Source organism: Somniosus microcephalus, chromosome 26 (assembly GCF_052327205.1).
Source record: "Somniosus microcephalus isolate GS21.2 chromosome 26, FLI_Smic_1.0, whole genome shotgun sequence".
NCBI lineage: Eukaryota > Metazoa > Chordata > Chondrichthyes > Squaliformes > Somniosidae > Somniosus > Somniosus microcephalus.
This window is the reverse complement of record NC_141012.1, coordinates 2515146-2757604: the sequence shown is the minus strand read 5'-3', so window position 1 is coordinate 2757604 and position 242459 is coordinate 2515146. Positions and strand designations below refer to the sequence as shown.

Genomic DNA, 242459 nt, shown 5'->3' with positions numbered 1-242459 from the left:
AAAGATAGGGCGTATAAAATAGCCAAAAAAAGCGCCAGAGCGGAAGATTGGGAACAGTTTAAGATAGAGCAAAGGAGGGCAAAGGGCATGATCAAGAGGGGCAAAATAGCTTACGAAAACAAGCTGGCGGAAAATATAAAAACTAACTCCAAAAGCTTTTATAAATATATCAAAAGGAAAAGACTGGTGAAAACCAAAGTTGGTCCATTGCAGTCAGATACGGGGGAATATATAATGGGAAATAAGGAAATGGCAGATCAACTAAATGCATACTTTGGGTCAGTCTTTACGAAGGAAGACACAAAAAACCTCCCTGGGATATCGGGAAAAATAGGGACATTGGCAAAGGAGGAACTGACGCAAATCAATATCTCTAAGGATATGGTGTTAAGGAAGCTAAAGGGATTGAAGGTGGACAAATCCCCAGGGCCTGATAACATGCATCCTAGGGTACTGAAGGAGGTGGCCCTAGAGATAGCGGATGCACTAAGGATGATTTTTCAGAATTCATTAGACTCGGGAACAGTGCCGATGGATTGGAGGGTAGCTAACGTTACCCCACTATTCAAAAAGGGGGGTAGGGAAAAAGCAGGTAATTACAGACCTGTAAGCCTTACATCAGTTGTGGGCAAAATGCTGGAGTCCATCATTAAGGATGAAATAGCGGAGCACTTAGCAAATGGGGACAGGATAGGACAGAGTCAACATGGATTTACAAAGGGTAAATCGTGCTTGACTAATCTATTGGAATTTTTTGAGGGAGTAACTGGTAGAATAGATGGGGGAGAGCCAGTAGATGTGGTGTACCTGGACTTCCAAAAGGCCTTCGATAAGGTCCCACATAAAAGATTAGCATGGAAAATTGAGGCTCATGGGATAAAGGGGAAAGTTTTGGCGTGGATAGGGAACTGGCTGTCAGATAGAAAACAGAGAGTTGGAATAAACGGCTCATTTTCTGAATGGCAGGCAGTAACAAGTGGGGTACCACAGGGATCTGTCCTGGGCCCCCAGCTGTTCACAATTTACATTAATGACCTGGATCAGGGAGTCGGATGCAGCATTTCCAAATTTGCAGACGACACTAAACTAGGAGGGGGGGTGGGCTCAGAGGAAGAGACCAGGAAGCTCCAGAGCGATTTGGACAGACTGGGCGATTGGGCGGATAAATGGCAGATGCACTATAATGTGGACAAGTGCGAAGTTATCCACCTTGGGTGCAGGAACGGGAGGGCAAATTATTATTTAAATGGCAATAGATTGGGAGAGGGGGAAGTACAGAGAGACCTGGGTGTTCTTGTACACCAGTCACTGAAGGCGAGCATGCAGGTGCAACAGGCGGTCAAGAAGGCAAACGGTATGCTGGCCTTCATAGCAAAAGGGTTAGAATACAGGAACAGGGATACCTTGCTGCAGCTGTACAGGGCACTGGTGAGACCACACCTCGAGTACTGTGTACAGTTTTGGTCGCCTCATCTGAGGAAGGATGTTCTTGCCATGGAGGGGGTGCAGCGGCGATTCACCAGGCTGATACCAGGAATGGCGGGAATGACCTATGAGGAGAGACTATGTAGTTTAGGGATGTACACACTGGAGTTTAGAAGATTGAGAGGGGACCTCATAGAAGTGTATAAAATTCTGACAGGTCTAGACAGACTGGATGCAGAAGGAATGTTTCCCTTGGCGGGTGAGAACAGAACTAGAGGACATAATTTAAGGATAAGGGCTAAACCATTTAGGACAGAGATGAGGGGGAATTTCTTCACTCAGAGAGTGGTGAACCTGTGGAACTCATTGCCACAGAGGGCAGTGTACGCCAGCTCATTAAATATATTTAAGAGGGAATTAGATATATTTCTACGGGCAAAAGGGGTTAAGGGTTACGGAGAGAAGGCGGGGACGGGATACTGAATTAAAGGATCAGCCATGATCTCATCGAATGGCGGAGCAGGCACGAAGGGCCGAATGGCCTACTCCTGCTCCTATCTTCTATGTATCTATGTATTTACTGTGAAGCTCATGAAAGTGTGTGATGGTGGTCATTCTGCAAAGAAAATATTAATACCTAATATAAATATTATAGAATCATAGAATGATACAGCACAGAAGGAGGCCATTTGGCCCATCGTGCCTGTGCCAGCTCTTTGAAAGAGCTCTCCAATTAGTCCAACTCCCCATCTCTTTCCCCAGAGCCCTGTAACTTTTTTTCCTTCGAGTATTTATCCAATTCCCTTTTGAAAGTTACTATTGAATCTGCTCCCACCGCCCTTTCAGGCAGCGCGTTCCAGATCACAACAACTCGCTGCGTAAAAAAAAATTCCTCAAGTCCCCTCTGGTTCTTTTGCCAATCACCTTCACTCTGTGTCCTCTGGTTACCGACCCTCCTGCCACTGGAAACCGTTTCTCCTTATTTACTCTATCAAAACCCTTCATGATTTTAAACACCTCTATCAAATCTCTTCTTAACCTTCTCTGCTCTAAGGAGAACAATCCCAGCTTCTCCAGTCTCTCCATATAACTGAAGTCCCTCATCCCTGGAACCATTCTAGTGAATCTCTTCTGCACCCTCTCCAAGGCCTTGATATCTTTCCTAAAGTGCGTTGCCCAGAATTGAACACAATACTCCAGCTGAGACCTAACCAATGATTTATAAAGGTTTAACATAACTTCCTTGCTTTTGTATTCTCTTCCTCTATCAATAAAGCCAAGGATTCCATATGCTTTTTTTTTTTAACAACCTTCAAAGATTTGTGTACATACACCCCAGGTCTAAAGGGAATTACGAGGGTATGAGACGGGAATTGGGTAAGATTGATTGGGTGGTGTTTCTGGGGGGATTGACAGTGGATAGACAATGGCAAGCATTCAAAGATAGAATGGAAGAATTCCAGAACATGTTTATACCGGTTTGGCATAAAAATAAACCTAAAAAGGTGACTCAACCGTGGATAACGAGGGAAATTAGGGACAGCATAAAATCAAAAAAAAGGGCATATCAACTGGCAAAAAAAAGCACCAGACCGGAAGATTGGGGGCAGTACAGGATACAGCAAAAGAGGACAAAGGGATTAATCAGGAAGGGGAAAATAGAATACGAAAGTAAACTTGCAGCAAACATAAAGACAGACTGCAAAAGCTTTTATCGGTATATCAGGAGGAAAAGACTGGTAAAATCCCAAGTCGGTCCCTTGCAGTCCGATTCGGGAGAATATATAATGGAGAATAAGGAAATGGCAGACCAATTAAACTCATACTTTGGTTCTGTATTCACAAAGGAGGACACAAATAACCTCCCAGGAATATCGGCAAACATAGGGACTAATGAGAGGGAGGAGCTGACAGAAATTAGTATCTCTAGGGATATGGTGTTGGGTAAGTTGAGGGGACTGAAGGCCGACAAATCCCCGGGGCCTGATAAACTACATCCTAGGGTACTTAAGGAGGTGGCCCTGGAGATAGCAGATGCTCTAAGGATCATCTTCCGGAACTCCATTGACTCGGGAACAGTACCCGTGGATTGGAGGGTAGCTAATGTTACCCCAATATTTAAAAAGGGGGGTAGAGAGAAAGCAGGGAATTATAGACCAGTAAGCCTTACATCGGTTGTGGGCAAAATGCTAGAGTCCATTATTAAGGATAAAATAGCGGAGCACTTGACAAATGGGGAAAGGATCGGACAGAGTCAACATGGATTTACAAAGGGTAAATCGTGTTTGACTAATCTGCTGGAATTTTTTGAGGAAGTAACTGGTAAAATAGATGGGGGAGAGCCAGTGGATGTGGTGTACCTTGACTTCCAGAAAGCCTTCGATAAGGTTCCACACAAAAGATTATCATGCAAAATTAAGGCTCATGGGATTGGGGGCAGAGTATTGACGTGGATAGAGAACTGGCTGGCGGATAGAAAACAGAGAGTTGGAATAAACGGCTCGTTTTCGGAGTGGCAGGCAGTGACCAGCGGGGTGCCGCAAGGATCTGTCCTGGGACCCCAGCTGTTCACAATATATATAAATGATCTGGATCAGGGAATTGGATGCAATATTTCCAAATTCGCTGACGACACTAAACTAGGAGGAGGGGTGGGCTCTGATGAGGATGTCAGGAGGCTACAGTGCGATTTGGACAGGTTGGGGGAATGGGCGGATACGTGGCAGATGCACTATAATGTGGATAAATGCGAGGTTATCCACTTTGGGGGTAAAAACAGGAGGGTGGATTATTATCTAAATGGCAATAGATTGGGAGATGGGGAAGTGCAGAGGGACCTGGGTGTTCTTGTGCACCAGTCACTGAGGGAGAGCATGCAGGTGCAGCGGGCGATTAAGAAGGCAAATGGTATGTTGGCCTTCATATCAAGGGGGTTCGAGTATAGGAATAGGGATACCTTACTACAGCTGTACAAGGTGCTGGTGAGACCGCATCTGGAGTATTGTGTACAGTTTTGGTCGCCCCATCTGCGGAAGGATGTTCTTGCCATGGAAAGAGTGCAGCGGCGATTCACCAGGCTGATACCTGGAATGGCGGGAATGACCTACGAGGAGAGATTGAATAGTTTGGGCTTGTACTCACTGGAGTTTAGAAGATTGAGAGGGGATCTCATCGAAACATATAAAATTATGGCAGGCCTGGACAGGCTGAATTCAGAGAGAATGTTTCCAATGGCAGGGGAGCACAGAACCAGGGGCCACAGTCTAAAAATAGCGGGCAAATCATTTAAAACAGAGATGAGGAAGAATTTCTTCACTCAGAGTGGTGAGCCTGTGGAATTCCCTGCCACAGAGGGCTGTGAAGGCTAATTCAATAAATATTTTCAAGAGAGAATTGGATATATTTCTGAAGGCTAAGGGGATTAAGGGTTACGGAGAAAAGGCGGGGACGGGGTACTGAACTGGTAAGATCAGCTATGATCTCAGACGAAGATCAGCCATGATCTCATTGAATGGCGGAGCAGGCTCGAAGGGCCGAATGGCCTACTCCTGTTCCTATCTCTATGTTTCTATGTTTCTATGTCTCTCTCTTCCTGCACTCCCTTTAAAATTGTACCATTTAGTCAGATTGCCTCTACTCATTCTTCCTACCAAAATGTATCACTTTGCACTTCTCTGCGTTAGATTGCATCTGCCCACTTTACCAGTCTATGTCCTTGTGAAGTCTGTTACTATCCTCCGCATTGTTTACTACATTTCGGAGTTTCATACCATCTGCAAATTTTGAAATGATGCCCTGTATAAAAAGAAAGACTTGCATTTCACGACCACCGGATGTCTCAAAGCGCTTTACAGTCAATGAGTACTTTTGAAGTGGAGTCACTGTTGTAATGTGGTAATCTATACCCAAGTCCAGGTCATTAATATATATCAAAAAGAGCAGTGGTCCAAATACAGACTCCTGGGGGACACCACCGTAAACTTCCCTCCAGTCTGAAAAACAACCCTTCACTATTGCTCTCTGTTACTTCATCAAAGAACTTGACCAAGTTAGTCGAACATGCGTTGCCTTTAACAAATCTGTGCTGACCTTCCTTTATTAGCCCATGCTTTTCTAAATGCCAATTAATTTTGTCCGGGATTATTGTCTCTCAAAGTTTCCCCACCACCGATGTAAGGCTGAGACTGGCCTGTAGTTGCCGGCTTTTATCCCTCTTCCCTTTTTATAAATAGAGGTGTAACATTTACAATCCTCCAGTCCTCTGGCCACCACCCCCATATCCAGGGAAGATTGTGGCCAGAGCCTCCACGATTTCCACCCTTAATTCCCTCGGGAGCCTAGGATGCATCCCATCTGTACCGGATGACTTTTCTACTTTGAGGAATGCCAACCTTTTAAGTACCTCCTCTTTATCTATTTTTATCCTATCCAATATCGTTACTGCCTCCTCTACTGCCACATTGGCAGCATCCTCTTTAGTGAAGACAGATGCAAAGTCCGCATTTAGTGCCTCAGACAAGCCCTCTGCCTCCACAAGAAGATCTCCTTTGTGGTCCCGAATCAGCCCCACCCTTCCTTTGACTACCCTTTTACTATTTGTGTTTATAAAAGATTTTGGGGTTCTCTTATATTGGCTGTTAATCTATTCTCATGTTCTCTCTTTGCCCCTCTTATTCCCTTTTTTAGATCTCTGTACTTTCTATATTCAGCTTGGTTCTTGACTGTATTATGAACCTTACAATCTCATCTTTTTTTAAACTCTACTGTGTTTATCAAGTTACAATTTTGAGTGACCCCGCTGATGGTCATTTGCTGCAGTATATAAAACCATCTGTTTATCATAACCGTGATGTGCCCATCAGTAACTGACATGGAGTTCACCCTTTTAAGGCTTCCTAGTTCAGGCAGAGTATAATTTAAAACAAATATTTGTTTCTAAATACATTGTGGCATCATAGTGGAAATGAACAATCCAGGTTCAGTCCCAGTGCCTGCTTACACTCCAGTCTACCAGTCTTAGCTGTAATGGGGTTTGTTGAATCTGCTTTGCTGAGAGGCTCCTGATAGCAGATGTTTCCTCTTTACAGGATGTGGTGCATTGCAGACCGCCAGAGGCTAATGCTGTTTATTGACTGTATCACAGTGTTGTCTGCAGTGTGGGTCGAGAAGTTCACAACGACCATCATTCACTTTCTTAGCATAGATTGGGAGGTAGAAAAGGCTTAATTTAGATTTTGGGCAGAATGGCTGGAGCTGTATCATAGAAAAGGGGCAGTGAAGGGCCGCACAGTACACTGTAGAGCATCATTTTCAGGTCGTATAGTGATGCAATTTAATGCTGTGTAGCATTACTTCATATCCTGATGGAGTTATTGGGGCTGGGGTTAAGAGAGTATGGAGTAAATGACCAGAATTGTGGGTTACTGATACTGGAAGGGGATAAGGTGTTAACGGGAGTCAGCCACTAACCAACATCTGTGAGTATCCCAACAGCTGCAATAGCACGGCTCAGGAACTGTGTCTTTTCAAGTACCTATATCCTGGTTCTCGGGGTCAGAGTTGGCATTTTATTTTCTCTTGCTTGTGGCACCAGAACTGTTGCCATATTGGTAGTTTGCTTGCCTGTTGTGTTTATTCATGGTAAACACCATAAAACCTGAATTTGAATGCCAGGCAAATCCCGACATTCGCTTTCCTGAGGGATGCTTTTTCGATAATTGTGTGTGTGTTTTTAAAATATTTTTTGTGGGCAGTGCCAGTGGAACAGGGAGGGAGCTGCTCTTTGTTACTGCCCTAGCACTGTGAGCAGTGGGTTGCCAAATCAGGAAGCCTTAACTTGGACTGGCAATCTGCTTTTTAAAACAATTTTTTTTTGTACTGTACAGTGGAAAGGTCAGTTTAAAGCAACGTCAGGCATTGCCATGTGGCAGTGTTTTACCCTGGCCTGCTTTAATGAGCTTTGGGAATACATTCTTGCACCCAAATAGAACAAATTAAAACAGGAAACAGAAAGAAATGTAGTTGCATTAATGTTTCCCGTTGTTACGGTGGAGTTCAGTGTAGAAAGAGCAGGAAAGAATCAAACCAATTTAAAAGGCTGGGTTATTGTTAAATATTTGGAGTTCAGTTGTAGTGATTTATTAGCTAGCTGCCCCGACCTAATATCTTCTGTAGCATTGCAAACTTGCCTCCTTTCTGACCTGATTTGCATGTTGCTGAGTGTTCTAACTGGGATTTCGGTCCCACCACAGTCCAGTGAGCAGAAGTATTGCTGCAATTCACATAGCAAGCCGAGACTCTCCTGTTTGGTATATTAAAAAAAACTTGACATTATACACTGCTCAAAAAAATCACTTTACAAATGTCCTTCACTCAAAAGCATATGGAACTTTAAATCAGCTGCATTTAGCCCAGTGAAAAGTTGCTATTGAAATATGCAAGAGGTGGTTTGTCCAGAGTTGATATGTGTCCGAGTCGCAGGGATCGTTGTTCATACATTGTCAAAAGCGCAATAGTTCTATTTTTGTTTACGTTTCTGGCCTATCCGTATGTTTACGGATTTCAGCAGGGATAGAACAGGGATCAAATGTTGAAATTAAAAAATTATGGGATAGTACAGGAAGTTCTTCGATTTTTACATTTGCAAAGATAAAACCAGTTCTTGGATAAAAATTCTGGTTCAGGTGTTGGAAAGGTTGTACCTTGCAGATCGCCATCTCCAATTCTAACTGCATAATCCCAGGTTCGTATTGATTCTTTGCCCATCCTTCCACTCTATTCACTAGTTTGAGGATTTCCTTGTGAGACTGGCTGTTCCTTCACCTTGAACTGCAGAATGTCTGATCTGAGGCACAGTGGTGCTGTTTTTAAGCCCAAACTCTGGGCATTTTCTTCATTAAAGAAGTAATTTCCATCAGTCTGATTGAATGCAAGCATTTGTGTATTGTAGTGGAGAATGGAAGGTTGGCTCTGGCTGGGCTATCCTTTTTCCAGTACTGTACACATTGTCTCAATATTCTGGTTGATGTCGGGCAGAGTTGAACACTGGATGAGTATGTCTGTAGGGCCGAATTAATTGCTGGAATAGGAGGTATAGCAAAAATGTGCTTTATCACAACTTTCTAATGGCCCAATTTAATCATATTCTTGCAATTTCAGCACTGTTCAGTTTTCTAAAATACTTGGTTAAGAAGTATTTTCCTATTATTTAAAGATTGCGATACTTTGATGGTTATAACATGCTTGTAGCCAGTTTCACAGGCAGTCGGTGAATCCCAAGATTGCCTGGTGTATTTTTACTGAGAATCGCTGATGTATTGTGCCATATTTTGGGGGGGGGGGGGGGGGGGGGGGTGGAAATGGTAGGGATCATTTAGTTACTGAGTCTAAATACCCAGTGACAGGTTGTGCTTTAATGTTCATTGTTACCTTAGATGCACCATTTTGTGTAGGTTGGATCTGTTTGCTGTTGTGATCATTTGTAATTATTGGTCAATGGTTGGCATTAATAACTGGATTTTTCATTTACCTGAAAAACTGACAGATAGAAAATTGTCAGTGCAGCACTTCAGTGTGGCTGTAATTAAACAATGTGCAAAATTAAACATTAATATAAATACATTTTTATTCACAAAAGTTATGCAGTATTTTGGTTTTCCGGGAGGTGTGTAACTCATGAAATGAATAAATAGCCTTTCGGGTCATGATGGCAACTTTTACTCTCTTCAGGAAGATTTGTTGGACAGTGGCCGTGTGAATCCTGGATTCACGATTCCCAGGAAGGAAGGATTGCCGGTTTGCAGCCCGCTTACCTGTGAAAAATGTTCCGCTTGTCCTCCAGAGACATGGATGCATTATGGAGTCGATCTCAATTCGGAAAGTCTCCAGCAGTAGACATGTACTTGGTGTTTGTCATGTTTCTATTTAATGACTCGTAGCTTTAAAATATATTAATATTCTCCCTCACAGCTGCTGCTTCTAGCATGGGGAGCCTGGCCTGCAGATTTCTTTAAAGAATACTGCAAAGTGAGTTGAGTTCACCAATTTTATTTTTATTTTCTCTTTCCCTCCCCCAATCCAATGTCTCCAGGTAACACACCACCCAGTGGCTGTACAAATTGACCAAACTTGCACAGGTAAAGCAAATGAAAGTAGTCTGAGCTCTGGGCGTGACATGCTGGTTTGGTGTTCAGGCACAAACCTGATCGCAACACTGCACCGAGCAGCGGAGGATGGAACACGTCACATTGCCCCACTGTAAAATTACTTAATGGATCCATCTCTGCGCAGTTTCTTCGAGGTTTTAATGATGTGTTTCAGGGGTCTGGGTGGTTGTTTCTATTTTACGTTGCGCCCCCCCCCCCCCAGTTCAGGAGCTCAGTCACTGGGAATTGAATGGGAAATCCAGCTAGGAGGGAGACCGGTAACCTGAGTCAGATAACATTAAACCTACTAATTCATTAGCGCTTTCACCAGCAGCAGAAAAGGGTTTCAAAAACATTCATCATTTCATAGCTTGGTATGCGCTATTTACTGCTGCTTATTGTGTGTGAGGAAGGCACATTCTTTCAATGAACGTTTGGTTTAAAAAGTATATATTTTTTTAAATTAAGTTAACTGAGATTAAATATGAAAAAGTAATGTTTTGAAAAGCCTGGGTTTAATTGTATAATCGATGGGCTTGGCCAGATGAGGGGGTTGGTAGCATTCATTTTCAGGAGAAAACAAAATGCTGGTGGCTATCAAACCACCTGCCTAGCAGCAGGATCAGTTAATGCTGTACCATAAAACTCTGGCTATCAGCCTCGAGATTTGAGATCTGCTGTTCTAACTTCTCCCTCACTCAGTTAATGCACTGTGGCTTCACACAGGCGATATTAACACAGCACCATCTCATACGCCTTCAGTTGAATGAGCAGTGGGTCACATCCCATAGTTCCTTTCACTGAATCTAAGCTGTGAACCATCGCTTCCGGGACTCTTGAAACTTTTGTAGAATCTTTCTTACTCATTTTGACTTCAGGTGGTAAATTGTGAATCAGTGCAGATTTGATGTTCTCGCCCTGCATTTAAAACCTGTGTGAAGTATCTTCCGAGCTGTGCTGATAATCCAAGGCGTCTTGTATAGGGAAGGAATTTTGCATTTGAGGCTGAGACTTCAGGGCTGAACTCTACAAGGTGATGGAGTGTGATGTCGATTGCTGCTTGCAGATGAAAGGCAGAGCTGAGTTCCCAGCTAGCCACACTGCTGACCACTGACTGTGATGCAGGATGTGACCTGTAGTTTAGTTTGTATCTTTTAATGCAGCTCAAACTTGAGCCTTAATGAACGTGTCACAGTTTACAAACTAGACATCTGTTTTTACATGTTAAACATGAGCCTGGTTGAACATGAGGTTAGAAATTTCCTTTGGTACAGAATTCTGGCCCTAGATTGATTGGAGTCCAGCTCCAGTAATACAAGACGCTTTCAGGTAATCAGGGTCACTTTTATATTTTAGGAAAGCAATTTTTTAAAAATGTTAAAGTCTTTGACTTCTGAATGACTTGAATTTTCAGTGGCAATCTGCAGCCTGTTTTTATCAGAGCTCTGGTTTGGGATTTTTCAATTTTCTTGTTGAAGTTTCAGCAATGGGCGGCAGAATGTACGCCCCCCCCCCCCCCCCCCACCCCTTAAAAAAAAGTTTAAATTTTGGCAAAGAGAACGCAGGTTTATCCGTACTGAGTTTCTCGCTGTGTAGCGTGCTGCAGTCACTATTCACTGCCCAACACTAGTTGGTTTCCTCAGGATTTCGGGAAGGGTTCTGTTTAGTCAATGCAATGTCGAGTTTTGTGTGTTTGGATCTGCAGAGTTTTTCTCTTCTCCAAACTTTGAGAGACTTCCTGCTGAAGAGGGAATGAGGGTCAGTCAGTGTCCATGGTGGGTGTGACACGAAATTGATTCAGAATACCAGAGCATATGGATCAGATTATTTGCTTTAATCTGATTTAAATCCTATTGCTTTATAGCCCGTTTAAAACTGTTCATGTGAAAGGGGCCATTCTCCCCACAGGAGCAGGACTGATTGATCTGCAGAGTTTGCTGGGCTTTGATTCTGATCAGCACCAGATTCCTAGCTTGGTGGGTCTTGTGCTCTCCAGTGGTGTCGGTGGGTGTCCAGAGAATAAGCAGGTTGTGGAGAAACACCTTGTGAAGTAAGAAAAGCTTGAATTGTGTAGTGCCTTATCACATCTCTCAAATGTCTGGGTTCCACGCAGTGAGTTACTTTGAAGTGCATAGACTGGTAAGTAGGCCAATGCAACAAATAGCAATGAGATAAATGAGCAGTTTGTGTTTGGTTGAGGGACGGATGCAAGCCAGGACACAAGTCCCTGCTTCTCTCATAGTGCCGAGAGATCTTTTAACACCCACCAGAGTGAGCAGATAGTGTCTTGCTTTCATCTGAAGGATGACTCCTCCTATAGTGCAGCACTTCCTCAGTACTGCACTGGGGAATCCGCTTAGAGTATGAGCTCAAGCCCCTCGTATGGGGCTAGAACCCACAACTGTCTAGCCCTGAGGTGAGCGTGCTATCAACTGAGCCAACCTGATCAAGTAGCTGAATTTCACAGCAAGATGGGCTGCAAGTTTGAGCCACGGTAGCAGTGAATTTCATCCAATCTTCCACTTGGGCAGCTCCCGTCAATCCGTTAACAAGTCTAGGAACTGAATGATTCCATTGTCCCAACGGAGAGAACTGCATTGAGCAGAGAAAGGTGGAGGGATTAAGAAAGCAAGATCTACAGATATGAGGGGAGAGGTGGTGAGCCCAGGGTTGAAATGATTTGTAGCAGCGACTATTTCCTGTAAATTGAATACAGGACTGTGGTTTGTATGTGATGTGACCTGAATACTTAAGGGGTAGACTTTGCAAAGTGAGCATCCACTTTCTCATATGTTCCAGTCTGAGTTTGGCATTGTGCTGGATCTGGCTTGCAGTTTGGGTAGTTTGCGAGCTTGGTATTGATGAGGATGGGTGGGGAAGGGGTGTATGTCGGCAGTACAGCCCCATACACACAGCAAGGAACTACCAGAAGCTAACGAGAGCCTGCTTTTAAAGGATCTCTACATTAACCCTTTGAGTACTCAACAGCTTTCCAAATATGCACTTGCTTTGCCTCATAACCTCTGAGAAAAGGATTTTCTGTAAATTTCGTATGTTCAGTGTTATAAATGTAGAAATGTACAGAACTGCAGGACGTTTAAGTCACGGTATTTTTATTAAATACTGTAATCTTAAGATTTTAATTTTAATTTTGGTGAAAATGCTACTGTAAGAGGTGATCTCCACCGCTTTCAATGATGTCATGGAAGTTGAGACCTGGCATGCGACTGGTCAGTCTCGGTGTCCATTTCAAGCAATGTGTCCGTTTCCTGAGATTTTAATTTGTTTTATTCTGCACTGATGTAGGACGATCTTTCACTTTGTTCAGGGTTTTTTTGTGCTTGCAATATGTAATTTTTTTTAAACTCCTAACCTCATCGCAGATTCTGAAAGTTCTGTGCAATTAATTTATATTCATTTAAGTGCTCTCTGACTGTGTTGGTAAGTGTTTTAAGAAATGGTAAATGGAAAGTGCTATTGTGAAATAATGTATTAAATATGTACTGAAATCACACAAGCTTGTGTACAGCTTTTTATTGAGGGGTTATAGGGGTCACAAACATTAACAACTTTGGCAAAATACAGTTCTGTTAAGGAAATAAAGCCTGTTGTCTGATTGCCAATCCTTTTACCTGTCTCTCCCAACTGTGTGTGTCCGTGTTTGTCTCCCATCACTCATTTCTAATAAGCAATTCCTCTCTCTTTTATAGCTTGAAACTTCTCTTCCCTCCTCTCACCCCCTCCTTCTCTCATGCTTTCACCTTCAACCTCTCTTTTAACCTTTATGTCTGTGTGTCTCTTTACTTTCTCTCTTTCTCTTTCTTTAATCAATGCTGTCAGTGGTCCTCTAAACTTCCCTTGTTCCTCCTAAGTTGTCCTATACCCTCCCCCTGTGCTACATCCTCACTATTGAAATCGAGTCTCCTACTTTAACATTCTTTCCCCGCACCTCATCCGCCCCTTGGTGATTGCAGTAGCTGCTGTCTCCTCCTCGTCTCGCTCGCCTTACCAAAGAGTTTGCATATCTTTCATTTCTGAAGAAAGTTCTACACCTGAAATGTTACCTTGCCTTTTCTCTTACAGATGCTGACTGACCGGCTGTGCATTTCCAGCATTTAATGTTTTTATTTCAGATTCACACCTGCTGTTTTTCCCCTTGTGGTTTGGATGGACGGGTGACTGAAGCTGTTGTCTACAGGTGGTTTGATTCTGAGATAACTAGGGTCTGACTTAGAAGTTGAGTGAGTTTATTCTAAAATGTGATCTGTCCTTGGTGAGACCACATCTGCAGTCGTGCACGCAGTTTACAGTTTCGCATCAAATGGACCCTGGCTTCTACTCGCTCCAGGTATGTTGGCTCGACAATTTGGATTGCATTTTGCAACCACGATGAGTGTTCACAGAATCTGGGACAAGAATGAAGCATTTGTGTCTTTGATGGCTTATTTATTGGATTCTTTCTGGCAGGTCACAGCACACGCAGGGTTAATGTTAATTACTATGAACTGGTTCATCGATCTGCACGGAATGTACAGTGTGGTCTGGTGTGCTGAAACATTAATGTGGCCTGTTTAATGTACTAATGCCCATTCAGGGCATTCTGTTGAGCCGGTCCCTGATAGCTGGATAAGTGATCATTTCAGGCAATCACAGATCAATGGGTTTCCCAGAAAAAGTATCCTGTGCAATTGACATCATAGGGATCTTTTTAAAGTAACGGATTTGCTTGACAGCTATATCCGAATTGAAGATTTAGGTTAGGCAGGTTAGTGTTGGGACCACATTTTGTTGTCTTGTTGATGGACAGCTCTTGACCAGGATCTCCAGGTCTAGGCTTGTACTTGGCTGCCTGCACTCTCCTCACCAATCGGTCTGCAGCCGTAAGAATTGAGTCTAGTCAGAACTGTGTGGCAGCAAGCAGCCAAGTAAGTGGTAAGCAGCCATGTTTTGAGGGTTGGGCAATGAGTATTCGTGCAGGAGAAGTGTCTTTACTATTTTTGACAGTTTGAGATTAGTAAAAAGTTTGTAATTACTATAAGTATGTTTGTACGAAGCACTATTCTTGAACTTGTTTTATGCTATATTCAAGAAGATTATGTGGTGGCAGATGATCTATTCCATTAAGCCAGCATTCTTGCATTGACAAGTTCTCTGTTGAACCCCTGGGGCTCGCTACATTTACCTAGGAAAAGGCACACTCCGGATCGTAAGGAACCTGAGGTCCACTTGTGCAAGTATCAGTGTGATCAACCCAGGGAGAATCCCTAGGAGTAAAACCCCAAAACGGAGAAGAATCATAGAATCTTACAGCACTTAAACAGGCCATTCGGCCCATCCAGTCTATGCCGGTGTTTTTCTCCATATGAGCCACCTAGTCTAATCCCACCCTCCTGCTAGCTCCCTGTACCCTTTAATATTCCTTTCAAGCAACTAATTCCCTTTTCAAATAATTTATGGGCTTTGCTTCAGAGCGGGTTTGTGGCTGAGAATTCCGCATTCTAACCACCCTCTGCGTGAAATTTTCTTTCTCACCACCCCCCCCCCTTAATTCTTTTTGTGATCACGTATTTGTGCCATCTTGCAGAGAAAAAAATTTCTATTTACGTGACTAACAACAACAACGTCCCAAGGCACTTCATGGGAGTGTTATAAAACAGAATTTGGTACTGAGTCATTTAAGGAGATATTAGGGCAGATGAAAGAGGTAGGTTTTAAGGAGCGTGTTAAAAGAGGACAGAGAGGTAGAGAGGCGGAGAGGTTTAGGGAGGGAATTCCAGAGCTTAGGGCCCAGGCAGCTGAAGATACGGCCGCCAATGGTGGAGCGAAGAAAATCAGGGATGCTCAAGAGGCCAGAATTGGAGGAGCGCAGATATCTCGGGTTGTGGGACTAGAGGAGATTACAGAAATAGGGAGGGGCGAGGCCATGGCGGGATTTGAAAACAAGGATGAGAATTTTAAAATCGAGGCGTTGCTTAACCGGGAGCCAGTGTAGGTCAGCGAGCACAGGGGTGATGGACGAATGGGACTTGGTGCGAGATAGGACACGGGCAGCAGAGTTTTGTTGACCTCCAGTTTATGGAGGGTAGAGCAAGGGAGGCCAGCCAGGAGTGCGTTTGAATAGTCAAGTCAAGAGGTAACAAAGCAATGGATGATGACTTTAAATAACCAGCAAAGCCACAGGGTTTGCATGGCCCCACAAACATCAGTAAAAATCCCAGAGCCCCATAAAATATGGCTTACTCAGTCACCGAAACCAACGCCCCTGATACGCAGTCTACAGATAGTGTAAGGCTGTTGTTCACATTAACACAGGAACTAACTGGCCTGCTTCCATAACCAGCTCCGCTCTCTGTTATACTCTTAGCAAATGTGAGAAGTCACACAACACCAGGTTATAGTCCAACAGCTTTATTTGAAATCACAAGCTTTCGGAGCGCTGCTCCTTCGTCACCTGGTGTTGTGTGACTTCTCACATTTGTCCACCCTAGTCCAACACCGGCATCTCCACACCATACTCTTAGCAGCCAGCAGAGGGAGCTGATGCACTGCAAAGTGCGTTAGAATCCCATTGAATTCAGATATTGTACTGTCTTTAAAGAAGTCTAAAGGCTAATCTTTTATGGCCTCCTCTGTGATTTGATTTTCTGAGCCCTGTGCAGTGGACTAGGTTCCCACCTGACTGATGCAGTAATGGTGTAAGGAACAAACTTGTATTTGTATAGTGCCTGTCAGGATGTCCCAAAGCACTTCACAGCCAATCAAGAAAGCAATCTCCTTTTGCCTCGCACCATCATCCCTTTTGTCATTTAATCTCTTCTGCCTTCCACCCTATCACAGACCTTCCCTTTTGTTCTTTCCTCCCCTCCGCCCTTTCGCTGCCCCTGCACTTGCTTAAAACCTGGTACATCTCTAACTTTTTCCAGTTCTGACGAAGGGTCATCGACCTGAAACATTAATTCTGTTTCTCTCCACAGATGCTGCCTGACCTGCTGAGTATCTCCAGCATTTTCTGTTTTTATTTCAGATTTCCCACATCCGCAGTATTTTGATTTTGTAAGAACGTGTAGTCACTGTTGTAGGGAAACGTGGCAGCCAATTTGCACACAGCAAGATCCCACAAACAGCAGTGAGATAAATGACTCGATAATCTGTTTTACTGATGTTGGTTGAAGGATGAATGTTGGCCAGGACACTGGGGAGAACTCCCAGCTCTTTGAATAGTTACCATGGGATCTTTACATCGCTCTGAGAGGGCAGAGGGTGTCTTGCTTTAACGTCTCATCTGAAAGACAGCCCCTCCGACAGTGCAGCACTCCCTCGGTACTGTCCCTCCGACAGTGCAGCACTCCCTCAGTACTGCCCCCCCCCCCCCCCGACAGTGCGGCGCTCCCTCGGTACTGCCCCCCCCCCCCCCCCCCCCCGACAGTGCGGTGCTCCCTCAGTACTGCCCCCCCCCCCCCGGGACAGTGCAGTGCTCCCTCAGTACTGTCCCTCCGACAGTGCAGCGCTCCCTCAGTACTGCCCCCCCCCCCCCCTCCGACAGTGCAGCGCTCCCTCAGTACTGCCCCCCCCCCCCCCCCCGACAGTGCGGTGCTCCCTCGGTACCGCCCCCCCCCCCCGACAGTGCGGTGCTCCCTCGGTACCGCCCCCCCCCCCCCCCCCCCCCCCCCCCCCCCGGACAGTGCAGTGCTCCCTCAGTACCGCCCCTCCGACAGTGCGGCGCTCCCTCGGTACCGCCCTCCCTCCCCCCAGACAGTGCAGCGCTCCCTCGGTACTGCCCCTCCGACAGTGCGGCGCTCCCTCGGTACTGCCCCTCCGACAGTGCGGCGCTCCCTCGGTACTGCCCCCCCCAACAGTGCGGCGCTCCCTAGTACTCCACTGGTGCAATATTACAAATTTTAAAAACCTCTTGTTCCACATGCGGCTTGTACACCCAAACTGTCGCATGAAGGGAATGCACTTTACAAATCTGCCAAATTAATGGTTTGGGTGTACATGTCACTGACCCTGATAACTGAGAGTGCAGGGGTACTGTGCACAGAGTGACCACTAGCTGCCCTCTACCTTTTGCTGCGCCGTGCCAGGTCTTTTTTTTAATTAATGAGCAACTTTCTATCCACAGTCTTCTACATACTTTCTAAAGGAGCCCAAATTGCCCAAAATGTTGCCCAGTTTCACAAAAAGACAGATTTCAATATTTCTTTCTTTATTTAGTTTCCGGGTTTCTTCCCTCTCCTGAAGGGTGCTGCCTTGCACTGGGCTGTGGGTTCTGCAGGTGTCACTCACCCCCCCCAGAACCTCAGCCAAGCAGCCGTTCCTCATGTGTTGAACCTGAGCGTTAGTGGGTTGGTGATCACAGTGAAAGCCAACCCGCTCCTCACCCGATGCCCGCACATATGCAGCTGTGGAATCAAGTTTATGCCCCTGGTATTCCAGTCTTGGCTGTGGCACCAGTGTCGGACGATTCCATACAGGGAGGATTGAATGGAGGGGGAGTGTCCGGAGCATCTAATGGTGGCTTTGAGTGACACTGTCTGAGCTCTGGAAGCAGATCATTTATATACAGCGCATTTCGCAGCTTCAAAGCCTTCCACAGCCAACGATGTACTTCACTTTAGTAATTTAACTAACTTCGTAAAAGAGGGTGTGTGAGGTGAGGGAAAACTTGAAGGGAATGGGAGAGGGGCTTGGGTACAGTGCCAGGGTATCTCGGACAGGACCCTGAGAAGGGGTGGGTTTATATGACTGGAGGAGGTTGCAGAGATTATTGTAAATTGTTGACTGGGGGACAGGGAGGCAGCATGTATCAGCGGGGATGATGGGACAGGATGCGGAGTTTGGGACAAGTTGTGGAGGGTGGGAGAGCAGCAAGGAGACTGTTGGAGTCATTGGATCTGGAGGGGAGTAAGGCATGAATGAGGGTGTCTGTGATGGAGGGACATAAGAAATAGGAGCAGGAGTTGGCCCTTCGAGCCGGCTCCGCCATTCAATAAGATCATGGCTGATCATCTACCTCATCTCCACTTTCCTGCACTATTCCCATATCCCTTGATTCCCTTAATATCCAAAAATCTATCGATCTCTGTCCTGAATATACTCAATGACTGAGCCTCCACAGCCCTCGGGTAGAGAATTCCAAAGATTCACCCCCTCTGAGTGAAGAAATTGCTCCTCATCTCAGTCCTAATTGGCCACCCCTTATTCTGAGACTGTGACCCCTGGTTCTAGACTCCCCAGCCAGGGGAGGTGACTGAGGTGAGGTAAATGGTCTCGGTGATGGAGATGGATCTTGGAAATGGGTGAGCTCCTCTCCTGGGTCCCCTCCCTGGAACCATCCAGTAACAGACCTACAAATGGTGAAAGCCATTCACAAACCTGCCAGTGTTCTGGAAACTGCGTCTGTGTTCTGTTCTCCGCCTCAGTCAGCACGAGATCCCACTTCCTCACTTCACCCTCACCCCACGTGAAAATGAAATGCAGGATTTTTTTTTTTAATGGCAGCATGAGAAGAAGAAAGTGGCCACATTCACTGGAGGAGGAGGAGGAGAGAGGCACCAGATAAAACCTTGTCTGTCAGCCTTTCAATGGCCTGATGCAAATCATCCTATTCAACAAACTCCCGAGTGACACAAGGCTGTAATGAGCTTCATCTGTGTGGGTCCCAGTTGTCGTGCAGTCTGTTTTCTCTCTAATTCCACCTGTCAGCAGTCCTGACTGCCACTTCCTCCCGCATGGAGCCCATGTGTCACCATCCTGCTATCTGGGATGTAACCGGGACACCGTTAATGGATCGCAGCTCCCAACAGCAGCAGCTGTTTCACAGAATTAAACTTCATTTGTTATTTTAACCCAGTTAGAAGAGGCCTCGGGTTAAACACCAGGCTTTTATTTTGCGTTCCCCGCGGTGACTGCAGTTTCCAAACCAATTCTGTATTTAATCCATAAATTGTTAAAAACCAATACAGACAGAGTGTCTTAATACACTGGGGGAGGGATGGGGCAGTTCACTGCTTTCAAGTCTCGCTTCTCCCCCCCCCCCCCCCTGGCTGGTTGGAGTCCTGTTTCGATGTTCTTCCACTGGCCAAGGGCCATTCCTCCTGTGCGAGCCTGGGGCTGAATGTGGAGGACCTCACAGCCCAGCCTGGTTCTCGGTTCATCCGATGTCCTCTCGCCTGCACATTCCAGCACTGGACAGTGACCCGGAGGAGCTAGTTTGGCCGTTTCCTTTTCCCTTCCTAGTTCAATGGCACTGAGGCCAACGATCGCACACTGTTGCCCCATTCCTAGTGGTTGAGTTGCTCATTGGTCAGCCGGTAGCTGAGTCAATGCGTCGCGGTTCGGTCCGGGTCTGTCCTGAGTTAGCTAACCTCAGCAGGGACTGGAATTGGTCTGGGCTCTTGCCCCTGACCACTGAGCCTGGCTGGACAAACTCTGCTGTAATGCTCCCCGCAGTCAAATAGCGAGTCAACACTCGCTGCCTCACGCAAAGATATTGGAGGCACCTATGGATCTGTAACTGAGCAAGAGTCAGCACTTTCTGGAGAGGAGGGGGAGAAGCAAAGGACAAATCAAACCTGGCGGCTGTGCGGTGAGCTGCTGGAATGCTGAACAGCTTCAGAATAATCTTTCGCCTCGCACCATCATCCCTTTTGTCTCTTAATCTCTCCTGCCTTCCATCCTATCACAGACCTTCCCTTTTGTTCTTTCCCTCCCTCCCTCCCCCTCCCCCTTCCCCCCTCCCCTTCCCTCTTCCCCCCTTTCCTCTTTCCCCCCCCTCCCTCTTTCCCCCCCCTCTTTCCCCCCCCTCTCTTTCCCCCCTCTCTCCCGCCCCCCCCCCCTCCTCTCTCTCTCTCCCCACCCCTCTCTTTCCCCCACCCCCCTCTTTCCCCCACCCCCGGCCCCTGCACTTCCTTAAAAATCTGTTACATCTCCAACTTTTTCCAGTTCTGATGAAGGGTCATCGACCTGAAACGTTAACTCTGTTTCTCTCGCCACAGATGCTGCCTGGCCCGCTGAGTATTTCCAACATTTTCTGTTTTTATTTCAGATTTCCAGCATTCGCAATATTTTGCTTTTGTAATTCTAAAACTCCTGGGAATATTGATGCGGACAATCCAGTCACTATCCGCAGAAGAGTAGACGTGTTGATAAAAACCCTTCCCAAAAACTATGAAGTATTCGGGCACTAGCGGTACCTGGAGGTGATGTTCTTTGGGCAGCTGTGGGGTTTGGTTTCCAGTGATGTTTGAATTGGTCTCGGATGAGCTCGCGATTATGTTAGCAGCTGGTTAGAGAGAGAGAGACTGCCGTGAAATGTTTGAATGAGGTGGAGTCTCCCTGATCCTCACTGCCTCGGAAGGTTGTGTGGAATCTGACAGAATGTTGAGTGAAATGAAACCACATGCCTGAGATTTGTTTTGGGAACAGTTTTTACTGGTGTGGTGACGAGTGTTCTTACTCCAGTCTGATGATTAAGCAGATTAAGTGTTGAATTACAGGATTGGCGTGGGGTGCAGTGAATTAACTTGGGACCTTTCACCTCCAGGCCCTGGGTTCCAATCCAGCACAAACGGGCTTTGATGAATTACATAGAAATTACAAGACCGTTCCGCCCAATAAATCCGTGCTGGTGTTTACCCGCCACATGACCACCCGTCCCTGCCCTCTTCCAAAATCCCTTTATTCCCCTTTTTCAGCCACCTATTCTTAATTGCTGACATGGCTTCTGTTTCAGTCACTAACTTTGATGCATTCTACACTCTCACAACCCTCTGTGTAAAATAAAGTTTCTCCTGACGGCTCCACCTAATGAGGGGGGCGATCTGTTATTAGTAAATCGACCCTGAATACACAGGAACCTCCCTTTGCCAGAATGTGTTGTAGAAACGCACGTTCAGAGCCGTTTCCACAGTAGTGACTGCGTTTATGACTCCGAAACAGCTACTCGGTATGATTCTTTCCAAGGAGCTTGTAACTCCTCACCTCCTTGCCAGATTCCCTCCTTCCTGTGGTCAAGTCCTGTACTGTTGGCCTTGGTTAGAGCTGCGACTCTCTCCCAGTCCAGACTGGCTGGGGTTCTGCAGCAAGGGGGGAAATTCTACTGCGGCAGATTATTTCAACTGTTCTTTCTCTCCTCTTCTTTCTGTCTCTTTCTATCAGATTCTCTCTCCCTCTCTCTGTCTGTGACTGTCTCTATGTCTGTGTTTCTCTTGGTTTTGCTCCTGGGCGCTCTCCGTGCTGCAGGATTTCCTCGTTCCTGTCTGCTTGCCAGCTCTTTGTTTAAATGCTCCAGAGCTCAATTCAGTGCCTCCCAGGACCAATTTCTCCCCTCCGCCAGGCAACATCCGTGGAGAGAAATTAGAGTCGACGTTTCGGGTCGAAACCCTTTTTCAAAACTGGAAAGGAAATGAAACAGATCGAAGGCAGGGCTGCGATAGAACAAAAGAAGTAAAGAGACATTAAGAGTTATTCAAAACCAGACGAGATGCTAATAGGACAGTGGAGACAAAAGACGGCTGAGATTAGGTGTGACGTGTACTGGCAGGATGAGACAGAGCTACCATGTGGGAGAGAGGGAAAAAAAGGAAAAGTGGGGGGGGGGGGGAAGGGAAGACCCAAAACAAAGGGGTGGAAAAAAATATAAGTAAAAATGTAATAGGGGCTGAGGTTATGATCTGAAATTGTTGAACTCGATATTGAGTCCGGAAGGCTGCAAAGTGCCGAATTGGAAGGTGTTCCCTGCAACTCATTGGATTGTATTCCTGGCAGAAACTGCTCCTTTTGGCCTGGAGAGAAATCATCTCTGAGCCCTGGACGAAAGCCCTGAGATTCACCCCACAACTGATCTGAATGACAGCCCACAGTGCAGCTCTGTGTCAGAGTCAAACTCTCTTGCTCCAGGGATGGACTTTGCAAGGAATGTAAGAATGTTTCTGCTGCCCAGTCAGCATCTCTGATCATTCTCAGCGCACTGCAGGGGGAGCGTGTGATGTCTTCCAGCAATTGCAGCTGCAATAACATTAAGATGTAGCTTTCTACAATTCCCTGTCTTATTCTTATCTCCACAATGTGGGAGGTTGGTTACTTTCCTGCTAATTAATGGAACACGTCCCGTTACATCTAAAGCTCACTCTTCTGATGGATGAATAACGAGGACTTCAGGTAATTGGAGTAATGCGGTGACAGTCAAGCTGTAGGAATCGGACACTATCACGGATCCAAGACTTGCTCCTAGGCAGATGTATTAAAATAAACATCTTCACAATGCTGGATGTTCTAGAGATTAATCCCACCCCATTGTTCTCCTCTCCTGGAAACACTGACTGAGGCTGGGGTACAGTTCCCCAGATTGGGGGGGGGGGGGGGGAAAGGGGTACAGTTCCCCAGATAGGGGGAGGGGTACAGTTCCCCAGATAGGGGGAGGGGTACAGTTCCCCAGATAGGGGGAGGGGTACAGTTCCCCAGATAGGGGGAGGGGTACAGTTCCCCAGATAGGGGGAGGGGTACAGTTCCCCAGATAGGGGGAGGGGTACAGTTCCCCAGATAGGGGGAGGGGTACAGTTCCCCAGATAGGGGGAGGGGTACAGTTCCCCAGATAGGGGGAGGGGTACAGTTCCCCAGAGATTGGGGGAGGGGTACAGTTCCCCAGATTGGGGGAGGGGTACAGTTCCCCAGATAGGGGGAGGGGTACAGTTCCCCAGATAGGGGTACAGTTCCCCAGATAGGGGGAGGGGTACAGTTCCCCAGATAGGGGGGGGGGGGGGGAAAGGGGTACAGTTCCCCAGATAGGGGGAGGGGTACAGTTCCCCAGATAGGGGGAGGGGTACAGTTCCCCAGATAGGGGGAGGGGTACAGTTCCCCAGATAGGGGGGAGGGGTACAGTTCCCCAGATAGGGGGAGGGGTACAGTTCCCCAGATAGGGGGAGGGGTACAGTTCCCCAGAGATTGGGGGAGGGGTACAGTTCCCCAGATAGGGGGAGGGGTACAGTTCCCCAGATAGGGGGAGGGGTACAGTTCCCCAGATAGGGGGAGGGGTACAGTTCCCCAGATAGGGGGAGGGGTACAGTTCCCCAGAGATTGGGGGAGGGGTACAGTTCCCCAGATTGGGGGAGGGGTACAGTTCCCCAGATAGGGGGAGGGGTACAGTTCCCCAGATAGGGGTACAGTTCCCCAGATAGGGGGAGGGGTACAGTTCCCCAGATAGGGGGGGGGGGGGGGAAAGGGGTACAGTTCCCCAGATAGGGGGAGGGGTACAGTTCCCCAGATAGGGGGAGGGGTACAGTTCCCCAGATAGGGGGAGGGGTACAGTTCCCCAGATAGGGGGAGGGGTACAGTTCCCCAGATAGGGGGAGGGGTACAGTTCCCCAGATAGGGGGAGGGGTACAGTTCCCCAGAGATTGGGGGAGGGGTACAGTTCCCCAGATTGGGGGAGGGGTACAGTTCCCCAGATAGGGGGAGGGGTACAGTTCCCCAGATAGGGGGAGGGGTACAGTTCCCCAGATTGGGGGGGGGGGTACAGTTCCCCAGATTGGGGGGGGGGGGAGGGGTACAGTTCCCCAGATTGGGGGGGGGGGAGGGGTACAGTTCCCCAGATGGGGGGGGGGGGAGGGGTACAGTTCCCCAGATTTTGGGGGGGGGGGGGAAAGGGGTACAGTTCCCCAGATTGGGGGGGGGGAGGGGTACAGTTCCCCAGATTGGGGGGGGGGGGGGGAGGGGTACAGTTCCCCAGATTTTGGGGGGGGGGTTACAGTTCCCCAGATTGGGGGGAGGGGGGTACAGTTCCTCAAATTTGGGGGGGGGGGTACAGTTCCCCAGATTTGGGGGGGGAAAGAGGGGTACAGTTCCCCAGATTTGGGGGGGGAAAGAGGGGTACAGTTCCCCAGATTTGGGGGGGGAAAGAGGGGTACAGTTCCCCAGATTGGGGGGGGAGGGGTACAGTTCCCCAGATTTGGGGGGGGGGGGAGGGGTACAGTTCCCCAGATGGGGGGAGAGGGGTACAGTTCCCCAGATTGGGGGGGGAGGGGTACAGTTCCCCAGATGGGGGGAGAGGGGTACAGTTCCCCAGATTTTGCGGGGGGGGGGTGTACAGTTCCCCAGATTGGGGTGGGGGGGGGGTACAGCTCCCCAGGCAGCGTTTTCCTAACATCACCCATTCTACACAGCGAGACAATGTGCATTGACAAGACTATTTGATTCAAACAGCACGAGTGAGCCTGGCCCCATCTCCGCCTGGCCTCTACAGGTGAACGTCCCAAACAGGGTCCATCGGATAACGACCAGCAGCGGGGATCCCAGCAGATTTGTTCTTCCTATCCCTGAGGTTCTGAGGATGATTGTAACTCTGCTGAGATTGGCTAACAGCACAGATAAGGGATTGAAGCTGCGATCTCAGTACCATTAGAGGGGTGGGAGAAGGGGGTGAGTTCAGTACTGAGTGAAAAGAATGCCTTTCTTTCCAATGTTGAACTGCTCAGAGAGGATAGTGCAGCTGGGTGAATAATTTGTTTTATTCTATTTCTCATTCCAGAGGTCAGATCATCCATTAAACACTTTGAGGGACAGACTAAACCAGATGCTATTGCCAAAGAAAAACAATTTTAATAATTGAAATGTTCACTTCTCTCTGCTTGGCCTGCAGTAGAAGTTGTTGCGATTGGCCTCAGTGAGGCTCCTGCTGCACGTGTGGATGTCAAGTTAGGACAGGATATGGAGTGTGCCAAGTGGCCTGCTGGTTCTTGCTGTCTAGGCTCCCATGAAGATTGGCGACTCTAGTCAGGTAGCAGAGGGTGCTTGGCACTTGTGGAACTTGTACCCCACGAGAGTTGGCGCCTTCAGGATAGATGGGGAGAAAATTGGGAAACAAAATCTTTATGCAACATCCGAGTTGTAAACAGAGGGTTAACGGCCAGGGTGAGTTGGAGTTTGTGACGGGATTGCCTTTTGCCTTTTCCTGTGCAGATAGATTTACATAAACAATGGGAATGCTTAAAATAAGTGGTGAAAACAAATGATTATTATAAAAATATAGACATGGGAAGGAAGTCTGTTCAAAAAGGCTTGAAGTTAGTCCAAGTTTGGTCAGTGATGATGGCTTTATGTTGAGAATGAGGAAGGCCCAGAATCAAATTTGAGAAGGGAAGCCTGGGGACCCCTGAGACTTTGGGGAATTCCATGAGGGCGTGTGTTGTGGCATTTAGTATGAATTTTGGATCCTTTGCACCCACAGCACAGGTTAGATACAAAACTCCCTCTACACTGTCCCATCAAACACTCCCAGGGCAGGTACAGCACGGGTTAGTAAAATCTGGCAATAAATATAAATGTCGAGATTCAAACCGTTGCAACATTTTTTTAACCACAATAATTTTAATTAAGAAATCAGCTTTTACATTTGTAATGCTGATTCTTGGTAATGGTGGGGGGGGGAAGGAAAGAGGGGATGGGAGTTATGTTTAGCTAGTTTATCATGCTGAAATAATTGCATTTTGTTAACTTTTTTACTCTGTTAATGGCTGCCCAACAGTAGCAACATCTGGTCTCTCCTGGTTTGGGATCAAAAACGACTTGAATTTCTGCCAGTTTTATTCTCTCCTCCCATCCCTCGAGTCCAAGTGCTATTTCCAGCGACCCTCGATCTTTGGGAAAAAACATTCTGCTGCCAAAGGGCTGGGGTCTCCGAGACCTGAGCGGCCACTGAACATTTCAGGAAGAAAGAGTCCTATTCATCTCGGGTGCAGCGAGTTCAGGCTGAATTCCTTTGGACAACTCCGATGACGCTTTACAGATGAACGGCTGTTTTGTAGGAATTTTTAGACCAAGTTCCTCTCCTGTTGCTGGAATGTGGAAACCCAGATGCAAGAAATTCAAACAAGATAATGTCTCAAATACTGAGTTTAAAAAAAATTCCCTGTCTTTCCTTAAAGGCGTTGGCTCGTACTGGTTTTCAGTTCAAAGGTATCTCTCTCTCTCTGTCCGCCTCCGATATCTTTGCATAAGTGGCTATTCTTCAAATTACTATCGACCATGGGGGAGAGGGTGCAGATACTAATCACAGCCAAGCCCGGTCCTGGATTTACCTGCCATCACGTATGTATTTTACAGCAAGGATCGGTGGAGAGTGGGGGGGAGGAAGGAGAGTGGGTGGGGAGGTGAGGGTAGACAGTAATGGAGGGAGAAAGGAGAGGGAATGAGGGGCGAGGGAGGGTGACGGAGGGAGACGAGGAGGAGGAGAAAGGTAGTGGAAGAAGGAGGGGAGAGGTAGGGGAGTGAGGACAAAGGAGGGAGAGGAGAGAGGGAGGCGGAGGAAGCGAGGGAGAAGGTGGAGGAGTTGGAGAGGGAGTAGTAGAGTTGATACTGGATGATTGGCCCTGGCACACCGCCCTGCGAAGGAGAAATTTTAGTTCCTGTATCGTTGTCCCGGAACAGACTAATGATCAAACCTGGGATCTTTTGATTGTACTTCAGTAATATTAACCCCCTAAGCTGCCCCACACATCTCTAATAACCAGTTCTGGCATCAGGCATTGAGGCTCAGATCAGTTAAATGCTGAAGAGTGGAGAACTTGGGCCCCAACTGAAACTGGTTCATTCTAAATCAATGGAACAACGGACTGTTTCTGCCTCTAGCCCAACATTAAGTGGGCCATACCCACAAAGGCCGAGCTCTCCTCTTAACCCAGGCCTCTCACCAGTGTTTGCTCCCAGATTGATGATAATGTCAATAACTTGTCCTAGAACAACTCTTACTCCTTTCCAAACTGTAGGTGGTAAGAGGCAAGAACTCCCGCTGACGATAAACCACAATTGAAAGGGGCAGGAGTGAGGCTACTGCCTGACAAAATTCAACCCGACCCCCGCCTTGGTCTACTTACAATAGACAATATATGATAAGGACTAGACATCTTCAAAGCAAATTAACTCTTGGTTTATTTTATCTTAGTTCTAAAGATTTCACAATGCTACAAATCATGTCAGGAATTTGCAACAATATTTTATTTGGCATTTTTTTCACAAATTATAAACAACAGAAACTGTCACCACTTGTTTTTTAAAATTTACATAAGACAAAGTACTTCAGTGGGATGAGGCTTTGCAGGTAGCTCTAGGGCACGCGAGTGATCCCAAACCCACGTCCCATACTTGCAGAGGTGCCTCACAAAACGTACAGTTTAGAGCAACTTGCCCACCCTCGAGTGATGGTGGCTGCGTGACTCCTATCTGTGCGGAGCTGACTGATCTCGTACAGACACATCTGGTTGCGCTCACTACCTTAGCCAGCTCATGTGGCAGGTTAAAACCAGAAGTGAAGCCGTTCTGTGCACATAGCCGTGCATTTCAGGTTCAGTAATGAATCAGGAGGAGACCTGACAATGGGGGGGATGGTCTTCCCACTCAGCTCTAAATGATCAGGTGGTCCTCGCGGAACGAGTACAAGTGCTCTGTACTGCTCGGCTGTGGTTTTAGCTGTTTAAACTCCCGTCGTACTCGTGTTTAATTTGGAGTTCCTGAGCTTTAGTTCCACCACTCTGCACCAACGTTCTCTGGGGTGTGGCCCAATGGGGAGGGAGGGGCAAACCGATCCTAACTATTTGGTTTGCAGAATCTTAAACCTGGCGCTGAGGATACCTGCCTGACAAGACACCCAGCTGCCCAAGAAAAAAAACGAGGCTACTCCTGCTTCATTGACTCCAAGATCCAGCAAACACCCAGCTGCCCACAGGATCACCCAGTGCAGCCCCATCATTAATCATTCAAACTTAAAGGTGGTTTCTAATTAATGGGTGTCATCCTATTGTCAAAAAGGGCCTTCTGTGGAATCACGAGAACTCTCTGCAGCAGTTCAAATCTGTGTACAATATAAATTTAACTATGTCATGTATATATGTAATCCAGCGGCTGTAGCAACATTCTAGAAATTTCAACACGAGTAACAAACGAGCAAGTTAGCTTGTAGCACGGCAATAGAATATGTTAACATGTTTATGGCCTCCCTTCAGAATGAGTCAGAGATGGCAGAGAGCAGTGGCAGTGTGAGACTGAGACAGTGCTCATTATAAGGGGGACTCTACAGAAAGGGTCCAATGACTCCTCAAACCCAATATTGAACTCTTGGCAATCTGACCGATGCCTAGAGAAAGCTCTTAGCGCGATCTTCATAATTTAAGGGCTTTGGAAAAGTTTCCCATCTACTGCCCACTGGCTGATCACGAAAAACCTTTGTGCAGTGAAGCCAATGAAAAACCCGCAAACGCTCGCAGACATGAAGCAAATGGAACGCAACAGTCTGATTGGTGGGGGAGGCTGGAACTATGGTCAGTGTCAAAACCTAGACAACAGCAACTGCTCCTCATCGAGTTGGACTGAGATCTTCTGACATGTAGTGTTCCGATTACTAGAGACTAATAGTGCTGGATTATCAGAGGACAAACCAACAACCTGAGAGTTCTTGGGAAATACCCAGCCCTCAAAAGCCTCTCAAGGAAACTATTTCCACCTCTTCTCTCCCCTCACACACCATCTGACAATCTATCTTTACCAAATAAAAATGTTCCCGCGCTTAACTTTTTATGGTTGAGTTCTGAGCTGTGTTTTATTTTACCTGACTACAGGCCATCATCTTGGCCACTCGGAGTGAGACTTTTGCTAGCTGCTTGTTTCTAACATTGCCTCTCTCGTCAAAGAGAGCGTCAGTGTTTGCAGAATATAACACACGCCCTTTCTTTACACACATTCTTTAAGTGGTGAAGTTGAAGGCCATGAGATTATTTTCAGTGTTGCTGACTGGCACAGACACAGCCTGCGAAAAGGTTTACTCTATCATTAAACTATATACAAACTCTTCACAAGCTAAGCCGGGAACACAAAGCACATGAAACACGGGGCCTCCATGCTGGACAGACACACAGTCATGTGGTCCTTGGTACTTTGGGGCGGGGGTGACTGAGCTACAAGGTCTGCAGGAACGTATCTTGGCGATTAATAAGAACCCCACCCCCCTCTCCTTGTGTTCCGCCCCTTACAACAAAGACAAACACAAGCTGGCTCTCCGGCAATTCCTTCACTGCCGGACGAGAAAACTGCATTCCTCCCCATTCAACTTATTGTGATGTTTACTCTTGGATAGGACTTTAACAAGCAAATTTTTACAAAAAAGAATCAAAGACTAACTGAAGGCGCTGTAATTTACCAACCAGATCACTGGTTTTAAAATGAATGATGATGGAAGAAAAGTGTCAATAGAACACAGGCCCTGCACTAGTGGAAACATTAAATGATTATCTGTGCTTGTGACTGAATGAAGTTCCTATTTCAATTCTGTGCCTCAATCAAATCCCAAATCCTTATTTCTGGAATCTGGGTTTGGAGAGCTCCTATTGGTGGCAAATTACCCACAATACAGTGCATTTCATTTGGAGTCACCAGAGAGTAAACACCACAATCCATCAATGAGCCAATGACATTCACAATGGGAAGTCCCGCCCACTGGATCCTGTAACTGTGCTGAACGATTCCTCACCTAATGCTAATGTTTCTATCGCAAACACTATGGGAACAATTGGTCAACTATAACCCCCACCCACCCACCACAAATCTCTGTCCCGCTCGCGTTGTGTCACCGACTGCAGTCACCGCGGTTAGCCTCGCCCGCCAGGTAGATTACAGGCCTCAGCTAAAACCTACAAAAGTACTTTTATCGTTGCATCTAATTCTCCTGGTGGGAGGTGGGGATTTTGATTTTAAAAAGTTTAAAACATACAATGGAATTACACAGACCCATGTGACATCATCTCTAGTAACATCGATCACCCGACTGATGAAATGTTGTGATATTCCAGCCCAAGTCACGGCGAAATAACAACAGAACATGCTGGAAAAACTCAACATATGTGGAGAGAGAAATAGAGTCAACATTTCAGGTCGAAACCCTTCGTCAGGAGGGTCACGGCGAGTCATGTGGAAAATGTCACAATAATTCTAGGATGGTGCCCAGAATTCCCCTTTGAACAACGCGTTCCAATCTGATGTTTCTTTATATCCATGTTCTTCATCCAAGAGGCCAATTTTCAATCGGCGCAACCAGGAGGGATTCATAGGAATTGTGTGGAAAGGTTACTTGAATTTTCTTTTCAAATATCGCAAGGTGACGTAGCTCGGACAGGCGATTCGCACTGAGTAACTGCTGACGTGACAAAGCAATAACGGAGTAGAAATCTACAGCTGAGGGGTGACTTGCATTTACAGAGATTAAACAAAAAAACATCAGGACCCAGTTTGACCGTGGACATTTCAGCGGGAGCGATAGGCCATGTGTTCATTTCAGTAAAGTGTTCAGCGGTTTCCAGTGAAGGAAAGGCCCCAGCACTGGTCGGAACTGCTTCAGTGTAGGAGCGTGTGCAGCAATTGTAAAGGCAAAAACATTTCACGTCACTGTCATATCCATGCGGTCAGGCCCAGGCTGGGAGCACTGTGGTTACTTGTCTTCACTCCGCAGGTCTGCATATTCCTTCCTCTCCTTTCACTCCAGAAAGAGAAGGAAAAACAATATGAACATGTTAACACAATCTCTTACTGCTGGACTGCCAATGAGCACACCACTGATTGGTGAGACGTGCACTACCCTGTGTGACATAGGAACAGGAGGAGGCCATTCAGCCCCTCGAGTCTGTTCCGCCATTCAAATAGATCATGGCTGATCCGCACCTCAACTCCATTTGCCTGCCTTTGCTCCATATCCCGTAATACCCTTACATAACAAAAATCTATTTGTGATGTAGAATTGGGTGATTCCTTGGAGGGTTTTGGGTGGCGGGGGAGCTCAGAGAGAAAATAATCTCAATTGCCCCGATTTGCAGCAAACAGAAGAGCATCAATGGCCACTGCTTTGTGGGATGCTGCCCATCCTCTTCACAACATGGTGCACAACACAGAGACCAAACAGAGAATACTGTAAATAAGGAGACCTACAAAAAGAGTAAAAGTATTCTTAGAGGTAATCAGAGGAACAGATCTTCAAACCATCCTACTTTGGGAGGTTCAGACCCCAGGCTGATGCTGTGCCTGCTCCCCGAGCTTTGGAGCCACCAGGAGAACAGCAAGATGTCAATGTAAACCTATCGCACATGATCCCCTTACTAACCATTATATCATACAGGCACTTTTATCATCTTTATTGAGTAGTGTTCCGGTATTTCATCCTCCACAATTAATAACAACACCTACACAGGTACTGATCCGGAGCGGGTACACACACCTACACAGGTACTGATCCGGAGCGGGTACACACACCTACACAGGTACTGATCCGGAGCGGGTACACACACCTACACAGGTACTGATCCGGAGCGAGTACACATACCTACACAGGTACTGATCCGGAGCGGGTACACACGCCTACACAGGTACTGATCCGGAGCGGGTACACACACCTATACAGGTACTGATCCGAAGCGGGTACACACACCTACACAGGTACTGATCCGGAGTGGGTACACACACCTACACAGGTACTGATCCGGAGTGGGTACACACTCCTGCCCACTGGTACTGATCCAGAGCGGGTACACACACCTACACAGATACTGATCCGGAGTGGGTACACACTCCTGCCCACAGGTACTGATCCGGAGAGGGTACACACACCTACACAGGTACTGATCCGGAGTGGTACACACTCCTGCCCACAGGTACTGATCCGGAGTGGGTACACACACCTACACAGGTACTAATCCGGAGTGGGTACACACTCCTGCCCACAGGTACTGATCCAGAGCGGGTACACACACCTACACAGGTACTGATCCAGAGTGGGTACACACACCTACACAGGTACTGATCCGGAGCGGGTACACACACCTACACAGGTACTGATCCGGAGTGGGTACACACACCTACACAGGTACTGATCCGGAGTGGGTACACACAGCTGCCCACAGGTACTGATCCGGAGCGGGTACACACACCTACACAGGTACTGATCCGGAGTGGGTACACACAGCTGCCCACAGGTACTGCGGTGCAGTTCTGGTCGCCATATTATAAAAAGGATATAGAGACACTGGAGAGGGTGCAGAGAAGATTTACAAGGATGATACCAGAAATGCGAGGGTGTACATATCAGGAAAGGATGAACAGGCTGGGTCTCTTTTCTCTTGAAAAAAGGCTGAGGGGTGACCTAATAGAGGTTTTTAAAATTATAAAAGGTTTTGACAGAGTGGATACAGAATGTTTCCAATTGTGGGGAAGAGCAAAACTAGAGGCCATCAATAGTCACCAAGAAATCTAATTCAGGGAATTCAGAACAAACTTCTTTATCCAAAGAGTGGTGAGAATGTGGAACTCGCTACCACAAGGAGTGGTTGAAGTGAATAGTATAGATGCATTTAAGGGGAGGCTAGACAAGCATATGAGGGAAAAGGGAACAGAGGGTTATGTGGATAGATTTAGATGAGGAAAGATGGGAGGAGGCTCGAGTGGAGCATAAACGCCGGCATGGACTGGTTGGGCCGAATGGCCTGTTTCTGTGCCGTATATCCTATGTAATATGTAATGTACTGATCCGGAGTGGGTACACACAGCTGGTGATGTCTGGATCTTGGATCACGTACCCACACAGGCCCAAGTCTGAAATGATTACATGTACATGTACCTGTACATGTCCAGTTCACTACAATATCCCTCAGGAACACACACAGGTATTTTAGTTAACTAACCTGGTCACTGGGCGGTTTCTTCTCTCCGTTGACTCCTTGCAGAAGCACTGTCTCTTCCGGAACCTTCTGGTCATTCTTAACTTCCACCACAATGTCGTCGTGAGCATCTGTCCGTGTGCTAAACAAAACAAACAAAACCTCTCGTTACTTCACCTCATCGCCCGGGACAGCCTGACATCAGGACAGGGGCTAGAGTTAAAAGCATAAAATATTCTACACAGTGAGGAGTATATGGAATATATACAACTAGATCATCAACCATCTGGCCACACAGGCGTGTGTATATGATAAACACACACACATAAATATACATACACACTGAGGTTTATACACATGTAAATTAACTTATGTGCACGCACAGCCTCTCACACACACACAATCACACGTAAATTCCCACAAACACATTCTCACACCCACACACAGATTGCAGTGAGCGCTCACACACGCACGTTCACAATAACTGCGAGACTCACATGTCTTGTTTTCCTGAGCGGCCGCAGGGGATCTTGCCTTTTTTGTAGAGAAAGTAGAGGACAGCACCCAGGATGGCAAGAAGAAGAATACACACAATGATGACGACTATCACCACCCCACCACTGCTCCTGCCGTGAGACACATCTAGATAAACACAAGACTGGATGAGGCACTGGATGATGACACTGAGACACTCCCTGAACTAACAGCTCAAATACCCATGTCAATTCTGCAGCTCTTTAACTTTCTCCTCCATTCATCCCATTTTCTGACTGCTTATCTCTGTACTGCCCTTCAGCCAAGACCAGGGTCACTTGGATCCCTGACTCTTTGTCGGCTGTTATCAGTGCTGCTCAATACCAGAGGTGGGACTTGTGGTGTCAGACGTATCGTCTCCTCTCCCTGGGGGAGGAAGTGTCCTTCGGCACTATGCTGCCCCATTGCACCCACAGCGGCAAATCAAACCCGAAGGCACCTGGGGCTGAACCTGGGGCTTCTGGGCCTTTGAATGGGAGTCAGACAGTCTGGCTCAGGATGTCCTCAGCCTCCTATCAAAATCTCTCTCAGAAATTTGTCAAATTTTATAGAACGTAAGCAGAAAATCCCAATGACCATTAACAAAGGTGAAGCTTCACCTCACATTTCTAATATTATTTGGTGTAAGCCTTTAAGACAATGGTTAGCTAATGAGAGTAACTGGTTTGTATCATAGAGTCATAGAGTCATACAGCACAGATAGAGGCCCTTCGGCCCATCGTGTCCGCGCCGCCCATCAAGCCCCGTCTAATCTAATCCCATATTCCAGCATTTGGTCCGTAGCCTTGTATGCTATGGCATTTCAAGTGCTCATCCAAATGCTTCTTAAATGTTGTGAGGGTTTCTGCCTCCACAATTCAGGCAGTGAGTTCCAGACTCCAACCACCCTCTGGGTGAAAAAGTTCTTTCTCAAATCCCCTCTAAACCTCCCGCCCTTTACCTTGAATCTATGCCCCCTAGTTATTGACCCCTCTACTAAGGGAAAAAGCTCTTTAGCATCCATTCTATCTATGCCCCTCATAATTTTGTACACCTCAATCATGTCCCCCCTCAGCCTCCTCTGCTCCAAGGAAAACAAACCCAATCTGCCCAGTCTCTCTTCATAGCTGAAGCGCTCCAGCCCTGGTAACATCCTGGTGAATCTCCTCTGCACCCTCTCTAACGCGATCACATCCTTCCTGTAGTGTGGCGACCAGAACTGCACACAGTATTCCAGCTGTGGCCTAACCAGTGTTTTATACAGCTCCATCATAACCTCCTTGCTCTTATATTCAATGCCTCGGCTAATGAAGGCAAGTATCCCAAATGCCTTTTTTACCACCTTATCCACCTGTTCCGCCGCCTTCAGGGATCTGTGTACTTGCACACCCAGATCCCTCTGACCCTCCGTCTTGCCTAGGGTCTTTCCATTCATTGTGTATTCTCTTGCCTTGTTAGTCCCCCCAAAGTGCATCACCTCGCACTTTTCCGGGTTAAATTCCATTTGCCACTGTTCCGCCCATCTGACCAACCCATCTATATCGTCCTGCAGACTGAGGCTACCCTCCTCGCTATTTACCACCCTACCAATTTTTGTATCATCCGCGAACTTACTGATCATACCCTTTACATCATATCCTTAGCTGAAATTATACCACAGCCCTCCATTTATTCCAGTGGTATGATTTCTGGCCCTGACATTGACACAAAGTGGCAGAAATCCTGGAAAAATCAGGGGCTTTTCTGTTCATATCAGATTGTTCTGTTATCCCTGTGCTTTCTCCAGCTCCTCTCCTGAAGCTGTTGACCCAGGTTTACGTACAGCTCTGCAATCTCTGACTCTGATTCCTCACCCAGGTGGCCATTCTTTATCTGTGATCCTAGATATGAATGATGACCGGCAAGTCAACTGTAGGGGCATCACAGCCCAGCCTGTTGTCAACCGACATCCACTCATGCACTTTCCAGCAGAACAGACTAGACAGCAATCAAGAACGGGACCCTGGCTGAATCTGCCCCAGCCAGAGCCTTGAGATCAATTGTAGCGCACTTGCTGAGATCCGCACAGGTCACAACACAAGACCAGGACCTGGGCTGTGTCCCACAGTATGACACTGGATGGTGCATCAACTCATTAGACCAGAGGACACAGGGAATGGGCTCTTCTCACTGGGGTTTGACTATTGTGACTTTGGGGGAGGGACGATTCTGTGTCTAAATCATTAGTGATTGGGGAGCAGCAACTGTCAGTTGTGACTAATACAGAATTCCCTTCTGCAAATCTGTCAAAACGGGAATGATTTCAGAAAAATCTTTGAAGAATTTAGAAGGGACACGCAGGAGAATATTTTTTGGGATTCATTGGCAGGGCTGGGTCAGGAATTTCCCACTTTAAAGGTGAGCAAAGGGCATTGTGCCAGTAATGGCATTCAACATTCCACAGTTATAGTCTCCCAGCTGAGAAAAGTGAGGCACTGTCTCCTGTCGCTGACGGAGACATCAGTGGCTGCACTGATTCTGGCCGAAAGAGGCTCGGTCCTGGAACAGCTTGCGTTGGGTAAGAGCAGGGAGTAGAGTGATCTGGAGGAAGGAGGTGCAAAGATGCTCGATCAATAATCTGATTAAATGGAGCAGCGTGAGCAGCACAAACAGGGCGAGCTGCAGAAAACACTGACCTATGGTTGTGATCGTGTCGGACGATAAGCATTGAATAGCGAAATGAGAAATGCTTTAAAGTGTTATATGATGCTGTATTTTTACTGGCGCCAACAATATTTTACAGGCAGTATGCGTGGTGAGACGGGCCACACTACCTGCTCATATCGCTTTAGACAGAGCTCGGAGCTCAAACACAAGCGCAGGATACAGTTTGCCCACCTCCCACTGTGTTCTGTTCTCCAGCTCTTTTCAGTGTCATCAGAATTAGATTGTTAAAAAGTTTGAAAAAAGTTCAAGAGTGGAGAGTGAATGGCATCCACTACAGTGCGAAGCAAAATTAAATAACCTTCCCTTGGAGTGAGCTCCTTTGTGTCAGTGCCAATCCACAAGGTTCAGTCAGAACCACCATAGTGACACTGGCATTCCCCCCGCTCTGGTTTGTGACATCTAACATTAGTTATCATGTACAGATCACAGGCCCCACCCCCCGTGACCACCATGCTCATCCTAACTATAATGCTGACATATTAACTCAGAATCTTAATGCATAACACATGTCAAATGAGGTGGAGGGATTAATTTTAGTGAGATTCTCTAGACCTAAAATAAGATTTGGGACAGTCTGCAAAGAGACTGGCAAAGAATGTGGGGGGGGGGGGGGTGTCAGTTACATTTCTCAGCACCAGATGTGTCCACACTGTAAATAAGCACATTAGTAACATCTAGTACACAGCACATGGGCTCCGATTTTCTGAATGGTCAAGTTTCAAGACATTCGAGTTTGCAAAGGAAACATTCTGCCCTCAGAACAGAGAATCACAGAATGAGGCCATTCAGACCATCATGCCTGCGCTGGCTCTTTGGCAGTACTATTCAATTAATCCCACTCACCTGGCTCTTTCCCCACAGCCCTGTAAATGTTTTCCCTTCATTATCCAATTCCCTTTTGAAAGTTACTATTGAATCTGCTTCCACCACCCTTTCAGGCAGCGCGTTCCAGATCACAACAACTTGCTGCAGAAAAAAAAATGTTTCTCATGTCCCCTCTGGTCTGGTTCTTTTGTCAATCACCTAAAGTCCGTGTCCTCTGGTTACTGGCCCTCCTGCCTCTGGAAACAGTTTCTCCTTATTTACTCTATCAAAACCATTTATGATTTTGAACACCTCTATCAAATCTCTTAACCTCCTCTGCTCTAAGAACTTCTACAAATAACTTGCACCTGTGTGAATTGGGATTACATGAAGTTGTGAAGCTCGTCTGAAGAAACCTATTCTTACCAGCAGTAGGAGATCCTGTTGTAGGAACTACCATTGACCCTGTAAAGCAGGAAGTAAAGAGAAAGCACATTATGCACAGAAAGAGCAGAAAGAGTGCTTGTCAAAATTAAGGGTGTCATTGTTGGAGAGAGGAACACTTTTTGAGTTTTGCACACAATGTTAACATTAAGAACATAAGACGTAGGAGCAGGAGTCGGTCATTTGGCCCCTCGAGCCTGCTCCGCCATTCCTCAACTCCACTTCCCTGCCCACTCCCCATAACCCTTGACTCCCTTACCATTCAAAAACCTGTCTATCTCCACCTTAAATATATTCAATGACCCAGCCTCCACAGCTCTCTGGGGAAGAGAATTCCAAAGATTCATGACCCTCAGAGAAGAAATTCCTCCTCATTTCCAATTTAAATGGGTGCCCCCTTATTCTGAAACTATGCCCCCTAGTTCTGGATTCCCCCACGAGGGGAAACATCCTCTCTGCATCTACCCTGTCAAGCCCCTTCAGAATCTTATATGTTTCAATAAGATCCCCTCTCATTCTTCTAAACTCCAATGAGTATAGGCCCAACCTGCTCAACCCCAGATCCCTCGGTATCTCAGCATTTTGTAATTGCTCCCCATTTAAATAATAATTTGCTTTTTTATTTTTCCTACCAAAGTAGATAATCTCGCATTTTCCCACATTATACTCCATCTGCCAGATTTTTGCCCACTCACTTAACCTATCTATAACCTTTGGAGATTAAGAGCTACCAGGTCAGGTACAATATGGGTTAGGTAGAGTAAAGCTCCCTCTACACTGTCCCATCAAACACTCCCAGGGCAGGTACAGCACGGGTTAGATACAGAGTAAAGCTCCCTCTACACTGTCCCATCAAACACTCCCAGGGCAGGTACAGCACGGGTTAGATACAGAGTAAAGCTCCCTCTACACTGCCCCATCAAACACTCCCAGGGCAGGTACAGCACGGGTTAGATACAGAGTAAAGCTCCCTCTACACTGTCCCATCAAACACTCCCAGGGCAGGTACAGCACGGGGTTAGATACAGAGTAAAGCTCCCTCTACACTGTCCCATCAAACACTCCCAGAGCAGGTACAGCACGGGTTAGATACAGAGTAAAGCTCCCTCTACACTGTCCCATCAAACACTCCCAGGGCAGGTACAGCATGGGTTAGATACAGAGTAAAGCTCCCTCTACACTGTCCCATCAAACACTCCCAGGGCAGGTACAGCACGGGTTAGATACAGAGTAAAGCTCCCTCTACACTGTCCCATCAAACACTCCCAGGGCAGGTACAGCACGGGTTAGATACAGAGTAAAGCTCCCTCTACACTGTCCCATCAAACACTCCCAGGGCAGGTACAGCACGGGTTAGATACAGAGTAAAGCTCCCATCAATAGGGTAGATTTTCCTCTTCATTGTGCTTAGAAAAATCGGCGATCCTCAGGCACAATGAAGACCTAAAAGGGGTGGGTAACTTTTATGCCAGGGTCTTTGCCCGCATTCTCCCACCAGGATGGGTGAGTTCCTGCTGTCTGTCAGGTGTTTGGAAACAGCTCTCCTGCTCCTGATTGCCGCTCAGTGATACCTACTAGAAAGTGCCTGAGTGTGGCCATTGGGTGAAACAGGATTGACTCTGGTGTGATTCTCGCTGTGATTGAGCAGCCTGCCGACACTCATTGCCTCAGTTTACACACAAAGAACAGCCACTTAGGTGAGGCAGCAGTGAGTGAGCTGCGCCCATGGCACCATACCCAGACATGAGTTAGCGCCTGAAGGAGAGGAGAGGAGAGGAGGGGAGAAAATCCATGGGGTCATTTCGGGAGGAATGCTTCACTTTGTTGGTGCCAACACTTCAGTCTCTACTCCTGGACGGCCTGTGATCAGATTCTCACCTCCATGCACAGTGAAATTGTGAGCCTTGCTGCCATGCACGTTGGTACCATTACACATCAGTTTCAGCACCTCCAGAGTGAGCGGTAGAATCAATTCACTGACAACAACAACGTAATTATTCTGACGATGATGCCTTATGGTCTGTGCAAAGAGAGAGAAAAACACAAACATACCATAAAAAACAATCATCTGAGTAACCAAGGCAGCAAAGAAAACCATTCAGTGGAAAGTTTCCCCTTCAAGGCTCCTATTAAGGGAGTTACATTATCAGAATCCACTTTTAAAAGTGAGAGTCTCACCATGAGGACATCTGGTTCAGAAGAGATAGAGGTAAACAGATATCTGCACAATACAGATAACAGAATTATACATGAATTGGAAGATAGCAAATATAACCCACTATTCAAGAAAGGAGGGAGAGAGAAAACAGGGAACTACAGGGCACTTAGAAAATCATAATATGATTAGGCAGAGTCAACACGGTTTTATGAAAGGGAAATCGTGTTTGAAAAATCTATTAGAGTTTTTTGAGGGTGTAACTAGCAGGGTAAATAAGGGGGAACCAGTGGATGTAGTGTATTTGAATTTTCAAAAGGCATTTGATAAGGTGCCACACAAGAGGTTGTTACACAAGATTAGGGCTCATGGGATTGGGGGTAATATATTAGCTTGGATTGAAGATTGGTTAATGAAAACAGAGAGTAGGAATAAATGGGTCATTTTCTGGTTGACAGGCTGTAACTAGTGGGGTACCACAAGGATCAGTGCTTGGACCTCAGCTATTTACAATCTACATCAATGACTTAGAGTGCAATGTATCCAAGTTTGCTGACTTGGTGGAAAAGTAAACTGAGGACACAAAGAGGCTGCAAAGGGATATAGACAGGTTAAGTGAGTGGGCAATAAGCTGGCGGATGGAGTATAATGTGGGGAAATGTGAAATTATCCACATTGGTAGGAAGAATAGAAAAGCAGACTATTTTTTAAAAGTTGAGAGATTAGTAAATGTTGGTATACAGAGGGATTTGGGTGTCCTTGTACATGAATCACAGAAAGGTAACATGCAGGTACAGCAAGCAATTAGGAAGCCAAATGTTATGTTAGCCTTTATTACAAAGGGGTTGGTGTATAAGGTGCAGTACTAGGACCACTGCTGTTTTTGATATACATTAATGACTTGGACTTGGGGTACAGGGCACAATTTTGAAATTTGCAGATGACACAAAACTTGGAAGTGCAGTAAACAGTGAGGAAGATAGTAATAGACTTCAAGACATAGACAGGCTGGTGAAATGGGCGGACACATGGCAGATGAAATTCAACACAGAGAATTGTATGGTGATATCTTTTGGTAGGAAGAATGAGGAGAGACCATATGTACTAAATGGTGCAATTTTAAAGGGGGTGCAAGAACAGAGAGACCTGGGGGTGTTTGTGCACAAATCTTTGACGGTGCCAGGACAGGTTAACAGAGCACATGGGATCCTGGGCTTTATAAACAGAGGCACAGAGTACAAACACCAGGAAGTGATGCTAAACCTTTATAAAACACTAGTTCAGCCCCAGCTGGAGTATTGTGTCCAATTCTGGGCACCACACTTTAGGAAGGACGTGAGGCTTTGGAGAGGGTGCAGAAAAGATTTACTAGAATGGTTCCAGGGATGAGGAATTACAATTACGTGGATAGACTGGAGAAGCTGGGATTGTTCTCTTTAGAGCAGAGAAGGCTAAGAGGAGATTTGGTAGATTTTTTAAAATCATGAAAGGTTTAGATCGAGTAAATAAAGAGAAATTGTTTCCAGTGGCTGAAGGGTCGATAACGAGATTAAGGTGATTGGCAAAAGAACCAGAGGCAACATGAGGAAAAACCTTTTTATGCAGCGAGTGGTCAGGATTTGGAATGCACTGCCTGATAGGGTGGTGGAGACAGAGTCAATAGTAGCCTTTAAAAGGGAATTGGATAAATACTTAAAGGAGAAAACATTGCAGGGATCTGGGGAAAGAGCAGCGGATTGGGGCTAACTGGATTGCTCTTCGAAAAAGCCGGCGCAGACTCGATGGGCCGAATGGCCTCCTTCTGTGCTGTATTATTCTATGGTTCTATGCTAAGAGTAAGGAAGTCTTGTTGCAAATATATAGGGCTTTGGTGAGACCACACTTGGAGTACTGTGTATAGTTTTTGTCACCTTCCTTAACAAAGGATATACTTGCCTTGGAGAGGGTGCAACAAAGGTTCACTAGGTTGATCCCTGGGCTGAGGGGGCTGTCCCATGAGGAGAGATTGAGTAGAATGGGCCTGTACTCTGGAGTTTAGAGAATGAGAGGTGATCTCATTGAAATGTATAACATTCTTAGAGGGCTCGACAGGAGAGAGGCTGAGAGGCTGTTTCCCTGGCTGGAGAGTCCAGAACTAGGGGTCCTAGTCTCAGGATAAGGGGTTGGCCATTTAGGACTGAGATCAGGAGGAATTTCTTCACTCAGAGGGTTGTGAATATTGGGAATGCTCCACTCCAGAGAGCTGTGGAGGCCGAGTCTTTCTGAGTATATTCAAGACTGAGATCGATAGAGTTTTGGACAACAAGAGAACCAAGGGTTATGGGGATCGGGCGGGAAAGTGGAGATGAGGTAGAAGATCAGCCATGATCTTATTGAATAGCGGAGCAGGCTCGAGGGGCTGAATGGCCGACTCCTGTTCCTATTTCTTATGTTCTTATACATGAAAGAGAGAAATAAATAAAGAGAAACAAAAGCCAAGCTGAGGTAGATAGACAGAGATTGAGGGAGAGAACAGAAAGATAAATAGACTGTTGCAATTTGGCATCTTAACACAAAAGCTAATTCCCATAGGCAAGTTCGTACCTCCTATGAATAGAAGCAAGACCTGTGGGACAGTCTGGTCTGAGCAAACAATCCAGTGAGAGAGGAAACAAACTGCAGCAGCAAAAAAAGGGGGAAGAAAGGATAAAGAGGTCAAAGACAGAAAACTAAGAAAGTCAGCAAAAGAATAAATAAGTTGAGGAGACTTCCAATGACATCATGACTTGGATAGAATGCCTTGGTCCCCAAAGTCCATTCCTACCAGACCTTGCCAGTGGCACTTAGCGCTGCCCGAGCCCAGGAATGACATTTTTTAGGCCCCTCGGCCCCCTTTACAAGGGGACATTTAATAGTGATAGAGGCAAATTTTCTGAGGGCCCAGGCATAGAGCCCCAGGTGGATCCCACATCTATCGCTGTAACACCGTTCCTCCGGCCTATAGGGAAATGAGGAAGGGGCTGAGGAAATTCCTGGTATGGCAATTCCTTGCCATGACCCAATGCCCCTGAATAAATCTTAGTGATCTGGGTTAAATCCTTTTACCACATGCATCGTGGTTCGTTTGTTTAATGTGAGTACAATGTGTGTCTGAAATGTGGCAATATTCACACTGGGAGGCTCGTTCGACCTCTGTCCCTCTTATTTTGACATTTATTATATTTATTCACAATCTCTTCTGACCTCCAGGCTGTTCTCATCAAATGGTGCCACACAAGACCATGTAATGCAGGCTGACTCACTCACTATTTACGTACCGGTGCCTTCTTAACACTACATGTAACCTTTGGTGCTGGATAGCCTTTGAACACGCAAGTCAGGTTCACGTGAAGTCCATTTTTGTGGAATGTCTTCTCGGTGCAGTTTATTTGAGGTGGTCCTGCAGGAGGAAATACACAAGAGAATTCACTCTTTCAGCTGCTACACCAACACACACTTTATTCAACCAGGTATTTATTCCCCAAGCCTTTCCTAAAGGCACTGGCTTTTCCAGGGGTACATTTCCTTAGTGCCAAGTGCCCTCCAGTACCTTCGCCAGTCAACATGTGTGAGCCCAGACAGAGGGTGTTGGCAGGCTATTGGACCAGAGTCATCACAGCCAAATCTGGTCTGGTCCTTGCTTGTGTACACTCACATACCGTTTCCAGCATAAACTGGACTGCAATCAGGAGGGGTGTGGGTTATATCAGTGTTACAGTGAGGGGTGTGGGTTATATAGGGGTGTGGGGTATATCAGGGTGTTACAGTGAGGGGTGTGGGTTATATAGGGGTGTGGGTATATCAGGGTGTTACAGTGAGGGGTGTGGGTTATATAGGGGTGTTACAGTGAGGGGTGTGGGGTGTATCAGGGTGTTACAGTGAGGGGTGTGGAGTATATCAGTGTTACAGTGAGGGGTGTGGGGTATATCAAGGTGTTACAGTGAGGGGTGTGGGGTATATCAGAGTGTTGCAGTGAGGGGTGTGGGGTATATCAGAGTGTTACAGTGAGGGGTGTGGGGTATTTCAGAGTGTTACAGTGAGGGGTGTGGGGTATATCAGTGTTACAGTGACAGGTGTGGGGTATATCAGAGTGTTACAGTGAGGGGTGTGGGGTATATCAGTGTTACAGTGACAGGTGTGGGGTATATCAGAGTGTTACAGTGAGGGGTGTGGGGTGTATCAGGGTGTTACAGTGAGGGGTGTGGGGTATATCAGTGTTACAGTGAGGGGTGTGGGGTATATCAGGGTGTTACAGTGAGGGGTGTGGGTTATATCAGGGTGTTACAGTGAGGGGTGTGGGGAGATCAGGGTGTTACAGTGAGGGGTGTGGGGTATATAGGGGTGTGGGGTATATCAGGGTGTTACAGTGAGGGGTGTGGGGTATATCAGGGTGTTACAGTGAGGGGTGTGGGGTATATCAGTGTGTTACAGTGAGGGGTGTGGGTTATATCAGTGTTACAGTGAGGGGTGTGGGTATATCAGGGTGTTACAGTGAGGGGTGTGGGGTATATCAGTGTGTTACAGTGAGGGGTGTGGGTTATATCAGGGTGTTACAGTGAGGGGTGTGGGGTATATCAGGGTGTTACAGTGAGGGGTGTGGGTTATATCAGGGTGTTACAGTGAGGGGTGTGGGGTATATCAGGGTGTTACAGTGAGGGGTGTGGGGTATATCAGGGTGTTACAGTGAGGGGTGTGGGTATATCAGGGTGTTACAGTGAGGGGTGTGGGGTATATCAGGGTGTTACAGTGAGGGGTGTGGGTTATATCAGTGTGTTACAGTGAGGGGTGTGGGTATATCAGTGTGTTACAGTGAGGGGTGTGGGTTATATCAGGGTGTTACAGTGAGGGGTGTGGGTATATCAGAGTGTTACAGTGAGGGGTGTGGGGTATATCAGGGTGTTACAGTGAGGGGTGTGGGGTATATCAGTGTGTTACAGTGAGGGGTGTGGGTTATATCAGGGTGTTACAGTGAGGGGTGTGGGTATATCAGGGTGTTACAGTGAGGGGTGTGGGGTATATAGGGGTGTGGGGTATATCAGGGTGTTACAGTGAGGGGTGTGGGGTATATCAGTGTGTTACAGTGAGGGGTGTGGGTTATATCAGGGTGTTACAGTGAGGGGTGTGGGGTATATCAGGGTGTTACAGTGAGGGGTGTGGGGAAAATCAGTGTGTTACAGTGAGGGGTGTGGGTTATATCAGGGTGTTACAGTGAGGGGTGTGGGTATATCAGGGTGTTACAGTGAGGGGTGTGGGTATATCAGGGTGTTACAGTAAGGGGTGTGGGGTATATCAGGGTGTTACAGTGAGGGGGGTGGGTTATATCAGGGTGTTACAGTGAGGGGTGTGGGTATATCAGGGTGTTACAGTGAGGGGTGTGGGGTATATCAGGGTGTTACAGTGAGGGGTGTGGGGTATATCAGGGTGTTACAGCGAGGGGTGTGGGTTATATCAGTGTGTTACAGCGAGGGGTGTGGGTATATCAGGGTGTTACAGTGAGGGGTGTGGGGTATATCAGGGTGTTACAGTGAGGGGTGTGGGTATATCAGGGTGTTACAGTGAGGGGTGTGGGTTATATCAGGGTGTTACAGTGAGGGGTGTGGGGTATATCAGGGTGTTACAGTGAGGGGTGTGGGTTATATCAGGGTGTTACGGTGAGGGGTGTGGGTATATCAGGGTGTTACAGTGAGGGGTGTGGGTATATCAGGGTGTTACAGTGAGGGGTGTGGGTTATATCAGGGTGTTACAGTGAAGGGTGTGGGGTATATCAGGGTGTTACAGTGAAGGGTGTGGGTTATATCAGGGTGTTACAGTGAGGGGTGTGGGTTATATCAGGGTGTTACAGTGAGGGGTGTGGGTTATATCAGGGTGTTACAGTGAGGGGTGTGGGTTATATCAGGGTGTTACAGTGAGGGGTGTGGGTTATATCAGGGTGTTACAGTGAGTGGTGTGGGTATATCAGGGTGTTACAGTGAGGGGTGTGGGTATATCAGGGTGTTACAGTGAAGGGTGTGGGGTATATCAGGGTGTTACAGTGAGGGGTGTGGGTTATATCAGGGTGTTACAGTGAGGGGTGTGGGTTATATCAGGGTGTTACAGTGAGGGGTGTGGGGTATATCAGGGTGTTACAGTGAGGGGTGTGGGGTATATCAGGGTGTTACAGTGAGGGGTGTGGGTTATATCAGGGTGTTACAGTGAGGGGTGTGGGTATATCAGGGTGTTACAGTGAAGGGTGTGGGTTATATCAGGGTGTTACAGTGAGGGGTGTGGGTTATATCAGGGTGTTACAGTGAGGGGTGTGGGGTATATCAGGGTGTTACAGTGAGGGGTGTGGGTATATCAGGGTGTTACAGTGAGGGGTGTGGGGTATATCAGTGTGTTACAGTGAGGGGTGTGGGGTATATCAGTGTGTTACAGTGAAGGTTGTGGGGCATATCAGAGTGTTACAGTGAGGGGTGTGGGGTATATCAGTGTGTTACAGTGAGGATGTGGAGTATATCAGGGTGTTACAGTGAGGGGTGTGGGGTATATCAGGGTGTTACAGTGAGGGGTGTGGGTTATATCAGGGTGTTACAGTGAGGGGTGTGGGGTATATCAGGGTGTTACAGTGAGGGGTGTGGGGTATATCAGGGTGTTACAGTGAGGGGTGTGGGTATATCAGGGTGTTACAGTGAGGGGTGTGGGGTATATCAGGGTGTTACAGTGAGGGGTGTGGGGTATATCAGGGTGTTACAGTGAGGGGTGTGGGGTATATCAGGGTGTTACAGTGAGGGGTGTGGGGTATATCAGGGTGTTACAGTGAGGGGTGTGGGGTATATCAGGGTGTTACAGTGAGGGGTGTGGGGTATATCAGGGTGTTACAGTGAGGGGTGTGGGGTATATCAGGGTGTTACAGTGAGGGGTGTGGGGTATATCAGGGTGTTACAGTGAGGGGTGTGGGGTATATCAGGGTGTTACAGTGAGGGGTGTGGGGTATATCAGGGTGTTACAGTGAGGGGTGTGGGGTATATCAGTGTGCTACAGTGAGGGGTGTGGGGTATATCAGGGTGTTACAGTGAGGGGTGTGGGGTATATCAGTGTGCTACAGTGAGGGGTATATTAGGGTGTTACAGTGAGGGGTGTGGGGTATATCAGGGTGTTACAGTGAGGGGTGTGGGGTATATCAGTGTGCTACAGTGAGGGGTGTGGGGTATATCAGGGTGTTACAGTGAGGGGTGTGGGGTGTACCAGAGTGACAGGGTAACACAAAGAATTCGACCCAACACAATCGTCGCTAAGCAAAAGGAAAAATATCTGTCATATTGGGCAGAAACAACAAAAACCCAAAGCAAACTCAATTGCTACTTGGCCCTAAACAGACAATACAACATAGCTGATTACCTGACCATGGTAAAGGATAACAAACTGAGAAGAACCTTGACAAGGTACAGACTTAGCGAACATAGCCTAGCGATCGAAAAAGGCAGACACAGGCAGACCAGGCTGCCAAGAGAAGACAGGATATGCTCTCACTGCAGTCAGGGAGTAGTGGAGACAGAGATGCACTTCCTCACAGCCTGTGGAAAATATCAGGGCATCAGAGAGAATTTCTATCAAAAATTCTCACAAATATGCCCTGAATTCAGAAATCTGACTGACAACCAAAAACTCCCATTCCTACTGGGGGAGGAGAGAAGCTGTGTAACACTGGCGGCACACTATGTTACAGCTTGCCATGAACAGAGGGACAACCAGTAAACTAAGACAAGAGTATATATAAACAAGGCGAAAATATATTTATAAACTCAGGGATATACCTGTTTATACACTGTATGAATGGAACCGCGTTTTTGTGTTCAACCATAAATGTATTTTGATGCTTTGGCAACATAAGATGTACCTTATCATGCCAATAAAGCGATTTGTATTGTATTGTATTGTTACAGTGAGGGGTGTGGGGTATATCAGTGTGTTACAGTGAAGGTTGTGGGGCATATCAGAGTGTTACAGTGAGGGGTGTGGGGTATATCAGAGAGTGTTACAGTGAGGATGTGGAGTATATCAGTGTGCTACAGTGAGGGGTGTGGGGTATAGCAGAGCGTGTTACAGTGAGGGGTATGGGGTATATCAGTGTGCTACAGTGAGGGGTGTGGGGTATATTAGGGTGTTACAGTGAGGGGTGTGGGGTGTACCAGAGTGTTACAGTGAGGGGTGTGGGGTGTACCAGAGTGTTACAGTGAGGGGTGTGGGGTGTACCAGAGTGTTACAGTGAAGGGTGTGGGTACTTCAGAGTGTTATAGTGAGGGGTGTGGGGTATATCAGTGTGTTACAGTGAAGGTTGTGGGGCATATCAGAGTGTTACAGTGAGGGGTATATCACAGTGTTACAGTGAGGGGTGTGGGGTATATCAGAGAGTGTTACAGTGAGGATGTGGGGTATATCAGTGTGCTACAGTGAGGGGTGTGGGGTTTATCAGAGCGTGTTACAGTGAGGGGCGTGGGGTATATCAGTGTGCTACAGTGAGGGGTGTGGGGTATATCAGTGTTACAGTGAGGGGTGTGTGGTATATCAGAGTGTTACAGTGAGCGGTGTGGGTCTATCAAGATTGTTACAGTGAGAGGTGTGGGATATATCAGTATTAGTGAGAGGTGTGGGGTATATTAGTGTTACAGTGAGGGATGTGGGGTATATCAGTGAAAGCAATGAAAGACTTGCATTTATATAGCGCCTTTCATGACTGCCGGACGTCCGAAAGCACTTTACAGCTAATGAAGTACTTTTTGAAGTGTAGTCACTGTTGTAATGTAGGAAATGCGGCAGCCAATTTGCACACAGCAAGCTCCCACAAACAGCAATGTGATAATGACCAGATATCTGTTTTCTTAATAATGTTGATTGTGGGAATAGGGCCATTAAGGGATGGACAGGATAATACCACAGGTAACGATAGAGAGATGGCAGAAATATTAAATAATTATTTTGCTTCAGTATTTACCAGGGAGATAGAACAGGTGGACATGACATCGGATGATGAGATTAGTAATGTGATAAGTGCATTTAAAATAAAAAAGATATATATTAAATAAACTAATCAAACTCAAAGAGGATAAAACCCCTGATCCGGATGGATTGCATCCACGTATTTTAAAAGAATCCAGGGAAGAGATAGCAGAGGCATTACTACACATATTTAATAATTCATTAGAAAAAGGTGTAGTGCCAGAAGACTGGCAGATAGCTAACATAACACCTATATTTAAAAAGGGGAATAGAATATGTCCAGGGAATTATAGACCAGTCAGCTTAACATCGGTGGTAGGAAAAATAATGGAATCCCTACTAAAGGAGAAAATAGAAGAACATCTAGAAACCAAAAACATAGTAATGAATAGTCAGCATGGATTTCAAAAGGGAAAGACTTGCTTGACTAACCTCATTGAATTTTTTGAAGAGGTAACAGAGAGAGTAGACAAGGGTAATGCAGTAGATGTAATTTATCTAGATTTTCAAAAGACCTTTGATAAGGTACCACTGTGGTAAACCACTGTCATACCTGTCTGTGTCTGTATGTGTATTCCACTAGGTACAGGTCTGGACATGCCTCGGCTGACTCCTCCCACTATTCCAGGTATATAAGTGACTACCTCCCAGTCCCTTAGTATTCTGGACGGGTCGACCACTCGAGACAAGACCTTCATTCTTTAGTTAATAAAAGCCTGATTGTTACTCGCTCAACTTCAGTCTTTTGAGTAATTGATGGCGCATCAACCACATAATAGACTGATGAACAAGGTCAGAGAATGCGGAGTCAGGGGACAAGTAGCAGAATGGATTGCTGGCTAGCTTCAATACAGAAAGCAGAGAGTGGGAGTAAATGTTAGCTATTCACAGTGGCAGAAGGTGGGTAGTGGTGTTCCACAAGGATCAGTGCTGGGACCACTGCTGTTCACAATTTATATTAACGATTTAGACTTTGGAATCAAAAACACAATTTCTAAATTTGCATATGACACCAAATTGTGGGAATAGTCAATACTGAGGAGAACTGCAACAAATTACAGGAGGACATTAATAAACTTGCAGAATGGGCATATAATTGGCAAATTAAGTTCAACACAGATAAATGTGAGTTATTACATTTTGGTAGGAAGAATAGGGAGGGTGCGAGTCTAGGTGGGGTGGAGGAATAAAGGGATCTCGGAGTACAAATACACAAATCACTAAAAGTTGCGACACAGGTTAACAAGGTCATATAAAAAAGGCAAACCAAGCACTAGGGCTTATTTCTAGAGGGATAGAATTGAAAAGTAGGGAAGTTATGCTAAACCTGTATCGAACCTTGGTTAGACCACACGTAGAGTACGGCGTGCAGTTCTGGTCGCCATATTATAAAAAGGATATAGAGGCACTGGAGAGATGGAGAAAACATTTACAAGGATGATACCAGAAATACGAGGGTGTACATATCAGGAAAGGATGAACAGGCTGGGTGTCTTCTCTTGAAAAAAGGCTGAGGGGTGACCTAATAGAGGTCTTTAAAATTATGAAAGGTTTTGACAGAGTGGATAGAGAGAGAATGTTTCCACTTGTGGGGAGGAGCATAACTAGAGGCCATCAATATAAGACAGTCACCAAGAAATCCAATAGGGAATTCAGGAGGAACTTCTTTACCCAGAGAGTGGTGAGAATGTGGAACTCGCTACCACAGGGAGTGGTTGAAGCAAATAGTATAGATGTATTTAAGGGGAGGCTAGAGAAGCATATGAGGGAGAAGGGAATAGAGGGTTATGCTGATAGATTTAGATGAGGAAAGACGGGAGGAGGCTCGAGTGGAGCATAAACTCGTTGGGCCGAATGGCCTGTTTCTGTGCCGTATATCTTATGTAATCCTATGTAATGGATAAATATTGGCCAGGACACCGGGGATAACTCCCTGCTCTTCTTCGAAGTAGTGCCACGGGATCTTTTACATCCACTTGAGAGAGCAGACGGGGCTTTGGTTTAATGTCTCATCCAAAAGACAGCATCTCAGACAGTGCAGCACTCCCTCAGTACTGCACTGGAGTGTTAGCCTAGATTTTTGTGCTCAAGTTCCACTCCAGGGAACCCAGAACCTTCTGACTCAGAGGCAGAAGTGCTACCCACTGAGCTACGGCTGATACACAATTACAGTGAAGGGTGTGGGGTATATCAGAGTGTTACAGTGAGGGGTGAGGGGTATATCAGTGTTACAGTGAAGGGTGTGGGGTATATCAGAGTGTTACAGTGAGGGGTGAGGGGTATATCAGTGTTACAGTGAGGGGTGTGGGGTATATCAGAGTGTTACAGTGAAGGGTGTGGGGTATATCAGAGTGTTACAGTGAGGGGTGAGGGGTATATCAGTGTTACAGTGAGGGGTGTGGGGTATATCAGAGTGTTACAGTGAGGGGTGTGGGGTATATCAGAGTGTTACAGTGAGGGGTATATCAGAGTGTTACAGTGAGGGGTGAGGGGTATATCAGTGTTACAGTGAGGGGTGTGGGGTATATCAGAGTGTTACAGTGAGGGGTGTGGGGTATATCAGAGTGTTACAGTGAGGGGTGTGGGGTATATCAGAGTGTTACAGTGAAGGGTGTGGGGTATATCAGAGTGTTACAGTGAAGGGTGTGGGGTATATCAGAGTGTTACAGTGAGGGGTATATCAGTGTTACAGTGAAGGGTGTGGGGTATATCAGTGTTACAGTGAGGGGTGTGGGGTATATCAGAGTGTTACAGTGAGGGGTGTGGGGTATATCAGAGTGTGACAGTGAGGGGTGTGGGGTATATCAGCGTGTTACAGTGAGGGGTGTGGGGTATATCAGTGTTACAGTGAGGGGTGTGGGGTATATCAGAGTGTTACAGTGAAGGGTGTGGGGTATATCAGAGTGTTACAGTGAGGGGTGTGGGGTATATCAGTGTTACAGTGAAGGGTGTGGGGTATATCAGAGTGTTACAGTGAGGGGTATATCAGTGTTAAGTAAGGGGTGTGGGGTATATCAGTGTGTGTCACAGTGAGTGGTGTGGGGTATATCAGTGTTACAGTGAGGGGTGTGGGGTATATCAGAGTGTTACAGTCAAGCGTGATGTATAACAGCAATTGATGGGTAATAAAACATCAGCAGGATACAGCATGCGGAGCGTGGTTTTACTGAGTGGCTGCTCATACCTTTGACTACAATGCTGATGGTTTTTTGTCGTGCCAGGCTTGGAACACTTGGGACTGTGACCTTGCAGCTGTAGTTTCCAGAATCATCAAATGTGACCACTGGCAGTTTCAGATCATTCGCAGAACTGACCACTGTCTTCTGAAGGAACAATCAGGAGATGGTGAATAAATAGGACGAATGGGAAATTCCTCAAAGACATGGCCCGGTACAAACTGATAAACAGCAGCATCTCTTTTCCACCTAGTCCCAGTCCCATATTAGCATTAGATATCAAAGACAGCTCAAAGAGAGAACTTTCTTTCTTTAGTTTCTGTTTTACTTCTGTAGTTGTTCTGTCTTCGTTAACATGAGCGATGTCAGTGATGGGACAGCAACATTCCCATATTTGCATCCAGTTCCCAGATTAGATACCAATACGGAGTAAAGCTCCCTCTACACTGTCCCATCAAACACTCCCAGGACAGGTACAGCACGGGTTAGATACAGAGTAAAGCTCCCTCTACACTGTCCCATCAAACACTCCCAGGGCAGGTACAGCACGGGTTAGATACAGAGTAAAGCTCCCTCTACACTGTCCCATCAAACACTCCCAGGGCAGGTACAGCACGGGTTAGATACAGAGTAAAGCTCCCTCTACACTGTCCCATCAAACACTCCCAGGGCAGGTACAGCACGGGTTAGATACAGAGTAAAGCTCCCGCTACACTGTCCCATCAAACACTCCCAGGGCAGGTACAGCACGGGTTAGATACAGAGTAAAGCTCCCTCTACACTGTCATATGAAACATTCACAGAGACAGACCCGAGTGTGGAGCTGAGCGGGAGCGGCGGCAGTGGAGGCACGGCAGCAGTATAAAGGGAGAGGCGGAGAAGGCCCAGGACGGAGCACGGACCTGAGCGGCAGCAGTGGAGGCAGCGGCTGCAGAATAAAGGGAGAGGCGGAGCGCGTTCTGAGCGGGAGTGGCAACAGTGGCCGCAGCATAAAGGGAGCTGAGCGGCGATTCAAAAAAACACAAGGAGTGACGTCACAGGATAGCTGGTAACTGATTGGTTGGTAAAGGTCACATCGGTTTTTTTCTCTTCAAGTTAGGGACCGGGGTTAAATAGCTAGTTAGGGATAAAGCAGGAGTTTGGATTTAGTAACTGTTACTACTATATTAAATTAGTAACTATTAATACTATACTATATTAATAACTTGAATTTAATACATTTTAGTCTTAAGTTTCTGTAAAGTTAGTTAATAGTCGAATAAATAAAGGCGTGGCAGGGCAGCTCAGTCCCGTGGAATGCACATCTTGTGCCATGTGGGAACTCCAGGATGCTTTCCGTATCCTGGACAACCACGTGTGCAGGAGGTGTTGTCAGCTGGAGGAGCTCGAGCTCCGGGTTTCGGAGCTTGAACAGCAGCTGGCGCCACTGTGGTGCATCCGAGAGGCTGAGAGCTATGTGGATAGCACGTTTCAAGAGTGTGCAGGCAGAGAGGGAATGGGTGACCACCAGACAGAAGAGGAGGACCAGGCAGGTAGTGCAGGAGTCCCCCGAGTGCATCTCGCTCTCCAACCAGTATTCTATTCTGAGTACTGGTGAGGGAAATTGGTCCTCTGGGGAGTACAGCCAGAGCTAAGTCCACAGCACCACGGGTGGCTCAGCTGTACAGGGGGGCGAGGAGGAAGCTAGGGAAAGCAATAGTGGTAGGGGATTCGATAGTTAGGGAAGCAGACAGGCATTTCTGCGGCCACAGACGTGACTCCAGGATGGTATGTTGCCTCCCTGGTGCCTGGGTTAAGGATGTCACCGAGCGGCTGCAGAATATTCTGAGGGGGATGGGTAAACAGCCAGAGGTCGTGATCCATATCGGTAACAACATAGGTAGAAAGAGGGATGAGGTCCTGCAGGCAGATTTTAGGGAGCTAGGAAAAGAGATGATTCCTGATGCCACGTGTGAGTGAGTATAGAAATAGGAGGATAGAGCAGATGAATGCGTGGCTGGAGAGATGGTGCAGGAGGGAGGGCTTCAGATTCCTGGGGCATTGGGGCCGGTTCTGGGGAAGGTGGGACCTGTACAGACCGGACGGGTTGCACCTCAACAGAGCCGGTACCAATATCCTCGTGCGGAGGTTTGCTAGTGCTGTTAGGGAGGGTTTAAACTAAGTTGGCAGGAGGATGGGCACCAGGATGTAGCATTAGAAAGGAGAAACAAAGGGCACAAAGGATTGGGAGAGACGGATCGCACTAAAGTAAGAAATAGTGAGGTATTAGGTGGAGTCAGACTAAGAGAGAACACAGGATGGTCTAAGATAGGTTTACAGTGTATGTATGTGAACGCACGAAGCATAGTAAGCAATGTTGGTGAGCTGCAGGCGCAAATAGCCACATGGGAATATGATGTGGCAATAATGGAGACCTGGCTCAAAAAAGGGCAGGATTGGGTATTAAATATTCCTGGTTATAAGGTGTTCAGGAAAGATAGGAGGTGGTGTGGCAGTATTGGTTAAGGAGAATGTTTCAGTGCTGGAGAGAGAGAATGCCCTGGAGGTGTCAAGGACAGAATCTATTAAACTCGAGTTAAGAAATAATAGAGGTGCCATTACACTACTAGGTTTATTCTATAGGCCACCAACTAGTGGGAAAAATATGGAGGGGCAAATTTGCAGAGAAATTAGAGAACGATGCAATAACTATAAAGTAGTGATAATGGGGGACTTCAACAATCCTAATATAGGCTGGGATAGTAATAGTGCAAAGGGCAGAGAGGAGGAAGAATTTCTGAAGTGTGTTCAGGAGAACTTTCCCGATCACTATGTTTCCGGTCCAACGAGGAAGGAGGCATTGCTGGATCTGGTTCTGGGGAATGAGGTGGGTCAAGTGGAGCAAGTATCAGTAGGTGAACATTTAGGGAACAGTGATCATACTATCATAAGGTTTAGATTAGCTATGGAAAAGGACAGGGAGCAATCTAGAGTAAAAATACTTAATTGGAGAAAGGCCAATTTCAGTGGGATGAGAACGGATCTGGCCCGGGTAAATTGGAATCAAAGATTGACAGGCAAAACTGTAATGGAACAATGGGCTGCCTTTAAAGAGGAAATAGTTCAGATGCAGTCGAGGTACATTCCCACTAGGGGGAAAGGCAGGGCAACTAAAGTCAGAGCTCCCTGGATGACGAAAGAGATAGAGAGTAAGATGAAGCAGAAAAAGAGTGCGTATGACAGATGTCAGGTTGAGAATACATCTGAGAATCAGGCTATATATAGAAAGGTCAGAGGAGAAGTGAAAAAGAAAATAAGAGGGGCAAATAAAGGGTATGAGAATAGAATGGCAGCCAACATAAAAGGTAATCCAAAAGTCTTCTATAGGCACATAAATAATAAACGGGGTGGGGCCGATTAGGGACCAAAAAGGAGACCTACGCATGGAGGCAGAGGGTATGGCTGAGGTGTTAAATGAGTTCTTTGCATCTGTCTTCACCAAGGAAGAGGATGCTGCCAAAGACATAGTGAAGGAGGAGGTAGTGGAAATACTGGATGGGATAAAAATTGATAAGGAGGAGGTACTAGAAAGGCTGGCTATACTTAAAGTAGATAAGTCACCAGGACCGGATGGGATACATCCTAGGACGCTGACGGAAGCGAAGGAAGACATTGCGGAAGTACTGGCCATAATCTTCCAATCCTTCTTAGAAACAGGGGTGGTGCCAGAGGACTGGAGAATTGCAAATGTTACACCATTGTTCAAAAAAGGGCGTAAGATAAACCCAGCAACTACAGGCCAGTCAGTTTAACCTCGGTAGTGGGGAAGCTTTTAGAAACAATAATCAGGGACAAAATTAATAGTCACTTGGACAAGTGTGGATTAATTAAGGAAAGCCAGCATGGATTTGTTAAAGGTAAATCATGTTTAACCAACTTGATCGAGTTTTTTGCTGAGGTAACAGAGAGGGTTGATGAGGGCAATGCAGTTGACGTGGTGTACATGGATTTCCAAAAGGCGTTCGACAAAGTGCCACATAATAGGCTTGCCAGCGAAGTTGAAGCCCATCGAATAAGAGGGACAGTGGCAGCATGGATACAAAATTGGCTAAGTGACAGGAAAGAGAGAGTAGTGGTTAACGGTTGTTTTTCGGATTGGAGGAAGGTATACAGTGGTGTTCCCCAGGAGTTGGTTCTTGGACCATTGCTTTTCTTGATATATATTAATGACTTGGACTTGGGTGTACAGGGCACAATTTCAAAATTTGCAGATGACACAAAACTTGGAAGTATAGTGAACAGTGAGGAGGATAGTGATAGACTTCGGGAAGACATAGACAGGCTGCTGGAATGAGCGGACACGTGGCAGATGAAATTTAACACAGAAAAGTGCGAAGTGATATATTTTGGTATTAAGAATGAAAAGAGGTAATATAAACTAAAGGGTACAATCCTAAAGGGGGTGCACGAACAGAGAGACCTGGGGGTATGTGTGCACAAATCGTTGAAGGTGGCAGGGCAGGTTGAGAAAGTGGTTAAAAAAGCTTATGGGATCCTGGGCTTCATGAATAGAGGCATAGAGTACAAAAGTGTGGAAATTATGATGAACCTTTATAAAACACTGGTTCGGCCTCAACTGGAGTACTGTGTCCAATTCTGGGCACCGCACTTTAGGAAGGATGTGAAGGCCTTAGAGAGGGTGCAGAAAAGTTTTACGAGAATGACTCCAGGGGTGAGGGACTTCAATTTCGTCAATAGACAGGAGAAGCTGGGGTTGTTCTCCTTAGAGCAGGGAAGATTGAGAGGAGATTTGATAGAGGTGTTCAAAATCATGAGGGGTCTGAACAGAGTAGCTAGAGAGAAACTGTTCCCATTGGCAGAAGGGTCGAGAACCAGAGGACACAGATTTAAGGTGATTGACAGAAGAACCAAAGGCGATATGAGGGAAAACTTTTTTACGCAGCGAGTGGTTAGGATCTGGTATGCACTGCCTGAAAGGGTGGTGGAGGCAGATTCAATCACGGCTTTCAAAAGGGAGTTGGATAAGTACCTGAAGGAAAGAAATTTTCAGGGCTACGGGGAAAGGGCGGGGGAGTGGGACTTAGCTGAAGTGCTCTTGCAGAGAGCCGGCACGGGCGCGACGGGCCAAATGGCCTCCTTTTGTGCTGTACCCATTCTGATTCTATGACAGGAATTGGTACAAACACCCCTTAATGGTTCTACTAAATATTGTGTAAAGAGAAAATTAACCCCAAAGGTTGTTTTCTGCATCGTTTTATGGGTTTTACTCCTACCTTGTGCTTTGTCCAGACCACAGATGTCTGTTGTGATCCCTCCGCATCGCAATATATGTTTACATTTCTGTCACCCTCCGTGAAAATGTATGGTCCTTCTGGTTTGAATGCAATGGGATCCAGATCTGTAGGATAGGAGTGGAAGAGGGAGAGAAACTCAATTATTGGTTGTCTCAATTAAACAGCTGTATTCCCCAATCCATATATAAAACAGGAACCTCACTCTACATTATACAACCACCTGTGGCGTGCCTGATGGTTCAGTGGGTGACTACAGCTTCCAGTGTGGCACTGAGCAACATGGAGCAGAAAGGTCCCAGGTGCAATCCCTGGTCTGTGTTTAGTCAGCTAGCCTCAGCTAGTCAAGTGGTAAGGGTGCCCATGGCCGGAATGGGGAAAATCAGCCAGGGTTCCTAATCCTGATCTCCTGCTGGAGTGTGCCTTTGTCACGTTGGGTAGGGAAAGGATCAAGGTTGTGATGCCCAAACAGCAGAATAGTTTGTTAACACTCACCACTTAGGGTCACCCATTTGTTGGCCACTTTGGTGTCTGACGTATGTAGAAACCCATCATTATGCTTAGGAATCTCGACACCAAGCTACTGAGAAATCCACTTAGGTTGAATTTCTATTTGCCCAAAATGAAGCAAACCCTCTCCCTCTGGGAACACCTGACTTACCCAAGTCCAGAGATCTTAGATGCAGGTTGGTAAAAAGCAATGGTTAGGGACCTTAAATATTTTCAGAGGTAATACTGTGTTTAACCACAAGACTTGCCAGCACAAAGCTCTGGTAAACTTCCCACGTGTATCCAGACATGGCCATCCTACCTGTCAGGGGACTGGCTTTCAACTTTACCTGGATTTGAGTGCTAAGAAGCCAACCTCTAGTGAAAGGCCTATCCCTCCAAATACTGTTCATGAGCCAGGCTGGCTGATCAGTATCCTGGAGCACCGTGGACCTGTGGCTCAGGTATGGCATTACCAAGCCTTTCACACAAAGTTGACTGGGCTCAGATGCCTAAGCGTATCATCTTGGGTTCACCTTAATCCCAAAGTGATCCCTCTTACCTCCCTTCCCAGGAGAACAGTCACTATTTGGTCATTAAACAACTGACAAGGTGAAAAGCAAATACCAGGAGCTCATGAGCAGCACAACTCACCACAAATGTGTGAATGCATTCCCATCATCTTCCAACCGTAATATGAACACACACCATACCCCATCAATTGTGGTTCTACCAGTTGGAAGTGCAGAACTTTAGCAGCAACTGCTTGTCTCTCTCATCCCAAGCTGAACCCTGGATAAGTGAGTACTTGTTCTCAGACCCTGCCTCCAGCTGACGTTTTTGACAGCTGGTATCCTAAGTCTTAGTTTCCTCATCAGCTATACGATGGATATTAACTTTCAGCTTGTGTACAGGCCTACACAGAACAGTTTGACATATGCCAGCCACCATGATGTTCTAGATTTCCAATGAGACTTACTCATCGGCTATTTAATTCAGGTCTTCATGTGAGGGGCATTAGCAAAAAGATGGGCCCAACGAGTGGCTGACTACCCTTCCAGCGGGGTTGATGACAGGTTAGTGTAAGCCCAGGGCCCTCCTCCCCTTATTGCCACAAATCCACCTCACAGCTTAGTCCTGGATATTGCACAGGGGACAAAGGAAGCTCTTCTGTTGCATGTTTGGAGTTCTGAAGCATGAAAAATAATTTTTTAAATAGGCCACAAGCTTAAACTGCTCTGAGACTTTCCTGTTAACAGAGAAAGACCAAATTGCCCTTTGACCTTTCTCGGCGTCATCGCAAAATACTGTATCCAGGCTAAAGCTGGAGTTCACTAGGACTCAACAGTTGGGACAGATGCCCTTTGTATGTTCTAACCATACAACAATGTTGAGATCACCCCTTGCGCTGTGCAAAGCCATAATACTGCACCTGGGGGAAACCCACCGCCATATACCAGTGGTTAGCCCATTGTTCAAGATGGTGAGCAGAGCGTAATGTACACGCAGGAAGGTCCACCGACCACACAAAATCATCTGCATGATGGAGCACCCAAAGTCTTTCAAAAATGGCCAAAATATATACTGAGGCTGTACCTTATAATACCATTCTACACATCATTAATGAAGATATTAAACAGAATGGGCGATAGTGAACAACCTTGCCTCAACTACCCTTGGTTTATCCATATATGGCCATTAATTTCAATTTATTCATGAACCTTATACAAAAAAAATCACTGAAAGCTGTGTAAGTGGGTTTCTACAATGTTCCACAATCTTGTACAAAATCACAATTTGTACTACAGGAAACTTTGGTTTATCCAGAGGTTATATGTCCGGAATACTCGATCTAACGGCAAAAATCAGGAGCCGTTTTCTATAAGTTTTTTTAGTTCTCGTTGCTTTTTTTTCCCCAGTCAGGCACTGCAAGGTCTGTAGCTATAGCAACAGCTTCAGCTAGAGACGCTTGCAGCTGCAGCCGACTCTTTAGAAGCTGTTGCTAAGCAACAGTGTTTGTTGTCAGATACGGAGATGAAAACCTCCGTATGCTTCAACATTAACTTTGTATGTCCGGCAGTTTTGATAGATTGGCAACAGCTCGGTCCCGTCGGTGCCGGATATCACAAAGTTTCCTGTACATATTCCTCACAACAATGAAGTCCAGCCTGTTCCATTTAGAATGTTTTGGAGACCTCCAGAGTATGCAAGATATATTGTTGTGATAACCCAAAGAATTGCCTTAAAAGCCAGTGATATCAGCAAGGTAGTTTTTGGTCTCACTTGAACCCCTATTAAGAACATAAGAATTAGGAGCAGGAGTAGGCCATATGGCCCGAGCCTGCTCCGCCATTCAGTAAGATCATGGCTGATCTTCGACCTCAACTCTACTTCCCTGCCTGATCCCCGTATCCCTTGATTCCCTTAGAGTCCAAAAATCTATCGATCTCAGCCTTGAATATACTCAACAATTCAGCATCCACAGCCCTTTGGGGTAGAGAATTTCAAAGATTCACAACCCTCTGATTGAAGAAATTCCTCCTCATCTCAGTCCTAAAAGGCTGGCCCCTTATCCTCAGACTGTGCCCCCTAGTTCTAGACTCTCCAGCCAGGGGGAAACAGCCTCTCAGCATCGACCCTGTCAATCCCCCTCAGAATCTTATATGTTTCAATTATATCACCTCTCATTCTTCTAAACTCCAGAGAGTATCGGCCAAATCTACTCAATCTCTCCTCATAGGACAATCCTCTCATCCCAGGAATCAATCTAGTGAACCTTCGTTGCACCGTCTCCAAGGCAAGTATATCCTTCCTCAGATAAAGAGACCAAAACGGTACACAGTTCTTATAGATGAAGAATCATTACTAAAGTGTGGGTACCATAGGGCAGCTGGCACTTGTAGAATTGGACCCCAGTCAGAGTTTTTGGGAGATGAGGAAGGGGAAAAGGGGAGAGAAAAAAATACGTACAATTGATTGTTACCGTCATGTTGCTGCCAAGCTCCTTGTCTGATACATCCAAGTCCAGCACTCTACAGCCATAAACACCACTGTCCATTCGTTTCACTCCGTTAACCTCCATGGTGTTGCCCTCGTTGTCAAGGGTCTCCTCCTCATCAATTCCATCCTGTTCATCAGAAGGGAAGCAGAGTTCTTGTTACAAAGATTATTTCCATCTGACTAATCTTAGAGTGCTCAGAAGGTCTTGTGTTAGATTATTTTTGCTCAGCGAGTCTTTGATGGGCACAGCACTGATGCTGCCAGGAGCACTGGTCTGCACGTTCATTTGGGATGTAATCCATTGAATACCTCATCATTTCTTTAGGATCCTGACTTCTACACTGTGCAAAACTCACTGGGTGAAACTGGGCTGGTGATCTCACACAGTGTACAAGAATGATCAAGAGTGACTTATGGGCTATTTTGTTGCTCTCCTCATTTTGGTCAGTGGCTACTGCTTGTCAGAACAGAGATCTGGAATGTATATCCTTGTGCACATGGTGAGAAGGATGGCTGGTGAGAACCAGAGTGCTACCACACTACACTATGCTAAGACACTATGGGCTAAAAATTCAATAACTCCCGAAAACGGGCGTGGGGATCGCGATGTTGCGCCCGCTCAAACTTTGTGTTACCTGCTAATTTAAATGTTAGTGGTGTGCAGTTCAGCACTGAACGCGCTATTGAGTGGCTACACACCTCAGCAGGGGGCCCAAATTCGTGCGAGGCTAGCACCAATTAAAGCTAGCCTGCACTTTAAAACCAGCCAGCACCACTTAAAGGGGCGGTGCATTCTGGCTGCAGCAGGTACTGGAAGTCGTTGTAGAGGAGTGTGCGACCTACAAGAAGAGTGAAAATAGCGCAACATGACAGAGAGAGGGTTCCCAGATTTTCTGATGCAGCACTCGAGGCCCTGGTGCAGGAGGGGGACAGGAGGAGAGATGTCCTGTATCCACAAGGGGCCAGAAGGCCCTCCAGACAAACTGTGAGAAGGCAATGGAGGCAGATCGCCATCGCGGTCAATGCCAGCAGTATAGCCCCGAGGACCTGGATGCAGTGCCACAAGAAGTTTAATGACCTCACGCGAGTGGTCATGGTCAGTGAATTCACCTTCAAATGCCATATCCTTAGAACTGAACCACTAGGTTCAGACACTGCTTAATTCACCACCCCTCCTTCACTCACCTACCAACAATTTCTACCCATCACAACTCATATCTCACATTCATAGCTTCACCTCACCCTCACACACTTAGCACTGCTGCAAGCTGCACACTCAATAATACAATAATACAAATCGCTTTATTGGCATGATAAGGTACATCTTATGTTGCCAAAGCATCAAAATACATTTATGGTTGAACACATAAACGCGGTTCCATTCATACAGTGTATAAACAGGTATATCCCTGAGTTTATAAATATACATTCGCCTTGTTTATATATACTCTTGTCTTAGTTTACTGGTTGTCCCTCTGTTCATGGCAAGCTGTAACATAGTGTGCCGCCAGTGTTACACAGCTTCTCTCCTCCCCCAGTAGGAATGGGAGTTTTTGGTTGTCAGTCAGATTTCTGAATTCACATCTCACAGCTTGCACACACTGCCAGCTATTCAACCATGACAGGCACATCATCCAAACACATTGCACCACACTCACTGACACATTTCCCTCTCTCTTGCAGGACAAGGTGGATACAAACTACTGCACCCGTGTCTGGGAGCAACTGGTCTGAGCAGAAGCCTTGAAGTAACCTGCCACACCACTCCCTGGAGACTTCAGCAACTTCAAATAAGATAACAAACCACCAAACATTTCTACAAACTCACCAAGAGCCAGTAGAAATCAATCAGCAACTAACCTGAAAGCAGTTGATGATCCCTTTAAATAGCGCTGATGTGGGGGGGGGGTCCTTCCTGCTGCTGAACGCATGTTCAGCTGTGTGTCTTTAAGAGAAGGCGTTAGCTGGAGCATTGAGGTCAAAAATGGCAGCACTAGCGCCAAATCAGCATTGCACGCTGACTGATGCCATGATCTGCCTACTCTACATACATTTGCCGCACGCTCCCAGTGCCCTCTCTAACAACCTCACCGAAATGGTGTCCGGCGCAGCTTGCACCAGAAGCGTGCACGCACGGACGCCATTTTGGACACAAAACAGCACCCATAGCACCGAAAAACTGGGTGCTACAGAGCTGAATTTCGCAGCCAAGGTGTTGCTATTCAAACTGCTGAGGGGAGAAATTCGGTATCGCCCCGTTTAGGGCGTAAGTATCGGCCGGGCGCGAAATTTTGCGCCCGGCGCAAATTATCGCCACCTACTGCTAAATTGGCCTCCTTCACCCCAGGAAGTGCTTGGAGTGCTAAAACAGGCGCTGCACGACTGTCTTAAGGTGCTAAGCCGGAGGAGCGAGGCGCTACCTCCGAGGGCAGGCGCAGCGCAGGTGCGGCCAGTTAGCGATTGCACACAGACACGCTGGCGCCGGTCAGCTCTTAAAGGGGAGGGTCGATCTTGAATTGCAGCCACACCCTGCGCATCGGAGCCCTGAATCTCGGCCTGGACAGACCTGTTGCCACATACTTAAGCCAAGGACCATGGAGGGGGCCAGGGAGCGAGCGCAGCGGTTCAGCGAGGGGGCCTTGGAGGCTCTGGTTGGCGCGGTGGAGCGCAGGTGATCTCTCCTGTACCTGGACAGTGGCAGGAGGCCGCTGCCCAGCAACTATCGAAAAGCTTGGAGGGAGGTGGCTCACAGAGTGACCTCCAGCAGCATGGTGCCTAGGACCCCTGTGCAATGCAGGAAGAAGTTCAACGACCTCACTCGGGTTGTCAGGGTGAGTGCCCTTTTCAGAATCCTCTTCATCCCTACATGTCGACCTCACTTTATGGCCAAAGGGTCCTGAAAGCCCCAATGCCCAGCCCTCATCCAACACCTATGGCCCTTTCAGGAAACTCACACGCACATTCAGCACTTTGCACACTGTACGGGCTATTCAATCATGGGAGGCAGTGCAGCCAAGATCAGGGCTTCACACTGTAAGGGCTATTCGACCATGGGAGGCAGTGCAGCCAAGATCAGGGCTTCACACTGTAAGGGCTATTCGACCATGGGAGGCAGTGCAGCCAAGATCAGGGCTGCACACTGTATTCAGAGCCCGTCCTTTCTCTTGCAGGGCAAGCTGGCGCATAATAGGAGGCAGCAGCAATGGACCGGGGGAGGCCGGCCTCACCTTCAAGCCCTGACCAATCTGGAGCAGCAAGTCCAACGGATTATGGCAGGCCAGGTGATTGGCCCTGTCGCCACTGGAGATGCCGACCCTGTTATGGACAGCAATGGTAAGGTCATCACCTTTTTGACCTCTCTCCTTCCACTTGTTCCTCACACCAGCATCCTTTGCCACTTTCGAGCCAAATCAGTACATTGCAGCACTCATGCCTCCCTTGCTGCCACCCTGTCCTCACGCTAAAGCCACTCTTGTACCTCCCTGCTTACAGATGCTGATTCACCAGGTGAGGAGGCGGGCCCTCAAGCTGCCACTGAGAGTGATTCTGAAGGAGACGACGAGGAGGAAGCCGGACCATCAGTGCCACCCTCAGCCGAGGCAGCCCATGGCCATAATGGGGACACGTCTTCCCTGGAGGGGAGCAGGGGGGAATGGTCTGAGGAGGGTGAAGCTCCGAGTCCCAGCGGGCTGCAGCAATGCGAGGGGGGTAGGGAAGCTCGGCGGCCTCCTCCCCGGAGGGAGAGTCTGGCCTCGAGTCCTGCTACACTGAGCGCAGAAGAGATGCGGCTCCTCGCTGAAATGAGCGCCCAGGCGGAGCACAGGCACACTGAGCTCATGGCTGCAGTGGCAAGGATGCCAGATTCCATTGAGTCACTGGCAAGGAGTGTCTAGGACTTCGGCGCAGCACAGGCAAGGAGTCTCCAGGACTTCGGCGCAGCACAGGCAAGGATTGTCCAGGACGTCGGCGCAGCACAGGCAAGGATTGTCCAGGACGTCGGCGCAGCACAGGCGGCTGCCACGCAATTGCTAAGTGCTGCAATGCAGTCAGTGGCTAGTCTCATGCAGACGCAGATTGAGGCCACACGAGCACTGACTGCTGCCACCCTCGCTGGATCGGGCAGGATTTCCCGGGGCCCTCACCGCGCCGCAGCAGGCCAGCAATCTGTGCTTCAGCAGATTGCTCCGCATGCTGCAGTGCTGCCCCGTGGGAGTGCCAGTATGTCGGCCGAACAAGGAGTTGCTGTCGTCTCTCAGGATGACAGCATTCCTGCTGCCAGCACTGTCACTTCTCCACTGCAGCTGCCACCACCTGTAGGACAGAGCTGGTCCAGGCCGTCCCGCAAGGGCATCTGCAGTCTCAGTTTCTGACACTCAGCAGCCTTCCCCCAGCCTTGCTGCAGCCATTGGGGTCCCATTACGGAGGAGCTGCAGGGTGGGAAGGGGCCAATCTCGCAAGCAAAGCAGATCACCCTCGAAGGGCAAAATGTAGGAGGTGTGGCAAAATGTTGTTAATTGTTTTATTGAAGGCCGAGGATCGTGGTCATATTTTTGTTACTGTTTTGGTCATTGTCTCCAGGTTGTGCGAGCCAGTTATGTGACTGACTGGTTTTTTGGGGGTTTCTTTCTATTACTTTGTCATGCGGGAAGGGTACACAGTTTGTTAAATAAAGAAGTGTCTTTATTCAGAATGTGCATGTTTGCTCTTTGAACTAATTGTTGCCTTGACTGGCTTAGGGGTTGCGGCACGGTTCCATTCAGGTTCTTTGAATGGCAGAAGCCATTTCCTCAGAGGGGGCCTAGAAGCGACTTGCTATAAGCCGCTGACGGACGGCCCTTGCACTTTGTGCCTCCCTCCCGTCTTGGTGCTGCTGCTCCTCCTCCTCCTCCTCTGCTGGTGCTCCAATGTCTGGTGGCATTGGCTGAGTCCTAAGGATTGCCAGGTTATGCAGCATGCAGCACACAACGACGAAGTGGGAGACTCGCTCAGGTGAGTACTGAAGGGCTCCTCCGGAATGGTCCAGATAGCGGAACCGTTGCTTGAGCACGCCGATTGTGTGCGCAACGATATTCCTGGTAGCTTGATGGCTCTCATTGTATCGTTCTTCAGCAGGGGTGCTGGGCGAAAGGAGCGGGGTCATCAGCCAGGTGCACAGAGGATAGCCCTTGTCCCCGAGAAGCCAGCCTCCTGGGTGAGCCGGGGCCTCGAAAAGGTCTGCCACAGAAGTCTGGCGCAGGATGAAGGCATCGTGGCTGCTGCCTGGAAAGCGGGCATTGACAGCGAGTATCAGCTGTCTGTGGTCACAGACCAACTGGACGTTCAACGAATGGAACCCCTTTCGGTTGCGGAAATCCTCGGCATTCTCTTGCGGCGCCTGCAAAGCCACATGCGTGCAGTCAATGGCGCCCTGGACCATGGGGAAGCCCGCTATTCTTGCAAAGCCCATTGCACGCTCTTGCTGCTTGTCCGGGGTCATGGGGAAGGAGATGTACTTTCGTCTCCTTTTAAAGAGGGCATTCGTGACTTGACGGATGCAGCAATGCACCGCGAACTGGGAGATATTGGCAATGTCCCCAGTAGCGGATTGAAAGGAGCCGGTGGCATAGAAGTTGAGAGCCACTGTTACCTTCACTGCCACCGACAGAGGCGTCCTGCTCCTCAGTTGAGGCTGCAGATCTGGCTGAAGCAGGTGGCAGAGCTCAGTGACCACCTCCTTGCTGAATTGCAGCCTCCGAAAACACTGCTCCTCAGACATGTTGATGTATGAGAACTGTTGACGGAAAACCCTGGGAGCGTAAGGTCTCGTGTGCCGGCGCCTGTTGGCCCTCCTCCGTCTGGCCATGATTGCCACTCTCTCTCTGCGTCTCTGTGCCCTCTCAATGTAATGGAGAAGCCCAACGTTCCCATCCATTGCAGCCCCCATAGTATGTGGCCACTCAAAGTTATACCGGTGAAAAAGCAAAACAACTACAAAGTTCTGGTCAGAAGCCAAAAGTACCTCAGCGAGCGCTGACTCAATGCAGAAATCTCTCTCCCTTTGTCTCTCTGCAAATCTCTCTCTCTCTCTCTCTCTCTCACAGAAGGAGTGGTCCAAAAATGGCTACCACAAAGCAGCCAGGAAGAGCCCCCTTTAAATAGCACCCCCACCCCACCCCCACAGCGACTGGGAACCGTTCCAGTCAACCTGTCGTTGGGAGCGACAGGCGGAAAGGAGGGGGACGCCACTGAATTTCCGGTCCGGGGTGCCCCAAGGGCGTTGCACTCTGAAATGACGTCAGGATCTGCGCGCGCAGCTGAGCGGGCGTTGCAGTTTAGCGCCGCTGCTAAATGTCCGCTCAATTTCGCGAGAGGCGCAGGTATCGCCACGCCCAGGCGCTAGCTGGTTCGCGCCCCACTTATCGCCCTCTTAAGGTGCTAATGGGTGGCGCAACCAACTGAATTTCTCCCCCTTGGGCTTTCTCGATGGTTTAGTGATAAATGAAATGCATGTTGTGAAACTATGTTACACAGACCTGCGAGAAGGTGGTGTTTTATCTTGAAAAGTTGGAGCAAATACGGTTTTATAATAATATAGGGCTGTCATGCTATGTAACTCACTGCATTATTAGGGCCACTAATTTACAATGACTGAATAAGTCAAATTCCATTCTGGCAAACTGACAAAGTGTGATGGGGGGGAAAATGTTACAGGAAGTGTGACACTTACAGGAAGTGAACACTATATGCAAGACAATAATTAAACTCTGTTTGACAGCCTCTGCTTATTGAACATTTAAAAATAAGCGGAGGTTATGGTCTTAAAGGGGCACATTTCCACTTCATTAACAGGATAATACATATTTTCCATAAGCACAAAACAAATATGTTAGAAGAAAGCCCAAACTGTAACACACCCAGGTTTGATCCTTGATTTGTACTGAATGACCTGATCTAGTGGCAATATGTGGGTGTTACAAACTCAGCTTAGATATTCTCTCAGGTACAATGGTTTTTCCAGTTCTGATGGAGGGTCACAGACCTGAAATGTTAACTCTGTTTCTCTCTCCACAGATGCTGCCTGGCCTGCTGAGTGTTTCCAGCATTTTCTGTTGTTATTTCAGATTTCCAGCATCTGCAGTGTTTTGCTATTGTATATCATTCCTAACTACCTCATGCATTCTAATGTTCTTGCAGCCTTTGCTGGGTGGGCCTGACTGTCCTCATAGCATTCTGTATAAAACAATACCAACCTGTGTTTCTATTTCTGTTTTTTATTTCTTTGTTCACAGTCAAAAAGGATCAGAGATGTCCTGATGCACTAGTAGTGAGGTGTTTATTGATTGCTTAGACTAACAAATTGCTCATTATTCGTAGTCTTTGTGGAAACAACATCAAAGATCAAATCAGCAGCATTTTAACCAGCTATTGTCTCAGTGCCTTTTTAAACTTGTGCGATCACACTATGCTTTAAAACATTTAAAAATAACTTATTCCAAATCCTTTTGTAAAGAAATGGTCAAAATATCCTGAAATGTGGCAGGGGCTACAACTGGCCTCTGTGCTGCTGGTCTGGGAGCAGAATAGCCAGATTTCCTACTCCTGACTCTTAGCCAATGAATTCTGCTGGAAAGTGTCTGGTTATCAGGAGGGGACACGATTAGGCTTTGCTGCGATGTCCGACTAATGAAAGATAATTGCTGAAATTCAGTGTCTGGGCTCTCACACGAAGGATACAAGGTACTACAGGTAGACTATCCTTTATCCGAAAACCTCGGGACCAGCCGTGTTTCAGTTTTAGGAAAATTTCGGATTTCGGAAGGTGCGCGAAAACACTTCGGTTTTCAGAGTAATTCGGTTTGCGGGAGTGCGGATAAAGGATGCACTATCCCTTATCCGAAAGGGTGGGGGTCGGCGGGGGGTCGGGGTCGGCGGGGGGGTCGGGGGTGGGGGTCGGCGGGGGGTCGGGGGTCGTCGGGTTCGGCTGGGGGTGGGGGTCGGGCGCACGACTTACGCTGAGCGATTTCGGTTTTCAGAAGTCATGCTTTGCGCCACTTTCGGCTTTCAGAGGTTTTATGGTTTCGGATGTGCGGATAAAGGCTGGTACACTTACGCCGAGCGATTTCGGTTTTCAGAAGTGCGGGAAAATGCTACACTATCCCTTATCCGGCTAGGCCTGTAAGTCGTGCGCCACTCTGGTCATGTCGTGCGCACGACTTACGCTGACCGAAAAAACCTTCGGTTTTTAGAGGGTTTTGGTTTTCGGAAGTCCGGATAAAGGGTAGTCTACCTGTATTAGTGCTAATGCATTCATATTTAATCTAGTCTGCAGCTTCAAGGAAGAAGAGGAGAAAGGGAGGGAAAAAATTGGATATTTTTTTCTTAAGAAGGTCAAATTGCACTGCTGAACTTCTAAACTGTCTACTTCTTGATTAACAAGAGTTACAGACATAACATTGCCCTCAAAAAAAGCTCCTCACCAGCACTCTGTAAAAGGTGTACTCGACAGGAGATGAACCATCGGATTTGCACTCCATTGACATATTGTCTGTCTCCTTCAACACGCTGGGCTGGATCAGAAATTCCACATTCTCTGTCGGATCTGGCGAGGAACAAAAAGAAAAAGACTTGTGTTGTGTATGTACCTTTAAGAGAAGAACTGATTCTATACTGCAGTACCGGCAGTGACCACCCCTGTATATAAAGCCATAGCAGGCTTCTGTACTTCAGTCTTGAATTACTCTCTGTTCAGTAAATACCTGTTTTATTGTTCTCCTGCAGTCTGAGTATTATTGATCCTCGGACACTACACTGGCGACGGGCAGGTTTGAACTCACCTGCAGTACTGCATCACCTCACGGGGATCTTTTCCCTGAAGAGAAGCTTCTTGGAGGTCGAAGTCAGAACGGCGGGCGTCGACCGCGGGCAACCGCCCAGGGATCCATCGGAGAGTTGCAGGGGAGGCTGTGGAGAGCTGGGCCTGGCTCCCCAGTCGAGGTGTTCCAGCAAGTCGTGCTGGTAGCAGGTAGTGCGCTGACCCTTCCGGACTGCGGCGGGCTCGGGCTCGATCGAGCGGCTCTGCAAAGGGGCCGTGCAGCGTCGTCGGGAGGAAGAGAGAGAGAGGGTGGAGCGCACAGGGCGCGGTCGGTGCTCAAGAACCGGGCAGCGTGGAGAGGATAGAACGAGGGGAAGGAAAAGTGAGACGCGCCGAAGCCGCGGGTCGCCGCCATTACCCTGTAGAATGCTAGGAGCAGCGTGGCAGCAAGGGGAAGAAGGAAAAGCGCGGGAGGCGCCATTTTATTCCATTGGGGAAGAAGGAAAAGCGCGGGAGGCGCCATTTTATTCCATTGGGGAAGAAGAAAAAGCGCGGGAGGCGCCATTTTAAATCACCCAAGATGCCGAAGAGTGGCAGTATCACTGCTTTCGACAACAAGGTAGAAGACTGGACCACGTATGTGGAAAGAATTGAAGTGTACTGCAATGCCAATGAGGTGCCCAATGGAAAGAAGGCGTCGGTATTATTAAATTTGATGGGCGCGAGAACGTACGGCCTATTGCGGAATTTAATTACCCCAGCTAAACCAATGGAGAAAAGTTTTGAAGAGATTGTTAATATCTTACAGGAACACCTAAACCCTACACCGCTGCTGATAGCAGAAAGATTCAAGTTCCATAAAAGAAACCAGCACAAAGATGAGAACAATGCTGACTATCTTACGGAACTACGTAAGTTATCGAAGCACTGCCAGTTCGGAGCAGGACTGGCAGACGCCTTAAGGGATAAGTTTGTCTGCGGGCTCCAGAGTGAAGGAACCCAGAAACGACTACTTTCGGAAAAGGACCTGACGCTAGAACAGGCTTTCAGCGTGGCAGTATCCTACGAAGCAGCAGCATGGGGAGCTGCGGAAATACAACAGAAACCACAAGAATACAGCGCTAACGAAATGGCGTATGGAGCAGAAAAGTGCTATCGCTGCGGCAGAACAACCCATGATCAGAAGGACTGCTGGTTTAAGGACAAAGTATGCAGGCAATGCGGGAAAATGGGACATATAGCCAGAGTCTGCAGGTCGGGAAAGAAAACCAACACTACAAGAACTACTAAGGAAAAGTACAAGAAAGTAAAAAAAATGACAGACAGCAGTTCGGAAGATCAGGAGAGTGATAATGACTCCGGGAGCAGGAGACTAAGTTGTCTAAAGTTACACAATGTGATCGCAAAGGAGGATCACCGAACCATTTGGGTCACCCTCATGCTAGCAGGGTCCCAAGTAAAGATGGAATTGGATACAGGATCAGCCCTAACTGTCATGAATCGATGAGACTATGAGCGGCTATTCTCACACATACCCTTGAAGGACACGTCCATTGTATTGAAGACATACACGGGGCAAAAAGTCTACCCCAGAGGAAAAATAAGGGTGCCAGTTGAATACAACGGCAAGGAAACACAGAAACTGTATGGTACCAACGACGTAGCTAAAAAAAGGGAAGAGGTCCTACAAGTAGAATTTAGGGAGTTAGGAGCCAAGCTAAAAAGTAGGACCTCGAAGGTAGTAATCTCTGGATTACTACCAGTGCCACGTGCTAGTAAGAGTACAGAGAACAGGATAGTTAGGCTAAATACGTGGCTTGAGCAGTGGTGTAAGAGGGAGGGTTTTAAATTTTTGAGGCATTGGAACCAGTTTTGTGGTAGGTGTGACCTATACAAAAGGGACGGTCTACACCTGTGCAGAGATGGAACTGATGTTCTCGGGGTAATTTTTGATAAAGCAGTTCGGGAGCATTTAAACTAGTATGGCAGGGGGCTAGAAACCTATGTAGTGAAATAGAGGAAAGTGAAAGGCAGACAGAAATAAATGGTAAAAGGGTGAGGAACAAAAAACAAAGGGCCAAACTAATTCATAAAAAATGTGAGCATAAAAAAAGCCTGAGGGTTTTATACCTTAATGCGAGAAGCATCAGGAACAAGGTAGATGAATTAGCTGTGGAAATAGAGGTTAATAATTATGATCTAATTGGGATTACGGAAACATGGTTGCAGGGTGAGCAGGGCTGGGAGCTTAACATACAGGGGTATTCAGTATTTAGGAAGGATCGACAAAAAAGAAAGGGAGGAGGGGTAGCATTGCTAGTAAAAGAGGGGATAAATGCAATTGAAAAGAAGGATATTAACTCAGTTAATACAGAATCTATATGGGTGGAGCTAAGAAATAGCGAGGGGCGAAAAACATTAATAGGAGTGGTATATAGGCCTCCAAATAGTAAAATAGAGGTTAGGGAGGGCATCACGAGGGAAATTAGAGAAGCGTGCAATAAGAGCACAGCTGTCATCATAGGTGACTTTAACTTACATATAGATTGGACTAGCCTAATCAGTAAAAATAATGAGGAGGAGGAATTCCTTGAGTGTTTGAGGGATGGTTATCTGGATCAATATGTCGAGGAACCAACTCGGGAACAGGCTATATTGGACTGGGTACTGTGCAATGAGAAGGGACTAATCAGTAATCTTGTTGTACGGGGACCCTTGGGTCAGAGCGATCATAACATGATCGATTTCTCACTCGAAATGGAGAGCGAAGAAATTGACTCAGAGACTAAGGTCCTGAATTTAAACAAGGGGAATTATGATGCCATGAGACGGGAACTGAGTAGGTCTGATTGGACAACGTTCCTGGGAGGACTGGAGGTAGATAAACAATGGCAAACATTTAAAGATAGAATGACAAAATTGCAAAAATTGTTTATACCAATCTGGCATAAAAGGAAATCTAAAAAGGTGACTCAACCGTGGATAACAGGGGAAATTAGAGACAGCATAAAATCCAAAGATAGGGCGTATAAAATAGCCAAAAAAAGCGCCAGAGCGGAAGATTGGGAACAGTTTAAGATAGAGCAAAGGAGGGCAAAGAGCATGATCAAGAGGGGCAAAATAGCTTACGAAAACAAGCTGGCGGAAAATATAAAAACTAACTCCAAAAGCTTTTATAAATATATCAAAAGGAAAAGACTGGTGAAAACCAAAGTTGGTCCATTGCAGTCAGATACGGGGGAATATATAATGGGAAATAAGGAAATGGCAGATCAACTAAATGCATACTTTGGGTCAGTCTTTACGAAGGAAGACACAAAAAACCTCCCTGGGATATCGGGAAAAATAGGGACATTGGCAAAGGAGGAACTGACGCAAATCAATATCTCTAAGGATATGGTGTTAAGGAAGCTAAAGGGATTGAAGGTGGACAAATCCCCAGGGCCTGATAACATGCATCCTAGGGTACTGAAGGAGGTGGCCCTAGAGATAGCGGATGCACTAAGGATGATTTTTCAGAATTCATTAGACTCGGGAACAGTGCCGATGGATTGGAGGGTAGCTAACGTTACCCCACTATTCAAAAAGGGGGGTAGGGAAAAAGCAGGTAATTACAGACCTGTAAGCCTTACATCAGTTGTGGGCAAAATGCTGGAGTCCATCATTAAGGATGAAATAGCGGAGCACTTAGCAAATGGGGACAGGATAGGACAGAGTCAACATGGATTTACAAAGGGTAAATCGTGCTTGACTAATCTATTGGAATTTTTTGAGGGAGTAACTGGTAGAATAGATGGGGGAGAGCCAGTAGATGTGGTGTACCTGGACTTCCAAAAGGCCTTCGATAAGGTCCCACATAAAAGATTAGCATGGAAAATTGAGGCTCATGGGATAAAGGGGAAAGTTTTGGCGTGGATAGGGAACTGGCTGTCAGATAGAAAACAGAGAGTTGGAATAAACGGCTCATTTTCTGAATGGCAGGCAGTAACAAGTGGGGTACCACAGGGATCTGTCCTGGGCCCCCAGCTGTTCACAATTTACATTAATGACCTGGATCAGGGAGTCGGATGCAGCATTTCCAAATTTGCAGACGACACTAAACTAGGAGGGGGGGTGGGCTCAGAGGAAGAGACCAGGAAGCTCCAGAGCGATTTGGACAGACTGGGCGATTGGGCGGATAAATGGCAGATGCACTATAATGTGGACAAGTGCGAAGTTATCCACCTTGGGTGCAGGAACGGGAGGGCAAATTATTATTTAAATGGCAATAGATTGGGAGAGGGGGAAGTACAGAGAGACCTGGGTGTTCTTGTACACCAGTCACTGAAGGCGAGCATGCAGGTGCAACAGGCGGTCAAGAAGGCAAACGGTATGCTGGCCTTCATAGCAAAAGGGTTAGAATACAGGAACAGGGATACCTTGCTGCAGCTGTACAGGGCACTGGTGAGACCACACCTCGAGTACTGTGTACAGTTTTGGTCGCCTCATCTGAGGAAGGATGTTCTTGCCATGGAGGGGGTGCAGCGGCGATTCACCAGGCTGATACCAGGAATGGCGGGAATGACCTATGAGGAGAGACTATGTAGTTTAGGGATGTACACACTGGAGTTTAGAAGATTGAGAGGGGACCTCATAGAAGTGTATAAAATTCTGACAGGTCTAGACAGACTGGATGCAGAAGGAATGTTTCCCTTGGCGGGTGAGAACAGAACTAGAGGACATAATTTAAGGATAAGGGCTAAACCATTTAGGACAGAGATGAGGGGGAATTTCTTCACTCAGAGAGTGGTGAACCTGTGGAACTCATTGCCACAGAGGGCAGTGTACGCCAGCTCATTAAATATATTTAAGAGGGAATTAGATATATTTCTACGGGCAAAAGGGGTTAAGGGTTACGGAGAGAAGGCGGGGACGGGATACTGAATTAAAGGATCAGCCATGATCTCATCGAATGGCGGAGCAGGCACGAAGGGCCGAATGGCCTACTCCTGCTCCTATCTTCTATGTATCTATGTATCTATATATACTACCGGATGGAGGACCACCACTATTGGGACGTGAATGGATCCGAAAAATACAATTAGATTAGCATTCTATTCAGGCGCTAACTGTGACTGATAAAAAGGATGATGACGTCACACCTGGACGACTGTCAAAAATTCTAACTGACGCGAAAGAGGTGTTCCAACAAGGACTTGGGACTCTAAAAGAAGTAACGGCAACGATAAAAATCGAAGATAACGCAAACCCAAATTTTTTTTAAGGCCAGACTGGTACCTTACGCGATCCGCCCAGCCGTTGAAGCAGAGCTGGAGAGTTCGGGTGTGCTGTCCAAGGTGGACTGGAGCGAGTGGGCCACACCCATCGTTCCTGTAATGAAGAAATCATTGAGCAGCACGCCTGGGGAACTGAAGAAGGTTCGCATCTGTGGGGACTTTAAGGTAACTGTGAACCCAGTCCTGCACACAGTACAATATCCACTTCCACGGATAGAAGATATTTTTGCCTCACTATCTGGAGGGAAACGCTTTACAAAGATTGATCTGGCCCAAGCGTATCTACAAATGGAGGTGGAAGAAGCATCTAGGAAATACCTCACGATAAACACTCACAAAGGCCTTTACCAGTACAATCAACTGGTATTCGTGGTAGCATCAGCCCCAGCTATTTGGCAGAGGGCGATGGAACAAGTCCGCAAGGGATCCCAGGGATCCAGTGTTATTTGGACGACATGCTGGTTACAGGCGAAAATGACACTGAACACCTTGCCAACCTGGAGCAGGTGCTCACGAGATTACAGGAATATGGGCTACGAGCCAACCGCCCCAAATGTGAGTTCTTCAGGAGACAAATCTCGTATTGTGGCCACATGATTGATGAGGAAGGGTTGCATAAGTCGCCGGACAAGACTGAGGCTGTAGTCAAGGCTCCAGCACCGGAAACTGTGTCGCAACTGAGGTCGTTCCTCGGGTTGGTGAACTACTACCATAAGTTCTTGCCGAATTTATCTACAATTCTGCACCCACTGAACGCCCTACTGCAAACTGGAGTAACATGGAAATGGAGTGATGAGTGTAAGCGTGCCTTTCAGAAATGTAAGTGCCTAATCACTTCAAAAGAAGTATTGGCCCACTACAATCCAACACTACCGATTCGGTTAGCATGTGATGCGTCTCCCTACGGCATCGGAGCGGTGCTGTCACACAAATTCCTTGACGGTTCAGAGAGGCCAATAGCCTTTGCGTCGCGCTCGTTAACCTCAGCCGAGCGTAACTACGCCCAGATTGACAGGGAGGCCCTCAGCCTGGTGTGGGGGGTGAAGAAGTTCAATCACTATCTGCACGGGCAGAAATTCACCCTACTGACTGATCATCAGCCCCTGGTCTCCATTTTTAACCCAAAGAAGGGCGTTCCGGTGATGACGGCGCAACGGCTGCAAAGATGGTCGCTTTTTCTAGGGGCACATCAGTACGACATAGAGTACAAGGGTACGAAACAGCATGGAAACGCTGATGGGCTGTCGCGCCTACCGTTACCTATGGTAGAGGAAGCACCTGCAGTGGACCCTGTTGAGATATTCCATGCGACCATAGTCGAATGCCTACCTGTTACAAACTCAAGTATAGAGAAGGAAACCCGAAATGACCCGACACTCTCTCGGGTCTATGATTTGACGGTGAAGGGATGGCCAGCACATGGCGACTCACTGTTGCCAGCATTCTCGCCAAGGAGAGAACAGCTGTCAGTGTGCCGGGGGACCTTGATGTGTGGATCCCGAGTGGTAATTCCACCCAAGTTGAGAGATAGAGTGCTCAATGAGCTTCATGAGGGTCATCTGGGAGGGGTAAAAATGAAGAGCCTAGCCAGGGCGTTTGTGTGGTGGCCGGGAATCGATAAAGAAATCGAGGATATGACCAAGAGATGCACAGGATGCCAGAAGGTCCAAAACGCTCCACCACAGGCCCCGCTACATCCATGGGAGTGGCCCTCATCTCCATGGCAACGGGTACACATTGATTTTGCTGGTCCATTTATGGACTCAATGTTCCTAATCGCTGTGGACGCCCATTCAAAATGGCCAGAGGTCATCAAAATGTCCTCCATTTTGACCATCTTCGCCAGGAATGGCTTGCCAGAACAGATTTGCTCCGACAATGGGCCACAGTTTGTGTGCGAGGATTTCCGGAGGTTTCTGAGGAATAATGGGGTGAAACATTACACATCTGCCCCATATCATCCAGCCACAAATGGATTGGCTGAGAGGTTTGTTCAGACCTTTAAAAAGGCAATAAAGGCAATGCATAATGACGACATACCACTACAACACAAGGTGGATAATTTCTTGTTTGCTTACCGGAATGCGACACATGCAGTCACCAACCAAACTCCAGCCATAATGTTCTTGAACTGAAGGCTAAGATGTCGCCTGGATTTGCTCAAACCAAACATAAGATGAGATGTTGAGGATAAGCAATTCCAGCACATAAATGAGAAGCCAACCAGGAGCTTCAAGATAGGGCAACCAGTCTTGGCCCGCGACTACCGAACAGAAAAATGGCAGCCAGGAACGATATGCACACAGCAGGGACCACTAATGTACACAGTGGACGTTGGAGAGAGCATCGTGAGACGCCATGCTGACCAGATTCTAGAGTCACAGGAACAAGCCAAACCCATACCACGAGCAGGTGCACCTGGTAATCAACCCGAAGTACAGATTGCGTCTACCTCAGAAGCAGTGGTATTGGAAGCTGACGAACCAACCAATGACAATGAGCCAGAATCAACTCCGCCGCAAGAACAGGATACTCGAGAAAGGCGTTATCCAGTCAGGATCAGGAAGCCTCCTCAAAGACTGAACTTATAAATGATTATGTCAGTTGATGTATATAGTACAGAGAAAATTGTAATTGTAATTAGTTATTATTTAGTTGTTAAATGAATGTTATGTACTGTTTATCTGAAAGGGGAGGAATTGTTGTGTATGTACCTTTAAGAGAAGAACTGATTCTATACTGCAGTCCCGGCAGTGACCACCCCTGTATATAAAGCCATAGCAGGCTTCTGTACTTCAGTCTTGAATTACTCTCTGTTCAGTAAATACCTGTTTTATTGTTCTCCTGCCGTCTGAGTATTATTGATCCTCGGACACTACAACTTGGTAATGGGAGTAGCCTGAAAAACTGATCGTTCACTACCGGTAAAATTGCTGATAATCCTCATCATAATGGAGCACCAAAACTACACTTAGTAACAAATGAGCCTTCAGGTTTCAAAGAGATCCCTTCATCCAACCGGGATACATTTTATTTATTTACTCACTCAATTGAAATTAAATTGGATCACAAATCGCCAGTATTGCTATTGATTCAAGAATGGTGCAGTACTTGGTGCATTTTTACTCCCCAAATTGGAAAGTGTTTGGGTGGCTTTGGATATTTGGCTGGAGTAGTCTCAAAGTGCTCAGCTGTGGTGTACTCTGATCCCCATTGTCAGACAGTTGAAAATCCAGAATTACTGAAAACAAGCAGCGCATATTCTGTACAGTGATCCCTGCACACTTCTGACAGTCTCAGTAATTCCTCCTGCCAGTCTCATATTTACATTTGCAGCTGTTAAGGGCAGCCTAGCACTGCACTCATTAGCAACAGCGGGCTATTTTCTTTATGTGACACTGGTAGGGGGTAGAGTTGCATCGAGTTCAGAAAGACTTTCATGTTTCTGAATCCAGACCTGGAGGAGGTATGAGCAAAGTCTCTGGACTGTTTTCTACCACAAGAGGGAGGCCTATTAATAAAACTCACAGAGGGGTCTAATGACTGAAACCAGTACCTGACTAAACACGACAAAGTACCAGACGACCTGCATCCTTGATACCAATAGGCCCATATCAGGATAGTCCGGGAATGCTGGAAATCAGAAATCCCCAGGTGGGCACAGTTTGCAAAAATGGTTACATTAATCAAACCCGCCCAGCCATGATGTAATTTATCAGTATAAAATCCTTCATATGTCTCCTTTGTTCAGAAAAATATCAAGAACATGTCTTAGATGGTGTCACTACTCTGAGCTCCCAAACTCCAACCTTTCTGCCACAGGGAAGGGAGCGCAGAGATTTCACAGTGCAGAGAATCACAGGCATCAATCCACCTGTGGCACAGTGCGCTGAACCATCAATCTGCTGCCTCTACAGTACTTCTTGCAGATACTGTCGGTCAGGCTATTGTGATCTTAGAGCTTGAGCTGTAGCTGCACCTGCACGTATCGAATGGGAATTGGAGGCTCTAGATCATCTCGCAGTGAAACTTGTACCTGTGACAATAGTGTAGGGGTTAGAGCCTCCAGATCAGGGTCTCACAGTGAAGACTTGTGCATGCAACGACAGCCTTGTGAGGCAAGTCCATGCAATATTGTACTGGTTCCTGTTAAACCTGCTCTGCAATGCTGGTGAATACTCACAAGTTATTACGATGCTGATCTTATTAGATTCCTTCATTTTGTCCATTCCTGGTGGCATCCTGTAGCTCACCTCACAGTAAAACTTGGAATCTTTGTCCTTTTTCTCAGGCAGGTAATAAAGTGTGCTGACGATGGTATAAAGGCCACTGGGTTCCTGCGTGGCCTGAGACATAATGTACATCTCTAAAGAAAAACATAAAACCAGCCAGAAAACAGGAGGCTGTTATCAGTTAAACTCGCTGGGAAGTGAATGGTTCCCTACCCACTTCCACCTCAATAATACAAAACCATTCACACGCTGAATATAGGACAGATGCTGCCCAACTGATAGGTCATTAACTGAAAACTCAACCACTTCCACAAAATAACTCAAAACATATTGGGACGTGATCCTGGCAGTTACACGAGGATTCCATGGTCTCTGGTCATCAGCCGTGGCTCAGTGGGTCGCACTCTCGCCTCGAAGGCAGAATAGTTGTGGGTTCAAGTCCCACTCCAGAGACTTAAGCACCAAATTCTAGGCTGACACTCTAGTGCAGTACTGAGGGAGTGCTGCACTGTCGGAGGTGCCATCTTTCGGATGAGAAAGATTAAACCGAGGCCCCGTCTGCTCTCTAAGGTGGGGTGAATGATCCCATAGCACTATTCAAAGTAGAGCAGGGGAGTTCTCCCCAGTGTCCTGGCCAATATTTATCCCTCAATCAACATCACTAAAACAGATAATCTGTTCAGTGTCGCATTGCTGTGGGACCTTGTGCGCAAATTGGCTGCCGTGTTTCCTACACTACAAAAAGTACATCATTGGCTGTAAAGCACTTTGGTACGTCCTGAGGTTAATAAAGGCACTATAGAAATGCAAGTCTTTCTTTTTTTGGTACTGACTGCACTGGAGTTTGCAGAGTCCATGGGAGGAGGGCACCTCATTTGCATGGGACTGGTGGGTGCAACTCCAGCATCCACTTGCCCTGTGTGACTGGAAACTCCAGTGCCATGGGGGGGGCGGGTTGCCTGATAATTCCATCCCCAACTCTGGCCACATTCTCCACAATGTACAAAGAAGGTTCACTCGATTAATCCCGGGGATGAGGGGATGGACATATGAGGAGAGGTTGAGTAGATTGGGACTCTACTCATTGAAGTTCAGAAGAATGAGAGGCGATCTTATTGAAACATATAAGATTATGAAGGGGTTGGATCGGGTGGATGCAGGGAGGATGTTCCAGATGATGGGTGAAACTAGAACTAGGGGGCATAGTCTTAGAATAAGGGGCTGCTCTTTCAAAACTGAGATGAGGAAGAACTACTTCACTCAGAGGGTGGTAGGTCCATGGAATATGCTGCCCCAAAAAGCTGTCAAAGCTACTCATTACATAAATTTAAAACAGAAATGGACAGTTTCCTAGAAGAAAAGGGAATTAAGGGTTACGGGGAGCGGGCAGGAATTTGGACATGAGTCTAGGTTCGGATAGGTCATGGCCCTGTGGGTAGCGGAGCGAGCCCAGGGGCCGTGTAGCCTGATCCTGCTCCTGTTTCATGTGTCTAATTCTGTTAGATTCAGGAGATAGTCCTGTCATAGTGGATTGGCGGTTAGGATCAGATCAGCCATGATCTTATTGAATGGCGGAGCAGGCTCGAGGGGCCAATTGGCCTACTCCTGCTCCTATTTCTTATGTTCTTATGTAGTACCCTAAGTAAGGGGACCAATCAGCAAAACTTTGTTTAAAAAATAATCCCTTTCTTCAGCTGCTTCCCTCCTTGGACCTACTTGTCTCCAGAGATGGGCTTGGTCCTAACCGACCCAGTAGAATGGGAACTCCAAGTGTAAGATGTCACCACCCCGGTTCTGCCCCCCACCCTCTATGACATTTGCCTTGTAAGGGGTGGGCGGAAGTTACAAGGAAAGTCGGCAGCTCCCAGAAACAGCAGAGGCTTGGTGCAATTGGATCTCTGCCATTTTCCGGAGGTTACACCGGTGGGAGACCAGCGGGGATGCCGAGGAATTCCGGCCTCGCTGTTTTCTTGCAGGAATCTGTTTATAAATTCACTTTGGCTTCAGTGCCCTGATGACTCTAAACCAGGCGACATGCAAGTGGGAGAGTCAAACTCACATCAGATTGTAATCGAATTCCGTATAGCAACTAGTAGCTGCAAAACATCTGTTCTGACATTAGTGTCTCGTGTGCAGACAGAGTCAGGAAGTGAGTGATGGATGATACTAGACACGACAATCACATACAGGTTATGTGGAGGGGATGTGCTCTTTTCACTGCTCTCAGGCAGTGTATGCCAGAGGTGGTGGCTGTTGGTGGAGGGGGTGAGAAAGGTGACATGAGAATGTGACGTACTGCTGTTCATCTTGGTGGTAACTGGCAGTGGGGCACGGTCCTTGTACCATGTGATGTTGGGAATGGGGTAACCATTCCTAGTGCGACACTTGGCAATCTGAAAAAGAGAGAGATATACCACAGTGACTGTCAAAGTGCAATCAATGATGACAATATCGATAATAGTAAATCACCAGCATACTTAAAAAATATTTCATTGGCTATAAAGTGCTTTGGAACATCCTGAAGTTGTGAAAGGCACTATATAAATGCAAGTTCTTTCTATCTGTCACAAGCTCTATGAGACTATAGGAGAGATTTTCCTGGGTCTGCATCCAGGCGCAACAGATTGCCCGAGTTCAGCGAATATCCCATAATCGGGCAAATGCCTCTAAAGGGACCGGGCCAATTTTCCTTCCATTACGAGTGGAGAAAAAAGTCTCTACATAAAAATACACGTTGCATACATTATTCAAAATGATTACAATTCTTTTAATGAGGTCATTTTCCATTTGTCATATGGAGGGATGGCACTATTGGACACGACAACCCTGAGTTTTACGGGGAATTGCGTCCGGAGCGGAGCGGAAGTTTGGGTTTCCCGGAAATCCTGCTGATTTTAATTGCAGGATGTCTTTTACTATTTTTCTACAGGTTTCCCGCCTAACAGCCAGCCTGATTGACAAGCTAAGGAGTAGAAAGCAGGTAGATTGTGGGGGCGGGGGATCAGCATTGGCGCGGGGGGGGGGGGGGGGGGGGGGGAATGTGGAGAGTGAGGTCAGTGGGGGAGATCATGGGGAGGGGGGGGAGCGTGGGGGAGGAGCAAGGTCATTGGGGGAGACCATGGGGAGGGAGGGAGCATGGAGGGGGAGTGATCACGGTGGGGGAGAGTCAGTGATCGTGGAGCTGGAAGCAGGTAAACTCATTGGGTCAGGGGGGAAACACTCCTGTTCCTCCTGGCCCACAAGCAGTGCTGTAAATGCACTTACCTTATGGATACCTTCTTGCCTACTTTTAACTGCTGGCCCGGCCAAAATCGATTAAAAATAAAAAGCCTGTACAAATGGAAGCACTTAGCCTCCTTAAAAGCTTTTACCGACCAACCCGCCTCCTGAGGTCAGATTGGTTGCCCCCTCCCCGTCCTGCCTCTGTTAAAACTGGAGTGGGCGGGTTCGAGGCGGGTTGGGGTCGAGTTTTAAATTTTTAACATTTTAACTTCTCACCTAGAAACATAGAAAAATAGGAGGAGGAGTAGGTCATTCGGCCCTTCGAGCCTGCTCCACCATTCAATATGATCATGGCTGATCCTCGATCTCAATATCATATTCCCGCTCTCTCCCCAAACCCCTTGATGCCTTTTCTGTCTAGAAATCTATCTATCTCCTTCTTAAATATATTCAGTGACTTGGCCGCCACAGCCTTCTGTGGTAGAGAATTCCACAGGTTCTCCACCCTCTGAGTGAAGAAATTTTTCCTCATCTCGGTCCTAAAAGTCCTACCCCGTATCCTGAGACTGAGACCCCTTGTTCTAGACCCCCCAGCCAGGGGAAACATCCTCCCTGCATCCAGTCTGTCTAGCCCTGTCAGAATTTTATATGTTTCGATGAGATCCCCTCTCATTCTTCTAAACTCTAGTGAATACAGGTTTAGTCGACCCAATCGTTCCTCATCTGACCCAAACCCACCCGTTCTTGGGGGTTAAATTTACCCTCAACAGTTCTGTTACCCAGCGTCAGCATCAAGCAGCCCCAGATCAGGTACTGATCCAGAGTACTGCCCCAATTACACTGCTGTCAGTAGTAGTAGAGATTATAACGGCCGGGCCTCAGTAATATGCCACTTGCCGACTGGCTGAGAAAAACGGCAGCATAGCCGCTAAAACCAGGCAGCATCAGGCCACCGCCGGGGACCCATGGAACAGGGTGAGTGCTCCGAGAGGGTGAGTGCTCCGAGAGGGTCAGTGCTCCGAGAGGGTCAGTGCTCCGAGAGGGTAATGCTGAGTGGGGGAAGCCCGGGGCAGGTGAGGCCCAAAGTTTGTGGGTCCCAGAGGTGTGGCCACTTGTCAAGGGCCTTCAGCAACAGCTTAATGGAAGATGTACTTCCCGTCAGGGACAGAAAGAAGCAGCGTTGTGGATCAGTGGGTAACATGCATGCAGATCCTACAGCAGCAACTACATAAGATTTCAAATCCATTAAGGTGGAAAAACCACAAGTGACGGCCAGAAAAATGTCTGCAAAAGCTTCATCCAGCTTTACCTGACAACAGCTGGGGGTCCCTCGAAGTATCGCTGGAAATTGCAGTGTCCCGAATGTACTGTTGATTGGTTTGTGGGCGGGAGCAGAAACTGCCATTAGTCAGGCGGGAATTCCAACAGGATTCAAATCCACCCAAAAATCTCAGCGGACGTGAAAGCAGAGGTACATCAGCGGGATTAGCAGCCGCTCCATTTTCGTTACATTACTGCCCTGTCTTTGAGTGCAAGCGGGGCAGTCGCAAGACAAAAATCCAGGACTTCTACACCCAAAACATTAAAACATCTTTTCTTTTTACAGATATGATGGGCCACCTGTCTAGTTCCAGCATTTACCTTTATTTATAATACATTGCTTAAAACTGATACTCAGACCCTTCCTGGAGTTAGGAACATAGGAACAGGAGGAGGCCATTTAGCCCCTCGAGCCAGTTCTGACATTCAATGAAATCATGGCTGATCTGTGACCTGACTCCTTATCAGTTAACAGGACTAAGACCCTCTGGAGAGAGATCAGAGCAACACGTTGGTGTCAGGTTATCCTGAGGTGTGCAGTACGGAGGGAGAATTTGTACTGTAGTTTTTTTGTACCAGAAGGCATCTGCGAAGCTCTGCAATTTCTTTACATAATAAAACACTCTCCAAGTGTAAAAGTGAGGTAACAAAGTATCAGCATTTAGCTCCTCTTACCTCTGCTGGGATTGTCTCCATTACCGATATGCTTACATGATTTTGAATGATCTCAGGCACCTCTGGTGCATCTGCCAAAAAAGAAGATTGTTAAACACGGAGAAGCAGGGACACTTTAAAGCACGCACAAAATCTAAAGCTCTGCTATTATCTGTGCCTGCCCAACCTGCCCCTGCAATGCAAAATGCAGATGTGAAGTCAATCTGTGTCAAGTGACTGGTTAAAACAGGACACATCGCTTTCACAAGAAGAACCAGAGGCAACATGAGGGGAAAAAAATGTACGCAACGTGTTGTGATCTGGAATGCACAGCCTGAAAGGATAGTGGAAGCAGATTCAATATCTTTCAAAAGGAAATTGGATAAATACTTGAAGGGAAAAAATGTATAGGGCTACAGGGATAGAGCAGGGGGAGTGGGACTAATTGGATAGCTCTACCAAAGAGCCTGCACGGGTGCGATGGGCAGAATGGCTTCCTTCTGCGCTGTATTATTCTATGATTCTAACAGACTGCTCCAAAAAGCCTTACCGTAAACCTTGAGCTCCGTTGTGGCTTCACCGCTGCCTGCTGGACCAGCACCAACTTGGCACAAAAACATCCGCTCATCTCCGAGCTTCACATGGTCAATGGTCAGAGTGTAGTTCTTATCCACTCTGATCCGACCGGTGTAGTCGGTGGCATTGTCGACAGTGCTACTTTCCCTGTCCTGGAAATAGATTCTTTGCCGAGTGTTCTTCTCCATCTGAACACAGACACAAGTTGAAATTTTAAAGAGTATTAATAAAATGTAAGTTCCATAGTTATAATTTTCGCCCCCTTTAGCTGCCTCTCCTTGTGCCACACACTTATACCCCAGCTGAAATGCTAAGCAGATGACCAACTCCAATGCATCAGGCAGTGCCAGTCTGTCAGTGGCCTCCAGGAGATGCTGAAGAGGAGCCTTTGCGCACTCTGTCTCCATGCCTTCCACAATTGCTGTCGGACGTGCTTTCCTCCACTTCAGCACTGTGGATACCGGGTACAAACCCATGTGCTAACCAGTCATGGAGCTCAGTGCTCTAACATGCTATTTTGAGGTCAGGATTTGTTACAAAGCAACACTCTCAGGGAGAATTGTGGGGCAATTATATTGGAGTCTTTGGCTTCAATCCCTTACTGATCAGAAGCCGTGGGTGGAACAGATGCTGAACAGCTGGCGACTTGCTAATAATTTCCCAAAACTTTGCATGCACGCAGCTTTTGGCTCAAAGATATGTTTGTTAATCGATTTAACATTTAATCAATTCCAATTTATGTCCAATTAATTCAGAATTAAAATCTATATATACACACATATATGCAAATTTTCAAAACCTACACATTCAACATGCTAAATAAACAGTTTTAATAAACACTCTCCCGTAGTCTGAAAACCAGACCTTTAGAACATTAATTGTTCTTGCTGATAATCTTTGTCAGATCAGTGACAGAATCCCTGTTGCAATATTTTGTCTCATGTCTGTGTGCACCAGGGTGCTTACTAACAGTCGCAAAGGAACAGCACCACACTACCATAGGGTCAGTCAGTCACACAGTGACAAGGCCGCACTATCAGAGGGTCAGTCACACAGTGACAGGGCCGCACTACTGAGGGATCAGTCAGTCACACAGCGACAGGGCCGCACTATCAGAGGGGTCAGTCAGTTACGCAGTGACAAGGCCGCACTATCAGAGCGTCAGTCACACAGTGACAGGGCCGCACTATCGAGGGGTCAGTCACATAGTGACAGGGCCGCCCTATCGAGGGGTCAGTCAGTCACACAGTGACAGGGCCGCACTATCGAGGGATCAGTCACACAGTGACAGGGCCACACTATCGAGGGGTCAGTCACACAGTGACAGGGCCACACTATCGAGGGATCAGTCAGTCACACAGTGACAGGGCCACACTATCGAGGGGTCAGTCACACAGCGACAGGGCCACACTATCGAGGGGTCAGTCACACAGTGACAGGGCCACACTATCGAGGGATCAGTCAGTCACACAGTGACAGGGCCACACTATCGAGGGGTCAGTCACACAGTGACAGGGCCACACTATCGAGGGGTCAGTCACACAGCGACAGGGCCACACTATCGAGGGGTCAGTCACACAGTGACAGGGCCACACTATCGAGGGGTCAATCACACAGTGACAGGGCCACACTATCGAGGGGTCAGTCACACAGCGACAGGGCCACACTATCGAGGGGTCAATCACACAGTGACAGGGCCACACTATCGAGGGGTCAGTCACACAGCGAGAGGGCCGCACTATCGAGGGGTCAGTCACACAGTGACAGGGCCACACTATCGAGGGGTCAGTCACACAGTGACAGGGTGCCCTATTGTGGGATTAGTCAGCTGAGTAGCAATATGGTTATACCTACAGCAAACCACTGGACGTATTTCATAGTATTTGGGGTGGATATCTCCGGAACACATGGTATGCTGATGGGTTTCTTGATCTCTGCTTCCACCAGAGGTGGTGTAAAAACTTTAACAGTGCCAATTATGCCTGTGAGCAAAGAGCAAACAAAGATATTAGCTTCAAATGTTTTCTCTACAACTCTCAATTTACCTAAAATGAAAACAGAAAATGCTGGAAATATTCAGCAGGCCTAGCAGCACCTATGGAGAGAGAAACTTAGTTAACGTTTCAGGTCGATGACCTTTCGTCAGAACCGTCTCAATTTACCTCCCACTTGCCAATAAAGTTTGTTAGGGCTATAGAGTATAATAAAAGACTGTTACAGTGAGGGTATAGGGTATATCAGAGTGTTACGGTGAGAGGTGTGGGGTAAATCAGGGTGTTACAGTGAGGTGTGTAGGGTATATCAGATTGTTGCAGTGAGGGGTGTGGGGTATATGAGTGTTACAGTGAGGGGTATATCAGAGTGTTACAGTGAGGGGTAATGGTCATATCAGAGTGTTACAGTGAGGGGTGTGGGGTATATCAGTGTTACAGTGAGGGGTGAGGGTATATCAGAGTGTTACAGTGAGGGGTATATCAGAGTGTTACAGTGAGGGGTATATCAGAGTGTTACAGAGAGGGGTAAGGGTTATATCAGAGTGTTACAGTGAGGGGTGTGGGGTATATCAGAGTGTTACAGAGAGGGGTAAGGGTTATATCAGAGTGTTACAGAGAGGGGTAAGGGTTATATCAGTGTTACAGTGAGGGGTGAGGGGTATATCAGAGTGTTACAGTGAGGGGTGTGGGGTATATCAGAGTGTTACAGTGAGGGGTAAGGGTTATATCAGTGTTACAGTGAGGGGTGAGGGGTATATCAGAGTGTTATAGTGAGGGGTGTGGGGTATATCAGAGTGTTACAGAGAGGGGTGTGGGGTATATCAGAGTGTTACAGTGAGGGGTGAGGGGTATATCAGAGTGTTACAGAGAGGGGTAAGGGTTATATCAGAGTGTTACAGTGAGGGGTGAGGGGTATATCAGAGTGTTATAGTGAGGGGTGTGGGGTATATCAGAGTGTTACAGTGAGGGGTGAGGGGTATATCAGAGTGTTACAGTGAGGGGTAAGGGTTATATCAGAGTGTTACAGAGAGGGGTAAGGGTTATATCAGAGTGTTACAGGAGCTAACTGCTGTCAGAATTAAATGATATAAGACGGCAGCCAGCTCATATTGGCTTAATAAGGCAGCAATTCTGAAGATCTCGAATTAACCAGCACACACCACCCACAATCAACGTCTCCACACTCCCGTCCCCCCCCCTCACTATAAACCCCTCCACACTCACTTAATAATCTCCACACTCGGTGTGTCACAACCCTCTTTCATATTTCTAGGGTGCTTGTCTTCATGAGAGTCTGGTAAAGCTTCCTTTGTTTGCAATCAAACACCACAATGATGTAAATCAGATTGGAAGTTGCATACTTCATTAGGATATTTACAAGTGCAGTAGGCATGGTGATGTTGACACCCCATTGTTCATACCTCCTCAGAGGCAAGTGTTCCCAATATTTCTCAGAAGGGGAGAGTTTAGAGCGCTGATTTAACCCTTCAGTTGCTGCGACCTTCTGTCTTTGATCATCAATGTTGAGACACATTGCTTTGTAATGTGGCACAGCTTTCACAGCCGTGAGAAAATAAGAGCTTAAAGCACAGATGCTTGCGAGCAAAGTTATTTTGTGAGTCAGGTCCAAGAAGGTTCCGTGTGACGAGACCTCCAACAAACATTGATTGTCGACTGTACCGAGCTGCTCATAAACAGTAGGGCTAGTATCAATTGAGAGCATAAATCTGTCTGTGCAGATTATCCATTATTCAAGCTTTTACCACTTGGGGACACAGCCTCTGGACTGCAATTGCACAGGTTATCGATCCCTCTCACTGTTGGGGAACGCATTGTTTAGTGGCATTAACCCACAATCCGACAGCTGTCACTGGCCTGGGTAACATGTGCAGCAAATCCCCGCTGGCTCAGCCTCGTCACTCGACGGGTACCTGGGCCATACAAACCAGGGAAGCCACAAATCCAGTGCTGTTGAGCAACCTTGGGAATAGGATCGTGCACCTGCTGGACAGTGCACGTGTGTGAATGTTGGGTAAGGACAGAGGGTCGCATCCTCCGCAGCTGAACAGCATCCCCAATGCTCAGTGTCTAGGCTAATGCACAAACAGCAGTTATTTGGGTATTGGGGGACTGTGCTTCAGGAAGAGCTAGCATCTTCAGTAAAAAGGGGGAGAAAGTTAAGAAAATAGTGAAATCTTAAGCGTGTGGAGTGGAAGGAGGGGAAAATGGCACCAATTTGAGATTGGCACCTCTTAAAAAGGAGGGCTGGTCACCCCAGGCTATTGCATGCCATGAGGTCAGATCAACAGTGGCATTGGCAGAAGCCTGGCAGCAGGACACATGACTTTTTACACAGGGAGAAGATGGTGTGCTTTGGAGGGGGAGAAGGTAGCATTTAATTTCGAGATGAAAGAACGAGCTTGCAATTATACAGCGACTTTCACAACCTCAGGACATCCCAAAGCGCTTTACAGCCAATGAAGTACTTCTGAAGTGTAGTCATTGTTGTAATGTAGGAAAAGCGGCAGCCAATTTGCGCACAGCAAGGTCCCACAAACAGAAATGTGATAATGACCAGATATTGGACAGGACACTGGGGAGAATTCCCCTGCTCTACTTCAAAATAGTGCCATGGAAACTATTACGTCCACCTGAGAGGGAAGACGGGGCCTCGGTTTAACGCCTCATCTAAAAGACGGCACCTCCAGCAGTGCAGCACTCCCTCAGTAATGCCCCTCCGGCAGTACAGCACTCCCTCAGTACTGCCCCTCCAGCAGTACAGCACTCCCTCAGTACTGCCCCTCCGGCAGTACAGCACTCCCTCAGTACTGCCCCTCCGGCAGTACAGCACTCCCTCAGTACTGCCCCTCCGGCAGTACAGCAGTCCCTCAGTACTGCCCCTCCGGCAGTACAGCACTCCCTCAGTACTGCCCCTCCGGCAGTACAGCACTCCCTCAGTACTGCCCCTCCGGCAGTACAGCACTCCCTCAGTACTGCCCCTCCGGCAGTACAGCACTCCCTCAGTACTGCCCCTCCGGCAGTACAGCAGTCCCTCAGTACTGCCCCTCCGGCAGTACAGCACTCCCTCAGTACTGCCCCTCCGGCAGTACAGCACTCCCTCAGTACTGCCCCTCCGGCAGTACAGCACTCCCTCAGTACTGCCCCTCCGGCAGTACAGCACTCCCTCAGTACTGCCCCTCCGGCAGTACAGCACTCCCTCAGTACTGCCCCTCCGGCAGTACAGCACTCCCTCAGTACTGCCCCTACGGCAGTACAGCACTCCCTCAGTACTGCCCCTACGGCAGTACAGCAGTCCCTCAGTACTGCCCCTCCGGCAGTACAGCAGTCCCTCAGTACTGCCCCTCCGACAGTACAGCACTCCCTCAGTACTGCCCCTCCGGCAGTACAGCAGTCCCTCAGTACTGCCCCTCCGGCAGTACAGCACTCCCTCAGTACTGCCCCTCCGGCAGTACAGCAGTCCCTCAGTACTGCCCCTCCGGCAGTACAGCAGTCCCTCAGTACTGCCCCTCCGGCAGTACAGCAGTCCCTCAGTACTGCCCCTCCGGCAGTACAGCAGTCCCTCAGTACTGCCCCTCCGGCAGTACAGCACTCCCTCAGTACTGCCCCTCCGGCAGTACAGCACTCCCTCAGTACTGCCCCTCCGGCAGTACAGCACTCCCTCAGTACTGCCCCTCCGGCAGTACAGCACTCCCTCAGTACTGCCCCTCCGGCAGTACAGCACTCCCTCAGTACTGCCCCTACGGCAGTACAGCACTCCCTCAGTACTGCCCCTACGGCAGTACAGCACTCCCTCAGTACTGCCCCTACGGCAGTACAGCAGTCCCTCAGTACTGCTCCTCCGGCAGTACAGCACTCCCTCAGTACTGCCCCTCCGGCAGTACAGCAGTCCCTCAGTACTGCCCCTCCGACAGTACAGCACTCCCTCAGTACTGCCCCTCCAGCAGTACAGCAGTCCCTCAGTACTGCCCCTCCGGCAGTACAGCAGTCCCTCAGTACTGCCCCTCCGGCAGTACAGCAGTCCCTCAGTACTGCCCCTCCGGCAGTACAGCACTCCCTCAGTACTGCCCCTCCGGCAGTACAGCAGTCCCTCAAGTACTGCCCCTCCGGCAGTACAGCACTCCCTCAGTACTGCCCCTCCGGCAGTACAGCACTCCCTCAGTACTGCCCCTACGGCAGTACAGCACTCCCTCAGTACTGCCCCTCCGGCAGTACAGCACTCCCTCAGTACTGCCCCTCCGGCAGTACAGCACTCCCTCAGTACTGCCCCTCCGGCAGTGCAGCACTCCCTCAGTACTGCCCCTCCGGCAGTGCAGCACTCCCTCAGTACTGCCCCTCCGGCAGTACAGCACTCCCTCAGTACTGCCCCTCCGGCAGTACAGCACTCCCTCAGTACTGCCCCTTCGGCAGTACAGCACTCCCTCAGTACTGAAATCCAAAGAAGTAAAACAACTTTTCATAGTTTTCAAAAACGGATGAGGAACTATCCAGGTGATCAGTTACATGGAATTCATAGCTGCTTTTCTCACTTTTTTAAACCAAAGTTGAATCTAAAAACAGAATTTAAAGAAATAACTTTTAAAACATGGCCGCACTCAGACAAAAGTGAAAAATTTGAGTGAGTGGATTAAATCAAACACAGACGGTTATCTCCACTCGGGGAGCGAGGCGGGGACGGGGGAGACTATGAGAACAGGGGAGGGCTTCATTCTAAAGACCTGCAAGGACTTTTTACACCTATATATACAGCACACACTGATGCCTCGCACTCTGCCAGTCTTTATTCTGTGCTGTTGAATCCAGATGTTCCCAATTAAGGACATGAGAATTTGCTCAACCGCTACTAGGAATGTATTCCCAACTCCCTCTCCCTCCCGTGCTGTTCTCCATTTGGGGCTCGACAGAGTTTCTAAGTAAGCTTCACAGTCTATTTAGAAATAAATTAGCCTTCACATTTTTGGCAGTAAACTCTGTTTATCCTTACTGGCCAGCAATCAGCTGACTAGATCTCAGCGTCAAACACACATAATCTAGTGTTAAGGTTAAAATTAGGCATTGGCACAAAGATTTGTTAACCATTTCACTGCCCACAGCAAACCCAGCCAAAATCTGTGGGTTAAAGCTAAAGTGTAAATAGGGAGGACACAAAGTTGCATACAGTGAGAAGACTTTGTAATGACTGTGCTGCAGTGCATTGCTATATTACTCCAGTTCACGTAGTTAAGATGTGCTGCTTTACCCTGTAGTTTTACTCACATGTGCATGCACACACACCACTGCATTCCCCCCACCGACAAAGAGAATTTTCACAAAATTGGGTACTGGTTATGCGTCTGGAACACGTGCATCTCACCGAAAGGATTCTGTTCTCCCATCAACTTTCACTTCTCCTCTTCTCTTACAGATGTAGACTCCACAAATACTGGCTGCCTGCAGAACCTCACCCAAGTGGCTGGTCTTTGTGTGTGTCTGGACAGTGATGCCTGGATTCTCTTGTTGGGAGTGGAGTTCTAGGGGGGCCAACCCTGGTTGGGGTTCATCCTGTATGAACGGCAGGCTCCCACCAGTGCAGAGGATTTCAGTGGTGCAAAGACCAAGGCCTTCAGTTGGTAAGTGTTTGGGGTCGACTGGTGGTAGATGAGGCCACTACAGGAAGAAACCTCAAGGCCTTTACTCCATCTTCCAGATGGCTGTCCCAGGCAACGCTGGTAAGTGGAGCAGATGGGAGGGGTCTCCTTCAGGGATCGGGGTCCAGCCTCGCCTGGCTATTTGCATGCAGCAGGCAGGGAAGGAATGGCCAGTGTTGGTCCAGACAGGGGGAAGGAAAATGCCTCATTCACCGCCATGTTCTGGCCTGATTTCAGTGAATTTCCCCCAGTGCCGGCAGACGATTTTACCGTGAACACACCGAACTGGAGTCAGTGGACAGAGATCAGGGACAGGAACCAGATTGGTTTTCCTCTTGCAAGACCGAGGACGGTGAGACTAATTGCAGTGGCCCAACTGCTACCCGAGCAGAGATCAGCTAACTCAGAGAGAGAGTCTTCATAGATCTTTCTGATGGGCCCTTACCTTTTTGATGCCAGCTTGGAGGGTTGGCAATCAGGCTTCAGCACACTATCTCTTTGTACTGGGGTCAATGCAAAGCAAAAATACTGGAAAGCAGAGACAACCATCACGGCAATATATGAAGAGGCATACTTTACCCCAGTGGCACACTTCCAGCCTTAGCCCACATGGTCCCGGGATCAGTAACTCTTGGTGTTCAGACAGGCTGTCAAACTGAACACCACAGCAGAGTCCCAGAACACAGCCCTTGTTCACCCTGGCACTGACACAGGCTCCATTCACCAAAGCTCATTCAGCGCACAGGAACAGGACTAGACATCCGACATCCATTAGACACATCAAGCTTTTGCCCCCAGAAGCTCAGTGATGGTATTTCACTGCTGAAGCGTGCAAGTGGGTACACTAAGGACCTTGCCCTCCCCAGTGGTGAACATAAATGGAACAGTTATTCAGTTGAAGTTACACTCACTGCTGAGACAGTGGTCTGATAGCAGTGCTGGCTCTCACCTCATTACTGTAAAGCCAGTTGCAGAGGATACAGTCTTTCTGTGAGCACTTCAATCAGATCATGGTTGATCTGCGACCTAAATCCATATACCCGCCTTTGCCCCATATCCCTTAATACAAAAATCGATCAATCTCAGATTTAAAAATCAACAATTGATCTAGCATCAATTGCTATTTGTGGAAGAGAGTTCCAAACTTCTACCACCCTTTGTGTGTAGAAGTGTTTCCTAATATCACTCCTGAAAGGTCTGGCTCTAACTTTTAGGCTTTGTCCCCTAGTCCTAGACTCCCCAACCAGCAGAAATAGTTTCTCTCTATCTACCCTATCAGTTCCCCTTAATATCTTGAAAACTTTGATCAACTCACCCTCAACCTTCTAAATTTCAGGGAATCCAACCAACGTTCGACCGCGCAGCTCTCAGCCGGTCCCGCGCAGCCCTGGACCAGCTTTTTTAATGTTAAATTTTGCGCATGTGCGAAACTGTGAATGGGCCACGCAGCTCCTTAAAGGGGTCACACACCCCAAAAAAATTAGGGGGAACATTGTGTATAACCCTAGTTTGTGTCATCTGTCGCGTGGGCCCTTACACAATGATCCTGTGACTGTCAACCAACAGAAAGGGGACAAAGAGAAAATACCTTAAAAAGCTTTATCCTTAACCAGAATAAAATAGGAAATTGAAAGTCGACAGGAATGTTGTTGCTGACCGATCTGAAACTCTGATTGTTTACTGACCTGGAGGCACCCCTAAGATGCACTGTGAAACTCCCTCCAGATGCAGCTGCTGATACTTTCATTAGAAGGGTCTGTGTCTGAACAGGAGGGGAGCAGGGAAGGGGCAGAGATTTTAAAATTTGAACTTTTTAAGTTGTTACTTGGGTGGCAGGAAACAGCCACCCAAATCAGTTAATGAGTCTGCTACACAGTAGCATTTGAACAATCATTGTTTGAGTTGTGAAGAATCCAAGTAGCTAAGGGGTAGGAATTTTTATTGAAATATCTTTAAGAAACAGAGGGGTAGATTTTTAACCCCTCGCCTGGCGGGAATGGTGTCCGTGGGGGGTTAACTTACCTGAGAACAGGCACAAGAGGGCCGCTCAACTCTGGCAGGCGGGGGCCTGCTTTACATTGCAAAGTTGCGGCCCAATGATGTCACTGGCACCACACTAGTATTTTAACTTTCGGAATCAAGAGGCCCACACGGCCCGTACCCTGACAGCAGAACCACGGCGGGAGTTACAGATAGGCCAGAAAAGGCCACGGTAAGTTTAAAAATATCAATTTTCTGTGAAATCCTGTGGGCCAGGAGGAGCAGAGTGTTTCCCCCGGGCCCCCCCGCCCCCAAGGAGACCTTGTGTCTCCCCAGCCCCGCCTTTGCTTCTCCCTCACAGCGCTGCTATCTGCTGCCAATCCCCTTCCCCAGCGCTAACTTTATGCCCAGGGCCATTCCCTTCGGTCTTCAGTTCCTGACCCGATTTATGCTCCCGCCCACTGACCCCGACATCACTCCTGCCTGTTTTGGGCGGGAGTCCTGTTTTATTAGCTGCAAATTAAGACAGGTTTCTTTCAGAAATAACATTTTGGGACACAGTATCTGAGAAATTTGAGACATGACGTGTGGTAAATGTAGGATGCTTGGGAGGAACTATGGTTCCCAAAGCTCTCCACCACTGGGATTTCTTTATGTCATGTCTGGGTCTGTTGTAGACTCATTGGTAGAGACTGATTGCTGCAATTAATCAACAACTCCATTATTGTTGTGTCATGCGACTACCAGGCTGATGGAAGGCGAACTAGATGGACCTTGGTCTATTCTTGTTTAGCAATGTTTATTTAAATAAGGGCCAGGAGTTTGAATGGCCCGAGCCTCACGCTGAGCTCCTCTCTGGGTCCACACCCCACCTGCCTCAAACTTGCCCCCAGTTAAAATCAACCCCAAATATCAGTGCGACTGCATCACTGTGAAACCTCTGCCTCCATAAAAGAAAAGACTTGCATTTCTATAGCGCCTTTCATGACCTCAGAACATCCCAAAGCGCTTTACAGCCAATGAAGTACTTTTGAAATGTAGTCACTGTTGTAATGTAGGAAACACTATAATAAAACCAATGAAAATCTACAGTTCATAGTTACTCCAATTAAAAATATGCTAAAATAATGTGAATTAAAGAATGGAACACAAATGGACATATACCTAGTAATACTGTGCAACACGTAAATGTTTAATCCAGGCACTCAGTGAACATTGTTTTAACACTGTCCTAAACTTTTTTTTTCAATCTTCTCCCCTCATCTCCAGAAGGCATTGGGGTAGAAATTCTTTGTCTCTGGCGGTAGTGCAGAACGGGCTATAGCGAATCAGCTGCTGGTTGTACACACCAACCGATTTTCATTTCCATTGAAGTCAATGAACACGTAAATCAGGCGGTGTCGAACAGGATCTCATCCACTACCACCCAAGACCAATTTCATCCCCACTGACTCTTCCTGGAGTGCGTTATTGTGGGCACGAGCAGCACTGCAGCACCTTGCTTGAGTGGCCATTCTTCATGCCCGGGTGTGTCAGCTGGATATTTGACTGTGGAAGGCATGAAGCTGAGCCTGTGCTCATCCAACATCCAAACTTTGCAGCAATCAGGAGTGAGAATCCGGCTGACTTTTCCCCTCTTCATTCCAGTGGTGCTGAGGGCAATTGCACTGGCTCTAGTTACCACTCTGACTCAAACCAGCTAACTCTACCAAGGCCTGGGATTGAACAAATCATAGTTTTATTGTACAGTTAAACTCTCTGTCCACTTCCTTTGCTCTACCTATCCATCTAGAAAGGGTCAATAGGTAGATCTATTTGACCCCTGGATGGTATGGAGTGGGATCCATTAAAAGAATGTTTCCTGATTTGAGAAATGTTTGAGTGGGTATTCTCCTAGTCTCTCCTGTGCCCCTTGTCCCTGCAGTGTCCCCTCCCCATCCCCCTGCAGTGCCCCCTCCCCGTCCCCCTGCAATGTCCCCTCCCCGTCCCCCTACAGTGCTCCACTCCCCATCCCCCTGCAGGGTCCCCCTCCCCGTCCCCCTGCAGGGTCCCCCTCCCCGTCCCCTGCAGTGCTCCACTCCCCGTCCCCCTGCAGTGCTCCACTCCTCGTCCCCCTGCAGTGCTCCACTCCCCGTCCCCCTGCAGTGTCCCCTCCCCGTCCCCCTGCAGTGCTCCACTCCCCGTCCCCCTGCAGTGCTCCACTCCCCGTCCCCCTGCAGTGCTCCACTCCCCGTCCCCCTGCAGTGTCCCCTCCCCGTCCCCCTGCAGTGCTCCACTCCCCATCCCCCTGCAGTGCTCCACTCCCCGTCCCCCTGCAGTGCTCCACTCTCCGTCCCCCTGCAGTGCTCCACTCCCCGTCCCCCTGCAGTGCTCCACTCCCCGTCCCCCTGCAGTGTCCCCTCCCCGTCCCCCTGCAGTGCGCCACTCCCCGTCCCCTTGCAGTGCTCCACTCCCCGTCCCCCTGCAGTGCTCCACTCCCCGCATCCTCCCCGTCCCCCTGCAGTGCTCCCCTCCCCTGCAGTGCCCCCTCCCCGCATCCTCCCTGTCCCCCTGCAGTGTCCCCTCCCCGTCCCCCTGCAGTGCCCCCTCCTGTCCCCCTGCAGTGCCCCCTCCCTGTCCCCCTGCAGTGCCCCCTCCCTGTCCCCCTGCAGTGCCCCACTCCCCGTCCCCCTGCAGTGCCCCCTCCCCGTCCCCCTGCAGTGCCCCATCCCGTCCGTGTAGTGCCCAGGCTCGAACTGTGAGACCAGCTCATTTCTGAGCAGTGACATCACTCAGAGGCTGAAACTCTCCTTTGTTCTAAACAGGAAGTAGAAGGTTAGCGTTAATCACCGGGACTCGGTATCCAATAATCTCTGCTTTGTTCCAGCAGCTGTGTCTGTTTGATCCTCCTTGAAATCTATTCAGTGTTCCACTTTTGCAATTTTTGAATAGGATGCAGCAGTGCTATTTTTCAATGTCAGGCTAATGTAATGTCATTTGCACTGCACAACATCCAGCATACAAGTGGCACCCAGAAGTTTATCCCTCCAATTATTTACAAAAAAACAAGCACTGTGGACAAAGATCACATGAGAGGCAGGCTCAATGCTTGTATCTAGATGTAAATGCATGTGCAAGGCACTTTATACTTGACTGTGTACAAATCTGACCAGCTAGTACACATACACAACTTATCTGTGTCTGCATTGATCAGGACGAGTTCTGCCTGGGAGATGACTCCTATATTCCCTTGCTCCATACAGGCAACTGCCTGATCTCCACTTGATGCCATGGTAGCATGATGGTAAACAAAAATTGACTGTGTGGGCAATCGGAGACCCATGTCCTACCCACTGTACAAGCTGAGTATATGTTAGACCCTTACCGTATATCAGTTTCCATATTCAATGATTACTCACTATGAAACACGTATCTCATAGCTTGTGTCGCAGTTACATGATGCGCATTGGGAGGCCACTGAATACATCCCTAAACCTCTCCGCCTCTCTATCTCTCTCTCCACTCCCCGTCCCCCTGCAGTGCCCCCTCCCCGCATCCTCCCCGTCCCCCTGCAGTGCTTCACTCCCCGTCCCCCTGCAGTGTCCCCTCCCCACATCCTCCCCGTCCCCCTGCAGTGCCCCCTCCTGTCCCCCTGCAGTGCCCCCTCCCTGTCCCCCTGCAGTGCCCCCTCCCCGTCCCCCTGCAGTGCTCCACTCCCCGTCCCCCTGCAGTGCCCCCTCCCCGTCCCCCTGCAGTGCCCCATCCCGTCCGTGTAGTGCCCAGGCTCGGACTGCGAGACCAGCTCATTTCTGAGCAGTGACATCACTCATAGGCTGAAACTCTGCTGAAACACTGCAGGGGGACGGGGAGTGGAGCACTGCAGGGGGACGGGGAGTGGAGTTCCTTAAAACCTACCTCTTGTCCTAATATCTCTTTGTGGCTCAGTAACGCTCCTGTGAAGAGCCTTGCGACGTTTTACTACGTTAAAGCCGCTATATAAATGTAAGTTGTTGTTTGAACAATAAATCACCCTGAGCCCTGGTACAAGAGAAACTGAAGAATAATTGGTGTCCAGCTGTTCACAGATTAATGGTACTGTTACAAACAGCTGCATTTCTTTAACGTTCAGTTGCCTCCAAATCTCATCTCCTTGCATAACCCGGCCCACAACCACCATGCAGCCATAACTGTCAGCCCTGCACACAGCCCGCCATACTAACGGGGCAGGGGGGGTTACCAAGGAGTGTATCTGGGTGCCAACATATGAAATGGCACCTCATTAACGCCCAAATATTTTACTGAATTTTCTTTCAAATTTATAATTTTGGAACAAGCAGCATTGCCAGATTTGAACAATGAACCTTTGTTTATAAACCCATATTCTAAGGGTGGGGGATTTATCAAGGTGAAGTGAGAGGATAGATTTTTTTCCCTCTTTTGAAGACGTTGATCCTCACTGAGTAAAGCTCCACGGAGCTAATTAGTCACAAGTGGTCATTATTCATGTCTCAGTTCAGACGTTGAGCATTGGCAGCCTATTCAATTGCGAGGACATCATGGATGAGCTTTGTCTTGTTCACACACGTGTACTTTCCAGAGGTCACGAGACAACGATCATACACAAGGACCGAAGCAAATTTTCTCCTCCCCAGCAAGAAACACTGAGGGCAATTGCAGCAACTCTACAGCACCCCAGCTAAATCGGCACAGATTAGCTACTGACTCAAGCTGGGTAAAATTCTATGGGTGTCCTCCGGTACCGTATAAAATGGCTGTTCTGCATATTGGAGCCTACATATTGACAGATTATTCAACTGCAGAGGCATCACCACCATGCCCAACCTTGCCTTTCCCAATGTCCATGTATGTGCACTTTCCAACAAAAGTCATTGGACACTGGAACCCTTCCTCAACCAAGGGTGCTGGGGCCGATTGTAATCCCTCAACTGCTATCCTGCCTGAGATCAGCTAACAGTACAGGGATCAAATCTGGGACCTTCCTGGTCTGTATGTCTGAGTACTGTACATACCTAGAGTTGTGTTTGCTCACTGGGGCATTAGGGGAGCTGCAGGAATGCATTCGGTTTTTGAGGCAGAGCTCATGTGGGGTGAGGGGTGTATCAGGTAGGACTGCAAAGATGATTCTGCATCCAGACTGAAGATTCTGGTATCTGACAGATAAATGCGATTTTCAGGCATGTGATTGATGACTGTGATTAGAGTACGGGACAGGTAATTAGCTGGTAGGTGGCAGAGTGTAATTGGCTGCATTCTAACAGTTGGAGGTGGTAAGAATCATGATTTCACGCAGAACACATGGAAACAACAACAAAAACATGGGCTGGATTTTCTGAATGGGAAGCTTTTGGAGGAGGGACTGCTGCTTGCCGAGTTTCAATCCCACCTCCATCAGCTTCTGGCCAACCAGTGGGAATTTCCCCTGATTGACCTTGTTAAGCCCGCCCAGCGGACTCAGCAGGCCAATTAGGGGGAAGTCAGTGACAGAGCACGTCAACGTATGACGTGTCATCTGTCAAGAACTTTTGAAAGAAGAAATGTCATCGTTTGACAGCTCTCTGAAGCTATCAAACACTGACATTCTGTGTAGTTTGATGAGTCCTTGTGTTCAGGACTCATCAAACCTTTCTACTTTGCAGATATCAGCTGGCTGTTGGATCAGAGGATGCAACAGCCAGTCTGTGATCTCTACAATGGAGATGTCAGGGACTCCGGCTCCACAGCGTCTGAAGGCTGTAGGTAGAAACAAAGGTAAGTTAACATTTTCTAACACTTTGCACTCACCTCACATACTTACCACTCCACACTTGCACCCATCACTCACCTCTACATCGCACTTTCAGACCCCTCCGACCCCCGCAGACCTCCTACTCACCTGCTACACCCCGGCGGGATTCCCCCAGGTCGGGAAGCCCACACTTCAGCGCAAAAAATGGGGATACCTGTTAATAGGTTTTAATCCCTTCCCGCCTCCAAGGAGACGGGACCCGGGGCCGGACGGCTTCCCGCCTCCTGGCAAGAGGGCATGGAGGCGGGTTGGGGGCGGGTTTACCACCCGCCCCCAAATTCTGCAACTTTCCTGGCAGTCCCGCCTCCATACCCACCTCCTCGGGGCTGAGAAAATCCAGCCCCTGGAATTTCCGCGGGGATTCTGTCTACTGCCATAGCTTAGGCAGAACACTGGGGAAAAGGTGTAAATGGTTAAAAATGGCCATTTCTCCAGGGTTTCCGCTGAAGTTATGGCAGGAGATTGGGAAAACCCTGCGGATAGTCTCCCCGCACTGTCTGTATAACGAGCAGTGAGCAAAAGTGGCTTTATAACCAGTTTGTTTTCTTGCAGCACCTCATGACCCCATCATCCTTTAACATTCTGAACTTGGAAGAACCTCAAGAGAAAAGGAAGAAAAAAAATCAGAGAAAAACCCACGTTATTCACCCAGTGAGTGCCCGCATCCTCTCAAAACTGAAAACAACTCAGGGAGAAATCAATGAAATACAAAACTACCCTGACCTCACTGGTTTTAAAATATCAGCAGGAAATGGGGCCTCTGACCCTTGCCCTCTGCTCATAAAATTGCGAGGGTGCTAATGAAAGGCTTATTATTTACTCCCAATCTATTTGAAGGATTTCTGCCAGTTGGCACAGGCAGTGACAGAGACGTTCACAACCTGCGTTTTATGATCATTTACCAGCCGCTCGACTCAGAGCAGTAACCCCGCATGGCTCCATTTTACATCCAGTCTGAATTCTGCTGCATTTAGGCACTGAGCAAATCCAGATGCATAAACACAGCCAGAGATTACCGACCTCTAAACTGCGCTTTCTAGGAAAGGTGGGCCCCACAGGTATCTGGAAGCTGCGAATATTTACCAACGTCCAGAGAACCATGTGGTGGGAGGAGCGAGGATGGAGGAATCAATATAAATGCAGTGTGATGAGGACAGTTTTGGAACATGATGCAAATTGCTTAAACAGGATGACATGGAAATTATGGGACTAGTAATGGAGAGGAGTATGTGGCCACTGGATGGTGTCAGGACCTGTTTTATGGGGTTTTCCCCCCTACGTCCCTGTGAAGTGCATTGGGATGTTTTTACATAATAAGAACATAAGAAGTAGGAGCAGGAGTAGGCCATACGGCCCCTCGGGCCTGCTCCGCCATTCAATAGGATCATGGGCGATCTGAACCTAGACTCACGTCAACTTCCCTGCCCTCTCCCCGTAACCCCTAATTCCCTTATCTGTTAGGAAACGGTCTATCTCCGTTTTAAATCTATTTAATGTTGCAGCTTCCACAGCTCTCTGGGGTAGCAAATTCCATAGATTTACTACCCTCTGAGTGAAGAAGTTTCTCCTCATCTCAGTTTTGAAAGGGCAGCCCCTTATTCTAAGATTATGCCCCCTAGTTCTAGTCTCACCCATCAGTGGAAACATCCTCACCGCATCCACCCGATCAAGCCCCCTCACAATCTTATATGTTTCGATAAGATCGCCTCTCATTCTTCTGAACTCCAACGAGTAGAGGCCCAACCTACTCAACCTTTCCTCATACGTCAACCCCCTCATCTCCGGAATCAACCGAGTGAACCTTCTCTGAACCGCCTCGAGAGCAAGTATATCTTTTCTTAAATATGGAAACCAAAACTGCACGCAGTATTCCAGGTGTGGCCTCACCAATACCCTGTATAACTGCAGCAAGACTTCCCTGTTTTTATACTCCATCCCCCTTTCAATAAAAGCCAAGATTCCATTGGCCTTCCTGATCACCTGCATACTAACTTTTTGTGTTTCATGCACCAGGACCCCCAGATCCCTTTGTGCTGTAGCACTTTGCAGTTTCTCTCCATTTAGATAATAACTTGCTCTTTGATTTTTTCTGCCAAAGTGCATAACCTCACACTTTCCAATATTATATTCCATCTGCCAAATCTCTGCCCACTCACTTAGCCTGTCTATGTCCTTTTGCAGGTTTTTTATGTCCTCCTCACTCACTGCTTTCCCTCCCATCTTTGTATCGTCGGCAAACTTGGATATGTTGCACTCGGTCCCTTCCTCCAAATCATTAATATAGATTGTAAAGAGCTGGGGTCCCAGCACTGACCCCTGCGGAACACCACTAGTTACTGATTGCCAGCCCGAGAATGAACCATTTATCCCAACTCTTTGTTTTCTGTTAGATAGCCAATCTTCCACCCATGCCAGTATATTACCCCCAATCCCGTGATTTTTTATCTTGATCAGTAATCTTTTGTGTGGCACCTTGTCAAATGCCTTTTGGAAGTCCAAATACACTACATCCACTGGTTCCCCTCTATCCACCCTGTATGTTACGTCCTCAAAGAATTCGAGCAAATTTGTCAAACATGACTTCCCCTTCATAAAACCATGCTGACTCGGTCCTATTAAATTATGTTTATCCAAATGCTCTGTTACTGTCTCCTTAATAATGGACGCCAACATTTTACCAACCACAGATGTTAGGCTATGTTAAAGACACAACATTACAGCAGTGACCACACTTCAAAAGCTGGAAAGCGCTCTGAGACGTCCTGAGGTTGTGAAAGGCACTACAGAAATGCAAATTCTTTCTTCTCTTATATAAATACAAGTTGTTATTCTGGTTACCTGTTTCTTAATGTGGTGCTAGAGGGAGGGTCGACCAATGACGCAAGGCAAAGACAGCCCATGGCCATAGTACACAATTATTTAAAGGAGTTTCAGTCATAAAGTTGTTAAATGTATTTCTGCACATAGCAGTCAGTCTAAGTTGTTGTATACACATTTTTAAAAACAGTAATTTCCTCTCAAAAATGTGTGTACAGTCAATTGGTCACCCCCAGGTGGGGTGCTTCCACATAAGGTGAGATGGGAAATCCAAGGGAGAATCTACCCTGAGGTCTCCTCTAACATATCCTAACGAGTTGTGGATTTGCACTGTCGCAGGTTATGGAGTACCTCTCTCTACAGCAGTGTTGTTGAGATAGTTAAATCAGCAATAATAAAATTGCGACAATTACCCAAACACCACATCCTATCATCAGACTGCAACAGACAGGACTGAGCAGTGCCTTTCACTGAACCACCAAGGAAGGATTCACCTATTTCTCAAGTCAAAGCCGCTTTGTAAAGATCACTGAAGCCATTAAACCCCTGCAAGTCTGATTCTTCAAAAGAAATGAAGGCAGGAGGATGATAATGAGGGGAAGCATTATGTTACACCAAGAGATAGCTGCAGACCTCCCTAACATAGAAACATAGAAAAATAGGAGCAGGAGTCGGCCATTCGGCCCTTCGAGCCTGCTCCGCCATTCAATATGATCATGGCTGATCCTCTATCTCAATACCATATTCCCACTCTCTCCCCATACCCCTTGATGCCTTTTGTATCTAGAAATCTATCTCCTTCTTAAATATATTCAGTGACTTGGCCTCCACAGCCTTCTGTGGTAGAGAATTCCGCAGGTTCACCACCCTCTGAGTGAAGAACTTTCTCCTCATCTCAGTCCTAAATGTCCTACCCTGTATCCTGAGACTGTGACCCCTCGTTCTAGAACCCCCCAGCCAGGGGAAACATCCTCCCTGCATCCAGTCTGTCTAGCCCTGTCAGAATTTTATACGTTTCAATGGGATCCCCTCTCATTCTTCTAAACTCTAGTGAATACAGGCCTAATCGACCCAATCTCTCCTCATACGACAGTCCTGCCATCCCAGAAATCAGTCTGGTGAACCTTCGTTGCACTCCCTCTATGGCAAGTATATCCTTTCTTAGGTAAGGAGACCAAAACTGCACACAGTACTTCAGGTGTGGTCTCACCAAGGCCCTGTATAACTGTACTAAGACATCCTTGCTCCTGTACTCTCATCCTCTTGCAATGAAGGCCAACATACCATTTGCCTTCCTAACTGCTTGCTGCACCTGCTTGCTTTCAGTGACTGGTGTACAAGGGCACCCAAGTCCCTCTGTACATCAACATTTCCCAATCTATCACCATTTAAATAATACTCTGCCTTTCTGTTTTTCCTACCGAAGTGGATAACTTCACATTTATCCATGTTATACTGCATCTGTCATGTATTTGCCCACTCATTCAACTTGTCTAACAAGCAGTAATCTCTATACTAATGGTTGCCTGACCTTACCAGAGCTCAGGGCTATATGATTCTTTCAGAGAAAAACTCCTCCAGCATAAAGAGCTTGTCTGAGACAAACGAGTCTGATCTGCTGAGAAGTGCTCAGGTATTGTCCATGAAGAGCATGTCCAGGTTCTGCATCGGCACTTTAATACCAGGGACAGACTCTGCACTGACAGCATAAAAGACAGGCCCAGGACCGGCACCAAGATCAGGGAATGTACCAGAATTGTAAGAGCAGAAGAAGTCTCTGTATCAGCACTGTGCGATCAAGAGCAGGCCCTGCACTAACAGCATGAGTCCAGTTGCAGGCCCTGAACCAGCACCATGACACCCAGGAAGAAGTCCTGGGTTGGCATTCCATACAATGGCTGCTAGTAGTAATGGGCAGAGATTTAGGAGCAGGTTGTTGAGCCTAATTTTCATCACTGTGACCGGATATGAAATGACCTCCGAACTCGTTTATATGTCTGGAGCAGGTATTGGTTTAAATCAATTTTTAAACAGCTTTCTGTCTGATAATCCTCAAAATATTAAACGATGCCCAAGGAGACAAATCCTTTAACCATGGGGTTTAGTTCTGCTTTTACTGGATCCCAGAGAATTCCAACATCTGCTGCTCAGCAGCTGTGACACCCAAAGAATGTCAAAAACATCCCTTGGAAATATAAAACTACACTCCACGTTTTCATCTCATAAACCTCCCCCACCTCGATCCATATATATGAAAGCTAGCATTGTTTATGTTACGTCAGAGGCTTTATAAGAAGAACAAGGGTGTTTTGCCAGGTCATATCATCAGGGACACTAATTTATCAGCATTGAAACATAGAAACATAGAAGATAGGAGCAGGAGTAGGCCATTCGGCCCCTCGAGCCTGCTCCGCCATTCAATGAGATCATGGCTGATCATCCAAATTCAGTACCCTGTCCCTGCTTTCTCCCCATATCCCTTGATCCCTTTAGCCTTAAGAAATATATCCAACTCCTTCTTGAATATATTTAATGAATTGGCCTTTACTGCCTTCTGTGGTAGAGAATTCCACAGGTTCACCACTCTCTGGGTGAAGAAATTCCTCCTCATCTCTGTCCTAAATGGCTTACCCCTTATCCTTAGACTGTGACCCCTGGTTCTGGACTCCCCGACCATCGGGAACATCCTTCCTGCATCTAGTCTGTCTAGTCCTGTTAGAATTTTATACGTTTCAATGAGATTCCCCTCTCATTCTTCTAAACTCCAGTGAGTACAAGCCCAATCGACCCAATCTCTCCTCATACGTCATTCCTGCCATCCCTGGTATCTGCCATCCCTGAGGGCAGTCCACGGTCTGACATGAACAGCGTGGGTCTCAGGGTCTTGTAATACTTTGAGGGCATCCCAGTGTCTTGGAGGATTGAGGAAGAGTTGTGGGAATACTGGGACAGGTCTTGCAATCACTGGGAGAGGTACTGGGTTCACTGGGAGAGGGATCCAGTGATCTGGAGCTTTAAGGAGGGAGTCTCAAGGACTGGGAGCATTGGGGGGGGGGGGGGGGTCACCCTAGGATCGTGAACCACATGCGGTCTAGGGTTTGTGAGTACTGAGAGGGGGTTCGCGGAATGGGGAAGTAGTCCTGGGTAAGGTGGTCCTAGGATGCAGCTGGATTGGGGAGGAGTTTGGGAGCTTCGGGATGACAGAATCTGACTAAATTGGGGTTTTCTGGGCTCTGGCAGTATTTGGGGTGCAAGGTCTAGCAGCCTGATGGCGGTGGAAGCCACCAGGCTCCCAGACTTATCAATAGATAAAAAATTACCTCATAAAACATTTAAACTTTGTTGTTTACAGTTTGCCAATTTTAAATAAAAATATTTGCTTAACCCCTCAAAAATGGTTCAGAAAGGAAAGATTTTTTAAACTGAATTTTAAACCTTTCAATTGAACAAGAAATCCATTCTCAATAACCAACCTATGTTGACAGTTCTAAAGGAAAACAAAGAAACCACAGTTGCTGCTGATAATATTTAAAAAATCTTTTGTAAAAAGTGAATAAACTCACAAATCTTCACAGAATAATGGGTAGACCTTGCTATTCTTCAACTCCTGTTGATGCAGATTGCAAGCTGGGAAATTCTACACATTGTATATGCTCAGTCTGCACGGGTGTGGTTGGAAGCTCTTTGCAACTCTTTCTTATATAAACATTTCCAGTTCAAGCCCAGATTTTTGAGATAGGTTGAGGCTTTGAGTAAAAACTTTAAGGTACATTTAATAATGTTACTGTGAAATATGTAATTTTTGAATGTTTTATTTTGTTTAAAATCTTATTTTGGATTTTATAAATTTCAGTTATCAAGAAAAAAATGGATTTTTGGGGGGAAAAAGCATTTTGACTGTTTCGATTGGTTCATTGACAAATCATGACAGACAACTGCTTATTATGGAAATTTGCATTCTTGTTTAAAAAGATAGTTTCAATGTTGTCACAAAAGTGACCAAAATCAAGACAACAGGAAGTAAGGTTCGTGGATAGGAAGTTGGTATTTGTCACTTTGTTGTAAATATTTGGGGTAAGCTATAACGATAGTATAATACACATGTCTGATGTAGTTGTTTTACAACAACAACTTGTATTTATATCTCGCCTTTAACATAATAAAACATCCCAAGGCACTTCATAGGAGCGATTATCAAAATGTGACACCGAGCCACAGAAGGAGATATTAGGACAGATGACCAAAAGCTTGGTCAAAGAGATAGGTTTTAAGGAACATCTTAAAGGAGGAGAGAGGGGTGGAGTGGTTTAGGGCGGGAATTCCAGAGCTTAGGGCCTCGGCAGCTAAAGGCACAGCCACCAATGGTGGAGTGATTAAAATCGGGGATGCACAAGAAGCCAAAATTGGAGGAGCGCTGAGATCTGGGAGGTTTGTGGGGCTGGAGGAGGTTAGAGAGAGAGGGAGGTTTGTGGGGCAGGAGGAGGTTAGAGAGAGAGGGAGGTTTGTGGGGCTGGAGGAGGTTAGAGAGAGAGGGAGGTTTGTGGGGCTGGAGGAGGTTAGAGAGAGAGGGAGGTTTGTGGGGCTGGAGGAGGTTAGAGAGAGAGGGAGGTTTGTGGGGCTGGAGGAGGTTAGAGAGAGAGGGAGGTTTGTGGGGCTGGAGGAGGTTAGAGAGAGAGGGAGGTTTGTGGGGCTGGAGGAGGTTAGAGAGAGAGGGAGGTTTGTGGGGCTGGAGGAGGTTAGAGAGAGAGGGAGGTTTGTGGGGCTGGAGGAGGTTAGAGAGAGAGGGAGGTTTGTGGGGCTGGAGGAGGTTAGAGAGAGAGGGAGGTTTGTAGGGACTGGATGAGGTTACAGAGAGAGGAAGGGCTGTAGGGGTTGGAGGAGTTTAGAGAGAGAGGGAGGTTTGTGGGGCTGGAGGAGGTTAGAGAGAGAGGGAGGTTTGTGGGGCTGGAGGAGGTTAGAGAGAGAGGGAGGTTTGTGGGGCTGGAGGAGTTTAGCGAGAGAGGGAGGGGCGAGGCCATGGAGTGGTTTGAACACAAGGATGTGTTTTTTTTAATTGAGGCATCCCCGGGAGCCAATGTAGGTCAGCGAGCACAGCGAATGGGACTTGGTGTGAGTAAGGATGCGGGCAGTAGAATTTTGGATGCGCTCAAGTTTATCTAAATCCTGATGTGATAACAGGGCACACAAACTGAAATCTATTTCAGGTCTGTATCTGATCCACTTACTATGAAATGTGATCAACTGAGCTACGTGTAGCAACACTATATCAACAAATACCTGCCCAACACACTGGCTGTTGTGTCCGTGTATAATAAGACACAGACTGTGGAGAACGGTACAACAGGTGTTTACTCAACGTGGCTCACAGTGGAACTGATCTGTACAGATTACTACTCAGTGTTATATACAGGTGTGGTCACTGCCGGTACTGCAGTATACATGAGCTGTAAAAGATAGCTCCCTCCTTAAAAAGGTATATACATTACAATTCCTCCCCTTTTAGATTAACAGTACCATAACACTCATTTAACAATTAAATATCAAACTAATTACAATTAACACTTTTAACATGCAACATTAGCTGAAAATAGTCTATTTATATATTCAGTCTTTGGGGAGGCTTCCTGATCCTTTCTGGATAGCGTCTTTCCCCGAGTGTCTTGCTCTTGGTGCGGAGGCGATTCTGGCCCCGTCATCGGTTGGTTCATCAGCTTCCGATGCTACTGTTTCTGGGGTAGATGCGACCTGTACGTCGGGTTCATCACCAGGTACGTATGGGCGAGGCATGGGGTTGACTTGTTCCTGTGACTCTAGGATCTGGTCAGCATGGCGTCTCACGATGCTCTCCCCAACGTCCACTGTGTACATTAGTGGGCCCTGCCGTGTGCATATCGTTCCTGGCTGCCATTTTTCTGTTCGGTAGTCGGGGGCCAAGACTGGTTGCCCTACATTGAAGCTCCTTGTTGGCTTCTCATCGATGAGCTGGAATTGCTTACTCTCAACATCTCTTCGTACGTTTGGTCTGAGCAAATCCAGGCGAGATCTTAACCTTCGGTTAAAAAACATCATGGCTGGGGCCTGGTTGGTGACTGCATGTGTCGCATTCCGGTAGGCGAACAGGAAATTGTCCACCTTGTGCTGCAGCGGAATGTTGTCATTGTACATAGCCTTTATTGCCTTCTTAAAGGTTTGTACGAACCTCTCAGCCAATCCATTTGTGGCTGGGTGATACGGGGCGGATGTGTAATGCCTTACCCCATTCTTTTTCAAGAACCTCCAGAACTCTTCGGACACAAACTGTGGTCTGTTGTCGGAGCAAATCTGTTCTGGCAAGCCATTCCTGGCAAAAATGGTCCGTAGGACTGCAACAGTTTTCTCCGTGGTGGTGGAGGACATTTTGATGACCTCAGGCCATTTCGAGTGCGCATCCACGGCTAGTAAAAACATTGAGTCCATGAATGGACCAGCAAAATCAATATGCACCCGTTGCCATGGAGATGAGGGCCACTCCCATGGGTGTAGAGGGGCCTGTGGTGGTGCATTTTGGACTTTCTGGCATCCTGAGCAGCTCTTGGTCAGGTCCTCGATTTGTTTATCGATTCCCGGCCACCACACATAAGCCCTGGCTAGGCTTTTCATTTTTACCCCTCCCAGATGACCCTCATGAAGCTCATTGAGCACTCTATCCCTTAACTTGGGTGGAATTACCACTCGGGATCCACACATCAAGGTCCCCCGGCACACTGACAGCTGTTCTCTCCTTGTCGAGAATGCTGGCAACAGTGAGTCGCCATGTGTTGGCCATCCCTTCACCGTCAAATCATATACCCGAGACAGCGTCGGGTCATTTTGGGTTTCCTTTTCGATACAAGCGTTAGTTACCGGTAGGTATTCAACTATAGTCGAATGGAATATTTCGACAGGATCCACTGCTGGTGCTTCCTCCGCAGTAGTGGCAGGCGTGATAGCCCATCAGCATTTCCATGCTGTTTCGTGCCCTTATATTCAATCTCATAGTGGTGCGCCCCTAGAAAAAGTGACCATCTTTGTAGTCATTGCGCAGTCATCACCGGAACGCCCTTCTTCGGATTAAAAATGGAGACAAGAGGCTGGTGATCAGTCAGCAAGGTGAATTTCTGCCCGTGCAGATACTGATTGAACTTTTTCACTCCCCACACTAGGCTGAGGGCCTCCCTGTCAATCTGGGCGTAGTTACGCTCGGCTGAGGTTAGTGATCGTGACGCAAAGGCTATTGGCCTCTCTGAGCCGTCCGAGAGTTTGTGCGACAGCACCGCTCCAATGCCGTAGGGTGACGCATCACATGCCAACCGAATTGGTAATGCTGGGTTGTAATGGGCCAATACCTCTTTCGATGTGATTAGTGTTTTGCTCTTCTGGAAAGCTCGTCTACATTCGTCACTCCACTTCCATGGCACCCCAGTTTGTAGTAGGGTGTTCAGTGGGTGTAGTATTGTAGACAAATTTGGCAAGAACTTATGGTAGTAGTTTACCAGCCCGAGGAACGACCTCAGTTGTGACACATTTTCCGGTGCTGGAGCCTTGACTACTGCCTCAATCTTCTCTGGGGACTTATGTAACCCCTCTATCGATAACGTGGCCACAATACGAGATCTGTTTTCTAAAAAACTCGCATTTGGGGCAGTTAGCTCGGAGCTCATATTCCTGCAATCTAGTGAGCACCTGCTCCAGGTTGGCAAGGTGATCACTGTCATTTTCACCCGTGACCAGGATGTCGTCCAAATAACACTGGGTCCCTGGGATCCCTTGCAGGACTTGTTCCATTGCCCTCTGCCAAATAGCCGGAGCTGATGCTACCCCGAATACCAGCCGGTTGTATTGGTAGAGACCTTTATGGGTGTTGATTGTGAGGTATTCTTTTGATGCTTCTTCTACCTCCATTTGCAGATACGCCTGGGCCAGATCAATCTTAGTGAAGCGTTTCCCTCCAGATAGCAAGGCGAAAATATCTTCAATCCGCGGAAGTGGATATTGTACGGCGTGAAGGACCGGGTTCACTGTTACCTTAAAGTCCCCACAGATGCGAACCTTCCTTGGTTCCCCAGGCATGCTGCTCAACGACTTTTTCATCACAGGGACGATGGGTGTAGCCCACTCGCTCCAGTCTACCTTGGACAGTACACCTGAACGTTCCAGACTCTCCAGCTCTGCTTCGACGGCTGGGCGGATCGCATAAGGTACCGGTCTGGCCTTAAAAAATTTTGGGCTTGCGTTTTCTTCAATTTTAATCGTCGCTGTCATGCCTTTTAGTGTTCCGAGTCCTTGCTGGAATACTTCTTTTGCGTCAGTTAGGATCTTTGACAGTCGCCCAGGTGTCACGTCGTCATCCTTTTTGTCAGCCACAGTCAGTGCCTGTATGGAATGCCAATCCAGTTGTATTTTCCGGATCCATTCACGTCCCAGTAATGATGGTCCTCCATCTTGCAATACATACAGGTCTAGTTTTGGTGTTTCCTTACCGTTATATATAACGGTCACCCTTATTTTTCCTTTGGGGGGAGACTTTTTGCCCCGTGTACGTCTTCAAAATAATTTTTGTGTCTCTCAAGGGTATGTGTGAGAATAACCGCCGTAGTCCCGTCGGTTTATGGCTGTTAGGGCTGATCCTGTGTCCAATTCCATCTTTACCTGGACTCCTGCTATCTTGCGAGTGACCCAAATGGTTCGGTGATCCTCCGTTGTGATCACATTATGTAGTTTCAGACAACTCAGTTCCCTGCTTTCGGAGTCGTTATCACCCTTTTGTTCGTCTAAACTATTCTCCGTCATCTTATGTACCTTCTTGTACTTTTCTTTGATAGGTTGCTTATTGCTGGTTTTCTTTCCCGACCTGCAGACTCGTGCTATGTGTCCTACTTTTCCACACTTTGTCTTTGAACCAGCAATCATTGTGGTCGTGTGTTGTTCTGCCGCAGCGATAGCACTTCTCTGTTCCATATGACATTTCGTTTGTGCCATATTCTTGTGGTCTCTGTTGTATCTCTGCAGCGCCCCGTGCTGCTGCTTCATATGATACCGCAATGCTGAAAGCCTTTTCCAGCGTAAGGTCCTTTTCAGATAAAAGCCGTTTCTGGGTTCCTTCACTTTGAAGCCCACACACAAACTTGTCCCTTAAGGTATCTGCCAGTCCCACTCCAAACTGGCAGTGTTTCGATAGTTTGCGCAGTTCTGTTAAATAATCAGCATTGCTTTCATCCTTATGCTGGTTCCGTTTGTGAAACTTGAATCTTTCTGCTATCAGCAGCGGTGTGGGGTTTAAATGTTCCTTTAGTATCGTTACTATGTCTTCAAAACTCTTTTCCATTGGCTTCGTTGGGGTTACTAGATTTCGTAATAAACCATACGTCTTTGCACCCATTAAATTTAACAATACCGATGCTTTCTTGTCATCTGACACCTCATTTGCCTTGCAGTACACCTCTATTCGTTCGACATTGAAGTCGAAGATTGGACTACATTTGTCAAATGCGGTGATACTGCCACTCTTCGGCATTTTGGGTGTGGTTTAAAATGGCATGTCCCAATGGCTTAAAATGGCGTCTCCCGCGCTTTCCTTCCTCCCCCGCTGCTGCCAACGCCGCTCCCGGCGGTTCTCATGGCAATGGCGGCGCCCTGTAGGTTTCGCGCGCTTCTCCTGCGCTGATGCCAACGCCGCTCTCAGCGGTCCTCGTGGCAATGGCGGTGCCTCGCAGGTTTCTGCGCGTCTCTCTCTCCCTCTCTCCGACGCTGCTCGGCCCCTGAACACCGGCTGCGCCCTGTGCGCTCTGCCCTCTCTCTCCCCCGTCGACGCTGCTCGGCCCTTTGCTGTGCCGCTCGGTCGGGCTCTAGCCCGCCGCTGTCCAGGAAGGGTCTGCGCACTACCTGTTGCCAGCCCGTTTCGCTGGACCACCTCGACTGGAAAGCCAAGGCTGGCTCTCGACAGCCTCCCCCACAATTCTCGAGTCTCTGCTGGATGACTGGGCGGTTGCCCGTGGTCGACGCCCAAGTCTCTGGCCTTGACCTCCAATCCACTGATCTCCAGGAACGAATCCCTGGGAGGTGATGCAGAGTTGCAGGTAGGTTCGAACTTGCTTTGTCATCAATGTTGTGCCCGTGTATAATAAGACACAGACTGCGGAGAACGGTACAACAGGTGTTTACTCAACGTGGCTCACAGTGGAACTGATCTGTACAGATTACTACTCAGTGTTATATACAGGTGTGGTCACTGCCGGTACTGCAGTATATATGAGCTGTAAAAGATAGTTCCCTCCTTAATAAAGGTATATACATTACACTGGCGACATGTCTAACTTCTCTGTTCTATTTCCCAGCACCCAATTATCAGTACAATGTTAGAATCCACTGATCGCCCCATGTCACTGTTGCTAACGTGGCACCTCCTCAAAGATTTAAGCTATCCACCAATCTAAATATTGTAACTCTGGCTCAAGCAACAAACTTGATGGAGATCCTTGTCAGATTCCACAGTCCTATTTAATTCATACCAAAAAATCCAGGTGCTGTTCAAATTCACACTCTTGCAAATCCCAAACCCCAGTGAGCAAGGTCTGCCTGTGTGCACACCTGCCTCCAACACTCCACTTGAAAGACATCCTGTCTGCTTCCATAGCAACCAGTGTCTGAAATCTCCGTGTAAAATCAAAGCTTTTGCTCTGCTGCTCAGCCTGGTCGGCAAGCCACAGACACAAGTGGCAGGTGCATGGGGGAGGAAAGAGAAAACTGGAACCAGTGTCCCACTACAAATGCAAATGTTGGTGAATGTAACTTCTGGGCTTCATTTTTATTTAACTGGATTTTTATTTGGGTAACTTTACTTCCCCGCCCCCTTTTCCATTTTTTCATCTGTCTGACCAGATACTTCCAGCTGGGAGGGTCGACGCATATTCTGGTCCTAAGCCACCACCACTGTCACCTGTAGATGAGCTACAGATGCGCCAGAGACCGCCTAGTATTAACAACCCCCTCCACCCCTAAATTTTTCCCTGCTCCTGCTGGGAGGTGCCACAGCTCCTTGTGCTTGCTGTGGCTAAGATTGGGGCCGCACGTTCATGGGGTGAGTCAGTCTCTCAGTGACAGGGGCAGTCAAGTCAGCCGAGGAGCCAGTTACAGGCTTCACTACAGGAGGTCAGTCAGTCAGACAACGACAGGCGCACAATATATAAAGCTTCTAATTTACCAATTACAGCACTTTTACAATGAGCATTCTTTCCAGCTGTGTTGCACTGTAACAGTAATTGCAGGTTGGTATTTATGGGCATCTCGCTCCTGGAAAGATTGGGAGTTAATACTAGGCGGCCTGAGCCACTCCCATCTACCTCACCACATTTTCCTGAAAAAAATCCCCTCCCCTCACGCTCTGAACCATGACTAACAAGCACATTACACCCACAGCTGGCTCAATTTTTCAGGTCAGTGCAACTCAAACAAGTCTTCACTAAATGTTTCCCACGCACACAGCCCACACTGTCAGCCTGCAAGTGGATCATCTCACGCCACACACAGAGGAGGCAGAGTTCTTCTCTGGAAGAAGATAAAAAGCCACAGTAATATCTAAAGATTAGCTTTACTATTTAAATCTACTATTCCGTTGATCCCTTCCCTACTCAACCCCTCATCACTTAGCTACCCCCATAGACCCAAGCTAATTGTTAATGGCTGCCTTTCCTCAACCATTAGCCCCCTCTATTTCAAAATTATCAACATCATCATACCCCCTTCTCATCTAACTCTTCATCCTCTTTGTCTTGAACTTCTCATCACCTCCCAGTTTCAGGCCTACGTCTCAAAGCTCACTGTCTGAATCCCTCCAGTCCGACTTCCACTTTTCTCACTCTCAACAAACGGCTCTAGCCAAAGTCGTGATAGACATTCTGTGTGACTCTGATCATGATGCACTGTCCTCCCTTGTCCTCCTCAACTTCTTGCCCACATCATGGTCCTCCATCGTTTCTTCTCTGTTGGCCAGCTCCTGGGACTGCCTTTGCATGATTCAGAAAGAAACCCCCTACGTATCTACCGCGATAGAGGTTGGTGTGCTTACTATCATGCCAGTGCTCAGAGGCGGACTGTTTAATAACAGTGTTTGTAGCTCACTGCAGTTTATCTTGGTTAATCCCTCTTTCACCATCAGGCTCTGTCTTCTGATTGCACTCACTGTTCGGGTGCCTTTGTCAGCTGATCCAAGCCTCTGATTTGCCAGCAGTGACTATCAGAGCCAGAGGTGATGATGGAGAAAGTCAACTCTTTGGAAACAGATGTGAAAAACAGAAAGGAATTCCAGTAAATGCAAGAGGGGTCAGTGGAAACCGTGTTGAGTTAAAAACAGCTGCAACTGACTGATAATTTTGTTCTGTGCTTCGCTGGTCTCTGGTATTCAATCTAGTACCACAGTCCAGCATTGCCCCCGTCCGTCCAATAGTTCAGTTCAGCACTGCCCCCCCGTCCCTCCAAATGGTACAATCCAGCACTGCCACCCGTCCCTCCAAATGGTACAATCCAGCACTGCCCCCGTCCCTCCAATGGTACAGTCCAGCACTGCCACCCCCACCCCACCAAATCCCTCCAATGGTACAGTCCAGCACTGCCCCCCCCCCACCCGTCCCTCCAATGGTACAGTCCAGCACTGCCCCCCTTACCCCCACCCCACCAAATCCCTCCAATGGTACAGTCCAGCACTGCCCCCCCCCCACCCGTCCCTCCAATGGTACAGTCCAGCACTGCCCCCCTTTCCCCCACCCCACCAAATCCCTCCAATGGTACAGTCCAGCACTGCCCCCCCCCCCACCCGTCCCTCCAATGGTACAGTCCAGCACTGCCCCCCTTCCCCCCCCCCCCCCCCCGTCCCTCCAATGGTACAGTCCAGCACTGCCACCCCGTCCCTCCAATGGTACAGTCCAGCACTGCCCCCCTGTCCCGCCAATGGTACAGTCCAGCACTGCGCACCCCCCCCGTCCCTCCAATGGTACAGTCCAGCACTGCGCACCCCCCCCGTCCCTCCAATGGTACAGTCCAGCACTGCGCACCCCCCCGTCCCTCCAATGGTACAGTCCAGCACTGCGCACCCCCCGTCCCTCCAATGGTACAGTCCAGCACTGCGCACCCCCCCCCCCCGTCCCTCCAATGGTACAGTCCAGCACTGCCCGCGCCCCCATCCCTCCAATGGTACAGTCCAGCACAGCACACACCCCCCCCCCCCCCCCCCCCCGAATGGTACAGTCCAGCAATGCCTTCCCCGTCCCTCCAATGCTACTGTCCCCTGTCCCTCCAATGGTACAGTCCAGCACTGCCCCCCGTCCCTCCAATGGTACAGTCCAGCACTGCGCCACCCCCCCCCCCCCCGTCCCTCCAATGGTACAGTCCAGCACTGCGCGTCCCTCCAATGGTACAGTCCAGCACTGCCCGCGCCCCCATCCCTCCAATGGTACAGTCCAGCACTGCACACACACCCCCCCCCCCCCCCCCCCCGAATGGTACAGTCCAGCAATGCCTTCCCCCCCCCCCCGTCCCTCCAATGCTACTGTCCCCTGTCCCTCCAATGGTACAGTCCAGCACTGCCCCCCTGTCCCGCCAATGGTACAGTCCAGCACTGCCCCCCCCCCCGTCCCTCCAATGGTACAGTCCAGCACTCCCCCCCCCCCGTCCCTCCAATGGTACAGTCCAGCACTGCCCCCCCTGTCCCTCCAATGGTACAGTCCAGCACTGCCCCCTCCCCTCCAACAGTCCAGCCCCCATTCCTCCAGCAGCAGCATATCCTAGCATTGCCCCCCTCTCCCTCCAGCAGCTCATAGCCCAGTACTGCACAACAGGACACACTCACCCTACAATAGTACATCCCAGCATTGTCCCATTCCCCCAGCAGCACAGCCAATATCATACTGGCTTTGCCCCCATCCTTCCACCACAGCCCAACACAGTCCTCTTTCCCTCCCACAGTTTTCTCAATGAACCATGTTGGCTTCCTCCCCAAACACAACATTATATAACAGAAAAACTACGTGTTGATAGTGTGTCCCCATGGAAACAATTAACCCCAAGGTTTGCTACAGTCTCATCATGGTGACTGACCGGCTCAACTGAGTTCCATTACTTTTGACCTTCAACGCTTTGTCACAATTCTTGTAGGAAAAAAGCAACATATGAAAAGGGGAAATGAGTCAGGAGACAAAGCCAAACAAAATAGTAGAGAACTTGAATGATTAGAGAAGCTTTGTTCTCTCTGGAGTGCCAGCTTGGCTCAGTAGGTAGCACCCTTACCTCTGAGTCCGATGTTTGTGGGTTCAATCCTCACTCCGTGCGTTGAGCATATCGTCTAGCTGCCGTACCAGTGCAGCACAGAGCGAGTGCTCGTTGAATGAGATGTTAAACTGAGGTTCTGTCTACCTGTCCTGATGGTGCTGGTAGATGTTTAAAAACCCCATGGTTCTCTCACTGTCTTGGCCAACATTCTTCCCTCAACCAATGTCACCAAAAATAGATTAATTGCTCATTCCACACTGTTGTGTGTGGGACCCTCCAGTGTGCTGAAGTAATTTGCTGTATGTGAAGTATTTCGGACCTTTCTAAGGGATGTGATGAGGTGCTATATAAATGTGAGTTTTTTCTTTCTTAGCTCATTAGTACCAATGAAACATTGGACCACAATCAGAATGAAGTGAAAGTCACAAAGAACAGAACTAGAACCTCAGAGAAATTCCTGACCAAATACTGGAAGTATGGCGTCACAACTCACACCGTTTGGCAGCTAAGAGGTAAATTTTCCACTCGCATGCTCTGGTGTAAAGTCTCACCTGCTGAGAGTGCACGTCAGGAAATCACATGACAACCCAGAATTCTCGTGTCATTTTAAAGGACAGGTAATCATAGGCTGCACGCACCTGAATTCACAATAACGCACCTCCAGTGGACAAGGCTCTGGAGGAACATGAAGTGGAAAATTTATCCTTAAATATCAATCTAAGATTTAAGGCCCTCCCACAGTTCTCTCCCAACACTGCAAAAAAGAACACATCTTCCCCTCACCTCCTCTTTCAGCATTCCGAAGGGACCGCTCCCTCCGCGACACCCTGGTCCACTCCTCAATCACCCCCAACAGCCCTGCTCCTTCACCTGGCACCTTCCCGTGCAAGCGCAGGAGATGCAACACATGCCCTTTTACCTCCTCCCTTCCCACTGTCCAGGGCCCCAAACACCCCTTCCAGGTGAAACAGCGATTTACTTGTACTTCTTGCAATTTAATATACTGTATTCGCTGCTCACGATGCGGTCTCCTCTACATTGGGGAGACCAAACGCAGATTGGGTGACCGCTTTGCGGAACACCTCCGTTCAGTCCGTAAGGGTGACCCTGAGCTTCCGGTCACCTGTCACTTTAATTCACCGCTTCACTCCCACTCTGATCTCTGTCCTCGGGCTATTGCATTGTTCCAATGAAGCTCAACGTAAGCTCGAGGAACAGCACCTCATCTTTCGATTGGGCACTTTACAGCCTGCCGGACTCAACATTGAGTTCAACAATTTCAGATAATTATCCCTGTGTAGTGTATGTGCCTTGAAGACAGAACTACTTTTACAGCTCCTGTATACTGTAGTACCGGCAGTGACCACACCTGTATATAAGCCTTGCGCATGCCTCTGTACCCCCAGTCTTGAGACTACCCTCCTCCTGTTTATTGTTAAGTTACAGCATCCGTGTGGTTATTGAAAAACAGCATACTCCCAGAATCACGGATCTAACAGTGGCGACGAGTGTCGATTCGAATCTACCTGCAACTCTGCATTTCCCTTCGAGGATTCGCTCCGGGAGGGCGGTGTAACAAAAAAAAGTCGAGGCCAGGAACACGGGCGTCGACCACGAGCAACCGCCCAGTCGTCCGGCAGAGAGTGAACATCGCAGGGGAGGCTGTAGAGAGCCGGGCTTGGTTCCCCAGCCACCACGATCAGCAAGAGACTGACGACAGGTCCAGCGCAGACCCTTCCCGGACAGCGGTGGCTGGAGCCGACCAATGGCGGAGAGAAAGCCGAGCAGCGTCGACGGGGTAAGACAGAGGGTGAAGCCCACAGGGCGCAGCCGGGGGTGGAAAACCGAGCGGCGTCGAGAGAAAAAAAAACCAAACAAACCGGAGAGAGGGTAAAGCAACAGCCGGGTTCAGGACCGAGCAGCGTCGAGAAAAAAAAAACGCGCAGCGCACAGCCAGGGCTCAAGGGCTGAACAGTGTCCGCGGGGAGAAGAAGGGAGAGCACGGGAGACACCATTGAGCCGCGGAGAAGGAAGAGCGCGGGAGACGCCATTTTTAGAAGCCGCAGCGGAGAAGAAGGGCAAGCGCGGGAAGGAAGGAAAGCGCGGGAGACGCCATTTTGTGCCAGCGGAGAAGGGGAAGCGCAGGAGATGCCATTTTTGACAGTTAAATCACACCCAGGGATGCCGAAGAGTGGCAGTATCTCTACGTTCGACAATGAAGTCGAAGATTGGGCGACATATGTGGAACGTATTGAGGTGTACTGCAGGGCGAATGAAGTGCCAGATGCTAGTAAAGCACTGGTTTTGTTAAATTCCATGGGTGCAAAAACTTATGGGTTACTGCGAAATCTAATAACCCCAGAGAAGCCGGTGAACAAGAATTTCAAAAGCATAGTAGAAATCCTACAGGGCCACTTAAACCCCACACCGCTGCTGATAGCAGAACGATTTAAGTTCCATAAAAGGAACCAACAAAAAGACGAAAGCAACGCTGAGTACCTAACGGAACTGCGCAAGCTATCGAAACACTGCCAGTTTGGAGCGGGACTAGCAGATACGTTAAGGGACAAGTTTGTGTGTGGGCTACAAAGTGAAGGAACCCAGAAACGGCTTCTATCAGAAAAGGATCTTACGCTGGACAAGGCTTTCAGTATGGCAGTATCACACGAAGCAGCCGCAAGGAGAGCTGCAGAGATACAACGGAGACCGCAAGAATATGGCACCAATGAAATGTCCTATGGAACAGGGAAGTGCTATCGCTGCGGCAGAACAACACATGACCAGAAGGATTGTTGGTTCAAGGACCAAGTGTGCAGACAGTGTGGAAAAGCAGGACACATAGCAAGAGTCTGCAGGTCTGGGAAGAAAACCAACAGTAAGAAATCTCCACAGGAGAAGTACAAAAAGGTACACCAGGTGATGGACAGTGGTTCAGACGAACAGAAAAGTGACACAGACTCCGGAAGCAGGGAGCTGGGTTGTCTAAAACTACATAAGGTAACCAAAATGGAGGATCACCAGACTATCTGGGTTACACTCAAGATAGACGGAGTCCAAGTGGAAATGGAATTGGACACAGGATCAGCCCTAACAGTCATAAACCAAAGGGACTACAAGCGGCTATTTTCACATATACCCTTGAAAGCTACAGAGATTGTCTTGAAGACATATACGGGGCAAAAAGTCTACCCCAAAGGAAAAATAAGGGTGAAAGTGATATACAAAGGCCAGGAAATACCTAAAATGGATATATATGTATTGCCAGGTGGAGGACCACCACTGCTAGGACGTGAATGGATCCGGAAGATACAATTAGATTGGCATTCCATACAGGCACTGAAGGTTGAGGCCAAAAAGGATGACGACGTCACACCTGGACGACTGTCAAAAATGCTAACTGACGCAAAAGTGTTGTTCCAGGAGGGACTAGGATCACTAAAAGGCATAACAGCAACGATTAAAATAGAGGAAAATGCAAGCCCAAAGTTTCTTAAGGCCAGACCAGTGCCTTATGCGATCAGACCAGCTGTCGAAGCAGAGCTGGAAGGGTTGGAACATTCAGGAGTACTGTCCAAAGTGGACTGGAGCGAGTGGGCTACACCCATCGTTCCTGTAATGAAGGTCGTTGAGTAATACGCCTGGGGAACCAAAGAAGGTCCGCATCTGTGGGGATTTTAAGGTGACAGTGAGCCCAGTCCTTCACACGGTACAATATCCGCTTCCACGAATTGAGGATATTTTCGCCTCGCTATCTGGAGGTAAACGCTTCACCAAAATTGATCTAGCCCAGGCGTACTTGCAAATGGAGGTAGAAGAAGCTTCGAAACAATACCTTACGGTTAACACTCATAAAGGTCTCTATCAATACAACCGGCTGGTGTTCGGGGTAGCCTCGGCTCCGGCTATCTGGCAAAGGGCAATGGATCAAGTCCTGCAAGGGATTCCAGGGACCCAGTGTTATTTGGACGACATCTTGGTCACGGGTGAAAATGACAGTGATCACCTCACCAACTTGGAGAAGGTGCTCACCAGATTAAAGGAGTATGGGCTACAAGCTAATCGCCACAAGTGCGAGTTTTTCCAGAAACAGATCTCGTATTGTGGCCACGTCATCGATGAAGAGGGGTTACATAAGTCCCCTGAAAAGATTGAGGCAGTAGTCAAGGCTCCAGCACCGGAAAATGTGTCACAACTGAGGTCATTCCTCGGGCTGGTAAACTACTACCACAAGTTCTTACCAAATGTCCACGGTATTACACCCACTGAACACCCTACTGCAAACAGGGGTACCATGGAAGTGGGATGGCGAACGTAGACGAGCTTTCCAGAAGTGTAAAGAATTGATCACATCAAAAGAGGTGTTGGCCCATTTCAACCCAGCGCTACCAATTCGTTTGGCATGTGATGCATCACTCTATGGTATTGGAGCGGTGCTGTCGCACAAATTCCCAGACGGGTTGGAGAGGCCAGTAGCCTTTGCGTCTCGGTCACTAACCTCAGCCGAGCGCAACTACGCCCAGATTGACAGGGAGGCCTTCAGCCTAGTATGGGGAGTAAAAAAATTCAACCACTATCTGCATGGGCAGAAGTTCACCTTGCTGACTGACCACCAACCACTTGTCTCCATCTTTAATCCTAAGGAGGGCGTTCCAGTGATGACTGCACAACGGTTACAAAGATGGTCCCTGTTTTTAGGGGCGAATCAATATGAAATAGAATATAAAGGCACGAAACAGCATGGGAACGCTGATGGACTATCGCGCCTGCCACTGCCTACTGTGGAGGAAGCACCAGCAGTGGACCCTATCGAGATATTTTATTCGTCAATAATTGAACGATTGCAGTCTTACGGACCATATTTGCCAGAAACGGTTTGCCAGAGCAGATTTGCTCTGATAATGGACCACAGTTTGTGTCCAAAGAGTTTCAAAAATTTATGAGAAGGAATGGGGTAAGGCATTACACATCCGCCCCGTATCATCCAGCCACAAATGGATTGGCTGAGAGGTTCGTACAAACCTTTAAGAAGGCGATAAAGGCCATGTGCGACGATGAAATTCCACTACAGCATAAGATGGACAATTTCTTATTAGCCTACCGAAACGCGACACATGCAGTTACCAACCAGACCCCGGCCATGATGTTCTTTAACCGAAGGTTGAGATCTCGTCTGGACTTGCTCAGACCAAATGTGCGAAGAAATGTGGAGGACAAACAATTCCAGCACATCAATGAGAAGCCGACAAGGAGCTTCAATGTAGGACAACCAGTCTTGGCCCGTGACTATCGAACAGAGAAATGGCAACCCGGAACGATATGCACATGGCAGGGGCCATTAATGTACACAGTGGATGTCGGGGATAACATTGTGAGACGCCACGTCGATCAGATCTTAGCGTCACAGGAACGCGTCAACCCCATGTCTCGAGTACCTGGGGATGAACCTGACATACCGGTAGCATCTACCTCAGAACCAGTAGCAGTGGAACCCGATGAACTACCCGATGCAAAGGGGTCAGAATCGCCTCTGCACCAAGAACAAGAACCCCAGGAAAGGCGCTATCCCGAAAGGGTCAGGAACTCGCCCCAAAGACTGAATCTATAAATGGACTATTGTTGTTTAATGTACATGTTGAAGTGTTAATTGTTATTTGAATATTAGGGGTACTACTAATCTAAAAGGGGAGGAATTGTAGTGTATGTGCCTTTAAGACAGAACTACTTTTACAGCTCCTGTATACTGTAGTACTGGCAGTGACCACACCTGTATATAAGCCTTGCGCATGCCTCTGTACCCCCAGTCTTGAGACTACCCTCCTCCAGTAAATACCTGATTATTGTTAAGTTACAGCATCCGTGTGGTTATTGAAAAACAGCATACTCCCAGAATCACGGATCTAACGCCCTGCCCCCATTTTTCATGCAGTATGATTTTTGCCATTCCCATTTGCAACATTTTATCTTTCCTGCCTCTTACAAAAGTACAGGGTGTTCTTTCAATTCCTTCCTCCCCTCCCGTCTCTGCACCTGCTTAATATCTGTTACATCTCCAACTTTTTCCAGTTCTGATGAAGGGTCCCAGACCTGAAACGTTAACTCTGTTTCTCTCTCCACGGATGCTGCCTGGCCTGCTGAGTATTTCCAGCATTTTCTGTTGTTATTTCAGATTTCCAGCATCCGCAGTATTTTGCTATTATATATGGAGTGTCTCTCGGCCAGCTGCTTAGAGACACATATCAGTGACCCTGGAACAAATTTCTCTCCGATTTTTCACTCCCTCCCTGCAGGAAGTGTCTGTTTTTTTTATTCTTGAGATGTGGGAAACACTGCATTTATTGCCTGTATGGTGTGGGACTGGGGTAGCACATAGGTCAGACCAGATATGGGTGGCAGGTTCCCTTCCCTGAAGGATATGAATGAACCAATTGGTTTTTACAATCTGGCAGCGTTCATGGTCATTTTCAGGTCTCTGGAATTCTACAACTACACTACCGGTTTGATACCTCCAGATGGTAGCGTACCTGAGCTCAAGGACTCCGCAGCGTGTCTCAAACCTGTGCCCTGTACTGCCACGACTCCACACTGTCTCTATTCTACACCTTTCTCTTTTTAACAGAGGTGATATCCAAGACAATGTGATATCCATTGTCCAAAAAGGTGACAAAAAACATATTCAGGCAATTCCAGACTTAAATTAACAACAGGTACATTAATGGGATTGATCATTGGGAGGAAAGGTCAGGATCCAGCCTGATCCACCTCCTTTAGCTGTGGAAAGCCTCATCACACAAATGCCTGCTGCCTTGGCTTAAAGAGGTGGGAATTCAAGGTAAAACTTGAGAATTAATAAATATTTGGCCAAAGGGCAAGAGGCTGTGAGTAGTTGTTTAGGGGAGTGACGTCAGAGTGGGTAAAGTACTGAGCAAATGCCCAAGGACCCACTGCTGCTAATTTACAATAATCACTTGGATTCAGAAAATCAATGCAAATAGTCAAATTTGCAGGCAACTGGGTTGGCTTGGGGTGGAGGCAGTCAAAGGCAGCCAAAGGTCTGTAAAAGATACAGGGTAGAACATGTAAATCAGCCATCCAGTGATAGATGAAATTCAAAAGTATTGCACAGCAGAAGAAAAAGTGGTCAATATATGGGGACTCATAATATGATGGGGATGGTCCGTATTATCGTATGTGGGAGCCTGACACGTATTACACCCAAGGCACTGGGTGGATCATTCATTCCCCAGAAATAATGAAAGTGAGAGGGCCTTCTCATAATGCAGCTAGAAGAGTGTTCCAGACACACGGTGCCCCCTTGGAAAGGGGGGTGATGGGGATGTCTGCTGAAAACACTGAAATCTTTACTTCTGACTGGTCCTCTCTTTCTTTTAGGATTGCCCTATAGTAAATTCCTCTCCTTCAATCAGGTTTCTAACTTCCTATTGTGGAGACTTTGTGCCCCAAACAGGAAAAAACACCTGGCAGTCCAGAGGCAGCCAGCCGCCACACCTAGCCTCCCCCAGCGTGTCATCCACTGCATGCCAGGAGTGCCAGAAAGTATTTAAATGAGCTGACTGTACATCATCAGCGCCTGATGAGCAGCAGTGATATGCAAGTACTGCACTCTCAGCCTGGTGTACTCCATGAATGGTGGAGTTAGCTCAGGGTGAAGCTACAAGAGATCTGTGGTATTAGTAGACTCAGTGCTTAACATGTCCAGTTTCTCTGGAGCAGCAAACAATGCCGAACTGTATAGCCAAAACAATGTGTTGCAATTTGAACAATATCATAAAACTGCACACTGCTTGGATCATTGCAATGTAGCTCTCTAACTCTCCCATAATGGCATCTTACTGTATTCTTAACAACCCCAATGTTTTGTCTCCACTATCCTGTCTGACAGATTATTCCAAACATTTCTCACTCTTTGAGTAATGTTCTCTTCTAAATTTCCATCTCCATTTATTGTCCTTTGGCCCTTCTAACCTAACTTACTTTGAAGTACATGCACGTTAATTTTTCTTCTTTTAACCATACCGCAGAAAAATGAAAAGCAGGACAAATAAAACGAGAAAGGCAGCAGATAAAGGGACAGCACATGGTTCGATTTTTAGATCAGGAATGACATCAATTGGACACATGCACACTGATAAATTCATTGAAATACCACAGACTAATTCTACACCAATTCGGTTTCACTGTCAAGGGAGATGGGGAATGTACTGCCAAAGGTTTTGGCCTCTAATGATGAAGGTTTCACCTTTTCTCATTCAGTCTGCTGTGTAAAAAGAAAAGAAAGACTTGCATTTCTATAGCACCTTTCACGACCTCAGGACGTCCAAAGCACTTTACAGCCAATTAAGTACTTTTGAAGTGAAGTAATTGTTGTAATATAGGAAACTCGGCAGCCAATTTGCCCACAGCAAGTGCCCACAAACAGCAATGTGATAATGACCAGGTAATCTGTTTTTAGTGATGCTGATTGAAGGATAAATATTGACCAGGACACTGGGGATAACTCCCCTGCTCCTCTTTGAAATAGTGCCATGGGAGCTTTTACGTCCATCTGAGAGAGAAGGGGCCTCGGTTTAACGTCTCATCCGAAAGACGGCACCTCCAAAAGTGCAGCACTCCCTCAGTACGGCACTGGAGTGTCAGCCTAGATTTTGTGCTCAAGTTTCTGAAGTGGGACTTGGACCCACAACCTTCTGACTCAGAGGTGAGTGTGTTATGGGTCTCTGCTACCTTCCCTTAATAGCCATTTTACATGCCTGAACCCTTACACTAAGTGTTGTGGCATTGACATTTTCAGTGACTATTTTTTGCAAATTTTTCACGAGTAGTTTGAAAAAATATTTTCCGTCATACCATGTGACTACATTGGTCAGTACCAATGACATGTGCAAGCCCCAGGTCATCTGAGTCAGTGAGGGTCTCGGGTACAAGGTGAGTCAGCGAGGGTCTCGGGTACAAGATGAGTCAGCGAGGGTCTCGGGTACAAGGTGAGTCAGCGAGGGTCTCGGGTACAAGGTGAGTCAGCGAGGGTCTCGGGTACAAGGTGAGTCAGCGAGGGTCTCGGGTACAAGGTGAGTCAGCGAGGGTCTCGGGTACAAGGTGAGTCAGCGAGGGTCTCGGGTACAAGGTGAGTCAGCGAGGGTCTTGGGTACAAGGTGAGCCAGCGAGGGTCTCGGGTACAAGGTGAGCCAGCGACGGTCTCGGGTACAAGGTGAGTCAGCGAGGGTCTCGGGTACAAGGTGAGCCAGCGAGGGTCTCGGGTACAAGGTGAGCCAGCGACGGTCTCGGGTACAAGGTGAGTCAGCGAGGGTCTCGGGTACAAGGTGAGTCAGTGAGGGTCTCGGGTACAAGGTGAGTCAGTGAGGGTCTCAGGTACAAGGTGAGCCAGTGATCAGAGAGTTAAGTACACTTTCAGGGGTTGATGTTTGTGAATAAGTTGCCTAATCATTGTATTTTGATAGCCAAGCAAGTTAAATAACTTCTGCAAATACTCCCACTGTAGCTGTTTACCAATTCAGAGTTAACATGCTGCTATTTCTGTGCAGAGAAATGCTTTTTCAGAAACGGTGTTGCAAGAATGCGTGAGGTAGGAATGCCACAGCTCGAGATTTGTGATGTGTGGTACCTAACGAGAATCCACAAAACACAGCCTTCAAACCCACAGTACGGAGCTTCAGAGCAACATCTTGTGTCACTGCGAGTCAGTATCTTTATACAGCTGGAAATTGTGAGTCTGTTGCTGCATCACAAACTGCTGATTGTTCAAGTGCGCTGGAAGAATGAAGGACTCATACCATATTCCACAGATAGGAAAATACAACCAAAATCCGCCAACGATCGAAAAACAGGAACACTGACCAATTCAACTACAGAAACCTCAAATCCTGATGCAATCGCAAAAACAGGATGGTGTAGCGGAGCCACCATTGGACTATGGACATTGTATATAATTCCTTTTTACAGCTCTGTTATATAGTCTGACGATGTACCTTTAAATGTATCTGTTACTGCACTCCAGCTTCATTCCTGTACTCTGCGTGATGACGTCAGAGCTCGGAACCTTCTAGCAGTTCCAGACAGTTGGAGAGAGGGTCATAGCTTGGAACCTTCTAGCAGTTCCAGGCGGTTGGAGAAAGGTTTCCAAGCAGACCAGACACATTTCCAGTTCATCCTGTAGTTGTTTACTTGCTTCGTTTGTTCATTAAAGTTTATTGTTTTGACTTAGTGAGTCGAACTCCATCTTTTGGTAAGGAACAGAGGTTCCTACATTGGTGACCCCGTTTTTCTTCGAACGAATTCGTTGAAAAAACATGGACACGAACGCCGTCACAATCAAACTACCACACTTTTGGGAGCAGCAGCCAGCCGCGTGGTTTTGCCAGGCAGAAGCTCAATTCCAGATCCAGGGAATTACAGCGGATTCGACCCGTTATTACTACGTGGTCTCCGCCCTCGACAGTGCCACGGCCTCGCGAGTCGTCAGCCTCCTCAAAAGTCCGCCTACCGACGGCAAGTATGAAGCATTAAAAACACGCCTTCTCCAAATTTTCAGTCTGTCCAAATCTGAACATTCCCAACGCCTAATCACCATGCCCGGTCTCGGGCGGGGACTCGAAACCCTCAGAGCTCATGAGCCAGATGCTCACGTTGCTCGGCTCAGAATCCCAGTGTTTTTTATTCCGTGAGCTCTTCCTCTGCCAGCTACCGGAGCCCGTGCAGGCCGCCTTGGCCAACTCTGCAATCACGGATTGTGCCGAACTCGCCGCGAAGGTGGATAACATCTTTTCGGTCGCCCAACAGTCCTGCGCAGCCACAAAACGCCAAGGCAGTCCGGAGCCCCCCGCCGACACTGACCCAATTTACCCCGAGCTGCAGCCATGTTGCGCCACCACGAGTCACCCATCCCCCATGAGGACGAACCAGTCTCCTCTTCCTACGGGCTGGTGCATTTACCATTCTCGTTTTGGCGCGAAAGCCAGGAATTGCCGTCCACCCTGCAGTTTCTTCCAAGAAAGAAAAAATCCTTTTTCAAGTCGCCGGGGTTTGAGACACCATTCTAATCCTGCTGCATGTAATGTATATACCTTTAAGGGGGGAACTATCTTTTACAGCTCATGTATACTGCAGTACCGGCAGTGACCACACCTGTATATAACACTGAGTAGTAATCTGTACAGATCAGTTCCACTGTGAGCCACGTTGAGTAAACACCTGTTGTACCATTCTCCTGCAGTCTGTGTCTTATTATACACGGACACAACATTGGCGACAAGGCAAGTTCAAACCTACCTGCAACTCTGCATCACCTCCCGGGGATTCGTTCCTGGAGATCGGTGGATTGGAGGTCAAGGCCAGAGACTTGGGCGTCGACCACGGGCAACCGCCCAGTCATCCAGCAGAGACTCGAGAATTGCGGGGAAGGCTGTCGAGAGCCAGGCTTGGCTTTCCAGTCGAGGTGGTCCAGCGAAACGGGCTGGCAACAAGTAGTGCGCAGACCCTTCCCAGACAGCGGTGGGCTAGAGCCCGACCGAGCGGCACAGCAAAGGGCCGAGCAGCGTCGACGGGGGAGAGAGAGAGAGAGGGCAGAGCGCACAGGGCACAGCCGGTGTTCAGGGGCCGAGCAGCGTCGAAGAGAGGGAGAGAGAGACGCACAGAAACCCGCGAGGCGCCGCCATTACCACGAGGACCGCCAAGAGCGGCGTTGGCAGCAGCGCAGGAGAAGCGCGCGAAACCTACAGGGCGCCGCCATTGCCACGAGAACTGCCGGGCGCGGCGTTGGCAGCAGCGGAGGAGGAAGGAAAGCGCGGGAGGCGCCATTTTAAGCCATTGGGACATGCCATTTTAAACCACACCCAAAATGCCGAAGAGTGGCAGTATCACCGCATTTGACAATGAAGTCGAAGATTGGACTACATATGTCGAACGATTAGAGGTATACTGCAAGGCAAATGAGGTGTCAGATGACAAGAAAGCGTCGGTATTGTTAAATTTAATGGGTGCAAAGACGTATGGTTTATTACGAAATCTAGTAACCCCAACGAAGCCAATGGAAAAGAGTTTTGAAGACATAGTAACGATACTACAGGAACATTTAAACCCCACACCGCTGATGATAGCAGAAAGATTCAAGTTTCACAAACGGAACCAGCACAAGGATGAAAGCAATGCTGATTATTTAACAGAACTGCGCAAACTATTGAAACACTGCCAGTTTGGAGCGGGACTGGCAGATACCTTAAGGGACAAGTGTGGTGTATGTAACCTGTTCCACCTTAAGAGAACTGCCTTAAGAGATGTACTACTTTCTCTTGGCTGCTGTATACTGTAATACCGGTGGTGACCACACCGGTATATAAGTGTTGTGTAGGGATTTACTGGGCAGTTCAGCCCTGACCTCCGAATAGTAAAGACCTGTTAAAGTTATTCTTGTGGTCTGTATCCAGTGATTTATAATAAGCATAACTGGGACACACAGACTTAACAGTGGCGACGAGTCCGATCTTACCCTGCGGCAGTTTTACATCCAAGGCAGCTTCGTCCTCAGAACGGGCGTCGAGAAGAGGCATCCGCCCTCATCATCCTGCTGAGCACCATCGCACGGGAAGCATCGAGAACCCGGGTTAAAAAGAAAAATTCTGACCACGAAGCCCTCCATCAGCGACAGGCAGTGATCATCCCTTCTACCACGGTGGTGGGTAAGCCGATCAGCGACACGAGCAGAAAGTCGGCCGCGTTGACTGTGGAGTGGGGGAGGGAAAACGGAGGAAAAAGGGCGGAGAACTCGACCACGGCCAGTGAAAAGGGCCGGGCTGCAATCGAGGCCGAGAGGCGCAGGGACTGGGGCAGCTTAAGGCACGAGAGCCGCGGAGAACTCAAACGCAGCCGGTGTAAAGGACCGGGCTGCATGCGGGGCGGAGAGGCGCAACAGCAGGGGAAGCGTGAATGCCCACGGGAACCGCGGGGGAGTAAAAGCAGCGTCGGGGAATTGAGAACCGCTGGGGAGGCGAGAACGGCAGCAGCACGGCAATCGCCATTGCAGCCAGCGGGGGAAGAAGGCAAACGCAGGAATCCGCCACTGTAGTCGGCGGGGGAAGAAGACGAGCACGGGAAAGACCGCCAAGCGCGGGAAGCCGCCATTTTAGTAGGCGGGGGAAGAAGACAAGCGCGGGAAGCCGCCATTTTGAGAAAAAGAAAAATTTAAAAACTTGCAAGGATGCCTAAACATGGGAACATTAATACCTTTGATAGCGATATCGAAGATTGGACCACGTATGTAGAACGCATGGAAGTTTATTGTAAAGCAAATAAGGTACCAGATGATGAGAAAGCACTAACCTTATTAAGCTCAATGGGTGCGAAGACATACGGGCTATTGAAGCACCTTCTGTCACCAGATAAACCGGCGGATCAGACTTTCGCGAATATTGTTACTGTCCTGAAAAATCATTTAAACCCCACGCCGCTGATGATAGCGGAACGATTTAAATTTTACAGAAGAACGCAGCTGAAAGACGAAAGCAACGCTGAATTTTTAATTGAACTGCGTAAGCTATCAAAGTACTGTCAGTTTGGAACAGGACTAGCAGATGCGCTGAGAGATAAATTTGTGTGTGGATTGTTAAAAGAAGGAACACAAAAGCGACTGCTTGAGAATGATCTTACGCTTGATAAAGCTGTCACTATTGCAGCATCGCACGAAGCCGCAGCGAGAGGCACTGCGGAAATGCAGCTACGGTCACCGGAACTCAGCACCAATCAAATGGTCTTGGGTACAGTAAAATGTTATCGTTGTGGAAAGACAACACACGATCAGAACCAGTGCTGGTTCAAAAATCAGGAATGCAGAAAATGTGGCAGGCTTGGTCACATAGCTAAAGTATGCCGGTCAGGAAAGAAGACCAGCAACAAAAAGTCACCGCAGGAAAAGTACAGAAAGGTACACAAGGTGACAGAGAACAGTTTGAACGAACAGAAGTCAAATTCAGACTCCAGCAGTAATGAACTGGGTAGTCTAAGAGTACACAATGTTGGTAATGAAGCAGACCTCCAAACAATCTGGGTCACACTTCAGATAGCAGGAGTCCAAGTGAAGATGGAATTGGACACTGGATCGGCATTGACGGTCATGAATAAGCAAGATTACGAAAGGTTATTCCCACATATTCCCCTACGGGATACGGAGATTGTATTGAAAACATACACGGGGCAAAGAGTATACCCCATCGGGAAGATAGAGGTAAAGGTGGTCCACAAGGGCAAAGAAAGCCGAGGAATGGACTTATATGTGCTACCTGAGGGAGGTCCACCACTACTGGGACGGGAGTGGATTAGGAAAATAAATATGGACTGGCATTCCTTAAAAGCACTAACAGTAGATTCCGGTAAAAAAGATGTCAAACCTAAACGATTGTCCAGAATATTGGACGATGCTAAAGAGGTGTTCCAACAGGGACTGGGAACACTGAGAGGAATTACGGCAAACATCAAGGTCGAAGAACATGCAAACCCGAAATTTTTCAAAGCCAGACCGGTACCTTATGCGATACGACCTGCTGTGGAAGCTGAGCTGGAAGGGCTAGAACGTTCAGGAGTACTGTCTAAGGTAGACTGGAGTGAGTGGGCCACGCCCATTGTCCCCGTCATGAAGCGTTCATCGAGCAACAAGCCGGGGGAACCGGGGAAGGTTCGCATCTGTGGAGATTTCAAGATCACTGTTAATCCGGTGCTTCACACGGTGCAGTATCCGCTTCCGCGGATTGAGGATATCTTTGCTTCGTTGTCTGGCGGGAAACACTTCACCAAGATAGACCTGGCGCAGGCGTACTTACAGATGGAAGTTGAGGAAGAGTCACGCCAGTATCTCACGATCAACACGCATAGAGGCTTGTACCGGTATAATAGACTGGTTTTTGGAGTGGCATCGGCTCCAGCAATTTGGCAGAGGGCCATGGAGCAGGTATTACAGGGAATTCCAGGCACACAATGTTACCTGGACGATATTCTGATTACAGGAGATGATGACGAGGAACACCTTGCAAATTTGGAACTGGTGCTCACCAGATTGAAAGAATATGGACTTCGAGTTAATCGCCAGAAATGTGAGTTCTTTCAGAAGCGGATCTCGTACTGTGGTCAGGTCATTGACCAGGAGGGGCTTCATAAGTCTCCTGACAAGATCGAAGCTGTTGTGAAGGCTCCCGCTCCAGATAATGTATCCCAGTTGAGGTCGTTCCTAGGATTGATTAACTATTACCATAAGTTTCTGCCAAATTTATCCACGGTGCTGCACCCACTGAACGCTCTTTTGCAGAAGGGAGTACCATGGAAGTGGAGCGAGGACTGTAAGAGGGCCTTTCGCAAAAGCAAGGCATTGATCACCTCAGAGGAAGTGTTGGCTCACTTCAACCCAACGCTGCCTATTCGTTTGGCTTGTGATGCTTCTCCATATGGTATTGGGGCAGTACTCTCACACAAGTTGCCAAATGGCCTGGAGAGGCCAGTTGCGTTCGCATCCAGATCATTGACCTCCGCTGAGCGCAACTATGCTCAGATAGATAGGGAGGCTCTCAGCCTTGTGTGGGGAGTAAAGAAGTTTAATCATTACCCGCAGGGCCAAAAGTTTACGCTTCTGACAGACCACCAGCCGTTGGTATCCATTTTTAACCCTAAGAAGGGTGTTTCGGTGATGACAGCACAGAGACTCCAGAGATGGTCCCTTTTCCTAGGGGCACATCAATATCAGATCGAATTCAAAAGGTACAAAGCAGCATGGTAATGCTGATGGGCTGTCGCACCTGCCACTACCTACAGAAGAGGAGGCACCGACGGTTGACCCTGTTGAGTTATTTCACTCGACCATCATCGAATGTTTACCAGTCACCAATGCAAGTATTGAAAGAGAAACCAGGAACGACCCGACACTGTCCCGGGTCTACGAAGTGACAGTGAAGGGATGGCCAGCACATGGTGATCCACTGTTACCGGCATTCTCAGCAAGACGAGAACAGCTGTCCGTCTGTCAAGGAACATTGATGTATGCAACAAGGGTGATTATTCCTCCTAAGTTAAGAGAGAGAGTTCTAAAGGAACTGCATGAAGGTCATCTGGGGGGAGTCAAGATGAAAAGCCTTGCTAGGGCTTATATGTGGTGGCCGGGTATCGACCAACAGATAGAGGATCTGACGAAAAGCTGCTCAGGGTGCCAAAAAGTGCAAAATGCATCTCCGATTGCACCGCTGCATCCATGGGAATGGCCTTCAACCCCATGGCAACGTGTACATATTGACTTTGCGGGTCCATTCATGGACTCCATGTTTTTAATTGCGGTGGACGCACATTCTAAGTGGCCAGAAGTGATTAAGATGACTACCACTACCTCGGAAAAGACGATCGCGGTGCTAAGAACGATATTTGCAAGAAATGGATTGCCAGAACAAATATGTTCAGACAACGGACCGCAGTTCGTGTCAGAAGAATTCCAGAAATTCATGAAGAAGAATGGGGTGAAACATTATACCTCTGCCCCATATCATCCGGCTACAAACGGGTTGGCCGAGAGATTTGTACAAACATTCAAAAAAGCAATAAAGGCCATGAGCGAAGATCAGATTCCACTACAACACAAGGTGGACAAATTCCTACTGGCATATCGAAACGCCACTCATGCAGTGACAAACCAAAGTCCTGCCATGATGTTCTATAACAGGAGGTTGCGGTCCAGGTTGGACTTGTTAAAACCAAATGTGCGGAGGGAAGTTGAAAACAAACAGTTCCAGCATATAAATAACAAGACCACTCGGAGTTTCGAAATAGGACAACCAGTGTTAGCCCGGGACTATAAAAACGAGAAATGGCAATCTGGAACAATTCGGGCCAGACAAGGACCCCTGATGTACACGGTAGATATTGGTGAAAATGTAATACGGCGTCATGCTGACCAACTGGTAGAATCGAGAACAAGGGTCGAACCCATGGTTACGGCAGAGACAACCGTGGAAGAAGTTAGTGAACCTGAAGCATCTACCTCAGAAGTGAATGTACCTGATGATGATGTCCAATCCATAAGAGACCAACTAGATGAGTCACCCCAGCAACGAGAATCAGAGACTCCTGAAAGGCGTTATCCAACTCGAATCAGGAGGCCTCCTCAGAGACTGAATCTTTGAACTGTTTTGCATGAAGTTGTATATATATATATATATGTTATGTTAAATGGGGATATAACTGTTAAGCTAAAAAGGGAGGATTGTGGTGTATGTAACCTGTTCCACCTTAAGAGAACTACCTTAAGAGATGTACTACTTTCTCTTGGCTGCTGTATACTGTAATACTGGTGGTGACCACACCGGTATATAAGTGTTGTGTAGGGATTTACTGGGCAGTTCAGCCCTGACCTCTGAATAGTAAAGACCTGTTAAAGTTATTCTTGTGGTCTGTGTCCAGTGATTTATAATAAGCATAACTGGGACACACAGACTTAACAACAAGTTTGTGTGTGGGCTTCAAAGTGACGGAACCCAGAAACGGCTTTTATCTGAAAAGGACCTTACGCTGAAAAAGGCTTTCAGCATTGCGGTATCATATGAAGCAGCAGCACGGGGCGCTGCAGAGATACAACAGAGACCGCAAGAATATGGCACAAACGAAATGTCATATGGAACAGAGAAGTGCTATCGCTGCGGCAGAACAACACACGACCACAATGATTGCTGGTTCAAAGACAAAGTGTGCAGACAGTGTGGAAAAGTAGGACACATAGCACGAGTCTGCAGGTCGGGAAAGAAAACCAGCAATAAGAAACCTACCAAAGAAAAGTACAAGAAGGTACATAAGATGACGGAGAACAGTTCAGACGAACAAAAGAGTGATAACGACTCCGAAAGCAGGGAACTGAGTTGTCTGAAACTACATAATGTGATCACAATGGAGGATCACCGAACCATTTGGGTCACTCTCAAGATAGCAGGAGTCCAGGTAAAGATGGAATTGGACACAGGATCAGCCCTAACAGTCATAAACCGACGGGACTACGAGCGGCTATTCTCACACATACCCTTGAGAGACACAAAAATTATTTTGAAGACGTACACGGGGCAAAAAGTCTCCCCCAAAGGAAAAATAAGGGTGACCGTTATATATAACGGTAAGGAAACACCAAAACTAGACCTGTATGTATTGCAAGATGGAGGACCACCATTACTGGGACGTGAATGGATCCGGAAAATACAACTGGATTGGCATTCCATACAGGCACTGACTGTGGCTGACAAAAAGGATGATGACGTCACACCTGGGCGACTGTCAAAGATCCTAACTGACGCGAAAGAAGTATTCCAGCAAGGACTCGGAACACTAAAAGGCATGACAGCGACGATTAAAATTGAAGAAAACGCAAGCCCAAAATTTTTTTTAAGGCCAGACCGGTACCTTATGCGATCCGCCCAGCCATCGAAGCAGAGCTGGAGAGTCTGGAACGTTCAGGTGTACTGTCCAAGGTAGACTGGAGCGAGTGGGCTACACCCATCGTCCCTGTGATGAAAAAGTCGTTGAGCAGCACGCCTGAGGAACCAAGGAAGGTTCGCATCTGTGGGGACTTTAAGGTAACAGTGAACCCGGTCCTTCACGCCGTACAATATCCACTTCCGCGGATTGAAGATATTTTCGCCTCGCTATCTGGAGGGAAACGCTTCACTAAGATTGATCTGGCCCAGGCGTATCTGCAAATGGAGGTAGAAGAAGCATCAAAAAAATACCTCACAATCAACACCCATAAAGGTCTCTACCAATACAACCGGCTGGTATTCGGGGTAGCATCAGCTCCGGCTATTTGGCAGAGGGCAATGGAACAAGTCCTGCAAGGGATCCCAGGGGCCCAGTGTTATTTGGACGACATCCTGGTCACGGGCGAAAATGACAGTGATCACCTTGCCAACCTGGAACAGGTGCTCACTAGATTGCAGGAATATGAGCTCCGAGCTAATCGCCCCAAATGCGAGTTTTTTAGAAAACAGATCTCGTATTGTGGCCACGTTATCGATAAAGAGGGGTTACATAAGTCCCCAGAGAAGATTGAGGCAGTAGTCAAGGCTCCAGCACCGGAAAATGTGTCACAACTGAGGTCGTTCCTCGGGCTGGTAAACTACTACCATAAGTTCTTGCCAAATTTGTCTACAATACTACACCCACTGAACACCTACTGCAAACTGGGGTGCCATGGAAGTGGAGTGACGAATGTAGACGAGCTTTCCAGAAGAGCAAAACACTAATCACATCGAAAGAGGTATTGGCCCATTACAACCCAGCATTACCAATTCGGTTGGCATGTGATGCGTCACCCTACGGCATTGGAGCGGTGCTGTCGCACAAATTCTCGGACGGCTCAGAGAGGCCAATAGCCTTTACGTCACGATCACTAACCTCAGCCGAGCGTAACTACGCCCAGATTGACAGGAAGGCCCTCAGCCTAGTGTGGGGAATGAAAAAGTTCAATCACCATCTGCACGGGCAGAAATTCACCTTGCTGACTGATCACCAGCCTCTTGTCTCCATTTTTAATCCGAAGAAGGGCGTTCCGGTGATGACTGCGCAATGACTACAAAGATGGTCACTTTTTCTAGGGGCGCACCACTATGAGATTGAATATAAGGGCACGAAACAGCATGGAAATGCTGATGGGCTATCACGCCTGCCACTGCCTACTGCGGAGGAAGCACCAGCAGTGGATCCTGTTGAAATATTCCATTCGACTATAGTTGAATACCTACCGGTAACTAACGCTTGTATCGAAAAGGAAACCCGAAATGACCCGACACTGTCTCGGGTATATGATTTGACGGTGAAGGGATGGCCAGCACACGGCGACTCACTGTTGCCAGCATTCTCGACAAGGAGAGAACAGCTGTCAGTGTGCCGGGGGACCTTGATGTGTGGATCCCGAGTGGTAATTCCACCCAAGTTAAGGGATAGAGTGCTCAATGAGCTTCATGAGGGTCATCTGGGAGGGGTAAAAATGAAAAGCCTAGCCAGGGCTTGTGTGGTGGCCGGGAATCGATAAACAAATCGAGGACCTGACCAAGAGCTGCTCAGGATGCCAGAAAGTCCAAAATGCACCACCACAGGCCCCTCTACACCCATGGGAGTGGCCCTCATCTCCATGGCAACGGGTGCATATTGATTTTGCTGGTCCATTCATGGACTCAATGTTTTTACTAGCCGCGGATGCGCACTCGAAATGGCCTGAGGTCATCAAAATGTCCTCCACCACCACGGAGAAAACTGTTGCAGTCCTACGGACCATTTTTGCCAGGAATGGCTTGCCAGAACAGATTTGCTCCGACAACAGACCACAGTTTGTGTCCGAAGAGTTCTGGAGGTTCTTGAAAAAGAATGGGGTAAGGCATTACACATCCGCCCCGTATCACCCAGCCACAAATGGATTGGCTGAGAGGTTCGTACAAACCTTTAAGAAGGCAATAAAGGCTATGTACAATGACAACATTCCGCTGCAGCACAAGGTGGACAATTTCCTGTTCGCCTACCGGAATGCGACACATGCAGTCACCAACCAGGCCCCAGCCATGATGTTCTTTAACCGAAGGTTAAGGTCTCGCCTGGATTTGCTCAGACCAAACGTACGAAGAGATGTTGAGAGTAAGCAATTCCAGCACATCCATGAGAAGCCAACAAGGAGCTTCAATGTAGGACAACCAGTCTTGGCCCGCGACTACTGAACAGAAAAATGGCAGCCAGGAACGATATGCACATGGCAGGGCCCACTAATGTACACAGTGGACGTTGGGGAGAGCATCGTGAGACGCCATGCTGACCAGATCCTAGAGTCACAGGAACAAGTCAACCCCATGCCTCGCCCATACGTACCTGGTGATGAACCCGACGTACAGGTCGCATCTACCCCAGAAACAGTAGCATCGGAAGCTGATGAACCAACCGACGACAGGGGGCCAGAATCGCCTCTGCACCAAGAGCAAGACACTCGGGAAAGGCGCTATCCAGAAAGGATCAGGAAGCCTCCCCAAAGACTGAATATATAAATAGACTATTTTCAGCTAATGTTGCATGTTAAAAGTGTTAATTGTAATTAGTTTCATATTTAATTGTTAAATGAGTGTTATGGTACTGTTAATCTAAAAGGGGAGGAATTGTGATGTATATACCTTTAAGGGGGGAACTATCTTTTACAGCTCATGTATACTGCAGTACCGGCAGTGACCACACCTGTATATAGCACTGAGTAGTAATCTGTACAGATCAGTTCCAGTGTGAGCCACGTTGAGTAAACACCTGTTGTACCGTTCTCCTGCAGTCTGTGTCTTATTATACACGGACACAACGCTGCACACGCGGGGATCACGATGGCTGTGGGATCTGCAGGAAAACTCCTGTACATCACTGACTCCCTTTCAGGACGCCGCTTCCTCTGTGACACTGGCTCCCAGTGCAGTATCCTGCCGGCGTCGAAGCTCGACCTGCAGTCCGGCGGCCAGGGTCCCTCCCTCGAGGCAGCTAACGGCACAGCCATCCACACGTTCAGAAAGCGTTGGGTCCAATTAAGTTTCGGCGGCCAGCGTTTTAGATGGGAGTTCATCACTGCAAGGGTTTCGCAGGCCATCCTGGGGACGGATTTCCTCTGTGCTAATGGTTTCTTAGTCGACGTTCGACACTGCCGGCTCATCAACGCCTCGACTTTTCATTCGGTACCCTGCCACCGAAGCACTGCAGCGCATTGGTCTGTGGTTTTTGCAGTCCCCGCCGCCAATGATTTCTCTCTTCTCCTCAAAGATTTCCCCGAGCTCACCAGGCCTACCTTCTCTGCATCAGTAGCAAGACATGGTGTGACGCACCATATTACTACAACAGGGCCCCCCATTTACGCAAGAGCACGTCGGTTGGAACCCGTCAAACTTGCGGCGGCCAAGGTAGAGTTTCACACGATGGAACGCCTAGGCATCATCCGACGGTCCAATAGTCCTTGGTCCTCGCCCCTGCACATAGTCCCTAAGCCAGGCGGTGGATGGCGACCATGTGGCGACTACAGGCGCCTGAACGAGGCTACTACCCCGGACAGATATCCAATCCCTCATATACAGGACTTTTCGGCCCACCTGGCGGGGAATTGCATTTTCTCTAAAGTAGACCTCGTACGCGGCTATCATCAAGTGCCGGTTAATCCTCAAGACGTCCCCAAAACCGCCGTCATCACACCCTTCGGGCTTTTTGAGCTTCTCCGTATGCCGTTTGGGCTAAAAAATGCAGCACAGGCTTTCCAACGGCTTATGGATTCCGTCTTTCGAGACCTAACATTCGTCTTCGTCTACTTAGACGACATCCTCATCGCCAGTAGCAGCCACACTGAGCACATCACGCATCTGCGTGCCCTGTTCTCTCGCCTTAGTCAGCATGGCCGAATCATCAACCCCGCCAAGTGCCAGTTTGGTCTGCGCACTATCGACTTCCTGGGCCACAGACTCACTGCAGATGGTGCAGTCCCTCTAGCCTCCAAGGTGGAGGCCGTCACATCTTTTCCCCTGCCGAAGACCGTGAAGTCCCTCCAGGAATTCTTGGGAATGGTGAACTTTTATCACAGATTCGTTCCCAAGGCAGCCTTTTTGATGCAACCATTGTACGAGGCCATCAGCGGCAAAGCAGGCAAAGATCAGATAGAGTGGACACCTCACATGAACCAAGCCTTTGTTGATACCAAAAATGCCCTGGTTGTAGCAACCATGTTGGCTCACCCCCTCCCAGGCACAACCATCGCCCTCACTACAGACGCCTCTGACTACGCCATCGGGGCGGTTCAACAACAGTGGGTCAATGGGGCTTGGCAACCGCTGGCTTTCTTCAGCCGACAGCTGAGGAAGAATGAACAGAAGTATAGCACCTTCGACAGAGAACTGTTGGCACTCTTCCTGGCCATCCGCCATTTCCACTTCCTCCTGGAAGGACGGCCATTTACGGCTTTTGTTGATCACAAGCCGCTGACCTTCGCGATGGCCGAGACAACAGAACCATGGTCGGCGCGCCAGTAACGCCATCTCACATATATCTCAGAGTTCACCACCGACATCCAGCATGTCTCCGGGAAGGATAACATGGTGGCGGATTGCCTCTCCCGCGCTCAGCTCCACGCAGTACATCTTGGTGTCCACTATGTCAGATTGGCGGAAGACCAGAGGGCAGATCCCGACGTGGAGGCGTACCGCACCACACCTTCCAGTTTGCAAGTGGCTGACGTGCCTTTCCAGTCCACAGGGACCACACTCCTGTGTGACGTTTCCATGGTTGTTCCACGCCCAATCGTCCCGGCCGAATGGCGCAAAAGAATCTTTGACACTATCCACGGGTTGTCACATCCCGGCATGAGAGCGTCTCAGCGGTTAATGGCGAAGAAATTCATTTGGAAGGGCATGCATCTCGACGTCTGTGACTGGACAAATTCCTGCGTGACCTGCCAGAAAGCCAAAATACAACGCCACGTTAAAGCCCCACTCTCCACTTTTCCGGTCCCGGAGCGCCGCTTCGACCATGTACACGTGGACCTCATTGGCCCTCTTCCTCCTTCTCGTGGGCACACTCATCTTCTCACCATAATTGACCGCACTACTAGATGGCCAGAGGCGATTCCTTTGGTTGCAACCACTGCTGCGGACATCTCCAGGGCTTTCATCTCGTCATGGGTGGCACGTTTTGGGGTACCGGCTGACATCTCGTCGGACCGAGGACCTCAGTTCACCTCTGAGCTTTGGAACGCCGTTGCTCAAAGTTTCGGTGCCAAACTTCATCGTACCACCGCCTACCATCCACAGGCGAACGGCCTCTGTGAAAGGTTTCACAGGTCTCTTAAAGCAGCACTACGTGCCAGTCTTACCGGGCCGGGGTGGTAGACAAGCTTCCTTGGGTGCTACTAAGTCTTCGCACGGCGCCAAAGGACGACCTGCAATCTTCCTCGGCGGAGCTAGTCTTTGGGCAACCGCTCAGGGTTCCAGGTGATTTTCTTCCTCCTCACACTGAACCTTGGTCTCCAGCTCAGCAACTCATCAGCCATCAGGAAGCGGCCAAGAACTTCATCCTGGTTCCTACTTCACATCATGACCGGCAACGTTCCCACATTCCAGGGGACCTCAAGAGCGCGGGGTACGTGTTCATCCGGCAGGATGCACACAAAGACCCTCTCAAGCCACCGTACACAGGTCCTTTTCGTGTCATCTCCTCGGGCGATAAGACCTTCATAGTCGACATTGGCGGTAAAAGTGACCACATCTCTGTAGACCGGCAGAAACCTGCTCATCTTGACCTCAGCGCACCAGTTGTCACTGCCCAGCCGCCTCATCCTCCTTCGACTGCCGGTGTCCCACAGCCACTGTCGACCACCAAGACACCAGGGTCCATCGCACCGAGTCGCCTGCGATCGTCGTCTTCTTCTGCTTCAGCAACGTCATCCCAGCCTCAAACTACGGCTGTTTCATCTTCTACCTCTTCGTTCCAGCCGCCAGAGTACCGTAGTCGTTCGGACAGGCTCGTCAGACCTCCTTCTCGCCTTACCTTCGCCGTTAAAAGCAATTCTGGGGGGGCGCATGTGGTGGAGCCACCATTGGGCTATGGACATTGTATATAATTCCTTTTTACAGCTCTGTTATATAGTCTGACGATGTACCTTTAAATGTATCTGTTACTGCACTCAGGCTTCATTCCTGTACTCTGCGTGATGACGTCATGACGTCAGAGCTCGGAACCCTCTAGCAGTTCCAGACAGTTGGAGAGAGGGTCATAGCTCGGAACCTTCTAGCAGTTCCAGGCGGTTGGAGAAAGGTTTCCAAGCAGACCAGACACGTTTCCAGTTCATCCTGTAGTTGTTTACTTGCTTTGTTTGTTCATTAAAGTTTATTGTTTTGACTTAGTGAGTCGAACTCCATCTTTTGGTAAGGAACAGAGGTTCCTACAATGGCATACAATAAATTGCGGCATTTCTCCTTCAAAGGGGCTCACTCATAGGAAAGGAATGTTTCTAAATAAAGACTGGAGTCATCACTGAATATAATAAATAATCTGGGAAGTCAGACCCTCCACACAGCATCTGATAGCTCTGCACAGGATACCCAGTGCTTGGATGCTGAGAGCTTATTCTGGAGTTGTCACTTTGTGAAGCATGACTTCATGAAACAGATATTGTCATCACAGGTCATCCAGCTGTGACTGTCCCAAAACCTCATTTGAACTTTTAACTGTTTCCTTACAACCTGATTCCCCCCCTCCCCCACCATCAATCTCTTCATTCCTTTCTGACAGTGCCGTTTCACTGGGAATGAATGGAAGTCACCAGGTTTGTTCCCAGGATCTTGTGCAAAGCTCAGTCTATGAGCCAGAGAAATATCAAGCAGGATGACAGCCAAGTTAACAAGATTCATCTCCTCCCCCTGCAATCCAGCTCTTCAAAGGAATTAGGAAAGCCATGAATAATACAATGCTGTCCTGTGTTGTATCTACTTTGTCTCCTTTGACTGTGGTGCTGTCTGTCCCAGATGAGAAAGAATTCTAAAAACAGAGAGATAGGACAGAGAAACGAAAATAGAAAGACAGAGAAAAATGGGAAATGTAACAGAAAGAGAAACAGAGTAAGAGATAAAAAAGAAAAGGTAAGAGTTCTAGTTCTCAAGTTTGATGCAAGTTCACAAAATGATTAAAGGGCTAATTTTAACCTTGCTCGCTTGATGGAAACCAGGCGCTGGACAGTTAAAATTGCCATAGTGACAGGTAATCTGCCATAACATCCCCTCCAGGCCAACCTGGCGGCAACAGGAGCCGGTGCCATAAGAGGCTCAGAAAGGCAGGTTAAAAAAATACTTGTTTCCTTGTGGGCTACAATGAGCAGGAGTGCTCTTCCGGGCCCAAGAAGGAAACATTGGGCCTCTTCTGTCCCGGGCTTCCCTTCTCCCCCCGACTGTGATACCCTCCCAATCCTGCTCCAAACCATTGAGTGAGTGGCGGTGACTGTTCCTTTGGGTCCCCGACTCCCCACCTGCTGCCCAAAATCCAGCACGTGCCAGTCGGCTCACCCTTCGCGCCAGATTCAGGCAGGAGAGTGATGGGTACTATGCTGATGAGGCCCAGGAGTTCAAATCTCCCAGGCCTCATGCTGCTGAGAGCTGGATGGTTTACTGTCCATCCTGACCCCTAGCTGCACGACTACCAAACAAGGGAAGATGATCAGCCAGGGACCCGGGACCCTGCCCCCTACCCCCTGCAGCCATTTACATGCGGTAGGCGGGGAAGGAGTGGCCAGTGACAGTCCCAGTGGGGACAGAAGGAAGGAAATGCAGGTCAGGCGGCGAGGCAGTGGTCGGCCTCACCATCCAAATTGTCCATCTTCTGCGCTATTTCCTCCGGTTTCAGACAGGATCACAAAGGAGAATCCAATCCTGTTAGTATTAGATAATACAAAATATTGCCTCTCTCCGGTAGCCAGTTGTCACATCTGTTGCTTGTTCATCTAAGTCCGTGGTCAGTGGATATCAAACTGCAGCACCCTCTTCCTGCCATTTATAGAAGTCTGTGGTAATGGCCAGTTTGAGGAAGATCATCAGAACTTGGCTAAATTATACTGACCGTGAGGAAAGTGTTGGTTTGTAAGCACAGTCTCACTGAGAAGAGATTGAAAGGCATTGAAAGGGATAGATTCAGAAAAGATCTAGCAACTCAAAACTGGGCATTCATGAGGCGCTGTGGGCCAAATTCAGCAGCAGAATTGTAGTCCAGCACAATCTGTAACCTCATGGCCCAGCATATCCCTCACTTTACCATTACCATCAAGCTGAGGGACCAACCCTGGTTCAATAAGTGTAGAAGAGCATGCCGGGAGCAACACCAGGCGTACCTAATAATGAGGTGCCAACCTGGGGAAACTGCAACACAGGACTACATGCATGCTAAAAAGCGGAAGCAGCATGCTATAGATAGAGCTAAGCGATCCCACAATCAACGGATCAGATCAAAGCTCTACAGTTCTGCCGCAACCAGTCGTGAATAGTGGTGGACAATTAAACAACTAACGGGAGGAGGCTCGATGAATAGCCCCATCCTCAATGATAGCGGAGCCCAGCATGCAAGTGCAAAAGACAAGGCTGAAGCGTTTGCCACCATCTTCAGCCAGAAGTGCCGAGTGGATGATCCACATCGGCCTCCTCCCGAGGTCCCTACCATCACAGAATTTGATTCGATTCACTCCACGTGTTATCAAGAAACGGCTGAGCGCACTGGATACAGCAAAGGCTATGGGCCCTGACAACATCCCGGCTATCCTGCTGAAGACTTGTGCTCCAGAACTAGCCACACCTCTAGCCAAGCTGTTCCAGTACAGCTACAACACTGGCATCTACCCGACAATGTGGAAAACTGCCCAGGTATGTTCTGCAAAAAGCAGGACAAATCTAATCCGGCCAATTACGACCCCATAAGTCTACTCTCAATCATCAGCAAAGTGATGGAAGGTGTTGTCGACAGTGCTATCAAGCGGCACTTACTCACCAATAACCTGCTTACTGATGCCCAGTTTGGGTGCCATCAGGACCACTTGGTTCCAGACCTCATTACAGCCTTGGTCCAAACATGGACAAAAGAGCTGAATTCCAGAGGTGAGGTGAGAGTGACTGCCTTTGACATCAAGGCAGCATTTGACCGAGTGTGGCATCAAGGAGCCAAAGTAAAATTGAAGTCAATGGGAATCAGGGGGAAATATCTCCACTGGCTCGAGTCATACCTAGCACAAAGGAAGATGGTTGTAGTTGTTGGAGGTCAATCATCTCAGCCCCAGACGATCGCTGCAGGAGTTCCTCAGGGCAGTGTCCTGGGCCCAACCATCTTCAGCTGCTTCATCAATGACCTTCCCTCCATCACAAGGTCAGAAGTGGGGATGTTCGTTGATGATTGCACAGTGTTCAGTTCCATTCACAACTCCACAGATAATGAAGCAGTCCAGGCCCGAATGCAGCAAGACCTGGATGACATTCAGGTTTGGGTTGATAAGTGGCAAGTAACATTCGCGCCACCCAAGTGCCAGGCAATGACTATCTCCAACAAGTGAGAGTCTAACCACCGCCCCATGACATTCAATGGCATTACCATCGCCAAATCCCCCACCATCAACATCCTGGGGGTCACCATTGACCAGAAACGTAACTGGACCAGTCACAAATACTGTGGCTACAACAGGTCAGAGACTGGGTATTCTACAGCAAGTGTCTCACCTCCTGACTCCCCAAAGCCTTTCCACCATCTACAAGGCACAAGTCAGGAGTGTAATGGAATACTCTCCACTTGCCTGGACGAGTGCAGCTCCAACAACACTCAAGAAGCTCGACACCACCCAGAACAAAGCAGCCCACTTGATTGGCACCCCATCCACCACCTTAAACATTCACTCCCTCCACCATCTTGTAGATGGTTGCAGTGTGTACCATCTACAAGATGCACTGCAGCAACTCGCCAAGACTTCTTCAGCAGCACCTCCAAAACCCGTGACCTTGACCACTAGAAGGACAAGGGCAGCAGCCACATGGGAACACCATCACCTGCAAGTTCCCCTTCAAGTTACACACCATCCTGACTTGGAAATATATCGCCATTCCTTCATCGTCGTTGGGTCAAAATGCTGGAACTCCCTCCCTAACAGCACTGTGGGCGTACGTTCACCACAAGGACTGCAGCAGTTCAAGAAGGTGGCTCACCACCACCTTCTCAAGGGCAACTAGGGATGGGTAATAAATGCTGGCCTTGCCAGCGACGCTCACATCCCAGGAATGTATTTAAAAAAAACACAGCAGTCAAAGCTGTCTGTACTCCTTTCTCTGAATGGAATTGCAAATGGAAGCTTTGAAGTCACAGATAGTAGGTTTAATTCCACAATCCTAGCAGGGAAGCCTCACTCAAAAAGAGTATGGGCTACAGATAGGGCCACAATACTGTAGATGAGAATACTGAACCAATGTTTCCTGTGGGTGCAGCTCCCTGAGTGGAGTCTGGGATTATCCCTAGTATTCTAACACTTGGATCTCCATATATCTATTTACCTTTATCTGGGAAAGCAGATTATAAAGCACAAAGTTTTTCTAACATTTGAATATTAAATTTCCTCCTCTTGATCGATCCAAATACACTGTCTACATGTTTTTCCTCCTAACATCTCAACATATTAAAATCAAGTCTCCACACGCCGTTTCCTCATTAAATTTTTTCCAGGGATCTCAAAACCGTGGAACTGCCATCCTCACCTCTCAGCCTTGCATTCCTCCTACAATCTATAGGTTTTTGAAACCCACACATGGGGCTGGATTTTTCCAATCTCGGCAGGTCCGTGGCGGGCGACGTCCATGGCGTGTGGGGAGCCCGTATCTGTCTCGATCCCGGCCTCCAACAAGACTTTCCATTGATGGGGCTCGTTAAGCCCGCCCTGCGAGGATCCCGACCAAATAATAGGAAGCGGGTCTGATGACATCATTTGATGACGCGTCATCAGCCGGTTTCCTTAAAGGGACCATGTCTACAATCATTTTGACAGTTGTGCTGTCAGTGTTCTGCAGCATTGAGGTGCTGCAAACACTGACAATCACTGCACAAAGGTGCACGGCTGCACCCAGGCTCTCCCCATGACTCCCGCCATATGCTTATGGAGGAAGTCACAGCACGCAGGGAGGTTCTCTTCCCTTCCAATGGGCGGAAGAGACCGCCCCAGGAGACCAACGCAGCCTGGTTGCACATTGCACTGGAGGGCACAAGCAGGGATGTGGTCAGGAGGACCTGGCTGCAGTGGCGCAAACCTTTCAATGATCTCAGTGGATCACAAAACATTACTGCAAAGCCACATTCAGCCTCATCCTGCTGTGGCACGCATCACGTCCCCATCACTCTGTCTTCCCTACCCTACTCCTGCACATCCTTACTCACACCAACTTACCTTGCACCTCCACCCATCCCTCTATCTACATTATCACTTCCCCATCTCACTAGCCACCTGTCACACTCACCCTCATCGTTGTCCAATCATACCAACTAACACACAAGGGTAGGCAGTTGGTGTTATTGCCAATGTTCATGTAAAGATTTTGTTAATGTGTTGTCAAACATTGAAATCTTTATTTTCAACACTTTGCCTTCTTGGTCAGATCTGTGTGCACCTTTGGAACTGGCTTCGTGAGTTGCAGTGAATGGTGAGACATAACAGTAACCCCCCCCCCCGCCAATGGTGATGAGTGTGAAAGGAATGGCTTGGGCATTGTACGGATGCTTTATGGTGTTGGTGTGGGGTGGTGCCAACCTGGCACATCATGTGGTAGCCAGTGTGTACAGTGCCAAGTGAAGTAAATCTGGCCATGGTGAGGCAATCCGTGGCCTCCTGGGCAGCAATGTGCTTGGGTGCTGATGCCCTGTGTCCTATGCAGCATCAGGTGATTGTGGAGAAGGTTGGTGCTGCTGGTGATGTTGGTGTTGGGGCTGATCGTGGTGGGATTCTGAGGACCAAGGTGAGATTTTTTCAAGGACACTGATGCTGAAGTTGAGATGACAGAAGCCATCTGTCAATGGTGAGAGAGGTTGCTCCAAGGAGGTGACTCTGGATAGAGAGTTTGCTCCAAACACTTCAAACCTCCATAAAGCTGAAAAGTGCATTCCAAATCCTGAAGGCTAAGGCCGTGATCTTACCTTTTGGTGCGAGTTGGGAGCGGGTCAGCTGCCTTCCGGGTCCGATCCCGCCCCCGACGACGCCCAGACGCAATTTTACGTCAATTGGCCTAGTTAAGCCCCGCCCTGCGGGCTTGCCGGCCAATTAAGAGAAAGCCGGTGTCAGATGACGTCAGTTGATGACGCGTCATCTGCCGTTTTTTTTAAGGGGGGCACGCACATTTTTTTTTTTTTTTTTTTAAAAACAGATGATTTTTCAGTGTTTGACAGCATTGAGGTGCTGCAAACACTGCCAATCACTGTACAAAGGTGAGCCCTTGAACCCAGGCTCTCCAGTGACTCTCCCCTTAAGATAAAACAGATGGTAGCTTCAGGTGAGGTTACAGAAGCAATCCGTCACTGGTGAGAGGGGTTTTCCCAAAGAGGTGGGACTACACAAACACTTCAAACCTTGTTACCTACAGAAAAGTCTAAATACATTAAAAATGATTTTCCCAAAATTTTCTTACCTCTGAAACTCACCAGTGCACCATTGGATCCTTCACACCACTTCTGCAGCTGCCATCAATGCACAAACCTTACAGTAGACCCACAGCACGCCACACTTAGCCTGGCATGGTGTCCAGACGTTGGGAAGCCCGTAGTCGACTTGTCAAAATTGGAAAAAGCCTCTTAACTGCCTGTTAACACGCAGTTAAGTGCCTATAATCCTCTTCCCGCCGCTACGTGTCGGGTCCCTGCACAAATCGGGGACCCGACACTTAGGAAGATTGTATGGAGGTGGGTTGTCAGCGGGTTCAGGACCCGCCGTCAATCTTAGCAATTTTGCCAGCAGTCCCACCTCCAAACCCGCCCCGAGTGCCGGCAAAATTCCCCCCTTAAGATTGGAAATTGAACAGATGTGAAATGGTAGCTTTTATACCACTTTTGCAGCTGTCAACTATTCATAGCAATGGAGTCAGAGAACCCGACACACTTACCTAACGTGATCCCCAAGCGCCGGGAACCTCATAAAAAACATGGAAAAATCGTTAGGACCTGGTAAAATGCTGCTTAAATACCTTTAAGCAGCTTAAGTATCTCAATTGCCTGACCAGTGCGGAGTCTGCAAACCGCAGGCAGAGCTGGCACTTGGGAAATTAACAAGGAGACAGGTTCAGAGCGGACTTCCACCCCGCTGTCAATCACTGCCATTTTAACAGCGGACCCGCCTCCGAACCCCCCCTCTGAGCGCCGGCAAAATTCAGCCCATGGTGTCACTAAGCCATTACTTCCTGATTTATCAAGTCTTCTCTCCTACTTTTTTCAACTTGGATTGTCTGCTCTATGGAACTTGGCCCTTCATCTGCATTTCTCAACAAAAAAAAACAAAGTCTACAGTACAAAGCCAGACATAGGAGCACAGATAGGATTCAGCTTAACCAGTATCACAGAGAAATATCAACATATGGCTCCAATCAGACATGGCAATGGTATTTCTTACTGCACTCGTTTTCTTTGCCAAAACACGGCAAACTTCTCAGAATATCAGAAATTAAATTCAGACAAGTTTTCAATTCAGGTTTGGGTAAAGTATATGAAAAAAATAGTACGTGTCACTTGGTCAGTGATACCTGGGTTAGAAAGTTGTGCCTTCATGCTCCACTCCAGGATTTGAGCACATAATCTAGACTGATGTGTCAGTGCATGGCCCGACACCTGACGTGATCCTCAAGCACCGGGAACCTCGTAAAAAACATGGAAAATGCTGCTTAAATACCTCAATTGCCTGACCCACCGCTTAGTCCATCCACAAAGACAAATTTTGTGGCCATTTGCTGCTCATGGAACTTTGGAGTGTGCAAACTGGCTACTGCGCTTACCTACAAAACAACAGTGAGTACACTTCAAAAGTAATTCATTGGTTGTGAAGCGCCTTGGGGCATCCTGAGGATGTGAAAGGGGCTATATAAATGTGAGTTATTTTGTTAACCTCTTGTTCTGAAACCAAAGCGAAAAGGACAGTTACAGTCGACACTAATCAAACGTCAGAATGCCGAACACAGTGAGGACAGTAAAAGATGAACGGCTCCAGAGAACACACACATCATCCCAGAACAATTCCAATAAAACGACAGAACTTTTCTGATCCAAATCTCTTGCTCTTCATTCCCCTTGTACAAAGTTTGAATGGATAAAACCTCTTTCCATTTGCTCCCAGAGTGTTGAATTCCAAAGGACACAACACCTTCCCATCCACTCCCTTTGTATAGAACCCTAGAGAACAAAATCCCTTCAATTTGACTCTCCTTGTTTAGAATTCCAATGGACCAAACTCCTTGCCCATTCAGAACTGGGGAGCAAAAAGGGGATTGGAAAAATAGAAACGCTTGATCCCAACTTCACTCCACTGTCCACTAGAAAGAACTGTGCACGCAGTAATACACAGACCAATACAGCTCATCTCCTCTGAATCCAATTTGTCAGCTAGCTTGATCGGGGCCAATATTTATCCCTCAACCAACATCACTTAAAAAATATAGAATATCTGGTCATTATCACATTGCTGTTTGTGGGAGCTTGCTGTGCACAAATTGGCTGCTGTGTTTCCTACATTACAACAGTGACCACACTTCAAAAAGTACTTCATTGGCTGTAAAGCGCTTTGGGACGTCCTGAGGTTGTGAAAGGCGCTATAGAAATGCAAGTCTTTCTTTTGGGGTGGGGCTAATTCATTGCATCGGCAGGTTATGAAACATATCAGCTATCTTGCAGAATTCAAGATTGTCTTCTTCCTAACCCTGTCGGAATATTTAAGCTTGCACCGCTGACCCTGGACAATAAGTATGGAAGCAGATGGTCCAAAGGCGCATGTAATCCCAGGCCGCCCAGCACTCGACGCACGTGAACAAAAGTCACAGGAGGCTGCACACCAGGAATACATCCCTGAGCAGCTGTCACAGCCTCTACACAATACACAGGATATCCTTCTTGGTCTGCAGCCCCTTTGTTTAATGGAGCAGGTGATGTCAGAAGTCTAGGCTTATTTTGGTAACAAGATTCATGAATATAGGTCTGTGTGTTTCACATGCTCTAACTTCACGCAACCACTGATCTTAATTATAACCCGCCTATTAATCTACTTATTGATAAATGTTTCTTTTAAATCATGTTATTTTTAAAAATGAATTTAAAATTGAAAAGTTTCATGGTCCTTCAGTGGTAATACTGAGCCGGTCAGAACAGGAAGGTGCCAAGTTCCTTGCTGAGATAGCTGACCGCAGCAGAGGCACTAACTGACTTCAACACCCCTAGAGTAGGGAGGGGAAAAATCAGCCAACGTTCCCATGGCTGATCACTACCCAGTGACCATGTGTGGACAATCAGATGAGAACAAGAACAGGCTCGCCAATGATGCCCCCACAGCCAAATATCCTCCAAACGCTCAACTTCACACAGGCTCATTTAGGTTTGCATGGTGATTTTTTGCTTCGAAAATTGTATGTAAAAAAGTGACACAGAAATTATATAAAGTTATGTTTCAGGTGAATTTGTAAAAAGATGTTTTCCAAAATTCAAAAATAACAATGAGGACACAAAACAAAACTCAACCCTAGAGGCATAATTTATTGCAGAGTAAACAGAGGGTTGGCGAGGGGCTCCCATTCTGCGAAGGAGCAGGGAAGGGAGATCATTTACAGTTACAGATCAATGGCCCACACCAGCTGTACAACAGCATACGAATAGAGTTCACAAATAACAGCTTCAAAAAACAAACCAGACCACTCCGCAAATAACCGGGGAGAGAATCTACATTAATCACTGTCACATCAGACACAACTAACGGGGGGAGAGTCTGCATTAATCACCGTCACGTCAGACACATAACTCCCGTCAATAACCACCAACATCAAACTCATAATTCAGATCCTCAGCATCACATACCATGCACCTTCCAGCAGGAGTCGCTGGTTTGCAACCCCCGACAATCAGGTCCTCAGACCAACTGTATTGCCCTGACTGAAACCAGCTAATTCAGCACAGACCGGGCAGGGATTGAAGCTGCAACCTTCCTGGTCTGTGTGGCTCAGTACCACACCAGTCAGCACATTTACACACTGTATCAAGAGAGCCCTATTATGATAACAGATGTCAAGCTCACATAGAGGGTTATATCAGCCATTGTGCCTGTGATTAATCCTGCAGATACAGCGTAGTCTGGTGCCAGGGAAGTTAGTGTTGCTAGAACCATGTATGGGAGATTGCAGGCAGAACACATTCCAATAAGAGTCACTGTTCAAAACTTTTCCAGATACGCAATGTAAATGATGTAACAAGCACAACACCTGCTGCAGCACAATCCTTTACAACACGATTTTTTATTTTTCTTAAAATGGTAAAAAAAATGTTCAGGGAGATGCAAGCACTATTGTGTTTTCTACTTACAAAGCAGGTCATTTTTTGAAAGATATTTTACAAGCTCTCCCAATGGCCTAGTGGCCCGACAAAGCACTGTCCGATCCCCGGTCTGTCCGACCCCTGACCTGTCCGACCCTGGTCTGTCCGAAGATCTCAGCCGGGGTGGTAGCAGTAATGCAACAGTAGGTTTCAGCATCCCTGTCCTAGAGAGGTGGGAAATCAGCCCAGATTCCTAACTCTGAGCTCATTCTGGAAACTGCACATCACATAAAAAACAATTTAATAAACGAATGGAATGTCGGCCTTTATCTCGAGATGGCTGGACTAGGAATGGGTGGACATTTTGTTAGAGCTGTACTGAGCTCTGGTCAGACCCCATCTGGACACTGCGCTCAGCTCTGGGCACCACACCTCAGGAAGGATATATTGGCCTTGCAGGAGTTACAGCGCAGATTCACCAGAATGATACCTGGGCTAAAGGGGTTAAATTATAAGACAGGTTTCATAGACTAGGCTTGTATTGCCTTGAGTATAGAAGAATAAGAACATCTAAATCGAGGTGCTTAAGATGATTAAAGGATTTGATAGGATAGAGAGAAACTATTTTCTCTGGTGGGAAAGTCCAGGGCAAGGAGGCATAACCTTAAAATGAGGGTGTTCAAGGGTGATGTCAGGAAGCATTTCTTCACAAAGGGTAGTGGAAATCTGGAACTCTCTCCTCCAAAAGCTGTTGATGCTGGGGGTCAATTGGAAATTTCAAAACTGAGATTGATATTTTTGTTAGGCAAGGGTATTGAGGGTTACGGAACCAAAGCGGGTAAATGGAGTTAATATACAGATCAGGCATGATCTAATTGGATGGTGGAACAGGCTGGAGGAGCTGAATGGCCTCCTCCTGTTTCTAAGTTTCTAAATGAGTACAGGGTTGGGTTTTGGCTCTGATGCACCCCATGACAAAATAACTTGTTATCTGGGTCGACACATTAGAACGGCCACTTTCTGAGAGTTTCTGTCAGACTGGGGCTATTAACCACCAAGAGTCAGTGCCAGAAAATGAAAACCTTGTGCAAATCGGATGGGGGGGGGGGGGGGGGGGGGTGAATGAAACATTACCAGACAATAGGGTCCTTACAAACAAGATTTTTAACGACACATTTTTCATCAGTGAGAAATGTTACGCAAATCCCACAAAAAGGAAAGACAGAAAGCTTAAAAAAAAAGTAATTTTGCATGGATGGGTTTTTGGATAAAAAGCACAGGAGGCTGATCACAAGGCATGGATCAGATGCTCCAGCCCCTGTGGCTCTGCTGTTATTTACATAATAATGTCATTATGATACAGTAGACAATTATCAGACAGCCTTGATGCAGACACTTCAGCAAAAAGGGTTGCCGGCACCATTGCGCCTCTCAGCCCTGCGGAGCTCCCATTGATTTGTGTAGTTTAACCCCGCTGTGACTGGCACACACTGTGATGCTGTTCTGCAGTCTGTCTTCAAACCATCTGCTCCTACTCTGCTCTACAGACAAGACTGCCGACCGCAGAGCGACAGACCTGCCATGTGAGCAAACAGCCCCAGCCTCGATGGAGTTACATAAAGCACTGTTTACTCAAGGGCAGGGGGAAGAGAGTTCAAATCAGTTGAATGGAACCCATTCGTGGATTAAGCCTTTCCACAATACAAAAATGTTATCGGCCGCAATGGTTGGAGGAAACAGCTTCCTGTGCGACTGTAGAAATAATCTGGAAATGTATCCTTATTCCAGAAACGTGCGCAATACTAAGTGATCGGCAGCACTCCCACAGAACAATGTACTAATTCTCAACAGGATGAGCTGCTCCCTGATCAGATTCAGTAGGATTGACCTTAGTTCTATACAATAAATATAGCCGTATAAAAGTCTAATTGATTTTAAGGCCATGGAACTCCTTTTCCACATACCATCCCCCATTTTCTCCATTGCTACTCTCCTCCCAGGACATGGACCCACACTACATTATCCTCTCAGGTCAATGTCAAGCCAATCTCAGTCAGGTTTCACTCCATCCAATTTTTCTGCTCCCCCCTTGAGGAGACATTTGGCCTCTGCAAACAAAGAGCTGAGATCAGTAACTCGGAGGGGAGCAGAACTGCACCCCAGCAATCCATGGTGCAGCATACTGATGGCAATGACATGGTGCCAACCTGTAACATAACTCAGACTCCAGAGGACTCAGTCATGGATAAAATACACATTCCAAATTGTGATCCTGGTGTATTGTAAACTCTGACATATATGTCACACCTTCACACGCGTTTCTATGTCTCCTAAGCATAGGGATACAGCTTATAGTGTTTTTAAAATTGAAAAGTAACTCTGTATTCTATGTCACACTTTATGCTACTTACTGCAGTCTCATTTGGTGATGAATCTGCTCTTTTTTGTGGAAGCTTGCTGTGCACAGATTGGCTGCTGAGTTTCCTAAATTGCAACAGTGACTACACTTCTTAAAAAGTACTTCGTTGGTGCTTCAGGATATCCTGAGGTCGTGAAAGGTGCTATATAAATTCAAGTCTTTCTTGAAAGACCGCACCGCACTTTAGGAAGGATATGAAGGCCTCAGAGAGGGTGCAGAAAAGATTTACAAGAATGGTTCCAGGGATGAGGGACTTCAGTTACGTGGATAGACATGAGAAGCTGGGGTTGTTCTCCTTAGAGCAGAGAAGGTGGGGAGGAGATTTGATAGAGGTGTTCAAAATCATGAGGGGTCTAGACAGAGTAGCGAGAGAGAAACTGTTCCCATTGGCGGAAGGGTCGAGAACCAGAGGACACAGATTTAAGGTGATTGGCAGAAGAACCAAAGGCGACACGAGGAAAAACATTTTTACTCAGCGAGTGGTTAGGATCTGGAATGCACTGCCTGAAAGGGTGGTGGAGGCAGATTCAATTGTGGCTTTCAAAAGGGAATTGGATAAGTACCTGAAGGAAAAAAATTTGCAGGGTTACGGAAAAAGGGCGGGGGAGTGGAACTAGCTGAAGAGCTCTTGCAGAGAGCCGGCACGGGCCCAACGGGTCAAATAGCCTCCTTTTGTGCTGTAACCATTCTATGATTCTATGATTTTTGTTTTGGTTGACCAGGTGAGTAAATCATTAGGCTTAAGAGCACCAACTTTACTCCCAAACTTAATAGCAACAGCAAAAGACCGTCCGTGTTGATAGATCTCTCGTTTAGGGAGACCATAGAACTTGGACCACAGGTGAGACTAAGGGGACAATTTTGCCAGCCCTGGGGAGGCGGGTTTGGAGGCAGGACTGCTGGGGAAATGGCAGAATTTGGGGGTGGGTGCACCCCGCCTCCATGCCATCTTGCCAGGAGGCGGGTAGCCGTCCCGCGCCGGGACCCGTCTCCTTGGAGGTGGGAAGGGATTAAAGTCTATTAACTGCCTGGTAACAGGCAGCAAATAGGATTCTCCCCTTTTTACCCACACAAGTGCAGGCTTCCCGAAGGCTCCGAACCCCGCCAGGGTCACCGAGGCAAGTAGAGGGTCTGCGGGGGTCGGAGGGGTCCGAAAGTGTGCTGTGGAGGTGAGTGATGGGTGCAAGTGTGGAGAGGTGAGTATCTGAGGTAAGTGCAAAGTGTTAGGAAAAGTGTACTTACCTTTGTTTCTTCCTGCAGGCTTCAGTCAGTGGGTATGCGGAGAGTCTCGGACCTCCGCGGTAGAGATGACACATACAACCATCTCAATTCTGCAAAAGAAAGAGGTTTGATGAGATCTTGATTCAAGACCTCATCAAACTACAGAGAATGTCACTGTTGGACAGCTTCACAGAGCTGTCAAACGATGACAATTCATCTGTCAAAAATGTTGACAGATGAAACGTCATACGTTGACGTTCTCTGCAACCGGTTTTCCCTTAATTGGCCTGCTAAGCCCGCAGGGTGAGCTTAACAAGGGCAATCAAGGGAAAATAGCGTGGGTTGGCCAGAAGTTGATGGAGGCGGGACTGAAACCCGACAAGTGGGAGTCCCGCCTCCAAAAGCTCCCCATTGGCAAAATCACCCCCCAAGAATTTCTGCTTTACTGCGCGAGTTACATTTTCAGGCTTAGTTCCCTTCAGTTTGAAACTGAACAATCGGCCTGGGCAAGTTCAGAGACACTAATGCTAGCGCCCTCGCTCCCGCTGCACAAAGGTCATTTAGATTAAGACATTACTGTCATGAAGTCACAAAGAAAGATGTAAAATGCTATTTAAACAAAGACAGGCTTACTTGTCTAAACTTATACATGAAGAATGCCCTCTTGGTAAGTTATAGCAGCAAGTCAGTGCCCTCAGGAGAGGAGAGGAGAGGAGAGGAAATTTAAGCTGTAGGAACAAAAACACAGGATTACGACCTGGTGACGTTAGCTGTGTGCTGCTTGTAGTCTTAAAACTGATCCAATTCTTTGTTCAGCAATACCCTGCAGGACCTCATTAACAATACAATTAAAAGAACTAGCAACCTGCCAGGGGTGGCAAAACTGCCCACAGTGAACTACCTAACAGTTACACCCACTCTTGTGGATATTTCAAGACTTGGCTCATTTATGTTTCACACTGTGCAAAATCAGCCAGCTGGGGATCTAATAAACTGAAGCTGAGCTCCCTCCTTCACTCTGGGAGTTGTTTGGTTAAAAAGGCTCCAGCGATACTGGACTGAACACTTCCTTTATACCATGCAGCAGATAAGAGGGGTTTCAAAGACACAGTAACCCCAGAAGCAGAGCCTGGCGAATGCTTCACCAGACACAGAGGCCCCTCTCCTCTCTCCAGTGGAGCCAGCAGAGGCTTCCTGGGACAAAGCCAGTCTGTCCAGGTGTGGAGCTGCAGACACACAACAGCTGCAGTCTCTTGCCAGTTGAGTTGCTGATGTTACACCAATCCAACTTCAGCCAGCTAGCAACTAACCACCTGACCCTACACCGGGATCTGAATGGAGATATTCTTTCTTTTCCCGTGTAATAGGTTTCTTGTTAAGATTTTTCAGGAAAGATCCCATTGCATTATTTTTACCTTTTCTCCGATTAATAAAATCAAACTCCACACACAGTTAGCACAACAATTGCAGCAACTAGCACTTTTAAAGACCAACCTGACCTTGCTACATAAAAATAAAATGTTAATTGAGAGTTCCCTTCAGATTATTTTATCTGAAGCAGTAGGTAAGAATATAAGAATTAGGAGCAGGAGTCGGCCATTCGGCCCCTCGAGCCTGCTCTGCCATTCAGTAAAATCATGGCTGATCTTCGACCTCAACTTCACTTTCCCGCCCGATCCCCATATCCCGATTCCCTTAGAGTCCAACGGTATTGTACTTTGCCCCAGAACTACAGGGATACATTTAATCATGTTTTTATATTGCGGAAGTTGCTCTACAACTATATTGTGATTTTGAACAGTCTCAAAATTTGAAATCTGATATGTTGTTTTTAGCTCTAAAACTGATCATGCCCCTGAAAGTGAAGTGCAAACCAGCAACACTTCAGTAAATTACTCCAATTTTTATTTTAACTGGACTGCAACTCCAACCGCCACTTGTTCTCTGGTCCACTCCTGGGCCTCCAACCACTGTCGATGCTCTGACACAAAAGCAAAATACTGTAGAAGTGGAAATCCAAAATAGAAACAGAAAATGCTGGAAATACTCAGCAGGTCCGGCAGCATCTGTGGAGAGAGAAATAGAGTTAACGTTTCAGGTCGATGACCCTTGGTCAGAACTGCTGAACGGTCACAGACCTGAAACGTTAACTCTGTTTCTCTCTCCACCGATGTTGCCTGACCTGCTGGAGTATTCCCAGTATTTTGTGTTGATGTTCTGACCTTTGTTTGTTATAATGCAATAGTACTTTAAAGAAAAAAAATACCCTCTCTTCCTTTTTTAGCACTGTAACAAATTTGTTCTTTAAAGGCTTTGGACTTTGCCTGGTTAGATTTCCGGGGCCACACAAATGGATAGATTAGGGCATCAGGCAGAGAGGGGAATGGGAGCCCGAGCAGAGAGCAGTAATACAGAGTGATAGGGGAGTAAGCATTTAAAGAATGGTGCAATCTGGGAAATCAATGAGCGACAAAATACGCTCAAAGCACATGTTTCATGATAAAACAACAGGAAGTGTAGTGTAGGATAGCTAACTCTGGTTGGGCATATTCCTGGAGGCTTCATCACATGAGCTTCCACCTCCAATCAAACAGCTTTTTTTCCCACATCTTCAATATTTTTCTAACTAATAAACAAAAGTGTTCAAAGAAAATGAAAAATGCACAATTTTTTTTTGACAGTTGATCTGTCAGTGTTTGACAGCATTGAGGTGCTGCAAATACTGACAATCACTGCACAAAGGTGAACACTTGCACCCAGGCTCTCCAATGACTCCTTCCATATGCTTATGGAGGGAGTCACAGCACGTGGGGAGGTTCTCTTCCTTTCCAAGGGCGGAAGACACCGCCCCAGGACACCAACCTACCTTGCACCTCCACCCAACCCTTTCTATCTACTTTATCACTTCCCCATCTCACTAGCCACCCCTCACTCACCCTCATCCTACAGCAAGCATACCAACTAACAACACACAAGGGTAGGCACTTGAGAGGTTTAGCTAATGTCCATGTGAAGTTTCTGGTAATGTGTTGTCATACAGTGTAATATCTTTTTCCAAAAGTGTCCCTTATTGGACAGATCTGAGCACACATTGAGAAGTGTCTTACTGAGTTCCAGTGATTGTTCAGTCATAACGCCCCACCCCCGCTATAGTGATGTGTGTGTATGGAATGGCTTGGACATTAAAGGGATGCTTCATGGTGCTGGTGTCAACCTCGCGCATCATGTGGGAGCCAGAGTTAACAGCATCAAGTGAAGAAAATCTGGCCATGGTGATTCCATCGCTGGCCTTCCAGCCAGCAATGTTGTCAGGGGCTGATGCCCTGTGTCCAGTACAGCATCAGGTGATGGCGGAGAAGAATTTGGAGGACCAAGGTCTGACTGTTTCATTGGCTCCGATGTTGCTGGAATAGATGGCAGCTGCAGGTAAGATGACAGAAGCGATCCGTCACTGGTGAGAGAGGTTCTCCCAATGAGGTGGCACTGGACATAGAGATGGATTTAAAAACTTGTAAGCTAAAGAAATCTCTATATTTTCTTTGCTCTGAAACTCACCATCTGCAATATGGCATCCTTGACACAACTTCTGCAGCTGCCATCTTTACACAAACATCAGAGCAGACTTACAACACGCCAGGTTGAGCTTGGCGTGTTCCCCGAACAGCGAGTAACCAGTGGTGGACAAGCTAAAATTACAGGTAAGCCTTAAAATCCTCTTAAATTGGCTCTTAACAAGCCATTTAAGTACCAGAATTGTCTCCCCCGCCGCTTGGTATCGGATCAGTTCTGCGCTGACAGACCTGACACCTGGGAGATTCACGTGGACGCGGGTTGACAGCGGGTTTCTTACCCACTGTCAATCTTTGCAATTTTGACAGCGGTCCTGCCTCCAAACCCGCCCCCTCAGTGCGATTAAATTCGCGGCCAAAGTGTTTTTGCAAGAGACTGGATGCAATGTCACTGCCACTGGTGCAAGGGAATAGGGCACGAGATGCCCTGCATCCTTCTTACTTCCTTCTCCCCTCCCACAACCCAAAACCTCACTGGACCCTGCTTCAATCCTTCCCTCTACCACAAACAAAGGTCCAACCTTTGGCCCTGCCCAGATCTGCCACACCACACACTACCTCCCACTCAACAGGACAGAACAAAAATAAAGACAGAAGTAAAATGCAGCAGAGAGAACACGGAAAAAAAGAGCAGCACAGAGAAAGAGAGAAACAGAACAGCACAAAGAATCTGAAAAAAATACAAAAAGGTAGAGACGAGCAAAACACAACAATGAGAAACAATGCCAGGAGGCGATCAGAGCTATATCTAGTACTCAACGTGCGAACTGATTATAGCACTGTGCAGTTTGATCAGCGCATTTGCTGCTGAAAACCTCATCCATGCCTTTGTCACCTCTAGGCTTGACTATTCCAACGCGCTCCTGGCTGACCCCCCATCTTCCACCCTACATAAACTTCAGCTCATCCAAAATACTGCAGCCTTCTTCCTAACGCGCACCAAGTCCCTGTGCTCGCTGATCTACATTGACTCCTTGTCCGGCAATGCCTCGATTTTAAAATTCTTATCCTTGTTTTCAAATACCTCCATGGCCTCTCGCCTCTCCCTATCTCTGTAATCTCCTCCAGTCCTACAACCCTCCGAGATCTCGGCGCTCCTCCAATTCTGACCTCTTGCGCATCCTCGATTTTAATCGCTCCACTATTGGCGGACGTGCCTTCAGCTGCCTAGGCCGAATTCCCTCCCTTAACCGCTCCACATCTCTACCTCTCCTCCTTAAAACCTACCTCTTTGTCCTAATATTTCCTTATGTGGCTCAGTGTCAAATTTTGTTTGATAACACTCCTGTGAGCGCCTTGGGACGTTTTACTACATTAAAGGCACTATAGAAATAAAAGTTGTTGTTGACTTATATTTCACTGTCTTGGTTATGTAGATCAACATGCTATTGGCTTTGTTGATTACTGCTCTCCATTGGTTGGACATGTTGAGCTTTGAGCCTTGGTTTTTTTCAATACCATTCAAGGAGTATGTATGTTGCCCATTTTTTCTTCCAATGAGCAGCACCCTACACTTATCTATATTAAATTTCATCTGTCACAATTATCACATTTCAGACATCAGATGCTCGCTGACTGAGCAATGCCACAGGAGAACGGTAACGGAACGGCAGCGTAGTGGGAATGTCACTGGACTAGTAATCCAGAGGCCACCACGGCGGCTGGGGAATTTAAATTCAGTTAATTAAAATAAATCTGGAATAAAAAGCTAGTATCAGTAATGGTGACCATGAAACTATCGGATTGTCGTAAAAACCCATATGGTTCACTAATGTCCTTTAGGGAAGGAAATCTGCCGTCCTTACCCGGTCTGACCGACGTGACTCCAGACCCACAGCAATGTGGTTGACTCTTAACTGCCCTCTGAAATGGCCTAGCAAGACACCCCGTTGTAACAAACTGCTACGAAACATAGTAAGAATGAAACCGGACGGACCACCCGGCATCAACCTCGGCACCGGCACACCCAGCTCAGTCGATCCTGCAAAATCCTCCTCACCAACATCTGGGGACTTGTGCCAAAATTGGGAGAGCTGTCCCACAGACTAGTCAAGCAACAGCCTGACATAGTCATACTCACAGAATCATACCTTTCAGCCAATGTACCAAACTCCTCCATCACCATCCCTGGGTATGTCCTGTCCCACTGGCAGGTCAGACCCACAAGGGGTGGTGTCACAGTGGTATACACAGTCGGGAAGGAGTGGCCCTGGGAGTCCTCAACATTGACTCCAGACCCCATGAAGTCTTATGACTTCAGGTCAAGCATAGGCAAGGAAACCTCCTGCTAATTACCACCTACCACCCTTCCTCAGCTGATGAATCAGTACTCCTCCATGTTGAACACCACTTGGAAGAAGCACTGAGAGTAGCAAGGGCACAGAATGTACTCTGGGTGGGGGACTTCAATGTCCATCACCAAGAGTGGCTCGGTAGCACCACTACTGACCGAGCTGGCCGAGTCCTGAAGGATATAACTGCCAGTCTGGGCCTGCGACAGGTGGTGAGAGAACCAACACGAGGGGAAAAACCTACTTGACCTCGTCCTCACCAATCTACCTGTCGCAGATGCATCTGTCCATGACAGCATTGGTAGCAGTGACCACCGCACAGTCATTGTGGAGACGAAGTCCCGTCTTCACACTGAGGACACCCTCCATCGTGTTGTGTGGCACTACCACCGTGCTACATAGATACATAGATACATAGAAGATAGGAGCAGGAGTAGGCCATTCGGCCCTTCGTGCCTGCTCCGCCATTCGATGAGATCATGGCTGATCTTTTAATTCAGTATCCCGTCCCCGCCTTCTCTCCGTAACCCTTAACCCCTTTTGCCCGTAGAAATATATCTAATTCCCTCTTAAATATATTTAATGAGCTGGCGTACACTGCCCTCTGTGGCAATGAGTTCCACAGGTTCACCACTCTCTGAGTGAAGAAATTCCCCCTCATCTCTGTCCTAAATGGTTTAGCCCTTATCCTTAAATTATGTCCTCTAGTTCTGTTCTCACCCGCCAAGGGAAACATTCCTTCTGCATCCAGTCTGTCTAGACCTGTCAGAATTTTATACACTTCTATGAGGTCCCCTCTCAATCTTCTAAACTCCAGTGTGTACATCCCTAAACTACATAGTCTCTCCTCATAGGTCATTCCCGCCATTCCTGGTATCAGCCTGGTGAATCGCCGCTGCACCCCCTCCATGGCAAGAACATCCTTCCTCAGATGAGGCGACCAAAACTGTACACAGTACTCGAGGTGTGGTCTCACCAGTGCCCTGTACAGCTGCAGCAAGGTATCCCTGTTCCTGTATTCTAACCCTTTTGCTATGAAGGCCAGCATACCGTTTGCCTTCTTGACCGCCTGTTGCACCTGCATGCTCGCCTTCAGTGACTGGTGTACAAGAACACCCAGGTCTCTCTGTACTTCCCCCTCTCCCAATCTATTGCCATTTAAATAATAATTTGCCCTCCCGTTCCTGCACCCAAGGTGGATAACTTCGCACTTGTCCACATTATAGTGCATCTGCCATTTATCCGCCCAATCGCCCAGTCTGTCCAAATCGCTCTGGAGCTTCCTGGTCTCTTCCTCTGAGCCCACCCCCCCTCCTAGTTTAGTGTCGTCTGCAAATTTGGAAATGCTGCATCCGACTCCCTGATCCAGGTCATTAATGTAAATTGTGAACAGCTGGGGGCCCAGGACAGATCCCTGTGGTACCCCACTTGTTACTGCCTGCCATTCAGAAAATGAGCCGTTTATTCCAACTCTCTGTTTTCTATCTGACAGCCAGTTCCCTATCCACGCCAAAACTTTCCCCTTTATCCCATGAGCCTCAATTTTCCATGCTAATCTTTTATGTGGGACCTTATCGAAGGCCTTTTGGAAGTCCAGGTACACCACATCTACTGGCTCTCCCCCATCTATTCTACCAGTTACTCCCTCAAAAAATTCCAATAGATTAGTCAAGCACGATTTACCCTTTGTAAATCCATGTTGACTCTGTCCTATCCTGTCCCCATTTGCTAAGTGCTCCGCTATTTCATCCTTAATGATGGACTCCAGCATTTTGCCCACAACTGATGTAAGGCTTACAGGTCTGTAATTACCTGCTTTTTCCCTACCCCCCTTTTTGAATAGTGGGGTAACGTTAGCTACCCTCCAATCCATCGGCACTGTTCCCGAGTCTAATGAATTCTGAAAAATCATCCTTAGTGCATCCGCTATCTCTAGGGCCACCTCCTTCAGTACCCTAGGATGCATGTTATCAGGCCCTGGGGATTTGTCCACCTTCAATCCCTTTAGCTTCCTTAACACCATATCCTTAGAGATATTGATTTGCGTCAGTTCCTCCTTTGCCAATGTCCCTATTTTTCCCGATATCCCAGGGAGGTTTTTTGCTAAATGGGATAGATTCAGAACAGATCTAACAGTTCAAAACTGGGCATCCATGAGGCGCTGTGGGTCATCAGCAGCAGCAGAATTGTATTCCACCACAATTTGTAACCTCATTGCCCGGCATATCCCTCACTCTACCATTACCATCAAGCCAGGGGACCAACCCTGGTTCAATAAGGAGTGTAGAAGAGCATGCCAGGAGCAGCACCAGGCGTACCTAAAAATGAGTTGCCAACCTGGGGAAGCTGCAACACAGGAGTACATGCATGCTAAAAAGCAGAAGCAGACAGGACTAAGCGATCCCACAATCAACGGAGCAGATCAAAGCTCTGCAGTCCTGCCACATCCAGTCGTGAATGGTGGTGGACAATTAAACAATTAACGGGAGGAGGAGGCTCCATGAATATCCCCATCCTCAATGATGGTGAAGTCTAGCACGTGAGAGCAAATGACAAGTCTGAAGCGTTTGCAACCATCTTCAGCCAGAAGTGCCGAGTGGATGATCCATATTGGCCTCCTCCTGAGGTCCCTACCATCACAGAAGCCAGTCTTCAGCCAATTCGATTCACTCCACATGATATCAAGAAACAGCTGATCGCACTGGATACAGCAAAGGCTATGGGCCCCGACAACATCCTGGCTATTGTGCTGAAGATTTGTGCTCCAGAACGAGCCATGCCTCTAGCCAAGCTATTCCAGTACAGCTACAACACTGGCATCTAACTGACAATGTGGAAAATTGCCTAGGTATGTCCTGTCCACAAAAAGCAAGACAAATCCAACCCGGCCAATTACTGCCCCATCAGTCTACTCTGAATCATCAGCAAAGTGATGGAAAGTGTTATTCACCAAAAACCTGCTCACTGATGCCCAGTTTGGGTTCCACCAAGACCATTCAGCTCCCAACCTCATTACAGCCTTGGTCCAAATATGGACAAAGGAGCCGAATTCCAGAGATGAGGTGAGAGTGACTGCCCTTGACATCAAGGCAGCATTTGACCAAGTGTGGCATCAAGGAGCCCTAGTAAAACTGGTCAATGGGAATCAGGGGGAAAACGCTCCACTGGCTGGAGTCATACCTAGCACAGAGGAAGATGGTTGTGGTGGTTGAAGGTCAATCATCACAACCCCAGGAGCTCCTCAGGGCAGTGTCCTAGGCCGAACCATCTTCAACTGCTTCATCAATGACCTTCCCTCCAGCAGGGCAGCACAGTGGCATAGTGGTTAGCACTGTTGCCTCACAGCGCCAGGGACCCGGGTTCAAATCCGGCCTCGGGTGACTGTCTGTGTGGAGTTTGCACATTCTCCCCGTGTTTGCGTGGGTTTCCTCCGGGTGCTCCGGTTTCCTCCCACAGTCCAAAGATGTGCGGGTTAGGTTGATTGGCCATGATGAAAATTGGCCCTTAGTGTTAGGGGGGATTAAATACGTGGGGTTACGGGGTGATAGGGCTTGGGTGGGATGGCTGTCGGTGTAGGGACAGGGTACTGAATTTGGATGATCAGCCATGATCTCGTTGAATGGTGGAGCAGGCTCGAAGGGCCGAATGGCCTACTCCTGCTCCTATCTTCTATGTTTCTATAAGGTCAGAAATGGGGATGTTCGCTGACGACTGCACAGTGTTCAGCCCCATTCACAACACCTCAGATAATGAAGCAGTTCATGCCTGCATGCAACAAGATCTGGATGACGTCCAGGTTGGGCTGATAAGTGGCAGGTAACATTCGCGCCACAGAAGTGCCAGGCAATGACTATCTCCATCAAGCGAGAGTCGAACCACCTCCCTTGACATTCAACGGCATTACCATCGCCGAATCCCCCACGATCAACATCCTGGGGGTCATCATTGACCAGAAACTTAACTGGACCAGCCACATAAATACTGTGGCAACAAGAGCAGGTCAGAGGCTAGGTATTCTGCGGTGAGTGTCTCATCTCCTGACTCCCCAAAGCCTTTCCATCATCTACAAGGCATAAGTAAGGAGTGTGATGGAAAACTCTCCACTTGCCTGGGTGAGTGCAGCTCCAACAACACTCAAGAAGCTCGACACCATCCAGGACAAAGCAGCCCGCTTGATTGGCACCCCATCCACCACCTTAAACATTCACTCCCTCCACCACCGGCGTACCGTGGCTGCAGTGTGTACCATCTACAAGATGCACTGCAGCAACTCGCCAAGGCTTCTTCGGCAGCACCTCCCAAACCCACGACCTCTTCCACTTAGAAGGACAAGGGCAGCAGGCGTATGGGAACACCACCAGCTCCAAGTCACACACCATCCTGACTTCGAAATATATCGTCGATCCTTCATCGTTGCTGGGTCAAAATCCTGGAACTCCCTACCTAACAGCACACGGACTGCAGCGGTTAAAGAAGGCGGCTCACCACCACCTTCTCAAGGGCAATTAAGGATGGGCAATAAATGCTGGCCTTGCCAGTGACGCCCACATCCCATAAATAAATGAAAAAAAGATCTACTAGTAATTTGAAGAAAAAAAAGCCCAATCCTTTAGGTGACAGTGCCTATTTAAAGATTCTTCTTTCAAAATAATCTAAAATCCATATTTCAAGATCAGCCAAAGCAGACACTCTGTAGGTCCTCCTGCACTGGTCCCAGCTGACAGGGCAGCTGCACAATTTGTCCTCAGACTTCTAATACTTCTCATGGCCTTGCTGCAAAAACAATTGGTGCACTCTCTAATCTTTCCTCCCTGGAATAGCTCCAAGTTTCCACCAACTAAGGAATCACAAGGTCCAAAAGTGCACTGGATGGATCAGCAGCGGGAATGGCAATGGGTGGATCGGCAGCAGAAATGGCGGTGGGTGGATCGGCAGCGGGAATGGCGATGGGTGGATCAGCAGCGGGAATGAGGTGGTAAGATCTGCGCCCCAATTTTCATAGCACTATCGTCCCATTTCTTCCAAAAAATGGGATGAACATGGATCACATTTTCTCATTTTACACTAATGTGATTTATATAAGATTTTTAAGAACAGGGACACAAGTTATACTCTGGGTTCAGTAACAGCTTGGTTCAGCTGGTAGCATGCTGTCCTCTGGGTCAGCAAGCTGTAGTTTTGAGCCCTACTCCAGAATTTGAGTACATAATATAGGCTGGTATTCCAGTGCAGTAGAGGTCGTCTTCTTCTTAGGCAGTCCCTCGGAACCGAGGATGACTTGCTTCCACAGTAAGAATGAGCTCGCAGGTGACTGATGAATCCAACGCGGGACCTACAGTCTCTGTCACAGGTGGGGCAGACGGCGGGTGGGTGGGGTGCTTGGGTTGACGTGCGCTCCTTGTGCTGCCTGCGCTTGGCTTCCGCTTGCTCCCGGCGAAGAGACTGGAGGTGTTCGGCACCTTCCCGGATGCTTCTCCTCCACTTTGTGCGGGCTTGGGCCAGGGATTCCCAGGTGTCGGTGGGGATGTTACACTTTTTCAAGGAGGCTTTGAGGGTGTCCTTGAAGCATTTCCTCTGCCCACCTGGGGCTCTCTTGCCGTGCCGGAGCGCCGAGCTTGTTTTGGGAGTCTCGTATCGGACATACGGACAATGTGACCCATCCATCGGAGCTGATTGTAGAGGTGGGGCTGCATTTAGTGACCCGCTGTCTGCTGTTCAGGTGGATGTTTAAAAATTTTAGTGGGAAAACATTAGGGTTGGTGCCCTGGAAGGATGAGATCAAAGGGAAAAGGGGCCATCTTGAAACACATCTAACCTGTGATCAACTGAGGCTTTATTTTAAGATTATTCTTCTCTACATCAAAACCATGGTCATAATTATTGTTGTTCGGTGGTTTAAGTTCCACTGCACTCAAACAAACCCAGCACAATCCCCCTCCTACTTTCTTTTTATGTCTCGATCTCTGTCTCAGCTGAATTCTCACATCAGAAGACAATAGAACAGTTCCCAATCCCATTAATATTCTCGTGAAACACATTATCTACAGAGATGATGAAACCCATCAAGATGACAGGAAACTCGATAAATTATTCAAAAGTCAATTTTGCAAGAGCAACATTCGGACAGTCTGCCCCGTTGAGAGGCGAGTCCTCGACCATATTACTTCTGAGTCTGCACTCAGCACTGACCCTTAAACTGGTGATTTATTTTTGTTCGATGACTATATTGCCAGCAATGACCACTCTAAGGTCACTACTGGCCGGGAGCTTTTCCATTAGCTGTGCATACCGTGAGACCACAAGCATACAGTCCGTGATTTTCTGATATGTACGGCTGGTAGGCAATGCTCCGTCAGTACCAGAACTGGGAATATTAGCCCCTCTTTGTCAATATGCCGAAGATTGCACATAGGAAGCCCAGGTACATAAAATTCCTTCTTCCATTCTCTTTCAGTTACTCTTGATTCTAGTGTGAAATTCGTCTTTTTATGGGAGTGTGCCTGTTTATCTCTAGAATAAATTAACAAAACCTCATTAGGAACTTAGGAACAGGAGTAGGCCATTTAGCCCCTCGAGCCTGTTCCACCATTCAGTGAGATCATGGCTGATCTCCATATACCCGCCTTTGCCCCATATCCCTTAATACCTTTGGTTAACAAAAATCTATCAATCGCAGATTTCAAATTAACAATTGTCCTAGCATCAACTGCTGTTTGCGGAAGAGAGTTCCAAACTTCTACCACGATTTGTGTGTAAAAGTGTTCACTCCTGAAGACATTGTCAGAAATTGTACATATCAAAGCTATGATTTTGTTAGCAGTTTGTTCATTACAGAGAAAAATAGCCTTCTTTAAAAGAGGAATTTCATCACCTTAGAATTTAAGTACTTACAAGCTACCAATGGGAATGGGAATCTTTAACATAAGCTTCAAATAAATACCAACCTGATCTAACATTAGCTATATGTTCCAATGGACCAATCAATCGGATAATTGATCCTTCTCTCAACTCTCCCTCTGGTTGCAACGTTTCTTGAATTGCTCTATTTTATCAACATATACATCAGGTGCTTACATAAAAACCATTACTGCCCTTCAAAAGCAGTCCATTGGCTGTGGAGCACTTTGGGACATCTTGACAGTGTAATAAAGTGCTTTAAAATGCAAGTTTTTCTTCTTTCCTTACTATGGTCACCGCTGGTTGAACTTTCTTCCCTTTTTTTTCCTAAGTTCCAACATGCTATACCAAAGAGAGGTAGATCAAGTAGTTTGTGTGCACTGCTCTTCACACAATGTGTTTCTGATCTTGAACGTGCTTTTGCTGTGGCAGAAAACAAGGAGGCGCCAACTGGAAACAAGGCACCTACCCACACAAGGGGGAAAGGTAGTTGCTTTTATACTTCCTAAACAAGGTCATCAGCAGCAATTACTTGTTCACCGTCTCATGTCGGATGGAGTGCATGCTAGATAGTCAGAAGAAAGTTAAATTTAAAGTGGAAAAATTGTATTTATTGGATTCAAAATGCTCACAGGCAATTTCAATAAATGTGCAGACTGAGTCCAGAAAGAGAAAGAGGCATGTGTTGCAGTTTTTTGTTAGCATCTGTAAAGTATGCACAGCTTACAAACCAAAATAAAACTAGTTTTGGCCATGGTTAAGTTCTTATGCCCGGCCATCCAAAATGCAAGAAACCACTAAAAGGTTCGGCAACAACCACACTAAACCAAAATGCTCAAAAGTTTTGTCTTGCAGAAGTAAGGAAAATTTAACTGTAGCTCAGTGGTAGCACTCTCACCTCTGAGTCAGAAGATTAAGGATTCAAGTCCCATTTCAAAGACTTGCACACAAAATCCAGGCTGACATTCCAGTGCAGTCCTGAGGAAGGGCTTCACGGTCAGAGAGAGACTAGAGAGAGTGTTGCACTGTCGGAAGCGCCAACTTTCGGTGGACGTAAAAGAACCCAAGGCACTATTTCAAAGAAGAGCAAAGGAGTTCTCCCTGAAGTCCTGCTTTGAAACGTCCTGAGGTTGTGAAAGGCATTATGTAAATGCAAGTCTTTCTTTCTTTAAAAAAACTCAAGTCAATAAACATGGTTATTCTAGTGTCATCTGACAATGAAGATTCTGTTTATACAATACACTCTTTACAGAAATAAGAGATTTTGAATTAATTATATTTAGTAATATTAGATATAAACTTGTACAACTCTCATGAGAAATGTCATTATGCCTAAAAAGATTTTTTTTCCCATCCCTTTCCAAACTACAGTACTCAGAAGATCACAAGATATATATATATATACACACAGATGAGGAAGGCCATTTGTCTACCCTATTCAGAATGAACCAACTACAGTCCATCATCACAACTCCAACTGTCTCTTAAATAATTCCAGGACTGTCTCCACTATGCTACCTGGAGGTCCATTCCCTGTATTGATCACTCTTTGTATGAAGAATTTCCCATCAGCAGTCCCAAATTTACCTTTTGCTAATTTGAAGCTGTGCTTCATTGTCTCCACTGTCATGGTTTAATTTGAAGTTGTGCTCCGAATTTACCTTTTCATTTCCATTACATATACTTGTATAAGGTCACATCTCCGTTGCCTCCTTTCAAGGCTTAAAAGCCCAAGTTTCTTTCCAGCCTCAAACTCTGCAGGCTTTCCATCCTTCCAACAGATGATACTTGACCTCAGGTGAAAGCTAAATAGAAAATACCATTTAAGATGGTAACTGATCATGGCTCTTCTGGTGGCGAGTGCCACTACCACTACCACCGCCTTCAGTGTGCCAGTGCAGCCTTCGGTTGCCTGAGGAAGAGTGTGTTTGATGACCAGGACCTCAAACCCAGCACCAAGCTCATGGTCTACAGAGCAGTAGTAATACTCGCTCTGCTGTATGCCTCGGAGACATGGACCATGTACAGCAGGCACCTCAAAGCACTGGAGAGGTACCACCAACGCTGCCTCTGCAAGATCCTGCAAATCCATTGGCAGGATAGGCACACCAATGTCAGTGTTCTCGCTCAGGCCAACATCCCCAGCATCGAAGCTTTGACCACGCTCGATCAGCTCCGATGGACGGGTCACATTGTCCGCATGCCCGATACGAGACTTCCAAAACAAGCACTCTACTCGGAGCTCCGACATGGCAAGAGAGCCCCAGGTGGGCAGAGGAAACGCTTCAAGGACACCCTCAAAGCCTCCTTGAAAAAGTGCAATATCCCCACCGACACCTGGGAATCCCTGGCCCAAGATCGCACAAAGTGGAGGAGAAGCATCCGTGAAAGCGCCGAATACCTAGAGTCTCTTCGGCTGGGAGCAAGCGGAAGCCAAGCGCAAGCAGCGCACGTCAACCCAAGCAACCCGTCCACCTGCCCCTTCAACAACTGTCTGCCCCACCTGTGACAGAGACTGTAGGTCCCGCATTGGACTCATCAGTCACCTGTGAACTCATTTTTAACGTGGAAGCAAATCATCCTCGGTTCAAGGGACTACCATTGCAAATACTGGGGAAGCAGGAGGTCAAACATTTACAACAACAATTCAAATACAGTGGTGCTGGAAAGTTAGCAAAGAACATGAGAATTTGTCGCTATATTATGAAAAGGATATAGAGGCACTGGAGAGGGTGCAAAAAAATTGACAAGGATGATACCAGAAATGTGAGGTTATACCTATCAGGAACAGATGAACAGGCTAAAGGGTGACCTAATAGTGGTCTTTAAAATTATGAAAGGTTTTGATACAGTAGACACAGAGACAGTGTTTTCACTTGTGGGGAACAGCAAAACTAGAGACTATCCATATAAGATAGTCACCAAGAAATCAAATAGGGAATTCAGAAGAAACTTCTTTACCCAGAGAGTGGTGAGAATGTGGAACTCGCTACCACGTGGTGTGGTTGAAGCGAATCTTATAGATGCATTTAAGGGGAGGCTAGATAAGCATATGAGGGAGAAGGGAATAGAGGGTTATGCTGATAGGGTTAGATGAGGAAAGAGGGGAGGAGGCTCGAATGCAGCATAAACACCAGAATGGACAGGTTGGGCCGAATGGCTGTATATCCTACTAACTGAAGTGCCCGGCGGTGCCGAGGGATTTTTGAGGGCATGTTGTTGTTGGAAGGGAGAGAGAGAGAGAGAAAGCGCGACTGGGGGGAAGAGAGAGCGCGACTGGGGGGAAGGTGGGGGGGGAAGGGGAGGGAAGGTGGGGGGGAGGGGGGAAGGAGAGGGGAGGGGGGGGAGGAGAGGGGAGGGGGGAAGGAGAGGGGAGGGGGGAAGGAGAGGGGAGGGGGGGAAGGAGAGGGGAGGGGGGAAGGAGAGGGGAGGGGGAGGGGAGGGGCAGGGGGAGCAGGGGGAGGGGCAGGGGCGCCGGGGGGGGGGGGGGCAGGGGGAGGGGGAGGGGCAGAAGGGAGGGGGAGCCAGCAGACCCTCTCCCCTCTGCCGGCGATGGCTCCGCTGAGCTCCGTGCCGCCCCACGCACTGACATGCCGAGCGCAGTGCCCCGGTCAGCCTGAGCCCCGCCCTCCCGAGGCCGGGCCTGAGGCGGCTTGAGACGGCCGATTGCGGCTGGCCGGGCCCGGTTGCCTTGGTAACCCTCCTCCCCTCTCCGCCTCCCGATCTCCAGGACTGAGCGGCTTGAGACGGCCGATTGCGGCTGGCGAGCCCGGTTGCCGGGGTAACCCTCTCCGCTCCCCCTCCGAGCCCCGCCCCCTAACCTGCTCGCTTCCCTCTGGCCACGCTGTGTGGAGGTGCGCGTGCGCCGTGCAGCGCGAGCGCAAATGAAGCTTGCAGTGAGCCCAGCCAGCCTTTACCAAGATGGCTGGCCGCTGGTTCGGAATCGGGCCCAGCACGGGGGGCGGGGGAGGGGGAGGAGCTTGCCACAAAACAATTGCCTAGGGTCCAGCATGGCTGGCAACAGACGCCCAGGCTTCGAGGCCTACCTGCAAAAACAGGGAAAGGTAGGAAAATTAATGAGATTAGATAAAAGATTTAGAAAGTAATTAACTTTTTTTTAAAAACAATGTGTTTTAAAAGCAACTTTTTTTTTTTTTTAAAGACGCAGAAAGCGGGAAAAAGAAATGAAAAGTTTGGAATCAAGATGGCGGCGACTCACCTCGGTTCAGAACGATGAGGCCCGCCCACACACGCACCGATTGGTTGACCGTTCAGGTCACCGAAGCGTAGGATTGGTCAATCGTCCCGTCACTCGACTCTAGGAGGGCCTGCACGCCCCGCCACGCAGCGATTGGTCGACCGTCGGGTCGCTCGACCGTACGATTGGTTGACCTCGACGTCACTCAATGCTAATGAGCAGATAATGAGCGGAATTTTGAACGTTTTTGGATACCGCGGGCACAATTTTTGTCTCACTGAAACGTAAATACGCTTACGACCGTTCTGGAATCGTAAGCTTTCTTTTGATGTAACACACATGTAGGTACGCTCTATAACTTTGATTGTATAACCGGACAGAGAGACAGAAAGACAGACAGAGAGACATACCGTTTTATCTATATATATAAATCGGTCGGTGTGTCTGTCTGTCATTCTGTCTGTCATCGCCTGTGCGTCTGTCGGGCTATGCGCTCGAAAGTTACAGGGTGTACCTACGCGCGCGTTACCTCCAAAGAAAGCTTACGCTTCCGAGACGGTTTTAAGCGTATTTACGTTTCGGCCGGGCTAAAATCCCGCCCGCGGTATCCCAAAAACCTTCAACGTTCCGCTCATTAGCATCTCATTATCCGCTCATTAGCGACAGAGTGACCTCGACCAATCGTACGCCGGGTTGCTGGCGTGTGCCGCCGGGCCAATCGGTGCGTGTGTGGCCGGGCCTTATCGTTCTGAACCGAGGTGAGTCGCCGCCATCTTGATTCCAAACTTTCCTTTCTTTTTCCCGCTTTCTGCGTCTTAAAAAAAACGTTGCTTTTAAAACACATATTGTTTTTTAAAAAATGATTTAGAAAGTAATTAACTTATCTAATCTCATTAATCTTCCTACCTTTCCCAGTTTTTCCAGGTAGGCCTAGAAGCCTCGGCGTCTCCTCCGCACCCACGCCCGAGCTAGGCACCTCCCGGCCCCACTCGAAGGCTGGAGGGCCGAGCCTCAGCCCAGCGCCGCTAGGGTGCGCGCGCAGCAGGAGCTGAGACGCGCTGTCTCTCTCTGGCTCGGCCGGGGGCGGGCTTGCTGAGCGTCAAGCGTTACCCTGGCAACCCCGGCCGGCCGTCTCGCACAGCCGCAATCGCCGGTCTTCACCTCGGGGGGCGGGGGGGAGCCGCGCGCGCCACAGGAGCAGCTGAGACGCGGCGTCTCTCTCTCTCTCTGGCTCGGCCCAGGGGCGGGGCTTGGTCAGCGTCACGTTTACCCTGGCAACCGGGCCCACTGGCCGAGCCAGAGAGAGACGCCGCGTCTCAGCTCCTGCTGCGCGCGCAATCGGCGGTCTACACCTCGGGGGGCGGGGGCAGCTCTCTCCCTGCCCCCCAGTCGCCCTCTCTCCCTGCCCCCCAGTCGCCCTCTCTCCCTGCCCCCCAGTCGCCCTCTCTCCCTGCCCCCCAGTCGCCCTCTCTCCCTGCCCCCCAGTCGCCCTCTCTCCCTGCCCCCCAGTCGCCCTCTCTCCTGCCCCCCAGTCGCCCTCTCTCCCTTCCCCCAGTCGCCCTCTCTCCCTTCCCCCAGTCGCCCTCTCTCCCTTCCCCCCAGTCGCCCTCTCTCCCTTCCCCCCAGTCGCCCTCTCTCCCTGCCCCCCAGTCGCCCTCTCTCCTGCCCCCCAGTCGCCCTCTCTCCCTGCCCCCCAGTCGCCCTCTCTCCCTGCCCCCCAGTCGCCCTCTCTCCCTGCCCCCCAGTCGCCCTCTCTCCCTGCCCCCCAGTCGCCCTCTCTCCCTGCCCCCCAGTCGCCCTCTCTCCCTTCCCCCAGTCGCCCTCTCTCCTGCCCCCCAGTCGCCCTCTCTCCCTGCCCCCCAGTCCCCTCACTCCTGCCCCCCAGTCGCCCTCTCTCCCTGCCCCCCCAGTCGCCCTCTCTCCCTGCCCCCCAGTCGCCCTCTCTCCCTGCCCCCCAGTCGCCCTCTCTCCCTGCCCCCCAGTCGCCCTCTCTCCCTGCCCCCCAGTCGCCCTCTCTCCTGCCCCCCAGTCGCCCTCCTCCCTGCCCCCAGTCGCCCTCTCTCTCCTGCCCCCCAGTCGCCCTCTCTCCCTGCCCCCCAGTCGCCCTCTCTCCCTGCCCCCCAGTCGCCCTCTCATCCCTGCCCCCAGTCGCCCTCTCTCCCTGCCCCCAGTCGCCCTCTCTCCCTGCCCCCCAGTCGCCCTCTCTCCCTGCCCCCCAGTCGCCCTCTCTCCCTGCCCCCCAGTCGCCCTCTCTCCCTGCCCCCCAGTCGCCCTCTCTCCTGCCCCCCAGTCGCCCCTCTCCCTGCCCCCCAGTCGCCCTCTCTCCCTGCCCCCCAGTCGCCCTCTCTCCCTGCCCCCCAGTCGCCCTCTCTCCCTGCCCCCAGTCGCCCTCTCTCCCTGCCCCCCAGTCGCCCTCTCTCCCTGCCCCCCAGTCGCCCTCTCTCCCTGCCCCCCAGTCGCCCTCTCTCCCTGCCCCCCAGTCGCCCTCTCTCCCTGCCCCCCAGTCGCCCTCTCTCCCTGCCCCCCAGTCGCCCTCTCTCCCTGCCCCCCAGTCGCCCTCTCTCCCTGCCCCCCAGTCGCCCTCTCTCCCTGCCCCCCAGTCGCCCTCTCTCCCTGCCCCCCAGTCGCCCTCTCTCCCTGCCCCCCAGTCGCCCTCTCTCCCTGCCCCCCAGTCGCCCTCTCTCCCTGCCCCCCAGTCGCCCTCTCTCCCTGCCCCCCAGTCGCCCTCTCTCCCTGCCCCCCAGTCGCCCTCTCTCCCTGCCCCCCAGTCGCCCTCTCTCCCTGCCCCCCAGTCGCCCTCTCTCCCTGCCCCCCAGTCGCCCTCTCTCCCTGCCCCCCAGTCGCCCTCTCTCCCTGCCCCCAGTCGCCCTCTCTCCCTGCCCCCCAGTCGCCCTCTCTCCCTTCCCCCCAGTCGCCCTCTCTCCCTTCCCCCCAGTCGCCCTCTCTCCCTGCCCCCCAGTCGCCCTCTCTCCCTGCCCCCCAGTCGCCCTCTCTCCCTGCCCCCCAGTCGCCCTCTCTCCCTGCCCCCCAGTCGCCCTCTCTCCCTGCCCCCCAGTCGCCCTCTCTCCCTGCCCCCCAGTCGCCCTCTCTCCCTGCCCCCCAGTCGCCCTCTCTCCCTGCCCCCCAGTCGCCCTCTCTCCCTGCCCCCCAGTCGCCCTCTCTCCCTGCCCCCCAGTCGCCCTCTCTCCCTGCCCCCCAGTCGCCCTCTCTCCCTGCCCCCCAGTCGCCCTCTCTCCCTGCCCCCCAGTCGCCCTCTCTCCCTGCCCCCCAGTCGCCCTCTCTCCCTGCCCCCCAGTCGCTCTCTCTCTCTTCCCCCCAGTCGCTCTCTCTCTCTTCCCCCCAGTCGCCCTCTCTCCCTTCCCCCCAGTCGCCCTCTCTCCCTTCCCCCCAGTCGCCCTCTCTCCCTTCCCCCCAGTCGCTCTCTCTCTCTTCCCCCGTCGCTCTCTCTCTCTTCCCCCCAGTCGCTCTCTCTCTCTTCCCCCCAGTCGCTCTCTCTCTCTTCCCCCCAGTCGCTCTCTCTCTCTTCCCCCCAGTCGCTCTCTCTCTCTTCCCCCCAGTCGCTCTCTCTCTCTTCCCCCCAGTCGCTCTCTCTCTCTTCCCCCCAGTCGCTCTCTCTCTCTTCCCCCCAGTCGCGCTCTCTCTCTTCCCCCCAGTCGCGCTCTCTCTCTCTTCCAACAACAACATGCCCTCGAAAAAGCCTCGGCTAGCTGGGGGAGCCCGGCTTTGCCAGGGCTGTTTTGGGCCGGGCGGTTTAAATCGAGTGCCAGGCTTTGGGGCCTCTCTGTGTCCCTCTGTGAATCTGCTGCCGGGCAACATTTTAAATCGAGTCCCAGGCTTTTGGGCCCTGTCTGTGTCCCTCTCTCAATCTGCTGCCGGGCAACATTTCTACCTTTTAATACCTTGAAAGATGAAAGTGAAAGTACTTATAAAACGTTTTTGGTAAATCTTATGTTATTTTTTTTAAAAGAGATACTAACTTTTTCAAAGCTGGATGAGCAGAGTAGTTTGAGCTGGAAGCAGTGAAACAATGGCTGGCACATCCCTGAGATGAAAACGATTAGTCCCGCCCACACACACCGATTGGCCAACCATCAGGGGACCGTACTGTAGGATTGGTCAATCGTGACGGCACAGGATTGGTCGAACCTTGACGTCAGTCAATCAATGCTAAGTAGCAGATAATGAGTTTAATTTTGAAGGTTTTTTGCATAAGGCGCGAACAATTTTCGTCCGACCGAAAAGTAAATACGCTTACGACCGTCCCGGAAGCGTAAGCTTTCTTCGGAGGTAACGCGCGCGTAGGTAGGCTCTATAACTTTCGAGCACATAGCCGGACAGACGCACACCCGAGGACAGACAGACAGACAGACAGAACGATCCGTTTATATATAGAGATATGTAAAACATAAGAATTAGGAGCAGGAACAGGCCATTCGGCCCCTTGAGCCTGCTCTGCCATTCAATAAGATCATGGCTGATTTTCTACCTCAACTCCTCTTTCCCGTCCTATCTCCATATCGCTTGATCCCCCTAGAGTCCAAAAATCTATCGATCTCAGTCTTGAATATACTCAGACTCAGCATCCACAGCCCTCTGGAGTGGAGAATTCCAAGGATTCACAACTCTGAATGAAGAAATTTCTCCTCATCTCAGTCCTAAATGGCCGACCCCTTAGCCTGAGACTATGACCCCTAGTTCTAGACTCCCCAGCCAGGGGAAACTGCCTCTCAGCATCTAACTTATTAAGCCCTCTAAGAATTTTATACACTTCAATAAGATTACCTCTCATTCTTCTAAACTCCAGAGAATATAAGCTCATTTTACTCAGATACGAGCAAGGTGATAAAATAACTAAATGTACAAAGAAAGAGCAGCTGTTTTCCAAATGGAGTCATGTCCTTGATACTAAGCTTGAGTGTCGTTAGGGGAGGTGATGGAAAGTGTGCATTACTAACCTAAGCTAATGTTGATTGCCCTCCCGCTCCTCTCCAAGTCTAACAGTTCAGAAGATGTTGTAAAAGAGTATCCTTTCTCATTTCTTTCCCTTTTTCGCCCCTCCAATTTTTTTCCTCCTTTCATGAAGACCAGATTGTTAACTTGCTGGGGTTGGCTGGCCTCCAGAACCTCACCCAAGGGGCCATTCTTTATATGAGAACCTGAACATTGAACGTCGTCAGCTATTTGACAATGGGATTTTAACAGTTGAGCTCAATCTGTCCTCAACTGACATCCATTTTCCAGCAACCAAATGCAGGAAATCTGACCATTTTTCCCCTTGTTGCTATGCTCAACATTGCCGATATCCTTTTCCTCCTTATTGAACAATACTTTCAGATGTTTTCCTGCACATGAGGAATGTTGTATAAATGCAAGGAAATGTAGCAGCATGGATACAACGTTGACTGACAAACAGGAAACAAAGAGTTATGGTAAATGGATGTTGCTTGGATTTGAGAAGGGTTAGAAGTAGTATACCCCAGGGGTCAGTATTATGTCCCCGGGGGTTCTGGCATGCTCCTGCCTTCACGTTAGTGCGATTACGTTGGAAAGGCCAGATACACTGGTGCCACCCACGTGCCGAAGTTTCCTCAATATATAAAAAAAAGTGAGGTTGGTAAAAGACTTCAGGAGGACCGACGGGTAAGTGGAAGGGGCGACAGGTGGCAGATGCAATTTAATGTGGAGAAGTGTGAGGTAATACATCCTGTGACAAAAAATAAGGAATGGAGTATACACACAATGGAGAGACGCTGAACAGTGCAGGTAGATTAAGCCACAAAAAAGCCTGTAGCGTTTTGGATTTTATAAATAGGAGGGTAGAGTACAAGACTAAAGAGGCAATGATAAATGTGTACAGAGTTAAGAGTATTGTGTGCACTTTGGGCACCCCATCATAGAAAGGACATTAAAGCAAGAGAGAGCATACAGTGTACATTCGCCAGGATAATGCCAGAGATGGGAAACTATAGCTACGAGGATTAATGAGATACTGGGACCAGTTCAAGGCTAAGAAGAGATTTAATAGAGGTTTTAACATTATGAGGGGTTTTGATAGGGTGACTAGGAAAAGACTTCTACGGTTCCAAGTTGTTTCACCAGTTTAGCTGAGCAACAGGTCTGCCGGACTTGGGCTGGGAGAGGGGGAAAGAATCAACTGGACTATTGACCAGGTTGTTTTAGTCCTAGAAATATTTTTAATTTTAGTCTTATCTTAATTATATTCTTAAGAATTTTAATAAAGATGATGAAAATACAATATTTTTAGTCAATGAGTATTTTCTGCCTAATTTCAGTTGACTAAAACAATGGCTTGCATAAACACTGTAAAAGGATAGATGTTTCATATTTTTGTTGAACCATCATATGCTTTATAGAAAATAACTTAAAATCATCCCACTTTTTACATTTGTTCTTGGTATGCGAGCGATGCTGACGAAGCCACATTTATTGCCCATCCCTGGTTACCCAGGTGCCGGGCCTTCACATATATGAAAAGCAGATATTTGATCTAATAATTGCTGCATGTGTGAATCAGAGATTCTATTAAACAATGGTTCAGAGACCAAGACAGACATATCAAACTCACAGTTTACTGGGTGATGTGTGTGGCGGGGGGTTGGGGGGTTGGTTCTATAAACCTTCTCAGAGCTGATTACTTTGATGTAAAATGGAGTGGATTTACTTCAAAAACGTCTGTGTACCATCTGGCAATCACACAGACTGCTGAAAAGGGTTTTGGCTTTGTCTGACTCCAGAACACTGCTAACTTCCAGAAGCCCTGGAGGTTAAATGGGTCTCAAGAGGAACTTGCTACTGAAAGCGTGATCCTGGATTGTGATATCACGCTGTGCATATGGGCAGACCATACACACACAGGTGCGCCTCAGCAATGACTTCACCATCTTAAAGTTAACCACAATACTTAAAGACTTTAACCTTTGAGAACATGAAACCATTTTGGCTACAAATATAAATTTTGGTTTTATTCAAAAATGAGTGAAAGCACATAAACATTCCGTTTCATAAGTTTCGTTCATTTTCCACTTTAGTTAACTCCTTCTCATTCATTTCTCCTTCCCACCCCGCTCAATATTTCCTCCTTTTCTTCTGAAGGTAAAAGTATCCAAGCTCAGATACAGTAGTATGAGAACCAAGTAGACATCCTTCATATGATCTTGTGGCCATTACAGAAACATGGCTGCAGGGTGACAATGCCTGGGAATTAAACATACCAGGTTATTTAACGATCAGGAAGGACAGGCAGGAAGGAAGGGGAGGTGGGGTGGCTATGTTAATAAAGGAAGGAATCACTGTAATACAGAGAAATTATATTGGGTCAAAAGATCAGGATAATGAAACAGTTTGGGTGGAGGTAAGGAATAATAAGGGGAAAAAAACACTAGTGGACGTAGTCTATAGACCTCCGAACAGTGGCAACTCTGTTGGACGGAGTATCAATCAGGAAATAGTTGAGGCTTGTAATAAGGGAACATCTATAATTATGGGGGATTTTAACTATCATATTAATTGGACAAATCAAATTGGGCAGGGCTGCCTTGAGGATGAGTTCATTGAGTGTATTAGGGATGGGTTTCTTGAGCAGTATGTAACTGAACCGACCAGGGGGAAGGCAACCTTAGATCTGGTCCTGTGTAACGAGACAGGATTAATTAAAGATGTCCTAGTAAAGGATCCCCTTGGAATGAGTGACCATAACATGGTTGAATTCCATATTCAATTAGAGGGTGAGAAGGTTGGATCTCAAACAAGCGTGCTAAGCTTGAATAAAGGAGACTATGAAGGTATGAGAGCGGAATTGAGTAGAGTAGACTGGGAAAATAGATTAAAGGGTAAGACGATACATGATCAGTGGTGTACATTTAAGGAGTTATTTTACAACTTCCAAAAAGTATATATTCCACTGAGAAGAAAAGGGTGTAAAAGAAAAGACAGCCATCCGTGGCTAAGTAAAGAAATTAAGGATAGTATTCGACTAAAAACAAGGGCATATAAGGTAGCCAAATCTAGTGGGAGGATAGAGGATTGGGAAAACTTTAAAAGACAGCAAAAAATAACAAAAAGATTGATTAAGAAAGGGAAGATAGATTATGAAAGTAAATTAGCAAAAAATATAAAAACAGATAGTAAGAGTTTTTATAGTTATATAAAAAGAAAAAGGATGGCTAAAGTAAATGCTGGTCCCTTAGAGGATGAGACCGGGAAATTAATGGTGGGAAATATGGAGATGGCAAAAACACAATGAATATTTTACATCAGTCTTTACAGTAGAAGACACTAAGAATATCCCAACACTGGACAAACAGGGGGCTAAAGGGGGGGGGGGGGGGGGAGGAGCTAAACACGATCAAAATCACTAAGGAATTGGTACTCGGTAAAATAATGGGACTCAAGGCGGATAAATCACCTGGAGCTGATGGCTTACATCCTAGGGTCTTGAGGGAAGTGGCAGTAGGGATTGTGGATGCATTGGTAATAATTTTCCAAAACTCCCTGGACTCGGCAATGGTCCCGGCAGACTGGAAAACTGCTAATGTAACACCCTTATTTAAAAAGGGCAGTAGACAGAAGGCTGGAAACTATAGACCGGTTAGCCTAACATCTGTGGTAGGTAAAATTTTGGAGTCCATTATTAAGGAGACAGTAACAGGACATTTGGATAATCATAATTTAATAGGACAAAGTCAGCATGGTTTTATGAAGGGGAAGTCATGTTTGACAAATTTGCTGGAGTTCTTTGAGGAAGTAACATATAGGGTGGATAAAGGGGAACCAGTGGACGTAGTGTATTTAGACTTCCAAAAGGCATTTGACAAAGTGCCACACAAAAGATTATTGCTTAAGATAAAAAATCATGGGATTGGGGGTAATATTCTGGCATGGATAGAGGATTGGCTATCTAACAGAAGGCAGAGAGTTGGGATAAATGGTTCATTCTCAGACTGGCAATCAGTAACTAGTGGTGTTCCGCAGGGGTCAGTGCTGGGTCCCCAACTCTTTACAATCTATATTAACGATTTGGAGGAGGGGACCGAGTATAACATATCAAAGTTTGCAGATGATACTAAGATGGGGGGGAAAGTAGTGAGTGAGGAGGACATAAAAAACCTTCAAGGGGACATAGACAGGCTAAGTAAGTGGGCAGAGATTTGGCAGATGGAATACAATACTGGAAAGTGTGAGGTTATGCACTTTGGCAGGAAAAATCGTAGAGCAAGTTATTATCTTAATGGCAAGAAACTGGAAAGTACTGAAGTACAAAGGGATCTGGGTGTCCTGGTGCACGAAACTCAAAAGGTTAGTATGCAGGTGCAGCAAGTGATTAAGAAGGCCAATGGAATGTTGGCTTTCATTGCTAGGGGGATAGAATATAAAAATAGGGAGGTATTGCTTCAGTTGTACAAGGTATTGGTGAGACCGCACCTGGAATACTGCATACAGTTTTGGTGTCCATACTTAAGAAAGGACATACTTGCTCTCGAGTCAGTACAAAGAAGGTTCACTCGGTTAATCCCGGGGATGAGGGGATGGACATATGAGGAGAGGTTGAGTAGATTGGGACTCTACTCATTGGAGTTCAGAAGAATGAGAGGCGATCTTATTGAAACATATAAGATTGTGAAGGGGTTGGATCGGGTGGGTGCAGGGAAGATGTTCCCGATGATGGGTGAAACTAGAACTAGGGGGCATAGTCTTAGAATAAGGGGCTGCTCTTTCAAAACTGAGATGAGGAGGAACTACTTCACTCAGAGGGTGGTAGGTCCATGGAATATGCTGCCCCAAAAAACTGTAGAAGCTACATCATTACATAAATTTAAAACAGAAATAGACAGTTTCCTAGAAGTAAAGGGAATTAAGGGTTACGGGGAGCGGGCAGGAATTTGGACATGAGTCTAGGTTCGGATCGGTCATGGCCCTGTGGTTAGCGGAGCGGGCCCAGGGGCCGTGTAGCTTGATCCTGCTCCTATTTCATGTGTCTAATTCTGTTAGATGCAGGAGATGGTTCTGTGATAGTGGATTGGCAGTTAGGATCAGATCAGCCATGATCTTATTGAATGGCGGAGCAGGCTCGAGGGGCCAATTGGCCTACTCCTGCTCCTATTTCTTATGTTATGTTCTTATATGCAAGCCTAGACAGCATTAGGCTACTTGACCATGGATCACAGCTAAACCCAATGTCCACATACACTCTCCAGTGGGGTCACTGTTGGGTGGGGGGCGAACCACCGGTGGATTTTTCCCTTCCTCTTCAGGGGTGCTGAGCTCAACTGTAATATCCCAAACTGCCAGCAGATAACTCACTATAGATTAAGGATTGAGGGGGAGAAATTCGGTATCGCCCTGTTTGGGGCGCAATTATCGGCCGGGCAAAGTTTAGCGCCTGGCGCTAATTATCACCTCTGACTGCAAACTTAGCTTCTATCGCCCCTGGAGGAGATTGGAGCGCTAAATCAGGCACTACACACCTCTCTTAAGGCGCTAATGCCGAGGAGCGAGGCGCTACTTCAGAGCGCTGGCGAAGCTCATGTGATGTCAGTCAGCAATGGAACACAGACACACTGGCGCCGGCCAGTTCTTAAAGGGGAGGGTCCATCTTGCTCTCCACCCACACCCTGCTCATTACAGCCTTGAATTTCGGCCTGGAGAGACCTGTACATCAATTCTGCTGGAAAGAACAATGGAGAGGCCCAGGGAAAGAGCTCAGAGTGCAGCTCCCATAGTCTCTTCTAAATCGATGCAAGGAAGGTAAAATCAAAATGAACCTGCAAAGTGCTGCTCAGTACCCAAAACACCTTCACACAGCGCTGAATCTCTCCAGAAGTCTCTCTCTCTCTCTCTCTCTCTCTCTCTCTGAATGCGTGGTGCAAAAATTGCGCCGACAAGAAAAGGCAGGATGCGGTCGCCTTTAAATAGCGCTCCCCCAGTCCCTTCCCGACTGCAAAGCATTCTCCTCAACCTATCGTTGCTAGCGGCAGGCGGAAAGGCAGGGGACACCTCCCAATATCCGGTCCGGGGCGCTACACGCTCGACTGACATCATGATCTGCGGGCGCAGGAGATTGTGGCGGTAGTGTTTAATGCTGCCGCAAAATGTCTGGTCAATTTCGCGAGCGGCGCAAACATCGCCTCGCCCGGGCGCTAGTTGCTTTGCATCCCATTAGCACCCTACAGGAGGCGCAAAGCAACCAAATTTTCCCCCGATTCTGGTAGGAACAGTCTCAGTGGAAGCTTTATGCAAGTACAGTCCACCTTTTATTCCATAAATATACCCTAAAATCCTAACATAGCAGTCATGGGGGGAAAAATTGGGTTGCTTTGCGCCTCCCGTTAGCGCCTGGGTGCGGTGCCGCTAATGCCTCCCGTGAAATTCAGCGGGAGATTAGCGGCGGCAGTAGCCGGTAGCACCCCGCGGTGCTGTGCCTCCAGCGATTATGTCATTGCCGTGCGCAGCGCCCCGGCCGCAAACTTCGGTCGCGCCCCCTGACCTACCGCCGAACGCTACATCCGGCAGAGTCAGGGTGGTGTTTTTGCGGCCGCGCTAATTAAAGGGCAGGTGCTGGGCAGCCATTTTTTTGGGCCACCTGCTCCCTTTCCGCTCCCTCATGCGAGATGCAGGCCACGATCGGTCAGCCCGGCACTCCTCGAGTGCCTCCTTGAGTGCTGGGCTCTTTTGCCGGCACCTCGCTCCCCAGTGGTCCAGCAGGGCCCCAGTGGGCGCTGTGCTAGGTCCCTCCCCTTTAATCAGGGGAGGGAGGCCTGTAATACTGTGACATTACGTGCCGACGCAAGTGACACTGTTGTACACAGCGCCGCGATAATGAATGGTAGCGCCCCAGGAAGGAGGGGAAGCGCTTCCAGTAGCGCCCCACCTCCTGCTTGCGGCACTACCACTCACTTGACGGCGCAGGTGCGCTAACTTTTTCGGGGCGCTACCTTTAGCGCCCTGAAGTTAGCGCCACAAAGGGGGCGTGACCGAATTTTTCCCCCTAGGGGCTTAAATAATTGAATGCAAAGTGCTCTAATCAGGCTGAATGGCCTACTCCTATCTCCTATGTAATCAAAGGAATAAGAAACAGCTGAGTCATGGGAACACCTACTCTTGGAATAAGACTCAGTCATCTGTGTTAGAAGGCATATTATTAGAAGGCTTTTGGCTTCTGGCTGCCAACCTTCCTTGTGTTTCATATGTTACAATATACTCCTTGTAGCATCCACCTCATCAGAACACATAAAATGATTTGGCTCACAAAGATCTGTTATAAATGAACAGGATAGCAGTTTAAAATGGACAAAATCTCCTACTGAGAGGGTGGGTGGGGTGGTTCAGAGAAAGGGGTGGAAATCTTTCCATTTAATCCTTAAGATCTGTAATTGTGCTTTGGGGATTTTAAGCCAGTATATGAATGTGATCCTGGAACTCCGTGGAGTAGATGGAAAGATTTCCAGACTGTAAAAAGGGAACAAAGGCTTGTTTGAGGGTTAAAGGAAAAACATCAAATGTCTTTCAAGGATACATTCATCTTGTTGTATATTTTCATGGACCATATCATGAGTCAGGCACGAGAGTACAAGCCAGAGGAAGCCATACTCAAACTGTATAGCACTCTGGTCAGACCACACCGTGTCCACTTTTGATCACCAAGACGAAAAAGTGATGTTCAAGATTCAGAAAGGAGCCATGAGACCAATCCTAAGCATCAGAGGGCAGAGTTCTGAGGAAACATAGGCTTTTCAGCCTATGGATGCAACTGGGATGTGTACGAGATAAGCAAATGGTATAGAAAAGGTAGATCTGAAGCACCACTTCAAACCAATCTGTGACAAAGGGACAAGGGGATACAGGTTCAAACTAGTAAAAAGGCAAATTTAGGACGAACATCAGAAAATTCTTCATACACAACAATCAACTCATAGAATGGATTTCTGGATGGTGTATAGGTGATAACCCTAAAGTCAGTTGGATGCTTCCCAAAGACCACCATTGTGCCAGAAAATGGACATTGATGTTGAGAAAATGGAAGTGGATACGTCCATGGTGCTGGGATGTTGTGCACCCAGTGAAGGGGAATGCAAGAAAAAGGTGAAGAGACGAATTGTGTCTTTGACATACTTTTGAAACCACTCTGGAGGAGAGATGTAATATAAAAAGCAGAATGTATGAGGTTGGTTCACACTTCTGCATGGTGCTGGAGCTGGAATCTGATGATGGCACAGGAGCAGAGTTTACATGTTTTTGGAATGCACTGGGAGGACAGAGTAACCAACAGTGAAGTCATGAGTCAAAAGGTGATGGTATGGGTTCCAGCTGGGATAAGATAATATGGAAAGCCAAAACGATATTGTGGGACTATGAGGGAAGACTTAAATGAAAGAGCCACACTAGGCAGGAAGCAGTGGGAACTGGTAGAAATGAGGAGAGCATGTTGGTGAGGTCTTGCAGTGCCTATGGCCAGCTTGGTTGGGAGAGTGACTGAACGTGTACCTGCATGCAGTTTGGACAAAACATAGCAACTGCTGCTCCAGGGGTTAGAATCTGCTCCCATCCCCGAAGGCTCTGCTTTGAAATGGGCAGCAAATGAAAGCTCAGATTGCAAAAAAATGTGAACAGAATCATGCCTGGAACGTGTCAAGTGACAGATGGGCATAGGTGCACATGTAGTAAGGCACTGGCTGGCAAAGCAACAACATCCCAAACTAGAAAAGTCAGCCTTCTACCCCAGCCCTGCAGTGAAACCTAAAAAAATTAATTATTGTCCAAATTTTGGTTCTTATTAGAAAAGAATTGAAGGAGTTTGGGAATAATTTCAAGCCAAATGCAGAAAGTAATACTGAACTCCCAAGTTAGGCAGTGTACAAAAATCCCATAGATTATAATGACAGTTGTCACAAAAGAAACAGAAAACGGTCATTTTTGTGCAGGGGGTGCTGTCCCAAGTTTGGGGACTTGATATGCATTATTACATCAGTCAATAGGAAGTTCTACACTCTCTCTAATGTGCATTATCTTGGGGGCTCTGCACACTATCCTGTATAATATCCAATATGGGGGCTCGGGACTCTATATTGCCTGTACAATACTGAACTTGGGAGCACTGTATGGTTTCCAAACAGTACAGTACCTAACTTGAGAGCTGCTCATCCATCCACCCCAAGCTTAATGAGATCAAATGAAAAATCTCATCGATAATTATTCTACAGGAAACTTTCGATTTACCGGCACCTAAATAACCGGAAATCTCGGTTAACCGGCAAAATTCAGGAGTAGGTTCAGGTAAGTTTTACTTCATATTGTACTTGCCTTCCTCGATCTGTTGCTGTGCAAGGGTGTGGCTGCAGCTGTTGCTAAGCTACAGAGATGCTTGGAACTTGTGGCCATTGTTCGGCACCTGTTGCTAAGCAACAGGGTTTGTTGCTTTATATGGAGCTCTCAGCTCTCCGTATCTTTTACTATAGTTCTCGGTTATCCGGAATTTTTAATGAACCGGCACCACGTTGGTCCCGTCGGTGCCGGATAAAAAAAAGTTTCCTGTAGTTTCAGTCTCCCCTTATCTCTAATGAAGGTAAGCGAACAGAGCATAGATAATAGAGACACTGGTATGAATGACATTTTACTCTGCCAAGATAATCAATAGGGAATTTGCCAATTAAACTGATCATTGATCAATCAGTTACAGACGTATTTAAATCAGCCACTAACTCGAAGAGTAACTCTGATGCGGATGACATTCCACCCAATGTAATCATAAGATTCAACTCAAGAACAGTTCATTTACCAAATCCACAGCCAGAGCTGAGCCAGCAGGTGGGATCCCTGCAGATCAAAACAGTCACCAACACCAAAATCATGGAATGTTCTCATTTCCAGTTGTGAAAATAAGAGTAATGAGCGGCTCTCTATTGTGACAAGGCAACTCTCTTCGTATTGTAGGAGCCCACCATCATACTGGATTTATCTTGCCCTAAAGATAAGAGATAATACTTTTTTAAGTTAAAACAAAATAACACCAATCTCAGATTCCAAAGACTCAGGGGCTTCATCATTGCCAACGGAGGTCAATGTAACACACGCTGAGTCAGCCTGCCTCAAGGATGCAGCTAATGCATGATAGACAGCGAACGATGTGATCACAAGAGAGGGCAACTGGTAAATGGGACTGAGTTCAACTGCATTCCATGGCCAACACAATGAAGCCCTTTTCTCAGTAACCAGCTCAGAGCAGAAGCTGCTGTTTGAATGTTCCAACTCCCCCCTCCCCTCTATTTCAAAATCAGAAACATATCTGGAAAACACTCAATGCTTTATGAAGAGACAGTTTGAGATGTATTAAACACATTAAGCAATTGCATCAAAGACAGATCGCAATTGTCAGCCCCAACATTTTAATGGTAATTTCAAGCTTTATTTATTCCACTTTGTTTCGCTGCTGAAGCAGCCATTGATAACATGTCCAGATTGATGCGTCAATATTACAGTTTTCTGACGTTTTAATGGAATCCATGACTATAGTGTGAGCTGTGCAATGATGAAGGAAAACTTTCCAAAAGCAGCAAAGGAATGCATTCATAGCAACTTAGAAAACAAGCAAAAGTCCTTTGTCAAACATTCCAAAGTAGGTACAAGCAGTTTATTTCCCTACAACATGCGTGTCTTTGCATCAATGTTTGCTGCCTCAATGCTTGCCTTTGGTGATAGTGTAGAGTGTGTGTCTAGTGTAAGATGCACCAGACACCATTACAGCTCCACATCCAGCCAACATCCCACATTGTCTGAAAGGAGGAGTGGAGAGCATGGAAGTAATTTGACATACTGAGCGGGTGAAGAAATATGCAACAGTTCTACGAGTGAATGAAACCTTGGCCTTTGCCTGCCACTAAGTTGGAACTGCAGCTTCACTGAGATGAGAGTAAGGGGGTATAAAATGTGAGAATTGCAGCCAGTGCTTTGCAGGCTGCATTGCTGATGGAAAACCATGCTTTGGTCTGACTGCATTCCTTTCAGTGGCCGCTATTTCTTCAAATCTACCTTGACACTCTTTTTTCAGTCTCAAGAACTTTTTGCACATTTGCTCCCACAACATATGGAGAGTGGGAGACTGCATGCACTCTGCCATCTTCTGCCATGCCTGGTGCACAGTAGCTCAGTTAGGAGGGTTACCCTCTGCCCAAAATGGGTCATTTTCCTGAATGCCACCTCCTCCAGTGGGACCTCCAGGCTCTCTTCAGTGAAGGGAACAGTTCTCAGCGCTGCTGCAACCATCTTCAGTACCAGCAATCAATCTCGAACAAAAAAAAATTGCCTCCTTTTAATGAGCTGTTGCCTTCAAATCGCACTCCCCCGCCACCCCATGCAGCAGTGCTCCCTGCACACATTAAAAATACGCAGGGTGCATACTTGAATTATTTAAATTAGTCAACCCTGTGAAATCCAGCCGGGTCAGGAGGCCTTGCAAACAATGCAAGTGGAGACAGAGCTACCCAATTTTAACCCCAATCAGGGTTTTGTCCCTATTATTTGCCAACCACAGAACAGTTAACCACACTGTCCCTCAACCACTACCAGGTTAACCGTAGGCTTTCCCAAACCCATCCCACCTCGTTTTCTGTTTATGTCCATGCAAAACACATGCAATGAGCTACGGGCAAGTGTATTCATATCAACCTTGCTTTGAGAGCATGGTGAAATCTGTTATTTGAGAAACTCTGTAATTAAACAACTTGCACTGGAACATGTGACCTTGTCACTGCATAAAACTAACGACCTCATTTGTTGCCAAAAGAAATAAGCATATAAACAAACAAATTTATTGAGTTTCTAGAGTCTCATTCTTTCTTCTGCTAATCCAGAGAATTTATATGAGGTTTCCAACAGGCCTACCATAAAACCAGTCTGTGTTAAATAAAGATAATTTTAAGACTCGAGATGATCTTACTACCTTTGTTCCCCTCCAATGCTTCCCGCTCTCCTCCTGAGGAAGCTAACTCGCATTCCACAGGTGTTGTCTGCCCTCTGGTACCTAATTGGCCATTTTTTATGTGTGAGTCTGCACAATGTCAGCAGGGTATTTGACCATAGGGGCATCATAGTCAGGCTTGATCCTGTCCTTAATCGCAGTCCATGCACACGCATTTTCCAAGAAGAATCACTGAATAATGATCAAGAATGGGCACTGTTATATCCGTGTATCTTAATGTTGTGTCCTTCAATAATCAGACAACAGACTGCAGGGAACGATCAACAGGTGTTTACTGAATGAGGGTTCAAACTGCAACTGACTGTACAGATCACTACTCAGGGTTTATATACAGGTGTGGTCACTGCCGGTACTACAGGATACAGGAGCTGTAAAAAGTAGTTCTCCCCCTTAAAAGGTACATACATTACAGGCACCCTTGCTGATTTTTCCATCCTTAGCCAGGAAGGTTGAGGTGTTTTAAAAAAATGTTAATAGCCACAGATTCAAGACCTTACATGTTGAAGTCACAGGATTTCAGTTTCACAATTCCAGATGCTGGTAGAATTGACAGACCTTTCAGATTGTTCTCTCCTCTCTCTCTCTCCCAGTTCCCTGATGCTAAAATGTTTGTGTGGCAATTACAGTACTTTTGCATTCTGTGCGAGGGTCCAGGGATGAGCGTCCAACCCTTCGTTATGGTAAAAATGTTGTCTCTCTCTACATTAACTAACTTGCTGTTTAGTACTAGCATTTTCAGTTTTATTTCAAATTTCCTTTGCACATGGTAGAGTCCAGCTTGCTGTAAACACTTGGAGCGAAAATTGTGTTAGATTTATTTCACAGCAAAACAAAAGCACTGAATCCTCACGTGCACAGAAAATTTGGAGCAAACAGTGGTTTCATGTGTGGCCTGACAAACATACCCCTGATGTCCTGTTAAAATATGTTTTGTGTAGCTGGGCTTAAATCTTAACAAGCTGCTACTAAACTCGGAACAAAACGAGAGCTCAGAGGCAGAGAGTCACAGAGCTCAGTTTCCTAGACACTCCTTTGCCAATGCATTTTAAGTCATGCTGCCTCTCCAACTTTTGTTAGTGATGTCTGACAGTGCAAGCAGCAGCTTTTAGTGGTCTGTCACTACATAGAACCTGGCTTTCACAGGCACAGGCCTACTCCATCCATCACTTCTCTCACGTTGCTGCTTCAAATCTTGGCTGAAACTTTAAACTACCTCCATCCGACTGTTTATACTACCTGAAACCAGAGAGCCTTGAACTGAAAAGGAGAAAAGAAAGGAACCAGCTGCCCACTTCAGAGACAATAAACAGGACTCCAGCAGGAACACTGAAACCACACAACATTCCCATCTATAACCATCAAAATCTTTAGCAATTCTCTAATTGCTTGTATCCTAAAAAGGCAGTAAAGGGTGAAATGGATCCACTGATACGGAGTTTAAAAATGCTTTGTTGTGTGATGATCATTGTGCCACAATTCTCAACATGGGTCACAGAAGCAATTAAATGGGCTGACAAATCAGCTCAATTGCTAAAAGCAAGGTACATGGATGGGGCGAGCACTTGTCCCCTCACGTCAGCAAATTTAAACAGAAGTGGGGAATCTACTGCAAAACATGATCTCACATGCTTGACAAGAGAGACTGCAGCAGCTGTAACGATCACAAGAGTCAGTTCTAACATCTGCAGGGTAATGTGAACCGGGCTAGAGTGGTCAACTGAGATTGTTTCCAGAATTGCAGCTTTGAATTTAAACATTACAGGAAACTAGACCATTTATCTTGTGATTCTTGTAGTATGACTCAATTAAGTTCTGTACTCACCAAAGTGAGTGACGCTGATCAGAAGATGAATATACATTAAGACCACCAATCAATCCACCTTACTCATCCATCCAAAACGAAAAACTTACAGTTGCCCCATCACGCCATCCAACAGGCTCTACAAGGACTTTAGGTTTATGCCTTCACTACTATTTTTTGAAGTCTGCGTTAATTACTCTTTGTGCAAAGGAATTCCTTCCGATATCAGCTCTAAATTTGCCCTTCACCAGTTTGAACCAATGTCACCTTGTCCTATTATCATGGTTTACCATTAATATCTTGTACACTTCTATAAAGCTCCCTTGGACACACTCCTTTGGGGCAAAAAAGCCCAATTTCTCAAATTCATCCTTCTAGCTCAGTCCTCTGATGCTAGGGTTCGGGCTCAAAGCCCTTCTCTCAATTGCCTTGAATTTTCCCTTGTGTCCTGGTGGCCAAAATTGGACAGGGCTTCTGAGTTCAAGTTGTTGATAGAAATTAGAAATAGTAGGAGTCTCAACACTCCACTCAAAACTTTCTCCAATCTGATGTCACTCCTCTAACAAGTATCTGTTGCTTCCTTTCTTTCAGCAAACTTCTTATCCATTTCCAGATTTTATCCTGATCTCTCACTCCCTTGAGCTGATGCACCACTGCCTTTCACAAGGAACTTTCTCAAATGTTTCACCATATGGCATAACTCAGGCCATTTGAAAAGTCACTTCCTCAAAGAGTCAACATGGTTGCTTAGGTAGGATTTTCTCCTTCTGAAGCGGTCGTCTGGTATTTATTAGGTTATTATCTTACAGATAATCCTAAAGTTTGCTGCTGATAATTGATTCCATTGTTTTTATATGTTTTAAGCATATAATTAATCGGTTTGTAGCTTCTCAGATTTGATTTTCACCTTTTGTTTTGATTAAAAGGTATGATGGTTGTTTCCATTGCAGATATCCCCTGCATTTAAGGAGGACCATCACTACTTTAAAAATCTCAGTTCTTGGGTTGGATTTTCCTTGTTGGGGTGGTGTTCCAGTAGGGTGGGATTTCTGGTCACCCCTCCAATACTGCTGCCACCCCATGCATGGCGGGTTCCCATGGGGATGCCGGACACTGCTGTGAGGACACCACTGCAGCACCTGGAGGCAGCAGAAGACCTTAAAGGGCTGAAGAGCCCTGAAGACGGCAGGAGCCGCAGCTTTACAGGCTTCGGCAGACCCGTGGGGCAGATAAGTGCCTGGAGGGAGAGGAGGCATGGGAGGCATGTACTAACACCTCTCCATTTGCGGACATTCGGACCATTACCACCGCTATCCTGGGTCTACCACCACCTACACCAGGTGGTCCCAGGGAGTAGTGGTAACAGGGGGAAACGAGAGACTGGGCCCTGCCTGATTTTGCACTGGATAATAGAGAAAAACCCAGCCCATTGTCTCTCTTCGCACTTAGAAGAATGAGAGGGGATCTCATTGAAACTTATAAAATTCTAACAGGACTAGACAGACTAGATGCAGGAAGGATGTTCCCGATGGTCGGGGAGTCCAGAACCAGGGGTCACAGTCTAAGGATAAGGGGTAAGCCATTTAGGACTGAGATGAGGAGGAATTTCTTCACCCAGAGAGTGGTGAACCTGTGGAATTCTCTACCACAGAAGGCAGTTGAGGCCAATTCATTAACTATGTTCAAGAAGGAGTTAGATATATTTCTTAAGGCTAAAGGGATCAAGGGATAGGGGGAGAAGGCAGGGACAGGGTACTGAGTTTGGATGATCAGCCATGATCTCATTGAATGGCGGAGTAGGCTCGAGGGGCCGAATGGCCTACCCCTGCTCCTATCTTCTATGTTTCTATGTTAAATACCATTCATGAACCCTTTAAGCCTGTTTAGAACTTCCATTTCATTGATGTCAAAGTCCACAAATATATTTGAATTTTCTGCAGGACAGTATACTGTACTAAGGTCTTCTATAGTGAATTCTTCAGGGAAACAATCGGATATTTTAACTATTTTATGTTTATCCTCCGTTTTAATTTCTGTTCTTGCCTTTTCCCTGACCGTCCTCTTGCTGTTACAGTACTTGATTAATTTCTTGCTGCTGTGTTTAGCATAATAGTTTTCATTTCCAGATTCCACTTTGCCCTGCCTCTGTCCAATTAACATATTTCAGAATGTTCTACATTAGTTCAGTAGGGAGTACTTTTCTGAAGTTAGGGTTAAGATACATTAAGGAGCACAGTAGAGGGAGCTTTATTCTATAACTACCTTGTGCTGTACCTAATCTGGGAGTGTCAGATGGGGCAATGTAGGGAGAGTTTTATTCTACATCTAAGCTATGCCATACTTGACCTGGGTTTGATTGGGGTAGTGTAGAGGAAGTTTTACTCTGCATCTCAATCGTTCTGTACATTGCGACTGCGACAACGGATGAACGGACACCGCGCAACAATCGCCAGGCAGGAGTGTTCCCTCCCAGTCGGGGAACACTTCAGCAGTCAAGGACATTCAGCCTCCGATCTTCGGGTAAGCATCCTCCAAGGCGGCCTTCGAGACACACGACAACGCAAAATCGTAGAGCAGAAACTGATAGCCAAGTTCCGCACCCATGAGGACGGCCTCAACCGGGATCTTGGGTTCATGTCACGCTACATGTAACCCCACCTGACGTAGGGCCATCCAGACTCGAGTTGTCGTTGGCTTGTTCTCTCTACACAGATGCGGCCGGACCTGCTGTGATTTCCAGCAAAAAAAAAGTTTTTTGTCTGTTTTTTTTTCTTTTTCATACAGACCCCAGCATCTGCAACATTTGACCCCTTGTGACCCCACCTCATTGTTCTTTGATGTAATGTTTTCCTGACTGACCTGTTTGGACACCATTCACACCTTTGATTGCTGTGATTATCTCTCTGCCGAGGTGTGATAAATGGCAGTTAGAAAGATTACCTGTAAACATCTGGCATTATTCTCTGACTATCTGAGCTGTGTCTTTATGCATTTCTCCACTTCACCTGACGAAGGAGCAGCACTCCGAAAGCTTGTGATTTCAAATAAAGCTGTTGGACTATAACCTGGTGTTGTGTGACTTCTTACATTAGTTCTGTACCCTGGAAGTGCTCGATCCTGACAAATTCCATTCCAAGCTCTGATCTCTCTCACCTCAAGGAGCATAAAAATTTGCCCCCCAACAAATGCAACCAAGGGAAACTTCAGTCTTTAAAGCAAGGCTGTAAAGGACTTGGTCCGTCAATTTGACTGTCAATCTGTATCACTGGATCTGTAACTGAGATTGACAACAGCTGGAACATCAGACACAGGATTCCTGATGAAATGTTACATTTGACACAAACCAAAGGTGGATCTCAAATTTCAGAAAATGGTGACTCCAGACATGTCAAAATAAAATGTAATATTGATTTATGTCAGTATCCATCACAGCCAAACACCAACAAAGGCAGCAACCAGTCTGACAATGGTTGAATTACCGCTAAGTCTTTGTTAGACAAATAGAATCTTCCTCAAGCCAAGAGTTTATTAGGTCCCATAATCAACCCTACAATCCTCCCGGTTACTGTCAGATCTAATGCAAATCATTTTGGAAAGTGAAAATGAAATTTCTAACAAAAAATGTCAGTGTTGTGACTTAAGTGATACTGGCACCAGCCTGACCAAAGGTAGTAAATCCTCACAGAAGTATAAACGTTAGGGAAAAGTTACAAGGGAGCAAGGCGCCAAATCTCCACTTGATTTGTATATGCCTTATATGCTTAATTTCCTGCAGTACTTGTCAGTCACAAAGAATTATAATTACTGACATGCCATAATAGGACTCACAGGGAAGGCGAAAGATGTGGTAAAGATTGGGCAAACAGCAAGAATGATTTCTGAATGAAGAGTTTCAACTGGAGCCAGCCCTTACCCCATGGCACTTGTGCTCTTGGTCCAGTCAATTTATATTAGGATAAAAAACAGAAAACACCAGAATAGCACAGCAGTTCAATCAACATCCAAGAAAGACACAAGTAACATTTTAGGTGGGACTTCCACAGAACTGGCTGTCAGGCTGAAGAAGCCCCTTTTGTAGGCCAAACAAATCAGGACATGTCAACTGTTCAAATTTACTATCTACCTTTAATAAAGATGCAGCTAATGTTTTAGCAGGTTATTAGCATATTTTAAAATAATGGAAATATGTAATTCCAGCATTTTATGTTTTTATTTCTGATTTCTAACATTTTCAATTTTCCTTTCACCTCAACTGTTAGAATGTCTGTTTGAAGACCTGTATTGGCACTGGAACCGATCCCTGTTGTTACATTCTTGTTATTTATATGGGACTATCCATACTTGCTCAGTCTCTGCATGCACCAAACAGTTTGCGATGTGCTTTGTTTAGATTTTTTGAGGATGTTATTGAAAGGAGACCAAGCGGTGCAGTACAATGCCCTTTCACCTCTAGCACCTGGGTTTGAATCGAGCCCAGATAGATGGAATGAAATGTCTCTCATGGCTCTTTGTGAAATTAGTTTGAGACTGTCTCCACCCAGTTCTTAATAGGCATTGATCCAACAGCATAAAAATGTTAGTGATTTGTACTACACTGGTGGATCTTGCATGGCATTACTTAAGGTAAATCAGAGAGTATGCGGTCTTATGAGGATTAAAACAGAACATGTAATACAAGCCTAAATCTTCTGAGTATTCTGTTGCTAAAATGCAGCTGTGTATAAATTAGCTTGCCATTCTTTTAAGGCCACCAGTTCCAGATTCCAGCTATCCAATTATATGACTGGCATGCATATCTCCGAGACTCTTAATAGGCAGGGAGGTGGCCAAGAATAAGCCTCTTTACAATTACAGCTCCCCAAGAGGAATGGAGGATTAATATGGGCAAGGCAGTGTTTATTGTACATCCCTAGTTGCCCTGAGAGTATTAAGAGTCATCCACATAGTGTGGGACTGGAGTCACATGTAGGCCAGGCCAGATTTTGGGGGGGGGGGGGGGGGGGGGGGAGGTGCGGTAGGAAGGTTCTCAGGAGGCTAATAGTGAACCAGTTGGATTAGTATGACAATAGCTTTCATCCTCATTTTCTGGTGCTATCCCGCAAATTACTTTTTTTTTGTGTTCAATTTTGCAACTTGCTATGGCGAGTCCAGTGCCATGATAAAGTATGATACTATGAACTGTGCCAGATATAAATAGCAATAGACAGATGGGCTGTCAATCTCACTCAGGCACCACTGTCTGTGCTGGAGAATCGAGTGCTGCAGATTATTGGGTGCCAAGTGGTGGGCACCGTGGCCAACGGCAACGTTGGCCCCCTTGGTGAGAACAACGGTATGTTTATCCCTACTTTTTTGTGGTGTCTGTCATTTCAGCTTTGCGGTGCGAGAAGGATGGAATAATGGGGATGTGGTGAGCAAAGGGGATCTGAGCTTTAAGTCATCCTGGTGCGAGGCTGGGAATCTGTTTGGAGGAGGTGGCAGAGTTCAGTGACCACCTCCTTGGTGAGACAGGGCTGTCTAATACACTGCTCCTTGCTTAACTGAAGGGAGGAGAAGTGCTCTCGGAATACCCTCAGCGGGTAGGGCCTCTCGTGAGAGCCCTGATGTCCTTCCTCATCTCTCTGCACGTTTCCGTCTTTCTCGCTTCCTACGCTCCCTCCACCGTAGATCCTGGAGGTCGAAGTGGCATGCCAGTACAGCCCCCATTAATGTTACTAAGTGTAGTAGTTTGATTCTTTGAAGAATAAATGTAGCTACTTTTTACCGGCAGTGCTACGGCGGGTCGGGATTTGGCGTGCGGCACTGGATTCGCCTCGCCTCAGCGATATTGGTCTAGCGCCCCATTACCGCCATCTGCTGGCACTGACAGGAGGCGCTAAGGGGATGAATTTTTCCCCCTTTGTTATTTTTTAAATTTTCTCCTGTTTTCCCTCTTCTGGTCTTCTTATACTACACAAATCCTATGGACCTTGTCTTGTCTAACTTTTGATTAACAAACTAGATTTAGTAAAAAGAACAAAGTCATTGTGCATTTTACAACACTCCCCGAAGAAACTAAGTCCCTGAAATAACATTATAAAATGTTATTTAAATGCAGGAACGTCAGGTCATTCCTGCAGGGTTACCTATGCTGCAGAATCAATACACTGCACAACAATTACAGCACTAGAGCAGAGTGCAGTGCTCATCAGCTTGTATTCTCGGCCTGATTTGACACTGAAATTAGGATTGTCCTCAGAGTCAATCCCAAATGGTCTGGGGAAGAAAGGTGCCCAGTTCCCAGATACCTTAAGCACAGCTCCTGGTGGAATGACCAAGCAACAACACTGATGCCATCTGGAGAGATGACCACAGGCTTGCTCATCCCACCCTCCTGACTGACATGACAACATGGATTTGGGAGAGAAAGGTGACAAAAATAAGACCGCAGCAAAGACGACCAATATAGAAACCACACAAGACAGCTGAACAGACTGTGTGTGCTGTATCTTTATCCACTGAGAGAATACTTTGATTCTACAAACCAGCAAGATGCCCAGTGACATTGTTTACTGGAAACATGCATCACAGAATCCGAAATAGTAAATTATTTCAGAAATGAAGAGCAGTTGCCCCCCGGATTAACAAAGTTTCAGAGCTCTTGCACACAATGGAAATCGGGCAGGATGATACTGGACATCTTGGATGGATAATGCTGGCCCACAATTAACGCAGGAGCTTGTACAGGGGTTATTGGAAGAGGAAAGGTGGAGCTGAAGTGCGAAAGAGAACAGAGATAAAGACTACATCGTTAGCAGAATAAAGAGACAGGGAAATGAGAGGGAAAGAAATAAAAAAGATAGAATAAAGCACATTATGAGAGAGAAGATGAAGACTAAATGTAAAGGTTTTAAGTAAAGATGTTTATTTTCTTCTGACATGCAGCGATTCACGGAGTGATCGGCACAGCCTGGGCACTGGGGTGGGGCCGAACAGCTTCCTACCTCCTGCTAAAAGACTAAGTTGTTTGTGGAAACAAAATGTAAAAGTTTTATTTTATATATTCACTAACAATTGAACCAGAGGAATAGATTTTTTTTTAAATAAGAGTCAGATTTGAACTGTCAAAACTATCGGCGAATGAGAACTGGGCAGACTGCTGTCTCCGAATAATATAATCCAACAAACTGACCATCACTCCAGGGAGTGGTTGCCATCAGCATTAGACACTCCAGACTCAAAGCTCAGAACCCCCGGGAAAGGAAAGCAATCACAGCACATAAATAAAGTAATTAAACAATAAATATAGACTTTTTTTTTTAAAATCAGTAAACTCTCATTTGACTTTTAGCTCAATTCCTACAACAGCTCTACATTCAACAGACAATGGCTCCGACTATCTGACCCAGGCTCTCCTCCACTTTATTAAAAGATAGTTTAAAAAATTAAGGTAAAGCTGAGAAGATTAATGGCAAACAAAGCTGAGTGAAACATTGAAACTCATTTGAGTTTGAGGCTTTAACAGATAAAACATTAATGTATAAATTAATGTACACATACATTAAACACAAGAATATATGAATGCACCATTTAAAGAGAGATTCGTATCTTATGTAACAATTCAGAAAAGCAGATACACAAATAAACAATTCCAGGTGCATGCATCAGCAACTTGATCTGGCGGCAATCTTACAAGAGATGCTGCAAACGGTTCCAGGAACTCCTGAAATACAGCAGTCCATCGCTGCATTTGCTCTTTTTCATTTGCTGTCTCAAGCTCGTTGTTTCAATCTCCCTTCCTTTCTCATCTTTTTCTTTACTTCTACCTCGTTTTCTTTCAGTCTCGCATATCTTCTCTCAGTCCCTTTTCTCCTGTGTCTTTAATTCATTCCCTTTCTCCGCCTCGCTCGGTTCCTCTCCATCACTGTCACAATCTCCCTCTCCGCTTTTTTTCCCTTCCTCGTATCCTCCCCAGAAGACGCAATCTCCGATTTCACATTTCGGAGACAACTCAAAAAGCCGCGAAATTATACGGAACTAAAAGTTTCAGTTCTCATGTGCTGCGCCAATGTTGGTTCCCTGCAGCAATCTGGGTGCTGAACATCCCGAGCCTCCGTCAGCGCCGCTGGGGCAGGACAGGAGCCCCTCCCTCCCCGGGACCATTACCCTCTCCCCAGATATCAGTAAAAGCTCAAGCTACAGCTTCGCATCAACACCCTTGAGCTATTTTCTATTGGAGATGAAAATTTAAACAGATCAAAAAAAGTTCAGGCACAAAAATCCTTCCCTCTACAAACTACCGAGAAAAAGCAGGCATTTCCCCCTAAAATTCCACAAATTCCTGTAATTCTTTTTCTACCGATTCATTTGTTGTTTTGAGCCGGTTTCCCTGAAATCTACAAATGGTTGGATCCGTTATCGACAGATACCTGGAGCCGGGGAGAGTCCTCCTCCCCCCACCCACCCCACCCCGCCCAGCCCTGGGGCGGGGTGATACTCGGCATTTCTTACCTGGGATTGCGAAGGCTAGAGTCAGCAGGGTGAGGCAGAGGATCCCGCTTACTGATGCTTGCCCCGGTGTGGCTGCTGAAGACATGTTTCCACCTGGAGACTCGGGGGAAGAATGAAAGACCAAGAGAGGCAGCAGCTCAGGAGAGAGGGAGGCGAGGCACTGAGAAGCGGCCAAATCCCACCCACAGCAACAGAGTCCAATCCCCGCACAACACAACCAGCAAAAGCAATGTATCTGTGAGTAACAGTGCAGGAGAGTCATACTGCAGAGTAACTATGCACAGTAATACTGAAAACAGAATTGTTTATATGGTAAATAAACAATATAGCAGACAGTAAGAGTACCAATACAGAGACATACAACAGAGTAAGAGTTAACATAGAATAATAAGATGGAGTAACCATTTAACAGATTAAGAATACAACAACTTGCATTTATATAGCGTCTTTAACATTGTAAGGCGTTTCACAGGACTGTAACAGACAAAATTTAACACTGAGCCACATACTGTGGTTGCTGGAAATCTGAAATATAAACAGGAAATACTGGAATTACTCACCAGGTCAGACAGCATCTGTGGAGAGAAACAGAGTTAACATTTCAGGTTGATGACCTTTCGTCAGAACTGGAAAATGTTACAGGTGTAATAGGTTTTAAGCAAAGTACAGAGACAGGGAAGGAGGGGAGGAAAGAACAAAAGGGAAGGTCTGTGGTAGGGTGGAAGGCTGAAGCGATCCAATGACAAAAGGGAGTGGTTTCTTCCGACGTCCTCTGCCACTAACAGTTTTAAGATTCCTGGCCCTAACCATCACCCTTTCAACCAGGACGTCCAGTCCCTCTACAACTGCATCCCCCACCAGGACAGCCTGCGGGCGATGTTCCCTGTAAAACATTTTTAGGTGCACGGCCCCTTTAAGGGGCTGCGCAGCCCATTCAGTTGCGCAAAATTTAACATTGAAAAAGCCGGTCCCGGGCTGCATGGGACCGGCAGAGAACTGCGCAGCCATGCAGCTTAGAGGCAACGTTGCCTGTGGGCCCTCCACTTCTTCCTTGAACGGAGGCTCCTCCACCAGGCTGAACTTGTTCTCACATTGAACAATTTCTCCTTTGACTCCACTCACTTCCTCCAAATAAAAGGTGTTGCTATGGGAACCTATATGGGTCCTGGCTGTGCCTGCCTTTTTCTGGGCTTTGTGGAACATTCTTTGTTCCAGTCCTACTCGGGTCCCCTTCCTCACATCTTTTTCAAGTACATTGATGACTGTATCGGTGCCGCTTCCTGGTCTCATCCTGAACTGGAAAATTTCATCAACTTTGCTTCTAATTTCCACTCCTCCCTCGCCTTCACACGGTCCATCTCTGACTATTCCCTGCCCTTCCTCGACTTTTATATCTCCATTTCTGGGATAGGCTATTAACCAATGTCTACTATAAGCCTACTGACTCCCACAGCTACCTGGACTACACTTCCTCCCACCCCGCTTCCTGCACGGACTCTATTCCATTCTCCTAGTTTCTCCGTCTCATCTGTTCTGATGATGCCACTTTTCATACCAATGCTTTCGATATGTCTTCCTTTTTCCTCAACCGAGGATTCACCTCCACCATGGTTGACAGGGCCCTCTATTGTGTCCGTCCCATTTCCAGCACTTCTGCCCTCACTCCTTCCCCTCCCTCCCAGAACCACGATAGGGTTCCCCTTGTCCTCGCCTTCCACCCCACAAGCTTCCACATTCAACGGATCATCCTCCGCCATCTCCAATAGGATGCCGCCACCAAACACATCTTCCCCTCCCCCCCTCTTTCAGTATTCCAAAGGGACCATTCCCTCAGACACCCTGGTCCACTCTTTCATCATCCCCAACATCTGCTCCCCTTCCCACAGCACCTTCCCATACAAGCGCACAATAGATGCAACATCTGCCCTTTCACCACCTCCCTTCCCACTGTCCAGGTGAAACAGTAATTTTTTCATTTTAATGTACTGTATTCGCTGCTTACGATGCTGTCTCCTCTACATTGGGGAGACCAAACGCAGATTGTGAGATAGCTTTGCTGAACACCTCCGTTCAGTCCGCAAGCGTGACTGAGCTTACCATTTTAATTCTCCATTCATTCCCATTCTGACCTCTCTGTCCTAAGCCTCCGACACTGTTCCAATGAAGCTTATGGAAGCTCAAGGAACTGCACCTCATCTTTTGATTAGGCACTTTACAACCTTCTGGATTCAATATCGAGTCCAACAATTTCCGATCGTAACTACTGCTCCCATTTTTCGGACAGCAGGTGCTGGTAATGATTCTGTTGTTGCCATTTACAGCTCCTCTAAACCCATCATTTGTTGCTTTACTTGTCCCATTACCACCCACCTTGCACCATCATCCCTTTTGTCATTTAATCATTCCTGCCCTCTACCCTCTCACAGGCCTTCCCTTTTGTTCTATCCTCCCCTCCCCCCTTTCCCTGCCTCTGCACTTGCTGAAAACCTGTTACACCTGTAACGTTTCTCAGTTCTGATGAAAGGTCTTGACCTGAAACGTTAATCTGTGGAGAGAGAAACAGAGTTAAGAACATAAGAAATAAGAGCAGGAGTAGGCCATACGGCCCCCTCGAGCCTGCTCCGCCATTCAATAAGATCATGGCTGATCTTCGACCACAACTCCACTTTCCCAATCTCCATATCCCTTGATTCCCCTAGAGTCTCTCAGTGTCTCTCTCTCTCTCAGCATTCACAGCCCTCTGGCGCAGAGAATTCCAAAGATTCACAGCCCTCTGAGTGAAGAAATTCCTCCTCATCTCATTAAATGGCCTACCCCTTATCCTAAGACTATGCCCCCTAGTTCTAGACACTCCAGCCAGGGGAAACAACCTCTCAGCATCTACCCTGTCAATCCCCCTCAGAATCTTGTATGTTTCAATGAGATCACCTCTCATTCTTCTAAACTCCAGAGAGTATAGGCCCATTCTACACAATTTCTCCTCATAGGACAGCCCTCTCATCCCAGGAATTAATCTAGTGAACCTTCGCTGCACCGCCTCCAAGGCAAGTATATCCTTCCTTAGATAAGGAGACCAAAACTGTGCACAGTACTCCAGGTGTGGTCTCACCAAGGTTCAATACAATTGTAGCAAGACTTCCTTACTCTTATACGCCAACCCCCTTGCAATAAAAGCCAATATGCCAGTTGCCTTTCTTATTGCTTGCTGTACCTGCATACTAGCTTTCTGTGTTTCTTGCACAAGGACACCCAAATCTCTCTGAACACCACCATTTGAAAGTTTCTCACCATTTAAAAAATATTCTGTTTTTCTATTCTTCCTACCAAAGTGAATAACCTCTCATTTCCCTACATTATACTCCATCTACCACCTTACTGCCCACTCACTTAGTCTGTCTATATCCTTTTGCAGACTCTAGGGGCTGGATTTTGATACGGCAGGCATGTAGGAGGTGGGACTACAACTTTCGGGGTTGTAGTCCCGCCTCCATCGAGTTGTGGCCAACCCATGTGATTTTCACTTGATTCACCTTGTTGAGCCTGCCCAGCGGACTCAGCAGGCCAATTAAGGGCCACCTGACAGATGAAATATCAGCGTTTGACAGCTCTTTGAAGCTGTCAAACACTGACAATCTGTACTCCAAGTTAATTCCTTCCTCTCAGGCTGATTTAGAGATCTCTCCAGAACAGAAAGCTGAATGCTGCAACTTTTGACAGCTCGCGGCCATTCTGCTTTCTGTGCCGGTGAGATGAGGGACTCCCGAGACCTGAAGGAAGGAAGGCTGTCAAGGTAAGCAAAAGTAAGTAAAACTTCTTTAAACACACCAAACACACTTACCTCTGCACTCATGCGCCCATCACTCGCCTGAACACCGGACATCTCGAACCCTCCAAGCCCTTTAGCCAGACGGTCCGCCTCGCTAACTTGCCGTGGTTTGGAGCTGTCGTGAATCCCACACTTCAGGAATAAAAATAGGGATTAGGCTAAAAACTGCCCGATAACTACCTGTTAACAGGCAGTTAATTGGCACTAATCCCCTTCCCGCCTCGGGGAAGCGGCTCCCAGCACAGGTCAAGCATCTGCCTCCTTTGAAACTGGCATGGGGGCGGGATGGGTTCGTGCCCCCAGATTTCGAGATTTTAACCCCCCACATGCCTCCAATCCCACCTCCACGGCCCAATGAAAATCTTGCCCTTTGTGTCCTCCTCACAGCTTACTGTCCCACCTATCTTTGTATCATCAGCAAACTTGGATACATTACACTCGGTCCCTTCATCTAGGTCATTAATATAAATGTAAATAGCTGAGGCCCCAACACTGATCCTTCCGGCACCCCACTAGTTACAGCCTGCCAACCTGAAAAAGATCCGTTTATCCCTACTCTGTTTTCTGTCCGTTACCCAATCCTCTATCCATGCTACCATATTACCCCCAACCCCATGAGCCCTAATCTTGTGTAATAACCTTTATGTGGCACCTTATCGAATGCCTTTTGGAAATCCAAATATACTACATCCACTGGTTCCCCTTTATCTATCCTGCTAGTTACATCTTCAAAAAACCCGAATAAATTTGTCAAACACGATTTCCCTTTCATAAAACCATGTTGACTCTGCCTAATCAGGTTATGAATTTCTAAGTGACTTGATGCCACTTCCTTAACAAGGGATTCCAGCATTTTCCCGATGACTGATGTCAGGCTAACTGGCCTGTAGTTCCCTGTTTTTTCTCTCCCTCCTTTCTTGAATAACGGTGTTACATTTGCGACCATCCAATCCGCTGGGACCATTCCAGAATCTAGGGAATTTTGGAAGATCAAAACCAATGCATCCACTATCTCTTCAGCCACCTCTTTTAGAACCCTAGGATGTAGGCCGTCAGGTCCAGGGGATTTGTCGGCTTTTAGTCCCATTAGTTTCTCTAGAAATTTTTTTCTACTTATATTAATTACATTAAGTTCCTCACCCTCATTAGACCCTTGGTTCTCCACCATTTTTGTTATGCTTTTTGTGTCTTCTACTGTGAAACATAGAAGATAGGAGCAGGAGTAGGCCATTCAGCCCTTCGAGCCTGCTCCGCCATTCAATGAGATCATGGCTGATCATCCAAATTCAGTACCCGGTCCCTGCCTTCTCCCCATATCCCTTGATCCCTTTAGCCTCAAGAAATATATCCAACTCTTTCTTGAATATATTTAATGAACTGGCCTCCACCGCCCTCTGTGGCAGAGAATTCCACAGGTTCACCACTCTCTGGGTGAAGAAATTCCTCCTCATTTCAGTCCTAAATGGCTTACCCCTTATCCTTAGACTATGACCCCTGGTTCTGGACTCCCCGGCCATCAGAAACATCCTTCCTGCATCTAGTCTGTCCAGGCCTGACAGAATTTTATAGGTTTCGATGAGATCCCCTCTCAATCTTCTAAACTCCAGTGAGTATAAGCCCAATCGACACAATCTCTCCTCATACGTCATTCCTGCCATCCCAGGTATCAGCCTGGTGAATCTTCGCTGCACTCCTTCCATGGCAAGAACGTCCTTCCTCAGGTAAGGCGACCAAAACTGCACACAATACTCAAGGTGTGGTCTCACCAAGGCCCTGTACAACTGTAGCAAGACATCCTTGTTCCTGTACTCGAACCCTCTTGCTACGAAGGCCAACATACCATTTGCCTTCTTAACCGCCTGCTGCACCTGCATGCTTACCTTCAGCGACTGGTGCACAAGAACACCCAGGTCTCTTTGCACTTCCCCTTCTCCCAATGTATTACCATTCAAATAATAATCTGCCTTCCTGTTTTTGCCACCAAAGTGGATAACCTCACATTTATCCACATTATAGTGCATTTGCCATGTTTCTGCCCAATCACCCAACCTGTCCAAATCGTACTGAAGTTTCACGACATCCTCCCACCCAGCTTTGTGTCGTCTGCAAATTTGGAGATATTACATCCAATTCCCTCGTCCAGATCATTAATATATATTGTGAACAGCTGTACCCCACTAGTCACTGCCTGCCATTCAGAAAACGACCCGTTTATTCCAACTCTTTGCTTTCTGTCTGCCAACCAGTTCTCTATCCAAGTCAATACCTTGCCCCCAATCCCATGTGCCTTAATTTTGCACGCTAATCTCTTATGTGGGACCTTATCGAAAGCCTTCTGAAAGTCCAAATACAGCACATCCACTGGTTCTCCCTTATCTATTTTACCAGTTACATCCTCAAAAAATTCCAGTAGATTAATCGAGCATGATTTACTTTTTGTAAATCCATGTTGACTTTGTCCGATCCTGTCACTGCTTTCCAAGTGCTCTGCTATTACATCTTTTATAATAGACTCTAGCATTTTCCCCACTACCGATGTCAGGCTATAATTCCCCGCTTTTTCTCTACCACCTTTTTTGAATAGTGGGGTAACATTAGCTACCCTCCAATCCATGGGTACTGTTCCAGAGTCTATCAAGTTCTGGAAGATGACCAGCAATGCATCTACTATTTCTAGGGCCACTTCCTTAAGTACCCTAGGATGTAGATTATCAGGCCCTGGGGATTTATCGGCCTTCAGTCCCATCAATTTTCCTAACACCATTTCCCTACAAATACTGATTTCTTTCAGTTCCACCCTTTCATCAGACCCTATGTTCCCCGGCATCTCTGGGAGATTATTTGTGTCCTCCTTTGTGAAGACAGAACCAAAGTATGTATTTAGTTGGTCTGCCATTTCTTTGTTTCCCATTATAAATTCCCGTGATTCTGACTGCAAGGGACCTACGCTTGACTTCGCCAATCTTTTTCTCTTCACATATCTATAAAAGCTTTTACAGTCAGTTTTTATGTTCCCCGCTAGCTTACTCTCATATTTCTATTTTCCCTTTCTTAATTAATCCCTTTGTCCTCCTTTGTTGAATCCTAAACTGCTGCCAATCCTCCGGATTATTGCTTTTTCTGGCCAATTTATATGTCCTCTCCTTGGATCTTATGAAGATAGATACAAAATATTTGTTTAACATTTCTGCCATTTCCTTATTCCCCATAATAATTTCTCCTGTCTCAGCCTCTAAGGGACCAACGTTTACTTTTGCTACTCTTTTCCTTTTTACATACTTGTAGAAACTCCTATAATCTGCTTTTATATTTCTTGCTAGTTTTCTCTCATTCTATTTTTTCCCTTTTTATCAATTTTTTGGTCAACCTTTGCAGGTTTCTGAAACTCTCCCAATCCTCAGGCTTATTATTATTCTTTGCAACATTATAAGCTTCTTCCTTCAATCTAATGCTATCTTTAACTTCTTTAGTTAGCCATGGTTGGATCACTTTTCCCATGGAGATTCTGTCTGACCTGCTGAGTATTTTCAGCATTTTCTGTTTTATAATAAGGAGATAGTAGGATAGGTGACCAAAAGTTTGGTAGGTTGGTAGAGAGAGGTAGGTTTTAAGGAGCATCTTAAAGGAGAGAGTGGTAGAGAAGTGGAGAGGTTTAGGGAGGGAATTCCAGAGTAACAATGGATCATCATAGAATAAAAATACAGAGAATAATGTAACAAAATGATTACCAATACAGCCAGTTACAGAATAACACAAAAAAGACTAACAATTCACAACAGATTAATACACCTCAGGTAACATCAATATCGAAGAATGTAACAATACACAGCAAAATACAAAGAATAAAAATAACATAAGAAATAGGAGCAGGAGTAGGCCATTCGGCCCTTCAAGCCTGCTCCGCCATTCAATGAGATCATGGCTGATCTTCTGCCTCAACTCCATTCACCGGCCCTATCGCCATATCCCTTGATGCCCTTACTAGTCAGAAATCTATCGACTTCTGTTTTGAATATACCCAATGACTGAGCCTCCACAGCCCTCTGGGGTGGAGAATGCCAAAGATTCACCACCCTCTGTATGAAGAACTTTCTTTTTATCTCAGTCCTGAATGGCCTACCCTTTATCCTGAGGCTGTGGCCCCTGGTTCTAGATTCCCCAGCCAAGGGAAACATTCTCCCAGCATCCACATCAAGCCCTGTAAGAATTTTATATGCTTCAATGCGATCCCCTCTCATTCTTCTGAATTCAAGAGAATACAGGCCTAGTTTACGCAATCTCTTCTCATACCACAGTCCCGCCATCCCAGGAATCAATCTCGTGAACCTTCGTTGCACTCCCTCTATGATAAGTATATCCTTCCTTAGGTAAGGAGAACAAAATTGTACACAGTACTCCGGGTGTGGTCTCACCAAGGCCTTATATAATTGGAGTAAGACTTCTTTACTCCTGTACTCAAATCCTCTTGTAATGAAGGGCAGCATACCATTTACCTTCCTAATGGCTTGCTGCACCTGCACATTCACTTTCAGTGACTCATGTACAAGGACACCCAGGTCCCTTTGAGCATCTGCATTCCCCAATCTTTCACCATTTAGGAAATACTCTGCCTTTCTGTTTTTTCTACCAAAGTAGATAACTTCACATTTATCCATATTATATTCCATCTGCCATGTTCTTGCCCACTCACTGAGCCTGTCGAGATCCCCTTGAAGCCTTTTCACATCCTCTTCGCAACTAACACTGCCACCTAGCTTTGTATCAGCAGCAAATTTGGAAATGTTACATTTAGTCCCCTCATCCAAATCATTGATATAGATTGTGAATAGCTGGGGCCCAAGCACCGATCCTTGCGGTACCGCACTAGTCACAGCCTGCCATCCTGAAAAAGACCAGTTTATCCCTACTCTTTGTTTTCTGTCTGTTAACCAATCCTCAATCCATGCTAGTATATTACTCCCAATTCCATGTGCCCTAATTTTGTTCACCAACCTCTTGTGTGGGACCTTATCGAAGGCCTTCTGAAAATCCAAACACACCACATCTACCGGTTCCCCTTTGTCTACTCCACTAGTTACATCCTCAAAGAACTCCAATAGGTTTGTTTAACAAAAATAAGGGATGATTCTCCTAACAGGCTGTATTGTCACAAAGCAGCCCTCGGAGGATTACAGGCCTAAAGCATCTGATGTTCTATCCATTAATTTCAATGGGTGGAAAATCAGGGTCTGCAGGGCCATGATCTCCCAACTGGCACCTCATCAGCAAGGAGAGTCCCTGATCAAAGATTCAGATTAGATTGGATAGGTGGATGAAGGAAAAGGGGTTGAAGGGATATGGGAACAGGGTGGGTAAATGTGATTAGAAAAACTTTTTGCTCACCTGGAGGTAAACGCCAGTACAAACAGACTGGTTGGGACGAATGGCTGGTCTCCATTTGTAGCTTCTATGTATAGACTACAGACAGTACTGGGTTTGGAATACAAAAATTAAGAAGTGATGCTTCAGTTGAACAGAGCCTTGGTCAGACCCCATCTGAACTACTGCATTCAGTTTTGGGCACTGCACCTCGAAGCATATATTGGCCTTGGAGGGGAACAGCAGATTCACAAGGGCTTAAAGGGTTAAATTACAAGGGCAGGTTGCATAAATTTGGTTTGTGTTCCCTTAAGTTCAGAAGGTTGAGGGGTGATCTAATCAAGGCATTTAAATGATAAAGGGATTCGAGTTATCCACATTGGTAGGAAAAATAGAAAAGCAGAATACTTTTTAAATGGTGAGAGACTGGGAAATGTTGGTATTCAGAGGGACCTGGGTGTCCTTGTAAATAATCACTGCAAGTTAACACGTAGGTACAGTAAGCAATTAGGAAAGCAAATGGTATGTTAGTCTTTATTGCAAGGGGGTTGGAGTATAAGAGTAAGGAAGTCTTGCTGCAATTATATAGGGCTTTGGTGAGACCACACCTGGCGTACTATACCACTCCACGGATGCTGCCTGGCCTGCTGAGTGTTTCCAGCATTTTCTGTTGTTATTTCAGATTTCCAACATCTGCAGTATTTTGCTATTGTACTATATACAGTTTTGGTCTCCTTACCCAAGGAAGGATATACTTGCCTTAGAGGGACTGCAACAAAGGTTCACTAGACTGATTCCTGGGATGAGGGGATTGTCCTATGAGGAGAGATTGAGTAGACTAGGCCTATAGAGCTTAGAATAATGAAAGGTGATCGTGTTGAAACATATAAAATTCTTAAAGGGCTTGACAGGGTGGATGCTGGGAGTATGTTTCCCCTGGCTGGGGAGCCTACAACTAGAGGTCACAAGGGGTCGGCCATTTAGGACTGAGATGAGGAGAAATTTCTTCACTCAAAGGGTTGTGAATCTTTGGAATTCTCTACCCCAGAGAGCTGTGGATGCTCAGTCGTTGAGTATATTAAAGACAGAGATCAATAGATTTTTGGATACAAAGGCAATCAAGGGAAATGGGGATAGTGCGGGAAGGTGGAGTTGAGGTAGACGATCAGTCATAATCTTATTAAATAGCAGAGCAGGCTCGAAGGGCTGAATGGTCTACTCCCTCTCCTAGTTCTTATGACCATAAAAAGAGGTGATGGGTATATTTCAGAAGTATTAGAGCATGCTAGAAAGATTATTGATTAGCTAGTATTATGCACAGATAGAACTGACAGTACAAAAGCACTCACTCTGTGTTTCCAACTTCAACTAGCAAAGTACTGTCTGTATGCTGCTTTTTGGCTGCACGCCCAGTTCCAGAGGTGACACATCAGAAATTATATTCATGCCTCTACACACGTCCAGCATGATTGCCTTCCATGCCTGTTTATTGGTGAGAGGCTCTCCTAATCCACAGAGGACATTTCACCATCTCCTCAGTTATCTGAAATGTCTCTTCCATGAAGTGGACTTTTTGGGATCTCTTTGCTCCTTCAGGAGGCTCAAATCTGTAACACTCCACAGCTGGATGCATTATTTCCAGAAGTTATATGCCTATTATGATAGTTAGCAGGTGATTCAGCAGCATTATTACAGGCAATCTGCTTAGCTACTCAGATGTGTATTAGTTGTAATCATGCTGAACTCCAAGAAACTCTTGTAAGTGTGCTAAAAATGGAGACAAAAATTAACTCCTATTTAACACACACTCCAATGCATTGGTCACCTTTTTGATGTATATATGGGCAACACAGTACCTGATATTGCAATGCTAGCTGGGAATGAGCAATAGGCATAACAAAGAGAGAGTGAGAGTTCTCCCGGTGTCCTGGGCAATATTTATCCCTCAACCAACACCACCCAAAAACAGTATATCTATCTGGTCATTATCTCATTGCTGTTTGTGGGACCTTGCTGTGCACAAATTGGCTGCTACATTGCCCTATATTACAAAAGTGACTACATTTCAAAAGTACTCCATTGACTGTTAAGTACTTTGGGATGCCTTGACATCATGAAATGCAAATTCTTTCTTAGCACAGAGGATGATTGTGCATTTAGGCTATAAACTGGGTGAAATATGGTCGAGGATGAATTTACAACTTAAATTGTTTAGTTAACACAGGTGAATATCCCAAGGGGGGTTAGACACAACACTGCAGCCAAGGGTGTTCCATACATAGTTTTTTCCTTTATTTCTCTCTCCAAGCGAAAAAATCCGGCTACTCTGATCCCCACACCCCGCTTACCGACCCAAGAAAGATTAAGAAAGATTGAGATCTTACCGCATGGGGAACTATGGCTGTGGACCTGGATCATTAAGCCACTTTTTTGCAGTGTGTTAGTACTCGTGCCAAGAATGCTATTGGGTCATGTCCAAAATGATAGTAATTCTTTTATGGTTGTTTTCCCATTTTGTTCCACTTCTCCTGTGGCACAGACTCTTGCCGGGTACATTCGCAGAGGCTCTAAATGCCCTTCAATTTGTTAGATCCGTGTGTTAATGGAGACACGGAATGCAGGAGTTGATTTAACAAGTGTTTACTGAACAAAGTCTGGAGGTGAACTAACTACACAAGACGCTACACAGGCTTATATACCCGAGTGGTCACTACTGGTACTACAGTATACAGGGGCTTCAAAAACATAGTTCCTCTTAAAGGTACATACACTACAATACCTCCCCTTTTAGATAAATAGTACATAACATTTTAAGTAATCATTAAATAACATTTTTACAAGAACAATAATATACACATTTGCTGAAGTTAATCAATTACAAATTCAGTCTCTCTGGAGGCTTCCTGACTCGGTCCGGATAACGCCTCGGTGGTGTAGTAGGTTCTTTTGGCAAGGTCGATTCGGCTTCAATGCCAGTGTCGGGTTCATCTGGTTCCAGTATCACCGGATCGGAGGTAGATACTATGGGTATCTTTGCTTCATCACTAGGCGTATAGAGTTGTGGTGTAGGTTGTCCTTTTTCGGATGACTCTATGATCTGGTCAGCATGGCGCCTTATTATGCTTTCTCCAATGTCCACGGTATACATCAGCGGTCCTAGTCGTGTGCAAATAGTTCCAGGCTGCCATTTCTCGGTACGGTAGTCCCGGGCCAAAACTGGTTGACCTATCTGGAAGGTTCTAGTTGGCCTTTCATTCATGCTTTGAAATTGCCGGTTCTCTACGTCCCTTCTGACGTTTGGCTTGACCAAATCCAGCCGGCATCTTAGGCTTCTATTGAAAAACATCATGGCGGGGGTTTGGTTTGTAACCACATGTGTTGCATTCCTGTACGCAAACAAGAAGTTATCTACCTTATGTTGTAGATTTATGTCTTCATTACCCATGGCCTTTATGGCCTTCTTGAAGGTCTGGACAAACCTTTCAGCCAATCCATTGGTGGCGGGATGGTATGGGGCGGACGTGTAGTGCTTAACCCCATTGTTTTTTTAAGAACTTCCTGAATTCTTCGGATACAAATTGCGGTTCATTATCAGAACAGATCTGTTCAGGCAGCCCATTCCTGGCGAATATGGTCCTTAATACTGTGATGGTTTTTTCCGTGGTGGTGGAGGACATCTTTATTACCTCCGGCCACTTGGAGTGTGCATCCACCGCGATTAAGAACATGGAGTCCATAAATGGACCAGCAAAGTCGATATGTACCCTTTGCCATGGAGATGAGGGCCACTCCCATGGATGTAGAGGGGCTTGTGGTGGGGCGTTTTGGACCTTCTGGCATCCTAGACAGCTCTTGGTCATTTCTTCGATGTCTCCATCGATACCTGGCCACCACACAAACGCACTGGCTAAGTTCTTCATTTTCACTCCACCCAGATGCCCCTCGTGAAGCTCCTTTAGCACTCTATCCTTGAGTTTGGGTGGAATCACCACTCTGGATCCACACATCAAGGTTCCTCGGCACACTGACAGCTGTTCTCTTCTTTGCGAGAATGCTGGCAACAGTGGTTCGCCATGTGCTGGCCATCCCTTCACCGTTAAATCGTAGACTCGTGAGAGAGTCGGGTCATTTCGCGTTTCCTTTTCAATGGTAGAATTTGTCACCGGTAGACATTCCACTATGGTCGAGTGGAACATCTCCACTGGGTCCACTGTAGGCGCCTCTTCCACCGTTGGCAACGGTAGGCGCGATAACCCGTCAGCATTCCCATGCTGTTTTGTTCCTTTGTATTCTATGTCATATTGGTGTGCCCCTCGGAAAAGGGACCACCTCTGTAGCCTTTGCGCTGTCATAATGGGAACGCCCTTTTTAGGGTTGAATATGGAGACGAGGGGTTGATGGTCAGTCAACAAGGTAAATTTTTGTCCGTGTAGGTAATGGTTGAATTTCTTCACCCCCCCACACCAGGCTGAGTGCCTCTCTGTTGATCTGGGCATAGTTACGCTCAGCTGAGTTCAATGAGCGTGACGCAAAAGCTATCGGCCGCTCCGAGCCATCAGGGAATCTATGCGATAATACCGCTCCCACGCCGCAAGGGGATGCATCGCACGCCAGTCTGATTGGCAGTGATGGGTTGTAATGAGCCAACACTTCCCTGGACGTGATCAAGCCTTTGCATTTATGGAAGGCACGTTTACAGTCTTCGCTCCATTTCCAAACTACTCCTGTTTGTAGTAGTGCGTTAAGAGGGTGCAGAACCGTCGACAAGTTTGGTAAAAATTTATGATAGTAATTTACTAATCCCAGGAACGACCTTAATTGTGAGACATTTTCAGGCGCTGGGGCCTTTACGACCACTTCAATTTTTTCAGGTGACTTATGCAACCCTTCTTCGTTAATGACATAGCCACAATATGATATTTGTTTCTGGAAAAATTCGCACTTGGGGCGATTTGCTTGTAGGCCCCGTTCTCTCAGCCTCGTGAGCACCTGCTCCAAGTTGGCAAGGTGCTCGTTGTCGTTTTCTCCTGTTACAAGGATGTCGTCTAGGTAGCATTGAGTCCCCGGAATCTCTTGCAGGACTTGCTCCATAGCTCTTTGCCAGATAGCCGGAGCTGATGCCACTCCGAAAACCAGTCGATTGTACTGGTACAGGCCTTTGTGTGTGTTTATCGTGAGATACTTTTTAGAGGCCTCCTCAACCTCCATCTGTAGATATGCCTGTGCTAAGTCAATTTTGGTGAAACGTTTCCCTCCGGATAGTGAGGCGAAAATATCTTCTATCCTCGGAAGAGGATACTGTACCGTGTGAAGAACCGGGTTTACAGTCACCTTGAAGTCCCCACAGATGCGAACTTTTCTCTGTTCTTCAGATTTATCATTATTCAACGTTTTCTTCATGACCGGGACGATGGGTGTTGCCCACTCGCTCCAATCTACCTTGGATAACACGCCTGCTTTTTCCAAATTCTCCAGCTCTGCCTCGACGGCTGGACGAATTGCGTATGGCACCGGCCTTGCCTTAAAAAACTTGGGAATTGCCGCATCTTCCACTTTTATTGAGGCGGTGGCGCCTTTCAGGGTTCCTAGTTCCTGTTGAAACACTTCTTTGGCGTTAGCCAAGATTTCTTTTAATCGTCCAGGTATGACGTCATCACTTTTTTTTCTTACTGGTCACCGTCAGTGCCTGAATGGAGTGCCAGTCTAAACGTATCTTTCTGATCCATTCACGTCCCAACAACGGTGGACCACCATCTTGCAGAACGTATAAAAACAACTTCTGTATTTCCTTGCCGTTGTATACAACAGGCACCCTTATTTTCCCTCTGGGGTATACTTTCTGCCCCGTATATGTCTTCAAGATAATGGATGTGTCTTTCAAAGGTATATGCGGAAATAGCCGCTCGTAATCCCGTCGACTCATGACGGTCAGAGCTGATCCTGTATCTAGCTCCATTTTGACTGGGGACCCCGCTATCGTGAGGGTAACCCAAATGGTCTGGTAATCTTCTTTGGCAATTACATTATGTAATTTGAGACAGCTTAGTCTCTTGTTTCCAGAGTCGCTATCGCTCTTCTGGTCTTCGGAGCTACTGTCCGTCATCATTTGTACCTTTCTGTACTTTTCCTTATTGACCTTTTTACTGTCAGCAGATTTCTTTCCAGATCTGCATACACGTGCAATGTGTCCCATCTTTCTGCATTGCCTGCATGCTTTGTCCTTGAACCAGCAGTCCTTCTGGTCATGGGTGGATCTGCCGCAGCGATAACATCTCTCGAAACCCCGTGTCATTTCATGGGTGCCGAAGTCCTGTGGCTTTTGCTGTATCTCTGCAGCTCCTCTTGCTGCTGCTTCATATGATACAGCCACACTGAAAGCCTTGTCCAGTGTCAAATCTTCCTCAGAAAGTAGTCTTTTCTGTGTTCCTTCGCTTAGGAGACCGCAGACGAATTTGTCTCGTAGAGAATCTGCCAGTCCTGCCCCGAATTGGCAGTGCTTTGACAGCTTTCGTAATTCGGTGAGGTAATCAGCGTTACTTTCATTCTTGTGCTGATTCCTCCTGAAGAATTTGAATCGTTCCGCTATCAGCAGTGGTGTTGGGTTTAAGTGCTCCTGTAAGGTATCAACAATCTCCTTAAAATTCTTGTCCATTAGTTTGGCTGGAGTGATCAAGTTTCGTAACAGCCCGTATGTCCTTGCGCCCATCAGATTTAGAAGTACCGATGCCTTTTTATCATCCGCTACTTCATTCGCCTTGCAATATACCTCCACTCTTTCCACATATGTGGTCCAATCTTCTATATCACTATCGAAAGCAGTAATATTGCCAGTCTTCGGCATCTTGAAAATCTAAAATGGCGCTTCCCGCGCTTTTCCTCTGTCCCCGATGGATCAAAAATGGCGCCTCCCGCGCTTTTCTTTCTTCCCCGCCGAGTTAAGATGGCGCCTCCCGCGCTTTCCCGCCGCTGCCGCCAACGCTGTTCTCCGCAGTTCCCGTTGCGACCTGCAGCTTTTCGCGGTATTTCTATATATTTTTTTTTTATATATCGCTTCAATAGTTTCTCCGTTACTTGGAGAACCGTTCCCGTCGTGGAGCGGACCCTCTGAGACTTTCCCCTCCCTCTGCTCGGTCCGAACGCCGACCTGCTTTGCAGCACCGGCCGCGCCCTGAGTGCTCCACCCTCTCTCTCTCTCTTTGCTTCTGCTTCCCAACTCGCTGCCCGGCCCCGTTGCAGAGCCACCCGATCGAGCTCTAGCCCGCCGCAGCCCAGGAAGGATCAGTGCACTACCTGCCACCAGCCCATTTAGCTGGTGAAACCACAGTTTGTTTGTTTTTTTTTCTTGCTTCTGGCTTCGACCTTCGTCTGAGAAATCGATCTCCTTGAGGCGCTGCCGAATTGCAGGTAAGTTCGTTTCTAACTTGTCGCCACTGTTAGATCCGTGTGTTAATGGAGACACGGAATGCAGGAGTTGATTTAACAAGTGTTTACTGAACAAAGTCTGGAGGTGAACTAACTACACAAGACGCTACACAGGCTTATATACCCGAGTGGTTACTACTGGTACTACAGTATATAGGGGCTTCAAAAACATAGTTCCTCTTAAAGGTACATACACTACACAATTCCTCACCATTCTTTATGTCTGAGCCTTGATAGGAAATGTCAACAGGCTATTCAACAACAGGTGACATCACAACTAAGCCAGATCCCGTCTTACCTGACATCAGACATGTACTTTCCAGCAACTGTCACAGGAATGGAAATCCTGGCTGATTTATCCTGCCTAACCTAGGAGTGCTGAGCTCAAATATAGTGCCACTGTTGCCACCCTGGATCACACTGGCTAATTCAGCACAGACCAAGAATCAAATATAAGGCTTCCTGTTTTGCATTGCTCAGTATCACAATAGGCAATATATTTACCCACTGATTCATTAAGATCTCAAGATGATGAGCATAAAGAAGCTGCTTAAAGTTGAAGTTACAGAAAAAGAGAAAGAAAGAATTAGGAATCTGAGAGTTATCATACTCTGATGCGAGAGGCTTAACTTTTAGTGGGTCTTTAGTCTCTTTTGGACAAAATCATTAAGACAAGTAAGTTTCACATTCTTATACAAACTACAATGCAACCTAAAAAAAAACACTACGATCATTTCACAGACCCCTAGGGGGCTACAGTCCCGTGATTAAAAATGCCTGCCTCGATACATTTATCTGTCAACAGAAAGATTACACTTATAACCTTTCCCATGTTAATGCTGACTTTTGGATTAAAAGTGCTTCCCAGTGTGCAAGATCTGATAATGTTTGTTTTGATGATCCACATCATTTATATAAAGCCACAGTCCTGATTCTATATGTGGGAATAAGAATCTTTAAAACATGATAAAATTTGGGAACAAAACAAAGTTATTAGGTCATTAAAACTATCCTTTTTTTATAAACGGGCTCCACCATATTGCTCAATTCTCCCTCCAGAAATGCATCTAATTGTCTCTTAAACTCACATACTGTCTGGTTCAATGGCCTTCCCTGGTCCCTTGTTGCCCAGATCTGTTATAGTTTGTCTAAAAAGGATCCCCCTGATTTCTCTTCTCAACAACAACAATCATAGAATGGTTACAGCACGGAAGAAGGCCATTCGGCCCGTGCCGGCTCTCTGCAAAAGCATTTCAGTTAGTCCCACTCCCTCCTCCTTTCCCCATAGCCCTGAAAATGTCTTTCCTTCAGATACTTATCCAACTCCCTTTTGAAAACCGTGATTGAATCTGCCTCCACCACCCTCTCAGGCAGTGCATTCCAGATCCTAACCACTCGCTGCGTAAAAAAGTTTTTCCTCACGTCACCTTTGGTTCTTTTGCCAATCACCTTAAATCTGTGTCCTCTGGTTCTCGACCCTTCTGCCAATGGTAACAGGTTCTCTCTATCTACTCTGTCCAGACCCCTCATGATTTTGAACACCTCTACCAAATTTCCTCTCAATCTTCTCTGCTCCAAGGAAAACAACCCCAGCTTCTCCAGTCTATCAACGTAACTGAAGTCACTCATTCCTGAAATCATTCTCATAAAACCTTTCTGCACCCTCTCTAAGGCCTTCACATCCTTCCTAAAGTGTGGTGCCCAGAATTGGACACAGTACTCCAGTATTGGACACAGTACTCCAGTTGGGGCCGAACCAGTGTTTTATACAGGTTCATCATCATTTCCACACTTTTGTACTCTATGCCTCTATTCATGAAGCCCAGGATCCCGTAAGTCTTTTTAACTGCTTTCTCAACCTGCCCTGCCACCTTCAACGATTTGTGCACATATACCCCTAGGTCTCTCTGCTCGTGCACCCCCTTCAGGATTGTACCATTTAGTTTATATGTCCTCTCCTCATTCTTTCTATCAAAATGTATCACTTCACACTTTTCTGTGTTAAATTTCATCTGCCACGTGCCCGCCCATTCCACCAGCCTGTCGATGTCTTCCTGAAGTCTATCACTATCCTCCTCACTGTTCACTATACTTCCAAGTTTTGTGTCATCTGCAAATTTTGAAATTGTGCCCTGTACACCCACACCCAAGTCATTAATATATATCAAGAAAAGCAGTGGTCCTAGAACCGACCCCTGGGGAACACCTTCCTCCAGTCCGAAAAATAACCGTTCACTGCTACTCTCTGTTTCCTGTCACTTAGCCAATTCCGTATCCATGCTGCCACTGTCCCTTTTATTCCATGGGCTTCAACCTTGCTGGCAAGCCTATTATGCGGCACTTTGTCGAACGCCTTTTGGAAATCCATGTACACTACATTAACTGCATTACTCTCATCAACCCGTTCTGTTACCTCATCAAAGAACTCAACCAAGTTAATTAAACATGATTTACCTTTAACAAATCCATGCTAGCTTTCCTTAATTAATCCACACTTGTCCAAGTGATGGTTAATTTTGTCCCTGATTATTGTTTCTAAAAGCTTCCCAACTCCTCTTCTTAGGCAGTCCCTCGGAACCGAGGATGACTTGCTTCCACATTAAAAATGAGTTCGCAGGTGACTGATTAGTCCAATGCGGGACCTACAGTCTCTGTCACAGGTGGGGCAGACGGTGGTTGAAGGGGTGGGTGGGTGGGTGGGTGGGGTGCTTGGGTTGACGTGCGCTCCTTGCACTGCCTGCGCTTGGCTTCTGCTTACTCCCGGCGAAGAGACTCGAGGTGTTCGGCGCCTTCCCGAATGCTTCTCCTCCACTTTGTGCGATCTTGGGCCAGGGATTCCCAGGTCAACTACCAAGGTCAAACTGACTGGCCTGTAGTTGCTGGGTTTATCTTTACACCCTTTTTTGAACAATGGTGTAACATTTGCAATTCTCCAGTCTTCTGGCACCACCCCTGTATCTAAGGAGGATTGGAATATTATGGCCAGCACCTCCGCGATTTCCTCCCTGAAATCCCTCAACATCCTAGGATGCATCCCATCCGCTCCTGGTGACTTATCTACTTTAAGTACAGCCAGTCTTTCTAATATCTCCCCTTTATCAATTTTTATCCTATCAAGTATCTGCACTACCATGTCTATGGCAGCATCCTCTTCCTTGGTGAGGACAGATGCAAAGTACTCATTTTGTACCTCAGCCATACCCTCTGATCTATGCATAGATCTCCTTTTTGGTCCCTTTTTGGCCCCACCCCTCCTCTTACTACCCTTTTCCTATTTATATGCCTGTAGAAGACTTTTGGATTACCTCCAGCCAGGTGTAACAGCCTCTCAGCATCTATCCTGTTAAGCCCTCTACAAATTTTATACGTTTCAATTTTTTTATGACTCAATGAGTCAAGTATCACTAACTTCCTGTAATAATTTATTCCAACATGATTTTCTGTCACACGTGTGTTATTTCCATCACTCTATTTCTGTTACACTATTGCTATCATGTCAAAATTTCTTACCGATTTCATTGGGGTGATTAATGAAGCTCATTTAGTCCTCCCAGCTGAACCTTCCAGTTAGGTGATGCTATGGCACCAACCTTTCCTGCCACATACCTCTGATTGGCCAGAGATGAGCATATGATATGGCCCTTTCAGCTGTATCGCCATTGGGTCTGCTGTTTCATCTTGTTGTCTAGCCTTCTGCAATTCCTCCTGAGCCCTGCCTTTCCTCACTACTGCTGCTGGCTGCTCATTGAAATTTAGGACTAAAGAAAGAAAGAACATGCATTTATGTAGTACCTTTCACATCCTCAGGAAATCCCAAAGCATGTTACTGCCAGTGAATTACTCTTGAAGTATGATTACTGTTATAATTATGCAAATAAAGCAGCTAATTTGCACACTACAAGGTCCCACAAACAGCAATGAGATGAATGACCAGTTAATCTGTTCTTAGCGGTATTGGTTAAAGGATAAATATTGGTCAGGACACTGGGAGAAGTCCCCTTCTTTTCTTCAAATATTGCTTTAGGCTCTTTTAAGTCTACCTGAGCTGGCTGATGAGGCCTTGATTTAATGTTTCATTTAAAAAAGGACACCTTCGACAGTGCAGCACTCCCTCAGTACTGCACTGAATTCAGAGGAATTGTGCCCAAATCCTGGAGTGAGATTTGAACTTACAATCTTCTGACTCAAGAGGTGAGAGTACTTCTGCTGAACCAAGGCTGATACTACTCCTTCTTACCACATCCTGCCCGAGTGCCCCTTCCCGCTTTCTCCTACCATATTTTGCAGCTGCTGCTCTGAACACTCATGTCTTTCTGACACTAGCAACTCACTCCTACCACCTCCTGCCCCAAGTGCCCATACCTTCTCCCTCTCTTTTAACCTCTCATTCCTCCCCATCATAGTACTGAAAGGCTCCAGCACCACCCCAGTAATACCTAAAGCTCAATCTTCCACTGTTGCCAATCCCCATGAACTGTCCATCCCACTTCTTACTACTGCTACTTACCTGGAACTGCGAACATCTTCCCACAATTTCCTGCATATCCAGAGCTTTAAAAAAAGGTGAAAGATAAAAATTAAATAAATATGCGAAACCACATAATAATCATCCACAGTATTTTGCTTTTGACATAATAATCAAGGCTACTCATTCAGTTTTCACAGAAAAAGGGTCCAAGTTATCAAATTTAATCCCCAAAACACTACTAAAAATCCCAAAATTCCATGCAATAAAATCAGAATTCCACTTATTCAGGCACTGTATATCAGTGGCCTTGGTAGCACATTTTGGATAATTTTCACCTCCAACACTTGGACGGTAAACGGGTGGAGCAGATCAGGCAGTAAACTGGTGGAGCGGGTCATGCGGAGCGCGTGGAGCAGATGGCCAACTCAATTTTAATTTTCATTAAAATCAATAGAGATGAAAATCAGGTCAAAGAGTCAGTAGATCCCTTGGAAATATTGTGGGAAGGAATGAGTAGTTTTGAATCGTGTGCTGGGAGAGGGGGATGGATTGAGGGTCTTTGAAATTCAACTTCAGAGTTTTAAGTGCAACACAGGATGTGCGAAGGATTGGTGAGAGGGTCAGAAAGCAAGGACCTTGGACCAGATTACAGTATCCCTTATTTGTGCTCAATGGTGTTGCTGGATAAAAATGGGAAAACATGTTGGGGGTAAGTTTGAGTCTGCACTGCTGGTGAGTAGCCTTACAAATAGAAATTCAGGTGCTCATTGCCCAAAACTTTATTGGTTTGAAAAATCCCAGCTGGTGTGCGCTCAAATTTCTGATTTGTGCTTCCGGTAGGCGAAATTTCCACTGGCAGCACAGACTCATAAAATGACCTCTGTTGTTATGGAAACTAGACAAGAGTCTTGGTTTACTGCACCTGTTCCTAACTGTAACTGTTAAACTATCAACACATTTCACTGATCTGTCTAATAGTGTTTAGTATCTGTTGCACTGCAGCTTGCATTATTAAAACCTGACTAGCCATCCACAGAAACTTTCGTACTGAATAAAGAAACAGCATACTCAGTCAGACCTGCGAACTTACTTTTCCCCCCAATATTCTCCCTGCTCCTGGCAGCTGTAACCTCTTGCTAGGGTAGTTCCATGGGTGCTGGTTACCCTTTGCTACCACACTTAAGTGATCGTTTTTTATGTGTGAGCCTAGAGTGAGTGTCAGCAGGTTATCCATCTACGGAGAGCATCACAGCCAATCCAGTCATGTTTGCAACAGATGTCCACACACATGCACTTCTACCATCGAGGTCATGGATAGCAATCAGGAACGCAAACTTGACTGATTTTTTTCCTCCTTAGCCCAAGGGTCCTGAAACTGATTGTCCCACCGACACTGCTGCCCTAGCTGATAAAAAAATCTGGGAATTGTTCTCACCTTGTATTTGTGCCCAAGTGACTCTCAGATGGGGAATGCATAGATACGCCAAAAGCAGACGTTGTGAAGAATTAGTGTGCCCAGAGTATGCCATCTTTCTCACTATAATCAGGCTCATCTGTTGTACTATTTCAAGGACCCTGTAGTTTTCAACCTTCTCTAGTTAATCATTTTTGTTTTATGTTTTTATTTTGGGCAGGAGAAAAACATTCTCAAATTCTTCCCTCTCACCCCAAGATCACAGACTGGAAATGCTGAAACTCAGTGAAGCCCTGGTCATGAGAACCCAGATAATAACAGAGAAAACTAAAATAGAAGAGACTACAGCAGCAACTGTTCAGAGGTTGTGGACACAGAGAATGTCATTCTGTGCATTATTAAACGTGCCTCTCACAGCATTGTGTTTGTTTTATCCCTCATCAGCAGCAGCAATCTAACTAAGCTTCAGTTTGTTTATAGTCAGGCAGCCAGAGACTGGAATGAGTGGGTGCAGAGGGGTGGGGAGGATTAGTGAGAACAAATATTAGAAGAGGATTGTGTGGTGAATGAGTCACCCCCAAACTCTGATTTGTGATGACCTTGTGATACCTTGGACTTAATTTGAGATATAAAATGATTAATTAGAGAAACTGAAAAGTGCTGATAAACCAGCAGTGATGCACTGCAGAAAACTTTAAATAGTCCCAATTATCTAAGGTCCTGGCCAAGGTAAAGGTGCTCCCATTATCTCTTCACTTACTATGTATGAGGGGAGTCATGAGGAAAACATTCATGCAGAAAATAGAAGTAGATACTGTAAAGTCCGCGCCTCAATAATACACGGACTTCAAGAGAACAGTTTAACAGGTACTTTACTGAACAAGAGGCAGCTTGAAACTGAAACTACAGAAGCCTGCTAGGGTCTTTTATACAGGGGTGGTCACTGCCGGTACTGCAGTCTAAGACCAGTTATTCCCTTAAAGGTACATACACAACAGATACTGTGTCTGCATGAATGTGTTGTGGGTGGGAGAAAACAAAGTTTAATAAAGGAAGCTGGCATTGCAGAAGTAAAGATGACAAGAGCAAACAAATTAGTGCTATTGAACATGTGGCTCTGTCAATGTTAGAGATTTTTGCAACGAGCTCTTAAAGTACTGAATAGAGTAGATCTAAAAATATCACAAATGGAGTGAGAAACAAAGCAACAAGGGAACAAAGAAAGACAGACTACAAGATAGGTGGAGATGAGGAGATTGAGAAATACAGCGAGAGACATAAACAGAGGCAGTGAGAGAGAAAGGGTGTGGAACAAAGTGGCCTGGTCTTTCATTTTCAATATCTGGGTGTATGAACTTTGCCTGCCGGGAGAGCCTATTAGAAATTCTGGAAAGAGTTGTTCATGATGGATGGAACTTCAGATTTGGTTCTGATGAAAGGTCATAGACCTGAAACTTTAACTGTTTCTCTCTCCACATTTGTGTTACCGTGCAGCAAAAACTAACATTGTTGGCCAGAGTTGTAGCAGGGGTCTGGCAGAGTAGCAAGAAAATTTGGCCCCACTGAGTTTAACAGGCTGGGTTATTGTAGGGGTGTGGTTGATGCATGAGTGGGACAGGGCTTCAACAAGAGTGGAGAGCTATGTCAATGTGGCAGCTGCTAACATCACTGTAGCACACACTCTGACTGAGCTGGAAAATTTTTGAAAAACTTAGAGATGCTGTCCCATGATTATGTGATTAGAGGAAATTAGCAATTAAAAATAGTATTTAATGGAGTGAAAACAGCATTGGTGCTGCAGGACATACCTGAACATTTAGATATTTCTACAGATTATAAATGAATTAAAGCTTCTTCTCCTTTGAAATTAAACTCTGGTGTCACTTTATTCCGTTGAAATTATCTTGTTTTTGTTGCAACTTTTTGACACTTTTCCCTATTCCCTGATCATCTATTTCTTGTACCTAAAACGGCAGACAAGAACTTGCTGCCAGACTTTTGCCTTTTGTCACGCCAAACATCTAATAGCTGGTGCAACGCATACCCCAGACAGTACTATGATTTTTCCTTTCCTCGTAGTAGAAAAGCAATGAGTAGTTGAGCCATATAGACTAGCTTTGATTCCTGTTTAGCTAATCTCAACCAGGGCAGCCTTGGGTATGCATATTGGTCTCAGTACACCCAGGCTATGGAACGGAAAAGTAAGCTATGGTTCTTTCTCCTAATCACTATCCAGTGCCCCTGCTGGAAGTATGTATGGTGCGTCTTGGGTGAAGACATGATTGGGTATCAAGTCCCCTTTCCTGTAACAGCTGGTTGAGATTCACTATCTAGGCTGGCATAGGAAGAGTTATTTGGTTGAGGTACCAGAGGGCGCATGGCACCCATAAACATGCCCCTGCAAGAAAATGAGTAGAAATATAAGGAAGGAAAAAAATAATCTACTATCCATCACAGATTTATGTTTATGGGGAATGACAGGTTCTGCAGCTTTATGCATATAAACAGATTAGATCGGCATTAATGAATTTATTTATGAATACTGTCAGATAGGAGAGAAAGCATTATTATACACAAGTAAAATAGCAAGGATGACATTGAAAAGTTGCCAGAAAAGCTTTCCAGTCAGGATATGGAACTACAGGATCTGAGAGCTTTCAACTCAATCTGGATATTCAATCACATGAAGAAGTATGTTTGTGTGGAAAAGTAGCACCATTCTTGAAATTTCATTATTAGAGATTAGTGATTATACTCAATTACTCTCCGCTGATAAGGTGTTATTAGTGTAAAAGGTTATGAAAAGGCCTGGTGGAGTGGTATCTGTGCTTTAACATACTAGTGCACTTTGACACAGAATGATAGGAAGTAGATTCTAACCCAGAGATAATCAAGCAAAACTCCAAAATATTCATCCATTGCCTCATCTCCATGACTGAATCTTGGCCTACTGCCCTCCAAGACAATACTTCCCCTCCCTGACCCAGTATAGGAGCAATAGTATCCCATCTCAGTAAATACTGTTCCTAACCAGTATGTTAAAGGTGCTATATAAATGCAAGTAGTTGTTGTACTTATTCTCAGGACTCTAGAATGGATGGATGTTGGGATTTCTCCCTAACACATTAAATCTAGTCAATACAGAAATCACTGAGTGGAAGGACCTGTGTCTTCTTTGCTAATGATTTAATACTCCATTACTGGATTTCTTGTTTCTATCCACCTACCACTCATCACCCATCTTTTTTCAAAAGCGTGGGATACAGCAGCCTAGAAATTCCACAATCTCCACAACCCCAAGATCAGTAATACAGTGCAGGAAAAACTTCAATGATTAGACTACAATAGGCAAGCAAAGTACCTCACCCACCCCATTAAAGGTTATACAGCTAACAAGTATTGTGGTATCTTGGCACAATTAACATGTCTCACATTGGAAATGCATGCTTACAAAAACACAACCACCCCTTTAAATATAGATGGTGACAAACCTCCATCATTGTGGATCTCTTGAATAAATCAATTATGAAAGACGGTATGGGACAGATCAACAGAGCTAAGACATGGCATATGGAATATCAGGAATACTTGGACTACAATGACTGTGAAATAGGACATCTGCTGTCTGAGATCTGTCATAGGAATTTCTTCAACATGTACTAGTCTCTTGGGTAAGGCCTTGCCAACAGAGGAGAGAGCCGAGTGTAAAATATTAAAAAGCTGGAAAGAAAAAGTGTCAGATGTTCTTGCCTAAAATCCAGACACAGGGATTAAGGCAGAATTAGGAAAAACTAAATTCATAAAGAGAATGCATTCAGAAAGAGACAGAGCAGGAGAGGGGGAAAGATAGAGGGGAAAAACAAGAATGAAACAGAGAGACAGAAATTCAAAGCTAGACAAAAATAATCAGGGAAACAAAGACAGAGACAATATAGAAACAGAGACACTATAGAAACAGAGACAGACAAAGGCTATGATTGAAGGGGCACATTTGTGAACAGTACTTCATACTGCTTTGGTCAGTGGTCTCCAGTCCTACAAATCAACTTCAAACAGCAGTGAGCTGGCAATGGTTTGGAAAAAAGTCGCACTTGCAGATATTTATTTTCATTGAGAAATTAGTATTTTTTTGTTTGCAGTCTGTGCTCATTAAACTAAAATACATCAGTGGTGAAGAATGGAATACTTCACTGCATTAAGCACTCCTAGATCAGATACAACAGGGATCAGATACAACAACTTGCATTTATATAGCGTCTTTAATGTAGCAAAATGTCCCAAGGCGCTTCACAAGAGCGATATCAATCAAAATTTGACACCAAGCAACAGAAGGAGATATGACAGATTACAAAAGCTTGGTCAAAGAAGTAGGTTTTAAGGTGCGTCTTAAAGGAGGAGAGAGAAGTAGAGAGGCGGAGAGGTTTAGTGAGGGAATTCCAGAGCTTAGGGCCTAGGCAGTTGAAAGTATGGCCACCAATGGTGGAGCGATTAAAATTGGGGATGCACAAGATGCCTGGAGGAGCACAGAGATCTCGAAGGCTTCCTTGACATTTCCATATCAAACACTCAGGTAAATTAGGGCTAAATGCGAAGTATACCTCCCTTTACATTATATATGCTGTACACATTGGGCTGGATTCTCCTTCCATTGGCGGGTTAGTAACAGAGTAGGCTACTGCTTCCGCTGCTATCCGCTGAACTTTTCTCCTGGGACCCTCATTTGCTCTGCAGGATATGTTTGGAGTGTTACTACGATACCTGATAGGGTTACTGCTGCTGGGAGGATGGAAGTCAGTAAGTACTCCTGCAGCTGTCTTTAAAAGGCTGAAGCCAGTTAAAGGGGGGGTATCACTTTTTCAGCAGAAGAGAGTGCAAAACGTCTGAAGAAGCATCAGCATATGGGGTAGGGGGTTATCAGAGGAAGGGCTCCCAGATTCTCTAATGCATCTGTGGAAGTGTTGTTGGCTGAAGTCAGGGGAAGAAGGGATTGACTGTTGGGCACTTATGGGAGAAAGCCCCGTAACAGGGTCGCTCAGGCTGTATGGTGGAAGGTTGCTGAAGTTTCAGTACAACCTCCACCACACCAAAAAGGGGGGCACCCATATTACAGCGCTATAGAACCATTCACAGGGACACTTGGGAAACCTCCCAATTTCCCATATACTGTAGCTAGTCCGCCCCTGGAACTAGCACAACAAAATACCAAACCTGTTCTTTATAAACTGATTTACAATCAGGGTCGCATCTGGTGGGATTCAGGGGTAACTGGGAACACCCCCAGATATGCTGGGACAATGTAAGTGTGGTGGACAAAAGCAGCGAAAGCCCACCAGTGCACCTCCCCATCACAATTATCAGACTTTTTAAAGAATAGGACAGGAATGCAGTGAATTTGGGTTCAGCCCCATTTTCTAATCCAAGCCATCAGATTTGCAATCCCAGGATCATGCAATTTCTAGGCTCAAATATCTAGCTCCAAATAGTACATTTTGCATACCATCTAACTTTTTTTAGCTGTAAAACGAGTTAGGGATTAAAATCAAGTTAATAGGAAACAGAATATATGACAGGTTTCGCAGAATAATAGGCTGTCATGGAACTCGATCCTCAAAAGCAGCAGTAAAAAATCCCAGAACACCATTTAATAGACACGGAAATTTACAGCAACTGAATAAGTCAATCAGCGGCCTTGAATTGATCCCCTACATGCCCATAACACCTCCATTATTATAAAGCAGCATACCTTTTGAACCACTATGAGAAACCACACAAGCTCCGCCAGTACACTATTGAAAGTTTTGTATACAGCATCCACTTAGTCATAGGGGGAAAAATTGGGTATCGCCCATTTTGGGGCGCTAATATCGGCCGGACGCAAAGTTTAGTGCCCAGCGCTAATTATCACCTCTGACTGCAAAATTCGCGTCCGTCGCCCCTGGAGGTGATTTGAGCGCTAAATCAGGCGCTACACACCTCTCTTAAGGCGCAAACGTCAGGGAGCGAGGTGCTACCTCAGAACGCTACTGAACCTCTTCCTGTTCCTTCTGCCAAAATGCATAACCTCACACTTCTCTGTATTAAATTCCATCTGCCCATTCTGCTAGCCTGTCTATGTCCTGTTGCAGTCGATTGGTATCATCATCACTGTTTGCCACACCCCCAAGTTTGGTGTCATCAGCAAATTTAGAAATTCTACTCTGTATTCCAATATCCAGGTCACTTATATCTATCTATATCAAAAAAAGCAGTGGTCCCAGCACTAACTCTTGGGGAACACCACTGTCTACCATCCTCCAGGCTGAAAAACAGCCATTTACCACAACTCGCTGTTTTCTGACCTTAAGCCAATTCCTTATCCAAGCTGCCACTGACCCTCCTATTCCATGAGCCTCATAGAAACATAGAAGATAGGAGCAGGAGTAGGCCATTCGGCCCCTCGAGCCTGCTCCACCATTCAATGCGATCATGGCTGATCATCCAAATTCAGTACCCGGTCCCTGCTTTCTCCCCGTACCCCTTGATCCCTTTAGCCTTGAGAAATATATCCAACTCCTTCTTGAATATATTTAATGAATTGGCCTCTACTGCCTTCTGTGGTAGAGAATTCCACAGGTTCACCACTCTCTGGGTGCAGAAATTCCTCGTTATCTCAGTCCTATATGGCCTACCCCTTATCCTTGGACTGTGACCCCTGGTTCTGGACTCCCCAACCATCGGGAACATCCTTCCAGCATTTAGTCTGTCTAGTCCTGTTAGAATTTTATAAGTTTCGATGAGATCCCCTCTCATTCTTCTAAACTCCAGCGAGTACAAGCCCAATCGATCCAATCTCTCCTCATACGTCATTCCTGCCATCCCAGGTATCAGCCTGGTGAATCTTCGCTGAACTCCTTCCATGGCAAGAACATCCTTCCTCAGATAAGGCGACCAAAACTGCACACAATACTCAAGATTGTGGTCTCACCAAGGCCCTGTACAACTGCAGCAAGACATCCTTGTTCCTGTACTCAAACCCTCTCGCTACGAAGGCCAACATACCATTTGCCTTCTTAACCGCCTGCTGCACCTGCATGCTTACCTTCAGCAACTGGTGCACAATGACACCCAGGTCTCGCTGCACTTCCCCTTCTCCCAATCTATTGCCATTCAGATAATAATCTGCCTTCCTGTTTTTGCTACCAAAGTGGATAACCTCGCATTTATCCACGTTATATTGCATCTGCCATGCTTTTGCCCAATCACCCAATCTGTCCAAATCATCCTGGAGTTTCTCGGCATCCTCCTCACAGCACACACGCCCACCCAGCTTTGTGTCGTCTGCAAATTGGGAGATATTACATCTAGTTCCCTTGTCTAGATTATTAATATATATTGTGAATAGCTGGGGTCCAAGGACCGATCGCTGCGGTACCCCACTAGTCACTGCCTGCCACTCAGAAAAAGACCCGTTTATTCCAACTCTTTGCTTTCTGTCTGCCAACCAGTTCTCTATCCAAGTCATGTACCTTGCCCCCAATCCCATGTGCCTTAACTTTACACGCTAATCTCTTATGCGGGACCTTATCGAAAGCCTTCTGAAAGTCCAAATACACCACATCCACTGGTTCTCCCTTATCTATTTTACCAGTTACATCCTCAAAAAATTCCAGTAGATTAGTCAAGCACGATTTACCCTTTGTAAATCCATGTTGACTTTGTCCGATCCTGTCACTGTTTTCCAAGTGCTCTGCTATTACATCTTTTATAATGGACTCTAGCATTTTCCCCACTACCGATGTCAGGCTTACCGGTCTGTAATTCCCCGTTTTCTCTCTACCACCGTTTTGGAATAGTGGGGTAACATTAGCTACCCTCCAATCCATGGGTACTGTTCCAGATTCCATCGAATGTTGGAAGATGATCAGCAATGCATCTACTATTTCTAGGGCCACTTCCTTAAGTACCCTAGGATGTAGATTATCAGGCCCTGGGGATTTATCGGCCTTCAATCCCATCAACTTCCTTAACACCGTTTCCCTACAAAATACTGATTTCTTTCAGTTCCTCCCTTTCATCAGACCCTATGTTCCCCGACATCTCTGGGAGGTTATTTGTGTCCTCCTTTGTGAAGACAGAACCAAAATCTATATTTAATTGGTCTGCCATTTCTTTGTTCCCCATTATAAATTCCCCTGATTCTGACTCCAAGGGACCTACGCTTGACTTCACCAATCTTTTGCTCTTCACATATCTATAAAAGCTTTTACAGTCAGTTTTTATGTTCCCTGCAAGCTTACTCTCATTCTATTTTCCCCTTCTTAATTAATCCCTTTGTCCTCCTTTGTTGAATCCTAAACTGCTCCCAATCCTCAAGTTTACTGCTTTTTCTGGCCAATTTATATGTCCTCTCCTTGGATCTTATGCTATCCCTAATTTCCCTTGTTAGCCATGGTTGAGTCACCTTTTTTGTTTTATTTTTATGCCAAACTGGGATGAACAATTTTGTTAACCGGCCTTCTGTGTGGTACTTTGTCAAACGCCTTCCAAAAATCCATGTAGACAACATCTATTGCATTCCCTTCATCAATCCTTTCTGTTACTTAGTCAAACATGATCTGCCTTTTACAAGTCCATATTCGCACTCCTTAATTAGCTTAAACCTCTCCAAGTGCCCGTTAATTTTTTTCTTGATTATTGTTTCTAAAACTTTACCCACCACTGATGTTAAACTGACTGGCCTGTAGTTACTAGGATTGTCCTTAAAAGAAAGACTTACATTTATATAGCACCTTTCACGACCACTGGACGTCTCAAAGCACTTTACAGCCAATGGAGTACTTTTTGAAGTGGAGTCACTGTTGTAATGTGGGAAACGCGGCAGCCAATTTGCACACAGCAAACTCCTACAAACAGCAATGTGATAATGTTTTAGTGATGTTGGTTGAGGGATAAATATTGGCCAGGACACCAGGGATAACTCTCCTGCTCTTCTTCGAAATAGTGCCATGGGGTCTTTTATGTCCTCCAGATGGGGCCTCGGTTTAACGTCTCATCTGAAAGACGGCACCTCCGACAGTGCAGCACTCCCTCAGCATTGCACTGGAATGTTAGCCTAGCTTTATGTGCTCAAGTCCCTGGAGTGGGACTTGAACCCACAACTTTCTTACTCAGAGGCGAGGGTGCTGCCCACTGAGCCACGGCTGACACTGATCACTCATACAAATGTTCTCCCACAGCTGACATCCTTTCTTCAACAATGGGGTCACATTTGCCACTTACCAATCCTCAGGCACCTCCCCCGCATCTAGGGAAGATTGGAAAATTATGGCAAGCTCTTCCACTATCTCCTCCCCCAATTCCCTTAGCAACCTGGGATGCAAGCCATCTGGACCAGGTGACTTGTCCACTCTAAGCATACCCAGCCTTTTGTAGTACATCCTGTCCATCAATTTTCACCCCTTCCATTGCTTCTACCTTTTCCACTTCTACCGATATTTTGTCAGCATCCACCTCCTTAGTAAACACCAATACAAAGTACTCATTGAGTGCCCTGCGCCACTAAGCATATATCACCTTCTTTGTCTCTAATAGTCCCCACCCCGCCTCTTACTACCCGCTTACTGTTTACATGCTGGTAGAAGATTTTTGGGTTCCCATTTATGTTAGTCACCATTCTACTCTCATATTCTCTCTTTGCCACTCTTATTTTCATCTTCACATCCCCTCTCAACTTATTGTATTTGGTCTGGTTCTCCCTTGAAGAATTTACCTGACATGCATCATACACCCTCTTTTTTTGCTTCATCATCTTCTCTATCTCCCTCGTCATCCAAGGAGCCCTTGCTTTGGTTCCCTTACCCTTCCCTCTTGTTGGAATGTACCTAGCCTGTACTTGGAACATCTTCTCCTTAAAGAATCACCCATTGTTCTATTATAGTTTTTCCTGTCAGTCTTTGCTTCCATTTTACCCTGGCTAGATCCTTTAGCATCCCATTGAAGTTAGCCCTATTCCAGTTTAGTAGTTCCACTCTACATTGTTCCTTGCTCCTCTCCATTGCTAATCTAAATCTTATGATACGATGATCACGATCATCACTCTTACCCAAGTGTTCTCCCACAGACACTTGGTCGACCTGGCCCACCTCATTCTTGTGTCAACATTTACAATATAGAATTGCTAGGTCAACACTTATGTAAAATTGCTTACATGAACATTTATAATGGAAAAATATCCTATGTAACACTGCAGTTACAGGCCATCCACCACTGGTAGCACTGCAGTGCAAATCAACCACATCATTTTGATTCTTTTTACTTCTGCAAGAATTTTTCCATTTACCTGGACCTTCAATAATTTTGTTTTAAGGTATATTTTTGTTATTCTCCCTTCCCCCAAACATTTTCATTCTTTCCTCTGCTGCCTTCTTTCTGGCCTCCCATTCCCACTGAGCAGTGGCCTTAAAGGGCCAGACTAGATTAAACATAGCTCAACCTTAGCAACCAAACATCACAATCATGTTCCAAACTACCTACGCGCAGCCAGACATGTCATCTTGCACAGGTTAGGTGTCTGTCTCACTTAAATGTGCTCTAGACTCACAGAAAATGAACGAATTTAATTGTTTTTCCAAGAACAATTTAATGTTCAGTCCATGACTATTGACGGCAGTCAGCCCTGCATCGCTACTGAAACCATATGATTTAGGTTTAGGGTTAGAGCATTAGAGTTTGGGTTAGTGGTTAGGATAGGAATATGGGTTAGTGGTTAGAGTTGGGGTTAATCTTAAATTTTGGGGTTAGTATTAGAGTTACAGGTTGGTACTAAGATTAGAACTCACTATTGGCAACATCTGTTTTAGGTTAGGGTTAGGGGTTAGCATTAGGGTTACAGGGTGATAGTAGAATCATAGAAATTTACAGCACAGAAGAAGGCCATTCGGCTCATCGTGTCTGTGGCGGTCAAAAAAAGAGCTATCCAGCCTAATCCCACTTTCCAGCTCTTGGTCCTTAGCCTTGTAGGTCACGGCACTTGAAGTGCATATCCAAGTACTTTTTAAACGTGATGAGAGTTTCTGCCTCTACCACCCTTTCAGGCAGTGAGTTCCAGACCCCCACCGCCCTCTGGGTGAAAAAAGTTCTCAACTCCCCTCTAATCCTTCTACCAATTACTTTAAATCTATGTCCCCTGGTTATTGACCTCTGCTAATGGGAATAGGCCCTTCCTATCCACTCTATCTAGGCCCCTCACAATTTTATCCACCTCAATTAAGTCTCTCCTCAGCCTCCTCTGTTCTAAAGAAATCACTCCAGCCTATCCAATCTTTCCTCATAGCTAAAATTCTCATATCCTGGCAACGTCCTCGTAAATCTCCTCTGTACCCTCTCTCGTGCAATCACATCCTTCCTGTAATGTGGTGACCAGAACTGCACGCAGTACTCTAGCTGTGACCTAACTAGTGTCATATACAATTCAAGCATAACCTCCCTGCTCTTACATTCTATGCCTCAACTAATAAAGGAATGTATCGCATATGCCTTAACCACCTTATCCATCTTCAGAGATCTGTGGACATGCACTCCAAGGTCCTGCTGTTCCTCTACACTTCTCAGTATCCTACCATTTATTGTGTATTCCCTTGCCTTGTTGGCCCTCCCTAGGGCTATAACCCACTATTGATAATATGTTGTCAATGGCAGAAACCATTAATGCTGGCATCAGTCACCAGACAGGTCTTTTAATAATCCTAAATAGCTGACAATCTTTTCATAGAATCAAACAGTACAGGAGGCCATTCAGCCCATCGTGCCTGTGCCAGCTCTTTGAGCTAACCAATTAGTCCCAGTCCTTTCCCTGTAGCCCTGCAAATTTTTCCTTTTCAAGTATATATCCAAATCAATGTATCAATCATTAAAATGTGAATACTTGTACCGTAGGTCCTCAGTTTGTGTTAACTTTATAGGCTCACCAGTTCCTACGGGGGTTTCATACTGGTGTCCACCTTCCCCAGTGTGAGAGCAACTCCTCCAGAGGCTGAGCGAGACTCGACTGCCAGACTCCCAATAACCGAAATAATGCTCAATCCCCTGCTCCAACCTGGATCACAGATGCAGTTTACAGTTTTAAAGCACTATTATGAGGAACTGAGTTTTGATGAGAAAGTCTCGCCGAGGATGAATAATGGCGCGCGGCCAGGGAGCGCCCTGTGGAAAGTGGGATGTCTGGAACATTAACTTTCTGGGAGGGGGGAGTGTGTGCGCGGGATTCAGACAACATGGGGGGAACAATAAAGACACTAAGTTAAAGCCAAGTTGGAGAATAATTAACTGAAAAGTCCAAGAAATACTCCACTTGCACTGCAGCGCCCAACAATAAAATGGGCGGGAAAGAGCGCGTGCTCAAACTGAAGGGCCAGCAAAATAACGGTCGCCCACGAGGGGGCGGGGTGAGCCTGAGTGACAGCGCGTCCAGCGACCTGATTGGTGGGCTGACCCAGGCGAGGGGCGGGGTGAGCCTGAGTGACAGCGCCTCCAGCGACCTGATTGGCGGGCTGACTCCCCGCCCCCTCCAAGCCGGCTCTCGACCACCTGCATTAAAACCAAGTGGACGAAAAGGATTTAAAAATCAGTAAAGGGAACATGAATTTATTGGAAAGATCAGAGATTTGGAAAGATTATCCTAGGTAATAATGGACTGTTTATGGGACATCAGGCCACTGAAGGAAGTTCAACCCTAGTAAGTTAATAAAAGGATCTTTTCTGGAGGTGCATGTGATTTACTTCATTTGAAAAGGTCTTTCTCAGGTGCAACTGAGAATCCTGAATGGCAGGAACATTCATACAGGATTTCGCTAAAACAAAAGCAATACAGGATTTAATCTCTGTATTAGCTACCTGTAGAATGCACACAGGAACAGGACAAATAAGGACCTGAGATAAAAAGAAGAATCTGGTAGAAAGTTACACCACAATAAGGGTTCATGTGCCCTGAGGTATCAAAGCAAACTCAACAGCAACCCTGAGGAGGGCTCATTAAGTCTTGAGATACAGTTGCAATCACAAGACCTGTAGTGTGACTTGTTTTAGTATGGACAGCGGCTACAAGGCTAGATGTTTCTCAGGGTAGAGCAGCATGAGGAAAGGCCACTGATCACAGCCAACGGTTTCCTGACATTAGGGTGGAAAAATTTGGTTGCTTTGTGCCTCTCATTAGCGCCCTAAGAGGGCAGTAATGGGGTGCAAAGCAACTAGCACCCGGGCGCAGCGATGTTTGCGCCGCTCGCGAAATTGACCAGACATTTTGCAGCGGCACTAAACACTACTGCCACGAGCTCCTCCGCCCGCAGATCGTGACGTCAGTCAAGCGTGCAACGCCTCGGTAGCGCCCCGGACCAGATATTGAGTGGCGCCCCTGCCTTTCCGCCTGCCGCTAGCAATGACAGGTTGAGGGGAACGTTTTGCAGTCGGGAAGGGACTGGGGGAGCGCTATTTAAAGGCGGCCGCTTCCTGCCTTTTTTTGTCGGCAACATTTTTGCACCAGGCATTCTGAGAGAGAGAGAGAGAGACTTCTGGAGAGATTCAACGTTGTGTGAAGGAGTTTTGGGTACTGAGCAGCACTTTGCAGGTTCATTTTGATTTGACCTTCCTTGCATCGAGACTATGGGAGCTGCACTCTGAGTTCTTTCCCTGGGCCTCTCCATAGTTCTTTCCAGCAGAAATGATGTACAGGTCTCTCCAGGCCGAGATTCAAGGCTGTAATGAGCAGGGTATGGATGGAGAGCAAGATCGACCCTCCCCTTTAAGAACTGGCCGCGCCAGTGTTTCTGTGTTCCATTGCTGACTGACATCACATGAGCTTCACCAGCGCTCTGAGGTAGCGCCTCGCTCCTCGGCGTTAGCACCTTAAGAGAAGTGTGTAGCGCCTGATTTAGCACTCCAATCACCTCCAGGGGCGATAGAAGCCAAGTTTGCAGTCAGAGGTAATAATTAGCACCAGGTGCTAAACTTTGCGCCCAGCCAATAATTGCGTCCCAAACGGGGTGATACCGAATTTCTCCCCCAGGTGCCTTTCCCTGACCTGGGAGTGCTCAATGGGACAGAGACGAGTGAGCTTTACCCTGCGTCTAATGCATGATGTGCTGGACCTAGAAGTGTTCACTGCTGACATTTGGGTACAAAACAAAATGTGCAAAGTTTTCCAATCCACAGCAGAAAACTGAAACATTTTGGTAAAAGAAAGTGGCATAATTTCACCAAAAGATTCTAAAACTTTTTCCCAATTTGTAGGGGAAAAATAATGTTTGGTGAACCGTTTTGTTTTTAGTTTGTTTGAAAATGCATGCGGTAACAAAGTAAGCAATGCCAAATGCATCATTGTGTTGCTTGTGTTCTGTCACCTTGATAGAAACAACTCTCAATGCCTGTGGTTCTTCCCCATTACCAGACTGTTACCTATGAAAACAGCATCTTTTCAATAGTTCAGGTTTGGTGTCAAATATTGGCCATATAAATACTGTTGCTAACCCATAGTTTCTCTGGGTAAAAGCACCATTTTGACAGAGTTCCTGCTGCGAGCCATACAGACAGAAAGGACGCTTGATCAATATCCATGGCTGGTGCTGAATTAGCTCATTTTAGCCAGGATGGTGGTAGGCTCAGTGCCCTGGGTTAGAGAGGAGAAAAATTAGCCAGGGTTCCCACTCCTGCTCACTATCCAGTGACTCCTGTTGGAAATTGCACATTTGTGGATTGAGAGAGAGAACAGGATTGGCCTCCGCTGTGATGCATTGCATGATGGAATTACCCGCTGGGATGACAGTTACTGTCATGAAGAATGGTCACTTGAGCGAGTTACTGGAGCACTGCCAGCAGCCATGCAATTATATGTCAGCAAGAATCAGACTGTTAGGGGAAAAAAGAAGAAAAACTGAATGTATATAACTACTCTTTCCAGTAAGAGACATGAAATCAGTCTTTATTTATAGATATATTAATAAGCATACTGCATCCACAGACAACAGTCCTATTCTTTATCACTACATGTCACTGGAAAATTATCTAGAGTTTTGCGATGGGGTTGAAAATTGGTGACGAGTCCCTGGTCTCCAGCTAATTATTGTGGATAATGGATGTGGTGTGACTGCCTCTGTGGCTCTTTGATAAGTGTTTTTATCTGATTCCTGTTGTTCAGATACCCGCATTCTTTGCTTTCACATAAATTATAGGCACACTCAGGTGACAAGGGCCATCAGTTGCCTCACAGATTTCACTTATCCAATTAAAATTATTCATCAGAAAAAGAACAGGCTCAGGAAAGGGACCCATTTATCTACAGGACAGGATAACACTGGGAGCTTTTCTGCTCCTTCTGAGGTCCTATTCTGCAGAACAGTTATTGATCATTGCTAACGTTAAAAAATATAGCAGTATTCTGACAATTGCAAAAGCATTTAAGCATATGAGCAGACCACCTCTTATTACTTACTATTTATTTTGATTATGCCTATGGAACGTTTTTCTATGTTAAAAGTGCTATATAAATGCAAGTTGTCGTTGTTATTACTAACACTGATATCATCTGATTGTTGATGAGTCTGATGTGAAAGCAAACTGGTTGGTGCACATATTGTACAAAAGTGGAAACTAGTGGCTAAGGCCGCGATTTTATCGGCACTCAGAGGGCGGGTTTGGAGGTGGGTCCGAGGTTAAAATCTTTTTGATTGATGGCGGGTTTCTATCCCGCCGTCAACCTGCTTCCATGCTACTTTGCCAAGTGCCGGCTGTGGGAGTCCCGATTGGTCCCGCCACCAAGCGGCAGGAGAGGCCCTTAAGGCAGTTAACAGCTTGTTAACTGCCTGGAAATGCCGATTTTAACAGGGTATTTCAATTTTTGTACATTTTCAGCGTGTTCCACGCCATTCCCAAACCACGCCAGCTGATTGTGCCGAGTTCAGCAAGTGCCTGACTTCTTGACAGCTGCAGCTCCAGCATAAAAATGGAGCTCTAACATGGCTGATTTACAGATGACAGAACTTTGTTTTTTCAGGTATTGGAACACTTTTTGCAGGTCTACTGAGCTTGTAAGTGGTGAAGCTGAGATCCATCTCCACTGTGATCTCCTGGGAAAACCCGCTCCCCACATTGACTGAGCACATATAACTTTTCATCCTCAACTGACATATCTACCAGCAGCATGGGAACTATTTATACCCTCTCACCCTGGTCCTCAGATTCGGAGGAAGAGCAGCCGCGACAGCAGCAGAACCAGGCACAACAGCAGCAGCAACAACAGGAGCGCCAACCTCCTCCTCACCCACCTGATGCTGCACAGGGCAGAGGGCGTCAGCACAGGGCTGCACTCGCTGCAGGAGATACCCCCAACACAGGGTTTACAGGCAGAGGATGAGCTTCCTCAACATGACTGAGCAGCAGTGCCAAAGGAGGCTGAGACTTTCGAGAGAGGTAGTCGCTGACATCTACGCACTGCTGCACCAACACCTGGAGCCCCGAGGAGCGGGTGGACACCCCTTACCAGTGGCTGTCAAAGTCACCACTGCACTCAATTTTTTTGCTTCAGGGTCCTTCCAGGGATCATCAGCAGACATCAGCAGCATCTCCCAGTCGGCCGCACACACTTGCATCACGCAGGTTACCAATGCCCTCTTTGCAAAGGCGCACAATTACATCCACTTCTCCACGGATGAAGCAAGTGTAACCGCATGTGCGGTTGGCTTTGCAAAGATGGCCGGCTTGCCAAGGATGCAGGGCGTCATAGACTGCACACATGTGGCCCTTAGGGCACCCCATCACAACCCAGCTGTACTTGTCAACCGCAAGGGCTTCCACTCCTTTAACATCCAGCTGGTGTGTAACCACAGGAAGAACATTATGCATGTTTGCGCAATGTACCCTGGCAGTTGCCATTACTCGTTCATCCTGCGGAAGTCTACTGTGCCTCCGCTCTTCAATCTGCCAACCCAACTTTCCAGATGGCTACTTGGAGACAAGGGCCTATCCCCTGAAGATGTGGCTAATGACACCGTTGAGGAGGCCATCAAACGAAGCTGAGGAGCGCTACAATGCCAGCCGCATTTCCACCAGAGCCATCATCGAGCAAACCATCGGCTTGTTCAAGATGCGATTCAGATGCCTTGACAGATCAGGTGGAGCTCTACAGCACTCAGCAGCCAAGGTCTCCAGAATTATCGTGGTCTGCTGTGCACTGCACAACATCGCGCAGCAGCGTCGCTTCCAGCTGCCTGAGGAACAAGTGGCTCAGCGCACAGCCTCCTCCTCCTCTGAGGAGGAGGAGGAGGAAGACCTTGCGGAGGCGGATGCGCCAGTTCCAGCAGTATGCGAGCACATTGCTGCCCGGGATGCAAGGGATGCACTAATCTATGCCAGATTCGCTTAAGTTGACGAAGCAAACACATGTGGCTGGCACCTTCTTAACACACCATACACAATGCACAAGAACCTGTAGGTTCCTATCACTCTCACCACCATCATTACAGATGAAAAGCGCCCTAACCCCTCACTGTGACACTTCCATTTCTGGGCACATAGGCCAACTCTTTGAATGTTTGCCATCCCATTTCTTTATTGCAATTGAAATGGCGATGATTACATTAAATACGTATCACATCAAAACACCCAAGTGACTACCCTTGTGACTATAGGTGCTTAATCTTTCTCTTACGCGTGCTTCTACATGGTGCTACCCCTGTGGCTTCAGCAGATGTGGAGGCACCTTGCTCACTTTTATACTGCTCCAGCGTCGACACCTTTGGCGGGCGTCCTCTGGGTTTGCGAGTCTGGGAGGGCTCAGCAACAGTCTGCTCCTCCTGTGGCTGTGCAGGGATTGAGACGGCCATCTCAGTTGGGTGAGGACTCTGGCGGGGCTCTGACCGAGGGCTCCGCAGTGGCATGGAAGTGTGAGCGCTTGGAGAGGAGCCCACACTTCCTTGTTGCCTGCCACCAACATCCCTCTCATGGGTCAGCCGCACTTCAGTGCTAGCAAGTGGCTAGACAGCACCTTGCTGCACACCAGGGGGGCCATGAGGACCAGTATCTGCACTGGCAGTCCTCCTCAAAAGGACTTCCATGAAGCTCTGGTCTCTCTGCTCAATAGCTGCCTATCGCTCCTCCAGAGATGTCAATCTATTCTGAACATTCACCATGTTTTCCTGACTCTGGCAACTTATTTCCTCCATGACGGTAGCCAGCCTTTCCACGGAGGTTGCCATCCTATCTGTGGTGGTACGTTCATGCGCCATTGCCTCCACAAAGGCACTGCTCATGTTAGAGATGGACTCCTCCATCCTCTCCACACTCGCAGTAACCCTGGATGCAAACCCAGTCAGAGACTCCTGCACTTGTTCCTGGAGTTCCAGCACTGCTCTCTTTCTGGATGGCCCCAGAGGCACAGGGTCTACATGCAGCTGAGCAGAGCTGGGAGCACCCTGCGGCCTCCGACGAGGACTCTCCACTGCTGTACCTGTCTCCACCATCTGCTGATGCTCACGTGAGCTGTGATACACCAGGTGACAACACTACTCTATCTTGCGAAGGACCCACCGAGATGTGCGTATCTGCGCTGGTGCTGGGTGCGCTTAATTCTGCTGACGCTGCGCCCTCAGAGGTTGCAGCTTCCTCTGAGGAGTCTTCCGGCTCTTCCCCATGGACAGTGGGGAAGTGGGCTCACGATGGTCCTGTGGGGGAGTAAAGGCATGAGTTAGACGTGTGATATTAACGTAGCATGCACATCGAATTGTGCAGATGATCATAACTCAATCTGTATGAGCATCAGATACCATATCAGTCACTCATGCAATGTAAATGAGAGGGATGCAAATCTATTCTGTCACCAGCTTGCTCTACTGCACCCGTCTGACCGTCCCCCACTTCCAGATCCTCAGCACCTCCTATGATCACCAGAGCAGCCTCCTCAGCGGTGGTCAGATGGGTAATGGAAGGTGGCCCTCCTCCTGTCCTGGCCCTCTCCCTTTTATTGTGGGCTCTCTTTTCCTGCAATGTGGGACACAAGTGGAGTTTGAGTGAGAATGTTGGAGTGAGTGTAGAGAATCTATAGCATAGATGCTTAGAGGGAGACAAAGATGGAGTGAGATGCCAATACCAAGGGCCCTCCCTGTGCGTTGTTAGTTGTTGGCATTGTATAACAGTGATAGCGAGTGTGAGGGGTGCATAGTAGAATAGTGAAGTGATTCTGTAGATAGAGGGAAGGTTAAGGGTGCAAGGGATGTAAGGGTAAAGTGGGATGTGCAGGAGTAGGTTGACAATGCAGAGTGCTGGTGATGAGAGGAGATGGGGAGCAGATTGAAGGTAAGTGTGATGTTATACTCACTTTTGCTGAGCGTACCAGGTCATTAAACCTTTTCCTGCACTGGTCCCAGGAGAGAGCACACTAAGATCTGGAGCTGACCTCCTCAGCAATTTGCAGCCAGTCTGCTTTGCTTTGCTGAGGAGGCTTCCTCCATCCGGATGATGGGAAGAGTACCTCCTAGCACCCTCTCACTCCATCCACAAGCGCATGGTGGGAGTCACCATCAAAGTGGGGAGAGGCCTTAGCTCTTGCAGCAGTCCAGCGTACAATTTCCAAATGAGAACCAGCAGAAAAGGATGAAAATGAA

The 242459-nt window shown here is 47.2% G+C and overlaps 1 protein-coding gene across 6 annotated transcripts; it reads right to left on the bottom strand.

Annotated features, from left to right (window-relative positions):
• Positions 1-27470: 27470 nt before the first annotated feature.
• Positions 27471-200594, bottom strand: mcamb (melanoma cell adhesion molecule b). 6 transcript variants are annotated; one of them, XM_085967666.1, is made up of 17 exons: positions 200347-200590; positions 156744-156838; positions 86751-86878; positions 84871-85084; positions 84342-84412; positions 81421-81517; positions 79076-79258; positions 69282-69403; positions 60796-60952; positions 57319-57443; positions 52054-52192; positions 43172-43293; positions 39599-39740; positions 37703-37741; positions 33751-33895; positions 33278-33395; positions 27471-31080 (listed from the first exon to the last, which is right to left on the bottom strand). In XM_085967666.1, exons 3-17 carry the CDS (start codon positions 86772-86774, stop codon positions 31039-31041), a joined length of 1740 nt encoding a protein of 579 aa, XP_085823792.1. In that variant the 5' UTR covers positions 86775-86878; positions 156744-156838; positions 200347-200590; the 3' UTR covers positions 27471-31038. The 6 variants fall into 6 exon arrangements, with proteins under 6 accessions (XP_085823792.1, XP_085823787.1, XP_085823788.1 ...); XM_085967661.1 differs by lacking the exon at positions 156744-156838 and having other exon boundaries at positions 200347-200592; XM_085967662.1 differs by lacking the exon at positions 156744-156838 and having other exon boundaries at positions 27471-31090; positions 33279-33395; positions 200347-200592.
• Positions 200595-242459: the final 41865 nt, after the last annotated feature.

Bases quoted from the DNA above. Each gene is read 5' to 3' on its own strand.
- mcamb (XM_085967661.1), bottom strand. From the start codon at position 200,431: ATGTCTTCAGCAGCCACACCGGGGCAAGCATCAGTAAGCGGGATCCTC. The intron at 79,259-81,420 runs GTACGTCACATT...GTTTTTCTTTAG, and splicing joins TACCACCAAGATGAACAGCA to AGATGTACATTATGTCTCAG. The intron at 52,193-57,318 runs GTAGGAGTAAAA...TTGTTCCTTCAG, and splicing joins TGGTCTGGACAAAGCACAAG to AAGACAGTGGTCAGTTCTGC.